The sequence below is a fragment of the Hemitrygon akajei genome, chromosome 6, assembly GCF_048418815.1.
Source record: "Hemitrygon akajei chromosome 6, sHemAka1.3, whole genome shotgun sequence".
NCBI classification, from domain to species: domain Eukaryota; kingdom Metazoa; phylum Chordata; class Chondrichthyes; order Myliobatiformes; family Dasyatidae; genus Hemitrygon; species Hemitrygon akajei.
In genome coordinates this window covers 38,633,591-38,895,776 of record NC_133129.1, presented here as the reverse complement: position 1 = coordinate 38,895,776, position 262,186 = coordinate 38,633,591, and the positions used below count along the sequence as shown (strand labels likewise).

General features: G+C 40.9%; 1 protein-coding gene across 5 annotated transcripts; it reads right to left on the bottom strand.

The window, feature by feature from the left end:
- Window positions 1-26,499: 26,499 nt before the first annotated feature.
- Window positions 26,500-260,980, bottom strand: erbin (erbb2 interacting protein). Of its 5 annotated transcripts, XM_073048160.1 has the most exons (27): window positions 260,865-260,980; window positions 260,212-260,259; window positions 172,043-172,240; window positions 167,302-167,419; window positions 142,033-142,111; window positions 139,517-139,606; window positions 128,973-129,029; window positions 102,378-102,441; window positions 100,848-100,922; window positions 91,676-91,820; window positions 85,844-85,916; window positions 85,491-85,620; window positions 83,130-83,245; window positions 74,832-74,901; window positions 68,310-68,409; window positions 66,481-66,602; window positions 65,100-65,270; window positions 63,131-63,310; window positions 60,948-61,062; window positions 50,875-51,049; window positions 45,294-46,893; window positions 42,320-42,463; window positions 39,499-39,621; window positions 35,329-35,547; window positions 32,976-33,068; window positions 32,057-32,131; window positions 26,500-29,349 (listed from the first exon to the last, which is right to left on the bottom strand). In XM_073048160.1, exons 3-27 carry the CDS (start codon window positions 172,229-172,231, stop codon window positions 29,242-29,244), a joined length of 4,431 nt encoding a protein of 1,476 aa, XP_072904261.1. In that variant the 5' UTR covers window positions 172,232-172,240; window positions 260,212-260,259; window positions 260,865-260,980; the 3' UTR covers window positions 26,500-29,241. The 5 variants fall into 5 exon arrangements, with proteins under 5 accessions (XP_072904261.1, XP_072904262.1, XP_072904264.1 ...); XM_073048161.1 differs by lacking the exons at window positions 260,212-260,259; window positions 260,865-260,980 and adding an exon at window positions 259,598-259,712; XM_073048163.1 differs by lacking the exons at window positions 260,212-260,259; window positions 260,865-260,980 and adding an exon at window positions 259,635-259,655.
- Between the last annotated feature and the right edge of the window lie 1,206 nt (window positions 260,981-262,186).

Below are 262,186 nucleotides of genomic sequence, written 5' to 3'. Positions count from 1 at the left end.
AGTTTTGTTTTGCTGAAGAAAAGGAATAAAAATAGGTGGTTATTAAATTGGAGTCTGATGCTACAGGAATTTATTAAGATATTAAGAAATTAAAGGAAGTGACAATGTCATCGCTAACTGTTTAGATGCTAAGTTGAATGTATATCTGTATTACTCTGTAGTGAAAAACTCTTTTGTATTGTGTTAGATTCTGAAATTCTGTAAGACTCTGTATTAGTTAATTTTCCCCTGTGGTGAAAATTCTTAGAAGGATGGGGGTGTTACGAATGAGGAGCAACTCTGATGGGCAGAAGGGTGCAAAGTCGCCCCCCCCCTTTTGAGAATCGCAAAATTGCTATTATTTCGGGTCTGATACCAAGGAAATGAGAGAGATAAACAGCTCATGTCAGTAATGAGAGAGAGACAACGCAGGGATACACAAAGGTGGAATGTCTCCTCCTAACAAAAGCGGAACGGAACCACTGATTACTGCTATTGTCTCTTGGAGAAGGAATTGTGTATTGAGTACTGTTCTATTCATTGAAACCCCTCAGGGGGCAACCAGAGTGGTCTGGTTGATGTGTTGCATCATCCCAACCTGATTGACACCTGAGACCCCGTGAGTGGGGATAAAAGTAGGGTCTGGGGAAACACCCCTCAGACGCTATGAGACCGGTTGGGGCTTGTGTGTGTGTCCACCCTTGCCTGGGTGATGAGTCCTCCACGGAACGGTCTAGCTAAAGGACGGAGGGGTCATACGTGAATGGCCACAACAACAATGCATCGACGGATCAAGATCGTAAAAGGAAAGTCGGCAAGTCAATAGCTGTTACTCTCTCTCTCTCTTTCTCCAACAATTGCAACACAATGATCAACAACTACCGTAGCCTGCATGAACTGAACTGAACTTTATATTTCCATCGGACAATTCATTATCCCCTAGACAACGATAGAGCTTATTTCTTATTGATTATTATTATACCCGCACTTTTAGGTTTAGTATTGATTACGTATATTATCTGTATATTTGCATTGATATTATTTTTGTGTATTTTTATTAATAAATACTGTTAAAAATAGTATCATCAGACTTCAACGGATACTCCTATCTTTGCTGGTAAGATACCCAGTTACGGGGTTCGTAACAAAATCAATGCAGATTTATTTTAGGGAAGCACAAAAATTGGTAGAGCAAAGAGACAGAAGCTTGCTCTCTCTTCTTTTGAGGGTTAGAGAGATATGAGTATGCTATGTTGGCACTGGAAAAATGTCTACAATTGTGTGCTACTCAGCACAATCCCTGCTGAATTGATTTGACACAGACAATACATTTTTCTGTAGGTTTTGCTGTACCTGTGATAAATAAAATTAACCTTTAAATTGCTGATTGCTGCAAAGCCATCTACCTACCATTCACTCGTATGCCTTGATGTTGTTATCAAGCAACAGTCTATCAAATAAAATGGGCTAAATATTTAAATATGCATTTCGTATGTCGTATGTACATACCTGGAGGAGCATAGTACCTATTGCTCCACAGACTTCAAATGCCATGGTTGCCATGGTTTTGCAGTGTACCCCAAAATCATAAGCAGACAGTAGTTCCAGAAGCAGAAGTGTTCCAAAATCTGTAAAATTAAACTCTGGAAATATTGGTATGGTTAATGTGTCCTTGCTCCAAAATTCATAATTATATTTTTTGTGGTTTTTGGTGGCTATGTTTCATCTGTGATATTGGATTCCCTGTGCTTGGAGCCCAATCTTGCTAAGAAGCTTATGTGGGAAACAATAGACAATAGACAGTAGGTGCAGGAGTAGGCCATTTGGCCCTTCTAGCCAGCACCACCATTCACTGTGATCATGGCTGATCATACACAATCAGTACCCCGTTCCTGCCCTCTCCCCATATCCCTTGACCCCGCTATCTATAAAAGCTCTATCTAACTCTCTCTTGAATGCATCCAGAATCTTGGCCTCCATTGCCTTCTGGGGCAGAGCATTCCACATATCCACCACTCTCTGGGTGAAAAAGTTATTCTGCATCTCTGTTCTATATGGCCTACCCCTTATTCTTAAACTGTGGCCTCTAGTTCTGGACTCACCCATCACCGGGAACATGCTTCCTGCCTCCAGCGTGTCCAATCCCTTAATAATCTGATATGTTTCAATCAGATCCCCTCTCATCCTTCTAAATTCCATTGTATACAAGCCCAGTCGCTCCAATCTTTCAACATATGACAGGCCCGCCATTCCAGGCATTAACCTTGTGAACCTACGCTGCATTCCCTCAATAGCAAGAATGTCCTTCCTCAAATTTGGAGATCAAAACTGCACACAATACTCCAGGTGGGGTCTCACCAGGGCCCTGTACAGCTGCAGAAGGACCTCTTTACTCCTATACTCAATTCCTGTTGTTATAAAGGCCAGCATGCCATTAGCTTTCTTCACTGCCTGCTGTACCTACATGCTTGCTTTCATTGACTGATGAACAAGGACACCTAGATCTCTTTGTACTTCCCCTTTTCCTAACTTGACTCCATTTAGATAGTAATCAGCCTTCCTGTTCTTGCCACCAAAGTGGATAACCTCACATTTATCCACATTAAACTGCATCTGCCATGCATTTGCCCACTCACCCAACCTGTCCAAGTCACCCTGCATTCTCATAACATCCTCCTGACATTTCACACTGCCACCCAGCTTTGTGTCATCAGCAAATTTGCTAATGTTACTTTTAATCCCTTCATCTAAATCATTAATGCATATTGTAAACAGCTGCGGTCCCAGCACCGAACCTTGCGGTACCCCACTGGTCACAGCCTGCCATTCTGAAAGGGACCCGTTAATCGCTACTCTTTGTTTCCTGTCAGCCAGCCAATTTTGAGGAACATGAGGATACATTCAGCTTTATATTGCTCCATTGATGTCAAGGTGATTCTATAGCCTTCTTATTTAACTGCTCATATCATCTTCTCTGGCAGAGAGCAGTAGAGAGGCTGGCATGCCTTCTTCATGTTTGCTTGTACGTGCTGGACCCAGGATGGACCTTCTGTTATGTTGACACCCAGAAACTTGAAGCTGCTTACTATTTCCACCACAGGCCTGCAGCGAGGACTGGTGACTGCAATGATAACTCACCTGGTTTCCCCTTACGAAAGTCCACAATCAGTTCCTTCAACAGAATCAACACCTATCCATGTATGTTTGGGCAAACCAACTGATAGTTAGCCCAGGGTGCTGATTAGTCCAATATGTCAAGCATTGAGTATAATGCCAGCATGGGGCCTTGTCAATAACTCCAGACTTTGCACATCAGCTGACAAAAAATGGAAAATCATTGGTAATTATCACCAGTTTTCTTCACAATCTGATGTCTGACTGAAGAAGTAAACCCCTGCTGCTCTCTTATCCAACTTTGAAAGGTCTAGTGGCATCTTTATGAACCAAGAGCTTCATAGAGGACAAGCTTTGGTGAGTATGCCAATGCTTAATTATAAGAAATGTTAAAGATCTTTAAAGTGAAAGAACACTCTGAAGAAAAGAAGAATTTGAGTCATGGTGGCTAAGGCAAGTACGTGCAGGGTATGGAAGAGGGCATCTGGAGTGAAGTGCATGTTACTTGCGATAGAGAAGGGCACAGGAGAATACTGCAGGTGAGCATTGACTTAAGAGGAAAGTGGGCTCCTTCTGTGTTGAATGAAATATGAAACTGAAATATTAATTTAATTTTGGGAAGCCATTAATGTCTTGGAGGTGTTTCAGAAGAATGTTTGATTTCTGATGGAGGAAGGTTGAACAGGCTGAACTTGAATCTGCTAGAGATTTGAAGAATGAGAGGTGACTTTACTGAAGTGTTTGAGATCTAGAGGAGTTTGGATAGAATGGATGTGAGAGAATGGTTCCACATGGAAAAATCTAGAACTAGGGCCACTGTTTAAAAGTAAAGGATCACCCATTTAAGTTGCCTTTTCTCCCTCTCAGTGAGTTGAGTGTTTGGAACTCTCTCAAACACACTTTATCAGATTGTCTCAGGGGAATTGTGGCAATAAAGTGAACAAAGGGAATATGAAACCAAAGGATAGGCCCTGTCTTACATAGCTCTATCAATGCTATTAAACTGTAATAATCTCTTTGTAACAATAACACTATTTTCGGGAGCATACACACAATGTGCTGGTGGAGCTCGGCAGGTTAGGCAGTATCTATGAATGGGAATAAGCAGTTGGCGTTTCAGGCCAAGAACCTTCATCAGGACTGGAAAGGAAGCGGAAGCAGTCAGAGTAAGAAGGTGGGGGAGGGGAGGAGGAAGCACAAGGTGGCAGGTGATAGTTGAAACCAGGAGAGAGGGAGGGTGTGAAGAACAGAGCTAGAACGTTGATTGGTGGGAGAGACAAAGGGCTGAAGTAGGGGGAATCTGATAGGAGAGGTAGAAGACCATGGAAGAAATGGAAGGGGGAGAAGCACCAGAAGGAAGTAATGGGCAGATAAGAAGAGAAAGCCTGAGTGAAACTAGAATGGAGAATGGTGAAGGAGATGAGGTAGGACAGTTACCAGAAGCAATTCGTGCCATCAGGTTGGAGGCTACTCAGATGGAATTTAAGGTGTTGCCCCTCCAACATGAGTGTGGCTTCTTCTTGGCAGTAGAGGGGGCCAGGTTAGAACGGGAAGGGGAAGTAGAATTAAAATGGATGGCCGCTGAGAGATCCCACTTTTTATGGCAGACAGAGCAAAGGTGCTTGACGAATCACTCTCTCAATCTATGTTTGGTCTCACCAATGCAGAGGAGGCCATGCTTTATTACAGATTTATGATTTCCTTCTCATTTTTTTTGAGAGACCCATAATTTACATATCCATATATATAGTATGTCATTCCAGGGATTTTCTTGACTCACCCATCATCGCTCTGTAGTCCCAGCTTTTGTGATCAATATCTGATACAGATATATTTTTGAAGCATTCCTTTCTAGATGTAGCTGTCCAGATTTCCAAGAATACTTTATGTTCAAAGTTGCTTCTGCTCTCTCTGAAACAATCAAAGCAAAATAGTTTTTGAACAGCAAGTGCAACCTTGTACCTTTGGTTATGCTGTACATTTTACTCAAACAGGGTTTCCTAGTGGTTCAGGCAAGGTCCTCAATTCTGTGACAAAAAACTATTGACTTTGGTAATTAAGATCAATTTTAAATTAATGGACTGTGTAATAATAAAAAATCAGAACTGGTGCTATTAAATAAAATACACTCCACCAGTACCTTGAACATATGTTTAGAAACAGAAAAGTAATTATATTCTTTCAGGAAAGTGAAATAAGTTTATTTTTGCCTTAAAATTAATATTTTAAAATTGCAGTTACAGGAGATACATTATTTTCATTTCAAGAAAATTTCTTATAACTGATGACTACATTTCTCATTGCCTTGGAAACTCATCCATTGTAATCAAAGATTCCTCCCACCCTGGATGTTCTCTCTTCTCCCCCTTACTTTGAGCAGACGACACAAAAGCCTGAAAACATACGTTCTCAGGCTCAAGGACAGCTTCTATCCCACTGTTCCAAGACCCTTGTGCTAAGTGCTTGTATAATCAGAGCTCCCAGACTACCTCACTGTGGCCTTGCAATTTACTGTCTAGCTGCACTGTATTTTCTTTATAACTGTAACATCATATTCTGCCTCTGTTTTTCCCTTCTACTGCCTCAATGTACATACTTTTTTGTTAAATGACCCGTATGGTTGGCATGCAAACCAAAACATTTGATGACAATAAAATAATTACCAAGGAGAGAAAATAAAAGCTAGGTCTGCCTACTTAAAAAAGTGCATGCTCATAATAGTCGTGAAGATTGGAGGGATGGTGGTTTTATTAATTGAGGGGACAGTAAGTAAATCTGACTCATAAACTTTTGAGTTCAGATGTCTGAGAGGTGATCTCACTGAGTCATGGAAAATTCTGAAGACGTCTGACAGAGATAGCGCAGAGTTGGAGAGTTCTGTGTCTGGGGTGTCTGAAACCAGAGGTCACAGTTTCAAAGTGGGTTATCATTCAAGGCTGAAAAGAGAGGAAATATCTTCACCCAAACGGTAATGAATCTATGGAATTCTTTTCTACCTGAGAGTTGTGGCAGATCCATTGTTAAATATATTTCAAGAAAGCGATTGATTGATTTTTCAATGTTAAGTGTATAAAAGAATGCGGGATTAGTGCAGTGGCTCTGATGGTTCTGGTGAAGGGACTTGGCTTGAAATGTCAACTGCTTATTTTTCTCCAGAGATGCCTCCTGACCTGCTGAGTTCCTCCAGCATTTTGTGTGCAATGTTCCAAGTTAAGTAATTACCCATTCTCCAGTGAATGACAAAGCCAGTATAAGTGGTTGAATGACCTACTCTGGCTCTGTTTCTGACCTCAGTTGAGACCAGTAGTAAAGAGCACTGTAAAAAGGTAAGGACGTCCAGATAAAGATGAAAAAAGACTTGAAAGAAACAGAAGGGTTTAATGGACTTAATTAAAATGAAGGAGGTGGAGAGGGGGAGTAACTTTAAATTTCTTGGCATTACTTGAGGACCTATCCTGGGACCAGCACACAAGTGTCATCACAAATAAGGCTCAACAATGCTTTGACTTCCTTTGAGGTTTGTCTGGATTCAGCATGTCAGCAAAAACATTGAAAACGTTCTATAGATGCACAATGAGAGCGTGTCCCAACTGGTTGCATCACAGCCTGCTATGGAAGCGCCAATGCTCAGGAATGGAAAGAGTTGGATATAGCCTCCTGTCGGCCCGAAACGTCAAATGTAGTTTTATTCATAGATGCTGCCAGGCCTGCTGAGTTCCTCCAGCATTTTGTGTGTGTTTCTTGGATTTCCAGCATCTGCAGATTTTCTCTTGTTTGTGATTGGATATAGCCAATAGGTCATTCGGCCCATCTAGTCTTCTCCATCAAACTCCCTTTCATTCCTATTCTCCTGCCTTTTTCCCATATTCTTTGATGCCCTGACTAATCAAGAACCTATCAACCTTCGCTTTCAATATACTCAGTTACTTGGTCTCCACAGCCGTCCACGGCAATGAATTCCACAGATTCACCACCTTCTGGCTAAAGAAATTCTTCCTCATCTCTGTTCTACTTCTAAATGGGCATCTCTCTATCCCAAGACTATGCTCTCCAGTTCTAGATTCACCCACTATAGGAAACATCTCTCCACATCCACTCCATCAGGCTGTTCATTATTTGATAGGTTTCAATTAGATCCCTCCTCATTCTTATAAACTCCAGCAAATACAGCCCAGACCATCAAATGCTCCTCATACATTAAACTTTTAATTCCTGGAGACATTCTCGTGAACCTCCTCTGGACCCTCTCCAATGACACCACACCTTTTCTTAAGGGGTCAAAAACTGCACACAATGCTCCACATGCAGTCTGACCAATGCCTTATAAAGCCTCAGCATTACATTGTTGCTCTTACATTCTAGTCCTCTTGAAATGAATGCTATATTTCATTTGCCTTGACCTACTTAAGGTAACCTCAGGGGATTCTGCACAAGAGCTTCCAAGTCCCTTGCATGTCTGATTTTTGAATTTCCTTCCTGTTTAGAGAATTGTTTATGCATTCTTTCTTCTACCGAAGTGCATGACCGAACACTTCCCTGCACTGTATTCCATCTGCCACTTCTTTGCCCGTTCTCCTCATCTGTCTAAGTCCTTCCGCAGTCTTCCTGCTCCTGCCCCTCCACCTATCTTTGTACCATCTGCAAACCTGGACACAAAGCCAACTATGCTGTCATCCAAATCACTGACATATAACATGAAAAGAAGTGGTCCCAACACCGACCTCTGCGGAAAGCCACTAGCCACCAGCATTCAATCAGGAAAAGCTCCCTTTATTCCCACTCTTTGCCTCCTGCTAGTCAGTTTATCTTCTATCCATGCTATTATCTTTCCTTCTTTCTTTTAAGAAGCACCTTATTAAAGGCCTTCTGAAAATCCAAGTAAATAATATACACTGACTCTCATTTGTCTATTCTGCCTGTTATTTCCTCAAAGAATTCCAACAGATTTCCCATGAAGGAAACCCTGCCGATGTCGGCCTATTTTATCAAGTGCCTCTAAGTATCCTGACCTCTCAACCTGGACTCCAACATTTTCCCAGCCATTGACTTGTAATTTCCTTTCTTCTGCCTCCCTCCATTCATAAAGAGTGGCAGTCCTACCACTATTGAATACTTTTACATGGAACACTGCCACAGGAAAGCAGCATCCATCATCAGGGAACACGTCATCCAGTTCATGCCTTCTTCTTACTACTACCATCGGGTAGGAGGTACAGAAGCCTTGGGTATTGTACCCACGAGTTCAGGACACTTACTACCCTCCAACCAGCATGGATAACTTCATTCACCACTACTTTAAGCTGATTCTGAAACCAACAGACTTACTTTCAAGGACACTTTCAACTCATGTTCTCAGTATTAATTTTATCTGCTCAGTTACTCTTCTTTTGCACACTGGTTGTTTGTCAGTCTTTGCCTATGTATAGCTTTTTGTAAAATACATTTGTATTTCTTTTTTCCTGAAAGTGCCTACAAGAAAATCTCAAGGTAGTACGTGATAACATACAGTATGTGCTTGGATAATAAATTTACTTTGAATTCTGAACACAATTTACTTTGAACTTTGAACAACTGGTCTATAACATAGTTATGTTTCTGCATGGGCTCATTAAATCACAGAGCACAGGAAGTCTTGTGCTATCGAATCCGCACCGACTGTCAAACACGCAATTATGCTAACCTCCACTCATTCCACTGCATTCCTTTTGCACGTTCATCAACTCCAACCAGATTCTACCACTCACCTACATATTAGGGCAACTTATAGTGGCCAATTAATTTACACACGTCTTTGCGATACAGGAGCTATCTAAAGCACTAGGAGGCAATCTGAGGAATCATAGAATAAATTTGCAGGCTCCACACAGATTGCATAAAACATGGCTGATTGAGGTGTGAGGCAGTAACTCTATTAGCTGCACCGCTGTGCCACCTCTAACTTACTTTCAGCCAAAGTCAGCCATGCATGCCCTGCTCAAAGTAACCTTCTGAATGTAAATAGAATTACAGTGGAAAACATTTATTAAAATAAACCTCAGTGTCACAAGTGTACGTCGAATTTTCAAGTAATGTTAAACCAAGCTTACATCTTCATTCATCTGGACAAACAGGAGTCCCAATCAAAGTTTCCTGAAATACTGAAAATGTTCCAGGAGTTTTTAGCCAAGGGCTTTCTAAGTAATGCTTTACTCATTCACTAGAAAGAGAAACTTCTCATTCATGCAGTGTCTCACGCACTCCACAGTGATTTTCTAAGAACAGTGTTCAGAGTTTATTTAACATTTGCATTGACATCTGTACCTAAAACACATCATGGCTTTTCAGGGAAAATAGTCATAACCTGCAACTTTTATTTATAACTGCTCTGATGGTCTTTGATCTGTATGATTTCTTAAATTGATAAAATTGTATCCTATAAACATTTATAACAATTTGTACTTTAAATGTATGTTCTTTACAGGAAATAATCAACATGAATCAGTTTCTTGAAAGTATTACCTGACTTAGCAGGTATCAATGTTATGGACTTTGACTTTTGACACATATTCATTGTTTCCACCCATATTGTTGCATTATGAGAAATTAAATTGTGTGGAAAAACTCCAGTGATACCAGAAATATTTGTGGGAGTGTTGCTCCCCCTGAAAAAAAAACCAGAGTAATTGCAAATTTCATTCAATGTAGGCAAAAATACTGATCTTGTTGAACACAAGCAATGTATTTTAAAACATCAATTACAGTCTTAATAATTGTCATAAGAAGATACAAGACCTGGAACAGATATTCAACAGGAAAGTGTTGAATTGTCAGGCCGCTAAAGCAGGGACCCAATTGCAGACCGAGTACTGTGCGCAATGTGAAATTTACTGAGTAGCAAATCCATGGGGGGCAACAAAGTCAGCGTCAAAGTTCAGGCAGAGATCAAACATCCAGAGAAATCCAAAAACCAGAATCAGGAAACAGGTAGAGTCGATATTCAGCCAGACAGAGAACAGATACAAATGTTGAAAAGGCTCAGGAAAATTCACTGGCACAATTTGGCAATAAACGGGTGAAAACACAGGACTTAAATACACTGAGCAATAAACAGAGGCAGATGATAGGTGGAGCACAATGAGACACAGGTGGCAGCAATACAGGTAATAATGAGAAATAGATGAGAGACGGAGTACTCAGTGATACAGCGGCCGGAGTAGAGCAAGAGCAGAGACAGGAGCACATGGCAATACAAAACCACAGATTGACAGGTAGGGAGAAACACACAAAAAGACAGAGTTCAACTGGATGTACTGACATGAATACTTGAATTACTTGATGGCCCTTCATTGTTTTAATCAAGATTAGTTCATTTATTGTTTATAAATGGACGAGAGATAAAATAGAAGACAGAGAAACACGATTCAACAAACTTAAGTGATTACCCACTAAGCTATTTCAAAGATCTAGCCTGCAGATTATAAACCAGCCTTCATCATGGCTCAGAATATTCCCAAATGCAGAACTGAACGTGGTGGAGCTCGGATGCAGAGGGAAGAACATGGATGACAGGAGAAGTTATAGCAAATGTGAACTATGTTTTAATTACAATTGGATGAAATAAAAGTAGGCATCAGTCTTCCAGTTTCCCAGACCTATTAGTCTTGCAAGGTGTTACATTCAAGATTCCAAACCTGCCTGCAAATTTCAGGGCTAAACAATTGAAATATTGTTTAACAGTCCAGAAGTACACACCTTAGTAACAGCTTGCTATTTATTGCTTGAAAGTTGCTTGCAAGGGCTCAGAAGATTGGATTACATGAAACTATGCAACAAAGGAACTGTTGTGTATTATGCCATGTATCAAATTCAAATCTCTTGGATTGTCAATAACATCGATTCCTTGTAAGGCAGTGAAAGATTACATATTTTTCTCAAGCTGGGAGAGCAGGGGGAAAAAAAGGAGGAAAGTCAAACTGTGGGATACAGTTAGCAAACAGTGCAACAGGTGGATTCTGAGGAATCCCTTGCACCCCACAAATAGCTTCCATTGAACTAAAATGATCATAGCATAGAGGACTACAGCACAGAAACAGGCCCTATGGCTTCTCTAGGACATGCCAACTTGTCTTTCTGTCTAGTCCCATCTGTCTGCACATACCCCTCTCATCCATGTACCGATCCAAGCTTCTCTTAAGTATTGCAACTGATTTGCACCCACCACTTCTGCTGGCAGCTCGTCTCTCTGAGTGAAGAACCTCCCCCAGAGGCTCCCCTTAAATACTTCACCTTTCACTAGTGAACTCTGGTTCTAGTCTTACTTAACCTTAAGGGAAAAGCCTGCATGATCCTCTTTATACCCCAATACCCCTTGAAATATTAGGTGCACAGCTACAGGAATCACTATGCCACCAGTCTTAATATCATCAACATATTTTGTTATTGTATAGTTGTTGAAAATCATAGAGCTGTACAGCACAGAACTAGACCCTTTTGGTCCCGGTTGCCATGATGACCAAGATGACTATCTATGCTAGAGCTATTTTCCTGCATTTGTCCCATTTTGTTCTATTCCTTCCCTATCCATGTCTCTGTCAAATATTTATCAATGCTATGACTGTACATGCTCTACTCCATCCAGTGAAGCTTGTTCCAGGTGTCCACCAACTTCACTATGAAAAACTTGATGCTCCAATCTCATGTCCTGCTCATGGAAAAATGACTGAGACTATCTAACTATAAGCCTCTCATAAATTGATAAATCTCTCTAAGGACACCCATCAGCCTCCTGCATTCCAGTGAGAACAATCCTGGCCTCTCTAATCTCTCCTTGTAACTAAAACCCCTTCATTCAAGACAATGTCCCAGTGCATCTTTTTCCATCCTTTCTAGTACCACCACTTCCTTTCTATAGTGTGGTGACCAGAACAGTGCACAATGTTTCAAGTGTGGCCTTACGGACGTCCTGTGCAGCTGCAACACAAAATGTCCAGGGTCTTGTACTCAATCCCAAGGCCTGGGAAACCAAGCAAGCTCAATGCCTATCCATTAGTCTGTCCACCTGTGATGCCATTTTCACAAACCTATGATGTTGCATCCCAAGGTCCCATTGTAGATCAACATTTCTGTATTAGACAAACCAAATGTAGTACCACACGCTTGTCTGGATTGCATTCCATCTACCATCACCCTATCCAACTTTCCAGCTGATCTCTGCCCTTCTTTATCCTTCAGCCACCATCCTTGCTGCAGTGCCTATAAAAATATTCACCCCCCCCCCCCCCCCCCGGAAGTTTTCATGTTTTATTGTTTTACAACATTGAATCACAATAGATTTAACTTGGGCTTTTTTTGACACTGATCAACAGAAAAGACTTCTTTTTCTGTCAAAGCAAAAACTTTCCTCTACAAAATGATCTAAATTAATTACAAATATAAAACACAAAATGACTGACTGCATAAATATTCACCACTCCCCCCTTAATATGACACAGAAAACCATCACTGGTGCATCCAATTGATATGAGGAGTCAGATAATTAGTTAAATGAAAACCTGTGTGCAGTCAAGGCATTTCAATTGATTGTGGTAAAAATACACCTGCAAGGTCCAACTGCTGGTAAGTCAGTATCCTTGTAAACACTACAAAATAACACTCTAAGAAGGATACCTGCTTTGTTCTGGAATGAAAAGCCTCATCCTGAGAACAGATGCAGTGAAGACAGAGGAACTGAGAGAAGGGGCTGGCATTTTTACAAGTAACAGGGTGGGAGGAGGTAGCTGTGAGAGTGTGTAGATTTATAATAGACATCAGTAGATAAACTGTCTCCAGAGATCCAGAAAGGGAAGGGAGATGGCGGAAATGGAGCAGGTAAATTTGAGGGCAGGGTAGAAGCTGGAAGCAAAGTGGATGAAGTCAGGAAGCAGCACCAACACAGTTGTCGATGTAGCCTAGGAAAAGTTGGGGACGCAGCCACCAGTGTAGGCTTGGAACACAGACTGTTCCACATAGCTGACAAAAAGGCAGACATAGCTGGGACCCTTGTGAGTGCCAATGGCTACACCTTTTGTTTGAAGGAAGTGGGAGGAGTCAAATGAGAAATTATTAAGAGCAATGCCAAGTTCTGCTAGGTGGATGGGAACTGGTTGGGTCTGATGTCCAGAAAAAAATAGAGAGCTTTGAGGTCTTCCTGGTGGAGGACGGAAGTGTAGAGGGACTGGACATCCATGGTAAAAATATAATGATGGGGGCCAGGGAACTTGAAATCATTGCATAGATCCAGAGCGGGTGAAGTGTACGTAAGAAGGAACTGATCTGGGGGGGGGGGGGGGAGGGAATAAAACAGGGTCAATGTATGCTGATATGAGTTCAGTGGGGCAGGAACAAGCTGAAACAATAGATCTACCTGGACAAGCAGGTTTGTATATCTTGTGTAGGGGGGTAGAAATGGGAAGTGTGAGGTGTGTGAACTTTAAGATTGGTGCCAGTGAATGGGAGAACCCCAGAGTTAATAAGGTTGGTGATGGTGTGGGAGACAGTTTGGTATGGGGCCCCAAAGAATAAGAACATTCTACAGGGGCATCTTGACTGGTATGGGAACTGTACCTCCCTTAATCACAGGACTCTGCAGAGAGTGGTGCGGACAGTCCAGTGCATCTGTAGTTGTGCACTTCCCATGATTCAGGACATTTACAAGGACAGGTATGAAAAAAGGGCCTGTAGGATCATTGGGGACCCAAGTCATCCCCAACCACAATCTATTCTAGCAGCTACCATCTGGGAAACAGTACTGCAGCATAAGATCCAGGGCCAACAGGCTCCAAGACAGCTTGTTCCACCAGGCCATCAGATTGATTAACTCACGATGATTTGAGTGTACTCTATGTTACGTTGACTGTTCTATTTAATATAAATTATGATATAATTACAATGCACATCGCTCATTTAGACATAGGCATAACATAAAGATTTTTACTCAACTATGTGAAGGATGTAATAAGTAAAGTCAATTCAATTCAATTCAATGGCCTGGTGCTCTTTAGTGGGGTCCTGCTCGAGGGGTTAGTAAGAGGAGGTGTCCGAGGGTTGTCGTTGGGCCTCAGCAAGGTAGAGGTCAATACGGCAGACTACTACAGCACCTTCCTTATCTGCGGGTTTGATGGTGAGGTTCAGATTAGTGCTGAGTGGAGAGCCGAGTGTTTGGAAGGAGTGAGGTTGGAATAGGAGAGAGGGGTGTTGAAGTCAAGGCGGTTGTTTCCCATCAGCAGTTGGCAATGAAAAGGTCCAGAGCAGGCAGAAGACCAGAGTGAGGTGTCCAGGAAGAGCAGGAGGGTTGAAGACAGGAGAAGGGGTCATCAGTGCGGAGTGGAGAGTCCTTGCTAAAGAAGTAGGCACAGAAACGGAGGTGGTGGAAGAAGGGCTCAGGGACCAGCTATGCTTGCCTTTGTTGGCTACATGGAACACTCCATGTTCCAAGCCTACACTGGTGGCTGCATCCCTCACATTTCTTCCATGGAGAACTTGCCAACTTCATCCACTTTGCCTCCAATTCTTCTGCCCTCAAAATTACCTGGTCCATTTCCGACACCTCCCTCCCCTTTCTCCATCTCTCTGTCTCTATCTCTGGAGATAGCTTACTTACTGATGTCTACTATGAATCCATGGACCTCACTGCTATCTGGACTATACCTCCTCTCACCCTGTTACTTGAAAAAACACCATCCCCTTCTCTTAATTCCTCTGCCATGTCTGCTCTCAGGATGAGGCTTTTCATTCCAGAACGAAGGAGATGTCCTCCTTTTTCAAAGAAAGGGGCTTCCCTTCCTCCACTATCAATGCTGCCCTCAACCGCATCTCCTCCATTTCATGCACATCTGCTCTCACTTCATCCTCCTGCCACCCTACCAGGGTTCCTCTTGTCCTCACCTACTACCCCATTAGTCTCGGTGTCTAGCACATAACTCTCCACAGCTTCCGCTATCTCCAACAGGATCCCACCACCAAGCATATCTTTCCCTCTCCCCCGCTGACTGCTTTCCGCAGGGATGACTCCCCGTGCGACTCCCCTGTCCATTTGTCCCTCCCCCACTGATCTCCCTCCTGTCACTTTTCCTTGCAAGCAAAACAAGTGCTACACCTGCCCCTACACCTCCTCACTCATTACCATTCAAGGCCCCAAACAGTCCTTCCAGGTGAGACGACACTTGACCTATGAGTCTGTTGGGGTCATATACTTTGCTCCTGGTGTGGCCTCCTGTATATATGGTGAGACCCGATGTAGATTGGGAGCCCACTTCACTGACCACCTATGCTCCCTCTGCCAGATAAAGCAGGATCTCCCAGTGGCCACCCATTGTAATTCCACTTCCCATTACGATATGTCCATCCATGGCCTCCTCCACTATTGTGATAAGGCCACACTAAGGTCGGAGGAACAACAGCTTATATTCTGTCCGGGTAGCCTCCAACCTGATGGCATGAACATTGATTTCTTGAACTTATGGTAACGGCCCCATCTCCCTCCCCATTCTTATCCCCTTTTCCCTCTCTCACCTTATCTCCATGCCTGCCCATTGTCTCCCTCTGGTGCTCCACCTCCTTTTCTTTCCTCCATGGCCTTCTGTCCTCTCCTATTAGATTCCCTCTTCTCCAATCCTGTATCTCTTTCACCAATCAGTTTCCCAGCCCTTTATCATAACCATCACCTCCCTCCCCCGGTTTCATCTATCACCTTGTGTTTCTCCCTCTCCCTCCACCAATCTTTTAACTCTACTCATCTTCGTTTCTCCAGTCCTAATGAAGGATCTCAGCCCGAAACACTGACTGTACCCTTTCCACGGATGCTGCCTGGTCTGCTGAGTTCCTCCAGCAGTTTGTGTGTCTTGCTTGGAATTCCAGCATCTGCAGATGCCAGAATGCATGTGAGAAAATCAGAAGTCAGCTAGGAGGAGGTTCCATGGTCTGATGAAACCAAAATCGAGCTTTTTGCCATCAGGCTAAACACCATGTTTGGTATAAACCAAACACTGCACATCATCAAAAACACCCCATCCCCACTGTGAGGCATGGTGGAGGCTGTATCAAGGCATACTATGTGGACTTTAGCAAGGGTTCTGACAAGGCAGGTCCAGAGAGTTTGGGGCATATGGGGTCCAAGATATTTTGGCAAAGTGGATCCAAAATTATCCCCTCAAAATTAATCAATAAGCTTCAAAGTCATTGGCCTCAATATCTCCTTGTGCTATTCCCTCACTGGCAGACCCCAGTCAGTTCAAATCGGCAATATCTTCTCCACGATCTCCGGCAGTACAGGTACACAACAAGGCTGTGTGCTCAGCCCCCTGCTCTACTCGTTTTACACTAACGACTGTGTGGTTCAGCATATTCCAATTTGCTGACAATTACATTGTCGTAGGCTGAATCAATGATGGTGATGAATCAGCATTTGGGAGAGGGATTGAAAATCTGGCTGAGTGGTGCCACAACAACCACCTCTCACTCAGTGTCAGCAAGACCAAGGAAGAGGAAACTGGAAATCCATGAGCAAGTCCTCATCAGAGGGTAAGAAGCAGAGGGTCAGCAACCTTTAAAATCCCAGGTGTTATCATTTCAGAGAACCTCAGACACACACCACCACATTCAGGAACAGTTGTTACTCAATCATCCGGCTTTTGATCCCCAGGGGATAACTTCTCCCAACTACACTGGCCCCATCATTGAATTGCTCCCACAACATATGGACTCACTTTCAAGGACTCTTCATTTCATGTTCTCAATATTTATTGCTTATTTATTTATTATTACTGTATTATTATTTCCTTTTTGTATTTGCATAGTTCATTGTCTTTTGCACACTGGTTGAATGCCCAAGTTGCTGCAGTCTTTCATTGGTTCTATTATGGTTATTATTCTAAGACCATAAGATACAGGAGCAGAATTAGGCCATTTCGCCCATCGAACCTGCTCCCCCATTTCATCATGGCTGATCCTGTTTTCCTCTCAGCCCCAATCCCCTGCCTTCTCCCCATATGCCTTCATGCCCTGACCAACCATGAATATATCAACCTCTTACTTAAGTATACACAAAGGTTTGGCCTCCACAGCTGTCTGTTACAAAAAAATCCACAGACTCACCACTCCCTGGTCAGACCCCACTTGGAGTACCGTGCTCAGTTCTGGTTGCCTCACTACAGGAAGGATGTGGAAGCCATAGAAAGGGTGCGGAGGAGATTTGCAAGGATGTTGCATGGATTGGGGAGCATGCCTTATGAGAATAGGTTGAGTGAACTCGGCCTTTTTTCCTTGGAGTGACGGAGGATGAGTGATGACTTGATAGGGATGTATAAAATGATGAGAGGCATTGATCATGTGGATAGTCAGAGGCTTTTTCCCAGGGCTAAAATGGCTAGCATGAGAGAGCACAGTTTTAAGGTGCTTGGAAGTAGGTACAGAGGAGATGTCAGGGAGTTTTTTTTTACGCAGGGAGTGGTGAGTGCATGGAACGGGCTGCCGGCGATGTTGGTGGAGGCGGATACGAGAGGGTCTTTTAAGAGACTTCTGGACAGGTACATGGAGCTCAGAAAAATAGATTGCTATGGGTAACCCTAGGTAATTTCTCAGGTAAGGACACTATTGGCACAGCTGTATTGTGCTGCAGGTTTTCTATGTTTCTGTGGCTAAAGAAATTCCTCCTCATCTACATTCTAAAAGGACATGCTTCTATTCCCACCTTCGGGAACATCCCCTCCACATCCACTCTATCAAGGCCTTTCACCATTCGATAGATTTGAATGAGATCACCCCTCATTCTTCTGAATTCCAGTGAACACAGCCCCAGAACCATCAAACGCTCTTCAAATGACAAGCCATTCAATCCTGGAATTATTTTCGGGAACAGCACATCCTTTCTAAGGTAAGGGGCCCAAACCTGCTGACAATACTCCAGTGAGGCTTCACCAGTGCTTTATAACGACTTAGCATTACACCCTTGCTTTTATATTCCAGTCCTCTTGAAATGAATGCTAATGTTGCATTGGCTTTCCTAACCATAGACTCAACCCACAAATTAACCTTTAGAAAATCCTGCACAAGGACTAACAAATCCTTTTGCACCTCAGTATTTTGTATTTTCTCTCCATTTAGAAAACAGACAATCCTTTCATTTCTTCTACCAAAGTGCATGACCATACATTTACCAACACTGTATTCCATCTGCCATTTCATTGCACATTTTTCTAATCTGTGGAAGCCCTTCCATAGCCTCTCTATACCTGCCCTTCCAGCTATCCTCATATCATTTGCAAACTTTTCAACAAAGAAATTAATTCAATCATTCAAATCATTGACAAATAATATAAAAATAATTGATTCCAACACGGACCCGGGTGGCACCAGTAGCCAGCAAGAAAAGGCTCCCTTTATTCTCACCCTTTGCCTTCTGCTGATCAGCCATTGCTTTATCCATGCTGGAATCTTTCCTGTAATACCATGGGCTCGTAGCTTGTTAAGCAGTCTTGTGTGGCACCTTGTCAATGGCCTTCTGAAAATCCAAGTACACAGCATCAGCCAGTTCTCCTTTGTCTATCCTGTGGTTATTTCTTCAAAGAATTCCAACGGTTTTGTCAGGCAAGGTTTTCCCTTGAGGAAACAATACTGACTCTTGTGTTCTCGTGCAGTGTGTAGAAACTCTGAACTAAACACCAAGTTAAACCGTAGCCAATGAGGACAGGATCGCAGTAAGATTAACCATTTACTGTTCACTCTTCCACATTAAAGTATGGTGAAAACTGTTGATAAAATAATACAAAATATATACAGTATTTGTTTCCTACTTGACATCACATTTACATCATAAATACTTGTAAAAGTAGATAGATAGATAGATAGATACTTTATTCATCCCCATGGGGAAATTCAACATTTTTTCCAATGTCCCATATACTTGTTGTAGCAAAACTAATTACATACAATACTTAACTCAATAAAAATATGATATGCATCTAAATCACTCTCTCAAAAAGCATTAATAATAGCTTTTAAAAAGTTCTTAAGTAGTTTACTTAAATACATTAAATACAATCAACAGTCTCATTAAAGTACAACATACAGTAAGAATCTACCTATGCCATCAACAACTTTAAATACACTTTAACACAAACTTTCCAGCAACGCTTTCAATAGCACAAGAAAATAAACCTTATCAACCATTGTTTCTTTTAACAGAATCAGGCTAACATTTTTACTTCAACATATCAACTGTTCATATGAACTTACGGCATTGCTTCTATGTTTCTTAGTGGGTAGAAATGGAACTTTTCTCGCGCTGATTCTGCACACACAAGCCCTTCCCATTTCTCCAAACCATTATTTACCCACAAGACGTGGCGAAACCGGGTGTGATGTCATCGCATACCGCGATACATCACAGATAAAGAATTTACCTTCAACAACTGCAACACAGTTATCAACCTTAACTTTAACTAGAAAATAATTACAAATGAATTACTAAAGCAAAAATGTAATAAAACTAAATAAATGCCTTAAGGGCAACACACTGACTATGACCTATTTTATCACGTGTCTCTAAGTACTCCGAGACCTCATCCTTAATAATCGACTCCAGCATCTGAGTACTTCGAGACCTCATCCTTAATAATCGACTCCAGCATCTTCTCAACCACTGAGGTGAGACTAATTGGCCTATCGTTTCCTTTCTTCTACCTCTCTCCTTTTTTGAAGAGTGGGGTGACATTTGCAATTTTCCTGTCTTCTGGAACCAGTCCAGAATCTAGTGACTCTTGAAAGATCATTACTAATGCCTCCACAATTCCTTCAGCCAATTTCAGAACTGAGGTGTACACCATCTGTCCAGGTGACTTACCTATCTTCAGACCTTTCAGTTTTCCAAGAACTTTCTCTCCAGTTATGGTAACTTCACACACTGTGTCCCCTGACACCTGGAACTTCCACCATACTTCTTCCACAGTGAGGACTGATGCAAAATGCTTATTCAGTTCATCCACCATTTCACTGTCCCCCATTACTACATCTCCAGCATCATTTTCCAGTGGTCTGACATCCACTCTTGTATCCTCTTTAGAATTGCTGGCTAGCTTACTTTCATATTCCATCTTTTCCTTCTAACTTTTTTTAGTTGCTTTCTGTTGGTTTTTAAAAGCTTCCCAATCACCTAACTTCCAACTAATTTTTGGTCTATTATATGCCCTCTCTTTGGCTTTTATGTTGGCTTTAACTTCTCTTGTTATCTACATTTGTGTCAGCGCTCCTTTAGAATACTTCTTCTTCAGGATGTATATATCCTGTGCCTTCCGAATTGCTTCCAGAAATTCCAGCCATTGCTGCTCTACCATTATCCCTGTCAGTGTTCTTTTCCAATCAATTCCGGTCAACTGCTCTCTCATTCCTCTGTAATTCCCTTTACTCCACTGTAATACAGATACGTCTGACTTTAGCTTCTCCTTCTCAAATTTCAGGGTGAATTTGATCATATTATGATCACTTGCCCCTAAGGGTTCTTTTACCTTAACCTCCCTAGTCAGTTCTGGTTTATGCACAACACCCAGTAGAGAATAGCTGATCCTCTAGTGGGCTCAACCACGAGTGCTCTAAAAAGCCATCTCATCGGCACTCTAGAAATTTCCCCTTCTGGAATCCAGCACCAACCCAATTTTCCAAATCTATCTGCACATTTAAGCCCCATGACTATTGTAACATTGCCCCTTTGGCATGCATTTTCTATCTCCTGTTGTAATTTGTAGGCCTTACTACTGTTTGGGGGTCTGTATACAACTCCCATCAGGGTCTTTTTAACTTTGCAGTTCCTTAGCTCTATCCACAAGGATGCAACACCTTCTGACCCTATGTCACCTCTTTCTTATGATTTGATTTCATTTTTTTTTACCAATAGAGCAACACCACATCTTCTGCCTTCCTGCCTAACCTTTCAATACAATGTGTATCCTTGGACATTAAGCTACCAGCTATAATCTTTCAGCTATGCTTTAGTAATGCCTACATCATACCTGCCAATCTGCGGCTGTGTTGCAAGTTCATCTACCTTATTCAATATTCTGCACACACTCAGATACAACACCTTCAGTCATCCATTCACCCTTTTCAATTTTGTCCATCTTTTACGTTGCAACTCATCCTGTTGACTGCAATTTTGCCCCATCGACAGCCTCTCCTCACCACACAATGCCTGTTTGTAAACCAGCTACCTCATCTTCAACACTATTATCCGCCTTTCCTACGATGCTTCTTGCATTTAAATATAAGCAGCTCAGGACACTAGTCATACCACACTCAACCTTTTGATTCCTAACTTTGAAGTCTCACTGACATCTGCCTCCACAACCTCTCCACTAACTGTTCTGGCACTCTGGTTCCCATCCTGCTGCATCTCTAGTTTAAACCCCACTGTGCAGCATTAACATAACTTCCTGCTAGGATATTAGTCCCCTTTCAGTTCAGGTGGAAACCATCCCTTCTGTACAGGCCCCACTTTCCCTGGAAGAGAACCCAATGATCCAAAAATCTTATGCCCTTTTTTCTACACCAACTCCTTAGCCACGTATTAAACTGTTTAATCTTCCTAGTTCTGGCCTCACTAGCATGTGACACGGGTAGCAATCCTGAGACAATAACACTGGAGGTCCCACCTTTAACTTAACACCTAACTCCCTATCCATAACCCTGTCACACCCATGTCATATGGAGCACGACCTCTAGCCACTCACTCTCCCACTTAAGAATACTGAGGTCTCAATCTGAGATGTTCCGGAGGCAATGTACCGTCCAGGAATCTCATTCTCGTCCGCAGAACCTTCTGTCCATTCCTCTAACTAATGTACCCCCTATCACCACAGCGTGCCTCTTCTCCCCTCTTCCCTTCTGAGTCTCAGAGGAAGACTCTGTTGCAGAGACCTGGCCACTGACACCCCTCTGTTAGGTCACCCTCCCCCCGACAGAATCCTGGTGCTGAGGAAGGTGGCCACAGGGGTACTCTGCACTGGCTCTTTAACCGCTTTCCCCTTCCCGTCACCCAGTTTCCTGTGTCCTGCACATTAGGTGTAACTACCTCTCTATACGTCCTGTCTCCCCTTCAGCCTCCTGAACGATCCATTGTTCACCCAGTTCGTATACACACGCTTAAACACATATGTACATATATTATTTTCATCATAAATTTACTTTTAAACTTTGATTCTAGAAAACTGCTTTTTCATTCCATCACCAAACCAGATTTTGAATCATTTCAAATTGCCATGACTGTTAACTGAACCTGTGTCCAATAACGTGCCTTCCAGAAGCCCATATAAACTGTATCCAAGCATAACGCAAGTCACTAACTTGCAAGTTGAATCAGTGGTAAGGAAGGCAAATGCAATGTTACTATTCATTTTGAAGGGAATGGAATATAAAAGCAAGGATGCGATGCTGAGGCTTTATAAGGCATCGGTTGGAGTGCACTTGGGAATACCGAGAGCAGATTTGGGTCCCTTTTCGAAGAAAAGAAGTGCTGGCACTGAAAGGTCAAGCAGAGGTTCACGATAATAACTCTGGGTTAACATATGCGGAGTGTTTTTAATGGCTCTGGGCTGGTACTCAACTGCAGTTTAGAGGAATCTCACTGAAACCCATCAAATCATCCCTCTTAGTGATTCCTGGATGAGGAAGTGGAGGGATGGGTTAGTAAATTTGCTGATGACACAAAGCTTGGGGTGTTGTGGATAGTGTGGCGGGCTTTCAGAGGTTACAGCGGGACATTGATTGGATGTAAAACTGGGCTGAGAAGTGGCAGATGGGTCTCAACCCAGGTAAGTTCATTTTGGTAGGTCAATTATGATGGCATAATATAGTATTAACAGTAAGACTCTTAGCAGCGTGGAGAATCAGAGATATCTTCAGGTCCAAGACCATTGGACACTCAAAGCTGCTGCGCAGATTGACTCTGTGGTTAAGAAAGCACATGGTGCATTGGCCTTCATCAATCATGGGACTGAGTTTAGGAGCTGAGAGGTAATAGTGCAGCTATATAGGACCCTGGTCAGACCCCACGTGCTCAGTTCTGGTCGCCTCGCTACAGGAAGGATGTGGAAACCATAGAAAGGGTGCAGAGGAGATTTACAAGGATGTTGCCTAGACTGAGGAGCATGCCTTACGAGAATAGGTTGAGTGAACTCAGCCTTTTCTCCTTGGAGCGACGGAGGATGAGAGGTGACCTGAGGCATTGATCATGTGGATTTTTCCCAGGGCTGAAATGACTAGCATGAGAGGGCACAGTTTTAAGGCAATTGGAAGCAGGTACAGAGATGTCAGGGGTATTTTTTTTATGCAGAGAGTGGTGACTGCGTGGAATGGGCTGCCGGCGACGGTGGTGGAGGCAGATACGATAGGGTCTTTTAAGAGACTCCTGCTTAGGTACACGGAGCTTAGAAAAATAGAGGGCTATGGGTAACCCTAGGTAATTTCTAAGGGAAGGATGTGTCCTGTATTGTGCTGTAGGTTTTCTATTTTTCTAAATATTCAAAACCTAGATAGAGTGGACGTGGAGAGGATGTTTCCATGGTGGGGGGAGGGGAGGTGTCAGGGATCAGAGGGCACAGCCTTGGAATAGAAGGGCATCCATTTAGAACAGAGCTGGAGGAGGAATTTCTTTAGCCAGAGGGCAGTGAATCTGTGGAATTCATTGCCATAGATGACTGTGGGGGCCAAGTCATTGGGTATATTTAAAGTGGAGCTTGACAGGTTGTTGATTAGTCATGGCATCAAAGGATACAGGGAGAAGGCAGAAGTATGGGGTTGAGGGGGAAATTGAATCAGCCATGATGGAATGGCAGAGACCTGATGGGTCAAATGGCATCATTCTGCTCCCATGTATTCTGCTATTATTGGGTTGGTCTCAATGTACTGGAAAACCTTAGCTGGTGGTAGAAAGTAACTACTACCACAGAGAGTAGTTCCATAGTTTCATTGTATCCAAATTGGCCAAATAGCACCAGCCTCCATTTCTTAACTCCCTCTTTCCTCTTCCTGACCTGTCTCCACCTATCTATCATTTCCCCACATCACATGGTTACACCCATAAACTCCAGCTCCTGTTTCATTCTTCTCTCTCATCTATTTAGAATCATCATCCCTTTACACAATCATTCTTGATGCAGGGTCTTGACCCAAAATGTTGACTTCTCCTTTGCCTCCACAGATGTTGCTTGACCCTCCAAGTTCCCCCAGCAGTTTCTTTCTTGCTCTAGATTCCAGCATCTGCAGTCTTGTATCTGCAATTGATCACAAATATTTTGAAGCAATGTTTTCATTTAAGATGTTTAAAGATTTTGTTTCACACGTAATGGATACTGCTTAAATAATCAAGTATTTGGTACAAAATTGTAATTACTGGGGTGCATGGGGTACTCAGGGAGGGGTAGCACCTCTGGTGAAGGAACTGGTCATGTCCATTCCTGGGATAGCTTACTCACCTTTGGTCCCCACCAGACTCGCAACTCTCACCTGTGGCTCAAGTAGCTGTCTGTAAGGGAAAGCGACCACTCCCCAGTACACCGTTTCAATGGGTGGGCTAAACCTTAGTGAAGTAGAGGTATGCCTGTCCTAGCATGCGAAGTCAGCTCCGGTGGACTGGGCGGAAGAGATCTACAGTGAGATCCAAGGTGGTACTGCAACACTCCGTGGAGGGCAAAGGGCACGACAAGGCACAGAAGATACCATGGTCATCTACTGCAAGCAGGATCCCAGTTTCTAACACTTGTTTGTTAGACTATGAGGAGAGATCAAGTCACCTGTGACTGTACTCACTAGAATTCGGAAGAATGAGAGATAATCTAATGGAAACGTGAAATTATGAAATGGATAGATAAGATAGAGGCAGGGAAGTTGTTTCCACTGGTAGGTGAGACCAGAACTAGGGGACATGCCTTCAAGATTCAGGGGAGTAGATTTTGGATGGAGATGAGGAGGACCTGCTTTTCCCAGAGAGTGGTGAATCTGTGGAATTCTCTGCCCAATGAAGCAGTGGAGGCTACCTCAGTAAATATCTTTAAGACAAAGTTGGATAGAGTTTTGCATAGTATGGGAATTAAGGGCCATGGGGAAAAGGTGGAGATGAGTCCATGGCCAGATTAGCCATGATCTTACTGAATGGTAGAGCAGGCTCAATGGGCCAGATGGCCTACTCCTGCTCCTTTTTCTTATGTTCGTACCGCTGAACCCAGACTTCTGAGGTTGAGATTGAAACTGCCCTAGAACAATTGCTTTTCCACTTCAACTCCTTTACTCTCTGTGTACCCATGACTGTGTTGCCAGCAACAGCTCCAATCTGTTAACTAAACTTGCTGACAATACTACATTGATCGGCCCAATCTCAAATAAGAACAAGGCAGCATACAGAAGTCATCACCCTGGCATGGTGGTGTCAAGAAAACCTCTCCCTCAATGTCACAAAAACAAAGGTGTTGGTTGTGGACTACAGGAGGATGGAGACAGGCTAACCCCTATTGACATCAATGGATCTGGGGTTGAGAGGGTAAACAGCTTTAAGTTCCTTGGCATACACATCACCGAGGATCTCACGTGGTCTGTACATACCGTGTGGTGAAAAAGGCACAACAGCTCCTCTTTCACCTCAGATGGTTGAAGTTTGGTATGGGCCCTCAAATCCTTTCTATTGGGGCACAATTGAGTGCATCCTGACTGGCTGTATCACTGCCTGGTATGGGAACTGTACTTCATTCAATCGCAGGACTCTGCAGAGGGTGATGCAGACAGCCCAGCACATCTGTAGATGTGAACTGCCCCACTATTCAGGACATTTACAGAGACAGGTGTGTAAAAAGGGTCCAAAAGATCACTGGGGAACCAAGTCACCCCAACCACAAACTGTTCCAACTGCTCCCATCCGGGTAACGGTACTGCAGCATAAAAGTTCTGGGGCAGCTTCATCCACCAGGCCATCAGACTGATTAATTCATGCTAATACAATTGTATTTCTATATTATATTGACTGTCCTGTTGTACATACTATTTATTACAAATTACTATAAATTGCACATTGCATATTTAGATGGAGACATAATGTAAAGATTTTTACTCATGTATGTGAAGGATGTAAGTAATAAAGTCAATTCAATTCCAAACTCTCCAGAACAAGCATCCCATCATCACTGACACGATGGATAGCCGCCATTGTAATTACTCTGCTCCTATATCTTATGGTCCTGGCTAGTCAGGGTGTCAAAGGTCACAGGCAGAAGGCAGAAGAACTGGGTTGAGAGGGATAATAAATCAGCCATGATGGAATGGGGAACAGACTCGATGGACTGAACAGCTTAATTCTGCTCCTATCTTACAGTCTTCCAAGGTACTAAAAATAAAGCACAAAATGTGGTCAACTGATTTGATTCCATTTTTTTTTAATAAACCACAATAGGAACATATAGAAGCCATTTGCACTTTTGTAAAATGAGTGGATTTACAAATCATTTTCATGTCAGTGGGACACACAACAGTTTTGACCAATTTAAGATTTCATTTACAACAAACTGCCTTGTTTACAAACTAAAATTGTACAAAGTAAATCAGATTGTGAAGAGCATTAATTGACCCTAATTATTGTAGATTGTGTTAGAAACTGTCTAGTTATATACAAAATGTGGAATGTTGGACAAATGTAGCTCTTTTCAAACATCACAGACTTGCTCAAAATAAAGGCAATGGTTTAAAATGTATCAGGAATACAGCATTGCTGTGGGAACCAAGAATATTGGCTACTTTTTATTCATTTTATACTTGTTCTAATCAAGGACATGTTCAACTATATACAAACTTTAGAAAAATCTAGCCCACAAGAAACCATCAGAATAAATAAATTACATAATAAATACACGGGAATGTTTAGGATTTTTCAATTTACTTGCGGTTTACTTATACAGCTGAATTATACCTTTCAAGAGTTGGCCATCAAATATTTAAACTCACCATTACCCCACAATCAAAGATGACAAACTGGTCATAGTCAAAAAGAATTATTTCAACCATTACACAAAACAGAATTAAAGGGGAAAGGAAACAGTTTGCTTTGACATGTATCATTTTCTCCCCCAAAGTCAATGATTTATCAAAATCTGCAATACAGCATTTGTTGCCTGACAAGTAGATTGTGTTACATCCTGTCATCCTAATCCAATCGATTAACCAGCTCAAACTTGGTTTGAAAAATTATTCTCCAGGTTACACAAATATTAGCTAATTCAAGGTACCCTCAGACTATGTCTGACAATTCACCCAAAACTTAATTTGAAAGTGCATGCTTAATTGAAAGCTTTTAAACAATGATCACCAAGTTCATGAAAGGCAATTCCAGCTTGAAAAGGTATTAAAAACTTCAATGCTTACCAACAGGTTACTACATTGAAATACAATGTACACACTTGTATATATTTTGTTATAATTCTACCAAGCAGCTGAATGGTATTATTCCTCCTCAGGGCAATAATTAAAACCTGTTTCTACACTTTTAAAAACCATGCCTGGGTAAAAGAAAAAAACTTTTAAAATAGAACTTTTAGTCATCAATGCAGCGTGTGACCTTGCAACAAACAGATTTCTTTAAAAAAAATCTTTGATATTCTCAACACCCACAACAAACATATATAATTCATCTTAATGGGAATGCTGTTACAGGATACCTGTATTCAAGAACACGAAGCCATTAAGATTTGCTGCAACATACTGGAACTACCCAAGCAGGGGTCTGTTTTCATTTGTGTATCCAAGTGTTTCTGCTACACCCTTACAGCTACTGTATTGATTTTTATTCCACTCGTGTGGGAAATATCCTTCTGCACCATAAATGGGAGTAGTGAAATATTATCCTTCCTATGATAATATTTAGAATGGACATCTTATGAAATAAAACTTATTTAATGCCCACAAATGCTGCTTGACCAGACTTCCTCCAGCAGTTTGTTTTTCTTTTGTTCATTTAATGCTCATCTTGGAATATATATATTTTTTGTTTTTAAACAGGTACAAGAGCTTTTAAAATTCATAATATCAGTTCTACACCCTCTTCACTATATAGACTTACAGTATTGCTTTTTAGCAGAGTTTTTAACCTGCATTTTAAAAGATAATTCTTGGTCTCGTATGGCACTTTTATTGTGATACACAAAGCTGATCAATATGCATCATTATTGTTAATTATATCCTCTTTTTTTAGTAAAGATAGAAAGTTTTTATTTAAAATGTTGGCCAAATGCACTAGAAATTATAAGTGTAATAAAATAACATTCTTAGAGTAGTAGGCAGCATAACCACATTCCCTTCTCTTTGCAAAAGGACTAAGAACCCTTAAGTAAGACTGTTCTTGAAGAATCCAATTCACTATTCAGAACTTAGAGAAACAGATCATCACAGACAGGTTTAATTTGCTGTTTCCTTCCCCAGTCCAACTTTCAATGATACCTTCTCCATCATCAAACCATCAAATACTTACTTTGGTAGCCTAGCCCCAGACTCAGTTCTTTCAGATACTCCCAAGCAAGGTCACTTAATTGTATATGCTCAAACCATACATCTACCCATTCGTCTAAACACTGTACACACATCCATTTTCCAGCTCCTGTACATCTTACCCAGTGGTTTCAGCGTTTAACAATTATACAAAGGTGATTAAAAATAAAAGGCTTAAATTCTACAGAACAGATAGCCCTGCCACCTGTCCCTGAGCAGAAATCAGGCTCACTACTTAAGCCTTGTACAGTTTCTTTAGTAATATATAAGATTATCCAAAAATAAAACCTAAAATCTGTACAGAAAAGCACACAGGTTTGTTCATATTAAGAGTGATCTTGATGTTTGCTATGTTAATTCTTCACCCTGCAGTATTTGCTTCTATAACCAATTTCAGTCCCTGCATCTGCACCCCTATCATACAGAGTGGTTGTGCCCCTTATACCCAAGCTCTACACTGCCAATACATTATACAGACTAAACTCAACCAACAAATTGAACCGTCCATTGATCCTCCCGCGTCTCCAAGTAAAAAAAGTGATATCAGCTGCATTTTTTGCTACAGAATTACTTATAAAAACTGATCACATTGGTTGATTTCTTCTTATTGTCCATAATTCATCATTAGGATGCAACTTCCCTCAGGATAATTAAGTCCACTGCATTCTGGAAGGTTTTTAATAGTGACACTGCTTGTCCATGTTCAATATTCACAAAATTGTACCCATTAGCCTGTAAAAAGAAATACATTCATAAGTGTATAAACAAAACTATAACAAATAGCATTTGATGTACCAACATACCATTCTAATGAAAAGACATCCACTAACTTGCAGTTTTAATAAGTTGAAGGAGCAAGTTTATGAACTTCTGTAAACTATTTGCCCTTACTGTTTCCTGTGTTACATGGAATTAAGCAAGCATGTTGACAGAAAGAACTTTTGAAGTAGCAGGTACTGAGCTAGGTGGAAGATTTCTATTTATTTATTTAGAAATAGTGTGGAGCAGGACCTTCTGGCTCAATGAGTTTCACCGCCAGCAATCCACCTATTTAACATTAGCCTAATCACAGGATAATTTACAGTGATCAATTAACCTACTCACCGGTATGTCTTTGGACTGTGGGAGGAAACCCATGTGGTCACACATGGAGAACGTACAAACTCCTTACAGAAAGTGTTATCATTGAACTCTGAACTCCATTGCCCCGAACTGTAATAGCTACACTACACTGGCACTTTGAGGAGAACTCAGTGGAATAAATGTGAGATGTCACTTGTGAGCATGTGGTTCAGTTCCTTCCCCAACACAAATCATGTAGAAGGACAAAGAATGAAGGAAGAATGATGACAGCTTGTCAGAAAGGTAGGGCAGTAATCATCAACTAGTTTTAACATGTAGATCACATTTTCAGTTCCAATGTCAGAATTTTCATGATAGCTGTGATGGAGAATGTAATTGAGTTCAGCCCAGAAATCCTCTGGTCATTTCTGCATTCACACTGAGGTATCTCAGCATCCCTGAAGCCCCCATAATAGATCACTGAGTGACCTGCAACTTGAAGCTTATGTTGGCCATTATAGATAGAGCACAGGTGCGCTGCAAAAATTCCAGCTGCTGGTCATTTTAACTCCCCTGCCCATACCAATCTGTCTGTCCTTCGTCTTCTCCATTGCCCTCGTCAGACCAAATGCAAACTAGAAAAACAATATCTTATACTCCACTTGGGCATCCTACAACCCAATGGTTTGCGTATTGACTTTACTCATTTCAGGTAACTACTCCCACCTATCCAGCTTCTTCTTCCCTCTGTTCACCTTTTCCATCCCCAAATCTCCTCATTACCAAAGCTTATTAATCTCCCCCATCCAAACCCATCTGTCTATCACCTACGTGTCAATGTCCAACTCTGAAGTATGAAATGCTGAAGACGTTTTTCTAAACTAGCACATATTCACTCAGCTAGTCTTCCCACAATAAGGGCAGCATGTTTTCGGTTTTCTATAATAATACAGGCAGCCACATACTGTTCATTGTGTTGTACCATGGACTCCATTTGCCGTAATGCAAAACATTAAGTACGTTTTCAATGATTCTGTTCTTCCCATGGTGCATGGACAAGTGGTTCAAAGTGGTTCCCTGGTTCTCAGACAGAACATTACTTGAAATCATGCTTCTACCACTCTATGTAAAATATCAGTTCCTTATTATTTGAGGAATCATCAAACTTCAAAGTCTGCTGGTATGCATGGAAGTATTTGATAACCAAGTTTAAAATCACACTATAACCAAGGCAAAAGGGTGCATGGTAGCGCAATGGTTAGTGTGATGCTATTATAGTTCGTGGTGGAGTTCGGAGTTTAACTCTGGCAGTGCCTGGAAGGAGTTTGTACGCCTTCCCTGTGACTGCATCGGTTTCCTCCCACAATCCAAAGAGGTACTGGTTAGAAGGTTAATTGGTCAATGTAAATTGCCCTGTAATTAGGCTAGTGTTATAGAGGTGGGTTCCTGAGTGGCACAGCTTCCCAGGCAGGAAGAGCCTGCTCTGCACTGCATCTCTGAACAAGTAACTTAGATTATGTGTGAAAAGTCCACTTTAGTGCCACAAGCTCAGTTGAAACTGCCCTAGTGGAAGTAACAATCCCGAAGAGAACTCAATAATTTGAGATTTTCTCACCAACGCACAAAAAACCCATTCTTTTACAATTCTGCAAGGCACCACTCCTAAATATGTTTAGACAGAAATTGCCGATGCAAAGTGGTTGTCAATGTTGTACTGTTGTAAAGTGTTTCAGCAACTTGTTATGTACAAAAGTAAATGAATCTGATCTTGTGTATTCAAGACCACAATCACACATTCAGAAAAAAAACTGAAAGGAGTATGTGAGAGGCACAGCATCATGATTCACAAAATTGATTCCATCCCAAAATTATGCAAAAGAGAAACATATTGATAGATCACAATTAAGTCAAGTAGAAACAGGAAAATATAACCAGAATATCAAATGGAATAACACGCACCATTAACTAAAGACAAAATATTCATCACTAGTTAAAACATAATTATGAATTTAATATTCACACTACTGTATACACTTTGCAACAGTATTGTTAAACTAATTCATTTTGAAAATAATACAAATGCATGTTCTTAAAGTAAGTAATCTGCTCTACAAAGAATTAATATCCAGAAATAATTCTATTTTAAGAGATATTAAAAAGGGAAGAAATCAGTTTATGGAGCACATCTATGAGAACCAAGAGCAAATAAAGAGGAGAGAAAAAGACTGTTTGCTAGAGACATAGAAATCTGGAGTAACACATGCAAAATGCTGTAACTTCCTCCTAACCTGCTGAGTTCATACAATGTTCTGTGTTTGCTAGAAATTTTTTAAAATTATTTTGAAAATAAAAAGACTTTTGTCTATTTAATAATTACCTGAACTATTTTATCTCCAGGCTGAAGCAGTTTTGAAGCTGGACCTTCAGGTTGAACTCTAGTTACAAATATACCCTGAGTAAAGAATAAATATTTCATACATAACTTTCTTAGGACCATTTATACATATCATATAGCAGTTTAGCTATGAATGATTAACACACATCTCAAGATTTTTCTTCTGGAAAGTTTAAAATCTGGATGATCGAAAAGGTCCACGATGCATAATACTATCAGTGAGATGGGCTCATCCAACCCACCCCAAGCTGGGTATCAAAAAAGTCAGATCTTTTATCAGGTTAGCTTGGGCAGACCATTTTTCTCTAAGCAAACAAAAGACATTCATCTCTTACTCCGCAAACCAGGGAGTTTTGAGAAACAAGAGGACTTTAGTGTACAAATCCAAAGATCCCTGATGGAAGTAGCAACAGGTAATGGGGTAAAAAGGGATACATGATGCTTACTGGCATAGGAAGATCTGGTTAGGCCAGAGGTGCAACACCGTGTACAATTCTGAATATGGAAGTGGTGCAGAGCAACTCACTAGGCTACCATCAGTCACTGAATGCTTCTGTCACATTGGTAGGGAAAATGGCTCCATGCAAGAGGTAGCTAATGCCACAAGGCTTAGGTTCAAGGCAGGGAGCAAGGCATTTAGAAAGAATCAGAGGAAGAATTCCACCCTTCCCTCCCCATCTCCACTCAAAGGGTATCTAGTACACAATGTCTGAAGTGGTGGAGGTGTCAGATACTCTCACAACACGGAGGCAGACCAAATGCCAGTGAATGGAGTTAGTATGGATAGGTACTAAATGACTAGTATGGATGTGTTGGGCCCAAGGGCCCATTTTAGTAGCACATAATTCTAAAATTCAGACTCAAACTATACATCATTGTAAAAGGCTATATAAATACTCACTGTATCATCAGGTCTGAAGGGGTTCCCTCGACCTCCAATACCTCCAGATATGCTGAAACCCAACTCAGGATTTTTATCTATTTTAATATGCATCTGGAAAGAATTAAAAATTATTTCATTTACTCAAAAATGTTTTAAACCAGATAACTTGTCACGTGGATGAGGGTGAATGGGGTGAGGATGGGGACAGTGGAGGGGAAAGGTTCAGGGAAAAGGAAAGGCAAACTAACATGACTTTGTTAGTTACAGGTTTGACTTTTATGTTGAGAACAGAAAGTGAACTTGAATAATTTCACTGAACAAAACGTTCTCACCCTCAAACTGGCAAGGTATGGCCTCAAGATCATAGAAAGTTGTCAGTAATTAACCTAGGCTAACAGAGTACTACAAGTTGAAAAAAAATTCTCTTTTTTTATGAGAGACATCCTGTCTGCGATCATTCAGGTGTACAATCTAGATAGATAGATAGATAGATAGATACTTTATTCATCCCCATGGGGAAATTCAACTTTTTTCCAATGTCCCATACACTTGTTGTAGCAAAACTAATTACATACAATACTTAACTCAGTAAAAATATGATATGCATCTAAATCACTATCTCAAAAAGCATTAATAATAGCTTTTAAAAAGTTCTTAAGTCCTGGCGGTAGAATTGTAAAGCCTAATGGCATTGGGGAGTATTGACCTCTTCATCCTGTCTGAGGAGCATTGCATCGATAGTAACCTGTCGCTGAAACTGCTTCTCTGTCTCTGGATGGTGCTATGTAGAGGATGTTCAGAGTTATCCATAATTGACCATAGCCTACTCAGCGCCCTTCGCTCAGCTACCGATGTTAAACTCTCCAGTACTTTGCCCACGACAGAGCCCGCCTTCCTTACCAGCTTATTAAGACGTGAGGCGTCCCTCTTCTTAATGCTTCCTCCCCAACACGCCACCACAAAGAAGAGGGCGCTCTCCACAACTGACCTATAGAACATCTTCAGCATCTCACTACAGACATTGAATGACGCCAACCTTCTTAGGAAGTACAGTCGACTCTGTGCCTTCCTGCACAAGGCATCTGTGTTGGCAGTCCAGTCTAGCTTCTCGTCTAACTGTACTCCCAGATACTTGTAGGTCTTAACCTGCTCCACACATTCTCCATTAATGATCACTGGCTCCATAGGAGGCCTAGATCTCCTAAAGTCCACCACCATCTCCTTGGTCTTGGTGATACTGAGACGCAGGTAGTTTGAGTTGCACCATATCACAAAGCATATAAAAAGTTTCCTGATTTCTATTTCTGTTGCAAATCATAGACTTCTGGGCATTGATGGACTAGTTCTGATATCTCACTACTTTGGTACATTTATCCTGTTCATGGAATAATTGCACTTTATAGAAATTCATTTCTTTATTGAGATTCCACGTGGAATAGGCAATCTGAGCCACGCCATCCAGCAATCCCCCGATTTAACCCGAGCCTAATCACAGGATAATTTACAAGACCAATTAACCTATTAATTGATACGTCTTTGGACTGTGGGAGGAAACCAGTGTACCTGAAGAAACCAACGCAGTCACGGGAAGAACGTACAAACCCCTTACAGTTAGTGGTGGGATTTGTGTCAGAGTTGCTAGCACTGTAAAGTGCTGTGCTAACCAGTATGTTAAAGCGCCATCCAAATGATTATTTTCAGACGGGGAAATTATTTTTCCATCTGAAATGCTACTGAGAGAAAGTGAAATTGTTTATGTTGTAAAAAGCCCTGAATTTTGCTGATATCATTCACCTGGAAGTGCAATGTAAATTTGGCTCGCGTTGTATAAGCAGAGCAAATGTAGTGTGTGTGTGTGTGTGTGTGTGTGCGCGCAGATCAGAGGAAATTCTGGATCAAAGTCTTTCACACAGAGGAACTGCAGATGCTCTGAAAACAGTTCCTCGTAACTTTTCATGGCAATTGCATAGAGCTGATTTTTGCAACTATAACACTAAAGTGATAAAGGAGGTCACTAAAAGTTCTACTCATATTTGAATTTTATACGTGTTTATAATATAAATTAATTTTTGTTTGATGATAAAATATCACAGTCCATGAAGATCTATAGTTCAACTACCTTGTTAACAGATTTCTGCATTGTTGAGGTCAATGTCTGTTACAGTGCTCCTGGATACAGGACCAAGGGCAAACCTCTTTCACAATTTTGCTGAACATTTACTCATTGATAGTTCAGCTTAATTGTGGTGGATCCCAAAACTCAACGTGCACTGTATTAGTAACTGTGCAAAGTAAATATTTTCACAGCCCATGTAAAAGCTAATGCTTCAACTTTGCTTTTAGTTTAAGTTTAACAATGGTTGATTCTTACCTCTTGCTGTATAATATCACGACACTGTCTCATCAGATGGTTTGTGGAAGCTCCTTGAGCATACGGTGGTTGGTGAGATACTTTTAGCATTAGGTAATCAATCAGTTGCTCCCTGGAAGGATGCCTCCCAACAGTTGCTTGGGACATTGTGTGGTTGGGTTGGTTGCAGTTCACTGGGACTCTAGAAGGTTGGTACATTTGGCCATTTGTCAAAGGCACCTAAGCATGAGAAAAAGAATGAATAATGAACTTCCAATACACCGTTTTCTAAATTTCATGAACTTCTGACACCATTAAACTTCTCAAAGTGTAAGAGCCTACTTGAAAAGTGCAAAAGCAAACCCAAGTAATTTTAATTTTTCCCCTTCAATTCTTGGTCCCTTGAAACCATTTATATCTTCAATTTATTTTGCACAGTATTAGAAGGAAATTTTCAAGTTGACTACCCAATGCATGACTCGGTAAATATATGAATTGATCTGCAAATTTTTATCGAAATGGAAACAAGTTACTAAGAGCATACTAGGAAAGCTCGGACAATTTTCCATATGCATTAGAACACAAACTCAGGGGACGTGCAAGTAATTTGACTGGAGGGGGTTGTTGCCCCAGCTGAAGAGACCACTTTGGTCATATTCACCTCACTGTGAACCAACATACTTCCAAATAGCATAGTCCATAAGGCAGACATTGTATTGGCTGCTGTAATCTCAAAGATAAAACTTAAGGACTTGTTATAAATCAGGATTACCTTTCCCATTTCAACTCGGGTACGGACACATATTTTAGGCAGAATGAAGTGTTCATTATCTGCTGAAGGCATGCTTCAGCGCTCTTGAAACTTGTGCAACTGCAAAGTACACAGTATATTTGCAAAACATCCTGCTTCAGTGATGTCAATTCTGCATGGCACATCATGGCTTTTGTGGTTTACAGAGTCCATTTGATTGAAATTGAAGGAGTTGCTATTAACTACACTTGATCAGAGCAAGAGACAGTGTAAGAAATTCATGGGTTATTCTGAATGTAAAAGTCTAATTGGGCAGCACGGTAGTGTAGTCGTTAGCACAACAGGTTACAGTACCAGTGACCCAGGTTCAATTTCTGCCGCTGTCCGTACGGAGTTTTAAATGTTCTTTCCGTGACCGCGTGGGCCTCCGGGTACTCCTGTTTCCTACTGGTGGGTAGGTGAATCGAGCATTGTAAATTGTCCTATGATTAGGCTAGGGTAAAATCATGGGGTTTTGGGCTCTGTGGTTCGAAAGGCCGGAAGGGCCTACACCATGCTGTATCTCAGTAAATAGATTTAAAGTGTTTCAGATACTGCTTTGCATTTTAGTATCATTATCCTTACTCTGGAAGTGTTGCAGCTACATGAGACCCTGGTCAGATCCCACTCGGAGTATTGTGTCCGTTCTGGTCACCTCACTCCAGGAAGGATGTGGAAACCATAGAAAGGGTGCAGAGGAGATTTACAAGGATGTTGCCTGGATTGGAGAGCATGTCTTATGAGAATAGGTTGAGTGAACTCGGCCTTTTCTCCTTGGAGTAACGGAGGATGAGAGGTGACCTGATAGAGGTGTACAAGATGATGAGAGGCATTGATTGTGTGGATAGTCAGAGGCTTTTTCCCAGGGCTGAAATGGCTAGCACGAGAGGGCACAGTTTTAAGGTGTTTGGAAGTAGGTACAGAGAAGATGTCAGGTGTAAGTTTTTTTTAAATGCAGAGAGTGGTGAGTGCGTGGAATGGGCTGCCAGCGACGATTGTGGAGGAGGATACGATAGGGTCTTTTAAGAGACTCCTAGATAGGTACATTGAGCTTAGAAAAATAGAGAGCTATGGGTAATCTTAGGTAATTTCTAAAGTAAGTGCATGTTTGGGCTGAAGGACCTGTGTGGTGCTGTAGGTTTTCTATGTTTCTTAAAAACATTGTTTTAAAGATCGGTAAACCAACAACTTTATATTAACCTGATGCTAAGTCACAAATTAATGAATGACTAATGTTTGTTCAAAAAACTGCAGAAATATTCTGAAACGAGAAATTTACTGGATCAATCCAGTGTGCACACCCACAACTAATTAAAACTACACTTCAAACAGACAGATAACCAACGATACAACAAATGTGAACTTGCTAATGTGATACAGAGCTCAAAGCAAATTAGAGGGAGAAAACCAATTAAAGATAAAGAACAGAAGAGATGAAACACAGACTATTTCCCTGAAGCAAAAACAACTGGTTAGAGAATGTAAAACAGTCAGCACAACAGTCTCAGTGAAGGAGTAATCCAATTTCTGTGAGCACCAATAAACATGGTCAGGAATAGCTCGATCTACAATCAGAAGAAACAGGATAAAATAAATTTGTTACTGAAATGACAAGGATAAAACAGCCTAATTACCATGTTAATTACCAAGATCGAAGAAAAGCATGTAAAAATATGGAAATGGAGCTGAAGAGAACTTGTATTCGATATGACACCGAAAGACAACGCCACTGTCACTAGGAAAGCAATTGCTGAGGGGTTGAAGAGCTATTTGTGCCTTAGTTTAGCATCATTTTCTTGAATCTAACTAATACACTTGCACTCAAATGTAGGATCCAAATAATTCAAATAAAACCAATATGGAAGAGATAAAAAGTAAAGCATTTAGTGTTAAACTGAATAGAAGTTTAAGAGGTGATAGACTAATGCCTGATTACTTAGCAGAGAGAGAAAAAAAATCCCAGATCCTATCTATTTATATTGCTTGACAAAATATGAAGGGGAAAGGTTCAGGATTTTGGCAGAAGGACAAATTCTAGGATAGGGCAAATTTGCATAAACCTCTATCTGCCACTTAAAAGTTGACCGATACACTTAGACATGCTTTTCTTAAAACCTAAATTTCTTCCCAAAGCGATAGAAGTGATAGAAACTGCAAGTTAAAACAATTAAATCACAAGTAGTGTTACCATCTACAGTAACTCATATGAACAGCATATTTAACCAGGAACCAGGAATACAAGGATAAATGAGTTTAATTTGAATACTCTCATGATACTTCACAGATGAAAATCCCAATAATTTATCATAGAAGATGTGCCCCAGAATTTTCTATTAAGTTTCTTTTAACTTCAGAAATGAAGTTGAAATATGCTGATTGCCTCCTTAGGAGGCGCTACAATCTTCTATCAGAATGCCACTTCTCTGCTTCATCTCTTCCCCTTTCTTTAGTATCCTGAGGTAAATGTAAAGTTCCTCCCCATGTCTCATTTGGTGCATCAGGTGACAACCTTGCAGATTATTTAGCTTTTTGTCCTGTTTTACGAGACTGAGATGTTATCTTGATGCTCAACCAAGCACAGGTAACGCGTGCAAACAGCTGGCTGGATTCGAACCCAGGACCTCTTGCTCCGAAGACCAGAGCAGATGCCGCTACACCGCCAGCACTGACTTAGTATCTTAAACTTACAAGCTCAACAACCGACCATCTTAACATCCACACTGCAAATTCTGGATTTACAACTCAGTAGAAATTTCTCACAATTCTTAACTGCTGATCTGTTACTTTTAACTCCATTGCTTTGTTCTAGACTTTTAAGGCAGAGGAAAGAACCTCTTAGCATTTACAACGTATCTCACTCAAAATCTATTGATCTTCACTGAGATCACACATAACTGCTAAACTGCAGTGAGTACAACCAATCTTAATTCACTCCTCGTTGGGGGTAAATCTCATCCCAATGCTGTAACTTAATTTTAAGACCATCCATGCTTTTCTATTACCTAGAAGCTACACGATATCTATCAGCTGTGATCTCAAAATCTTGTACAATTACAACTAGACAACTTTTGCTCTCTCAATCCATTGCAGTAAAAGCTATCCACCTTGCTTGCCAAAAGGAAAGCTTGAAACTCATTGACTCTATAATATTGTACTCTGTGCCATTATTCATTGCAAAATCAAACTGTACATAAGAATACCAGTGTTTATATATTAATTGCACCCAATTTACTTGACATTACAGCATTCTCAATATAGCACACAAAAAAATACTGCAAGAACCATACCTTTCAAAATAAAAGCAAAAATATCCATCTAATGTGCAACATTTTAAAATACAAGTCATTATTGAAATGTTCTATAACACCCACTTTTGATTAGTTAGTCTGTAATGTACTTACTTTTCTTATATTGTCTGGAGGTATATCTTTCATACTGACTGTGCCAGGCGAGTAGTTCTGTAGGCCAATGCTGAAGACTTCGTCTAGACTTGGGTCCCCGATACTGTTACCTTGTGATGGATACTATAAACAAAATGTGAAATTAATACCATACAGGAAGTTAAAGAACTGATACAAATAACGATAGGGCAGAATATTGATTGAAAATTAAAACTGAAGGAATTCCGAAGCATTCACTCCAGTTCCCCCAAAGATGTGGTCTGACCTGAGTATTTAATCAGCATTGGTTTTTTTTGAGCTTTTCCTGTTTTCAAAGCTCAAGTGCAAGACATGATCATGCACACCAAATAACGATCACCTCCGATCACGGACTCAGGACATTGCTTGTTCCCTCTCAACTACTGACACTTTTCAGTACTCTCTTCTTATTTGTGTCCTTGAGTAAGGCACTTAACCACACATTGCTCCAGTCCACCCAGCTGAAAACGGCAAACTGCTGGGGGTTAACCTCGCGATAGACCAGCGTCCTATCCGGGGAGGGGGAGTCTAGTACTCTCAGTCACTTCACGCCACGGAAACCGGCATAAGCACTGGCCTGATGAGCCTAAAGGCTTGGGAGAGACTTTAAAACTTCTTATTATGTACGTCAAACACTGCAATATTTTGCTTTCAGGATCACTTTTTGTTTCAATTCCAGGACATGTTATGCCAATATTTATCAAGTTTTAATTTACACTACTGCATTAACACAGGGTCAGCACACGCCACACTCAGTGATTCAGGAACAGCTTCTTCCCCTCTGCCATACAATTCCCAAATGAACACTGAACCCATGAACACTACCTCACTTTAAAAAAAATATATATTTCTGTTTTACACTTTTTTAATGTAGCTATTTAATATACATATATACCTACTGTAATTGATTTACTTGTTTATTTTTTCTATACTATCATGTATTGTATAATTTCATGACACATGCCAGTGATAATAAATCTGATTCAGATTAATTTGTTTTCATTAAAAGTTGAACATACAACAAAAGCTAAAGCTTAACGAGAATGCATAATTTAATGATTTTTTAAAAACCTAGAGTATTTAAAAATATATTTTGAATGAACCATAAAGTATTTACAAGCATCTGATAAAAGGAACAGATAGCTTTCTGTAAACAGAAGTTTGATTTGATCACAGTTATTGCTAATAACAATGTAATCAGAACAATACTCTTGAAAGTAGCAATTCATGCAATTGTAGAGTTAAAAAAATTCAAAAAGGACACTACATTTTAATTGTTTTGTTCCAACCTCAAACTTTTGTTAATCATTAGCCCTTTGAAAAATAGTATCCTTCAGAAGAGGGGTCTATACAAGCGATATAGCAATGTTCTGTACAAAAATGTTCAAAACAAAATGCTTTTATGGTCAACACTGAAGACCAGAGAATAATGATTTACTTGTGTAAAGAGTAAGTTTTAATACAAATTTCATTTTATATTACCCTGCGTATTTATACTATTTTAGAAGATATTTGTAAAATAGTATAAGCATTCATTGCCACATAGCATGAAATTTGTATTAAAGTTATTGTTCTTTACACAAGCAAATTATTAATTCTGCAATTAACAGTTATTTTGCTTTTACACAGAACAAGTTTTTCTAACTGAGGTATGGGACAAACATCCAATTACTGCTGCAATGACAAATCAGCTGTAATTGCAAGTGTACTCCAAACTATATACATAGAAATACAGTAAGACATTGGGATTCTAAGCTCTGATTTATATAGTATTCAAATCTAAACTACCAGACAAGATTTTTCTGTCATATGTTTATAAAATAACAATTGTAGAATAGATCAGTTTCCTGGTAAATGTGGTCCAAAATCAAATTTTTATAAGGCGGGACAGTCTCAAGGTTACGACAGGGTTTGATACTGGAGAACTGTTCGTATGTCAGAAACGAATAAAAACTGCGCGGAGAGGATCACAGAAATAGCTGTGACAGGAAAGGAGTTGTGTGAAGAATGACAACTAGCCAGCTTCACTGAATGAGTGACAGAGAAACTGCTCAGCACTCAGCTCTTCTCAGGTCAACCTAGTTTCTGATTGCTGCAGTTCAGGAAATTGGAGGGCTGGGGTCAGAGGTGAAGAGACGGGGTGTGGGAGCAGCCCAGCGAATCCATCCCCTTCCACCCTTCCCGTCTCCCAATAGGTTCCAAGAGTCCAGGGAGGACCTATTTTGAGAACATCAGCATTTTCAACATCTATATTCCATAGTGGAATCCTGCAGACCGTAATTGTGCCTGCAAGGATCCTGCTACTGGTTGGATCTAGTGGGGGAGACCACCACCTCCGTTCCCTCTCCTCAGCTTACAACCGCTGTTCTGTGATCTTTACTGTGGAAACGAAAACTGTTTCGTACCTGCATCGTAAGTGAGCCTGACTACAATGTCTTCATAACAAAAGAATGGCCTGGGCACAGCTTATATATTAAAAGCAGTACCGCATTTTGAGAGCTTGATTCTTAAAAAGGGAGAAAAAAGTCGCATCGGAAAGAGGTGAAAAATGGATTAAAAACACTACCATTTTTTGCCAGGCATTAACTGAAACATTACTGGTCTCAGGTGCAAAGATTTTGTTTCATTTCCAAGTATTGGAGCTCGATTAAATAACCTATTACATACATAACAAAGGGGGAAGAAAACTTTTGTTTTTTCTTTAAACCAGGTGGTTAATATTTATTAAAAGTTAGTTTGCGGCTAGTTGTCAGTTAGCTGCTACAATACTCATGCACGCTAACGGCCCAATGTTGGTACTCACACGGAATATGTGCACTCCGGAATTCCTTCCATCTGCAACACTCAAGGCAAGGTTGCCCTGGCTGTCGTGCAGTTCCCTACAGCTTCCAGAGTGCATGCTGCTGAAAGCAGCACAATTGAAATTAAACGACCTAGACAGCATGCTCTGAATAAAGAGGGAGAAAGTTCCACAGCTTTAACACAGAGATTAGTGCTGCATGCATTAACGCAGGACAAACTGCAAGAGATTACTTTCTCCAAGGACTCAAGGCATCATGCAAACAGAACAGCATGCAAATCAAAACAAATACTCTGACTCAGCCATTGACTAGCCCGGATATGCCCTCATGACTTCAGCAAAGCCTTCTTAAAAAAAAAGCCCAGCAAATATGCAAAGTGAAGGTCACCTAACTTCATACACACATTAGGAATTCTGAAATTGTTCTGACTGGCACAATTTTAAACTAGGAGTTAGCCAAAGAAAATAGTTCACAGACTGCCAAGAGTCATGGCGACTTTCACAACAGAACTGCTGTGAAGTTTGTGAGTAATCGGATGGACCACCATTTCAGGTGATACTCAATATCGGAACAAATATGGATTGGCAATCAAGAATAGGGAAAAAAAGAACAATTTCAGCTGATAGTTCCTTTTCCAAATGATGAAAGTGTTGGAGAGACGTTATATGTAATCTGATGTAAATTAGGTGTCATTCAATTTTGTTCTTATTTGCTGAGAAAATTGCTTCATAGCAGACAACTGGAGTTTTAAAGCTCTGATAAGGTCATTTTGAAAATGCCACTTAAATGCATTTAGTTCAAATTAGCATTTTTCCCTCCAGTCTTCAAAATTATCTACATGAATGCTAGATAATTTTATAAAGGTTGTATCAACAGGTTCCTTTCAGTTAAAACTTTAGCATTTAAGAAAGCAAAGCAACGTTTTACCTGCGTTTATCTCCCAACCACTTGAGCACAAAAATTCAGCAATTGGAAGCAAAAAGTCCCAGATATGTGCACATGCTGCAACAACAGGGTGAGTTTCTCATGCAGTATAATGAAACATGCTAAGCAAAAGGATGTGATTAATGATGAGATAATGAAATTGCAGTATACCTTCCCTTAGCCTGTTAAGTGGCACACATATCACTACTGCCTGAACAATGGCTAGCTATTTTTAAATAAATGTTGAACATTTGACAGGTTTATGTCCATTCGTTTTTAAAAAAAATGCATTTCTGTCACATTGTCAAGCCAGAAGGTTGAGAACGCCATTACTCTCCCTAATGTAGTTACGGGCTACAGATAAAGATTGGATGCATAAATAATTCCATATTCTAAGAAGCACCAAAATGCAAATGATGCATGAAGCTTCTTCCAATGGAGATCAGCTTTATCAGATGTTCGTGGAACATTCAGTCTCAGTCAGTACTGAAAGCACCATTTTTCACCTGTCAGATTACGAATTATGTGCAATAGGACAATATACTAAATTCAGAGATAATTAGAGAACATAACCTCGAGAGCAGACAACAAATTGAAAACAAATATACTCCATTTTACTGAGGCTGCAAGGGATAGAATGGTGTTTACTACATCCAATTTTGCTTTAGAAAAGGCAAATTATATCTCTTCCGATACATTACACCGGCAGAAACTGAGCTTCCATGATCCAAGACATTAATGCTTTGTTATCTGCAATTACAGAACTAAGATGAGTCATCATTGGAGATAGTAAGCAATTGAAGGTGTTATTTTATTCAAGCCCTCAGAATAGGTTTCAAACAATGAAAACTCAAAAATAAACTGTTTTTGTAGTTCATGGATAAGTTGCGAGACTCTTGAATGTTTTTCCATTCTAAAACACTTTAAATGGAACTGTATTGTTTTATTAGCAAGGGTGGCTGACACCGTCACTTATGTACAGCTGCAGATGTAATATGTAATGAACAATTATTATGGATAATTTGGAAATGTGGCTATGCTTCCATCTTTATAATTTCAAAAATGCTCATTTCCACATCTGTACATTGAGCAGTTTTTCCTTCAAGCACCCCAGCGATGAAAACCATTTTGAACATTAACACATTTCTTTTTCTGCCCTCAGGCAAACTGAAAATTATTCCTAAACTATCCATAATCACAAAGACTTATTTGCTGTCCACTGTGACAAAATTGAGAGCTAACATGCATCTTCCAAAATTAATTTGGAATCAGTATTGCTAAAGCTGTCAAGATCACCAAATGCTCAAAGTAGGCTCAAAGAACATTCAATGTGAAAATATTCCTTCTACTAAAAAATCAAAATTGATCATATTTTTTATATTTGAGATTTACATTTTGCATTTTTATTTCAGTAAAATTTATTTTAGTCAATTAATATTCTAACCATTTTTGAAACAAGGCAAATAATGTCCAAATTTATGAACCCACTGATGTAATTATCTTGAAATCTTGTTAAGTTTGCACATAGCTCACCACAATTCAAATGTGAATGATGGTTCCCCAGTGAAAATGCTGTAAGTGCAGTCTACAAAATATTGAGATGATAAATCACGCAAGTCATTTTGGGGTCATAAATACACACATTACGTGCTGTATTATCAGATTATGAATATCTGAAAATAAGAAAAATACTCACTTGCCCATTTAAGGAATATTGCAATTTCAAGAACTTTTTTAAAAAACTTGACTGAATTTTTCAGCTTAGTGGATAAGCTAGTGAGGATATTAAGCCTACATGAATTCATTTTGACTAACCAGTTAGCAAAAGTTTAATACTAATATGATTACAAAAAAAAAAGACAGAGAAGTAAATGAAGCTTTGGATGATTATTACAAGTGTCTAATGAGGATGAAAACATGGCTAAGTTTCTGAACTGTTCCAGAAACATAACATGCATGGTGCAATGATATTTATAACATACTCACCAGTTCTCCTTTTTCAAGCTGGTACATCTTCAGCAAAGTAATTTATTTTATATAAAAGGTACATACCTTCTCTAGTTTTTTGGCTTCAATGTGACGCAACACCTGCTCCCTCCAATCAGGTGGAACCTTATTGATCCCCTGTACATCCAAAAGAGAATGCTCAGATTTCACTCTCATATTCGGTCTTTTGGTGGGACTAGTCCGTGAGTAATTGAAATCGCTGATGGACATTGTTCTCTCTGGGGCTTCGGGTACTGGTGGCCGAGCACTCTGTGGCCTGGCTGCAGATGGCCCATCAACACTGTAAGTCCTTGCAGACAAAGGTCTCTGTGAACCCTGAGCCATCGGGGGCCCTCGTCCAAGCGTGTGCAAATCCCTGTAAGTCATATAATCCGCCTCGGGGACTGGAAACCGCCTGCAGTGAAGGGCTTCCGGAAGCGTGACGGAAGAATTGGATGAGACGCTGCTCTGCCTTTGCAAGGTGGTCCTCTGATTGGTCTGAATCAACCTCTCATTTGGCGGGCAGCCCCACATCTCCATCTGCCGAGGCCCCATTCTCTGCTGCATGTTGTAATTGGGAATGCTGGACTGGGAATTGTTGCGATTGGAGAAGTTCATATTTGCCGAATGCTTTACATAATTGGCATTGTCAAGTGTCTCTGACCTCAGGTGGTGCTGGGAAACTGCACTACTTTGCTCTGTATGAAAGGCTGGTCTCTGTGGCCACATGTTCTCTTTGGGTAACGCACTACTGCTGTACTGGACATTGTACTGAGGTACAGGAGGCATCTGCGAAATAGCCATAGGACCCCTCTTCAAACTGATGCCTTGAGGGTTGAAATTTTGATCAAAGGTGTACACCGCTTTTTTGCTCGACATAATATCGGATGACGACGCAGAATTTCCCGTGAATGGCTGTAGGGACTGTTCACTTAGAAGACTGGCTGACTTACTGCGAGTTATGTTTTGCCCCTGACCAGCTCCAGGCGGCACCTTTGCCATTAAACATTGCTCATGCGGTCCATTGTCATTGATAATATCATAAATCTTCAAGCCACCCGTCTCAATGTTTGTTATACTGTGCGATTTGACAACGGGCCCTCGCGGACATTCTCTTTGAGGGGACAACTCTTCCGTGCTCCGAGACATCGCAGCATCAGCACCTGAATATAGGCCAGGTGAATATTGTTTTCCATGTTCTACGTGGGGTTGAGGGCTTTTAGCTTCTTCCGTGCAGCCATTTATTTGATATTGAGGGAAGGGTATAGGGATCTCATTTCCATTCTTTAAATGTTCTGTTACTTTTGCACTACTTTCCAAAGTATTTTCCGATGGCTCTGCAATAAGCATTCCATCAACACTACTGTTAGTTTTAGTCACCCCACCTGAACCCAGTATCAGACCCTCGGCAGCAAGCTCATTCTCATTCATGCCAATCTTGAGCAATTTCTGGTATTGCTGTGCGCTGTTATTTAGATCAATACCCTTCTCCAGAAGAGCTAGTTTCTCCTCGGCATTTAACTCAAATTCAGATGACTTAATGGCTTCTTTGTTCTCTACAGGAGTATCAATCCTCTCGAGGCTTCTCATGCTGCTTTCAAGTGGTGTGCTTGTCTTTGCTCCATTCTGTAGCAGTGATATTTCAGGGGCATCACATCGATTGTTTCTGCAGACAAAATTAAACACAAAAGTAATAAAAAAAAAAGGAAAATTGCCAATTTCAGCTGTGCCAGTATTGCATTATACATCTGCCGCTGTCTTTCACAATAGCAATCAGCAACAGGAGATGAACTACCCACGATCTTGTAATTAAGGATGTCTAGTTTGAACAATGAAACCATGAATTTTACTTTAAGAATGAAAGTTTGGTACCAAATTCTGATTTCTGGAATATAAACCAACATCTATGATATATTTACGATTATGTATTCAGGATGAAAAATGGCAATTCATTTCGCTTCAACATAACTTCCACAAGCAGAACAAATAACTGGATGGCTGCCAATAAATCCACTATTTCTGCTTATCCTGTTGACGATTTTCTGTGGTTTCCCACTTTATGTACTCATTTCACCTCTTTAAAAAAATTATTCCTCTTGAAATTGTATTTGGCAAATCATTCACCTTTATACTCTCTCGTTTAATATACTTCTGATAGGTGATAGGGGAAAAAAGATTTCTCCTGGCTACTTGATCTCTACCCCTCATAACTTCATACATATTCCCCAAATTCCTCTACTTGAGGGAAAACAGACCTAGCCTCTCCAGTCTCTCCTCATGACTAAAACACTGTCAGGCAACATCCTGGTAAATCTCCTCTGCACCTTCTCCAGTGCCATCACTTCTCACCCCCTCCCCACCACCCACGGTTTGATTAACAGAAATGCATGCTTGCTCAATATTTTATCAAGTTAGAGCACAAACCTCCCTGGTCTTGTATTCAGAACCTGAACTAATGAAAGTCAGAATCCCCTTGCCCTCTTAAGCATATTATCTACCTACAATGCCACCCACAAGAATCTATGGACTTGTATACTAAAATCCCTCGATACACCCAAGACCCTTGTCATTATGTCCGATAAGTCACCTGGATCAGATAGTCTACCGCCAGGGTTCTGAAGGAGGTGGCTGAAAAGACTGTGGAGGCATTATTACTGATCTTTCAAGAATCAATAGATATTTATAATTATTATCAATAATTGTTATCATACAATTATCATTCTGGAATGATGACAGGAATGAAGGTGGGGCTGCTAAAGGATAAAGAAGGCAACATGTGCCTGGAGGCGGAGGAGGTTGGGGAGGTCCTAAATGAATACTTTGCTTCAGTATTCACAACTGAAAAGAACCTTGATCAGGGTGAGGTCGAAATAGAACAGGCCTGTGTGCTGGACAATGTGGAGATTAAGGAAGAAATAGTGCTGGATCTTCTTAAAAACATCAAGATTGATAAATCCCCAGGGCCGGATGTGATATACCCCAGTTTGCTGTGGGAAGCGAGAGAAGAGATCGCTGGAGCAGTAGCTATGATCTCTGAATCCTCTTTGGCTGCAGGGGAGGTGCCTTTCTCTGGTTGGCTGCCAGTGATGAGCAGTGTTCCGCAGGGGTCTTTGTCGGGAATGGTTCTTTTCACATTATATGTCAATGATTTGGAAGACAAATGATGGTTTTGTGGCCAAGTTTGCGGAAGATACGAAAATAGGTAGATGGGCAGGTAGTACTGAGGAAGTAGAGAGGCTACAGAAGGATTCAGACAAATTTGGCAAATGGGCAAAGTAGTGGCAGATGGAACACGGTATCAAGAAGTGTATGGTCATACACTTCGGTAGAAGAAATAAAAGGGTAGATTATTTTATAAATGGATAGAAAATACAAAACTCAGTAGTGTGCAGGGGTTTGAGATTCCTCATGCAAGATTTCCTAGAGGTTAACTTGTAGGTTGAGTTGTTGGTGAGGAAGGCAAATGCAATGTTAGCTTTCATTTCAAGAGTAATAGAATATAAAAGCTAAGGATATAATGTTGAAACTTTATAAAGCACTGATGAGGCCTCACGTGGAGTATTAGCAGTTTTTTGGGCTCTTTATCTAAGAAAAGATGTCTTGGCATTGGAGAGGGTCAAGAGGAGCGTTTGATGTCTCTGGGTCTGTACTCACTGGAGTTTATAAGAATGAGGAGGAACCTCAATGAAAACCATTGAATATTGGAAGGCCCAGTGTGGATGAGAAGAGGTTTCTTCTAGCGGGGAGTTTAGGACCAGAGGACACAGACTCAGAAGGATGTCCAATTAGAAAGGAGATGAGGAAGAAATTCTTTACCCAGAAGGTACTGAAACTGTGGAATTCGTAGCCACAAACTGCTGTGGAGGCAAGTTGTTGGGTATATTTAAAGCAGAAGTTAATAGGTTCTTGATTGGTCAGGGTGCCAAAGTTTACAGGGAGTAGGAGAATGGGGTCAAAAGGGGTAATAAATCAGCCATGATGGAATGGTGGAGCAGAGTTGATGGACTGAATGGTCTAATTCTGCTGTGTCTATGGTCTGTTACATCCTAACCTTATTAGTACTCCTAAAACACATCACTGTCATATTTAAGGGTAACCTTCATCTGCCATTGCTCAGCCAATTTCACCACCAATGATATCATGCTGTAGCCCAAGACCAACTCCACACACTACCAATCTTAGTATCATCTGCAAACTATCTGATCATGCCACCTCCGTCCACATCCAAATTATCTGTGTATTACTAGCAGCCCGAGTCCCAGCACTAACCTCCTTCCAGCATCACCAGTTGCTGACATTCAATCACAAACACCGTCCTCCACCATCACAATGTCTCACACTGCCAAGCCAATTTGCTAACTTAACCTGGATCCCATGGGACCTAACCTTTGGACCAGCCCAGTTGAGGCCTTACTGAAGTCTATGCAAACTGTATAATGGTACAGTATTAACACGCAATGGATGAACATTTACAGCCCGAAGTTCATCACAAAACTAACCTCATTCTAAAGGTATTTATACGCCATGCAATTCTCATACCTTCTAGCCTACATAAGTTGCATATTCAATTATATTTCCAAATCTAAGTTTCAGGGTCAAACATTGTTTAAGTAGAAAGAGTCAAGGACCTCTTTTTAACATGAAGCAAGGGAATAATTTGACATACCAGAATTTAGTTAAATTATTTATATCCCTCAAAAACAGAGGGGGGGGGGGGGAGACCACAAATGTGTACAGTGTTCCCTTAGAACTTCAGTTGTTACATTCATGCAGGAAACCAATTTAACTATAGAAATTTGACATGAGTTCTATAGATATGTGATGGACAGTATATCGACTGATCGCATCATGGGCTGGTATGGAAACACCAATGCCCTTGAACGGTAAATCCTACAAAAAGTAGTAGATATTGCCCAGTTCATCATGGGTAAAGCACAATCACATGAGCAATGTGGCAGGAAAGCAGCACTCATCATCAAGGACCCCCACTACTCCAGTCTATGATCTCTTCTTGTTATTACCATCAGGAAGGTGGTATGGGGTCCTTAGGAGCCATGCCGTCAGGTTCAGGAACTGTTAATACCCCTCAACCATCAGGCTCTTGAACCAAAGAGGATAACTTCACTCAATCCATTGCTGAACAGTTCCTACAACCTATTGGACTCCATTCGAGGACTCTTCTTCTCATGTTCTTAATATTTATTGCTTGTTTGTTATTCTTCTTCTTCTTCTTTGTATTTTGTCGTCTTTTGCACATTGATTGTTTGCTCGTCCTGTTGGGCGTGGACTTTCATTGTATTTCTTCGACTTGTGTGTATGCTCGCAGAAAACGAATCATAGGGTTGTATATAGTAACATATACATACTTCGAACTTAACTGACTTGAATACCGCAGCAGACAAAATTGCCCTCACTTACTTTTTGATCAGAGTATTGATTCAAATTTTACTAACTTCAATTTATTAATTTTTCAGTTGCTTGCATATTTCACAAAATTAGGCTTGATACATTTGTTATTTGTAAGATTTATACCAACATGAAAGTAGAGTTATCTGGCAGGTGTCTGTAATTCCTGTAAACTTTGGTTATTCTTTAGCAATCTCAGCGTGAGACATTTACTTTCCAAGTCTGTTCGATGCCAACTTACCGCTTTAGGACTGGGACGGTAGTTTTCGGATCTCTGTCTGGTGTAGACTGCAAAGTCTCCTGGCTGCTTCCTGTGTTGAAGGAAACGGTATCTGATATCCTAGATGGTGTTGAACAATTACTGTTGTTTTGATTACTATTTGGAATTATCTCCTCAAGTAAAGAGTCAGCATCATCTGTTTGAGTAAAGAAAACATGAATACATGTAAGAAAAATCTCTTTTACTCACACCTACGCAAACCTACATTTGTATCAGCAGCTATCACCACTACAAAAACACTAAATATAGCTTCAAAACTAATATTTGCAAATATCTAGCAAACAACATTTAAAAAACCAGCCCATATTTAAATTGAAAATTGAAGAAATCATTGTACCCTATTATTAGGTCCTTATTAATTAGCACTTGGCTCCTGAGTAAATTTAATGGAAATAGAGCTTTACAGCTTGAATCAGTCTTTTTTCCCTCAATGTAATGAAAGGAAGTTTCAAGCCATTCTGCATTCCCAGGCCTAGCTGGCCCACATTCCAAAAGCAGACAAAGTCAGTGGAAAATTCAGAAGGTTCCTTTTAACTTGAAAAATTTACACCCTATAGCTGTCAAAAGGAAAATTATCAAACAAAATATTGACACAAAGCTCATTAGACGAGAGGATCAAAACATTTAGAGAAACCTTAAAATAAAACGATCAAGTTGTGAGGCTTTCCCCCATTACCTTCAATGCATGCCCTCTAGTATTTGGTTTCTCTACCCTGAGAAAAAGATCCTCACACAAACACTACCCATGCCTCTCATAATCCTATAAATTTCCATCAGGTCTTCACCCCACATCTGAAATCCAAGAATAAACAACCCAAGTTTGTCCAAACTCTCCTGATACCCGTTTGGTAATCCTCTTCTACACTCTTCCCAAAGCCTCTAGGTGACAGCGACACCTCCCTTCCTGACACACTGAATGCCCCCTGTGCACAATTTGATGCAACAAATAGTGCGACATGGAGCACACCACCTCCCCCCCCCACCCCTGTCCCTCTTGAGGAATAGGCACCCTCCTTTGGCCCTTGTTGAGGTGAGGAGGATCCTAGCCAGGGTAAACCCACACAAAGCTGCAGGGCTGGGAAATGTACCTGGTCAGGTGCTGTGGGATTGTGTGGCAAAGCTAACAGAGACCTTAATGGATATCTTTAATATCTCTTTGAAACTGTCCACTCTCCCTATAGGCTTCAAGGCAGCCATTGTTCTGGTGCTGATGAATGAATACCACACAGAAGCAGTGACTTTTTAAAAAAATCATGAACTGCTTTGAGAAACTGGAAATGGTTTGTAGGAAATCCTACTTTCTAGCTACACTGGACCCTTTCCAGTTCGCCTACCAATCAAACCAATCCACTGATGACGTCATAGCCTCAGCTCCTCATTCCGTCTTATCCCACCTAGAAAATGACGTCTTGTACACCAGGATGTTGTTAATCAACTTCAGCTTTGTGTTTAAACACAACCATCCCTGAGGCAGGTGGGTAAACTGTCCTTCTAGGGACTGAAAACCCCTCTGTAACTGGATCATAGACTTCCAGATGTTCAGAGCTCAGTCCGTCTGAGTAGGCAGCAACGCCTCAAGCTCTGTCACGCTGACCACTGGCGCCCCCAGGACCGTGTGCTCAGTCCACTGCTGTTGACGCTGACTCACAACTGCACTGCCAGATTCAGTTCAAACCACATTGTCAAGTTCGCTGACGATATGACAGTGGCTGGCCTCATCAGCAACAATGATGAGTCGGCAGAGGAGGCGAGAGGCTTGTCCGATAGGTGTGAGTACAACCCAAGTCTCAACATGGACAAAGCAAAAGGAGGTGATTGTGGACTTCAGGACTGCACAGGTTGACCACTCTTCATTGTACATCAATGGCCCTGCCATGAAGAGGGCCCAGTTCCTCGGTGTGTATACAGAACATGATCTAACCTGGACCTACAACACCTCCTCACTATTCAAGAAGGCACAGCGGCGTCTACAGTTTGAGGAGACTGCAAGACTCCCTTCCCACATTTCTACAGGAGCCCAACTGAGTGTGTCCTGTCTGGCTGCATCATTGTGTGTTATGGAAACTGCAAGGCAGCAGACCACAAGACCCAAAGGATAGTAAAAGCTGCCGAGAGGATCATCAGTGTCTCCCTCCCCCTCCTCCCCCCCCCCCCCCCCATTTGTGACATTTACTGAGAGTGCTGTAGACAAAAGGGTCCCTGCCACCCCTCCCACAATCTGTTCGGCCCCCTATCATTCCGGAGGAGGTAAGCGAGCATCAGGACAAGTACGGCCAGACTGGGTAACAGTTTCTTCCCTCAAGCTGTGAGATGAAAATGCTTTGCCGCCATCAAAGCCTCGTCACTCGGACAGTGAGCTGTTCACTGTATTGTACCACGCACTATCTGCATTTTGAATTATATTTTGTGGGTGCAACCTGGTCCAGAAGAACGTTCTTTCATTTGGTTGGATATATGTACAGTCAGATGACAAACTTAAACACCCTTGCTGTAATGGAGTGACAAAAATTGCACATAACATACCAAGTGCATCCTGATTGAAACATATTTGTCAACTATGACAGTGATTCACAATTTAAAATGTGCTTTTCTAGATTTTCCTTCCAGAAAGTGACAGACCTCTGATTAATGCAGATTACCTTCAATTTGCTGCATCATCAACTGATTCCCTTCGTCTATCTACATCCCAAGAGCCACTCTGTTGCCACCTCAAAACCCACAAAGGCACCCAAGCTTATATCATCGGTGTGCCTGGCTCAATTACGTCCAGTGATGAAGTACTTTGAGAGGCTGGTGATGTAACTCATCAACCCCTGCCTAAGAAGCCACTCACATTCACTCCAATTGGCTGATGCCATTTCTCTAGCTCCTCCCCTGACCCTGGAACAGCTGGGCAGTGACGATGCTCTTCATTGACAGCAGCTCCACACTCAATATTATCATCTCCCCAAAACTAAACAGTAAGCTTCAAAAACTTAGACCTCAATAACTCCTTGTGCAACTGAATTCTTAATTTCCTCACTTGTAGACCCCAGTTGGTCTGCGCTCAGACCGATGGTCTGAGATGTGTCTATTTTAATGCAAGGAGTGTTGTGAACAAAGCGGATGAGCTTAGAGCGTGGATCAGTACTTGGAGCTATAATGTGGTGGCCATTACAGAGACCTGGATGGCTCAGGGACAGGAATGGTTACTTCAAGTGCTGGGTTTTAGATGTTTCAGAAAGGACAGGGAGGGAGGCAAAAGAGGTGGGGGCCTGGCACTGTTGATCAGAGATAGTGTCATGGCTGCAGAAAAGGTGGACGTCATGGAGGAATTGTCTACGGAGTCTCTGTGGGTGGTGGTTAGGAACAGGAAGAGGTCAATAACTTTACTGGGTGTTTTTATGGGCCACCTAATAGGGATAACGAGGAGTAGATAGGGAGACAGATTCTGTAACAGTGTAATAATAACAGAGTTGTCGTGATGGGAGATTTTAATTTCCCAAATATCGATTGGCATCTCCCTAGAGTGAAGGGTTTAGATGGGGTGGAGTTTGTCAGGTGTGTTCAGGAAGGTTTCCTGACACAATATGTAGATAAGCCTACAAGAGGAGAGGCTGTACATGATTTGGTATTGGGAAATGAACCTGGTCAGGTGGCAGATCTCTCAGTGGGAGAGCATTTTGGAGATAGTGATCATAATTCTATCTCCTTTACAATAGCATTGGAGAGAGATAGGAACAGATAAGTTAGAAAAGTGTTTAATTGGAGTAAGGGGAATGATGAGGCTATCAGGCAGGAAAATGGAAGCTTAAATTGGAAACGGATGTTCTCAGGGAAAAGTACAGAAGAAATGTGGCAAATGTTCAGGGGATATTTGTTCTGCATAGCTATGCTCCAATGAGACAGGGAAGTTATGGTAGAGTCCAGGAACTGTGGTGTACAAAGGCTGTAATAAATCTAGTCAAGAAGAAAAGCTTACAAAAGGTTCAAAGAGCTAGGTAATGTAAGAGCTCTAGAAGATTTTAAGGCTAACAAGAAGGAGCTTAAAAAGGAAATTAGGAGAGCCAGAAGGGGCCATGAGAAGGCCTTGGTGGGCAGGATTGAGGAAAACCCCAAGGCATTCTACAAGTATGTGAAGAGCAAGAGGATAAGACGTGAAAGAATAGGACCTATCAATTATGACAGTGGGAAAGTGTGTATGGAACCAGAGGAAATAGCAGAGGTACTTAATGAATACTTTACTTCAGTATTCACTATGGAAAAAGATCTTGGTGATTGCAGTGATGACTTGCAGCAGACTGAAAAGCTTGAGCATGTAGATATTAAGAAAGAGGATGTGCTGGAGCTTTTGGAAAGCATCAAGTTGGGTAAGTGTCCGGGACCGGATGAGATGTGCCCCAGGCTACTGTGCAAGGCAAGGGAGGAGTCTGCTGAGCCTCTGGTGATGATCTTTGCATCATCAATAGGGACAAGATAGGCTCGGGAGGATTGGAGGGTTGCAGATGTTGTTCCTTTATTCAAGAAAGGGAGTAGAGATAGACCAGGAAATTATAGACCAGTGAGTCTTATCTCAGTGGTTGGTAAGTTGATGGAGAAGATCCTGAGAGGCAGGATTTATGAACATTTGGAGAGGCATAATATGATCAGGAATAGTCAGCATGGCTTTGTCAAGGGCAGGTCGTGCTTTACGAGCCTGATTGAATTTTTTGAGGATGTGACTAAACACATTGATGAAGGAAAAGCAATAGATGTAGTGTATATGGATTTCAGCAAGGCATTTGATAAGGTACCCCATGTAAGGCTTATTGAGAAAGTAAGGAGGCATGGGATCCAAGGGGGCATTACTTTGTGGATCCAGAACTAGCTTGCCCATAGAAGGCAAAGAGTGGTTGTAGACAAATTATATTCTGCATGGAGGTCAGCGACCAGTGGTGTGCCTCAGGGATCTGTTCTGGGACCCTTACACTTAGTGATTTTTATAAATAACCTGGATGAGGAAGTGGAGGGGGTTAGTAAGTTTGCTGATGGCACAAACGTTGGAGGTGTTGTGGATAGTGTGGAGGGCTGTCAGAGGTTATAGCAGGACATTGATAGGATGTAAAACTGGGCTGAGAAGTGGCAGATGGAGTTCAACCCAGGTAAGTGTGAAGTAGTTCATTTTGGTAGGTCAAATATGATGGCAGAATATAGTATTAATGGTAAGACTCCTGGTAGTGTGGAGGATCAGAGGGATCTTTGGGTCTGAGTCCATAGGATGCTCAAAGCAGCTGCACAGGTTGGCTCTGTGGTTAAGAAAGCGTACAGTGTACTGGCCTTCATCAATCGTGGAATTGAATTTAGGAGCCATGAGATAATGTTGCAGCTATATAGGACCCTGGTCAGACCCCACTTGGAGTACTGTGCTCAGTTCTGGTCGCCTCACTACAGGAAGGATGTGGAAGCCATAGAAAGGGTGCAGAGGAGATTTACAAGGATGTTGCCTGGATTGGGGAGCATAACTTATGAGAATAGGTTGAGTGAACTTGGCCTTTTCTCCTTGGAGCGACAGAGAATGAGAGGTGACCTGATGGAGGTGTACAAGATGAAGAGAGGCACTGATCGTGTGGAAAGTCAGAGGCTTTTTCCCAGGGTTGAAATGGTTGCCACAAGAGGGCACAGGTTTAAGATGCTGGGGAGTAGGTACAGAGGAGATGTCAGGGTTAAGTTTTTTACTCAGAGTGGTGAATGCATGGAATGGGCTGCCAGCAATGGTGGTGGAGGCGGGTACGATAAGGTCTACTTTTGGATAGGTACATGGTGCTTAGGAAAATAGAGGGCTATGGGTAAGTCTAGTAATTTCTAAGGTAGGGACATGTTCGGCACAACTTTGTGGGCCAAGGGGCCTGTATTGTGCCGTGGGTTTTCTATGTTTCAATGTAACATCTTCTCTACAATTTCCATCAGCACAGATGCACCACAAGGCTGTGTTCAGCCCCCTGCTCTACTCACTTCATTCACATTTGAGAGGCTAAGCACAGCTCCATTGCCACTGTTATTGGTGAATTGAAGGTGATGATAAAGCCACGTATAGGAGGGAGATGGAAAACCTGGCTGAGTGCTGTGAGTGCTCCGTGGTCTTACCAACTCACGAAGACCACAGAGCTGATTATTGACTTCAGGAGGTGGAAACCAGAGGTCCATGAGTCAGTCCTCATCAGGGGATCAGATGTAGAGAGGGTTGGCAATTTTAAATTCCTCAGTCTTATCATTTCAGAGGAGCTGTCCTGGTCCCAGCGCACAAGTGCCATTTACAAAGGAAGCACGGTAGCACCTCAATTTCTTTAGATGTTTGCTACGATTCGACATGTCATCTAAAACTTTGACAATCTTCTATAGATGTGCAGTGGAGAGCATATTCACTGGTTGCATCACAGCCTGATAAGAAAACACAAATGCCCTTGGAGGGAAAACCCTACAGAAAAAGTAGCGGATCGAGCCCAGTCCGTCATGTGTAAAGCCCTGTCCTCCACTGAGCACACCTACGTGGAGCGCTGCCCAAGGAAAGCAGCATCCATCATCACGTAACCACAACTACCAGGGCATGCTCAGGCCATTAGGATGGAGCCATACGTGTCTCGACTCACACCACCAGGTTGTGGAACAGTCTTTACTCCTTGACCATCAGGCACTTGAACTAGAGAGAATAATGTCACCAACCCCGTCATTGAACTATTGCCTCAACTTATGGACTCACTTTCAAGTACTCTTTACCTCATGTTATCAATATTTATTGCTTGCTTGCTTGCTTGCTTGTTTATTTATTTATTTATTTATTTATTGTACTTGCAGTTTGTTGGCTTTTTGGTTGCCCACCCTGAAGGGTGCAGTCTTTCATTGATTCTATTGTCTTTCTTGGATTTACTAAATATTTCCAAAAGACAAGGAGTCTCATGGTTGTATATGGAGACATAGATGTACCATAATAATAAATTTACTTTCAACTTTGTCAAAGACTTGCATGACCGGACCAAAGATTGCAAATAGCATCCCCACTATTCACAGCCTTTCAACTTAAAAATTATCTATTTATTCCTACGGCTTTCAGTCTGTAAAGCATTTCACAATCCATGCCAGAGTATTAACGATCTTCCATTCTAGTTTTATTTAACACCCTCAGGCATAACGTCTTTCCAAGTACATCACATCAGGTGGCTTGCATCTGCTAGCTCCAATCTGAGTTTTAACTGAATTGTCTAAAAGGATTTCCCTTCCATTAATTCTCGTTTGCTCAGCCCAGTCCTATTATTTTCTGCATGCAGTTACTACTTCCTTAATAAAGATACCGGCATTTTCTTGACTGATGCAAGACTAACTGGCTTGAAGTTCCCCGTTTTTTCTTTCCAATGTGCCTTAAGCAGTTGGGTTAACACTATTGGAACTATTCCAGAACCTATCACATTTCAGCCGAAGATGATTAGTGCTTCCATTAACTCCACAGCCAATTTCTTCAAAACTTCAGAATGCAAATCTGAAGATTTAATCCGTTTCAAAAAAAAGATTCAAGTGTGAGATATAGAATGCAACAGCTGCTGGTAATCAGAAGTAAAAGGGAAAGTTGGCAGTGCCCAGTCACATCTGAAAAATCAGAATATGCCAAACGTTTAAAAGCAAAAAAAAAAACCCTGCAGATATTGAAGAATCTTGCAGCATTTTCAGCTTTTGTTTTAGATCTCCAGTTTGCTCTGTTGTCCTGGGCAAGTTCTCCACAGATACTGCCTGATAAGCTAGATGTGCTTTCATCTCTCGTCTCTACATCAGATTTACAGCAGTTGCTATGTTCTGCATCTCTGTTCAGATATGGTTGTCTTTCTCTCTTCCCTTCACCTATACATTACCTACCTACAGATTAGCTGCAATAAACTCCTTCACCCATACTCAAGCAACGTAATCAATTCCCTTTGTTCTCTACCCTGCGCTCTTCTCTGAAACTCACCTTTTCCTCTAAATGTTCTCATTTCTGCACAGGATGTTCAACCTGAAACTTTCACTCTGGTTTTCTTGCTCCTTCACTGCTGTCTGACCTGATGAGTCTTTTCAGTACTTCCTATTTTAATTTCAGACCAAGAGAAGCTGCAATTATTTAGTTGCTTCACTATTGTGCAGCCACGTGCTCGAGGGAAGTTACAGCGTTTCAGCCACTTGTACTTCACTGCTTCAGTACAGAACATGGGTACCAAGTAAAGCAGAGTAAAACAATATATCCTGTAAAGGAGCTATGTCCTGCTATTAGAGGGAGAAATTCTTTCACTATGTCAACAGTAAGCTAATTATGATCCTTTCAAAAGGGATGGATCAGGCAAAGCAGCCAACAAGTAATATATAGTTTAGTGGTTGCCAACCAGTCGATTGCGATCGACTGTTCGATCTTTGAGACTCTCTCAGTAGATCCCGAAAAAAGTGAAAAATACTGTTGAGAGATTGTTTCCGGGTTGCGGGGTTTTAGTTCCGTTCTTTCTGCCCAGTGCGCATGCGTGCAGCTCCCCCGCGGCGCACTACACAGTGTAATTCAGTGGTCCCCAACCACTGGAATCGATATGATTTGTCGATATGAAACGATGTGAGTCGGCTGCACCTTTCCTCATTCCCTGTCACGCCCACTGATGAACGCACGCGAGGTCATCAGTTGCCTAAAGGCAGTGATACCCTCGCGCCAGGGATCACTGGCTGGCCTCGGGTAACCGGTGGCCTCATGTGGCCGGCGGGAAGTGCCGTTGCTACTGGCCTGGAGCGCAGACGACCTAATTCGGGCTCAGGGTTTCCTAAGTAACAGAGCAGCTACCTCGCTGCGATCTACTGAAAGTCATCCCTCGAGACAAACTTTCGACAGCCGATAGATCCTACAAGGGGGGGCGATCGCTCTCTCTGGTCTGCGACCGCCGCGGCCATGGCATGGGGACCTCCGGCCCTGACCTTGTCCTCTCACCCCACCCACGACCAGCCGCACCTAACCAAGGCATCTGGTGGTGGGAGGCTGGAGTTCAGGCCCGGAGGCTGTCTAATGAGGCAATGAAGCCCTCAAAACTGCTTCGGTACCCTGAGTCCAAGCATCCTGCGCTGAAAGACAAACCCGTTGAGTTTTTTGAGTGGAAAAAACGTGAGCAAGCGGGACAGAAGCTAAGTGCTGAGAGCCATGTAAACTAAATTGCGGAATTGACTGGACAATAGGAACCTGCTTCAAGTATCGCTGTATTCTGGTCGTGTTTAACACCCGCCCCCGCCCCCCCCCCCCCCATCAGCCAGTCCGCAAGAATATTGTCAATATTAAACCGGTCCACGGTACAAAAAAGGGTGGTGACCCCTGGTGTACATACATTATTTCTATTTCCGGGTTGCGGAGTTTTTACTTCCGGTCTTTTCTGCCTGGTGTGCAGGCATGTGACTAACCGATTTAGTAGGGTCGATCTTGCCTTTCACTAAGGCCGAGGTAGGGGATCTTGGGCTGAAAAAGGTTGGTGACCACTAATATAGTTGATAGCTGTGGAAGGAAGATCAGCGCAGAAGGCCAAAACTGGGTACGCTTCACAGGTTAAATTATACACTGCTAATTCTGATATGTTACTCAGCTCAATAACTCTCAATACATTTCTGATTATTAGATTACAAACCCTGATTGAGCCAGGTTAATAAAATAACAACAGCCTGTTTGAAAATGCAATGCTTAACCAGCTTCTGATTTCCAGCAGCTGTTGCATTCTCTATCTCACAGTGCAATCAAGTTTTTTTTCTGCTTTTTGAAGTCTGATTTCCTTCTTTCTGAAACAATCTGATTCAGTGATGAATTTGTAGGGTATAAAGGATGAGGAAAAGAAGTGAAAGGCTGAGTGGTACATGCCAAAGTTCATCAGTCACTGGCATCTGCATAGTGCATGATGCGTGGTAATATATACAGGAAATGCCAACAATTTCTGTAAATTACGTGTCTTTGCAAAATACATTATCATTTCTTATCCACAATCAAATTCTGACAGGTTTATTCATCTATCAGGGCATTTGGTGTATTAATCATTACCAACCTCTTTTCTCTTTACTCAGTGCAACTACTTTTGGTTGAGTGATTGGTATTTCAATCAAGGGTGGTCTTAATTCTGCCACCTTCATCTCTTCATCCGAAGTAGTATTTTCAGAATCCTGTCAAGTCATGAGAAGCGAATTAATAAAAATGCTGACTGAATGCCATACAATTCATAGTGTTATTTCTAAGGAACATACAAAAAAAAAGTTGGTATTATAGCATCGAGTTTTAAAAGATTTTGGAACTTTGTCACAATTTTCTAATGGACAAAGTAGGGTCAACTGAATCTCCATGCAATTAGTGCATTTTGATTTAATTTAATAATGCATTTTGATTTAATTATTTGACAAAGATTCTTCTAAATATCAAGGAGTTTATTGAAGCCAAGTTATTCCTGACTATCCATTGTTAGTTTGCCTATTACTGAGTGAAAAAGTTTTCAAAGGTACAGATAGAATTAATGCTTTTCTGGTAGTTACCATCTCCACCACATTCTGTTCCTGAACTTGCATTAAAATTGGTACATTGCTTCTTGTTTATACAGTTCTGCAAGTATAATTTATGCTAAGTTTATGTAATTTGCATCATCATGTTTGCGATGTTGAATCACAAACAAGAGAAGAATCTGTAGATGCTGGAAGTCAAAGTAATACACACAAAATGCTGGAGGAACTCAGCAGGCCAGGCAACATCTACAGAAAAACAAACCGTCAATGTTTCCAGCAGAGACCCTTCATCAGGACTGGAAAAAAAAGAGATGAGAAGTCAGGGTAAGAAGGTGGGGGGGGGGGGGGGGGGGGGGAGAGAGAGAGAAGAGAGAGAGAAGTACAAGGCAGTAAGTAGTTGTTAGGTGAAAAGGTAGTAAAGTATCTGATGCACCATCAATAACTCTCAGAGATGGGAGGCGAACGATAGGCTTTTATTAGCAACAAAAGTGACCACAACATCTTGGAGACTGAGGGAGGAGCAGTGCCTCCAATCGCCTTTATACAGGGGTCTGTGGGAGGAGCCACAGGAGCAGTCAGCAGAGGGGCGTGTCCAGACAGGTATACACATAGTTTACCACAGTGTCCTCCAGAAAGTATTGGATCTTCTGTTGCCAACCTATTTCAGTTCTACTTCCCATTCCACCACGTCAGTCCATGACCTCCTCTACTGCTGAAATGAGGCAACACTCAGGTTGGAAGAGCAACACCTTGTATTCCATCTGGGTAGCCTCCCAACCGACGGCATGAACATCAATTTCTTGAACTTCTGGTAACTGCCCTACTCCCCTTCTCCTTCACCATTCTCCCATTCCCTTCTCTCACCTTATCTCCTAACCTGCCCTTCACCTCCCTCTGATGCTCCTTCCCCTTCTCTTTCTTCAATGGCTTTCTGTCCTCCGTCAGATTCCCCCTTCTCCAGCCTTTTATCTCATTCACCAATCAACTTCCCAACACTTTACTTCACCTACCCCTCTCCTTGTTTCACCCACCAACTACCACCTCGTAACTTCTTCCTCCCTTTCCCCCACCTCCTTACTCTGACTTCTAATCTCTTTTTCCCAGTCCTGATGAAGCGCCTCAGCTCAAAACGATGACTGTTTACTCTTTTCCATTGATGCTGCCTGGCCTGCTGAGTTCCTCCAACATTTTGTGTGTGTTATATTTGCAACATACAGCTTTGCTGCTGCATAAAGTTAATTTTCATGACTTTTATGCTCTGGGTATATGTGCCATGACAATAAACTTGAATAATACTAACATATTGTAAATTTAAAATTTACAGAGGAGAAGAACAACGGAATATGCCTTACTGGTCAAAAGGTCTGACAGTATCTGTGGGAAAACAGTTAACATTGTTAATCAACGATGGATACAGTCTGTCCGGAGTATTTATAGCAGTTTCTGTTTTAATTTTTCCAGTCTCTGTGGGCATTTGATTTAAAACCTATATCAAGGTATTGAATTTATGGTTATATTGAAAGGAACGATTATTTTTGCTTAAAAGAGCACCAATAAATTCATACAGCCAAAGGGAAAGGGTAAAAAATGAAATCATAGCTAAATAAAAACTATTCAGCTACTCGGCAAATGAAATAATGCAAAAGGTCAACAATGAATTCATACCAACTGAGTTTCATATTTTTGACCATAGCTTATTGACTTTAGAAACATGGAATATTAGCAGTAACCAATATACCTCAAGGATATCATTAGTGGGTTTATTTATAACCTCGGAATCATCCACAACTGCGTTGATCTGTGCGTCTTTCACATTGCTGTTCAGATCTTGCTCAGTTGTTTTGCTTATGCAGTTTTCCACCATATTCAGTTCCATGTTTTCTGATGATTTGTTGAATTCGACTGCATTGTCTTTTACCTAACAACAGAATCACCATATTTTACAATTTTGACTTGATGCACTTGTCCATTCTGTCTCTTAAACTTAATGTTGTAGCGATGTGCTACACACAGCGCTGAAATAACGACACGCAGTCGGTAAGTCGTTTCGAGACTAACTTATTCAAACTTCACGGCGCTGGCATTTAATCCCTAGCGCCCGCCCTCTCCGGGCGGAAATTACATCAGAGGTGCATTACCAAAGTCTCCCCCCGCGCGCTGGCTATTTGTGAGCCGGTTCGCCTGCGCAGAAAGTGGGTCGCCACAATGTAAAGTAAAATTTCAATAATCTGTATCCTCAAGGCCTTTAGTGCCAAACTAGGTGATTACTGGAATACTACCCTACGTATTTCACTTGTGTTTCTTTTCAAAAATGTCACTCTCTAATACAATAAATTTTTCAGTGAATCGAATGAATTTAAAGTGGAAGGGGGAAATAAGAGCTCCACAAGTTTTAGCTTGTCAAAATAAGCTGAAACACTGTGCCTGATCACAAGTGCAGCCCACATTATGGATCATTGATATACCCAAAATGTACACCCAGCTCACCCACAAATCTAGTCCACATTTGGGACCCTGGTTCTGGCCACGTACCCAGACCCCTCTCTCAGTAATGCATAATCAACCTCGTATCAGGATCTCTGGACAGAAAACCAGCCAGATGACAAACTGCCTGGATGCAGAACCAATGGTTAGCAGTGTTTTACATCTTACAATGCAGAGCTGTGGTTTGACGAAACAGCCTCATACAATATCGTAAATATCAATATTTAAAGGAAAAGAGTATCAAATTAATATCTGCAGTTTGGTTTTAAAATAGTAGTGACACTGTACAAAGTCAGATATGACCTGTTTCTATTGAAGTGCAATGTCAATTCCCAAGTTAAACAGTAGTCAAAATGAATGCTGAAGAAAAAGCTTCCAGTTAATGAATAGCATCTATGTCAATTTCACTCAATTTCTTTTCATTTTAAAGAAGTTATTAAGTGCACATTGACCCAGGAAAAACACTGAATTTTCAAGAGTCCAGGCCGGGATAAGTTTCATTAGATGCGCCCCCCACCCCCGGCTCAAAAGCTTCCAACTAATCCAGCATTTTAGAAAAATGGTTCTATATTGGTAAAAACTCAAGATAAATTTTTCCACTGGCAGGTAAAGTCACAGGATTAGATTTTGGCATTGCATAGTAGTGTAGAGCTAAGTGTAACAAACACTATTATAGCACCAGCAACATGGGTTCAATTCCATGTTTGTACATTCTTCCTGTGACCGTGGGCTTTCTCCAGGTCTGCGGCTTCCTCCCACACTAGCAGGTTAATTGGTCACGTGGGTGTAATTGAGTGGTGCAGGTGCATTGGGCTGAAAAGGCTTGTTACTGTGCTGCATCTTAAAATTTAAAAAAAGTAGAAATTTTTAAATAGATACACACAATTGACAAACCAGAAACTCATCAAATCTTTTAGACTGACAGGGAAAAAGATAAATTGCTTGCATTTCTGTGCAGATTAGCACACCAGCTGATTAAATTTTGTCAGCTTGGCTTCTGGATTTTTCCTCTCTCAAACAGAAAATACAAGATCACACCATACAAAAAAAGTAGCATGCTACAGTCTCATATGCAAGGAAGCACGAATTTGTGTCTGCTTGGATCAAAATGCATTTGTTCAAAAGAATATTAGTGGATGAAAATAACCCATTAGCTGGTCATAGACTGAACTAGACAAACACAACATTGTAATTACTAGGACTGTGCCTTAGCGTTTTCTCACCTCTGCAGAATTTTTTGTTGTGACTGATCGGTCATCGATTGGCTTCATTTCAGGAGCAGAGTCATCTGAATTCCCATCATCCTTTAATCTATGTACCACACTCTGTGCAGTTTTAACCATGTTTTTGAGCTCATCAGGATATGGCGTTGGATACCTTTTCAAGTTACCTTCCTATTTGAACAGATTCCACAGGCATTGTATTATCCCTAAAGAGCACTGGAAAAACTGAACACGCGCACTGTTCCAATACATTTCAATTAAAGTAAAAACATGGTTGCTTATTTAGATACCATTTATATTCTACATAGTCAGATAATAATCTGATTTGAATTTAAATTTTAAATTATACTATAAAAAGTTGCTACTTGTAGTATTAGCAACATATGAATGCAAGTCATCATATCCCAATATATGGAACTCACAGAATATTTAATCCTCAATACCAATTAAAAATGAAGATGCTCAAAAATAATTATGACTGTTATGCTATAAAAGAATTCAAATTGAAAGATGCAATCAAGTACAAGCTTTTAAAAAAAAGGCCTATTTGTTGCATATTCAATTAAACCATTCTTTCCAAGGATTAGCTTGTAAATTAAGACTTTTTCATTCAATCTTTGTGCAATATAATTATTCAGGTGTATTAACATTTATTATTAAGCAAACTGAAATCACAGTAAGAGTTCTATCTTATGACTACATTCTATCATAATGCATTTTCCATTTAAATTACACCAATGGCAAGCAGCCTTTTAATATACTTGGTAATAATACAGTATTAATATGCTAGATTTTGCAAAAAACACACACATTCACAATTCAACTTTTAAATAGAAACCAAAAGTTTGTTTTCCTCCCCATAACTCAACTGACTTGTCCTGAGGTTACTCATTGACTGATAATTAACTGGAAATGAGTGTTAACACATGACAACTACTACCAGCTAAGCCATCCTCACTAACGGCAAGCAGGACAAGCCGGCCCCTTGAAATACTTTAACATAATGAATAGTATGTCAGCGACATACTTGGGTAGCTGTGGTGGTGATTTGCTAGAACACAAACCCCAAAAGCAGCAGGGGAAAAAACAAGTATGTTTTCCATATAGCATAGGTCAACCAAGGAGAATTTCCTACTGTTTCATCAACTATTTGACACCCTCCATTTAACTCAAAGGATGTGGCAGAACTGAACCTATTTTAACATTTTAACCTTTTGTCCCCCTGTGCTTCAATGGCATTGCGATTACGTATTCATGTCTTGATTTAGCTGTAAAGCTTTCCAATTCTGAAACAAGGGTTTGGCCAATATAGCCAATAAACACCAAGTGAACGGGGTCTTGCAAATAGGGGGGAATTAGATTGACGGCTCCTGTATCTTACCCGCGGCGGTGCTTCTCTTTCGTCCTTATCCTCATCACACTCAAAAGCCACCTGAGCCCGCTGCTTCCTCTGTTCCTCCCACAGTGAAGGATTGAAACTTTCGTTATCCGAGATGAACAACGCTAATACAGCAACAGAAAACAGATTTCTATTTTTTAAAAAATCTCTTATTACAAACGAATTTAGCACTGAGCTTAAATCAAAGGGTTTAACTAAAATAGTAAAGCGCCACAAACGTTTATTAAACAGAATTTAAAATCGCATTGTGTTGCATTTGACAAATTGAATCTACAAATGGAATTCTACATCAAACCCAAGAAAGCACCTGTCTAAAAGAACAGTTTAAGTACTTTGAAACCAGAACTAATTGGCTGCCACCCAAATCCTGCTGTAGCAGCTATTGTGACAATGCCACGTCTTGTTTATAAATGCAGAAGTGAATTTGCTTTTTCCTGAGGTATGTACTACAGATAAATATTTGTTGAATCCTGATACTCAGGAGTCAGAAAAAGGCAGTGCAACTCCAAATATTATTTTAACATCAGCATAGATGTCTTGGATTTGGCATTGACTGGTAGACAAAGATTAAAGACAGTCCATAGTGTTCCCTTATCATGGCCAAGCAATCCTGGTGGTGCTTCAGTGCTTGTCTTGTCAATTCTGACACTGCCAGTTCTTGGGGAAGTAATGGAATCTACTATCGGATGTCATGGAGTCTGAGCGAGACACCACACAGAAACGGATTCTGGAATGCTGGAAATCCAGAGCAGCACACACAAAGTGCTGAAGGAACTCAGCCCGTCAGAGGAGAATGAACTCTTCTCTATCAGTTTCCTCCTTCTTCAGCCCTTTACCTTTCCCACCCATCACTTCATCCTCCCTATCCTACCCAGCTATATTTCCCCTCACCTGGTTTCACCCATCACCTACCAAGCTTGTCCTCCTTCCCCACCTTCTTATTTTGGCTTTCTCCCTTCCTTTCTAGTCCTGATGAAAGGTCTCAACCCAAAATATCAACTTTTTATGCCCCTGCATAGATGCTGCCTGACCTGCTGAGTTTTGGGGTGTGATTTTCTAACCCATATTTACACTATGGAGGTTCAGCTCAGCACTGGCAAAACAAAACTGCTCTGGAAACACCAATGAAGAATCCTTTTACATCTGAGTACAACAGTATTCCTGAGTTTCCAACTGGGACTTGCATGGACACTAGTGAAAACAGAGAGGAAGCTATTGACACGATGAAGGAACCCATCTACACCGCCAGAGGACCTTCATTTCTGCCCTAAATGCTAGCGGTGTAATAGGCAGTAACTCACAGGCATGGACAGACTTCAGCTAAACTCTCTCAGATCCAGTTAGTCCAGCCAAGCAAGATTCCCATCTAAACTTGTTCCATTTGTTAGTATTTGGCCCATATCCCTCTAAGTCAAGGGTTGCCAACCTTTTTTACGCCACGGACCCTTATGATTAACCAAAGGGTTCGTGGATCGCACGTTGGGAATTTCTGCTCTAGGCCTTTCTTGTTCATGTGCTTGTCCAAGTAGTCCTTTTTAAAAAAATGTTGTTAACGTATTGACTAAATGCAATTCTGCTCTCCGAAAGGGACAGATAAAAAGATGGGTTGGAGCCAAACACCCCAGTAACCCAAGCGTCACTTAGAAAGGTGGAGTGGCTGGATCAATCGGGACAAGATATCACATGGTGGAATCGCATCTCGGCAACGCGGGAGAAATAGTGAAAAGCTGGTTCAAAATTTAGCTGAATTATCGTGAGCTAAAATGGTCTCAGATAGTAAAATAACAGCCTAAAATTCAACTGAAACTCACCATCTTCTGTTCTGGGCTGCTGAGGGAACATGTAGTTTGTGAGTACTTGCTTCTGAGTATCTGCATCCACCTCTTTCTGAAGGGGAATAAGTGGTTTGGACTGCAAACAAAAAGTTACGTTACTGTTCCACTGCACATTCTGACACGCATGTATTTGCTTGAAAGCACGAAAATAATTAGGAAACATTTCAGTGGTAGCAGCTCCCAGGTATATTACAACTGACCTCCCTAAGTTAAAGGAATTGACCAAAGTATTTTTGCTCATAAACATATCAAAAGTTCAAAGTACACTTTTTAAGTCAAAGTTTGTGTACATATATATCAAATACAATCTTCAGATTCATCTTTTTGCAGGCAGCCCCCCAAAAAAGTACAATAAAATCCATTTAAAAAAATCCGCAAAGATTGTCAAACACCCAATGAGCAAAACGAACAAATCGTGCAAGCAATAACAAAAGTCAACAAATAACACACAGAATGTGAACTGCAGAGCCCCCATACTTGAATCTGCAGCCACGGAGCCAGACAAACGCTGCAGCCAGTCCAGGAGCCTGATGGCCATGGAGCCAGTTCAGTGCCGAGGTGAGCAAAACCTCATGGAGTAGTGAGCTGAACACCGGTTCGCTCTTCGTCCTCTGCCGCGACACCTCGATCTTTCAATCTGGCTCAGCACTTAAAGCGGCTAAAATATTGGTTCATTTATCAGTCTCGTGCCTGGGCCCCTGCTGCTTCAATCCCGCCCAAAGTCCACACGAGTAATAGCTGCCCTGCAGCCGTATCCACATCCCCGAGTCCAGCTCACTGAATTCTTCAGAGTACCTCAAAATCAGCAGGTCATACAGACTGTTCTAAAGCACAACTTCCGAAGGGAAATGACAGGCTGCAGATTCTAATGATATTCACCTGATAGCCAAACGTTCAACAGAATGAGGCACTTTAGCCATTTTGTCCTCTTCTAGCATATCTACTGCAAATATTATGTATATTACAATAATTTTTCAGGAATCAATAATATAGGAAGGGAAAACAGGAGGAAATGATTGTGGGCATTACCCTTTTGAATCTAGTTTGACATTCAATAAGATGAGCAACCAATTTTCCCAAGGACTGGCTTTCCAACAATTGATCAAATCTCTTCAAGTAGGGAGTGATAAAAAGCTATATTATTTTGTTCAAGAATATAACTGTATATCTTAGAATGGAAAACAAAAAACAAGTAGTTGCTGGAAGCCTGAAATACAAACAAAACACTGGAAATACGCAGATCAGGCAGCATCTGCAGAGAGATGAAGAGTTTATATTTCAGGCTGATGACGTTTCAACTGTCCTGAACACAAAACGTGAGCTCGCAGATCTAATTGGCCTCATAAGGAGTAATTAATGAAAGGCTAGAGAGACTGGGGAGCAGAAAAATGCTCCCAAATTCAAAGGATGTGACTTATTGTCGTCTCTCACAAGGACCCATGCTGGAGCCTCAACTCTTCTCAATATTAATGACCAAGAGGACACAAGAGGGAGCTAGATGTCCAAGTTTGTTGCTGGCGCACATATTAAACTGTGTGGATTGTTGATGAAATTACAAATTACAATAGATGTGGATATATTTCCTCCATTCATTGTGACTGGGAGGGTCAGAATTTATAGCCAAAACCGCTCAGGTAAAAGGAACGGAAATAGTATGCCAAACTGGTTTCATACAGGCAGTGTGCAGACATCCATCCTGAAGCAAAACAAACCACTGGTCCCAACACAATATTAATGCTGAAAATCTATGAAGAACCACGAACTTCAGAGACACAAGGCTTCATGCAGAGGGCTCTGAAATTAATTGATCTGATACAAAACAATGTGCTGAAAAGCTAATGCGATACATCTTTTTAAAAAACCAGAGAATATAAATGGGACCACATTCAGCTTCAATTTTATGAAACAGAGCCGAAGGATCAGAAGAAATGCGTGTATCGTTAGGTCAGCAATTTAGAAATACTGTATTGTTCTTAGAAGGATTATATCACAAGTTCACCAAATTACCATCAGACCAAGAATGAAATACTGAGAAAATTACATGAATATGGGGTGCAAGCTTTGGAAGACAGATACACTACGACTTAATTTATATTTTAAAAATTTAGTAAAGAATTATTGAAATAGCCTTTCTGTCCTTGGAAAAATCTGGAACAAGGCTAATCTAAGTTTTCTCAATCAACGTGTAGAGTGCCCTACTTGAGAAGGGTCAACAACCTATTGGGCAATGATGCAGGGAACTGTCTCGAAGGATCAGTGACACAGCACTGACAATTCTATTAGTTCTAAATAATTATGGAAAAAGAAAGCACTGTCTGCCAGTTCTAAATTGGGGCAAGGTTAATTTTAATAGCATTGGACAGGAATTTGCTAATGGCTGGGAGAGGCTATTAGTAGATAAATGGATGTTTAGCAAGTGGGAGGCGTTAAGTGAGGGTTCAGGGGCAGCATGTTTGTTCGAGTGAAGGGTGTGGCCAGCAGAATGAAGGGAACAGGACCGATGAGGGAGATGAAAGCTCTGGTCAGGGAGAAAAGGCAAACGAGGAAACTGGGATCAAGTCAATCCCTTCAGTACAGAAATACTCTTGAAGGGAATCAGAAGGGTGAAGGGAGGACAAAATAGCTCTTGCATGTAAGAGAACCCTATGTCTACGTATAGCTTTAATGTTACAGCTATACAAGACCTTAGTCAGACCCCACTTGGGAGTACTGTGTTCAGTTCTGGTCACTTCACTACAGGAAGTATGTGGATACTATCGAAAGACTGCACGGGAGACTTACAAGGATGTTGTCTGGATTGGAGAGCATGCCTTATAAGAACAGGTTCAGTGAACTTGGCCTTTTCTCCTTGGAGCAATGGAAAATGAGAGGCGACCTGATAGAGGTGTTGAGCATGCAGCTAGCCCGAGGCTTTTTCCCCAGGGCTGAAATGGCTAACACGAGCAGGCATAGTTTTCAGGTGCTTGGAAGTAGGTACACAGGGGATATCAGCTGTAATTTTTTCCACACAGAGAGTGGTGGGTGCGTGGAATGCACTGCCAGCAACGGTGGTGGAAGCAGATACAATAGGGTCTTTTAAGAGCCTCTTAGATGGGTACATGGAGCCTGGAAAAACAGAGGGCTATGCGCTAGGGAAATGCCAGGCAGTTTCCAGAGTAGGTTACATGGTTGGCACAACATTGTGGGCCGAAGGACCTGTAATGTGCTGTAAATTGCTACGTATATTGAGAACGAAAGGGTAACTAGGGACAGAACTAGTTCTCTTAAGGATTAAGGTGGCCACTTGTGTGTGGAGTCACAGGACATGGGAGAGATCTTAAATATTTCTTATTTTTATTTACCATGGAGCATGTGCCATGGGTTCAAGTGCAACCCATCCCTTTTGTACAGGTCACAAATGCACCAGAAGAGGTCCCAATTACCCAGAAATCTGAATCCCTGCTCCCAACAACAATCCTTCAGCCACACATTTATCCTCCACCTCACTCTATCCCTATCCTTACTGTCGCGTGCACAGACAGCATTCCCAAGATCACGACCTGCTTCTCAACTTCCTTCCCAACCCCGTGTTGTTTTTTTGCAGGGCCTCCTCCCCTTTTCTACCCATGTCATATCCTCTAAAATGACAACACCTTTGGTAAAGACTGACTCATAGACCTCTGGTTTCCTCCTCCTGAAGTCAATAAATCAGCTCCTTGCTCTTACCAACGTTGACTAAGAGGATGTTGTTATGGTACCACTGATCCAGATTGTTAGTTTCTGTCCTATCTGCTGGTTCATCACCACCTTTGATTTGGCCTAAAGGCTGATTTATACTTGTGCGTACGGGCTATGCCGCAGCCTACGCCGTAACCCTGATTTTTACTTCTGTGTCACTCTACGCTGTAGCGAGCATGTGCAGGTGTGAGCCAAAATGCTAGTTGGCGGTGGGGTTTCTATGCCACTGTGTTGAGTTTCTTCGTGAGAGACATGGATGAGGAAATGCATTTCAAACATGCCGGCAGGTAGGTTTGACAATTTGGTTCATGTATTTCATATCGGTGTACGCACAGCCTGCAAACATGGCGGAGAAGCAGCAACCGGAAATGCGTAGGAGGAAATGCGACGCTACCAAGCCGACCAATCACAGTTGTTGTGGTCTGCGTCGCCACGACGTGTGAGTAACTTTTCTGGAGAGGTGCACGTCACCCTACTGCGTAGGGTACAGCGTAGGTACGGCGTAGGGTACGCGACACCTACAGCGTAGATGCCACACACAAGTGAAATCAGCCTTAACAGGGGTGTCGTCGGCAAACGTGAATATGGCATTGGAGCTGTGCTTAACCACATTGTCATAAGTGTAAAATGAGTAGAACAGGGGGCTACACACAGAGCCTTATGATGCGCTCTGTGCTGATGGAGACTGTGGAAGAGATATTGCTAATTTGAACTGACTGAGGCCTGCAAGTGAGGAAATAGAGGATCCAATTGCACAAGGTATTGAGGCCAAGGTCTTGAAACTTATCGATTAGCTTAGAGGGGAAGATAGCATTGAAAGCTGAGCTGCAGTCTATGAAGAGCATGACGATTTATGCATCTTTGCTGTCCAGATGTTCCAGGGTTGAGAGAAGAGCCAGTGAGATGGCATCTGTTAGGGACCCGTTGTGCCGGTAGACAAATTGGAGAGGATCCAAGTTGCTTCTGAGGCAGGAGTTGATGAGTTTCATCACCAGCCTCTCAAAACATTTCATCACTGTGGATCTAAGTGCTGCTGGACGATGGTCATTAAGACAGGTTACAACATTCTTCTTTGGCACCGGTATAACTGAAGCCTGCTTGAAGCTGGTGGGTACCTCAGACTGTTGAGGCAAGAGGTTCAAGATCTCAGTCAATGTTAGATAGAGCTCTTATAGATAGCGGGGTCAAGGGATATGGGGAGAGGGCAGGAACGGGGTACTGATTGTGTATGATCAGCCATGATCACAGTGAATGGTGGTGCTGGCTAGAAGGGCTGAATGGCCTACTCCTGCACCTACTGTCTATTGTCTATTGAACACTCCACCCTGTTGTTCAGCACAAATCTTTAGTACTCGGCCAGCTACACTAGAGCTAGGAATGGGGGACACCACAAACAAATAACATTGGCACACGCAAAGTGTAAAAAAGAAAAATGAGAAATGTAGGGCTATATGGGAAGGAAGGGTCAGATTGATCTCAGAGTAGGTTAAAAGGCTGGCACAGCATCATGGGCTGAAGAGTGTGTACTATAAACAAGGGTTGGAAGGGTTAAGACCAGGGAACGAAGTTTGTATCTGCAGGGGGATAGTGGAGGTGTGGGTTTAAACAACGAGAGACCGTACATCACATAAAAATCATTCGCTCTTATCAAAAGGGATCAGACCTGAATAATCAGACCGTTAAAAATTACTTCCAACTCAAAAGTAAATTGAAAAGATCAACCATCACAGGAAAAAGTGCAGTTTTCAGGTGAACAAAACAATAATTTCCTCGCTGCAAAAGACAGGCCTTTAATCTAAATATGCACTGGGAAACACAACCCAGCAAGTTGGAAAAGTAACAAAGAGATTAATCAAATCGTGCCTCAGGGAAATTTAGGACAAAGCGTCATTATCAAAGCCGCCTTTCACCATGTTCTGTTGTTCCAGTGGCTGAGGGAAAAATAACATCTGCAGACTCATAAGCAACATGAACAGCAGCTCAGGTGTACCAAAATCAACTGGCACCATCTTGTGAAGCAGTCAGACACAGACACAGCATTTTAGGTGAAACACGCCAAGGGATCATGAATAAAGTTTTTTTTTGTTTTTTTTAAAAAAATATTTAAACTCTGAGTAATATGTGGAATTCACAGCCTAAAGGGTTGGCTTTAAAGGGGAATTAAATTAGCATTTGAAAGGAAATCATTTGCAGGGCTTTCATGTAAAAGTGGGGGAGAGTGACTAAAGGGATGACTGTACTCAGAGCCTACATAAGCTCAGTAGGCCAAAGTCTGTTGCCGTAGCCATTCTAAAACTGAAGTGCTGAATTGTGGGAAAACTGCATCCCTGTCCAGTTTTGTCTGCAGAAAATTACATGCACTTAACTGGAGGGCACGATATCATTCCAGATATTCTCTCATCATCGGCAGAAGATACAAAAGCTGACAACACAACATCACAAGGCTCAAGGATAGCTTCTATCCTGCTGTTTTGAGACTACTGAATAGTCTCTTGTATGATAAAATGGAATCTTAACCTTACAATTCACCTTGTTCGTCGTAGAGCACTGCAGCACAGAAATTGTCTTATTGCAAGACTGCAGGGCACTTCCTCTGACAGCAACACTTTATTCTGCATTGTTATCGTTCTCCCTTGTATGTCCTCAATGAACTGATGTGATGAAATGATTTATCTATTTGGTAGGCAGAGTATTTCACTGTACCTCGCTACACGTGGCAGTAATAAATCGATACCCATATCACATTCATAGCTTTACCATTTGGCTCACTCATTCACTTACCTGATTTTCAGACAGCCACATCGCTGTTAGCTCATTCAATTTTGTGAAAGTAAATGGCAGATTCTTTAATCTGAGGAAACATAATCAAAATACAAAGAGTAAACAAAAAAAAATCTTAATTCACAAAATAAATTTTACACAATCACGTTTAGAGAAAATGCTATGCTGGATGTTAAAGGCACTAATGCTCAAGTTGATAAAATCAAGCAGCTATTAATATTTCAAATGCAGCTCTGACAAGACTGTCAGGAATAAATCAGCCTGACAAATTATTATTATTTTTTTTAAGAACAGTGACTGAATATACAAAAGTTACGAACTATTACAGGCAACAAGCTTGCATTCATACAAAAAAAAGTACCACAATTTTCCATAAGGTGTAGCTGCATAATTTGGGCCTACATCACAAAATAAGAGTTGCAGATAAATTGTGTTAATTTACTTTCTTTTCACAAACTCCGTAACAGCAGATTTTCTTCTGCATCTTAAATAAGTCAGTAGAAAAAAAGTACTCAGCAGGTCAGGCAATCTGTGGCGAGAAAGAAGAGTAAAGTTTGAAGATAATGATCTTTCAGCAGAACTTGGATTAGGGTACGGGCCAAAAGAAATGTTAACTCCATTTCTATTTCCAGCATCTGCAGGTTTTTTTTTGATTTTCTTTCTCTAAAGATGACCGCTGTCCTGCTATTTCCAGTCTTCTCAAACTTGAGAACACAAGCAACATTTTAAGGCTTTCCAAGGTTTAGAAACCACATCAATGGAAATAATATGATGGCAATGTTTTAACTTAAATTTTCAAGCATAGCAGCAGAGGTCTCATAAAAGTAGGCTTCTCCTTCCACTTGTGTCGATATTCAATGCAAACCGTAATGCCGAGTAGTCAAGCACATTCCAATAGCTGCTAAGCAAATTAGGCATTCCAAGCAGTGACTGGTAGTTTAATTGACAATTTCACTGAGTATACCCATTTAGTGGTTCAGCCTCACCCAACCCATTAATGGCCAACTCCAGTACAATAGTCAGACTAAGCATCAGGGCAGGAACTGCTTTGACATCATTTATCTTGATTTGCAAGATGTCTTTGACAAATAATAAATATATCAATGAATGATAATTCACATTGATGATATAAAGTTTAAATCCAAATGTACAATTCACAAATAGCATCTAGGGGAAAGGTAATTGATGGTCAGTACTGAGCAAAGTCCTAGAAACAATAAGGACACAATAATGAAAATGTAAAATGGACAAATAGTTGTTTAAAGAGCTTCAATACTAGAATACATGCAATAAAAGTTAATATATGATTCTTGGAAACTGAGCAACTGAACAAGAGTTGAGGCCAGAAGTATAAATACACAAATCACTGTTGACAAGTTGATAAGGTCATACAGAAACACTCAAGGGAAGAATAAAACATGGAGAATTCAAGCGTAATTATTCAAACAAGGAGAAATCTGTGACATAATTATTCAGAGAAGATAAAAGGAACAGAAAAATTAAGGATGGCATCAAAATGTAAAATTATACCCATCAGGAAAGGGGTTCAGTATTGGCTTGGGTCACTTCCTTCTGGCAGATATTAAGGAATGCCCTAAGAGAAGGTCTTTCTAAACTATGCCAGGCTTTGATAGAGCTGACACAGATTATCTATGGAAACAATATCTCATCATACTGTAAAGCACTAGCCTTTCAAAGAAATTCAGGAAGATAATGGCATATTTAAGAAACAAGCATGCAATTAACTTTCATGAGAATTTGAAGAGGTCAAAATTGTTAGAAAATGCCAAGTGTCTTTTCCTTTACATACTCCAGAAAAATTTCTGAAAAAAACTGTTGTAAAACCTCATTAAGAATAAAATTTAACACATTAAGTACTATTTCCTGTAAGTACATTAAGATCAACAGGCTCAATTGGAAAGTATAATGCACTTAAGCTTTAAAATTGCAATAATAAACAGGTTAAAATCTTCTGAACACCAGCCTGCAAACCGAAAGAAAAACAAAGTGGGAGTGTACCATTCAGTCTTTCAAGCCAGTTCGACCTTTTACTTGATCAACTCTCACTACCAGCTTCTGCTTTCTCTCCAGAAGATTCCCTGCTTTGCGTGTCTGGAGAGCCAACTCCACTCAAACATAATCAATCACTTGGCCTCCACATCATTCCATGACAGCAGATTCCTTAAATCAGTAATACTCCAAGTGAGGAAATTTCTCCTTTGCCCCATATCTTTTGCCTCGTTCACAGAGATTGTGACACCTCACTTTAGACCTCATCTGAGACAACACCTTCATACCCCACCTGTATGACCCTCAGAATTCATTTAAATTCAATAAGATCCTCTCTCCTCCGTTTAAGCTTTACCAAACGCAAAACCTTGTTATGCAAAATCTGCTGTAAATCTCTCCCTTTACAGCATTCCTGCCATCTCAGGAATCAGTTTTCTGAACCATTGCTTCATTTACCCTCTTGGCAAGTAAATCCTTTATCAGTAGGGAGATCAGCACAATGCTCCATGTGTGGCCTCAATGTGGCCTTGTTTAACTGTATCAAGACATTCTTCCTCCTGTACTCATATCCTCTTACAGGCTACTTACTTTTTTAACTGCTCGAGTACGAGGACACCCACGAGTTTTTACCGTCAATGTTTCATTCTGTCTTTTCACTGACTAAAGTAATGACCTCAACATCTCCCTGCTTGTCCCAGTTACCTGCATTTGGCCCAGGCCCCTCCAAGATCCTTCCCTCAATATACGAAGACAAACGCTTAAGTGTTGCAATTGTATCCGTCTCGACCACTTCTTCTGGCATCTCATTCCGGGTACTCACTACCCTCTGTGTAAAGAAGCTATTCTCAGGCTCCTTCGAACCTCTCCCCTCTCATCTCGTATCTGAGTACTGTATTGTTGGACTCCTTAACCCTGGGGCAAAGACCATGACTTTCCTACTTTTTCTATACACTTCATGATTCGATAAACTTCTGCGAAGTCACACTTCCTATTCCTACATTCCTGGGAACAGTGACAACATAGAAAATAGGTGCAGGAGTAGGCCATTCGGCCCTTCAAGCCTGCACCACCATTCAGTATGATCATGGCTGATCATCCAACTCAGAACCCTGTACCTGCTTTCTCTCCATACCCCCTGATCCCTTTACCCACAAGGGCCATATCTAACTTCCTCTTAAATATAGCCAATGAACTGGCCTCAACTGTTTCCTGTGGCAGAGAATTCCACAGATTCACCACTCTCTGTGTGAAGAAGTTTTTCCTCATCTCGGTCCTAAAAGGCTTCCCCTTTATCCTTAAACTGTGACCCCTCGTTCTGGACTTCCCCAACATCGGAAACAATCTTCCTGCATCGAGCCTGTCCAATCCCATTAGAATTTTATACGTTTCAATAAGATCCCTCCTCAATCTTCTAAATTCCAGTGAGTATAAGCCTAGTCGATCCAGTCTTTCTTCATATGAAAGTCCTGCCATCCCAGGAATCAATCTGGTGAACCTTCTTTGTACTCCCTCTATGGCAAGAATGTCTTTCCTCAGATTAGGGGACCAAAACTGCACATAATACTCTAGGTGCGGTCTCACCAAGGCCTTGTACAACTGCAGTAGAACCTCCCTGCTCCTGTACTCAAATCCTTTTGCTATGAATGCCAACATACCATTTGCCTTTTACACCGCCTGCTGTACCTGCATGCCCACCTTCAACTGCGTTATATATCATGGTGTCTAGTCTAGGCAGCATGCTTATAAATCTCTTCTGCACCCTCTTTAGCTTGACAATGTCTTTGCTAAAACAGGGAAGCTAGAAATGTACACGATATACCAAGCAAGATTTTACTTGAGCATCGGAGTAATGGATCGTGGAAACAGGACCTTCAGCCCAAGTGATCCATCCTGACCACGGCATCCTCCCTGCTCGTCCCAGTTATCGCGTTCAGCACGTAAAACTCCAAGCTTTAATCCAGCCTTTCAATTTGTTTAAGCTGCACTGAAGTCTCTTTATTCAAGATCTTAATACCACACAGAACTGTGTCATCAGTGAACTTTGAAACTTTACTGTTGGTTCTGTCGTGCAAATCATGTTTCTGCTTTATGAATAACTGAAGCCCAAACACAGATAAGTGCCACTGTGTAAAATGCCCAATTGTTCCCATTTTGTTTCCTGTCAGTCAGTCTATTATTAATCCATGCTGAAATATTACCTGCAACGTCATGCATTTTAATTTAGCACACCCTTTTACATAGGACTTTCTTGAGGACTTCCTGAAACATTTACCAGTTATTCTACCCGTTTCATTTTCATAATCCTCAAAGACCAACTCCCTTCCCTAAATTTACGATATTTTGCCTTATTTTTCAAACGCTCTTCTATCTTAACCCTTAAATTCTCCCTGCTTCATTCAGGCTCCCACCTGCTTTAACACTACTAACACCCTGGTTCCTAAGAAAAACAAGATAATGTGCCTTATTGACTAATGCTCGGTGGCTCTGACATCCACTATCAGGAAGTACTGGTCAGAGCAGAGGTCACCCTCCCTTCTCCCAGACTACCAGAACCCACTGCAACTCGCCTACCTCAGAACAGATCCATGCCAACGTGGGGGAGCCACAGTGACCGGGTCTCTGGAGCAGAGTCTGGTGCTGCAGCTCAGAAGAGCAGAGAGGTGAAGAGGACCGCAGTGTTGATCGGAGACTCCTTAATCACAGCAACAGAAACGAGATTCTGTGGGTGTAATAGGGCCATCCGGATGGTATGTTGCCTCCCTTGTGCCCGGATCTGAGATATCTTGGATCTCGTCCATGGCATTCTCATGGGCAAAGGTGAGCAGCCAACAGTCTTGGTACAGATTGGCACCAATGACACAAGGAGACCAGGTGAGGAGGTCCTGAAGAGATTTTAGGGAGTTAGGTAGAAAGCTGAGAAACAGGATGCCATCATAGTCATTTCCAGATTGCTGCCAGTGCCACGTGCCAGTGAGAGTAGGATTAGGATGATTTGCCAGGTGAATGCGTGGCTGAGGAAGTGATGCAAGAGACAGGTGTTTCAGTTTATGGATCATAGGGATCTCTTCCGGGGAAGGTACTGTATGACATATTCAAAAGGGACAGGATACTCCTGAACCCAAGGGGATCCAGTATCCTTGCAGACAGGTTGGCTGGAGTTTTCCGGGTAGGTTTAAACTGATTTGGCAGGGTATGGGAACTGGAGTGATAATGCTGACGATTGGTTTACAAACAGAAGCAATGTGCAATAAGACGCCTGGCAAGGAGAGACTAATGACAGGGCAAAACTGCAGTCAGCAGGATGAGTTGCAACATAAAAGGCAGACAGAAATCAAAAGGTGTGAATACAGGACTAAGGGTGTTATATTCGAATGTGCGTAGTATGTGGAACAAGGCCAATAAACTTGTAGCACAGTTACAGACTGGCAAGCATGGTGTTGTAGGCATCACTGAATCATAGGTGAAAGAAGATTATAACTGTGAGCTTAATGTCCGAAGATACACATTTAATCAAAATGCCAGGCAGGAAGGCAGAGGGGGTAGTGTGATTCTGTTGGCAAAAAATGAAATTAAATCATTAGAAAGAGGGGACATAGGGTCAGAAGGTATTGAATCATTTTGGACAGAGCTGAGGAAATGCAAAGGATACCAACGGTTTCTTCAGAAACAAAGTGTAAAAGGGAGGTAACAGTGGATGTCGGACTTTTAGAAAACAATGCTGGAAAGGTAGTAATGGGTGACAAGGAAATGGCGGATGAACTGAATAAGTATTTTGCATCAGTCTTCACTTTTGAAGACACTAGCAGTATGGTGGAAGTTCCAGGTATCAGAGGTCATGAAGTTACCATAACTAGAGAGAATGTTCTTGGGAAACAAAGGTCTGAAGGTAGATGGTGTACACCCCTGCGTTCTGAAAGATGTGGCTGAAGAGACTGGGGAGGCTTCAGTAATGATCCTTCAAGAATCACTAAACTCTGAAATGGTTTCAGAAGACTGAAAAATTGCAAGTGTCATGGGAGAGACGCAGGAAGGAAATTATGGACCAATTAGTCTGACCTCAGTGGTTGGGAAGATGTTGGAGTCAATTATTATGGACAAGGTCTCCGGGAACTTGGAGGCATATAAATAAAATAGGCCATAATCAGCATGGTTTCCTTGAGGAAAGTTCTTGCCCGATAAATCTGATAGAATTTTTGAAGTACTAACAGGCAGGATACACAAAGAAAATTGATTCCCTAAAGGTTAATTTGCAAGTTGAGCATATGGTAAGGAAGGTAAATGTGATGTTAAAATTCATTTAAAGAAAACGAGAATATAAAAGCAAGGATGTAATGTAATGTTGAGACTTTATAAAGCACCTGTGAGGCCTCACTTGGAGTATTGTGAACAGTTTTGGTCCCAATATCTTAAGTAGATATTGGATTTTCAGAAGGCCTTTGATAACAGACGAGGCTGCTTAACAAGCTATGAGCCCAGGGGATTACAGGAAACATTCTAGAAAGGATAAACAGTGGCTGATTGGCGGGAGGCAAAGAGCGGGAATAAAGGGAGTCTTTTCTTGTTGGCTCTCTGAGACGAGTGACGTTCCATGGGGGTCTGCGTTGGGACCAATTCTTTTTACCTCACACGTCAATGATTTGGATGATGGAATTGATAGCTTTGCTGCAAAATCTGCAGATGATATGAAGATAAATGGAGGGGCGGGTAGTTGTGAGGAAAGAGAGGTTACAGAAGGATTTGGACAGATCAGGAAAATCAGCCAAGAAATGGCAAATAAAATACAATGTTGGGAAGTGCATGGTCATGCACTTTGGTGGAAGAAATGAAAGGGTTTACTATTTTCTAAATGGAGAGAAAATACAAAAATCTGAGGCAAAGGGATTTGGGAGTCCTTGTGCAGGATTCCCTAAAGGTTAATTTGCAGGTTGAGTCTGTGGTGAAGGCAACATATGCAGTGTTAGCATTCATTTCAAGAAGACTAGAATATAAAAGCAAGGATGTCATGTTGAGACTTTTATAGAGCACTGTCGGCAGTTTTGCTTCCCTCATCTCAGAAAGGATGTGCTGAAACTAAAAGAGGTTCAAAGGAGGTTCATGAAAACGATTCCAGGATTGAACGACTTCTCATATAGTGTTTGATGGCTCTGGGCCTGTATTGACTGGAATTCAGAAGAATGCAGTTGACCTAATTGAAACCTATCGAAAGGTGTAAGCCCTTGAAAGGATGTGGAGGGGATGTTTCCTAGAGTGGGAGTGTCTAAGACTAGAGTACACAGCCTCAGAATACAGGGGTGTCCTTTTAAAATGGAGACGAGGAATTTCTTTAGCCAGAGAGTGGCAAATCTGTGGAATTCTTTGCCGCAGGCAGCTGTGGAGGTCAAGTCTTTATGTATATTTAAGGCAAAGGTTGATAAATTCTTGATTAGTCAGGATGTGAAGGGATATGGGGAAAAGGCAGGAGATTGGGGCTGAGAGGAGAATTGGGTCAGCCATGATGAAATGATGGAGCAGACTCAATGGGCCAAATGGCCTGGTTCTGCTCCTGTATCTCATGCTCTTATAATGGCTCTGTTTGGTAATTGCCTTGCCCATGACCGCAAAAAACTTGAGTTGTGTACACTGGTCAGCAGATCACTGAAAACAGTTCCCGCTCCATGGGAGCTCTTCAATACCTCGGTAATCAGCCAGCAGCATCAAGACTTTCTCTTTTCTCCCCATTTCCATCAGATAGAAGATGTAAAAACCTGAAAGCACATACTGCCAAGCTCAAAAACAGCTTCTATCCCACTGTTCTGAGACAATCAGACAGATCCCTCGCACTACAAGATGCACTCTTGACCTCAATCTACCTCATTATGATTTTGCACCTTGTTGTCTACAGCACCTGCCCCGAGTTTCTCAGGAACTGCAACACTTTATCCTGCACTACTATTGCTTTACCTTCAACTAGTTCAAGGCACTGTTGCAATGAATTAATTTGAATGAACAACATGCAAGACAAGTTTTTTCCACTGTATTTCAATACACAGGACAATAATAAACCAATTTACTAATTCCTAGGATGTCTCCCCATCGCATGACAACTTCTCTGAAAACGCTTATTTTCTCCCTCTTTTTAAAAATAGTTAACTGCCTCCCACCAGTTTACTGTCAACTGTAAACTTAGAATTGTTTGAATCCAAACTCTGGAATTATAGATTCATCTCTGTACTATTTTCAAATTCTACAATGGTTAAAAATCTTTTAATATCTGTATTTATTTTAAAAGTTCATTTCTGAAATACTAACCGGTTGTCACTGAGATTAATAACTTTCAATTTCTGCATTTCTCCCATTTCCTCGGGCAAATACTCCAACTTGTTGGAATGCAGGAACAGTACAGTCACATTCTTGCAGTTACCAATCTGAAATAAATCAAACTGTCTCAATGAGACATTTATTTACAACAGCATAAACTAATGCACTAACATTATATCACTATAAGGAGAGACTGGGATGAATCATCGAACAAGTCACAACAGTCATAAAATTCTCCTGAAACCGGTGTGGCACAGTATTAGAGCATCAAGGTTAAGTGATGAGGAGCATTTCAGGGAGAGAAGTCATCCAACAAACCTATCACCAGTACTACGATGCCAGAACTCGATTCAATAACACATAACACCTCCAGTGACACTTGAGTTGTGGTGGTAGAATCCCACATCACAGGCTGAGTTTACTACAAATTTCTATTTATTTAACCTTCATGCAATTAAAGCTCAGCCAGATTTGGGTAGAGAATATACCATCATTCATTTGCCCAAACTAATCTGCATAGGGGTGATTTTCATTCAGGTGCAAGAACAGACCACCCATATATTCTGTAAGTCATGAAGGTCTGTCCCATCATCATAACAATAGATAGATAGATAGATACTTTATTCATCCCCATGGGGAAATTCAACTTTTTTTCCAATGTCCCATACACTTGTTGTAGCATACACTTCCAAACCAAAGACAAAATGAGTTTTCAACATTTTGGTGTCCAATATAAAGCTAACATTTGCCCTGATGAACTTGATGTTAACTTACTAGCTATCACCTGTGAAATTCTTAATTCCATTTACCTCAATAAACAGCTTCAGGATTAGCTTTGCAGTTTCCACTTGGAAATACAAATGCTGTGGTAGTGACTGCCCTAAATTCTTCCGAAAAGAGCAAGTTTGCAACGGGAGCAGAGATTATATATTTTACTTGGTGTCATGGACAAACTTTGGACAAGGCCTGACAGAATTACGTAAAATAGGTACTGAAGATCCCTTTGCCCCCCCCCCCCCACGTGGAAATTTCAAACACCAGATCATAAGCTTAAAGGTGGGGAGGTTAACATAGCATTTGCCTGTGGCTCAGCACTACCCAAGACAAAGCAGCTTACTCAATAGGCACCTCAACTACCGGTACTCCAGCATTCACTTTTCACCAGTGTGCAGTGACTAAACAGTACTCTCGCAAAATACAGTTCCTTGTTTTACTTATTCCAGCAATACCCCCAAAACTGATGAACTCTACCACCACAAAAATCATCTCAATGAGTCGAATCACCAACACCTTCAGATTCTCAGCCAAGGCACACGCCATTGGTCAGAGATATATTGATCATTGTACCATTGAAACTAGATTCCTCGACTCAACAGCACTATGAAGGGACCTTCACCATTAGAAGGGCAGCAAGCCAATCCAAGGATTCGCGATCATTTTGCCAAGGGACCAGTTCAGGATGGGCAATAAATTTTACTACTTGAAGATCCAAAAATGAACAATTTACAAGCTGATGTAAAAAGATGAATCGATCAGCAAATCCTTAACCTGAACATCACCCTTTGTTCAAAAGTTGATATATGTAGATTCTCCAGAAAGCATTATTGATAGTAGGACAACAAATAACTTGACTGCCAAATTTAACAATCTATTTTTTTTTTTATTTACTTAAAGACATGGTGCAGAACAGGCCCTTGCAGCACTTTTGAGTCTCTTCGCTCAGTCACCCACCTACTTAACCTAATCATAGGGCAAGTTAGTTACAATGACCAATTAACCTACTAACCAGTATATCCTTGGACTGTGGGAGGAAACCCATAAGCAGTCACAGGGAGGACATACAAGCTTCCTTCTATAGGGGCTGGAATTGAACTCTGAACTCCGATGCCCTGAGTTGTAATAGCATCGCGTTAACCAGTACACCACCATGGCATCCAAATCAGAACCCCCCCCCCCCCCCAGAGATACACAGACATGTTGTTAACTTTCCCATGTCTCAATATTAGCTGCACTTTTAGCCACTCATTCACTCGTCTGCTCTGCAGCTTACCACCAATTCACAGCTACAGAACTAATTCTACATGCTACAAATCACAACTGACTACTTTTAAAATGTGGATTATTTCAGTTCAGAATAAGCTCCAGCTAACACCCAATATTAAAGATAATGGCCATTAAGGTTGAAAACTTTCAGCTTAGATTCTGAAGTATATGGTTTAAAAAAGGAACACTGGTAAGGAACAGCATATCTGATTATAAACAAGGTACTTTCAATAACAGTATATTTCATAACAATTACCAAAAGAACTATAACTTAGTGCCAACAAAAATTAAACATGATTAACAATTCACCTCTGATGGAAGATCTGTAATGAAATTATGATCTGCAGCAAGTGTTCTTTGATTCTGTAATTGCCCAATTGTAGGAGGTAGAACTTCAATTTCATTAAAACTGAAATCAAGTTCTTCTAAACAGGAGAGCCTATACAAACACAAATAAACAAATGATTCCATAACCAACACTCTGTTTCGCACACTTATCAAAACATTCCACCATGGACAGGAACCACAGTCAAGATAAAAATTCTTCTGACAAGAAGCATAACCAACAAGTTTAAAGAGTTTACAAAATAATTTTCTCCAAGTATTGGCTACTCACAACAAGTTACAGCTCTTTAACTGGAAGATCTATCCCAAGTACTTACCCTCCAATAGACTCTGGCAAAGTTATTAATTGGTTTTCATCCACTTTAAGTGTAGTGAGCTTTTTAAGGGAACCTGCAATATAGATTAATGAACAATTATAATTATATCGAATTGGTTCTTAAGAATTGTAGGTCAAATGTACAGAATGACTGAAGTTAAGAATACAAGGTAAGATTAATGGTCGGCCCAGCCTCTCAAACTCAATCCGCCGTTCCATCAGCTCATATCCAATCTGATTTTTAACTCCATCTTCTTGCTCGACCTCCACAATCCCCTTGTCAAAAAATCTCTCAAATATTTAACTACTACAATTATCTGGGGTTGCAGAGAACTATAATCCAGAGAAATAAAAGTTCTATTCTGAATCTTTACTCTGAAACTATGGCCTACTTCAAGATTTCCCCCCAACAAGTCAAACACGCCCCTCAGCATTTGCCATGCAAGCTCACTCAGTGGCATATGCTTGGCATAATCACCCCTAATTCTTCTGAACTCTGAGTTCTGGCCCAACCAGTTCAAATGTTCAATTTAAAACAATACTTCTCACACAAATATAAAATTAAAAATTATTGTAAAAATCAAAAATTAAAATATAAACAAATATAAACACAAAAAAAATTTGAAGTTGATGGTTCCACAGAAGCCAGTTTCTTCCAGCATATTGCAATGCAGAAGATAGCAATGAGTCACAGGGCATTCTACTAACAGGTTAAAAAATATAATCTGTTTTTCAAAGTGAGTTATTGCAAGATCAATAGTATAATACAAAGTATCTTTTTTTAACGTTCACTCAGTTTCAGGTTTCTAACCGGCTCAGATTTTATGGTTAAAAATGCGGCTTTTAGCTCTCATTCTTACAACCAGAAATGAAGAGGAACAAATTCAACATGAAGAATTGAAAGCAGAAATCGCTACACTGTTCCTTGATTTGCCCTACTCCTCTGCAAGTTTTGCTACCTCAATTCTTTGCTGAGACCGGTATTAAAAACAAGGGCAGGAAGGAAGTCATGTACTAACACAAGTTCCCACTAATGCAGCAAGTTCCACTTTGCTCATTTCAGTTGTAAAAAGTGATCTACCAAAAGTGCAATTAAATCACTTCAGCACTGAAACTTTGTTCTATATACCTAAAGCCACACCAGTTACAAGTATTAATTAGTCTTGAGAAAATATTAAGTTAAAATTTAAGGCTTGCTCCCCCCTCATTGTTAACTATTTCACCCTAATTTTCATTTCTTTATTATGCTCTCTGCATTCAAGTTCAGAAAGTACTAAATACTTTCTCTTGCCCAGTTCTTGGCCGAGACTGAAAACAGGAATTCATTAATCCAACTAGTTAATTTGTTGCTTCATCAGAATCAGAATCAGGTTCATTATCACCGGCATGTGACGTGAAATTTGTTAACTTAGCAACAGCAGTTCAATGCAATACATAATATAGAAAAAAAAAATCAATTACAGTCTATGTATATTGAATAGATTAAAAATCGTGCAAAAAAGAGAAATAACTTTAAAAAAAAGTGAGGTAGTGTTCAAGGGTTCAATGCCCGCTTAGGAATTGGATAGCAGAGGGGAAGAAGCTGTTCCTGAATCGCTGAGTGTGTGCCTTCAGGCTTCTGTATCTCCAACCTGATGGTAACAATGAGAAAAGTGCTTGCCCTGGGTGCTGGAGGTCCTTAATAATGGACACTGTTCCTTGAAGATGTCCTGGGTACTTTGTAGGTTAGTACCCAAGATGGAGCTGACTAGATTTACAACCTCTGCAGCTTTTTTTGGTCCTGTGCAGTAGCGCCTCCATACCTAACAGTGATGCAGCCTGTCAGAATGCTTTCCACAGTACATCTATAGAAGTTTTTGAGTGTATTTGTTGACATGCCAAATCTCTTCAACTCCTAATGAAGTATAGACGTTGCCTTGTCTTCTTTATAACTGCAATGATATGTTGGGACCAGGTTAGGTCCTCAGAGATCTCGACACCCAGGAACTTAAAACTGCTCACTCTCTCCACTTCTATGAGGATTGGTATGTGTTCCTTCATCTTACCCTTCCTAAAGTCCACAATCAGCTCTTTCCGCTTACTGACATTGAGTGCCAGGTTGTTGCTGCGACACCACTCCACTAGTTGGCATATCTCCTGTACAGCCTCTCGTCACCACCTGGTTGTATCGTCAGCAAACTTGTAGATGGTATTTGAGCTAAGGCTAGCCACACAGTCATGTGTATAGAGAGAGTAGAGCAGTGGGCTAAGCACACACCCCTGAGGTGCACCAGTGTTGATCATCAGCGAGGAGGAGATGTTACCCCCAATCCATGCAGATTGTGGTCTTCTGGTTAGGAAGTCGAGGATCCAATTGCAGAGGGAGGTACAGAGGCCCAGGTTCTGTAACTTCTCAGTCAGGATAGTGGAAATGATGGTATTAAACACTGAAGTTTAGTCGATGAGCAGCATCCTGACATAGGTGTTTGTGTTGTCCAGATGGTCTAAAGCCCTGTGAAGAGCCATTGAGATTATATCTGCCGTTGACCTATTGTGGCAATAGGCAAATTGCAATGGGTCCAAGTCCTTGCTAAGGCGTGGACCTGGACCCATTACCTACTCATGTTGTAGGGGAACATTGGGGAACCAGATAAATGCCTTGTTCCAGGCCAAGGATCACTAAAAGGCTTTGGACTACTACAAGCTCAACTAAACCTAAATGACTTCTGCTCACCACTCGATTAGTTTCTTTACCTCAAACTCTCTAAATTTTCTGTTGGAATTATGTTCATGCACTTCTGCCCCTTAATTGAAATGAACCCCTTCTCCTTCCTCAGCCCCACCAACCAACCTTCCCTGAACATTCATTCTCAACTTACAACAGTTTGTAGTACTTTACACAATAGAGCTCCAATTGGCTAAAAAAAACTGTAAAACTGTCAGCTATTTCTTTTAAGTTTTCAAGGGCTTCTCACCAGCCACATTCAACAGTCACCTGTATATGTTTTACAGGATTGCTTTTATATTCATATTTATTGTGTATTTTATGCCTGTATTGTATACGCTGCACTGGATCCAGAGTAACAATCATTTTGTTCTCTTTTACACTCGTGTACAGGAGAATGACAATAAACAATCTAGAATCTTAAATCTTTTATCAATTACTACGATTCATTTCATACATTTAACTACCAGTCTGGTTTTAAAGCAGTTTTTAAAAAAAATCTTTGACAAGTTGAAGAAGTTGATGCTTTCAAAATTGATGTGCTAATAATAATGAGCTAATTTATCCTTGAACATATGAGCCCTGTGCACAACTTTAAACTGTATCAACGAATGTTCGGAACATATAGAGGATGAATTAACTAATTGAAGAATTTTTTCCCCATTTCTCAATAGGAATAGTGAGCTTAAGTTAGCTCGTTATTATTCCGATATAAATCCTATATGTGACAGATGTCATTCTGAGACAGCCTCTCTAACTTGTATGTTTTGGTCATGTCCGTCTTTGAAAAAATATTGGAAAGATATCTTCAATATTATTTCTATGGTATTGAGTATTGATTTATAACCTCGCCCTATCGCCGCAATTTTTGGTTCATGAGCCAATTCATTTATCTCCTGCATTTCTTACATTAATGGCTAAAAGGTCTATTTTGTTGAATTGGAAAGAGATTAATCCCCCTACCACATTTCATTGGTTTTCTCAAAATATGTTATGTTTAAATTTGGAAAAAATTAGAAGCGTCATATATGATCTTTCTATTAAATTTGAAAAGACTTGGAGGCCATTTATTCAATGTTTTCATATGATGTAATTTGACCTTTTTCCAAACCTATTTCTTTCTGTTTCTGATTATATACATGTAGAGGGGATCGGAGTTGATGACACTTTCGATTCTTTTTCTTTTCTCAGATATTATAAACAGCCCACGTTTCTTTTCTTTCTCTTTTTTTAAAGTTAGTGGTTAGCTTGTTAGAGTAGTTTTCTTTTGTTTTGTTTGGGGTATGTAATTTTTTCTCTTCTTTTTCTGATTTTTTTTTCATATTGTTACACCTAGTTTTCTTGTCTGTACACATTATATTTGTATCATGTATGGTTTTGGGAGACTTAATTCTTTTGTACCTATTGTTTATGTATCCATTTATGTTAACTTTTAGTTTTGTAATCTCAGCAATTATGTATTAATTTTTGTTATCTTAATATGTTGGTATTAATAAAAAGATTGAAAAAGAACAAAATTGATGTGCTAGGTGAAGAGATTCTCCACCCTCCTCAATATACATCACTTCAAGATAAGACCACTAAAAAAAACACACAAATTAGCATGGAGTTTGTGGCAGAGGACAGGAGGCTGTCCAGAGTGAATGAAATAGATTTAAAGCCAAGAAGAGAGAGTAGTTATTAATCTAAAAAGCTTGATTAACTACTCTGAAGATTTTCCTGTTTTTGTGCTCCTAAAATATTTTGTTTCACAAAGCTGCAAGTGATCCACTTCATATTTTTTTTTTTAAATTTTAATTTTTAATTTAATCTTAACTTAATGAGTCACTCAACCAAATTTTTGGGTTTTCCTCATTGCCAAGTTCGCTTTCTGCCTTTTATTTTGCCGTAATTCATGAACGTACCCTCTTCCTCATTCACCCAGGAATGGCTGAATTCTGCCACCTTTAGTCAGAAATGGCTGAATTCTACTTCCTTCAGTCAGGAATGGCTGAATTCTACCTCCTTTAATCAGGAATGGCTGAATTCTACCTCCTTTAATCAGGAATGGCTGAATTCTACCTCCTTTAATCAGGAATGGCTGAATTCTACCTCCTTCAATCAGGAATGGCTGAATTCTACCTCCTTCAATCAGGAATGGCTGAATTCTACCTCCTTCAATCAGGAATGGCTGAATTCTACCTCCTTCAGTCAGGAATGGCTGAATTCTACCTCGTTTAGTCAGGAATGGCTGAATTCTACCTCCTTTAGTCAGGAATGCCAAAAGTGACATTGGTATCACTGTCCTGGCTCAAGCATCCAGAACAACTGCATTGCAAATGGTTGCTGAGGAATGGAAACAGTACTGTGAATTTTGTAGGGAGAATTTCTGGAAATCAACTATTACATTTAAAAAAAACCGAAGAAAACTAGAAACCGGTTGACACATAGCAGAAATAGAGAACAAGGCATTAATCCATACAATACACCACGAAAAAGTCATGTTTTCATGGACTTTTTTATTTAATTTTTGATTTAATTTAATTTTTGTTACTCTGTTAATTTTGTTACTCTGATATTTTTGTTAATTTTTGATGTTTTGGCACAACTTACCGGTTGACACCATCATTTAAATACACAGAATTCTATGTGTTTGTTCCAATTTATTCATTAGGTTTGTTAAAAATAAAGCGGCTTTGCCAAAGGAAACATGTCAAGACATACAACAGTGGAATCTTAGGAGTTGCTTGACAAAAATATAGTAAAATGGAATTACTCATTTTAAAATATTCATCGGCTATGTCATGAAGAGAATTTTTCTGAACTTGAGTCACCTGCTGGCCGTTTATTAAACGAGTATGAAAAGATTCTTCATCAGACCCTTGATATATTTCAAGCTTAATTATTGTTCAACCATACACGAATATACCCAAGCAAAACAGCATCCATCTGGGGTCGAGTGCAAAACACAGTACCAACAGCCACACATTTCAAACTTGTATTTCACGAACACCCACAGGGGTCACTTATGTGAATATAAAATGGTCACACATTGTAAATATTGCAGTTCAATTTACATCACTGTCACTAAATACGTATATTAAAAGTAGAGCATCGAAGCATTCTATACACAATTAAAAACCAACTTACCAATGGAGTCGGGTAGCTGTTGAAGCACATTGCTGGACAGCAAGAGGTCCTGTAGATTCTCACACCCAGAAATGGAATCATCAATCATCTCCAAGTTGTTCTTGGAAATGTCCAGATAAGTCAGCTGCTTTAATTTGCCAATGAACTACAAGAGCAAAAGGAGAAAAAAAGAAATCAGTGTGGCAATGTGATACTCAGCTCATTTCTATATCCAAACAGGTAATACAGGTTAAGGACATCCTTGATGGCTGAGCAACTGAGACAAGCAAACTTAATGGGTTGCATTCAAAAAGCAATTTGTACTGAACAGCTATTCCCAAGTGAGCAGAGTCTGATCAGGGCAATGGTACAGGACAAAACTAAGGTCCAAAGTCCCCTGGGTTTGGGGATAACGGGAGAGAGGAAGCAGTGCAGTGCAGCTTGTAAAGAGAAAGTCTGATTAACATCTCATATTACACATCAGATTATCATTATTCCCAGGTATGGTGGCCACTAAAATGAATCACATCCAAAAGCTCGAGCATGAGTTCTTGCAAACATATTTCAGGGAAACAGAAAAAGTAACAGGAGTGCAGAAACAAATGGGTTAAAAACCAAATAAGCACAACAGCATGTGAACTTCCTCAGAATTTCAGAAGAACTGTGGTCCATGATATCTATCAGATTGCAGAGTTCTAATCTCCCAATGATGTTCTCCGTCATTCCCTCATGCTATCAGTTCCAATCAATGACACTGGTTAAAATTGAAGTCTGAAACCAAATACCTGGTGTCAACTATACCATAACTTGATTGTAAGACCAATTTCTTTATTGGCTGATAACTTGCAACTCCAGTTGACAAGCATGAAGCTACTGAGTAAAGAATTTACAGAAAAACTCCAAAAACTGATGAAAGCAAATGGATCCCAGTCAGGCCTTCTTAGATCCAGATTTTAGCTCTAATATCAAGCACTTCTGGATTAAAATAATTCTAAAACTTTCCAGGTTTTTAAAAAAAATACAATGTTATGTTTTTGAGATGAAGATAAAAACATTGGCTAGCAGTAGATGGAGTAATACGTGTGGAATTCTGGTTGTTGCACTATAGGAAAAATGTGACTGCAGAAACAATTCACAAGGATGTTACTGAGACTGGAGGGCTACAGTAACAGACTGGGATCATTCTCCCTAGAGTGAAGTTGGCTGAGGGGTGACCTGAAAGGAATTTTATAAAATTATGAAGGGCACATTCTAAAACTTGAGGGCATAGGTTTAAAATGAGATCAGATAGATTTCAAAGAGAGCTGATGGGTAAATTTTGCATAGAGCAATTAAAATTGGCTTATTAGCCACATGCACCAATGCACAGTGAAAAGGTTGCCTTGCATACATAGAAAACCTACAGCACAATACAAGCCCTTTGGCCCACATGTCCCTACCTTAGAAATTACTAGGCTTACCTACAGCCCTCTATTTTTCTAAGCTCCATGTACCTATCCAAAAGTCTCTTACAAGACCCTATCATATCCGACTCCACCACTGTTGCCGGCAGCCCATTCCACGCACTCACCACTCTCTGAGTAAAAGAACCTACCCCTGATATCTCCTCTGTACCTATTCCACAGCACCTTAAACCTGTGACTTCTTGTGGCAACCATATCAGCCCTGGGAAAAAGCCTCTGTCTATCCACATGATCAATGCTTCTCATCATCTTATACACCTCTATCAGGTCACCTCTCACCCTCCGTCGCTCCAAGGAGAAAAGGCTGAGTTCACTCAACCTATTCTCATAAAGCATGCTCCCCAATCCAGGCAACATCCTAAGTCTCCTCTGTACCCTTTCTATGGCTTCCACATCCTTCCTGTAGTGAGGCAACCAGAACTGAGCACAGTACTCCAAGTGGGGTCTGACCAGGGTCCTATACAGCTGCGACATTACCTCTTGGCTCCTAAATTCAAGTCCACGATTGATGAAGGCCAATATACTGTACGCCTTCTTAACCACAGAGTCTAACCTGCGCAGCTGCTTAAAGTGTCCTATGGACTCGAACCCCAAGATTCCTCTGATCCTCCATACCACCAAGAGTCTTACCATTAATATTATATTCTGCCATCATATTTGACCCACCAAAATGAACCACTTCACACTTATCTGGGTTGAACTCCATCTGCCACTTCTCAGCCCGGATTTGCAACCTATCAATGTCTCACTGTAGCCTCTGACAGCCCTCCACACTATCCACAACACCTCCAACCTTTGTGTCATCAGCAAACTTAGAGCTGGAATGTTATGGTGAAGTTATATAAGGCATTGGTGAGGCTGAATTTGGAGTATTGTGTGCAGTTTTGGTCACCAAATTACAGGAAGGATATTAATAAGGTTGAAAGAGTGCAGAGAAGGTTTTACAAGGATGTTGCCGGTACTTGAGAAACTGAGTTACAGAGAAAGGCTGAATTGGTTAGGACTTTATTCCCTGGAGCGTAGAAGAATGAGGGGAGATTTGATAGAGGAATATAAAATTATGATGGGTATAGAGTGAATGCAAGCAGGTTGTTTCCACTGAGGCTAGTGGAGAAAAAAAAGAGGACATGGGTTAAGGGTGAAGGGGGAAAAGTTTAAAGGTAACATGGGGGGGGGGGCTTCTTCACACTGAGAGTGGTGGGAGTGTGGAATGAGCTGCCAGATGAAGTGGTAAATGTAGGCTCACTTTTAACATTTAAGAAAAACTTGGACAGGTACATGGATGAGAGGTGTATGGAGGGATATGGGTCAGGTGCAGGTCAATGGGACTAGGCAGAAAAATGGTTCGGCACAGCCAAGAAGGGCCAAAAGGCCTGGTTCTGTGCTGTAATATTCAATGGTTCTAACCTATCCCTCCACTTCCTCATCCAGGTCATTTATAAAAATCACGAACAGTAAGGGTCCCTGAACAGATCCCTGAGGCACACCACTGGTGACCGATCTCCATGCAGATTATAACCCGTCTACAACCACTCTTTGCCTTCTGTGGGCAAGCCAGTTCTGGATCCACAAAGCAATGTCCCCTTAGATCCCATGACTCCTTACTTTCTCAATAAGCCTTGCATGGGTACCTTGTCAAATGCCTTGCTGAAATCCATGTACACTACATCTATAGCTCTTCATTCATCAATGTGTTTAGTCACATCCTCAAAAAATTCAATCAGGCTCGTAAGGCACGACCTGCCCTTGACAAAGCCATGCTGACTATTCCTAATCATATTGTACCTCTCCAAATGTTCATAAATCCTGCCTCTCAGGATCTTCTCCATCAACTTACCAACCACTGAGATAAGACTCACTGGTCTATAATTTCCTGGGCTATCTCTACTCCCTTTCTTGAATAAAGAAACAGCAACCACAACCCTTCAATCCTCTGGAATCTCTCCCGTCCCCACTGATGATGCAAAGATCATCGCCAGAGGCTCAGCAGACTCCTCCCTTGCCTTGCACAGTAGCCTGGGGGCATATCTCATCCGGTCCCAGAGACTTATCCAACTTGATGCTTTCCAAAAGCTCCAGCACATCCTCTTTCTTAATATCTACATGCTCAATCTTTTCAGTCTGCTGAAATTCATCACTACAATCACCAAGATCCTTTTCCATAGTGAATACTGAAGTATTCATTAAGTACCTCTGCTATTTCCTCCGGTTCCATACACACTTTCTCACTGTCACAATTGATAGGTCCTATTCTTTCACGTCTTATCCTCTTGCTCTTCACATATTTGTAGAATGCCTTGAGGTTTTCCTTAATCCTGACCGCCAAGGCCTTCTCATGGCCACTTCTGGCTCTCCTAACTTCCTTCTTAAGCTCCTTCCTATTAGCCTTATAATCTTCTAGATCTTTAACATTACCTAGTTCTCTGAACCTTTTCTTTTCTTTTGACTAGACTTATTACAGCCTTTGTACACCACGGTTCCTGTACCCTACCATAACTTCCCTGTCTCATCGGAAAGTACTTATACAGAACTCCACACAAATATCCCCTGAACATTTGCCACATTTCTTCTGTACTTTTCCCTGAGAACATCTGCTTCCAATTTCTTGCCCGATAGCCTCATAATTCCCCTTATTCCAATCAAACGCTTTCTGACTTGTCTGTTCCTATCTCTCTCCAATGCTGTTGTAAAGGAGACAGAATTGTGATCACTATCTCCAAAATGCTCTCCCACTGAGAGATCTGACACTTGACCAGGTTCATTTCCCAATACCAAATCAAGTACAGCCTCTCCTCTTGTAAGCTTATCTACATATTGTGTCAGGAAACCTTCCTGAACACACCTGACAAACTCAACCCCATCTAAATTCCTTGCTGTAGGGAGATGCCAATCGATATTTGGGAAATTAAAATCTCCCATCACGACAACTCTGTTATTTATTACACCTTTCCAGGATCTGTTTCCCTATCTGCTCCTCGATATCCCTGTTATTGGGCAGCCTATAAAAAAACACCCAGTGGAGTTATTGACCCTTTCCTGTTCCTAACCTCCACCCACAGAGACTCCGTAGACAATCCCTCCATGGCATCTACCTTTTCTGCAGCCGTGACACTATCTCTGATCAACAGTGCTGCGCCCCCACCTCTTTTGCTCCCCTCCCTATCCTTTCTGAAACATCTAAAACCTGGCACTTGAAGTAACCATTCCTGTCCCTGAGCCATCCAAGTCTCTGTAATGGCCGCCACATCATTCATTCAGATACTATTCATACAGATCCATTCATTACACAGTGCATTGGGGTAGAACAAACGAAAACAATACAGAATGCATTCGAGGAGATGTGATGGGTATGTTTTGTCCAGAGAAATTGAAATTGGTTTATTATTGTCACATGTGCCAATGTACAGTGAAAAGCTCGCCTTGCATACTGATGAACTTATTCCAGAGTGCACTGAGGTACAACAGGCAAAACAATACAGAATGCAGAATAACCTGCAACAGCTACAGAGAAAGTGCAGTGGAGGTGGATAATAAAGCGCAAGGTCATAGCAATGTAGATTGTGAAGAGTCCGTCTTATTGCACAAGGTAGAAAGCTGTCCTTGAGCCTTGTGCTGGTGCTTTGAGACTTGTGGATCTTCTGCCCGATGGAAGGAGGAAAAAGAGACAGTGTCCGGGGTAGGTGGTGGGTAATAGGGAAGAAGACACCACAGAAGCTGGTACAACGACAACTTTTCAGAAACATTTGGACAGGCACACGGATTAGTGTGGAGAGTTACAGGCCAACCAGAGGGAAGTGGTATGAGCATATAATCAGCATCTTGGTTGGCAAGGCCTAGTTTTGGTTTTCTTAAGGTTTTTTCTCTTGTCACACAATATAGCGAGAAATTTATGAATAATTCAACCTGGTGATCAAGCATACAGAATATACCGTAGATGTCGGATTATAAGCCGCTACTTTTTTCCCATGCTTTGAACAGCATTGAACACAGCGGCTTATAATACGGTGCGGCTAATAGATGGTTTTTTCCCATGCCGCCAAAACATTTTGCCTCGTAACAGTAGACCAATAAAATTGATGAGTAGTTCACAGAGGTCCAATGAAATTGTACGATAAATCAAGCGCACTTCACAAATTATTGTAAATCAGCCATTTGTACTCACCCTCATCAACATGGAAAACACTCGAAGAAAAGCATATGATGCAGCTTTTAAGTTAAAGGCAATCTGGCGGTTGAAGAAGGAAATCGAGCTGCTGCGCGTAATCTTGGCATAAATGAATCGATGGTGAGAAGGTGGAGTCGCCAGCGCGAAGAACTGAATCAATGCAAAAAGACGACAAAAGCTTTCAGAGGTAATCACAGCAGATGGCCCGAACTTGAAAACTTTCTTGAAGACTGGGTTAACACACAGAGAGCAGGCGGCCGCGGTGTTTCCACCGTGCAGATCAGACTGAAGGCTTAAAGCAATCGCCACCAAAATGAAAATCGAAGATTTTAGAGGTGGGCCATCGTGGTGTTTTAGATTTATGAGACGAAAAGGCCTGTCCATCAGGGTACGCACGACTCTCTGTCAGCAGCTCCCTCCCGACCATGAGGAAAAACTTGCTAACTTCCGCACATTCACTCAAACAAAGATAGCGGAGAATTCCATCGGGCCAGATGATATCATAAATATGGATGAAGTACCTTTGACGTTTGACCTGCCTCTCACTCGGACTGTTAATAAAAAAGGTGACTCGTCCATCATACTGAAAACAAGTGGCCATGAGAGAACGCATTTTACTTGTGTTCTGAGCTGCACAGCATCCGGACTAAAGCTTCCACCGATGGTGATTTTTAAGCGGCTGACAATGCCAAAGGAAAAATTCCCAAAAGAAATCATGGTGAAAGTCAATAAGAAAGGTTGGATGATGGAGAGTCTAATGAAGGATTGGCTCAGAGAGTGCTACGCCAAGTGACCGGGGGGATTTTTTCACATAAAAAAAGCGTTGCTCGTTATGGACAGCATGAGGGCTCATATAACAGATTCAGTGAAAGCTGCCATCAAGAGTACAAACTCAATTCCAGCTGTGATTCCTGGGGGCACCACGAAGTATTTGCAGCCACTGGACATCAGCGTGAACCGGGCATTTAAAGTGGCACTGCGCGTTGAGTGGGAGACTTGGATGACGAGCGGCGAGAAATCCTTTACCAAAACAGGCCACATGCGAAGAGCATCTTTAACTCAAGTCTGCCAGTGGATCCTAAATGCTTGGAGCCATGTCACAACATCCACCATCACCAACGGGTTTCGAAAGGCTGGACTGCTGCGTGATGAAGAGGATTGCGTGCGCTCAAGTGAGAGCGACAACGAAGAGACTGAAGTGAGTGATGAGATCCTGAGGTTGTTCAATTCGGACACTGAAGAAGAGGACTTTGATGGTTTTAGTGCGCAGGAGGAAGATGAAGAAGGCGATCAATAACTTTTCCTGGTAGGCTGCAGAATATATATATTTTTTAACCAGTCGTTAGGAGATGTTGGAATGTTGTTCATGCACTGTTCAGTAAAAAAGTATACCCAACGTAATTTGTGTGTTACCGATAGGTATGTATTTTAAAAGTAGCCGTGTTACAGGCACGGTTCGAAAAAAAGCATTTGCAATATGTATTTGTTTATGTTACCATACGGATTTAATTAAAAGTTTAAAAAATCCTCACGTGTGTTAGGATTAATTTGGGACTGCCGGTTCAGGTCAGGAATGGCTCAGGTGATATTAGACAGCAGTACAAGGGAGGGAGGGAGCGAAACTGAGGATTCCGCTGCACCGAAACTGCTAGCGATTCAGTAAACAAAAAAACAGTAAAACTCGTGTGTGAATGGTATCGGGCCAATAAGGACACAAGTGTCCGATGTTACCAAATACCGGTAGGTATAACAAAGTTTAGCCTTACCAAATATGTGTAGCGAGGGTTTGGTTTGGGGGAAAAAGGAGTATAAATAAGAGCAGAATGTAAGGGGAAGGCAAAACGCGTTCTGCAATAAAGCCACGCTGCACTGTAATCCGGTGTTGGTTGTCTCTCTTCCAAAACGAACACAGGGCAGAATTTGAAGCCCAACACGTGTAATATCTTTCTGTGTAAATATCTCATATTACAACGTGGGACACCTGCGGCCGAAAATCCGGTGCGCCGGAAATCCGGTGCGGCCTGTACAATTAAAAAATTGATTTTATTTCTAAAATTAGAGCCAGCGGCTTTTAATCAGGTGCGCTCTGTAGTCCGGAATCTACGGTAGTTGATCTTGAGTGCAAATTAAACTGGACAGTGTGGCAGTAAATGTTCACATATGAATAAGCAAAGACTGCACAATTAATAAAAATAGATTCAGAATGAAAACTGAAAAGAAAACCTTATTGGATTTACCGCAACTAATGCACTTCTCACTGATGTTATTTTTAGTATATTAATAAAGAGTACCTGATAACCAGAGCACAGTTATCAGCACCTGCAGTGCACCATATTCAGGAAATACAGCTATCAAAAGAGGCTACAACCTTAGTAATCTGAAGGTGTAATTTTTTCAAGGTGTATTAAGATCTAAACCTCAGAGTGAAAGATAAATAGCCCAATGCAATGGTGAGAGATCATCTGAGACTGGTATTGGCAGTGTAGCTTTTCAGACAGTAATTTTCTTCATGTGGCTCTCTTCATAGCAGTCTACCACTAGAGTTTCAGTGCTGGCAGCAGTGAGAAGTCAAAGGGACAAACATTTTCCCTTCTCACCCTCATCCTCCCTAATTGAATGCACATGGCTGCATCAAGAAGTACATTATTGCTGCTGCTGTCTGCCAAGCAACCCAGAATTTTTGAAATGAATCAGACATTCTGACAAATAAATTTCATTTGAAAAATCAGACTGTCCTCCAGTCCACATGGTGCCCACATAAAATATGGTGTGGCCCCATATGGACAGGAGGACATGCCAATTGTCAACTGAAATCGACAATTTTCAATTTGTGTTCTGGCTCACAGGTATCTCCCCACAGCTCCCCCCCACCAAACCACTGCACACAGAGGCATGTCAGGTTTGAATTTAATTGCTTAGGTCAACAGCGTCTGATGCTGACCACAAGCTCTGTCAGATGACCCCATGATATACTCCCTTTGTCATGCTGCTCCGGACAAGGCTCAAAGGAAAAGCAACATTCCAAAACTGATTTTGTCTGGGCCCCCAATTATGAGGAGACCTTCACATAAACACCATTAACTACAGCAAAGAACATCAACAAGATAAAAATCAGTGCACTAAGAAACTACCAAAGTATTATTTCTTCTTGCAAATTTTTAAAAGAATAAAACTCTTCGGTTACTTTTTAAGAGTCAGTCAATACCACATTTTCATGCTGCAATGTGGTAGCTTAGTCATTTTAGGTTTAGAAAATTGAAAGCAGATTTGAGATTTATTCATCAGGTTTGCAATTAATAGAAACGTAATTCCTTAATGCTCCTGAAAGAATGCAGAGCCCGACATACATTTGAAAATCTCATCCTGCATTTGATTATACATTCATTTTTACTCATTGGCAGAAGCATTAAGAAGCATAGTTAAATGAATATTCTTCAAAATGGACCAGATGTTTGCAATCAAAACCTAAATTTTAATGGCCTGCCAATTAAACCTCAAATAGATTGAAACATCTTAATCATTAAGTTGATACATTAGTGTATATCAATTGCTGCCACACACATACCCCAGGGAGCACTGCAAGTCTATTGCCATCCATCCATAACTCCTTCAGTCCACTTAGTTGTTCCAACACTTCAGGCTAAAAGGGAATAGGACATTGAAAGTGACATTTCATAAAAAGAATTCCACACGCATGAGGTGATTTTTAAACACGTCAGACATTTACCTACCTCAATATCTACTCACTGAACTAAACCTTTTTGCTTTTGGAGGACAATTCTGGTGAAAAGTAGTTGAAAAATACCAAGTGGCAAATGAAATTAATATATTTTAGAACTTGCACTTCACCTAAAACCAGTATGTCAAAGATAAATATGATGATTTGGTAATCATGGCCCTTGAATGAATCATTTTAAAGATTATATAACTGTTTAACTTCTAAGAAAACCTTCAGACAATTTCAATGTAAAGGTAGTTACAGAATTCACCCTGGCCGATAATTTTATTAAAGCTGTATACTATTTAGAAAATTAAGTCTACTGTTTACAAATGGCTTTTTTTCCAGCACAGCCAAATTCTTTACTGTCAAAAATTCAACTTACCGTAGATGCCAGATTATAAGCCGCGGCTAATGCATGGTTTTTTTTCATGCCGCCAAAAACATTTTGCCTCGTAACAGTAGACCAATAAAATTGATGAGTAGTTCACAGAGGTCCAATGAAATTGTACGATAAATCAAGCGCACTTTCACAATTAAATTATTGTAAATCAGTCATTTGTACTCACCCTCATCAACATGGAAAACACTCGAAGAAAAGCATTGTGCTGCCTTTACGGCAGTTACTTAGTTTATAATATTTTCGCTTAGTAATTCATTTGTTAGTATTTTCTAGTTAAAGTTAGAAGTGTTTTAAGTATATTTGTTTTCTGTACTACATCCCGGGATGCTATGACGTCACATCCGGTTTCGCCGCGTCTTGTGGGAAAATACCGGTTTGCGATACACGGAAAGGTGGGGGTGAGCGCATTAGACCCGCGCGAGAACACTGCTTTTAAGTTAAAGGCGATCAATAACTTTTCCTGGTAGGCTGCAGTATATATTTTTTTACCAGTCGTTAGGAGATATTGGAATGTTGTTCGTGTACTGTTCAGTAAAAAAGTATACGCAACGTAATTTGTGTGTTACCGATACGTATGTATATTTAAAAGTAGCTGTGTTACAGGCACGGTTCGAAAAAAAGCATTTGCAATATGTATTTGTTTATGTTACCATACGGATTTAATTAAAAGTTAAAAAATCCTCACGTGTAATATCTTTCTGTGTAAATATCTCATATTACAACGTGGGACACCTGCGGCTTAAAATCCGGTGCGGCTTGTACAAGTACAAAATTGATTTTCTTTCTAAAATTAGAGCCTGCGGCTTTTAATCAGGTGCGCTCTGTAGTACGGAATCTTTTTTCTGATCAGTTATTCTACAATTTCAATTAATTCTGCTGTGATACTCTTGAAAATACTCCCCACATTACCAAATGCAAGAACCCACTGATTTTGTTTTTTAAAAAACAGTAACAAGTGCACTTGAACTCCTTACCACATCTGTGAAGTCATTGCTTCCCAAATCTAATCTCTCCAGCTGGGTCAGTCTGCTCATGGTTCTGGAAAGATCAAGAATCAACAGGTAAGAGAATGAGAAATGAGGCAAAACAAACGGTTAAGCACTGACATGGGTTTTGGATATTTTGATTCCAAATATATTAGGTTCAGAGAGACAGATGTGAGAATTGTTCTGCCAAACATTGTGAGTATGCCATGTTGGTGCCAGAATGTGGGGCAACGCTTGTGGGCTGCCTTCAGCACATCCTTGGTTGTTAAAGCAAACAACACATTTCACTGTGTTTCAATGTATATCAAATGAATCTGGACCTGAAATCACTTTAAACTCCATCCTATTGAAGGTACAGTTTTCCCCAAGTATCAATTGATTATGACGATGAGCAATGTAAGTGGATTTAGAAGAATGGGGGAGGATCTCACTGAGACCTGTTGAATATTGATGAGTGGATATGGTGTGTATAGGACCAGAGGGCACAGCCTCAGAATAAAGAAACGTCCCTTCAAAACAGAGATGAGGAGGAATTTCTTTAGCCAGTGAGTGGAGTTTGTAGAATTTATTATTACAGCCGCTGTGGAGGCCAAGTCATTGGGTATATTTAAATCAGAAGTTGATAGGTTCTTGATTTGTAAGGGTGTCAAAGGTTATGAGAAGCAGGCAGGGGTTGAGGGGGATAACAAATCAGCCATAATGGAATAGCAGAGCAGACTTGATGGGCCAAATGGCCTAGTTCTGCTCTTATGACTTAAGGATACCTACTTTACACAAACAACCATTGCAGTTTTTCCTTTCAATTCATTTACCAGGTAGTGATTATTTTATTTTGCTATTACCATTAAGTAGAAATTTTAAACAGATCACAAGGTTCAAATATTGTAGTTATTAAACTGTATTTATGAATTTTAAAAGTTGTGCACACACAGCAAGAATAGAAGTTCCCTGATTCATAAGGCAAGCCATGATGAATGTCGATAACTACCGTGCTTCACTGTTCATACGGACAGAAAAATAAAACGTTATCTGCAACAGTTCATCCTGATGAATAGTTCAAACCATGCTGTAGCATACCAGGGTAAATCTTAACTTAGTAATGACTAACTATAATAGGTGATGTTACGTACCCCATAACTGGGTCACTTACCAGCAAAGATAGAGAGGTCCGTTGAAGTCTGACGGTACTATTTTTTAACAGTATTTATTGATAAAAATACACAAAATAATATCAAGGCAAACATACAGATAATATACGTCGTCAATACCAAATCTAAAAGCGCGGGTCTAATAGTAATGAATAAGAAATAGCTCTATCGTTGTCTAGGGGATAATGTTTTGTCCGATGGAAATATAAAAGTCACTCAGTTCATTCAAGCTGCAGCTTTTGGGTTGGAGAGAAAGACGGGTTAAAACTCGCCCATTCCTTTTATGATGTCAATCCTTCGAGAGTCATTGGGAGTTGATTTCCCCGTTGTTAGCTAAAAACCGTTGTTAGCTAAAAAACCTTTCACAGCTACCATTCCCATCTTGCGACCAAAATCTAATACCTTACTGCTGATCAATGATAGTTCCCCCCGTGTCTCTCCAGATCCGTACTGGAACTGGGGTGCCTCCCTCCCTCACAGACACGGTTCCGTTTTACATACAAGTATCAGACCCTTCTCGTACTCTGTCTACCCGGGGCTCTCTTGTCGATTTACTGATTACCACGGCACATCCGATAGGGACTGCTGCTTTCCCTTTTCCTGTCTCTTTCTTCGGAGCAAAGCACCTAGATGCAATATGCCCCCCCTTTCCACAATTAAAACAGGTCAAGCCCGGAAATCTCTGGCCGTCTTGCCTTTCCCCCTCAATCTTACCACTAGCTCCTGGCGGGACCTCTGCCTCAGCCGGCGGGCTTTCTCAATCGTTCCCACGGTCTCTCTGGGAAGTTTTATTCGAGGAAAACTTTGTCTTGTGGGTTAGGGCATATTCATCTGCGAACCTAGCAAATTCTGAGATGGACTTATTCGGCTTCTCATTCAAATACATCCGGATATCCTCTGAAACACAACCTTTAAATACCTCAATCAGAATTAACTCCCTGAGATGCCAATAATCCTCTTCCACTATCTCTGCTGTGCACCAACGGTCCAAGAGCACACCCTTCTCATAGGCAAACTCGGTATACGTCTGATTCCACCCTTTCTTTAGATTTCTGAACTTTTGTCTATATGCTTCAGGTACTAACTCATAACTCCGGAGAATGGCCGCCTTTACTTTGTCATAACTCTCCTCCTCTTCCTCCTCCATGGACAACGCCGTATATGCCCGCTGTGCCTTCCCTTTTAACACACTTTGTAACAACGCCACCCACTGATCTCTGGGCCACTTCTGATTCACTGCCACCTTTTCAAAAAGCAAGAAATAACTATCAACATCCATCTCCTCGAACGGATTTACTAACCTCAACTCCCGACTAACATTAAACCGCTCTTCTCGGTCTGACCCCTGAACTCGTTGCTCTTGCCTTAACTTCTCCATCTCCAAGTCATGTTTCCTCTGTTTCTCTGCCTCCCTCTCCTTCTCAGCTGCTTCCAGCTGTTTTAACTGAATTTTGTGCTCTCTGTTTCTCAGCTCTTTCCTGCTCCCGTTTCACCTCTAACTCCTTTAGCTGGAGCGCATGCTCCCTTTCTCTCTCGGCCCTTTCCCTCTCTTTCTCTCTCTCTCTCTCTCGGCTACTTCCAGCTGCTTTAACTTAATTGCATGTTCCAACCTTAATTTCTCCAACTCTAACTGAGCCGTCCCACTAGCTGGTACCTTTTCAGGGATATTTTCCAATACCTCAGCTGCAAACACATTCTTCCCAATATAATACTGAGTTATTGCCCTTCGCCAAATTTATCAAGTCTGATTTGGTGGCCGCCTCTAGCGCCTCCAGAGTCGGGTTTTCACCCACGTCCATCTTTGCTGGTTTCCCGTCTGGCTACCCGCGTAACCAGATCCAAGTTTGGACTTACAAGCCCGATTCACTGGCCTCCCAATTTGGTGTCAAATCCTGAGACAAGAACCCCAATTGTTACGTACCCCGTAACTGGGTCACTTACCAGCAAAGATAGAGAGGTCTGTTGAAGTCTGATGGTACTATTTTTTAACAGTATTTATTGATAAAAATACACAAAATAATATCAAGGCAAACATACAGATAATATACGTCGTCAATACTAAATCTAAAAGCGCGGGTCTAATAGTAATGAATAAGAAATAGCTCTATCGTTGTCTAGGGGATAATGTTTTGTCCGATGGAAATATAAAAGTCACTCAGTTCATTCAAGCTGCAGCTTTTGGGTTGGAGAGAAAGACGGGTTTAAAACTTGCCCATTCCTTTTATGATGTCAATCCTTCGAGAGTCGTTGGGAGTTGATTTCCCCGTTGTTAGCTAAAAACCGTTCTGCCGTGGTACAGGGCCCACCGATTCTGGGGCAAACAGAAAAGGACGCACGTGGCCTTCCACTGGTTTTTGCTATTACGGGATCGTTAGCGTTTCTTCTGGTGCGTCTGAGGGGCTGTTCCCACAGACCCTCTTTTTATCCTGACTCACAGGGTCTCAGGTGTCAGTCAGGTTGGGATGATGCAATCCCTCCACCAACCTCCCCCTCAGTTCATTGCCTGGGGTTTCGATGCATAGTACAGGATGCAATACACAAGTCCGTCTCCAAGAGACAATAGCCATTATCAATGGGTCCGCCTTTCGGAGGCCAGGACACATTCCAACTCTTTGTGGATTCTGCATGTCTTTCTCTCATTTCCTGTGTCTCCTGAACTGACTTAATAGTGATCTTGTGATTCTCACAAAGGAGGGGGCTACCCCGCACCCTTCGGCCCCTCAGAGCTGTGGCACATTCGTAACAGTGAAAATTCACTGGCAAGACAATAGCGAGGCCATTACCCACCACTGACAGCAAACCATACACTAATGTCAGGCAAAGGCAGAGCATGGTTATGCATGAACTGTTATCAGAGGTGCACTGCCTTATCTTTAGCTTACTGTGAATGACAAGCCGCCTACTGCTTCATCGTTCAGAATGTCAAGTGATGTGAAGCTCTGATACTTGATTAGTGGTTGTAGACTCTGGTATTCATACAACTAGAGCTTATCCATTTCAGTCTAAGTATTTGTTTAAAAGAGATGCTGCATGCCTGAGTCACAGTCAGCCATCCTTCCTGCCTTACAGAGTTGACCTACAAGGTGTGAAGTTTTATTCTTAGAGTTGCTGCAGATAGTTTTGTTATTGGGGAACTGCAGCATTGTTCTCACCTACCGCCCTCTGAGCTTCCACATCCAACACATCATTCTGTGCAACTTCTGTCATCTTCAACAGGGCCCTGCCAAACACATCTTTACCTCCCCCCTCACCCACTCTCCACTATCTGCAGCGATCTCTCCCTCCGTGACTCCCTCGCCTGTTCAACCCTCCCCACTCATCTTCCTCCTATCACTTATCTCCGCAAGCGGAACCAAGTGCTACACATGCCCATTCACCTCCTTCCTCACCACCATTCAGGGCCCCAAACAGTCCTTCCAGGTGAGGCAACACTTCCCCTGCAAGTCTGCTGGGGTTATCTGTAGTAGCCAGTGCTTCTAAAGAGGCCTCCTCTACACTGGTTAGACTCAACGTAATTTAGGGGGCCACTTTGTTGAGCACCTGCGCTCCACATGGAAAAAGTGGAATGTCCCAAGTGGCAAACCACTTCAACTCCCATCATCATTCCTGTTTCAACATGTTGGTCCATGGCCTCCTCTTCTGCCATGGTGAGGTCACTCTCTGGCTGGACTACCTACCCCTCATATCTCACCTAAGTAGCCTCCAACCTAAGGCCAAGAAGTCAGATTTCTCCAACTTCTGATCATTCCCTCCCCCCCTCTTCATTTCTCCACCCTGGCCTCCTCTCACCTGCTTTTCAGCTTCCCCTGGTGCTCCTCCTCCTTCCCGTTCTCCCATGACCCCACTCTCCTCTCCTATCCTATCAGATTCCTCCTTCTCCAGCCCTTTGCCTTTTCCACTCATCACCATACAGCTCTTACTTCATCCCCTCCCCACCCCACACCTGGCTTCACCTATCACCTAGCTTGTCCTCCTTCCCCTCCCCCCGCCCACCTCTTTATTCTGGCATCTTCCCCTTCCTTTCCAGTACGGATGGACCGTCTTGGACCGAAACATCGTCAAGTCACTTTTATTGTCATTTCGACCATAACTGCAGGTACAGTACATAGTAAAAATGAGACGATGTTTTTCAGGACCATGGTGTTACATGACACAGTACAAAAAACTAGACTGAACTACGTAATAATTAAAAAAACAGAGAAAGCTACACTAGACTACAGACCTACCCAGGACTGCATAAAGTGCACAAAAAAAGTGCAGGCATTTACAATAAATAATGAACAGGACAGTAGGGCAAGGTGTCAGTTCAGGCTTTGGGTATTGAGGAGTCTGATAGCTTGGGGGAAGAAACTGTTCCATAGTCTGGTCGTAAGAGCCCGAATGCTTTGGAGCTTTTTCCCAGATGGCAGGAGGGAGAAGAGATTGTATGAGGGGTGCATGGGGTCCTTCATAATGCTGTTTGCTTTGTGGATGCAGCGTGTAGTGTAAATGTCTGTGATGGCTGGAAGAGAGACCCTGATGATTTTGTCAGCTGACCTCACTATCCGCTGCAGGGTCTTGTGATCTGAGGTGGTGCAATTTCTGAACCAGGCAGTGATGCAGCTGCTCAGGATGCTCTCAATACAACCCCTGTAGAATGTGATGAGGATGGGGGTGGGAGATGGACTTTCCTCAGCCTTTGCAGAAAGTAGAGACGCTGCTGGGCTTTCTTTGCTATGGAGCTGGTGTCAACTGTTTATTCATTTCCATAGATGCTGCCTGACCCGATGGGTTCCCTCCAGTATTTTGTGTGTCGAAGTAATTTTACTGCAGCTGATAGTACATTCAAGTGAACAATTAGCACCTGCCTTACATTAAAATTGCTCATTTGATTTCCACATGCTTGTGTACAAGATGCTGTAAGATGTGAACCTGGGATCTGGGTAAATAGGACAAGCAGCTGTGTGGCAGACCAAAATAGATTGCTTCATATCATTAAACTTATTCTTTCTTCCCCTGCCTTCTTTTAAACCGATTATTAATTCACTCTTCATTTAACTTTCAACACTATTTAACTGCACATTTAAGCCTCCATCTGTTTGGTTCAGCCTTTCCCAGTTCAACCCTCAATTCTTCACCGATGGATCAACAGAACATTTGATAGACTAGGTCACAAGTCCCAGATGTCCATTTACAACTTGCAAAACAAACATGCGAACATTAACAGCAATAGATCCTACAGCCCCTCAAACCTACTCTACTATTCCTGAAGGTACTGGCTGCCCTGCTCACTGACCCTGCTCCATTTTCACGTCTGAAACCCACAACCTTGAATTCCCTAATCATCTAGGAAGTTTTCTCAACCTTGAATATACTTCAGTATCAGCATATATTGCACTCTGCGATAGAGAAAGAGCCTCGCAACGATTTTGAAGGGCAGGAAAAGCTCAATTGCTGGCTCAACACTAATTTTTCTGTGCAAAGTCACTTGCCCACACTTCATTTCCACAAGCTTGAAAAATAATTTAATTTTAAGCATACACTTTCTTCAGTCTTTAAACTGATTGCATCTTAGAGCCCATACAACATCTGATCTTGGAAGTTAAACAAAGACCAACCCAAAAATGATGCCCAGCTGTTTACTGGCAGAAGAAAAAGCCACTGTCAGAGCAAGTGTATCAAAACTTCACATCTGTACAGTGTAAAGGATTAAACCTCTACAGTGCTCATGTTAAATCCAAGCATACAGCACAGTGGGCCAAGAACAAGAGGACATAGATTGAAGCTAGCCAGTAAAAAGGACTGGCAGGGATTTTGTTTCACCCAAGTGAGTGCTTGAAACTCTGCTCCAAAGGCAGCAAAAAGCTGAAGCATTGTTAAATACTTGGGTTATGACCAAAGAGGGGAAAAAAAAATGGCTGGAGTTGCTAGCACTGTGTGTATATTAGGTGTGTCAAAATCAAACTTACAAAAAAAAATTACAGAAACTGTCAATATTTACAAAAAGGCATCTACCAGAAAACACAATAGTGGTTCCATACTTGTACTGGGCCAGCGAGAGCTCCTGGCAGCCCCAATCTCTCTCTCCTGCTGAAAGTGATCAGCCTTCCCTGATCCACCCTCCCTCTAAAACACTGCCTACAAAGTTAGAATATGATGCACTCCACAACATAGATACAATCTTATTACAAAATAAACAAAAGCATTAACCTTAAATACAGCATACAAACAACATCAACACATCCCCATTACGGAAGAAATGGCATATTCTGCCGTGCATGGTGGGAAAGGCATCATAAAGCCAACCAGAGTAAATCAGCTCGATTACGGCCCATTATGAGAACATACCAGGAAGCCATTGAGACGCACACACTCAGCGCAATGACAGCAGAATGACCAGGCAATGTGTGTGTAAGTGCGTGTGTGTAAGGAGTGTACTTACTGAGAGCTGTCCGTCATAGACACCCAGATATCTGATTCAGCACTTTTGCCCCAAAATCCACAGACCAAGTACAAGGAAACAAGATAAACCAAATAGATTTGATATGTTCAGAAAAGGCACCACAGTCAAAGTGGATTGCTTTCTTTGCTATAAATTTGTAGTACGGTCCTCGCTCCAATCCTTGAAGTCTTGAACAGTTGTATGTCAGCAGAACATGTGCTCTCCCATTCAGAGCTACTACACATTTACTATATAAAATCTGGGTTTTACAAAAAACGGTGATGCTAAGCATTTGTTTAGTTTTAGACCTTTGAAAGATGAAGGGACAGCTGGGACGCGGGTGTACAGAGGAAATCACAGCAATGGTTTTTATTTATATTGTCGTACCACATTTGTCCCAAGCTCTTACTTGAATGAAACCTGCCAACTAACCATCCAGATAGTAGACACTGTCCCTACAATGCAGTACGGTCGGCCTTCCATATCCACGGATTCTGCATGCGTGGATTCAACCAACCGCGGATCAGGAAAACCCGGAAGTTCTCTCTCCAGCACTTGTTGCTTGAGCATGTACAGACTATTTTTTTCTTGTCATTATTCCCTAAACAATACAGTATAACAACTATTTACATAGCATTTACATTGTATTAGGTATTATAAGTAATCTAGAAATGACTTAAAAGTACAGGCAGTCCCCGGGTTATGAATGAGTTCCATTCCTGAGTCCATCTTTAAGTCGGAACAGGTACATCCGGTATTATTTAGCGTCAGTTAGTCAAACGTTTTTCTTAGTATATAGTACATATTTTACCTTTCTATGCATATAAAACACTTAAGAAACATACGTATTTCAATAATTTAACCACTGCGTTGCTTAGTAATAATTGTAGCTTTCATCGGGGCAGAGCCTTTCACATTCTCCATTAAAATTGTTCTGATTGTTGACCGACTGTAGCCTAACGCTTTTCCAATGGCCGATGGCGTTTCACCTGTTTCCAATCGTGTTATTACTTCCACCTTATTTTTAATTGCGATCGTGATTACTTTCGTGAACAGAAAGACTGTGGATTCAGAGCTGAACCGCCAGGTCCTAATGTCCACTGCACGGAGACGTTAAATAAAGTCTGGGGTTCCGCTGGGTCCTACAGAACACCGCACTGATACATGTTAAATAAGGGACTTGAGCATTCGCGAATTTTGTTATTCATGGGGGGTCCCGGAACCAATCCCCCGCGGATAAGGAGGGCCGACTGTATACATCTTAAGGAAGAAGAAACCAGAAAATGCTGGAGTTGGAATGTCAACAGGAGCCATTTGAATAAAGCTTTCACAAAAGAAAAGCTTGCTTGTTTAATTACAAAAGCCACCATAAAACTATGGTTAGACCACACAGGGAATATTGTGTTCATTTCTGGTCATCTCAATATAGGAAGGATGTGCAGGAGCTTTAGAGAGGGAACTGACGAGATTACCAGGATGCTGTCTGGAATAGTGAGTTTGCCTTACAAGGGTAGATTGAGTGCCAGGGCTTTTCTCTTTGGAGTGAAGGAGGACAAGAGGCACCTTGATCGAGGTGTCCAAGATGATAAGAGGCATAGATCAAGAGGATGGATAGCCAGAGACTTTTCCCACAGGAAGCAGCTAATACAAGGCGGCCTAATTTTAGGGTGTCTGAACGGAAGTATGAGGGGGGTGGGGCCTGGTAGGTCAAAGATAAGTTCCTTTTGCAAAGAGGTAGGTGAGTGCATGGAATGCAGTGCCAGGGTAGTGGTAGAGGCAGATACATTAGGGATATTTAAGAGACTCTTAGACAAGCACAAGGATGATAGAAAAATGGGGAGGGGGCTTTGTAGGAGAGAGGGTTAGATTGATCTAAAGGTAGGTTAAGAGGGCAGCACATCATTATGGGCCAAAGGGCCTGTACTGTGCTATGGTTAATGTTTTAAAACATTCACCCAATGTTCCTTTGAGCTTTTTAGGTCAAAGTTATTACACTACGCACATACAGAAAATTCTCAAGGCAACTGTCACTTGTTCACCATCTTTGAAAAGATGAGCACTTCCTGCAAACCTAATGGTTACAATAGAATTGTTCTGTCAACCACAAGTGCACTATTTTTATTGCTGTCAAACTTTGCCACTGAACCCAAAAAAAAAACATCTTCTGTGGAACAGAATATATCATTTCTGTTCAAAATTTAAGGCATAGCTGTTGGTCAATCATATTGGCCAAGTTCCCTCTGGAAATGTCTAGGATTACCAGGCCTTCCATATGTGTAACGCTCGCAACCAAAGTCATAGCTATGTAATCTGCTAAAAATGCCCCTTTCCTCTCTCTCTTTTTTTTTTAAACACATTAACTGTTGTCTAGAATATTACCAATGTAGAACAACTGTTCACTTCAGGAGCAAATTTCCAAATGGATGGGTTCACAGCTGGTTTCAGTCACTTGTTTCTATTTTTAACTACCGGTATCTCCATTTAATTTGTGAGTAGCAACAGTTTACCAAAAAAAAGCACAAACGTGGGAATTAACCTTCCAGAAACTTATGCCATGAATTTTCAGTTTGTGGCTCTAGGGACAGTCTGCCCCAAAGGAACAGGAGAAAATTAACGGCTGGGAGGTGGGCTATGTTAATCTGAAATGCACACATTTAGTTAGCACTGTATAAATTAACAGTGAGTTGCTGAGAGATTTTGGTTGGGGGGGGGGCTAATAAATGGAAGACAACAAAGGTAAAATAATCATGATCTGAAATACCAATTTAAACTGAACTATACTGCCATTGAATGGATTACAAATATCATGAGTGTGACTTGGATTCCACTGCCGCACCCCCCCGCCAATTCACATGCCATGCCAACTTGAAAATGTACCTCCATCCCCTCATTGTCAAGTGGCTTATAACAGAGCAGATGCCCCCGGAGGATTGCATCAGTTCAAGGCAGTACCACCACCACTTTCTCAGGGTACTAACAAAGACAAAATGGCCAAAAAGGTTCAGTCATACCCGCAAACAGTATACAGGTGCCAATAACTTGCACATCTTGGAAATTCATTAGAAATCAGCTTAATCACTCTTGCCTTCCAGCTGGTAAGTTACATCTCCCCTCACCACCACTAATTACCTATCCCCTCTGCTATTTAAAACCTTCACTAGTTTAGATAACTAACATTCTCCACAAACTCCAGCATTGTTGCTGTGTAGCCACACAGCAACAATGCAGTTCTTTGGTTCAACGAGCCCATACCAACCACAGTGCCCACCTGGTAACTATGGTCAGAAGGAGAAAGTACAAACTCCAAACAATGGATTAATATGGCATTAGAATTAATTGGCATATTGCTACTATTTGGAATACTGCCTTAACTCCCTAAAATCTGCTCAACAACCCCCTACCAGAAATGTAGGCCAAACTTATGGTTCTTTACCCTGTTTCAGAATGCTCTTCAACATGTCTTTGCCCAGAGAAGCACCTGTCTATCTCCCTAACAAATGCATAATATTGTCACTATTTTACTCCCTTTTTTCCTTCCCTCTTGTGTAGCTGAGCCTTGAGGAACCTTCACACTCACCATTCTCCAAAAGGAAAGAAACTGTTTGCAATGGACTCTGATTTTCGGGCTATTTGGCAGTAACCCACTCTAGATCTCTCTGTGCACTCTCTGCCACACTATAACAGCTTTCCTAAATGTGAGGCAGAGGCTTTATGAAGTCATTGGTCAGACCACACTTGGAGTATTCTGAGCAGTTTTCGGCCCCTTATTGAAGAAAGGGTGCACTGGCATTGGAGAAAGTCCACAGGAGGTTCAGGAATGAAAAGTTAACGTATGAGGAGCCTTTGATTCTGAGCCTGTGCCTGCTGGAGTTTAGAAGCATTAAGGAGGATCTCAATGAAACCTGTTAAATATTCAAAGGCCTAGATAGAGAGTGGACATGGAGAAGATGTTTCCAATAGCGAGAGAGTCTCGGGCCAGAGGACAGAGCATCAGAACACATGAACATCTCAAAACAAGAGAGGGGGAGTAATTTCTTCAGCCAGAAGATGGTGAATCTGTGGAATGTATTGCCACAGATGGCTGTGGAGGCCAAGTCATTGGATATATTCAAACAGTAGGTTGCTAGGTTCTTTATTGGTAAGTGTGTCAAAGGTTACAGGGTGAAGGCAGCCATGATGGAATGGTGGAGTAGACTCAATGGGCTGAATAGACTCACTCTGCCCCTATATGTCAAATGGTCTTATGTGCTATCAATGAATTCTTCATCTTCACAGGCTCAATAGCTCCAGCTGCCACTCCAGCACCAAAACCGAAGGCTTAAGGTGCCACAGTAGGCACGATTTCCCATGGATGAGGTTGTCCAAGTCTCTGGAATTATGCACAACTTCCCTGATGACACTGGATGCACATGTCACTCACTTGGAACTACTTCGCCATGCCTCATCTTTGCAGACAACACAAAACTGAAACTCATCGGAAAATAGGCATCAGTCTCCCTCACACTGATGTCATATTTTCAAACAGATGCTGGCATTGAGTGCTCCCACTGCCATGCCTTACCTACTTCACTCAAGAGACTGATACAGAAATTCAAGATGACTTTGTTTCACAATGTACACTTTGATGATCCTGGAGACCACAGCCTCAAGCACCCAAGTATTTGCACTGGGACACTTAATTTCAACTAACTGGTATCTTAATTGTGAAAGGCTTTCAAAATAGCTGTTGGAAACAGCATGGCTGGGGTGAGAGAGACACTACGAGAAAACAAATTCTCATTTTAAAATTCATCACATGATCAGAAAGCATCAGGAATGGTTAAAGTTGAAATCTAATTCTTTCCAAGAAGTAAAAGCAGAATTGTTGCTAAAAATAACAACTAATTTTGTTCATGCCTCTGGTTAGTATTACTCATAAAACATGATTTTGCATTTTGGACTATAATATACACCAGAAGTCTTGGTTAACCCTTAATTTTTTAAAATTGATGTACAAATATAAAACATCTTTATCTTTGTGGACCCGCAATGCTCATTAGTGAAGGTGGCACACCACTGTCTACACTTCCCGAAGAGACTGGGGCATGCAAGGTTCCTGGTCCCCATTCCAACAACTTCCAAAAGGAGCACCAGAACAGGCCCCGTCTGGCCGCATCATTGAATGGCATGGAAGCTTCAAGGTATTGGATTGCAAAACCCTACATAGATCAGTAACACTGGGGTCTCCCTCTCCCCCCCTACTGGAGCATTGTTGAGGATCTCTACCACCCACCTCACAGTCTCTTTCACACACTACCATCAGGAAGGAGGTACAGGAGCATCATGACTGGGACTGACAGAGTGGGTGACAGCTTCTTTCCCCAGGCTCTGAGCCTAATGAACACTCTACCATCACTGAGGTCTCCTCAACAGGAAGCAAACTGTTTACTTGTGCTGCGCACTTAGAATTGTATTTTATTAACATATTAGCGGGAATATTGTCTTTATGTGCTGTGTGATATTGGTATTGTGGTTACACTGTGGTGTAGAGGAGCATTGTTTTACTTGCCGTAGTTGCATACATGTACGGTACACCTGACAATACACTTGATCTTTAACTCAATGAACTTGAACCCTGCTCTACTTGCTTTACACCTACGACTGTGTGGCTAAGCGCATCTCTGATGCCATATTCAAGTTCGCTGTGACACCACTGTAGTAGGTCAAATCAGAGGTGGTGATAAGAGGAGGGAGACAGAAAATTTGGCTGAGTGGTGTCATAACTACAACCTCTCACTCAATGTCAGCAAGACCAAGGAACTGATTATACACTTCAGGAGAGAGAAACCCCGTCCTCAGAAGATCAGAGGTGGAGAGGGTTAGGAATTTTAAATTCCTGGGTGTTACTATTTCAGAAAATCTGTCCTGGACCCAACATGCAAGTGCACAACAACAAGGAAACAACAACAACAGTGCCTCTATTTCCTTCGGAGTCTGCAGAGATTCAGCATGACGCCTAAAACTTTTACAAACTTCTGTAGATGTGTAGTGGAGAGTATATTGACTGGCTGCACCATGGCCTGGTATGGAAACACCAATGCCTTTGAATGGAAAGTCCGAAAAAAGTTAGTGGATTTGGACCAGTACTTTACAGTCAAAGGCCTCTTAACCAGAGGACATCTATATGAAACTGCTTTTGCAGAAAACCAGCATCCATCATCAGACTTCCACATCACCCAGGCCATGCTCTCTTCTCGATGCTAACATGAAGTAGAAGGTACAGGAACCTCAGAACTCACACCAGGTTCAAGAACAGTTACTGCCACTCAACCATCTGGCTCTTGAACAAAAGGAGATAACTACACTCATCTGTTGAGACGTTCCTGCAACCAATGATTTCACTTTAAGGACTGTTCATCTTGTTATCTCATGTTCTCGTTTTTTTATTGCTATTTATTTCCATTTGCACAGTTTGTCATCTTCTGCACTCTGGTTGATCTTTCACTTTTATAATTACTATTCTATAGATTTGCTAAGTATGCCTGTCGGAAAATGAATCTCAGGGTTGTGTTTTGTGACATATATAAGAACATTTAAGAAATAGGAGCAGGAGTAGGCCTACCTGTCACGTCGAGACTGCTCCGCCATTCAATAAGATCAGGGCTGATCTGGCCATGGACTCATCTCCACCTTCCTGCCTTTTCCCAATAACCCTTACTTCCCCTGATATGTACTTTGATAATAAAATGATAATAAAATTTACTTTGAACTTTGGATACAAGATAACTCTCAATCAAAGACACAAAGGCTAGGGATGTTGTGGATAGTGTGGAGGGCTGTCAGAGGTTACAGTGGGACATCGATAGGATACAAAACTGGGCTGAGAAGTGGCAGATGGAGTTCAACCCAGATAAGTGTGAGGTGGTTCATTCTGGTAGGTCAAATATGATGGCAGAACATAACATTAATGGTAAGATTCTTGGCAGTTTGGAGGATCAGAGGGATCTTGGGGTTTGAGTCCATAGGACACTCAAAGCTGCTGTGCAGGCTGACTGTGGTTAAGAAAGCATACGGTGCATTGGCCCTCATCAATCATGGGACTGAGCTTAGCAGCTATATAGGACCCTGGTCAGACCCCACTTTAAGTACTGTGCTCAGTTCTGGTCACCTCACTACAGGAAAGATATGGAAATTATAGAAAGGGTGCAGAGGAGATTTACAAGGATGTTGCCTGGATTGGGGAGCACGCCTTATGAGAATGGGCTGAGTGACGGAGGATGAGAGGCAACCCGATAGAGGTGTATAAAATGATCAGAGACATTGATCCTGTGGATAGTCGGAGGCTTTTTCCCCCAGGGCTGAAATGGCTAACTTGTGAGGAGGACACAGTTTTAAGGTGCTTGGAAGTAGGTACAGAAGATGTCAGGGGGAAGTGTTTTCTTTCTTACGCAGAGAGTGGTGAATGCATGAAATGGGCTGCCAGTGACAGTGGTGGAGGCAGATACAATAGGGTCTTTTAACTGGTACATGGAGCTTAGAAAAAGAGAGGGCTATGGGTAACCCTAGGTAATTCCTAAGATAAGTACATGTTCAGCACAGCATCATGGGCCGAAGGGCCTGTACTGTGCTGTTGTTTTCTATGTTACTAAATCATATGCAAACACAAAACAATATTGTGCATAATAATTGTCCAGACACAAAAGCTATTGAGAACACCTAATCGCAGCTACACAGGCAAATCAATTTTACACCTTAAATGCAAATCTGTCACGAGGTCCAAGTAAAAATAAAACATGAGAGGAGATCTTCACAAAGTTTAAAAACAGATCACAGCGACAAGCAGGATTGAGAGGGCCGAGCCTTCCAATCACACAGAAAAAAAAGTGTTTACTTAATGAAAGTGTCAGTAGGAGCTAATTCATGGATCTTTAATGACATTAATGGCCAATGCTATGTGCACCAATTTCCAGAGGGTTGACCTGCTCATTTTTAAATGCATCATACAAATAAAGCAAAATGAACAGATACCAATGGGCTTTTCACGGAATCAAAATTAGATGAAAACAGGTCATTGGAGATTAAGAACATAGAATCAGAATCAGGTTTATTATCACCAGCATGTGTCATGAAATTTGTTAACTTAGCAGCAGCAGTTTAATGCAATACATTAGTGGTCATCACCCCGTTGATCACGATCGACTGGTCGGTCTTCGAGACTTTCCCAGTAGATCCCGAAAAAAAAAGAAAAATAAATACACAAATACTGTTGAGAGATTGTTTCTGGGTTGCAGGGTTTTAGTTCCCTTCTTTCTGCCCAGTGCGCATGCGCGTAGCTCCCCCGCCACACACTTCACTACACAGTGTACTTCAGTGGTCCCCAACCACCAGGCCGCAAGGAAACGATACGAGTCGGCTGCACCTTTCCTCATTCCCTGTCACGCCCACTGTTGAACTTGAACCCACGCGAGGTCATCAGTTGCCTAACCACAGCCACAGCCTCGCGCAGCCGGTAGGAAGTGCTGTTGGTACCAGCCTGGAGCGCGGACAGATGGGTGGGGCCTCTAAACCTGTTAACTACACCGAATATTCGTGGGGAACCCGGTGCTAAAATATTCGCAGACAACCTAATTCGCGCTCAGAGTTTCGTAAGTAACAGAGCAGCTACCTTGTTGCGGTCTACTGAAAGTCATCCCGAGGCAAACTTTTGTTGGCCGATAGATTCTACAAGAGGGGGTGTCCTGTCGCACACCTCGCTCGGTCAGTCACTCTCTCCGGACTACGACCGCTGCAGCCCCGGCACAGAGACCTCTGGCCCTGACCTTGTCCTCTCACCCCACCCACGACCAGCCGCACTTAGCCAAGGCATCTGGTGGTGGGAGGCTGTCTAATGAGGCAATGAAGCCCTCAAAACAGCTTCAGCACCTTGAGTCCAAGCACCCTGCACTTAAAGACAAACCTGTTGAGCTTTTTCAGCGGAAAAAAACGTGAGCAAGCGGGACAGCAGCTGAGAGCCACGTAAACTAAATTGCGGAATAGACTGGACATAAGGAACCTGCTTCGAGTATTGCTGTATTCGGCCGTGTTTAACACCACCCCCCCCCCCCCCCAACCCCCGTCAGCCAGACTGCAAGAATATTGTCACTATTAAATCGGTCCGTGGTGCAAAAAAAACGGCGGGGACCCCTGGCGTTCATACATTATTTCTACTTCCGGGTTGTGGGGTTTTACTTCCGGTCTTTTCTGCCCCGGTGCGCATGCGTGCAACTAATCAATCTGGGGTCAATCTTGCCTTTCACTAAGGCCGAGGTAGGGGATCTTGGGCTTAAAAAGGTTGGTGACCACTACAATACATAATATAAATAAATCTATTACAGTATATGGATATTGAATGGATTAAAAATTGTGCAAAAACAGAAACAAGTGAAAAAGTGAGGTAGTGTTCTCGGCTTCAATGCCTATTTAGGGATCGGATAGCAGAGGGGAAGAAGCTGTTCCATAGAACAGTGCAGCACAGGAACTGGCTCTCTGGCCCACAGTATTGTCCCGAACCAATTAAATTAGTAATCAAACAGCCAACTCATCTCTTTGCCTTCAAAATGTTCATAATCTTCCTTTTTGCCCACATTCATGTGGTGTCTACACAACTCTTAGAAGTCCCTAGTGTAACTGCCTCTACCACCAGCCCAGGCAGTGTATTCCAGGCACCCAATACTCTGTGGTAAAAACATGCCCCACACATCTGCTTTGAAATTGCCCCCCTCTCTCAAATGCATGCCTTCTGGTAGTAGACATTTCAACCCTGGGGAAAAGATGCTTGTTTGTCTACTCCATGCATGCCTGTTATAACCTTTTAAGGCTATCAGATTTCCTCTTAGCCTCCTCCATTCCGGAGACAACAAGCCAAGTTTGTCCAAGCTCCCGTTACAGCATGTGCCCTCTAGTCCAGGCAGCATCCTGGCGAATGTTTTCTGCACCCTCTCCTAAGCTTGGTTTTAATGAGGCCAACAGAGAAAATGCAGGATGGCTTGATGGAGATTCTTCACAATGACCAAAATACAGCTACCGTCTTCAAAGTGAAAGATGAAGAAATCAATGGTTAAACAACTGCTCCGGGCTTCGTTGCTTCTAGATGCCATTTGCTTGCTTTTATTGTTCGCACGATCTGTTTTCTCCCCCCCTCTCTCTGCACTTTGAGTGCCGTTTATTTTAAAAATGGGTTCTTGCTTTTGTGGCGGACTAAAGAAACAGATCAAGGTTGTATAATGTATATAAACATACTTGATAAAAACGTACTTTGAACTTTGAAATGAAAAAAATCTCTGTGCTCATTACAAGGAACACCCTGATCCAACTGCACACCAAGTATCATATTTGCCACATCTGTGCCTTACCTATTGGGATACCATATTCCATCTGAAGGGGGACCTCAGTGATTAAGGCTTTCCTATATTTATACGTTACTATTGTCCTACGCCACAGTGTGTGCACACAAGGGGATCATTTTACTCCTACAGTAGCAATTAGTCTCAAAGGAATAGTGCATCTCCTCAGATGCATGGGTTGGTCAAAGGGCACTTTGACTTTTTGGGAAAAAAAGGATTCAAGAGCTTCATGAAATCAGTCAATGAAACAAAAAAAAAATGAATAATGTATAATTCCAGGAATAAAATTAAACTGTGAATGTAAAGGACAACTAAAGAGGGGACTTCCAGTGCTTTAAGAGTGTTCCAATTGATCACAGTTTGCTACTGAGTTTGCACACAGAAGATTATGTACTTGCAACAATGTGTATTCATTAAAAGAAACCACAGTGTAGGCTGAATCCCAGGGCAATTATCAACCAAATATAAAGGTCAATAGCAATAAGTCTTCCATTTAGGCCAGGTAAAGAAAACACTCCCACTGGTTCCTCTTCTGGATGGATGGGCCCATTAGTAGGCCCCCATGTTCTGATTCAAACCCATCACTTTCTAGCAGGGAAAGTGAGGTTAACAGAAGAAACTCTTTTTTCTTCCAATCCAAGGGATTAGGATCTTTGTTTTGCCTTTTGTTGAAATTAGTTTCCTCAGCAGACAGGAGGCCCTTTGGGTATAAATCATTGAATTGTACATGATCGGGAGCCACTCTTTTGACAGACTGTTAGCAGTTTACGTTCATAATGACTGACACTTGCATGCACTTCCAGCAGCACCAGTCATTAAAAAGGAAACAAAGCTTAGAAAATGACCCATAAGATATAGGAGCAGTATTAGGCCACTGTTCCGCCATTTCATCATGGGTGATCCATCTTTCCTCTCAGCCCCAACCTCTTGCCTTCCAAAGCCAGTACTTTAAAATATTTCTCCTGTCGTTGGGGTTTGGGCCATACACAGGCACTTACTCACATTGACATTTTGGTTGACATGGACAGGTTGGATCCATCCTCCGCAACTCCGCGGGAAGGGAAAGCCTAGAATCCTCTGCTGCACAAGGCTGGATAATTAGATGCATTTCAGATGTAGATAAATTCATTCAACATTATGGGGAATTGATATAGGGATTGAGGACAGCCCAGAGGAGCCAGGAATATATTAAATAGAAGTTAAAACTTCAGGGGCTGATTGGCTCACATGTCAGTTCCTCCTCAAAGGGAAGGTGCTGAATCACGTTTGGAAAAACAGTCTTACACAATACAATTGCTGGCGAAACTCGGCAATGTGTTGCGGGCAGCTTAGAAAACTTCTAAATATATTTCTTTTGAACTACTTTCAGGGCAATCTACAGCCTGTAATTTCCCTTTAAGTAATGTAGTTTTGAACCAGCGATTTCATAATCTTCTGAAGCATTTGACGGATTTAACTCTGAAAAGTGCAGACACGGCAACTTTAAGCAAACGAAGGAAAATCACCATTTGCCAAAAGCAGGGAAGGAGAAGAAGCCAGAATTAAATGACTGTTTGAAATTTCCTCTACCCAGTATCTTGCAAATGTATGGTTGCTGGAGAACAAGACTGAAGACCTCAAGGACAGTATTGTTATATTGGTGGGAAATGAGGGACTGCTGTTTTCAGCTCACTCAAGACATGTTGGGTTCAGCAATCAGACCAGAGGGCTTTTGGATACACCAGATAGACCACTCTGCTGTTTTGGAGAAGGCTAAAGGTAGCGGTCTTTCTTAAATTCTTGTAGTGCTCAGAAGCAGCAGTCTTATCGCACTCCTGTTCTTCTCCTCCCCACCCCAACATGGAATATCTACTGTACTTACTAATGGAGTTTTCTTCCATGATCCTGACCACAGTTTTCATCCAGCCAAACGGCAATGAAAACACTTGATATACTGCCATCAGCAAACAAGAAACTGCCACCCCAATACCTTTCAAATTATTGCTGGGGACTTCAATTAGGCTTGTTTGAAGAAATCTCCGTCCAATTATCATCAACTTTTCACTTGCGGCACCAGGAATCCCAGCACACTTGTCCGCTGCTGTACTACCATAAGGAATGCATACTGTGCGATTCCCAGTCCACACTTCGGGAAATCTGATCACTCAGTCACCCTCCTTCTACCCGAATACAGGCAGAGGCTAAAGGAGGTACACCATACCCAACCAGTGCTCCTCCACCACCACTCTCCTCCATCCAGCAGAACTTGTCCTCACTCTTCATAATGTCTCCTTTGGCTCCTTCCACTTCATTCAGACAAGAGGTGTAGCCACGGACACACACATGGGTCCCAACTATGCCAGGCTTTTTAAAAATCGGCTATGTGGAACAGTCTACGTTGAAGCCTACACTGGTATCACTCCCCCACTTTTCCTACGCTACATCAATGACTACACTGATGCTGCTTCCTGCACCCATGTGGAGCTTGTTGACTTCATCAATTTTACCTTCAACTTCCACCCTACCCTCAAATTTACCTGGTCCACTTCCTGGTCTTTCCCCTTTCTCACTCTCTGGGGACAGCTTATCTACTGATTTCTATTATAAACCCATGGACTCTCACAGACACCTGGATTATATATCTCTTCCCACCCATCCCCTTCTCTCAATTCTTCCGTCCCCACTGCGTCTGCTGTCAGGATGAAGCTTTCTGTTCTAGAACGAAGGAGATGCCCTGCTTTTTCAAAGAAAGAGGCTTCTCTTCCACCACCATCAATGCTGCCCTCAACTACGTCTCTTCTAATTCACGTACTTTTCTCTTATTCCATCCTCCCGCCACCCTTCCATTCACCCACAGGGATAGGGTTCCTCTGGTCCTCACCTACCACCCCATCAGCCTCCGTGTCCAGCACATAATTTTCCAGAACTTCTGTCTCCAATGGGATCCCAACCGCCAAGCACACCTTCCCTCACCCCCACTTTCTGCTTTCCATTTATATCGCTCCCTACGTGACTCCCTTGTCCATTCGTCCCTCCCCACTGATCTCCCTCCTGGCACTATCCTTGCAAGTGCATCTGTCCCCTACAACTCCCCCCTCACTACCATTCATGGCCGCAGACAGTCCTTCCAGGTGAGGTGATCCGAGTCTGTGGGAGTTAAACACTGTGCCCAGTGCGGCCTCCTGTATATCGGCAAGACCCGACGTAGATTGAGGGAGACCACTTCGCCAAGCACCTATGTTCCACCCGCCAGAAGTGGGATCTCCTGGGGGTCACCCATTTTAATTCCATTTCCCATTCCAATACGTCAATCCATGGCTTCCTCTACTATCACGATGAGGCCACTCTCAGGTTGGAGGACAACACCTTACATTCCATCTGAGTAACCTCCAACCTGATGGTGTGCAAATCGATTTCTTGGATTTTTGGCCATGCTCCCACCCCCTTCCATTCTCCATCCCCTTTTCCCCCTCTTACCTTCTCTCCTTGCCTGCCCTTCACCTCCCTCTGGTGGTGCTCTCCCCTTTTCTTTCTTCCATGACCCTCCATCCTCTCCTATCAGACTCCCCCTTCTCCAGCCCGGTATCACTCTCACCAAGTAACTTCCCAGCTCTTTACTTCATCACTCCACCTCCTGGTTTCACCTACCACCAAGTGTTCATTTCTCCTTTTCCCCACCTTTTAAAACTACTCATCCTTTTTTCTTCAGTCCTGCCAAAGGGTCTCAGCCCAAAACATCAACTGTACTTTTTTCCATAAATGCTGCCTGGCCTGCTGAGTTCCTCCAGCGTTTTTGTGTGTATTGCAAGCACTTCAGATCGATGAATTTGCATCAGTACTCAGGATGTTAAAATAATTTTGGCAAATACTTGGCCAGAAAAAAAAGCAAATAGAAACAATAATGGTGAAACAAGGAAGAAAAGAAGTGTTAGGTCACATTTGGAAGCGAAACTGAACCAACATTTTAAATTAGTTTCTCCCCACATAAATGCTTTTGGACTGAGTGTCCTGAGCATTCAGTCTACATTTCAGATTTTCACGTTATGCTGTAAAGCACACCTCTGACAATGTACAATTAAGCCTGGTCTATAAGATTCAGAAGGCCACAGAAATAGACTGCTACTATTGATTTACAATCCTTCAATTCCTCTCAGCAATGCTCTGCAACAGCAGACTTCTGTGTCTTAACCAAGAGCCAGAGAGATGCACAACTGGCCTCAAGCTGGGTGCAAGATGGAGTCCCACAATACCACGTAGAGCAGAGTCATTTGGTATTTATTGGCATCAGGGGAGCCAGGTTTCATGGATTTAATAAGAGCATAAAACTAGTGGCAGAGAGAAATTTGATTCCGAATACCTTTCCATTAATGCAATAATACACAATTTTGATGTTCTTAGAAACCCACAAGGCAGTAAGATATAGGAGCAGATTTAGGCCGTCTGACCCATTGAGTCTAGTCCGCCATTTCATCATGGCTGATCCAATCTTCCTCTCAGCCCCAGTCTCCTGCCTTCTCTCATATCCCTTCATGCCCTGACCGATCAAGAACCTATCAAATTCTGCCTTAAATATACAGAAAGACTTGGTCTACACAGCTGCCTGTGGCAACAAATTCCACAGATCCACCATTCCCTGACTAAAGAAATTCCTCATCTCCACTCTGAAAGTAAACCCCTCTATTCTGAGGCTGTGTCCTTTGGTCCAACTCTCACACGATAGGAACATCCATCCTCTCCACATCCACTCTATCAAAGCCTTTCATGATTTGACAGGTTTCAATGAGGTCACCCCTCATTTCCCTGAATTCTAGTGAATACAGGCCCAGAGACATCAAATGCTCTTCATATTCAATCCTGGAATCATTTTCATGAACCTCCTTTGAACCTCTCCACTTTTAGCTCATCTTTTCAAAGACGGGGGCCCACTCCTGCTCACCAGTATTTTATAGAGTTTCAACATTACATCTTTGCTTTTATATTTTAGTCCTCTTGAAATGAATGCTAACATTGCATTTGCCTTCCTCACCACAGATTCAACCTGCAAATTAACCTTTAGGGAATCTTGCACAAGGACTCCCAAGTCCCATTGCACCTCAGTTTTTTTGTATTTTCCTACCCATTTAGAAAATAGTCTACCTTTTCAGTTCTACATTTCATTTCTAATCAGGCACATGCCCATTTACATAAGGTTATAATGATCCCAGACAGCACTGATTTATATAGTGCTCCACCTCGAAGGGGCACATCTTCAGCGTTATCTGGGTCTGAGAGTGCACAACATCAACCAAATCTGCTTTGTCTATCCTACTTGTTACTTCTTCAAAGAATTCCAAAAGATATGCCAGAGAAGACAGCGGCCTATTTTATCCTGTGCCTCAAAGTACCCGAGACCTCATCCTGAATAATCAACTCCAACATCTTCCCAATCGGAGAGGTCAGACTAATTAGTATATAGTTTCCTCTCCTTTGCCTCTCACTCTTCTTGGAATGACACTTGCAATTTTCCAGTCTTCCAGAACCATGGAGTGAACCCTGGGTTGTACATCATCTGCTCTAAGTGACTTATCTACCTTCAGAACTTTCAGTTTCCCAAGAACCTTCTTCCTGGTTTTGGTAACTTCACAGACTTCATGACCCTGACACCGGAACTTCCAACATACTGTGAGTTTCTTCCACATTAATAACCATGAATATGAAGTAACATTAACAAAATTTTAACTACTCCTAGACCGATATCATGCGTCACTGTGTTGAAGTCCCAAACTCTTGGTCCTTGCACATTAGATATATTTTAAGTGCTGGAATGCTGGCCTTAGACAGCGGGGTTTCAGTGCTGAGACACTCGATCTCCAGCTGATTCAGTTTTTATGTTTTCTATCATTCATTGTCCTGGATGTCCTTTTAAATACACTAATCTGAAGATGCCATTCATATTTTCATGATATTCCTCATCTTATTCAAATGGCGACAGTTGGTTATCAAATGTTGAAGGAATCTCTTCAGCACACAACACTGGCTGATTGATCACCAGTGTATGCTTAAGATTACCAAGCATTGGCTTTTATTCAACAAGCTCCATTGAGAGCTCAGAGAGGATGTACGGTGTCCATATGATAGCAAGAAGCAATTGTAATGGGTGCGTGGAAAAAGTTAATGGCAATCTTGTCAATGGAAGATCTGGCCCAGTAATGTTTAAACTGATGATGTCACGTTAGATCTTCCCAGGAATCCATGCACAAACATAAAAGCTGAATCATCTAAGCTGTCATTCAGAAAAGCATCAACAATTGCAACAGGATTATGGTTTAGTAAATGGGAAAGGAATTTGCAAAAAAGAATGTTTCCGCTACTCTAAACTGAAACAGTTAATTTAAGACTCACATAATGAATGTTAATAATTGAATGAAATAAATTAAATGAACAAGCAGAATGGTCTATGAAATTATCACAAACATTCACAGCCTGTGAACGTAAGCAGCTTTTATGTTATTAATTTTGGCCAATAACTTTTGCCAGTAATTATTAGTCTCCCAATTACTTTTCACTCTTCAAAGTACAGCATTTAGACAGACAAAGACGGGGAAGAAAACCACCTGGAGTACTGGCTCAGATTTTCAGGTTGTGATGATGTCAGCATTCTCTGTCATTAAAGCATGAAATTGACAGCAACCCCTAATTTGATATGGCAATCTATGTGATCCAGCCCTCCTTCACTGGCTGTGCAGCTTAGTGTTCTTCTCCAACATAGTCAAAGCAAACCTATTAAGTTGAAGTGAACTTCAGATACATGCACAGCAGCCTTACTTCTAAATACTGACAATATTACACACTGTTACATCATATTTGAATGAGAGCATAGTGTAATAAGCCATCATTTAATAGATGCCAGTGATACAACTAAACTTTATGGATTATCATCACATGAAATGTTACAAAACTTAAGATTAAAAAAAAATTAAAGCCTGTTTCTCAAAGTCTACTTTCTACCCTAATCGCAGTTAAAATTATGTATCCCCTTCCTGGCTTCTGAAGAATTATTTAAGGTGGTTGGCGCTGGTGTCATGGCTACTGGGTGCCAGGAAATCCTTCCACAGTAATAGCTGAGAGCAATCAACAGCAAGATGGCTTGTTCGAGATCAGGGAAACTTTCATCCAAGATGGCAGCCAAATTTACTTTACCACTGACTGTAAAATCTGGGCCACTGAACTAACAGACAATGGGTTTCTCATCTAAATGGAATACTCAGATGATATATTATTAACTTTATAGGAAGACTGTTAATGAACAGAGTAAGATAAATGTTATTTTAGTTTAAACTAGAGCATAGAAATCTTACCATGAGCATCTAATCACATCACTTGGATCTAATAGAGTGATAAAGTATGGAAACAAAGCCTTTCAGCCTAGTGAGTCTACACCAACCGTCAAGTACCCATCCAGATCAACTCCCTCCCCCCTTGCCCAGACTATTTAACCACACCTTAAACAATTTACCAATGTCCAATTAACCTAGCAACCCACATATCACTTGCATGTGGGAAGTTACTGGGGCACCCAAAGGAAACCCACACGTTCACAGGGAGAAATGCAAACTCCACAAACAGCCGATCGAAACCAGGACACAGCGCAATGAAGCAGCAGCTCTCTGAGCTTTGATATAATATGTCTTCAATTATGCAAACCCAAACCATAGCCACGTTTGCTGGATGAGAAGCCAGTGAATTTTTCATTTTTGTTGATTTAAGTAACAAAATTAACCAGGAAAGCAGAATAAATCCCACTCTCTTTAAAAAAGGAATGCAACATTGTTAACAAAAATGTGGATATTGCTCCTGTCTGACATCACATCTGAATGGCAAAGGACCAACCTGTCTTGATCATGGTATTAAACTGGACAGTCAACTTTAATTACGAGCTTATTGTGTTATGAGAATTTGTTATGAGGAATAAACCGTTTAGCCCCTTAGGCAAGAGAACATCCATCCAACCCCTACACAGCAAAGCCCATAAGTTGTCTTAGGCCAGTCACAAAGAATCTAAACAAACATTTGAAGTCACATGCTGTGCTACATGAAAAATACCGTAATGGGTGCCTTCAGCCCGTGGAGTAGACTATGACAAAGCAGTACCCTGCATGCAACCAAGCTGCACTTGACACAAAAGGGAGTGGTGTTTGCATTTTACAGAAAGAATGGAACAGCAAGCAACTTTCATACTAACCTTAAATACTCAACTGAAAATGCAAATCACATCTGTTGAATAGAGCCTTGTGCTGCTGATAACATTACACAAGCACATTCTTAGTGCTAAAGTAGCCTGCTTTGCAAACAACTTAATAAATAAGTGCAAAGGAAAGTGGATTGTAATTAAATTTGGCTGTGAACTAGCAAAACACCGTATGAGTAACTTTACTGAACTATCAAGGACAAACCACAGTTCCAAGCATTCGGAAATACAACCAGACTGGGGTTCAGCAACTCCATATTGTTCCATTTCATTCAAAACCAATTTTAACATAGATACTTATTGTTATTTTGCTTGGATAGCTCAGGCCTGACATCAAAAGTTTTGACCACTCAGAGCAATTGGAACAACAAGTTACAGATGATAACGAAATTAATATTACTCCACATTGACCCATGATTTCTATATTAAGTATGGAATTGTTCTTACTTTGGAAGCATCTTGAGTTGATTTTCTCGCAGCTCCAATATCTCCAGTTTAGTTAATCTGAAAAATAAAGTGGAAAACAGTTAAACACCACTCGTTTATAATGGTGCAAGGCACTGAGAAAATACTAATATTTTCTAATGCAGAACCGTGAACATAAAATAAACACATGGAACAACATTAACGACACACACTGCCAAAGCCCTCCCACCATTAAGCAATCTACAAGGGACACTCCCACAAGAAAGCAGAACCACCATCAAGGATTCCCACTATCCAGGCCATGCTCTCTTCCTGCTGCTGCCATCAGGGAGGAGGGTACAGGATCCCCCAGTCCCACACCACCAGGTTCAGGAATACAGTTGGCCCTCCTTATCCGTGGGAGATTGGTTCCGGGGACACCCCCCCCCCCCCCCCCCCGCGGATAGCAAAAAACCCGGATGCTCATCCCTTATTTAACCTGTCTCACTGCGCTGGTCTTTAGGACCCAGCGGAACCCCAGACTTTATTTAACATGTCTCAATGCAGTGGGCATCAGGACCCGGCGGTGCAGCTCTGAATCCGCAGTGTTTCTGTTCACGAAAATAATCACGGTCACGATTGAAAATAAGTGGAAGTAATAAAGCGATCGGAAAGAGGTGAAACACCATCGGTCATTGGAAAAGCATTAGGCTACAGTCAGTCAACGATCGGAACAATTTTAATGGAGCATGTGAAAGGCCCTGCCCCAATGAAAGCTACAATTATTACTAAGCAACACAGTGGTTTAATTATTGAAATACGTATGTTTCTTAGGTGTTTTAACTATATACTAAGAAAAATGTTTGACTGACGCTAAATAATACCGGATGTACCTGTTCCAACTTCAAATCCGACTTAAAGACGGATTCAGGAATGGAACTCATTCATAACCCAAGGACTGCCTGTACTGTTAAGTCATTTCTAGATTACTTATAATACCTAATACAATGTAAATGCTATGTAAATAGTTGTTATACTGTATTGTTTGGGAATAATGACCAGAAAAAATAGTCTGTACATGCTCAAACAACGAGCGCTGGAGAGAGAAATTCCGGGTTTTCCCGATCCGCGGTTGGTTGAATCCGCGCATGCAGAATCCACGGATAAGAAGGGCCGACCGCACTTATTACCCTTCAGTCATCAGGTTCCTGAACCAGCATTGATAACTTCACTCACCTCCACACTCAACTCATTCCACAACCTATGGACTCAACTTCAAGGACTCTACAACTCATGTTCTCAATGCTATTTATTTATTTACTTATTTTTTAAATTCACACAGTTTACCAACTTTTGCACATTGGTTGTTTGTCCATCTTTGTATGTAGGCTTTCCATTGATTCAGTTGTATTTTTCTGTTCCACTGTGAATTTAAGAAAATCTCTAAGTAGTATATGGAGACATATACTTTGATAATAAATTTACCTTTGACCTTTGAAAGATACACAAGTTAAGTAGAAGTCAGGGAAGGAAGGAAGGTCAACAACCTCTTATTGATGAAATGGGTACACAACTGACATTTCACAAAATGAAAACTGATTAGGTGGCAGGTAGAATAGGAAAAAATGTTTGAGGAATGGAAAAACTGAAATAGCGAAGGATTGGGTGGGCTGGGATCATTGGGATTTCAGAATTTCAAATGGTCTTTACAGAAAACTGAATAGAGAGAGGCAGCAAGTTTGAATTAATTGGAGCAAAAGCCAGATGCAAGATGAACAATTGACAGGTGGGATTGGTCTGAGGGGTAAAGTTTCTTTCTCCATTATACTACTTAGAGATTTCCTTAAATTCACAGTGGAGCAGAAAAACACAATAGAATCAATGGAAAAACTACATACAAAGATGGACAAACAACCAACGTGCAAAAGGTGGTAAACTGTATGAATAAAAAATAAATAAATCCAATGATTTGCACAATGAGAAAAGCATTTCTTTGTTTAGAGATGCAGCACGGTAACAGGCCCTTACGGCCAAATGAGCCCGCATCATCAAATTACACCCACCAGTGCACCCAGAGGAATTCCGTGGGTCACAGGAGCCTAAGGCAGAGAGGCCAAGGTAAGAGAAAAACAAAAAGCAAGCGGAATTAGAAAAGTGAAAATAAGATGTTTTTGGCCATGGCTGCAAGATCCCAGGTAACCAGGTTCAGCAAAAGGTCAAAAGGGGAAAGAAACAGAAGTAGAAGGTTGCGAATATTTCCAGTATTAAGTTAGAGAAGCAATGGTAGAAGCTGCATTGTAAAACGATGCACATTAATAGTCACTGAAAGACTAAGACAGAAAAAGAGATGGGAATCATAAAGATTGAGAAGTTAAGTAAAGGCAAAATGCATGGCATTAGATCAGACAACGAATAAATGGACAAATGAATAAACAGATGGCTTAGGGTTTCAAAGAATGTGATTGTGGTATGATCAAGAAAAGTCCAGTTCATTAACTTTGTATTTCCTACTTTTCAAGTGTATGGATCCCGCAAGTTATTCCTTACTGGCCCTCCCACATTGCCAAATGCTACTTGACTCTTGGGAGACAATCAACCAGATCAAATAAGACATTATAATTACAGTGGGAAATTGAACACCAAGTTGCCAATTTCGCAAATGTTAAAATAAATGCAGACTTATTTTACCAGGACAAAAATAAAACAACCCAAATAGAAATGCTAAAGTTCAGAAACTACTTTAAACACAAGATATTCTGCAGATGCTGGAAATGCAGAGTAACAGGCACAAAGTGCCGGAGGAAATCAGCAAGTCAGGCAACATCTGCAAAAGGAATAAAGAGTTGAGGTTTCAGGTCAAGATGCTTTCCATAGATGCTGCCTGACCTCCTGAGATCCTCCAACAGTTTGTGTGTGTGTTGTTCAGAATCCATTTTCTTTGGTCTGCCTCAAGATTGAGATTTATTTCCAGTTTTAAAGAACATAAATACATCACAGCCCAATAGTATCAGCACAAAATGGAATTTCAGTAGAAGATACAAAGTAACACAGCTGGTGTGCTGACAGAAGTTTCTACTTTACAGCATCTTTAGTTAAACCCAGATACAATTTACCTGTTTCAGGTAACTAGCACCTAACAACAGCCTTTCATAAATTCACCATGAAAGTCCAAGTGGAAGCACTGATACACTAGACATTTTAAACTTCAAAAAAGTTTCATAATAGACCCTTGAAGCTTAGTAACAAATGCAGAGGTATTTTTTTACAAACAAATCAGCACCCATGTGCAGCTTATTAAGGGAGGGTGTCACAATAGTGCAGAATAAAAATCTACAGCTATTCCAAATAAATGGTACATGTATGCTCTGGGAGAACCAAAAATAATTATTAGCCAAGCCTACATAATTTATAACTTGACCTAAAGCAAATAAAGGTTGCTGTCCTTAGTAAATCCAATCAAAATTTGTGGAATTAAGTAACATACCAACAGTTCATTTAATGAACTTCAACATCTCAAAAAGCAAATATAGACCAAATGAACAACTTCTGAAATTCATCTATTTTTAGCAAATTTATCGTAGGATGTAGTATCCCTATATAGATATACCAGTTGTATACCTATAAATAATTCAGTTTTGACCCCTTCCCTTTCTTATAGAGAACACACAGCATTTTGAATGCAATGTTCAATTCTACTGCATTACCATCAAGTACATTCAGTGGGCTTCCACAGGGTCCCATTTCCCCAGCTATGTGCGTTGAATGTCAATGATATATACTTGTATTTATGTATCATAGTTCGTAAGCTTATGAATAAGCTCAAACTTTAAAATGTGATTTATAAAGATTCAAGCTGGAGTCAGAGGCAGTTGCTCCTAAATCACTGAGTGCTGTTTTTGAGATTGCTCTACGAGAAGAAAACATGTCCTGGCTGCTGAGGGCTCTTAATGATGGGTGTCACCTTCTTGAGTTACCAACGCTTGACGATGTCCTAAATGGTGGGGCGAGTTGTGCTTGTAATTGAGCTGGCTGCGTCCACGACACTCTGCAATCTCTTGTGATCCTGTGCACTTAAGACTCCACACCCTGTTGACTTGCAGCCAATCAGAATGCTCTAAAATTAGTAAGATTCCTTGATAGGGACATTTTGGCAAATGGAATTCAATCCAGAAGCTAAGAGGCAATACATTGGAAATAGCAAAAAAAGGGAATGCCTAATAAAATGTTGGCTTGGACAGTGTTGATGACCCAGGGGATCTTAGACTGCATGTCCCCAAATGGTTTACTATTGCTGCATGTACTAAGATACAGAAAAAAGCTTTTTTTTGCATGCTCCCAAGATAGAAGTACAATATGGTTGAACAAAAGGAAAAGCAATTAACACAACATGCTTTCTATGGTGCATCTATAAACATTAATGAAGGTCATCAGAAACATGCTGATTTTTCTTAGCCTTCTGAGGAAGTAGAGGTGCTGTTGTGCTTCCTACATAGTTGGACTAAGACAAGATATCAGCGATACCTTGAGGGCTATGTGGTAAGGAAATTCTAGGCAGTTTCTAAAGTAGGTTACATGGTCGGCATAACATTGCGGGCCGAGGGGCCTGTAATGCGCCGTAGATGTCTATGTTCTATATATGAATCTCCACTTCAATACCATTGATGAAGGCAAGGGCATGCACTCCACTGCACTTCCTGGTGAACGGCCAGCTCTTTTATTTCACTGATATTGAGAGAAAGGGTGCTATCTTGACACCATGCCACTAGGCAAAATATCTCCTTCCTGCGCTCCTCGTCATTGTCTAAGATCTGGCCCAGTACAGTGGCATCATCTGCAAAGTTGCAGATGGAGCTGGAGCAGAATCTAGCTGCAGAGCTCTGAGTGTATAGGGAGTAAAGAAAGAGGCTGAAAACAGTGTTGAGGTTAATCACAGTGGATGTGTCACTGCTTCTCTTGACTGACTGTAGATTGTTGGTCCAGAAGGTAAGAATCCAGTTGCAGAGAGAGTCCAAGGTTGAAGAGTCGAAGACGTGCTTGTCTGTTGCAGGCAGAGTGCCGTCAATAAACTGGAGTCTCACGTAGGTGTCTTGGTTATCCAGACACCTCAGGGCATGAGGACAGGTACAAGAGGCATGAGGAAGCCACATATGTGATGCTTATTAACTGAGCCATCAATTACAAGAGCAGAAAGCCTGCTGGAAATTTATAGAAGCTTGTACAAGTTCCAATGTGATGGTGCGGTAACTCGAGCACAAGGGAGATTTACAAGTTAACACCAGTTGTGGAGAATGACTTGTCACAGAGTTAAAGAGAGAGCATGGAAATAGGTCTTTTAGCCCAACCATCAACCATTCATTTACCCTAATCCTAAGTTATTTTCATTCTTTCCACCTCCTCTTCAGCACCCCTAAATTGTAGTACTCATTGATACACCAAGGGCAATTTACAGTGGCTAATTAACCTATAGCTTACATGCCTTTGCAAAGGGGAGGAAATTGGAACCCCCAAAGGAAACACACGTGGTCACAAGAAGAACTGGCAAACACCACACAGCAGCACACAAGGTCAAGTCTGAACCTGGGTGTTGGAACAAAAACTTCCAGGGAAGATTTAAACTGGTGTGTACGGGGACTTCCGGTAAGATGGCGATTGTTTAGCTGCTCCGAACTTTTGTTCCGTTACTGTCGCTATCTTTGCACTAAATGTCTCCATTTTTTAAACCTTAGTTAGGAATTATTTTGGTATCTCTTACTTGCCTGTGAATATATCTAACTTACAATGTCTAGCAAGAGTTCTAAATCCGGGAGAAAAGAAGCTATGACCCCGTCGGACGAGACGATGGTTGCGCTTGGAAAGCTCCGAGACGAAATCTTAAAGGAATTTAAAACCGCTTTCAAACAGTTAGAAGACAAACTGGATCGGATCAACGATAAAGTGGACAAACATGCTGAACACTTATCTCGCATCGATTCGACTTCTGAAGATTTAGAAAGTCGTGTTCGATACTTGGAGACTCTCTGTTCCAGCTTAGAGGAAAAATCTAACAAACTTCTTTCCAAAATGGTGGATCTCGAAAATCGTAGCAGACGCTGCAATATCAGAATTCTGGGATTGCCAGAGGCGACCAAAAAGGGATCAACCGTGAAGTTTTTCGCCGAGTTTCTCTGTGAGTTATTCGGGAAAGATTTGCTTCCGAAGCCGCCCGAGCTCGAACGGGCACACAGAGTTTACGTTCCCCCCGGAATTCTGGGCTCCCGCCCGCGACCAGTAATCTTGTGTTTCCATCAATACCAGGTAAAACACAGTCTGATCGTAGAGGCGCGTCGCAGGGGGTCGCTTCCTTTCAAGGATACAACCATTCGCTTTGTGGAAGATTTTGCACCCCAGACCTTAAAGATGCGCGCTGAGTTTAAAGGCGCAATGAAAGTGCTTTTTGATCGTGGTTTCAAACCTTCCCTTCGTAACCCTGCCGATCTACGAATCAAGCTTAATACCGGGAAATACAAGTGGTTCAAATCAGCGAAGGAAGCTGAAGCGTTTGTGGCAAGTCTTCCGGCTATCCAGTCGTCTTCGGAATCTGATCGGACCTCCTAAAATGGTGGATAAGTACTCCTCGTAGTAAACTGATGTGTACAAAATTATGAACAGACTTGGTCAAGTGAAAAGAGGATCTATCGTGCCACTTAGAGTGGTCAACAATAGCTGGGAGCAGTGAGTGGTAGCGTTTTTAAGACAATTGGTTGGAGGACCAGAGGTGTCTGAGGAAAACATTTTTCATACAAGTATAGAATCCGGAATGCCCCATGCTAAATCAACTCCTGGGTAAACGGAGGTTCCCTAACAAGTGGGGCTTGAAACGAGGTGGGAAATAAATTAGCCCAAATTGCTGTTTTACCAATCTAACAACCCTCTGTCATGAATGCTTGTGATCCGTAAAGGGAAAGAGGCTGATAATATGGGCTGAGTGTGTGGCCTAAATGGGAATTAAGGCCAAACACTAAAACTGGTACACCAATGTCAGATAGGGTCTGGAATCAACCCTTGATGAAAGAACCAACACAGGCTTCATCCTCAGCAATCAAACTATTAATAATGTGTTCATTCATGACAATGATAAGATAGAATAATACACTATTAGATCTTGAGATTAGGGGCAGAAATTGAATTATGTGTCTGAGTAATATATCAAATGATTTCAGACTGCAAGCTTTGCCATCGTGCTTTTGGACACGTGGATGAGCTCACTAAAACATTTGGAAGTTAGACTCGTGAAGCATGATAATTTATCATTTGACTAATTTTTAAAATTTTGCCAATGAAACTTGAGCCAATTCTTCTACATTCATCGTCAAAGTTCAAGTTCATTGTCATCAAACGTAGACATGCATACCACCAAACAAAACAACATTCCTCCAGACCAAGATGCAGAACAGGACATAACTCATTTGCAACATTTAAAGTAATATTACCACAAATAATAAAGTATAATCCAGAAAATTGACAGTGCAAGTTAAGAATTGTTTATTTAACAGTAGAATGCTACTAGCACTTCATATGTAGTGAGACCTAAGTGGTGGTAGGGAATTCAGTAGTCTCATGGCTTGGGGAAGAAGCAATTTCACATCCTAGCAGTCCTTGTCCTAATACTATGGTGCCTCCTACCTGATGGTAGAGGGTCAAAGATTGTGGGATGGATCCTTGACAATGTCAAGGACCCTCCATTTGCAACATTCCCAGTAACTATCTCAAATGAGTGGAAGAGAGACTATTCATTATAAATAGCAATATATCATAATATCTTTAATAAAGTCATTGATATGAATTATTAACAGCCAGTCTCTGGAGTATCCTTCCACAGCCTCAAATAGGTTTGTACAGCTGATACCAATACCAGCATTTCCACCCACTATAAATTACTAATCTAATCCTAAACAAATATTCATTTAGCATTCAGTACATATAGAAGGCTTTAATTTTCATTACTTTAGTGATAGCATGCTGAACACAACAAACTGCATTATCGTCTACACAGAGAGCAAACCATCTTCACTGCTGCTGCTTGGCAGTATGAAAGGGGGATCTGATACTTCCCTGCAAATGCAGGGAAAGACACAAAATCACACACATTTCCATGAATGTTTTCCAACACACACGCACGAGATCTGAAAATTATGACGGAAGAAAGAGGAAAACGCATAGTTTAATAAAACTATTTTTGTCAATGTTCATGCTTAAGGAAACAATCCCTCACAGTAGGATCATCTAAGGAGCACTTTTGAGACAACGAACTGTCAAAAACAGACCCCTGGTTGCTACATTTAGTTGGCACTTGAACGTAGCTAACCCTATCCCTACACATCTACAGGCAGGAAATAAAAAGAACCACTGTGTGCACGATGTCATGCACAGTGTGGATAACACTCTCCTCCTTTGGTCCTCAAACAGTAGAAAATGTGCGCACAATGCTGTTGCTGTGATGCAATATTCCCCCCCCCCCCCCCCAAGAGAATTTAAGGTCACTGTTCTTGTCAGTAACAACATATTCTTATTCTGTTCGTTAGTAGGTGAACTTATAGAAATCACTAGAAATTAGCCAAGTAACTTACACTCCATTTATTAAAAACACTACACCTTTCACTCCCTGCCAACCAGTTCCATGGTAAAAAAAAACTTGCTTCTTTTTAAGTTGCTGTTTTACTGTACACCATATGATTTCATTTGTATGAGCGTCCAAATATATATATGTTATCAGCTTTGCAGAAGATTCCAGTTATAAAGCCACTATAAACTTGCTTATCACTTGAATTTTCTGCTCCGTAGATAATCTAAACAGAGCATCAAGCCTCCAAATCTTTTCCAATGACGCTCAAGATAAGCCTGCAGAATATTACATCTTCGAGTTCAACACAGGGTTGAACTGTTTCAAACAAATAAATCATTATATTTCCATTTGTACAACCTCCAGATCCACCCTCTTATCGAGTTACCATACTATTTGCAAAACATCTTTATCTGCTCTGTTACTGAATTTCTCCTGCTAAGCGTGGACCTCCTTTCCCTTGCAGTTCTGTTGAGAACTTGTTAATCTGAACCATCAAATCTGCTCCTCTTTCCAGCAGGACAATCCTGCTGAATGTGCTTTATTGTGACTTCTTGTAGCATTGGATGCAGTTCTGTTCATGAAAACAGTGCATAATCAGATTTTTAAAGTGGTACAGATCTGTTTTCTATAACTGCCCATATTATATTGCTCTACATGCTTGCTACAATTCTTTAATTTCACTTAATATTTATCTGAACACTCCTCATAACTAATAGAATATATAATGCATCCAGTCAGTAACGATTACCACAAAGCAGGTTGTAACTATCATCTTGTAAAATGTTTTCAAAATACATGGGAGAAGTTGTGCAAAGTTGAATTTCCATAAATCAAAAATCTTAACCTGGGAAGCCCCAATATTTGCTTCGCGCTGACTACTATGTTACCAAAGACTGAAAAATTAATTTTCTTAAACAAGCAATTCAAATGTTTGAAACATTTTTGATATATGATTTTCTTAAAAACAGATTTGCCAGCCAGTTACAACAAAACCTGTGACTTAATATCAGCTATAATCAAGATTGTGACGAGAATGTGGTTGCCATGTTTAGTAAATTTAGAGATGACACTAAAACTTGTGACATAGCAGACAATAATGGTTTATCTGGGATTACAACAGGACTAGGACTTAGGTCAACTGGGAAGTGGGCCAAGGAATGGCAGATGGAATTTAACTGAAGTGTGAACTGCTGCATTTTGGCAAGTTAAACCAGGGCAGGGCTTGCACATTAAATTACAGGCTCTGGAGAGCGTAGTAGAACAGAATCACTGAAGAATCTGAGAATCCTGTCATTGATTTTATAAAGTTTGACCTTCCAAAGTGCATCTTCTCACACTTTTCCAGGCTGAACTCCATCTGCCACTTCTCCACCCAACAACAAACTGCAATTTTAGGAAGAAAGGAATGTTAGAGAGAAGCTATAGATGCCGAAATCTGGAGAAAAAAGCAAAAGCCAGTGGAGGAACTCGGTAAGTTAGGAAGCATCCGTGGAGGCAAAGGGATAGTTGATATTTTGGTTTAAGAACTTGCACCAAGACCTTAAAGTTAATTTTTCCCTCTTTTCACAGATGTGGTTCGTTTCCAGTATTTTCTGGTTTTGTTTTATATTTCCTGCATTAAGCAGACTTGATTTTCATTATTGCTGATTTCACTGCCACGCTCAGGACTGTGTCAATGTCAAAGTTCTCCCTCTGCTCTCTGGCACCATATCCATCTCACTTTGCACACACTCTGTGGTTTCCATTTGCTTTCTTGTATCTCTTACTTATGCCCAACTCTGGCCTCAACCTATCATGGATATTCAACTCTTTAATCCAAACCTTTCCCCACCTAAAAAGGGACCAGAAAAGGGGTGTTTAACCTGAAGCATCAACTTCTTTCCCATTCCTTAGATACTGACCTGCAGCGTGTTTCCAGTACTTTCTGTTTTTATTTTGTTTTTAAAACAAACAAATCACTTAGGGAATAAATGAACTTGCTTACCTTCCAAAATTTGCTGGCAAAAACTCCAAAAAGGCATCATTTAGATAAAGTTGTGTCAGACTCAATAACTGTGTGAAGCCATCAGGAAGCCTAGAAGAGATAAAGACAACTGAAAACTTTAATTTCTTAGATGATGCTCAGGGATACAAGGTATGAATTTTTTTTTTAAAACTTTCAACAAAAGGGATCAATTTTAAAACCATGGTTTAATATAACGCTTGTGTACATGCCTGACGTTAATGTTTGAAATCCCAACCAAAATTATGCACAACTTTAGTTCAAGTACTTGGAACATGTAATGATTTGAAGCAGGAAATATTTGCTTCAATTGTGTGAATAATGAAAACAAGTGGATGAATGTTGCTCAAGAGACAAGGGAAAGGATGTCAGGTAGAAAAGGCAAGAATGATTTTAAGATTTGGCTCAATCAACTGCGAAGTTGGGTTGTTAAGCTGAATTTGAATTAAGCCTTCCAGTACTTCGTTTATGAAGCAAGATGCATCAAGACAAATCCTTGCTTCCTATGCAAGATCTCTAGAATTGGCATTCTCCTTTCCCTGAGATACAAAGGGACTTGGGAAGACCTTGTGCAGATCCTCCTAAAGGTCAACTTACAGGTTGAGTCGATAGTGAGGAAGGCAAATGCCACGTTAGCATTCCTTTTAAGAGGTCTAGAATACAAGGCCAGGGATGTGATGCTGAGGCTTTATAAGGCACGTGATGCCTCACCTTGAGTATTGTGAACAGTTTTGGGCTCCTCATCTTAGAAAAGATGTGCTGGCATTGGAGAGGGTTGAGAGGAAGTTCACAAGGATGATTCCAGAAATGAAAGGGTTATCATATGAAGAACGTTTGATGACTCGGGGTCCGTACTTGCTGAGTTTAGAAGAATGGGAGGTGATCTCATTGAAACCTTTCAAATGTTGAGTAGATGTGGAAAAGATGTTTCCCATGGTGGGGGATTCTAGGACAAGAGGCTACAGCTTCAGGATAGAGAAGCATCCACTTAAAACAGAGCTGTGGAGAAATTTCTTTAGCCTAAGGGTGGTGATTTTGTGGAATGTATTACCACAGGCAGCCATGGAGGCCAGGTCGTTAGGTGTATTTAAGACAGAGTTTGATAGGTTCTTGACCGGACATGACATCAAAGGTTACAGGGAGAAGGCCGGGAGTGGGACTGAGGAGGGGAAAAAAGCACACAATGGGCCAAATGGCCCAATTCTGCTCCCATGTTTTACGGAATTGAACTCTTATTATTTAGCGATACAATGTGGAGTCAGCCTTTTTTGGCTCTTCGAGCAACCAACAAACCTGATTAACAGTACAATTTACAATGACAAATTAACTTACCCAGAACCTCTTTGGACCGTGGGAGGGAAGGGGGAGAACCGGAGGACCCAGAGAAAACCCAAGCGCTCCACAGATACTCCTTACAGAAGAGCACTGGAACTGAACTCTGACCTTCAGAATATCCTGAGCTGAAAGAGTTGTGCTAACCATTCGGGTACTGTTGCACCCAACAATGTTGCCTCTGTAAGTACTTCAGCAGACATGTGTCTCTTTATGAAGGTGCTAAATCTCTCCCAGATCTCTACATTTTTCGTAAATACTGGCACCTGCACCCAATTATTGATTTACAATTATCTAGCACAACTTCCAAATGAACTGCTACTCTCTTCTAAAATATTGGATCTTACACCTTTAACTTTCATAATCAAACTGCTTTTTAAATATGCACATATAATACCCCTTTATTCACCTAGTAGTATATTTCTTTTTTTTTGCAAATTGTATACACTTTACTTTTGATATTCATGAATTCTTTATTAACTCCGGCCTTAACACAGAATTTTAAATCATCTTAGCCTTGGATCTGGTTATCTATGAAAGCAGACTTTGAACTAGATTTTTTCTATCCATCTTTCATCCGAAGATACCCCAATTCACCTTTTGTTAACTTTTCTGTCCAGTGAATCCCTCACCTAACTAATCTAATCTTATGCAATCAAACAGCTCAGGCTCGATCTCATTGTTCCTTTCCAAGATTTTCCTTTTGAAAAAAGGAAACATCAAATTCAAACATATAGATCTATTATTCAGAACTGGATGTAAAAACCTTACCATATTCCATAAATGTTATGCTTGCATTGCCTTTAACTCTAAAATTCAAACTCAGCATTACATAATCATCAATGGAGATCAATAAAGTGTGAACAGCAATTCCACAAACAAAATCAATTTTCCATGTATGTGCAGAATAGCATTTATAAAGGAATATAAATAGTACCCTTCTTCATTTTCATATCACATCCTGCAGTGTGACTTTTAACTTTATCCTGAGAATAGCAAGCAGCACATTAAATAGGTGCCAAGTAAACGGATCAGGGTGTAAGAAACCAACATGACTACAAAGCAAATCACCAGCTTTGCCAAGCTCCATGCCAGCATGAAATAAAATGCCAATGCACACGCTATTCAAATGTATCGACAGGAGGAAAGCACAAAAGGAAACTTACTTTGAAATAGGGTTTACACTGGCTTCAACAACAGAGAGGACCTTGCAGTTTTTGATATTTTCTGGAAATTCTTGAATTCCTGAAAAAGAGATTTATTTATTAGCAGCCGTCACTGTTTTACCTGCCAAATAAATGTAAATTAAAAGGAAATGTGACAGTAGACTGCCCATGGAAATTCACTCCATAGTTAAATGACAGAAGACCTTTTATGCTTCGTCTATATATTGTTTCAGTTTTATAAATCAGAACCATGTCTGTACATTAAAAAACTACAAAATTTACTGAGTTGCAAGTCTAATAAGCTGTTGTCACACTGTTCTTACTATCATGTACACTGAGTTTGTTCTTTCGGCAAACAGTATAAAATAAACGGATATTATTACGTAAAGAAACAAGCTTGCTGCTGGTTTCAGTGAAATAATGAAGCTCCATTTAGAATGTAATGGTCTTTTAAGATTGGTTCTTCAATAAATCCGATGACTCACTCCATTGTGTTGCATGAAAATCCTCATCATACAGTAGAGACATTATTAACTCTGTACAGTTTTGTGTGTCCCAATCAAATGTCATCGCATAAAATTTATTACCATGGTTCAACATACTTTGCCCATTCTTCAGCTTGTTTGGAAATGAGCAAAAAAAAAACAAACACACAAAACTAAAAAACACAAAATGCTGGCAGAACTCTGCAGGCCAGTCAGCATCTATGGGAGGAAGTACTGACGACATTTCGGGCCGAAACGTCGTCACTACCTCCTCCCATAGATGCTGTCTGGCCTGCTGAGTTCTGCCAGCATTTTGTGTTTTTTATTTATTTCCAGCATCTGCAGATTTACTCGTGTTGCCTTTAAACACACAAAACTATATTAATACACATACAATGCTGGAGGAACTCAGCAGGCCAGGCAGCATCTATGGAAAAAAGTAAACAGTTGACTCTTCACCCGAAACGTCAACTGTTTACTCTTTTCCATAGATCCATCCTGGCCGGCTGTGCTCCTCCAGCATTGTATGTGTGTGATGCTTTGATTTTCAACAGCTGCAGATGTTCTCTTGTTTGTGATTAGACAAACTACGTTTCCTGACTCAGGAGCATTAAAGTATTACCCATTAAAATATATTCCAGCTATACATCATTGAAATATGATCACCAATGCTGTTTAACTTATGGTGTCTAAACCCTTTTTTTGAAATGACATGGAATTTTAAGATTACTAGGGTAAAGAGAAAATAAATTTCTCTTTTAAGCATTGACATTCTTAATGATTAGTTCTGGATTTCAGACTGCTCCCCCGCCCCGACAAATTCTTAGCATTGTAAGAATTGTAAAAACCCCAATTTCCCCTCAGCTGTTGGTTCTACATTCTGATGGATATGAACAAATACTTTAAGCCAGTCACAGGGGTTCCCAACCTTTTATATGCCCTGGAGCCTTATCAGTAACTGAGGGGTCTGTGGACCCCAAGTTAGGAAGGCCTGAAATAAAAGAAATATTTCTTTCAAAGTCTGCCACAACAATCATTATCTTGTATTAGTGCTAAACTGCAGCATTCCACCAGCACACGGTATGACAAATTGTACAGGGACAGCTTCCAGGTAATCATAGCAGCTCGCTCAAATTAGGTTACTTGAAACACATTCACACCATACTACCTTTGATTTAACAAATGGAGGTCAGAATTAAAGTACATCAATGTAGGGTGGTGAATGCTATTAAGCGTAATGGATTTCATTTTAAACATTGAAAGACAGGAACTGAAAGACCGTAAGACCATGAGATATAGCAGTAGAATTAGGCCATTTGGCCCACTGAGTCTGCTCTGCCATTTCATCATGGCTGATCCAATTCCCTCTCAGCCCCAATCTTCTGCCTTCTCCCCAAACCCCCTCATGCCCTGAAGTCAAGAATCTATCAACTTCTGCTTTAAGTTTACTAAAAGACTCAGCCTTTTCATTGGCATATAACGTAAAAAGGATCTGTCCCAACACAGACTGGCAACCAACCAGAAAAGGCTCCCTTTATTCCCACTCTTTGCCTCCTGCCAATCAACCACTGCTTTATCCATGCTAGAATCTTTCCTGTAATACCACTGGCCTGCAGCTTGTTAAGCGGCCTCATGTGTGGCACCTTTTCAAAAGCCTTCTGAAAATCCAAGTACACAACATCAACCGATTCTCCTTTGTCTAACCTGCTTGTTATTTCTTCAAAGAATTCAACAGATTTCCCAGGTAAGATTTTCCCTTAAGGAAACCTTGCTATGGCCTATTTTATCATGTGCCTCCAAGTACCCTGAGAACTCATCCTGAATAATTGACTCCAACATCTTCCTAACCACTGAGGTCAGACTAACTAGCCTACAGTTTCCTTTCTTCTGCCTCTCTCCCTTCTTGAAGAGGAGAGCGACATTTACAATTTTCCAGACTTCTGGAACCATTCCAGAATCTAGTGATTCTTGCAAGATCATTACTAATGACTCCAAAATCTCTTCAGCCACCTCTTTCAGAACTCTGGGGCATATGTCATCTGGTCCAGATGACTTATCTACCTTCAGGCATTTACTTTACCAAGAACCTTCTCTCTAGTTATGGTAACTTCACACACTTCAAGACCTGACACCTGTAACTTCCACCATACTGCTCGTGTCTTCCACAGTGAAGATTGATGCAAAATTCTTAATTCAGTTTGTCTGCCATTTCCTTGTTTCCTCCATTACTACCTCTCCAGCATAGTTTTACAGTCATCTCTCTTTTACACAGTGTATCTGAAGAAACTTTTGGTATCCTCTTTAATATTATTGGCTAACTTCCCTTTGTATTTTATCTTTACTTTCTTAATGTGTTTTTTTAGTTTGTCTTCTGTTGTTTTTTTTTTAAAAAAACATCCCAATCCTCTAACTTTCCATTAATTTTTGCCCTCTTTGGCTTTTATGTTGGCTTTGACTTCTCTTGGTTGCCATGGTTGGGTTGCCTTTCCTTTGAACTATTTCTTCCTCTCTGGGATGTGTACATCTTGTGCTTTCCAAATTGCTTCTAGAAATTACAACTGTTGCTGCTTTGCCGTCATCCCTGCCTGTGTTCTTTTCCAATCAATTCTGGCCAACTCCTCTTTCATGCCTCTGTAATTCCCTTTACTTCACTGTAATACTGAAACATCTGATTTTAGCTTCTCCTCAAATTTTAGGGTGAAATTGATCATGTTATGATCACTTGCTCTCTAATCAATTCTGGTTCACAGCACAACAGTCAATCCAGAATAGCTGATCCCCTAGTGAGCTCAACCACGAGCTGTTCTACAAAGCCACCTTATAGGCACTATAGAAATTCCCCTTCCGGGAATCCAGCACCAACCCAATTTTCCCAATCTACCTGCATACTGAAGTTACCCATGAGCATTGCCCTTTTGGTGTGCAATTTCTATCTCATGTTGTAACTTGTAGGCCACGTTCATACTGCTGTTTGGGAGTCCATATACAACTTCCACTAGAGTCTTTTTACCCTTACAATTTCTTAGCTCTATCCACAATGATTCATCACCTTCCAACCCTATGTCACCATTTTCTAATGATTTTTTTTTAAAACCAAAAGAGCAACACACCCCTTTGCCTTCCTACCTGTCCTTTTGATACAATGTGCATCCTTGGACATTAAGCTCCCAGTTTTAATCTCCTTTCAGCCATGACTCAGTGATCTGTGCTGCAATTTCATCTACCTTATTTTGTATACAGGTGTCCCCAGCTTTAAGAATGTTCACTTTATGCCACTTCACTTTTACAAAAGACCTACATTAGTAACCCGCTTTCGCATTACAAAGAGGATTTTAGTTTTTACGAAAATGTTTCCCATATAAATTAATGGTTCTTTGCTTTTCGCCATTTTGGTTTAAGAAAGGTTTCATAGGAATGCTCTACCTTTGTGGGGGGGGGGGGGGGGGGGGAGAGAACACCTGTACTGCATGCATCCAAATATAGCACCTTCAGTCTTCTATTCATGCTTGATGATTTTGTCCGCCCTTTAGGCAACTCATCCCACTGACTGCAATTTTGCCCTATCAACAGCCTCTGATACACAGGCCCTCTACCCAAAGCAGCCTCACTTTACAGACTGTGCCCAATTCATTTCAATTCTATTATTAAATCTGACAGAAATCTTACTCAAAATTACAGCATACAAGTTGGTTCAGCAGAGAACACAATTACCACAACTAACCTTAAATCCTTGCCCAGATCAACACTGTAGCAGTTCAGCTTTAAGAACGATCAAGAAAACTGAAGAAACCATCAGAAATGGTATGACACCATGTTCTCAGACCTCCACACATCAACCAGCCATGGAATGAATCTAAGAGCCTGCAAGCTTGTTTTTTAAAAAATCTGAACCACTAACCATAAAAGTGACAACACAACCAGATTTGAACAAAGAGATCCTGCAGATACTAGAAATCCAGAGTAACATACACAAAATGCTGGAGGAACTCAGCAGGTCATCTATGGAAAAGGATAAACAGTCGACGTTTCAAACCGACAGTTGTGCCCTGAAGGGTCTCAGCCCGAAATGTCAACAGATTTTAATACGTCTTCTGCACACGCCCACAGCACCCCACTGGGTTAAAGTTAATTGGCATTAATTGATCAGTTGTTAAAGTGGACAGATTAATAACAGATGGCCTTTAATCCTGCTAGAACGAGATAATGCACTTCAAGAGGATTGATAAAGCAGGGCATATCTTGTGAATGGAATAGCCCTAAGTAGTACTGAGGAGCAGAGGGATCTCTGACAAGCATGTCAAAGGATCCTTGATAGTGAGTGACAGCACAGGTAGAAAGGAGAGTTTATTAAAATAGATACCCAAACACATTTTATTAGCATGGAGAGTTTGGTACAGCTTTATTAACCATTTGTTAAGGCCAGAGTGATTTCACTGGAGGGTACAGAGAGAATTCAGCAGAATATTGCTTCTTCAATTATGAATGGTGACTCAATAATCAATTAATAATAAACCCTCAGTAGTCTGGGGGTTTATTTTCTGAACAGCATAGGAATAACCTGATAGAAGCACACAAAGTTAGAGAGAAATGGATCTGTTAAACAGTAGGAAACATTTTCCCACAGTAGAGGTGTCCGGGTCTAGAAGGTACAGGCTTAGGGCAAGGAACCAAGGGTATATTACCCCCATCCAGGAGGTAATTGGCATTTACAACCCATATGCGGATGGTTTGATGGAGGTAGAAACTCAACATTTATGAGCCAGCTATATGAATACTCAAAATGTAGAAGGCCAAATGACAGTAAATGGAGTTAGCATCTTTGGTTACTTGATCACCATTGATGTGGTTGGACAAAAGACCCTTTTTCTCTATGGTACTGTAAACCAAAGAGCTTAAAATCCTCTGACCAAGTGCTGAAGAATGAAACTTGTGTATATCCTGCAATGAAACTAGAATGTAACTCATCCCATTTTAGTAAATATAATCATTCCAGTTACAAATTCTAGTCCAGATTCAGGATGCTAGTTCCTTGAATAAAATGACGTACTTTATTGATAAGTACAGAAAGACCATTTGGCCCTTCAAGCCTGTACCACAAACATGTTACTATAAAGAATAATTTTCTATAAAGTTATTAATTCCTTCAGCTGAACTATAATGAATTACACAGTGCAGTTCAATATAAAGATGAACACATTTCTAATTTACAAATCTGATACCCTGAAGTGTTTCAGTTTCTGTAAATTTCCTTGGAAGGGATGTTCTGCTCTTCAAATAGCTGAGGTTTAAAGTATAATCCAATTAAGATCTAGACAAAAGATGCTAAACTGTTGTTCAGGTCAGTCTATGGTGCAACAAAGAACCTGGACATCTCATCACAAACAAGAGAAAATCTGCAGATGTTGGAAATCCGAGCACACGCACAAAATGCTGGAGAAACTCAGCAGGCCAGGCAGCATCTATGGAAAAGAGTACAGTTGATGGTTTGGGCCAAAACCCTTCAGCATTTCAGACTTCCTCCAGCATTTTGTGTGTATAACCTAAGCACCTTTCTTTGTTTTTTAAAAAAAGGACTTCTCTATCCATCTTGGAAGCTTCAATTCTTAAAATGATTGCCAATTAGCTGTATTGCATCATTCAGAAATTCCCTGACAATACTGTAATGTTTCTTATTTTCAGGATATTAGAGAAAAAAATACAGAACATACATAACTAATATTCCAGAATAAATAATTTCTCCTTTCCAAATTAGATTTTGAACTAATAAGGACAGAAGTTTGAAGGGATATACATAAAGAGTCAAGTTAAAAGCATATTTATAGGTAACATTTAAATCACAATCACTGCTGTAATTCAAATAAAAGCATTAACATTTGCACATTTTATCTAAATTAATCCAGTAATTTATTCAAGATCAGTTCGCAAATAAACAAGATTTTTCTTCACAATGTTTTTTATATAACGAGATTCAAATTATCACCATTACCAATTTTTTTTCTTCATAACTCCCAGAAAGATTCAAAACCAAATATTTTTACTTCACGGTTGGCCAGGTCCTTCAAAATGCTACTGATGTCGTAACACTCAGCAAGTGAACTCCGATCAAACAGAATATTTTTCCTGTTTAATCCCTCTAGTATTTATAGCTCAAGCCTAAACAATCTGCATTCCCGATTTCTTAGGCCATGCAACTTTACATTAATGCACTTGCTGCCCTGAATTTGATCCTCCTTATCCCACTTTTTATTTTCATTTTCATTTTCCATCAGCACTGTTCCTCCTACTTCTGTCCCCTCACCTTGCCTTATCCATTGCTCCCACCTTTTTCCATCCTCCTTGGTCCATGCATCATAATCCCCAGTGCAACAGAGACAAGAGATTCTGCAGATGCTGAAAATCTTCCACTACACTGAGAAAGCATTTGGAATGGTGAATCAGGGCAGAAGCCAGAGACAAGTATGGAACAGATTGTGTTAGGCAACAACAGACACAAAAGGAACTCAGCAGGTCAGGCAGCAACTTTAGAACGGAATAAACAGTCCATTTGTCGGGCCTAGCCCTTTCATTGGGATTGGAGAGGAAAGAGGCAGAAGCCAGAATGAGATGCAGCAAGGTAGCAGGTGATAGATAAGAATGGATGGGGGGGGGGGGGGGGGTGAAGGTGGGAGTAGTATGATGTGAGAATCTAGGTCCTGGTAGGTGCCAATAAAGTGCTGAATGATGAATCTGATGGGAGAATACAGTGGACCACGTCTTCTCATTTACCCTTGTCGCCTTTCCAAGAAACAAAAATGAAAAGTGGGGGGAGGGGTGAAGGAAATGAGGGAATAGATTATGGGCTAGAAAAGAAGCATGCTGAATGAAAGCCAATTACTGGCCAGCGATGGACACCATGGCTTCAGATACGTTGTCAAAAAAACCTTGGTGGTCTAAGGCATAAAAGCATTCATCCTTGACGACCATGTGGTGACCACTAAATCGTGGTCAAGACAAATTACCGTAAGTAAGAAAAACTTAAGACAAGTAAAAAAGTGTAACAAGAGGTTATAGGAAGTGCATATGGTGAAAAACACAACGCATTTGTAAGACTTTTAAGCCACTTAATAGTTTAATCTAGTATGAACTTTGCTTAAATATTTTGAGCTAAAACTGCTGCTAAGAAATCATCTGTGCTTGCAATGCACGGTTACAGGAATCAGCAATGCACTCCCAGCAGTGCTACAGAGTTCAGCTGTACTACTTCACTAGAAACAAACAGAGGTGTGTCAGCATGGTAAGTATGCAATACGTGCTTTGCATGCAGATATACCAAAAATAAAATCCATTAGGCCTGCATGAGAAAGTTGAGAGGAAATGACTTGCACAGGTCTGTAAGGGTCAAAATTAATATTTTCAAAATGCTGTCCGGTAGACAAAATATAGTTGGATTCAAGTGTGGTCAAGTAAGCCACAGCTGAAGAATAAACACAGGAAAAAGGATTATTTTTAAGGAAGGGTTCCAAAACACATCAATAAGAAAATCATATGTTTGAACTGGGCTGTAAAAACCAAGCTGGGGTTCCCAGGTTGGAACCAATGAAAATACGCAGTTCAGGCAACAATACGTTCAGGGTGAGGAGCAACTTTGAAACACCTACAGTGAAGTGAAATAGGAAATCACACCATTCAGTTTCACATTATACCCTACTATCAGTGGTCATTAAGGGGAGGGAGTAGAAAAAGGGAGAAATTAAGAGCATTTCACTTCATTTAGAGATACACCAGGATAACAGGCCTGACAAGCCCACAAATCCGTTACTCATGTACCCAACCTACTAACTCGTACATCTTCGGGAAGAGATTGGGACACCTGCAGGAAACACACGTGGCCACGAGGAGAATGTGCAAACTCCTTACAAACAGCAGTGGAGCGGACGGACTCTGGTCTTTATATTGAAGTGGTATGGAAGGAGGAAGAAATTACATGGATCTGCAGTGGGTGAAAATCAGTGACAGGCATCTTTTTTTTCCCCCTTTGGTGGGCTGGGGAATGAGAAAAGTAGAAGAAATTGGGGTTTGTAAGAACTGTAGGGAATTCTGCCAAGCTGCAGACTAAACAATAGTAAATTATAGTTGTGCAGGGTGCCAAAGAGATGACATTTTCTGCTCTGTGTCAACTTAAGGTCAGTATCAGTAATGTAGGCAAAACTAAAGCCTTAAAGACAATATGGCATCAAGATCAGCCAAATCTAATTGGCTGTGCTTGAAACATAACTTTTTAAATCAGCATGTTCTCTTTGGCAAACTTGAGCCCTTCCACTTGACTAAATGCAATGGCTGTTTATGTAGAGCTGAGAAACAGAGATCATGGATAAAAATTCAACTAAATTCAGTGGGAAGAGAGGAGGATGCAAAGAGCTGTGAAGGAAATGTAAACACACCAAATCGGCAGAATTTCCAAATGTGCGAGACCATCCACTTCAGTGAACAAAACAGAAAAGCTTTCCATTTGTTTAAAAGGGGAGAAATTGAGTAATGTTCAAAGGGACCCAAGTGGGTCACCAAAGGCCAGCGTACAAGTGGAGAAAGCATTTAGGTGGACAAATGGTATCAGGAAATAGGAATAAAGATGCTTTACTGCAATTGTACAGGGCATTAGTTAGACTATACCAAGCACCCTCTATATAGTTTTAGTCTCCATCACTAAAAATATACTGATCGTGATCTCAAGAAAGTGCAGAAAAGATTCATTATACTTTCATGTGTGCTGAGTTTGCCATGATACAGGGAGATCAAGTGAAATTGAACTGTATTCTCTAGAATCAGAATGCAACGTCACTAGAATATGCCATGAAATTTGTTGTTTTGCAACAGTAGATTGCAATACTGTGCAAAAGCCTTAGGGACCTGCAAAAAATATGTAAAGCAAAGGTGCTTTCAGAAAATAAACACATCATAAAATTTACTGTAACAGTGAAAACAATCCAAATTTGGTGTGACCATCCCTTGCCTTTAAAACAGCATAAATTCTGATAGGTACACTGCCGTGCATTTTAATAAGAGATCAGCTGGTTGGTTGTCCCAAACATCTTGCAGATCTTGCCACAGTTCTTTGGCTGTCTTGCTCACTTCTATCTCTCCAGGTAATCCCAGACTGCCTGAATGATGTTGAGATCAGGACTCTGTGGAGCCCATACCTTCTGTTGCAGAACTCCTTGTTCTTCTTTACACTGAAGATAGTTCTTTTTGACCTTGGCCATGTGCCTGTGCCAGTCATCCTGCTGCAGAATGAAGTTGGAACAGATCAGACAAATTTCTGACGGTATTATGTAATGGATGAGAATCTGCTTATAGTTTTTCAGCATCGAGGATTCCATTAATACTGACCAGATTACCAACTCCATTTGCAGAAATACAGCCCAAAACCTGTAGGGAACCTCCATCATCTTTCACGATTGGCTGCAGACACTCATCCACATAGCGCTTTCCAACAGACAAACCGTCTCCTGTTTGAGCCAAAAATTTAAAGTTTTGTCTTGTCAGTCTAGAGCACATTCTGGCACTGTTCAGCACCCAGTCCTTGCATTTTTGCGTGTAGGTGGCTTTGCTTCCACTGCAGAGAAATGGCACTTTGGCAGCAACTCTTCCATGAAGACCATCTCTGTCAAGACTTCTCCGGACTGTAGAGGGGTGTACATGGGTTCCATTGGTTTCTGAGAGTTCAGAGCTGAGAGCAGTGCTGATTTTGGGGGGGGTTGTGAAATGTCAGTTTGATGCATCTCTTAGCCGCTGCACTCAGTTTCCACAGCCGACCACTGGTCTTCAACCTTGCCCCTTTCTTCATGCTCTTCTGATGAGCTTGGTCAGCACATCTTGAAACTACCGTCTGCCGTGAAATTTCTGCCTGGGAGAGACCTTGCTGATGTAGGGTGACCACCTTGTGTCTTTTGCCAATGTGTAAGAATTGATGATTTGAAAGTTAAACGATCACATCTGCCACACTTTCATCTTTTAGTCTGGTTGTCCTTTGCCCAGTTTGATTCCTTCTCAACCTTTTTCTGTTAATCAGTTTAGTTCATTCAACTCATTATGTCATTGATCATTAGCACCTGTTTGTTACCTTTGTTTAATCATGCACTGGGCTATACCTACAAAGTCATCATCTTTATTTGAAAAGTGGTCCATTTTTTAATATGCGACTTTAATGAAATGCAAAAAATTCTCTGACATTCAATTTTTTGGAAAGTGTTAAGGGAATTTAACTTTGGTCTTTTCAACTGACACATGAATACAGAAGACAAAACAAAAAACTCAAACACAATTTATATAAAAAATCTAGGGTGCCTAAGATTTTTGCACACTACTGTACATATATATTAGCAAATTAAATAAGTAGTGTTAAAAGAGCAAAAAAATAGTGAGGTAGTGTGTTCATGGGTTGGTTCACTGACCATTGAGAAATCTGATGGCAGAGGGTCAGAAGTTGTTCCTTGGAAGTTGAATGTGTGTCTTCAAACTCCTGTATCACCTTCCAGATGGTAGCCATAAGAGAGCATGTCCTGGATGGTGGGGGTGTTTAATGATGGATGCCACTCTTTTTTTTTAAATTTTGAAGATGTCCTCAAATTTAGATAGGTTGGAAGAAACAATCAAAATATCCAAAACAGGCTAGACGTAGGAAAATATTTCTTTGGGCTGAATACCAGCCTAGCATAAAATTTAAAAGTAAGGTATAGGGCAAATAGGTGTGATACAAGGGGAATTTCCTTCCCTCAGAGGATCGATGAGATTGTCTATTGCAGATAGCTGTGTTAATTGCCATTCATTTGAAGCAATGACTGATAGATCTCTGGGCATTGAGAGATTCAAGGATAGAGCTGGAAAGAGATACTGTGGTAAAAGATCAATTGTGAAATTGATAAATGGAAGTGGGTTAGAAGGGCCAAATGCCGAATACTATTTGTTGCCTTCTCAAGTTCTTAAGATCAAAGACTCATTCTATGGATATGGCACAACACTCGTAAAAGAGTCTGACTAAAAAATCCACAGAACATCTTCACCCCTAAATTTATCATTTAGGTGTGTGTTTAGCTTATGGGTACACAGAAGAAAAGTCTGCTTAAATTTTAAATAATTTATGGAGGTATCTGCATGCAAGGTTTTCAGCACAGTATTGTGGGCCGAATGGCCTATATTGTGCTGCAGGTTTTCTATGATTCTGTGCTTTCTCAAAATATACAAAACACTTTTTGAACCTACCAAATTAAAAAAAAAATGTTAAATGGTATGCAAGATGTCATTTGATTTGTTCACCTTCAGCTCCAACTTCTTTTAAAGCCAGATGAGCGCCACAGTAGAGTAGTGGTTGAATAGAGGCCATTACAGCTCGTGGCGTTCCAGAGTTCGGAATTCATTTCTGGCACTGTCTGTGAAGAGCCTGGATGCCTTCCCTGTGGAATGAATGTCTTTTGCCTGGGTGATCTGGTTTCTTGCTATAGTCTAGTTGGGTTAATTGGTTATTGCAAATTGTCCCATGATAAGGTGATGGTTAATTGGAGTTGTCAGGGGTTGCAGGGGCCCGAAGTGTCAGGGACACTGAATCACTGAATAAATAACAAAAATAAATTGCACTTTGCTTTTACTGCCATCAGTTAAAAAGGTTGCAATTTAAAATGGTTCCTAGGGCTCACATGTCTAAAGATAAGCAATCTCATTTTTATTCGGATTATCTCCTTTCTGTGATAGATGTAATAATGGAGAAGCTTCATTAATTCACATGCTTTGGACATGTCCGAGCCTCGAAAGATACTGGAAGTATTCCAAACTTCCTCGGGACTTTTCAAGGTAAATTTCAAGCCTAACCCTTTGACTGCATTATTTGGTATTGTTGAAGGAAAAGACTTTATTTTAGAGACACCTGATTTGCATATTTTGGCTTTTATTTCTCTTGTAGCTAGGAGGGCACTCTTGCTAAAAGGGAAGGATGCTGTTCCGCCTACTCATGCTTAATGGTTACGGGATGTTATGTCATGCTTAAATTTAGAGAAGATCTGTTGTTCAGTTTTTGAATCTAGCCTAGACTTGTATACATTGTGGGGACCATTTTTGAGATTCAAAACCTTTCAACTTTCAAAACCTTTGATATGCTGTAAAAGGACAGATGGTGGCTAATATTAGATTTTATTAGATGATAAAGGTGTTTTCCCCCCTTTTTTCTTGCTTTTCCTAACAGCTCTGACTTTAGTAGTGGGTTTAGATTTTTTTTTCCTGTATAACAAAATTATTATATTTCAATATCATGATTTAATATAATTTTTATGAATACAGGGTTTTGTGATTGTAACTGTATTTTTAATACAATGTATTTGGTACTTGTTTTTCTTTTGACTTATAATATATCTTCTTGTACTCTGTATTCCCCTATGCAGAAACTAATAAAAATATTGAAAGAGAAAAAGGAGAAACCACCAAGTGTGTTCAGTACAATGTCTGCATTAATCCACGCCCAGGATTACGGCTGAACAGGTGGAAGGTCAACTGAGGAAGATCTGTACCAGCAAGGCGGCTGGACCGGATGGAGTTTCCCCACGATTACTGAGGGCCTGTGCGACTGAGCTGGGAGAACCACTACAGCGCATCTTCAACATGAGCCTGGAGCAGAGAAGAGTACCCAGACAGTGGAAAACATCCTGTATTGTCCCGGTACCGAAGAAACCACAACCAAAGGAGTTGAATGACTTCAGACCTGTTGCCTTGACGTCGCACGTGATGAAGACTATGGAGCGGCTGATAATACAGAATCTGAGGCCACAAACCAGGCACGCCCAGGATCCTCTTCAGTTTGCGTATAAGGAGAAGGTGGGAGTGGAGGATGCTATCACGTATTTGCTGCACAAATCACTCTCTCACCTAGATGGGGTCAGTTGTGCTGTGAGGATTACATTCCTTGACTTCTCTAGTGCCTTTAACACCATCCAGCCCAAGATCTTAAGGCACAAACTAACGGAGATGGGAGTAGACTCTCACATGGTGGATTGGATAGTGGACTACTTGACAGATAGACCTCAGTATGTGCGGTTGGGAGACTGTAGGTCTGGCACGGTGGTCAGCAGCACAGGAGCGCCGCAGGGAACCGTACTCTCTCCGGTCCCGTTCACCCTGTACACATCAGACTTCCAATATAACTCGGAGTCCTGCCATGTGCAGAAGTTTGCTGATGACACGGCCATAGTGGGGTGTGTCAGGAATGGACAGGAGGAGGAGTATAGGAAACTGATACAGGACTTTGTGATATGGTGCAACTCAAACTACCTGCGTCTCAATATCACCAAGACCAAGGAGATGGTGGTGGACTTTAGGAGATCTAGGCCTCATATGGAGCCAGTGATCATTAATGGAGAATGTGTGGAGCAGGTTAAGACCTACAAGTATCTGGGAGTACAGTTAGATGAGAAGCTAGACTGGACTGCCAACACAGATGCCTTGTGCAGGAAGGCACAGAGTCGACTGTACTTCCTTAGAAGGTTGGCGTCATTCAATGTCTGTAGTGAGATGCTGAAGATGTTCTATAGGTCAGTTGTGGAGAGCGCCCTCTTCTTTGTGGTGGCGTGTTGGGGAGGAAGCATTAAGAAGAGGGACGCCTCACGTCTTAATAAGCTGTTAAGGAAGGCGGGCTCTGTCGTGGGCAAAGTACTGGAGAGTTTAACATCGGTAGCTGAGCGAAGGGCACTGAGTAGGCTACGGTCAATTATGGAAAACTCTGAACATCCTCTACATAGCACCATCCAGAGACAGAGAAGCAGTTTCAGCGACAGGTTACTATCGATGCAATGCTCCTCAGACAGGATGAAGAGGTCAATACTCCCCAATGCCATTAGGCTTTACAATTCAACCGCCAGGACTTAAGAACTTTTAAAAAGCTATTATTAATGCTTTTTGAGATAGTGATTTCGATGCATATCATATTTTTTACTGAGTTAAGTATTGTATGTAATTAGTTTTGCTACAACAAGTGTATGGGACATTGGAAAAAAAGTTGAATTTCCCCATGGGGATGAATAAAGTATCTATCTATCTATCTAATAGGAGGAAGATGCACTTTGTTTGAGAATAAGTCTGAAAAAGTCTATTAAGCAAAAGCTCAAGCATGCAGCGACATACAATATGATGAAACTAGATAGATTGTCACAACTAAACTTTACTATTTCAGACACACAACACTAAGGACATTAAACTACAAGATAGAATCTTTTTTTTAGTGCCAAGTAATTCAGATTTGTTTCTTTTGTTTAATCTCAGCTGAAATTTGTTTTCCCACCTTAGCCCTTCAACCTCTCCTCTCATTTACTTTGGAACTGAAAACAACTGTTTTAGTTTTCTTTGTACCAAATTCCACTAGTTAATGCAATGATTGAGTCCCAGTTCTAAAATAAGCCTTTCACACTGTTGCAGGACAGAGCTCAGCTTTTTAATAATGTAAGTCAACAGCAACCTGATTTTAGGAAATTTACCCACATTATACTGTCCAATGAGACACATTACCCAGTGTGATTGCGGGACTGTCGCAGCAGGAGGAGGTGCGAGGGGCTCGGGAGAGCGCTGAGTGCTGGGAAGCAGATGAGGAGCTGAGGTGAGTGTGCTTTAAAAGGAGCGTGGAGGGCAACTGAAGGGTTAAACAGAGTGTTGATTAGTTGATTAGAGGGAGTGAGTACTTGTGATAATTGGCAGGGACAAATAAAAGGAGGGGTAACTGAAGAGGAGTAGCCAGATCAATGATGTCTTCACAAAGGTACCAGTGGATATAGGTAGGTCACTGTTTGCAGATGATGGGGCCTTGTGGAAAAGAGGCAGGAACACGGAGCATATAATTAGGAAACTACAAGGAGCAATTGATGAAGTGGTAGAGTGGGGTTATGATTGGGGATGCAGATTTTCAGTGGAAAAAAAACTCAAACTATTCTTCACTAGGAAAAGAATTGAAGTAGGGAAGAAGTTAAGGATGTATGGGATTGAATTAGAAAGGGTTGGATCATTTAAATTTCTGGGAGTTATATTTGATTCATGATTAACATGGGCAGACCATATCAGGAAAGTTGAGGAGAAATGTAAAAAAGTAATAAATGTGATGAGATGTTTGACTGGTAGGGAATGGGGAGCAAGTTGTTCAGCATTAAAGAGAATGTATGTGGCTTTAGTAAGCTCTGTGTTGGATTGTGGAAGTGTAGCATATGGATCAGCAGCTAGGTCTCTTATAAGGAAACTGGATGTGATTCAGGCTCAGGTTTTGAGAGTGTGTAGTGGGGCTTTTAAAACATCACCAGTATCAGCCCTGCAGGTAGAAATGGGAATAATGCCTTTGGAATTAAGAAGGATGCAATGGATGGCAAACTACTGGGTTAATTTGCAGGGACACAATGATTCTCACCCTGCTAAAGGAGTGTTGCAGGAGTCCTGGGAAAATGGGAGGTTTCAGAGGGAAAACTTCAGTCGGGTAGGGAATGATATTGCTAGATCATGTGGAGTGTTTGATCTGAGGATAAGTCTTTCAGTAGTTTATCCGGTTGTAACTCCATGGAAGCTGGTATGGCCTGATGTAGACTGGCATTTGTTAGAGGCAAAAAGGAAAGGAAAGTATAAAACTGATTTGGTAAGTGCATTTAACTGTTATGTGATGGAAAAGTATAGTGATTATACTCGGGTCTATACAGATGGTGCTAAGGAACCTGAGACAGGAGTGACAGGGTTTGGGGTGGCTATACCAGCAAAAGCAATTGCAATCAGCAGAAGAACATCTGATAAGTTAGTGGTGTATACAGTGGAGATGATGGCAGTGTTGGTTGCGTTGTGTTGGGTGGAGAAAACTAAACTAGTCAAAGCGTTGATATGCTCAGATTCATCTTCAGTACTAGCAAGTTTAAGGTCTTCTCACTCAAACAGCCGGCAAGATGTACTTCATGAAGTCCTTCAGTCAGTCACAAGAGCTGCAAATCAGGGAGGTCAGGTTAAATTTCTATGGGTTCCAGCTCATGTAGGGGTGAAGGGCAATGAAAGGGTGGATGAGTTGGCAAAGAGGGCAATAAAGAAAGAAAATATAGAAATGCACATTAGTATCAGTAAAGCAGAGGTTAAGTGTGTAATCTGGGGAAAAAATTAACCAAATGTGGCAAGAAATATGGGACAGGGAGGGGAAAGGGAGGCATTTATATCAAATACAAAAAAAAGTGTTGCAGGTACTAGGGTAGGAAGTAGATACAGAAGAGAGGAAATTGTGTGGACTAGGTTAAGGCTGGGGCACTGTGCACTAAACAAAACATTGAAATTGATAGGGAAACACCAGACAGGATTGTGTGAGGAATGTCAGGAAGAGGAGTCAGTAGAACATGTCGTTCTGAGTTGCAGGAAGTATGGGATACAGAGAGTGATGATGAGAATTAATCTAAGGGAATTGGGGGTGCAGGAATTCACATTAAAAGGGTTGCTGGGCATGGGTGAGAGAACACAGGTCAGGGTATTTTTAGCTTTCTTAAGGGGTACAGGGGTTTTTTATAGGATATGATGGGTAAACAGAAATAGGGTACTAGGATGGGGAGGATAAAGTGTAGGTTAGGGTATGTGTGTGATTGGGTAAAGGGGTTTAGAATGTGAGTCCAACAGAAGGAGGTGGTAATGCCCCATTAAGCTGGGTGCCAACCGCCATACAACAAGATGGAAAGAGAGGAGTAGCCAGTATGTGAGTGGCTCAGGGTGGGAGTGGAGCTTTGAGGCTTTAGCGAGCAGAGGCTGAGGATGAGCTTGCTCCCAGTGAGGTAAGGCAGGGTAAGCTCCTTTAATTAATTTAATTAGCTTAGGAGTAGGTAATGGAGGCAGCAGTTTGGGCAGTTGAGTGCTCCATTTGCAGTATGTGGGAAGTCGGGGTGAGTACAATTGTCCCTGATGACTACACCTGTAAAAGGTACATCCAGCTACAGCTCCTGATAAACCGAGTTAGGGAGCTGGAGCTGGATTAACTTTGGATCATTCGTGAGGCAGAAATAGACAGGAGTTTCAGAGAGACAGTCACCCCTAAAAGTCAGGAGCAGGTAGCAGGGTGACTGTCAGGAGAAGGAAGGGGAATAGACAGAAAGAGCAGAATACCCCTGTGGCCATTCCCATCAACAATTAGTATACTGTTTGGGACGACCTACCAGGGACAAGTTGTAGTGGTTGCGTCTCTGGCATCGAGACTGGACCCTCAGCTCAGAAAGGAAGGAGGGAAAAGAGGAGAGCAGTAGTGACAGGGGATTCAATAGTTGGGGGACAGATAAGAGGTTCTGTGGGAGATCGAGAATCCTGGATGGTCTGTTGCCTTCCTGGTGCCAGGGTCCACGATATCACAGATAGAGTTCTCGGTATTCTCAAGAGGGAGGGTGAGCAGCCAGATGTTGTGGTCCATGTAGTGGTCAATGATGTGGATAGGAAGCAGGAGGAGGTCTTGCAAAGAGTTTAGGGAGTTGGGTGCAAAGTTGAAGGACAGGACCTCCAGGGTTGCAATCTCAGGATTACTACCCGTGCCACGTGCTAGTGAGGCTAGAAATAGGAAGATAATGCAGCTAAATATGTGGCTAAGGAGATGATGCAGGAGGGAAGGCTTCCTGTTTCTGGACAATTGGGTTTTGTTCCAGGGAAGGTGGGACCTGTTGCACCTGGACTGGAGGGGGACTAACATCCTTGCGGGTAGATTTGCTCGTGCTGCTCCGGTGGGTTTAAACTAGATTTGCAGGGAGAGGGGAACCAGAATGTTAGAGCAGATAGTGAGGTGGAGGAGGATAAAGGTCATGTGAGGACTGCATGTATAGACAGAAATCAAAGGTGTGTACATGATAGAGATGTTCTCAGGTGCATCTATTTCAATGCAAGGAGTGTTGTAGGTAAGGCAGTTGAGTTTCGGACGTGGATTGGCATGTGGGATTACGACATTATTGCTGTTAGTGAGACTTGGTTACAGGAAGGGCAGGACTGGCAGCTTAATGTTCCGGGGTTCTGTTGTTTCGGAAGGTGATGGGGGGAGGGATGAAAGGGGGAGGAGTGGCATTACTAGTCAGGGAAAATATCACAGCTGTGTGTAGACAGGGCAGCCCAGTGGGCTTGGCTACAGAGGCCATATGGGTGAAGCTGAGGAATGGGAAAGGTATGACCACACTAATAGGGTTGTATTATAGACCGCCCAATAGTCAGAGAGAATTGGAGGAGCACATCTGTAGAGAGAAAGCAGATTGCATGAAACAAAGTTGTAATAGTTGGGGATTTTAACTTCCACATGTTGACTGGGACCCCCACACTGTGAAAGGGCTAGATGGCTTGGAGTTTGTCAAATGTGTTCAGGAAAGCTTTCTAAATCAATATATAGAGGTACCTACAAGAGAGGATGCAGTACTTGAACTCCTATTAGGGAACCAGACAGGTCTGGTGACAGAAATATGTAGGCGAACATTTTGGGTCCAGTGACCATAATATCATTAGTTTCAAGTTAATTATGGATAAGGATAGGTCTGGTCCTCAATTTGAGGTTCTAAATTGGAGAAGGCCAATTTCGTGGAAATGACAAAGGATCTAGGAAGAGTGGATTGGGATAAGTTGTTTTCTGGCAAGGATGTGTTCAGTAGGTGGAAGGCTCTCAAAGCTGAAATTTTGAGAGTGCAGAGTTTGCATGTTCCTGCCAGGATTAAAGGCAAAGTTAGCAGGCATATGGAACCTTGGGATATTGGCGATCTGGTTAAGAAAAAGTGAGGTGTATAGCAGGTATAGGCAACAAGGAACAAATGTGGTACTTGTAGAGCATAGAAGATGTAAGAAAATAATAAAGCAAGAAATCAGGAAGGCAAAAAGACATGAGGTTGTGTTGGCAGATAATGTGAAAGTAAACGAAGGGTTTCTACAAGTATATTAAAAGGATAGTAAGGGACAATTGGTCCCCTAGAAGATCAGAGTGGCTGTCTACGTGTGGAGCCTCACGAGATGGGGGGAGATCTTATACAGTCTTTTTGCATCAGTACTTACTCAGGAAACTGGCATAACGTATATGGAAGGACGGGAAATGAGCTGTAGTGTCATGGAACATACAGAGATTAAACAGGAAGAGGTGCTTGCTGCCTTACAGCGAATAAAGGTAGATAAATTCCCTGGGCTTGACATGATATTTCCTCTGGCCTTGAGAGATTAGTGTAGAAATTGCAGGGGCCCTGGCAGCAATATTTCAAATGTCCTTAGCCACAGGCGTGGTGCCGGAGGATTGGAGGGTAGCTCATGTTGTTCCGTTTTTTAAAAAAAGGACTCTAAAAGTAAACCAGGTAATCACAAGCTGGTGAGCCTGACATCAGTAATAGGTAAAGTACTGGAGGTGTTCTGAGAGATCAGATACAAGTACTTGGACAGCCAAGGGCTGATTAAGGATAATCAGCATAGCTTTGTGTGTGGTAGATCGTGTTTAACGAATCTTGTAGAGTTTTTCGAGGAGGTTACCAAGAAAGTAGATGAAGGAAAGGCTGTGGATGTTGTCTACATGGACTATAGTAAGGCCTTTGACAAGGTCCCACATGGGAGGTTGGTTCAGACACTAGGTATCCATGGAGAGGTTGTAAACTGGATTCAAAATTGGCTGTGTGGGAGAAGACAGTGGTGGTGGATGATTGCTTCTCAGACTGGAGGCCTGTGACTAGTGGTGTGCCTCAGGGAGCTGTGCTAGGACCATTGTTGTTTGTTGTCTGTATCAATGATCGCGATGATGTGGTAAATTAGATCAGTAAGTTTGCTGATGACACCAAGATTGGAGGTGTTGTGGACAGCGAGGAAGGCTTTCAAAGCTTGCAGAGGGATCTGGACCAACTGGAAAAATGGGCCAGAAAATGGCAGATGGAATTTAATGCAGACAAGTGTGAGGTGTTGCATTTTGGAAGGACAAATCAAGGTAGGACATGCACAGTAAATGGTAGGGCACTGAAGAGTGCAGAGAATATTTACTAGGATGTTGCCAGGTCTTCAGGAGTTGAGTTACAGGGAAAGATTGAACAGGTTAGGACTTTATTCCTTGGAGCATAGAAGAATGAGGGGGGATTTGATAGAGATTTACAAAATTGAGGTGTATTGACAGTAAATGCGAATAGGCTCTCTCCACTTAGATTAGGAGAGATAAATATGAGAGGACATGGCTTTAGGATGAAAGGGGAAAGTTTAGGGGGAACTTCTTCACTCAGTGGTGGGAGTGTGGAATGAGCTGCCATCTGACGTGGTAAATACGGGCTCACTCTTAAGTTTTAAGAATAAATTGGATAGATACATGGATGGGAGAGGTCTGGAGGGTTATGGACTGGGTACAGGTCAATGGGACTAGTGGAATAAAGTTTCGGCATAGACTAGAAGGGCCAAATGGCTTGTTTTCTGTGCTGTAGTGTTCTATGGTTCTAATTAACACTGGCTAAATCACAGGACAATTTACAATGACTAATTAACCTTCTAATCATTGTCTTTGGACTGCAGGAGGAAACCCACGCAATTCATGGGGAGAATGTAACAACTCCTTACAGATGGCGCCAGAAATGAACTCAATTCTCGAATGCCCCCAGCTGTGATAGCTGTGCACTAACTGCTGAATTACTGTGCCACCTTGAAAATATTGATCATTCTGGACGGATAGTAAACAATGTGCAAACGAAATCAAAGTGCAAATACAAAACAAGAAAAAAAACTGATTTTTAAAAAAGGTGAATAAATAGGTTGTGGGAGAAGTTCAGTGACAGGATAAGGGAAGTTGACTGAAGTTATCCCCTCTGATTCCAGAGCCTGATGGTTGAGGGCTAAACCTGGTGGTGAGTCCTGGGTCTCCTGTACCTTGCTCCTGATGGTCGCAGTGAGCAGCACATCTTGGATGGAGGGGGTCCATGATGATGGACACTGCTTTCCTATGACAGTGCTCCGTGTAGATGTGCTCAATGGTGGGGAGCGCTTTACCTGCAATGGCCTGAGCCAAATCCACTGCTTTCTGTAGGCTTTTCCATTCAAATGCACTGTTGTTTCCATACTGGGTTGTGATGCAGCCAGTCAATATACTCTCCACATATCAATACAAATTTGTCAAAGTTTTATATGACATGCTGAATCTTAACAAACTTTGAGGGAAATAGAGGTGCTGCTGACATTTCTTCACAATGGCCCTATGTGCTGGACCCATGATATATCCTCTGACATGATAACACTGAGGACTTTTAAAATGTTGACCCTCTCCACCTCTGATCCCTAATGAAGAATGGCTCACAGATCTCCAGTTTCCTCCTCCTGAAATGAATAGCTCCTTGAAGCTCCCTAGTCTTGCTGACATTGAGTGTGAGGCTGTTATATCAAAACAAAGGATGAATCCCAGGAAATGAAGAGACCACATTTCATAATTAAGCAAAGTAAACCAAACAAAATTCATGCAATTGTGATGCAAGTTTGAGGTCAACAGGACAAAGGTTATGATTTGCCCAGCCCAGATTAGAGAGAGCTGTGAGGCATTGGTAATTATGTTGCCAGAGCTGAGAGACAATGGGGAAGGAACAACTTATCGGTAGCAGACTGAAGGAGATGCTAGACTTATAAATGAAACTATTGATAAGCACAGGTTTGGATTGTATAAAAATCTCCAGTTAAACCACACCAGGATAATGCCCTTGGCTCATACCTTTCTTCCAAGATAACAAGTTTCAGTCTCAATATGAAAGCTGGGGAGAACTTAAAACGAGGTGAAATAATTTTCAAAGGCCTGGGTGTTGAACAAGGGCGGCTTTTCAATGAGATTTAAATAACTGACTGATACACCTCCTGGTTGGTGAGGAGTAGCTGAAATTGTGTTGCGTGGGAGTTGAGATAGACATTCCTTAAGGGGGTGAAGAAAAATATTTCTTTCACCTAGAGCAGGGGTTCCCAACCTGGGGGTCCATGGCATTAAAAAGGTAGGAACTCCTGACCTAGAGGATACCGATGATCTGGAACTCTGCTCTAAAAGTTAAATGAAATGAGGTTTTTTTCAAAAAAAAACTCACTGGCTTGAGTAGCTTTTGGTGCCATCACTTGTAGACTCTGGACCAAGAGCAATCAGGATAATGCAAATAACTCATTCTTAGCTGACCTGGATTCAAAGAGCTCATTCCAATTGTCAATGAATTGGAAGTAGACACTCAGCTCTCCAAGCCTGCTGTGCTGTTCATTATCAACTGAACTTACTGCATCAACTCCATAATTTTGCCTCCCCTGTTGACCTTTACAAAGGATCACTATTCCCTAACAATAAAGACTCTGCCTTCCACACCCTTTGAGGAAGAGAGTTCCAAAGACTTGCAGCCTTGGGGGAAAAATGTGCATCTTTTAACTGCTGATGCTAAGACTATTTAGTCATACTTCCATTTGCTGTAAAACAACTAGGAGAATTCTCTCCATTGAGCTACAATCACCTGGATTCAAAAGGCTTGACACTGGCTGAGCAAAATCAAACCTTAATTCAATGAGTAAACTAGGAAATACAGTGGGCAAGTGCACAGCGGACTCTCACAAGATACAGTACATTATTGATAGTATGGCCCTGTCATTAAATTGGCTCACGCATAGTTGGGAGAAAATCAGTACGGAGCTGATGACTGTGAGAGTGAACAGGATGCAGGAAATAAATGAGGCGGAGAGATTGATTGTAGTGCTGGTACAAACTCAATAGATCATAAGATGTTCTCCTCCTAATGGTAAACAAGATAGAAGATATGATTCTAACATGCCTGGCAGCTGATGAAGAATGGATAATACTGTGTGTGTTGACTTGGAGCCAAGGCACTGGGATCACAACTGTTTCTAATTTGCTCCAGCACCAAATTCAGATACTCAAAGCAAAGTAATTGAAAGACTAATCTGAAAGAATCCATTACATCCTGGATTTCAGACTGACCCAGATCTGAAACAGATATTTTGTTGTGGCTAACAAGATTTGGTTTCTAAAGTGGATGGTATTCAACTGCAATAATAAAATGCAGACAAGTCAGAAATTATAGAAAGTGCTGGATAAAAACAGAACACAATATAGTTATAGATTACATTTGTCTGTATTAAGGTAAAAGGAGTACTAGAAAGAAAAAGCAATCTGCAGTGTCAATAATGTAAACACGTATTCCAGACACTTCACAGTAGTGCTCCAGATAATTAAGCCAGAAGCAGTAATAGATGGGAGTTTTAGAGGGTAGATTTGGAAACTCGAACGCAGCAAGGAAATTGCAATGTTTGAGAGAATTTCTTTGCTTAGTATAGTTCAAATACAGTAGATCAAAAGAATATAGCAGGCCAGAGTTGGGGAAGCAGTCCTTTGGAAGTGTACATTTAAAGAAATATCAGATGGTGGGTCAAGGCCATGGAGGGAAGCTAAGATACAAGAACTTCAAACTTCAGGAGCCAAGTTGATGGGAGCATTGAACCAGGAGGAATATAAAGATCAAAATTTTAACTAAGATATAATCCTATTGATGTGGTATCCCTGCTACAAGAGAATAAGAGTTTGGTTAAGCATTAACCAGAATACAAGCAAAGGCTGTACCAATGATAGATTGAGGTGGAAGGCAAATTATAGAGCTGAACTTGGTCACTTATCACAAGAGAAATGGCTCTGGCTAGGGGAGTGTTGTATGAAGATAACAAAATAAACAGGATGAATCAATAGTTAGAGAAGCGAAAATAATCAAGGGGGAAGAATAAGAATTTATGGCCAGTAGAGAGGACAAGTTTTTGCTCGCCCAGTGTTTAACTTGCAGTTTAAGACTTGATGTCAAATAAATCTGATGACAGAAGAAAGGATCGGGATAGATGGTGCTAGAGAGACAGCTGGATATTGTCAGTGCAAATTCAGAATCTGAGCTGGTCTATAGATCACGCTGCCAAGACTCGGCAGACAGAGGAGGAAACCTAAACAAATCCTTGTAGAATATAGTCATCAGAACAAATCTGCTGGCTGCTCTTTTGGAAACCTTGGACATCTTTCATGTTTCGGAGGATTTTACGCACAACAGAATTAGAACAGTCACGGCATGAAACAAAGTCATTTGGCTCCAAGTTTCTACCGGCTCCAAGATAAATCTCATTGAACCACCTCCTTCCCATAGCTCTGCAAATTCTTTCATTCAGCCAAAATAATGACTTTTGTCAAAATGCTTTATAAAAACAGGTATTCCCTGAATGCATGTTTATAAAGGATGTGTCCCACCAAGCAGTACACATCTCAGTCTGGTGTTCTTGTGATGGATGTCCAGCCACAGGCCCCTCTACATCAGTGATCATTCAAGTTGCACTGATGACCCGTTTGTTAAATTACACTAATTCCAAGTTTAGAGATAAAATATGTGATTATCACACATCCAAAGCACTGACAGACTTATCGATAAGAATTCACTGCACCCTGGATCTCAGAGTGTGGCCATGACCTGGACCATATTTCCTTGTGGCAAACAAGAATTGATTTATAAACTGGCAGCATTCAGTTACAAGCTACTTTCAGTTCATTCACATCAATGAGGATTTGCAAAGCTTTGTCAGACCTCAGTTCTATGCAGAAGAGCAACACCAATGTAATACAAAGAACTGACAAATTGGGGAACAGATTTGGACATGGAAACAGGCTTGTGTGATTAGTGCACACCCCCAGCTGCCCTCACTCATCCACCAATTCACAAAAAAAAAAATCCAAAAGAAAGAAATTCCATACCCCAGCATGGATTAAACATCTACATTCTGATATTTTTTTTAAAAAAATGACATAAGTCCTTACCATTCTTGCTGACATCTAGTTCCCTGAGATTGATGAGATTTGAAATGGAAGCTGGCAACACACTGAGATCATTATCGGGCATGCTCAGCTTGTGTAGTGACTGGCAATTGAACAGTTGCTGTTTAATAGAGAGCAAAAAAAAAGGTGAACTGAAACAAGATTTCAGAAGAAAAAGAATCACAGAACATTTACTAAAGACTATGTTAGCATCCACTGGGATGTATTTCAAATATGAAACATCAGAGGATGCCACATGCCCACCAGTAAGGTCCCTCCGTTAATTAATTAAATAGTATTCAGAAATATTGAGAACACCAGCTACATTTTTCCAAACTAAAACGAGTGGAGATTAACATACAACACTTGTGAGGTTAAACTTTGACCCAATCAATCCAATTAATTTTTTTTAAAGAATGCTGCTGCCATTGCCTTATATGTAAAATTCACCTGCCCTCTATTCCCCCACTCTGATCTTTTACTTCTCACCTGCCTATTACTTCCCAGTGGGTTTCTTCCTTCTTCCCTTTCCCCTATGGCTCACTCACCTCTCTTATCAGATATCTGATATCCAGCCCAACCTTTCCCACCCAACTAGCTTCACCTATCACCTTCCAACTAGCCTCTTTTCCTTCCCCTCATCTTTTTATTCTGGCACACCCCCCCCCCCCCCCCTTCAGCCCTGAGGAAGGGTCTTGGCTTGTAACGTCAACGACTAATGTCCATAAATGCTGCCTGACTTGCTGAGTTCCTCCAGTATTTTGTGTGTGTTGATCTGGATTTCCAGCATTTACAGACTTTCTCATGTTTATGTATTACACTTTCTGGTCCTTAACTGAACTAATTACATCACAACAGCTTCAACTCTGTTTTCCCTCGTTCTGAATTCCAAACCAACTCATTCCTACAGTGCCCTGGTGGAGGTACATTCATTGCCCGTATGTCCTGTACACAGTTTGCCCTGTATCTACATTTCAGACAGTTTCACAGGGATTCATCTAGACATTGCAAAAATGGAAGAAATCAAACACTTAAATGGTAAAAGTACCGGAATACAATTAAAACCTCATTAAGAAAAAAAGAGTTCACATATGACTTATTGATTGTGTACTCTTCAAAACACCGAGCCTTTGTACTGTTAGAGTTGCACACATTCGTGCAAGTGGAGAGCATTCCATCACATGCTAGCCCCAGTTGAGTAGATGGAAAACGTCAGTGCTTCAGGAAGTGAGTCATTCAATGAAAATCATAACCTGCCATTTCTTCTTGTATTTCTTGTACTTAATCCAGGAAAATTTGAGAAATGGAAAGGCAAATGATTTAGTGTTGGGGTAACACTGCACTTACAACCTCACTCCCTCTGAACACACAGTCTTCTACTCTCTCTGCACCAATTCCAACCTCAAACACACAGACAAGAGTGGTGCCGTTGCAGTCTGGTGTAGAGTGGTGCTGAAGTCTAGCCTTTGTCTTGCAGAGGCCAGAAAGCAGCTCTCAGACAAATCCTATTACATAACTCTGAACCAGGACACCACCAAGAAACATCAGGCCACTGTCTCCAAAACCATGACGGACCTCATCACCTCTGGAGATTTCCCCTCTACAAACTTCAACCTCACTCTTCCCCAAACTCATTCTGCCTTCTACTCAAGATCCACAAATGCAAGTGTCCATAGTTTCTGCCCACTCCTGCCCTACTGAACATATACCCTCATATGCTGACTACCTTGTCCCCCTTGTCCAGTTTAAGATAGTGAAGCATAGCGACAACTTGCTATTGCAAACAAAACTATAAATTACTGTATTAATCACACTGTTTCCTTAGGTACAATCTGAGGACCCCTTTCAGAGTCCAACTTTTGAACTGCCTCCACAACCTGGAATTTTCGTGATGTGAAGTCTCAAAAGGTTCAGGATGATTGTGCCGTGGCATTTATGGGCTGAATCGAGTCAGTGTGTCCCGGAGCTGAGATTGGGAAAGGAGCCAATGTTTGGCCATTGCTGGATTGGACTTGGAGGTGATTCAATGCAGCAGAAACAAGGAGAGCAGAAGGGAGGCAGAGTCGAGGTGGTGGAGCCTGGACCCCCGAGTGAGGAAAGGCCCATGGTTTGACCAACTTAAGCACCAGGCCAAATTGGAAAGGTTGGGCATGGGCCAAATCGAGGTGGTGGGGCCTGGGTCCAAGAGCTTATTCAAGCAGCAGGGCCTGGGTCTGAGAGTGAGGAATGACCTGAAGTTTGGCTGATTTAAGCACCGGGCCAGATTGAAAAGGTCAGGGTATCAGGGCTGGAGATGAAGAATGGGCCAGTGTTCAGCTCGCGGCTCCGTGAGGTTTACTCATCTCTGCACTGAACCGAGGCTGTGGCCTGCAACTAATGGGCTCCTAAATCAGCGGCAGTAACAATGGCATCATGGCTTTGGACTCACTTATGTGAACCTCAGTTCTGAATGTTATTTGTTTATTTTTATTGTCTGCACAATTTGTTTTTTTCTGCACTTTGGGTGTTTGGCAGTTCTTTTTTTTAAAATGGGTTCTATTGGGTTTTTGATTTGTAGCTGCCTTTAAGCAGATGAATCTCAAGGTTGTACTTTGTCTGTACACTTTGGTTCAGTCCCTTCTCCCATGCCACTTTGGATGCTCTCTCCCGCTTTCAGTTCCCTAGCCCCGACTTCTCATTTCACCATGGACACATCAGGAAGGCCTCAATGCTCTCGACCCAAACAGTTCCTCTTTGCCATCACTCTCCTCAATCTGGCAGATCTTGGCAACCCCCACTCTCTATCAATGGTGTCGCCACGAGCGGGGTCCAGTTCTGCCTGCCCTTTCATTGGAAGGTGGATGGCTCCATGTAGCCAAACCTATACTGGCAATGCTGCCCAACTCTTTCCTCACCACATTGAAAACTGAATTGGTGCTGGTCCCTGCACCATATGGAGCAGCACAGATTTCGCCAACTTCACCACTGACTTCCACCCTACCTTCAAATTCAGTAAGTCCATTTCCGGTTACCCCTCTCCTTTTTCCTAATCTCCCTGCCTCCATCTCAGGGGGTAGATTATTCACTGACATCTTCTATAATGCCAATTTAACTATGCCTCTTTCTACCCTGTCACTTGCAAGAATGTTATTCCTTTCTCTCAGTTCCTCTGCCACATCTATTTTTGAGATGAGGCTTTCTATTTCAGGATACCCGATGCAGTGTTTTCCTCCAGGAAAACAGGGTTCTCCCCCACGGTGATCAATACAGCCCTCACCTGCTTCTCTTCTGTTTTCCTACTCTCATCCCAAAACCTCATCCTCCCTAGAGAAAACAGGGATAGAGTTCCCTTGTCCTCACATCCAACTCATTCTTTGCAACTTCCACCTTCTCCAACATGATCCCACCAGCAGGCAGAGTATCCACCCCCCTCTGCAGAGGAACCATTCTCACCGACTCCCTTGCTTGTTCATCCCTCCCACAGGCTCTTACCCTTGCATTTGTACGAGGTGTTACAGCTGCCCCTCCCTTTCCTCCCTCACCACCATTCAGGGCCCTAAACAGCCCTTTACCTGTGAATGCTTCTGTCATATCCTGCCTCTGGTTTGCCTCCTCTACACTGGTGAGACCCAAAGCCGGCTGGGGTTTCACTTTTCTTACCCGCTTCCCTGCCCTCTTGATTTGCCTACCACCCACACATTCCTCCCCGTAGCCGCTTTGCTCAGTATTCCACGGTCTGCTGTCCTCTATCGGATTCCATCTTCTTCAGTCTTTTGTCATTTCCCCTATCACCTCCCAGACTCTTGCATCATTCCCACCAGCCTGCCATTTAATCCCTCACCTGGATTCTCCTGTCAGCCGCCAGCTCCTGCTGCACCCCTCCACCCCCACTTTTATACCAGCTACCTCTCATCTTGCCCGTCTTGAAAACGTTTCAACCCAAAACACTGATTGTCTATTTCCTTCCACAAGTGCTGCCTCCAGTTCCACTAGCATTTTTTTTTAGCACAGTCGGCAGATTCTCAATGTCCCCAAATCATTTATAGTGGCACACTCAGTGCTGATGAATTTCAACAGAAGATCCTGAGGCTCTTTGTTCTTGGCACTCATTTTGCAATTGATACTTGCACCAGATGTCAACCAACACTTGGAAAAGATTAAATTATCAGAGATGTCCAGATTCTGCACCACACAGCGACAGAGCGCAGGGAGTTATAATAACAGCTCCCCCACACTCTTCCTGTAGCCCAAATTAAAAGATCAGTGATGAAGAGCTGACAAGTGCTTGGCCTTGGAGACTGGCCTGAGAACATTTGCACTTACGTTCCCCCCCCCACCCCCCCGTCTGAGATGACTCACCTCCAGTCACTGCCAGATTCCCCCGGTTCCAGCCAATGTGATTTTGCCATTATTTAAATCTGATACTATATTCAAGTTAAATGCAAGTTAGCTTGAGTGCTGTGACTATTTTTATCCCACATTTCTGGCATATGCTGTGTCGTCTTTCTGCTATAAAATTCAGCTTTATTTTTTGTAGCCTTAACTCACACAACCCATCAGGTAATACGATTTTTTTGATACACTGATTTGTCAAATGCAAGAAGAAATATCACAAAAAACAATGCCTGGGTCAGGGTAAAGTACAGAGTCAAAACAAATCAGCACTCTGATTCATGCTTTGTTTGAGGGAAATTAATTAGATTTTTAAAAAAGTGATTACATTGGACCCAAAAAGCAAATGAGGCTTTCCTGAAGAGTTTCCCACCTTTGGAAGTTCTTCAATCTGGTTGGCATCTAAATAAAGTTCCTCCAAAGTCTTATCGAAAGGGAAGATTTCTTTGGGTACTTGTTCTAAACTGCAGTGAGAATAATCCAACACAGTGACTGCTTCCTCTTCACCCCGGAGACAGCGACATGGCACCAGTCGTCCAAACAAATTACGCTTCGTCGTCATGATTAAACTCTGCAAGACAAAGTGGACTTTGTAAGGCTTCATACCTGGAAATTATTAATTTCACACCAAAGGACATGGCAGGAGAATTAGTTTTCTCATGTTACACATGACATGTTAATTTAGGAAAAGCTAGAAGGGAAAGCAGTATTTGAAAATGCATTCTGAACACCCGATTTTAATTGTTTGGTTTAATATAACAATAATAACAAGCATTATTTGAAACAAGTGAATGTCAAGACGATCAAAAGAACAGCATTTGAATCAGCATGTTTTTGATTCAGTGTTCTACGAAGCTTTGTTTTCACTTAAAAAAAAAATTATGCTCATGGGACAATGTTAGGTAATTGGAAAAATATTTCACATACCACTGACACTATTCACTTCAAATCCGCACGTCTGCTGCATCTACATCAACTGCCTCCCTAACTGTTCAGAACGAACGCCGATTTTTATGCTGTTATATTGAATTTATATTGCTTCACATAACTGGTACTGCAACACAAAGCTGAAAAGGGTGGGCAGGGCTTGTAGAAAGAGGAAGATACATCCTCTTTATGGAAGCTCCAAGAATACTTTTCCTCAAGATTTTTCTTAAAAGGAACACTTCAGTCTTTCAATTGCTTGTTGGCTTCAAATACTCACTCACACATATCAAGCGCGCTGGACAACTTAAGTGGTGTTTATATTGGCAAACTGGTTTATTGTGGTCATATGTACTGAGGTAGAGTAAAAAACACATCTTGCTTATCATTCATGTGTGTCAATTCATCACAACAGTGCATTTTAGTAGTACAAGGAACAGAGCACAGAGAAAAGTGCAGGACAGGTAGACAACAAGGTGCAAGTTCACCACAAAGTATATTGTGAGGTCAAACACCCACTCTTATCGTAATGTTCAACAGTCTCAAAACACTGAGGTGGAAGCCATCCTCGAGCCTGGTGTGACATGCTATCAGGCTTCTGATCCTTCTGCCCAATGGGGGACGGTGGGAGAGAGTTGAGAGAGTGTCCAGAGAGGGTGGGCTCTCTGACTCTACTGGCTGCTTGAGCAAGGCAGTGAAAAATGAAGACAGAATCCATGGAAGACAAGATCCTTTTTCATCTTGCGCTAAGCTGTGTCCACTTCTCTGCAGTCAGAGCAGAGCAGCTGCCATACCATGCCGCTGACAGAAAGCAAGACAAGTGCCAGTCACCTTAATTTAAAACTAAACACTCGTCAACAGATTGACAGCTGTCTCTACTAACAGACTACACCTTCCTTAAATGAGAAACATTGTGGATAATGAAGCCTTCACTGGAACAATTAATACCTTCAAGATAATTGACCTGACAATGCAGAAATTTTCTTAAAACCGACCTACCAGGAAAAAGCCCGAGATATAATACCTTCTCTGGTGCATCAATGAAACATTGGTATGGTTCACAGGGGACATGTCAAAATTCCTTAGCTTCGTGAGCAAATAGAGGGGCTGGTGTGCATCAAGGTGGTTGGACCAGGGCGAGCTGTCGGTAATGTTCACTCCGAAGAACCCGGAAGATCTCAAACATCAGGACCTTAGCAAACAGGCACATGTAACACCACCATTCTCCCACCCCACCCCCTTCTTGTACAGGATGTTCCCTATAGTGGGGGTATCCGGAACTAGAGGGCACAGCCTCAAAATTGAAGGGTGACCCTTTAGAGCTGAGGTAAGGAGGAATTTTTTTTAATATATAGACAGAGAGTAGTAAGTCTGTGGAATGCTCCGCCGCAGAGTGCGGTGGAGGCCAATTCCATGCATATATTTAAGGCAGAAGTTGATCGTTTCCTGATCGGTCAGGGCATCAAAGGATATGGGGAGAAAGCAGATGTATGCGGTCAAGTGGGATCCAGGATTAGCCATGATAGAATGGTAGAGCAGACTCGATGAGCTGAATGGCTTAATTCTGCTCTTATGTCTTATGGTCTTGAAGTCAATCCCCAGCCTTTTTGTTTTGCCGACACCGAGGGAAAGATTGTTGTCATGACAACACTTTACTAGGCTCCCCATCTCTATCCTGTCCTCTGACTCATTTTTTTTTGAAGATACGACCCACAACTGTGGCATCACCTGTTCAGTTGTAGGTGACGTTAGCGGAATCTGCTACACAGTCTTGAGTGTATAGGGAATAGAGTGAGGGTGAAAGACAGACTCTTGTGGGGCACCTGTGTTAAGGATAATCATCATGGCATTGCTGGTTAACTTACTGATAAGCATCTATTGGCCAGAAGTCAAGGAATCAGCTGCAAAGAGAGACAATGAGCCCAAGGTCCTACTTGGAGAGGAATTTGCTTGGAATTATAATACTGAAGGCAGAGTAGAAGTCAATAAGCAATAGTCTCACATAGGTGTTTTTAACCGCCCAGACTGCCGCTGGTGAATTCATAAGTCCTTCTGTTCATGCCCTGGCCATACAGCTGTTTGGAACCACATCAAAGAGACATTTCACACTCGTACTGTACTCTGTATTTGCAATTGTAGACCAGTCCTGCATTTCCTGTGGAAGCCATTTCTCAACCGCTGGCTTTGTTCTATTCAACAGTCTACCTTGAACATCAAGGTATGAATATTGGGGAGATCAGTTAGCTTCTGCACCATCATAACAGTCAATGCAAGTCCAGTGTTGCACAATTCCAGCAATAACTGGACAACGCAAGACTTCATACAAGCCAAAGAGATTCTGAACAAGTCATCTTCCTGTCCTTCACTATCCTGAACATAGTGGACATATCTTGTCTACACGCAGTAAAAAAAATGATATTTACTAATTTTTACACCAATGAACTCTTCCTTGTTTTTTGCAATAGGTCCAGGTGAAAGAGATTTATATTAAATAGCTCCACTTTTTAAAAAAATCCAATCTCCACCCCACTTTATACCCATCCCAAAGGAAATATTGTTACACTCTGGAACCTTACTGTTACACATTAAGCAGTTACTTTTAAACATTAAAAAGGTTTTGTATCAGTAGCAACTGAATTTGTGCATGACATTTTGAGTTCAAGTTGTTCATGCAGTACAGTTATCCATTACTGATGACAAGATGGATAGGAACATATTTCCACTGCAGTTCATTGCCAAATGAGTTATCAATTGAAGACACTGCAAATGCTGGAATCTGGAACAAAAAACCCCCACTAAGCTGGAAGAACTCAAGCAGATTCTGCAGAGAAAAAAATGGCTTAAATCAACATTTTGGACTGAGTTCTTGCATCAGATGCTACTTGACCACCTCCCACCCCCCAAGTTTTTCTAGCATTAGTTTTTGATCAATAATTACATGCTTGTGGAGTGACAATTGTTTTATACCCTCTCCATTATGATTTATATATAGTTTCAGAAGAAAACATCAATCTTTTCAATTACACACCAAGATTATTAAATTATGGTTCTAGTACATAAAAAAGATTTTAAACTCTACTTCACTTTATTATCGATGCCCAAAATTCCATTCTGCTACCCTAGAATGTAGACCATGGTCATCGCACACGATCCATTACATATGATTGAGACCTTGCAACTTCACCTGATAGGAAGGCAAGCACAAAATACATACACTGCTACTCACTTCTGAATGATCAACTACAGAGTGTGGTTTCCCCAAGATTAGTTTGTGCAGGGTCAAACCAGGTCAGAAGACAGCAAGGCTAGTCCTTCGTGGGGAAAAAAAAAGGGAAATGACTAAGGATGTTAAATACTAATGCAGTATTTTGCAAAAGGGATTTCAGCTCATTTATACACCCAAAAACAAAAGGTCATTTCAGTGAATTCACCGAATGCTGAATGTATTCAGCAGGTCAGGCAACATCTATGCAGAAGAATAAAACAGTCTATGTTTCATGCAGAGACCCTTCAGTCCTGTGGAGTTCCTCCAACATGTCTGCGTTCTGCTCTAGATTTCCAGCACCTGCATAACATCTGGTGTTTTAGTAAATTAATTCATTTTTAGCTAATTCGTTAACAACAATATCAGAAGACAACATTGCTAAACTGGGCAGAAAATTTTAAAAGACTAAAGATTAAAAGGATGCGTAATCTTAAAGTGACACACCTATAGGTCACATCACAACATGACAACTCACCAGAAGATCAGGTTTTTCCAGCTAATCTAAGTCATCTCAGACTGCAATTGAATGTAGTTTGTTCAAAATTAATTCCATTCAAAACAGTTTGGCTGCTTGTATTTCAGTGAAAAGACTTAATTGTTCCGCACATCTACTTTATTACAAGTGAAGAACCATTTGGGATCATTTAAAAAAAAGCCAATGTCAAATCCCTAAGACTACTGTTAAATATATTGCAATTAAACATTACATACGTGTTGAAAAAGAAACCGCATGTAATCTGTAATTTAGCAAATCTAAGTTGCATGGAAGAGGGCTATTGCCCATTAACCATCAGGCTTCTGAACCAGTGGGGATATCTTAACTCAATTTCACACCCCATTACTGAACTTTTCCCATAACCTATAGACTCACTTTAAGATTCTCCATATTTACTGCTTATTTATTTACTATCTCTTTTTTTGTCCTTTGTATTTGCACATTGGTGACTTGTTCATCCTACTGGATGTGGTCTTTCATTGATTCTATTTAGGATTATGATTCTTGGATTTGCTGTGTATGCCCACAGCAAAATGAATCTCAGGGTTGTACAAGATGACATACATGTACTTTGATAACAAATTTACTTTGTTAACATGAGGAACACTGAAGATACTGGAAATCCAAAGCAACACACACAGACAAAATTCTGGAGGAACACAGTAGGCAGACAGCATCTATGGAAATGAATAAACAGTCGACTTTTTGGAAAAAGATAAATTTACTTTGAACTTTCGGTCAGAATGGAACTATTGAAGAGTACCTGAACCAATCATGGAAATAATGCTTTTGAAATCAAATCCTAACTTGTTAATTCTGAACAACTAAAGCATAAATGCAGCGCTCTTTTCCTAGATGCAGGGACAAAACAGCAGCCACCTCGATGCTGCACAAAAGGATTAGTTATGGAAAGTTTGCCTGTCAAGTAGATTGGTTTTCAAGCCAGAACAGGTGACTAGATAACAGTAACTTTAGCAGTCTGCACACTAGCATTACTTACTTCATTTTATGCTACTCAGAAATTTATCATACTGAGTAGCATTTTCCATTCCATTTCTTTATTGCCTGCCTGAACAAGTTAAAAAAAAAATGCTTGCTCACAAATGAATCCAGCCAAAGTGTCTCCACAAGACAACGGAAGTTCTAAAACTATGAGACACAAAACTTGAAACCATTTTATTCACTTCAACGTACTTAAGTACAATTTAAAAAAAAGAAACTAAATTATTGCAGGATATTTCCTGATCATTTCCAACCCAAAGTGTCTAGGTACTGATTCTTTATTCTGGTACTTATTCTCTCGCAGCCTCTGACATCTCAGTGAATTGGTGATCATATCTGCCTCTGCAGTAATGATAGAATATTTAACAATATTCACAACCAAAGCTGGTCGTCTCCAACACAGTACACAAACCCAGATTTTTGATCGCAAAAGCAAATTCTTATTTCCTTCTGTTATGCCAAAAGCAGTTTCAGAGCACACACCACCACCACCATACTCAGGACTGTCTGAGTCAACAAACCTCCAGTCTAGAAACTGTCTGCAGGAACTGCTCACAGGACAAAGCAGATACAGAAATCTGAGAAATTTTAAATGGTCTCTTAAAGTCAAACAAAACCAAAGTAAAAAAGTATTTCACTTTGTAAGTACTCAATTTGTCAATGACCATGACTAAATACACTTCCATAAAGTGAACAGTGATCGAATAATTTCAATTCACTACATCACCCAATGGCAATCTTGCTCACCTACAAGCCCTCCAACTAGTTCTGATTTTGTCTGCTGCTTCCTAGCTCCAGGTACACCTCTCTGCAGTAACATTCTGTCTCTTTGATCTATGCTCATCATCTACGCTGTGGTCTCATTGAGCTGCCAAGTTGTTAAAGAGTCTTAAACCGCCAAAGGGGCAATCTGTATCAACACTACACATATGTAATGCTTCTGCCCATATCATACATAGTAAACTATGATGCATTTTCCAAAATAATTTTTTAAGAAGCTTAGCTCTGATGATTTGTGTGCCAGCTGCCAGCATCTCTATTTAGTAAATGCTGATAGTAAAAGCAAGCACTGACCAAGGTGAATCAAGTACTTTCCCATCCTCTAGGGCCAATAATCTGCTTCTCTGACATCCTGGTTATGTCTCAGACTCTTGTGTGGTTGACAGTCCATCTTATCAGATCCTTTTACTCTTCAAACCTTCAGGCCCCCAAGAAAAGAAGTTTCTTATTGGAATTTTAGAATATGATGCATGATGGAAACCCAAGGATGGCCACAGAAGTTGGAATGCACTGAATACGTATGGCTTTTTGTATGAGCGAAGTGTGGTGATGTGCCAGTTCCTGGTTGGAGAGCACTGAGCACGCGCGGGGTTTGCCAGAGTGTATCAGCATGTGGCGGGGGTTAAGATGTGTTTGTTTATTTCTGTTAATAAAAGTTCTTAATTCTTACAGAATATGATTCTTAATTGGTAACCCACGATATGTTTAAATAGAAATAACATAACACAAAACTATGCAGATAAATGCAGCAGGTAATGAGTTACCAAGTTCAGATGACAACAATTTGCTTCTGATCATGGAGGAAAAATGTCAACTTTGTACAATGTTGGCAGAGCAAGGAATAAAAGTGAATTGACTCCACTGCAGCTGCTGACTGGTAATACCAATTACCTCTGTACAAAGAATGACCTTCTGAGGGGAAACTCAAAAAACTCTCCTGAATTATATACAATTACAGCTCTCCTGAATTTGGTACAATTACAAATGGCGGTCTGGGTAAGGGAATCCCTGGTAACTTTGGACTTTGGTTCCAATAAGTGTCATGACTTTCAAAGACAAGCACCTGGAGAAAAAATAGCGTGAAAGACTGTATGGGGCAAGCATAATCTTATCAGTACTGGTAGCCTTCAAAAAAACCACAACTACTGTAGTTGATAAACTATAGATCACTGAATGTTACCAGAGAAAACTGTGGACAAATCTGATATCAAAAGATTACATTTCACTTTTAAAAAGAGCAATGCAAATTCAGTTAACATAAAATAGTTACAGCAAATTGGAAAACTCATGAGAAGACTGTCCTGCCTTTCTGTCAGTTTTGTCTGAAACATATAATGGGACAAAGATCTTTAACTGCTAATTATGAAATTAGAACTTGACAAATTTAAGTGAATGGAACATCTTTAGTTCAGAAAATATTTTTGATCATGCCAAGGGAACTGCGTATGCTGGAAATTAAAACCTAGACTGGAAAGTGCAGTAAAAGCTTGGCTCAGTCATGTTCTTTTTCAGAACACAAATGAGTTAACCTATCAGGTATTGGCAGATCGGCAAAACAATTCCAAACATATGTGGCTGCTCAAGGTCTCCTTCAGCTGGTTTAAATATCAAATATGTGCCAAGTTTGGGTAGTGATGTTTCAAACTCAGAGCTCCACTGGCTCTAGGGAATAAGCATCACTATCCAACTCCCAGACAGCAGGGAAGGGAACAGAGCTGCATTCAAAGCAGCAACCACATACTCTACTTCCTATTGCATTGCACAAAACTGCTGATGAAATGTTCAGGTTCCTATTCATTTACATAAAATTACTCTGAAATATCAGGTTCTTGGAGCCTCAGCCTAATCACAGCAAAGTAGCCCTGAGCAACAGACACACAAAATGCTGGAGGAACTCAGCAGGTCAGGCAGCATCCATGGAAATGAATGTTCTGGGCTGAGTAGCCATTCCTTTAGTTTTCACTGCTTAATAATGAATTGAAATGTAGTATTACATTTAAAATAGAATACTTCTACATTCAAAGATAATTTTATTTTCTCCGCCTTCATTCTTTTCAGGTCTTATAACTCGTGGGAAAAATATCACAAATTATCATCAAAACAACTCCAGCATTAACAAATATTGACATCTACACCACAAATTATTCACCTGCAAAACAAAATGTCCAACCCTATTGAAGTCAATTAGGCAGAAATTTGAACCAAACCCATCTGACTAACAGCATCTCTCAGCTTAAAGCCCTGCGCTTCCATTAACCCTTGAAGAACCACAGTATGCTGCAATAATTTTGGACTCAAATGGTCGAACTCAGTAGATGTTGATTTCATTCTTAGCTCAAGTCCAGCCTTCTCAAAATTATCAATTCTTTGCTGTTTTGATCTTTTTAAAAAAACAGGGAGGAAGAGGAAGAAATTGAGAGGGAGAGTTCATCCGCATGTGATTAAAGCAAAGACTGAGAAATGTACCCATATGTGTTAAGCCTGTGCTTCATCTATAACTGTCTTACTCCTGTTTGTCAATGCATTAAGGCCTCACTCTGCCAAGATAATGTAGCTGGTGTGCAGCAGCCTTGTGTGATAAAATATACCTGTTCCACTTTATAACAAAGGAAGTTGTCCTAGGCCCCAAATGGACTGATTCAATTTACACAACCGTTGCAACTTCAAGTAACATTCCTGAATGTTTTATTTCTAAACACTTCACAGGCAGATTCAAGTTACTTAGGCATCTCAGAATGGAGTCCATGAAGGAAAAGAATGATGGGAAGGGCAAAGTACTTCAGGAAGCATTTGCCAATATCAGAGTTAATGATAAATAACTAGGAAACAATTTCATTCTGCAATAGTAAACAGCAGAAACCCAGATAGAGCTCAGCCCACAAGTGACAACTGTAGCTGTACATCAAAGCTAACCAAAGAATTTAATCTTGGAACAAAAAATAAAGCAACCCATAAACTTGTCTGATAAAAGACCACAGAAACAAATTTATGCTGGTTGGGAAATGGAAGGCTTATTATTCAGATAATAATTCATATAATATAGATATGAATGTTTGATAGGTATATGGACGGGAAAGGAATGGAGTGTTATGGGCTGAGTGCAGGTAGGTGGGACTAGGTGAGAGTAAGCGTCCGGCATGGACTAGAAGGGCCGAGATGGCCTGTTTCTGTGCTGTAATTGTTATATGGTTATAAATGAAGTATCCAAAATGAAGAGTTCAGGCAGCACTACAAGAAACAAAGTGATTAGAAGATGCCGAAGGCAACTTAGGTGAAAGCCTGTAGCCAACCATTATATACACTGTTCTGATACCCAGGAAAGGTAGATGGTTATACCAAACTCAATAGCTGAAGGAGAATAAAGGTTATTAGTGAAATAGCTCTGACACGATTCAATACTGATCTTGGATGCTCTCTGTGTAGAATCTGCAAATTCTCCATGAATGCATGCACATCCCCAAGTGCTCCAGTATCCTCCCAAATTCCAATAGGCATGTTGGGTGATAAGTTAATGGATTTCTGTCAACTTCCTCTGGAATCAGGCAACAGAGAAACAGGCCCTTTGGCCCAACTGGTCTATGCCAACCACAGTATCCACCATGCTAGTCTCAGTTCCCCACATTAGTCCCACAATCATTCATCCTTCCCCCTTCATATTCCTATCCAAATGACCCTTAAATGTTGCATTTGTATCCACAATTACCACTTCCTTGGGTGGCTCATTCCGTACTCACTACACTCTGTAAAGTTACCTCTCAGGTCTCTTCAACTTCTTCCCTCCTACTGTGCAGCTGTACCCTCTAATTTTGGACTCCCCACCCTCGGGGGGGGGGGGGGGGAGGAGACTGAATTACCCACCTTATCCATGCCCCTCATGATTTGAAAAACTTTTGAAGTCAGTTCTCATACTCCTATGCTCCAAGGAATAAAGACCCAGTGTAGTCTACCTTTCCGTGTAACTCAGGCCTGCAGGTCCAGGCAGCATCCTTGAAAATCTCTTCCGCACCTTCTCCAGCTTAATGTAGGTGCTGGCAGGCTGGTGTACTGAATTATGAGGTAGTTTCTCCCCCAGCACTGGGGAATCAAGGACTAGAAGGCATTGTGTTAAGATGAGGGGAGTACCTTAAGGCAACTTATTCCACCAGGTGGTCCATACATAGAATGAGCTGCCAGAAAAAGTGGCTGAAGTACGTCCATTAATAACACGTGAACGTAAGTTGGATAAGTACATGGATAGGAAAGAGGGCCAAACATGGTAAAATGAGACTGGCTTAGATGGGAATCTTGATCAACAGGGACCAGATGGACCAAAGGGCTCACTGCCATTCTGTATGACTCTAAACAGGCTGCAGTTAACAGACAAAAATGAGATAGAGTGAGTTACAGGGAAATAAACATGGGAGTGACATTGGCTGAGAGCCAACAACCTTGTTGGGCCAGATACCTTCCGACACCATAAAAAATGAAAATGAAATAAATAAAAAGTAAACACACTATGTGGCTGGCAAAGTGGGAGAAGATTCAATCAACTTGACTATGCCAATATTTTGTGAGTTGGGGGTACCAATATTTTTCAGATGCTGAAATACTTGGGCATGCACTGTTTTTTAATATCAACATTTTCCTTATGACTCATCCACAAGCAAGTGGCTCCTTAGAAAAGCCCTCTGATATCTGGGAGAAGCGCAAGGGGCTGTCAGAGAGTAAAAGCTGTTGCTATGCAGCAGTGGGAGTGATCATACGGTTCAAGAGTTAACAGGATTTTGTTTTGAAATCAAACCTTGGCAAAAGACGAGGAGGTTCCACTCAATGAAAATAATGATAAAAGGCAACGTGGGGAAGGTACAAGTGCCAGTTTCTACATGCCTTCAATCAATGGCAGCTTAAGAACAAGAAAAACGGGACTTTTTACAACACAAAATATATTCAACTGATTTAGAATGACTCCACAAAAGTATTTGACTTAACACAAAAGAAAGTGAATATAGATTTGGAAGCATGACAAATGATCTTGTCCTTGTCAGATTAAAAAAAAGAAATCACTAATACTGTCGAGAGGCTATTAGTGGATTTGGCCAATCCTTAACCACAACTGTCCACAAAAACTGGCAAAGTTCCACATCAACAGCTTCCGAAGACAAAGTGGCAGGCGTAATTGGTGCCAACCTCGCCAGCTAGGCTGGAGTTTGGCCAAACTTCAGAAGAAAAACCATCAATGGCAAAATTCTGTTTGAGTAGCAACAAGCAAAATCACACACACATACACACACACACACAATAACTCCACAACAGAGCTTTAGTTGAAACAGTACTGTTTCTAAACACACACAAGGGCAGAGCTCAGTGGAAGTGCAGAGGTGGAGGTGTAGCTTTGGGGTTGGGATCAGCTTGCAACAACACAAAATTAAACTTAAGCTGAAGATCCAAGTTGAAACAAAATGCCAAGTCCTGAATACACGCAGAGTTTGCACATCAGCAACTCAGCACTACCCACTTAATGGGCTCACCACAGGTGCTCATCTTCTCCTACATGCCCGAGACATGCCAGTTGATCTGCTGTGTCACAATCCAGAGACACAGGTTCAACCCTGTCCTCCAGTTCTGTTGGAATGGAGTTTTCTTGTTCTGCCAGTGGTTACGTTTCAGACACATCTGTCTTGGTAAGCTAACTTGTTACTGAATTGCCTCTAATGCATAAATGAATGGAAGAATCTGGAAGGTGGGGGGGGGGTGGGAAATTGACAACAATAAAATGGGGCTGGTATAGGAATAGTGCAAACAGGTGTAACTTGTGGCTGGTGAAGATCCGAAGGGCCATTCGTATAACCAAGTAGATGAACGGAAGAGGAATCTTAGGGAGGAGCTGTTCATGTGGACACAAGCATCAAACTGGGGTCTATGTACATGGATGCTTGTCAGTTGGCATAGACAGTGGATCAAAGACCCCATTTCCAACTGAGTCATAGAGTCAGATTAGTACAGCACAAAACAGGTCCTCCCGCCCATTTAGTCCATGCTGGAACTATTTATCCTGCCTACTTCCACTGACCTGCACTGGAACCATCACCCTCCATACCCCTACCATCCACGTATCTATCTACTAAACGTTGAAATCGACCTCACATGCACCACTTCAGCTGGCAGCTTTTTCCACTCTCATGTATCTCTGAGTGAAGTAGTTTCCCCTCACATTTCCCTTAAACTTTTCACCTTTCATCCTTGACCCATGACCTCTTGTTGTAGTCCCACCCAACCTCAGTGGAAAAAGCCTGCTTGCATTCCTGTTTGACAATGATGTGGTACCTTCTGTAGGTGCACCCAGTAGCTGCTGTTCTGTTATTTTTACCTTGCTCAATGCAAGTAAAATGCTGTAACATTGATCAATCAATTAAAAAGTTGGATGCTTTCATTTCAGTCAAATGAAAACTTCTGCCTTTTGTGCAGCTGATCTAACTTTATGTTCTTTAAGATTTCTTTACATATGGCCATTTAAAAAGTTATACATCAAGTTTCAACTCTTGCAGAAGATTTAAAATTTCAAAAACTCAATGATCCCATGTTCTATCAAAACCATAATTTGCATTAAGAAAAAACTCGGGCATGCTCAGAAATATTTGAGATTAGGTTTGCAGATACGTGCAAATTGAATGGAACTATGAAAGGTTATTTTTAAAAACTTCACCCTAGCCCTCCTCGGTCTACATGTATCTTGCAGTGCACTTTATAAACTTTGTGGTATTCAACACCCCAGTTAATAGCTTCAAGATTAGCTGTTCTTTCGTATTCATGTCACAAGGGACTAGCACTTGACTGCTCATACTTAACAGATTGAAAATCAATTAACACTTCTGCATCTCTCATTGCATTCTGATCAATTTTGGCTTACATTGCTTTTCTTGACTTTGTGGAAATCCAGTGCTTCCCATTTCAACTATGGGCACACAAGAGAAAAAAAAGTACTGGAATGCAAAAATACATGCAAGTAAAGCACAACAGGATGCATGGTTTGTGGTAAAGAGCTCATGAGGCAGACAAACCTGTGCTGCAACACAAATTACACAGTTCAAGCCATTTATTTTTTGGAAACAATATCCTCTACCAGCATTCATGGCCAGAATAAATGCCTCCAGCAAACACACATCACGAAATGCCAACAAGAAATTCAGAATAACCTGGACCATTGATTGCTGATCGAACAGATGGTGTAAAGTTGACAAAAAGGGTTTCAGCACTGATAGAGGCAACCCAGTTTAAGTGGCTTGCAAGCAAGATAAACTACATAAACTAGGGCACGAGGTGTGTTACATTTTTGTGTAGTTAATAGTAATCAAGTATTTACTTGATTTCATTTATAGACCTCAAAAAGAAACAAACCAGAACACAAAGAAAAATACAGTTTAATAAATAGTCTACTAAACCACATTAAAGTTATGTGCTTCTCTTTAGTTGGGGGGGAGGTGGTAGGAATGGTGTAATGGTTCAATTAGAACCCATTCAGTCTTGCTTGAGATGGATATCCAATTAAGTCTCAACTCTTTACTTTGAGAAGATGTCCCATTAATGAAGTCCCAAACTAATGGTGGAGGGCAAGGAACCCTGGATGTGGAGACATGTAGGGTTGGTTGAAGAAAACAAAAAGATTGAGAGACTTGGAGAACCAAAGAGAGAAGATGCCCTCTTGTAGTAAGGAAAGTGTACTGTTTGGTGTTGGGGAGGGTGTGCAGTGGAGTACTTCAAAGTGTAACACAGAGGATGAAGAAGAACATAAAATGGCACTGGTAATACCCGCAACCCAGGACCCAAATTCTCAGTCTTTCTCTCTCAGGTCTCCTTTAAGCCATTCAGTAAAAACACACTGTATTACCTTCTTAACGGCTTGTGTCAAATTTTGTTCAATTGTACCTCTCAAATTTTACAATAAATGCATGATGTGAACTCAAGTTGTTCACTGAGATTCTGACATTACAATTGTGATCAAGTGTTCTCCAACTAAACTTCAGTTCATTAGCCTTGCGCTTGAAAACCCTTATGCTGTTATAAGCTACTTGGTTCTAATAAACTCTTGTTACGCTAATCTCCTGAAATGATTTCATCATAAAAAATACTAAAATTATTTTAAATGATTTAAATAAGAGTAATTACACCAAAATGTTACTGTTCTAGCCAATAACAAAATTCTTCCTGGTTCTCTGCATATTGTGATTGACTGCTCATAACATCAGTTTCATGCCAAGCAGAGCTGCTGGTGCCCAGGGAGTCCTTTAAACCAACAGCCATCAGCAGTGAGGGTTCGTAGATGCAATGACCTCACCAGAAGTTGCAAAATCTTCATGGAAATTTTGTTCCAAGTCAGGAGGAAGTGCCGTACGTACATCAGCCACCCTTTTAGATTTTTTTTTTCAATCACTTCGTTTCACTTTAATTATTTGAATTCTGTAAAATGCAGGACACTAGCTTGGCCCTGGACACTGTCTGCACAAATAAACCACCTCAGGGTTTTCCAGGAACTTAACTCTGCAGGAAATGTTACTCAAAAGCCCAAAATCAGTAGGCAATTAGGCAAAATGTGTCAAGTAAATTTTTTGGTGCATAAATTTGTTGAATAATTCCTTCAACAGACTGAAACCTAGAAGACGTCAAATGTTTTTAATGATCAGCTGCAGTGGCGCCTGGCTGTAGGCTCACTTTCGTGAACTTCAGCTCTGAATGCTATTTGCTTACTTTTATTATTTGCCTGATTGTTTTTTTCCTCTCTGCACATTGGATGGACTTTTGTTTCAATGGGTTCTATTGGGTTTCTTTGTTTTGTGGCTGGCTGCAAGAAAGTAAACCTCAAGTATACATACCGGTACTTGAAACTTTATTTCTGTTCTTCATTACCTGAAACACTTGTTCTATTTGCTCCACATCTGCTCTCTGGGCTGCTGAGTATTTCAAGCATTTTCTATTTGGGGAAAACGCTCAACTGCCCAAGCAAAAACACATTTACAATGGCCTTTGTCAACTAGGCAAAAGTGAAATGCTGCTGGCCAGCAATGATAGCAAGTTAATAACTACCTGCTAGAAGGCAAGTTTATACTCCAACTCAGGTCTTCATTGGTTTTGAAGGCCTAGCAGTGTATACTGCCTCATGATTAAATGATAATTGTGCGCTCTTTGTTATCAGCGTTCATTAACAGCTTTTGTGCTGGTCCATCAGACAGGGAGAAGGCAACCACAACTTCATACTGTGGTCTTCTGCTACAGCCTGATAACTGTTGCCCAGTTGTCTGAGTTTAGGGACCTCTTGATTTAAAATTACAGAAACTTTTTAAAAAATTACTGTCAACTTCTTTTAAATGCTTTGACGGCAAGGAAAATTCGATGTTGAGAATTACTTCATGCAAATCAAAGAGTCAACATTCTATCGTCTCTACATTGCTGTTTTTTTTATATAAACCTGTGAAGGGGCATCCTTGAAATAAATATCTGAGGTTCCTTAAGCCTCTTGCTGTCAAACAAGTGTGCCAAATAATATTGGTGCTGTCTTTCATTGATCCTATTATGATTATTTTGCCATTGTGGACTTATTGAGTATGCCTGCAAGAAAAAGAATCTCAGTTGTATGTGGTGACAGGGTAGCAATGCGGTCAGCACAACACTTTACAGTGCAGGTGATCTGGGTTCAATCCAGGTGCACCAGCTTCCTCCCACAGTCCAAAGACGTATCAGCTGGCAAGTTAATTAGTCATTGTAAAATTGTCACGCAATTAAGCTAGGATTAAAATTGGGGGATTGCTGGGCAACGTAGCTCAAAGATTCTACTCCACACTGTCTCAATAAATAAAGATAAATATATTATCTATTATTAATAAATTTATTTTGAACTTTGACCAAATTCTCCAAGTTCAAGAACATATTTGCAAATTAAAACTATTTTCTAGTCACTGAGCCCCAATTAGCTTAGAATCGCATGGTTATGCAGACCTTTGAAACCTCCCTGGACCTCACGCTTGAAGTCTCTATTGCACATAGTTCAAGTTCCTGTGCCTGACTCATAACACTGTTGAAGCACAACCTGTCGTACACCTTAGGGATAGGCCCACTGATTCATTTACAAAGAGTGTATTTGAGAATTGTGTCATTTCAATACCAAGATATACAACAATTTATCTTCACTCAACTACTTTAAAGAATCATGGAGCAGAACACAGATATTCAGACCATCATTTCCGCGCTTCCTTTTGGTAAAATGGTCTCTAATCAGACCTTGCTCTCTATAATCTTGCAATTAATTTATTTCTCGTCCCACCTCAAAATCTGGATAAACCTGATTATAGCTGACATTACAGTGTTCAGAGGCCTTTTGCTTAATTAGGCTGAAGTGAAGCACAAAAATGACTTCCTCTATTTTACCTTTGACATTCCAGGCAAGTGTGGCAGTAAGCCAGCTCCATTCCACCTTTGCTCTAATTCCAGGTATACTCAACCACTCAAACTGCACACCCAGACAACAAGAGAGCAGAAAAGCTGCTTCCATTACATCCAACAGAGGCTCACCGCAACCCTGAGCCAGAAGACACCAACCTTCACAGCAAGCTACAGCCAACTGACAGCTCGACCAATACCCACCCTCGAACACCGACAGCAGTGCACAGCCTGAGCAGGTGTCTCTCTTTTTTAAACAAGATGCAGAGGGATGGTCAGTGAGGTCATGCAGACTTGCAAGTGTTCACATTTTATTGATACATGATATTCAGTCCCTTGCAAGGGGGGGGGACATAGAATCTGGGGATGTGGAGTCAGTATGGACAGAACTGAGAAATTCTAACGGCAGAAAGACCCTAATGGGAGTTATCTATAGGTCCCCAAACAGCAGTCTAGATGTAGGGTGTAAGTTGAATGAAGAGTTAAAATTGGCATGTCGCAAAGGTAATGATACAGTTGTCATGGGGGATTTCAACATGCAGGTAGACTGGGAGAATCAGAATGGTACTGGACCCCAAGAAAGGGAGTTTGTGGAGTGCCTCCGAGATGGATTATTAGAACAGCTTGTACTGGAGCCTACCAGGGAGAAGGCAATTCTAGATTTAGTGTTGTGCAATGAGCCGGATTTGATCAGGGACCTGGAGGTAAAGGAACCATTAGGAGGTAGTGACCATAATATGATATGTTTTAACCTGCAATTTGAGAAGGAGAAGGGAAAATCGGATCTGTCAGTACTACAGTTGAACAACAGGAACTATGGAGCTATGAGGGAGGAGCTGGCCAAAGTTCGATGGAACAATACCCGAGCAGGGAAGACAGTGGAACAAAAATGGCAGGTATTTCTGGGAATAATGCAGAAGGTGCAGGATCGATTCATTCCAAAGAGGAAGAAAGATCCTAAGGGGAGTAAGGGGCGGCCGTGGCTGACGAGGGAAGTAAAGGGCAGTATAAAAATAAAAGAGAAGAAGTATAACATAGCAAAGATGAGCGGGAAACCGGAGGACTGGGAAGCTTTTAAAGAGCAACAGAAGATAACAAAAAAAGCAAAACGCCAAGAAAAAATGAGGTACGAAGGTAAACTAGCCAAGAATATAAAGGAGGATAGTAAAAGCTTCTTTAGGTATGTGAATAGCAAAAAAATAGTTAAGACCAAAATTGGGCCATTGAAGACAGAAACGGGTGAATTTATTATGGGGAACAAGGAAATGACAGGTGAGTTGAACAGGTACTTTGGATCTGTCTTCACTAAGGAAGACACAATCTCCCAGATGTAATAGTGGCCAAAAGAACTAGGGTAAAGGATGAACTGAAGGAAATTTATATTAGGCAAGAAACGGTGTTGGATAGACTGTTGAGTCTGAAGGCTGGTAAGTCCCCGGGACCTGATGGTCTGCATCCCAGGGTACTTAAAGAGGTGGCTCTAGAAATCGTGGACGCATTGGTAATCATTTTCCAATGTTCTATAGATTCAGGAACAGTTCCTGCTGACTGGAGGGTGGCTAATGTTGTCCCACTTTTCAAGAAAGGAGGGAGAGAGAAAACAGGGAATTATAGACCGGTTTGCCTGACGTCAGTGGTGGGAAAGATGCTGGAGTCAATTATAAAAGAGGAAATTACGACACATTTGGATAGCAGTAGAAGGATCAGTCCGAGTCAGCATGGATTTAAGAAGGGAAAATCATGCTTGACAAATCTTCTGGAGTTTTTTGAGGATGTAACTATGAAAATGGACAAGGGAGAGCCAGTGGATGTAGTGTACCTGGACTTCCAGAAAGCTTTTGATAAAGTTCCACATAGGAGATTAGTGGGCAAAATTAGAGCACATGGTATTGGGGGCAGAGAACTGACATGGATTGAAAATTGGCTGGCTGACAGGAAACAAAGGTAGTGATTAACGGGTCCCTTTCGGAATGGCAGGCTGTGACCAGTGGGGTACCGCAAGGTTCGGTGCTGGGACCGCAGCTGTTTACAATATACATTAATGATTTAGATGAAGGGATTAAAAGTAACATTAGCAAATTTGCTGATGGCACAAAGCTGGGTGGCAGTGTGAAATGTCAGGAGGAAGTTATGAGAATGCAGGGTGACTTGGACAGGTTGGATGAGTGGACAAATGCATGGCAGATGCAGTTTAATGTGGATAAATGTGAGGTTATCCACTTTGGTGGCAAGAACAGGAAGGCAGATTACTATCTAAATGGAGTCAAGTTAGGAAAAGGGGAAGTACAACGAGATCTAGGTGTTCTTGTACATCAGTCAATGAAAGCAAGCATGCAGGTACAGCAGGCAGTGAAGAAAGCTAATGGCATGCTGGCCTTTATAACAAGAGGAATTGAGTATAGGAGTAAAGAGGTCTTTCTGCAGCTGTACAGGGCCCTGGTGAGACCACACCTGGAGTATTGTGTGCAGTTTTGGTCTCCAAATTTGAGGAAGGACATTCTTGCTATTGAGGGAGTGCAGCATAGGTTCACAAGGTTAATTCCCAGAATGACGGGACTGTCATATGTTGAAAGATTGGAGCGACTGGGCTTGTATACACTGGAATTTAGAAGGATGAGAGAGGATCTGATTGAAACATAAGGTTATTAAGGGATTAGACACGCTGGAGGCAGGAAGCATGTTCCCGCTGATGGGTGAGTCCGGAACTAGAGGCCACAGTTTAAGAATAAGGGGTAGGCCATTTAGAACAGAGATGCGGAAAAACTTTCTCACCCAGAGAGTGGTGGATATGTGGAATGCTCTGCCCCAGAAGGCAGTGGAGGCCAAGTCTCTGGATGCATTCAAGAGAGAGTTAGATAGAGCTCTTATAGATAGCAGGGTCAAGGGATATGGGGAGAGGGCAGGAACGGGGTACCAACTGTGTATGATCAGCTATGATTACAGTGAATGGCAGTGCTGGCTAGAAGGGCTGAATGGCCTACTCCTGCACCTATTGTCTATTGTCTCAGAATCTAGGTCCGAAAAGTACTTACTATACACGACTCTGTGGTGTGCAGGATACAATTGTGGTCAATGGGTGTGGGGAAAGAAGAGAGAAAGAGACTCACTTCTTATCTTCTTATCAAATATTGGTTTAGATCTTTGGAATTGATCAATTTTCAGGCTTGCCAAATTCTCTGAAGAACTTTTAGTTACTAATTCTAATTTCTTTCCCTTTCTCATTTGCACCAAACCCCTTTCTCCATGAATTCCCCTGAAGATTGTGTTTTCTTCCATGTAGTTAAACAAGGCATTTATTCAATTCCTCTGCCATTTCCTTGTGGCCCAATGCAAATATGCACATTTGTCTATAAAATATCCACACATGCCTTGAAGCTGTTTTTTTTTGGTCAAGCTTGGCTAAATTTTAAAAAACTATTCTTCAGCATACTGCCTTTTTCCAGTCATGTTATAAACTTTTTCTTCAAATTTAATATTACACCTTCACTTTTTTCCTTTAATTCATCGTTGGCCTGATTTTCCTAGTGCACCTTTCTGCTCTAAAATCAAGCATACTTTGCAGGTGATCAGTTTAAATGCTAGTCATTGTGAGTCCAATATTACACCCTTGAACTTACTTTCCCCCCGGGCTACCACAGTCCACAATCCCACCCCTGAACTTCAGTTTCCATTGTTTAATTTGAAAACCCAAGTTTCAGACTGTACATCACTTTCTAACAATGCAAAACTCTCATTATAGTCACAGTTTCCCAAGCGCCTTCATAACTTTAAACCTTTCTCATTGTACATTCTAGCTCCAAAACAGACCAGCTCCTAGCCAGTACCTCAATACTGTGCTAGTAATCTATATTGTACTTTATTTTAAATAGTCGAGGGATGTGGATTTTTCAGGTTGAGCTAGCATTTAATTACCCATCTCTCAATCCCCTTGAGAAGGTGATCATCTTGAACCACTGCAGTCCAAGGTGTGGGTATATCCACAACCCTGCCACTAGGATTTTGACCTAGTCACAGGGAGGAATGACTAGGAACAGCTACGGATTTGCAAGTCAGGATGGTGTGCGACTTAGAGGGCAGCTTTGAGCTGGTGTGATCCCATGTTTTTGCCACTTTTTTTTAAGCTGGCAGAGGTCATGGATCAGTAAAGTCCTGCCCAAGGAACCTTGGTAAGTTGTGGCAGTACATCTGGCAGAGGGTGCAGACTGCCGCTACTGTGCGTCAGCAGTGAATGGTTCTGGATAGGGTGCCTACCAAGCGAGCTGTTACGTCCTGTATGAAGCAGAGCTTCAAGTGCTGTTGGAGCTGCACTCATCCAGGCAAGTAGAGAGTATTCCATCACACAAATGACTGAGTCTTGTAGATGGTGAACAGTCCTTGGGTAGAAATCGCCACTGGATTCCCAGCTTGGCATCTATTCAGCGAGACACCACAGCGAAAAGCACCAGGCTGTCAAGAGTTTCAATAAAAAGGCTACGTATTCATCAGGAATTGTCAATGATCCCTCCCCATCCATCCAACAATCTCTCTGATCCCCTACCATCAGGCAGGAGGTACTGTAGTGTTAGGATAAGAACTGTTAAAATTGGAAAAAGCTTCTCCCCCCCCCCCCCCCCAAGCCGTGAAACTACTGGACTCCCTGCCAGCACCCAGATCTCATCATGCACGAAGTATACAGTTTACTTTTGGCAAATGCACTTTATTATTTTCAGTTTACTTGTGGTAATATTACCTTTATGTTGTGTGTATGTATAGTGCTGTGCACCATGCTCTGGAGAAATATTGTTTCATTTGGTGGCATTTATGTTGTTTGACTGTGATCTGCTCAGGGATTCATCCTCTTCATTGTCAGCAGTTTTCCTGATTTTGGTGGATTGAAATCTTCCACAATTACACAGTATTGCCTCTTACGTGCACCTCGTGCTTCTTCATTCAGGGGCTAAAGTCACAGCAGTAGCAGAGTGCTTTATAGCATGGAGCACTGTTTTGGCACACCGTATTCATATTGTCACTTTACTCATGCAAACCAACGCAAATCACTGCCACATTCTCTCATGGCAACCATAACTGACGCTATGGGCACAGCACTCCTGCCCAGATTTAAGGTCACAGATTCATCCCACTCAACTAGCAAGTTTATATTCTCACTGCACTGCTTGTGTCAGAGTTGGCACCTGTCAATGAGATGCTAAAATGGGATCTATCTGGACAGTTCATCAAAAAATAAACCGGTAAAACATTATTACCTCACCAAGGTGAGAAAAGCACAGAGAGAAAAGTGCGGGTCTGCAAGAGTTTCAATAGAAAGACTATTCATTGGGGATTTATTTGCCAGAAAGCAACATTAAACAGCTTTACATTCAGGCATGGTGCTAGGTATCAATCTAGATATTCACTCCCACCGCCACTGGTAGAGTGGCTATGGAATGCATCTCCACTAAAGCCATGGTTTAAACAGCACAAACCGTAAGGTATTACTGTATCTGTTAGAATTCTGCCCCTCACTTTGACTCCCAAAATTTAGTCCTTCAGATTTTACCCATGCTAACTTCATCTTGTTCTGTGTCTGTTGGTCCCCTCAGTCTGTCAATAACTTCCTGGTCTACAGCCACACCCCCCAATTCATTCTGCTTCCAAGTCTAATGTTATTTGCAAATTTATGAGAATGAGGAAATAGTTTCCAAGTGTATTTCTTTTACATTGCTAGGTAAAACAAAGATCAAACCCAAGAACTGAGGGGAATATTTGTTTAAAAAAACCAATCCATATGGATTATTCTCATCCTAACAGTTTAAACTTGCAATTAAAAGTGTTGCCCTGAAATAAAACACATCATTAGGAACACAAGCCATGTTGGGTTAATTTCCTCAATCAATTTGTTAGGCATTTTAATGTTCCATAAAAAGATTGCGCTTAAAAAATACTTCCTGTCATTACTGTACCATGTTGGCACAGTAACCAGCTCCTTCCAGTCTGAAGGATACAGATTTAATCTCCAGTTCTCCATCCTCTGATTAACAACAGAGTTCACAATTATTATCTTTTGATAGCCTTCCCTAGTGCATACACATTTCCACAGACATGTCTTTTAAGAAACCAGCATAATAAACACAACTGAGTATTCTGTGACCCATCAGAAGGTTCAGCTCTTCAGCATCAAAAGAACTCAAGTAAAACGCATAAACACTGATGACAACATCTGTGTATTCAGTTCAACATTTAGACTGGATGCTTGAACCCGAAAATATTAAGCAGAATTTATTACAAGCAAAATGTACATACTGGATACAATCAAAACCTAAAATTGTTTATTTTAAAGTTTGCTGGTAGCAGCACTTCCATTAATCAAGTTCTCTTTTTTAAACAACTTACAACTTCACAAAAAAAAACTGAAGACTGCAGAGCACAAAGCATTTCATGATAAAGGTCTGTTACATTCTTCCCCCTTGTGTCTCACATTTAACACTCAGTACTTTGAAGATAATTTTCTTTTTTTTTTAAAAACTAATGCTTAAGCCAACTCCTGAACAGGTATTTCATCAGAATAAAGTTCCTCACTTCAAGTGTAGCTATGATGCATGAAAATACAGATCACAGCCTAACAAGTTAAAACGAGCAGAAGGATTTATTTTAAAAATGAGGTTAGAAACATAAAGCAGTCAATCAGCATCTATATTAAAATAATCACCACTCCAGATTATTACAGATTTCTTCCGAGGTACAAGGCTGAAAACTTTGATGTTTTACTGGCCATGAGCACTTCCAGGGTCACTGTGAACCCTGACTTAAATTGAAGAAACACACACACACACCAATCCATTTCAAGCAAAGAACAACACGAGACCAAGCTAAGTCACTAGTACAAATTGGACATTTGGCAGATAATTAACAGAGGAAAAGTTAACATATTTTGTTAGAGGAATAAAGTTGTTTAATTCAGGTGCAGGATCTGAAGTATTTTGTGCTCATGGTACACAGGTGTTAAAGTGAAAGAACAAGCCAAGATATGGAATAAAAAGGCTTACATACTGCTGTTTTTCCTCCCAAGAGAGGCACAGAATACAAAAGTAAAGCCAAACCTATATGAAGTACAATGTCAGGTCACATCGGTGCCCAAATCTGGGCATCAAAGGTCTTAGAAAGTAGAAAGAAAAAAAGTGACTTCAGGATGAAAGACTAAATTACGCAGACTGGAAAAGTTGGGGCTGTTGTTCTTAGAGAAATAATTGAAAGGGAGATTTGATAAAGTATCTAAATTGTGGACTTTATCATCCATTGGTACAAGTGCTGAAAAGCACAGGGTGCAGACCTGGCAAATAAACAAAATACAAGCTGTAATGTTAAAGAAAACCTTCACACAATGGTATTTGATCGGAGATTCCTGGTGAAAATACAACTGATTCAATTGTATTTTCAGAAATGAGAAGAGTGTGTCTAAGAAATGACACTAATGTGGCTCATCTTATACAGAGCCTCCATCCACGTTGCAAATGGCCACCTTTCAGAAAATAAAGACTGCAATGACAGTTCCTGTCATAACGTGCTGTATCTTCAGATGACGCATATCTGGGGTGCAGAGAGCCCAGAAAAGGAGAGTGGAGCCAGGAATACAATTATTGCTGAGATAAAGAACAGGCTGGATTAGAAACAAAAGCATTCCTTTGACCACTTCAGCATGCTACCTGCAATTTTGCAGGAACTCAAGAGCTCGGTAGCAAACACTTTTTTTAAAAAAGACAGTAACACTCTAGTAATAGGTTTTGTTATCAAGTAGGATTGATTAGCTTTAGCCCTCCTCCTGTAAGCATCTAGATTTTGACTCGAGTTTCAGTCTGGCAGTGTAAAGGTTAAAAAATTATTTAAGTACAATCCGAAGAAACAATTTCAAAATTAATTAACAAAAATCGTAAAGAGTACAGAAAGTATACGGTCATGTACTTTGGTAGAAGAAATAAACGGGCAGACTATTATTTAAATGGGGAGAGAATGCAAAGTTCTGAGATGCAACAGGACTTGGGAGTCCTCATGCAGGATACCCTTAAGGTTAACCTCCAGGTTGAGTCAGTGGTGAAGAAGGCGAATGCAATGTCGGCATTCATTTCTAGAAGAATAGAGTATAGGAGCAGGGATGTGATGTTTGAGGCTCTATAAGTCACTGGTAAGACCTCACTTGGAATTCTGTGTGCAGTTTTGGGCTCCTTATTTAAGAAAGGATGTGCTGACGTTGGAGAGGATTCGGAGAAGATTCACTAGAATGATTTCGGGAATGAGAGGGTTAACATATGAGGAACATTTGACCGCTCTTGGACTGTACTCCTTGGAGTTTAGAAGAATGAGGGGGGACCTCATAGAAACATTTTGAATGTTGAAAGGAATGGACAGAGTGGATGTGGCAAAGTTGTTTCCCATGGTGGGGGAGTCTAGTACGAGAGGACATGACTTGAGGATTGCAGGGCGCCCATTCAGAACAGAGATGCGAAGAAAAATTTTCAGCCAGAGGGTGGTGAATCTGTGGAATTTGTTGCCACGGGTGGCAATGGAGGCCAAGTCATTGGGTGTATTTAAGGCGAAGATTGATAGGTATCTGAGTAGTCAGGGCATCGAAGGTTATGGTGAGGAGGCGGGGGAGTGGGACTAAAGGGGAGATTGGATCAGCTCATGATGAAATGGCGGAGCAGACTCGATGGGCCAAATGGCCGACTTCTGCTCCTTTGTCTTATGGTCTAAAAATCCAATCGTAAACCTGAAAGACATTTAAGTAATTTCACATCATGACAGAACTATGGCAACTGTCCATACTCAAGATAGTTTAATGTCATGTCCAACACACAAGTGTAAAGGAGAATGAAATAACTGTGCAAAATAAACACAAAAGGATCAAAATAATAATAATTACAATAAATACAAAAGCATAAGATAGCTTGTATACAGATTGATCGTATGTCCATAGAGTCTTGCTGGGCTGTGCATAAGGTGACAGACAAAATAATAAAGTAGTAGGGGATTTGGTGGGTGGAGGTGTTGATTAGTCTTACAGCTCAGGAAAAGTAACCTTTTTTGAGTCTGGTGGCCCTTGTACGGATGCTACATAGCCTTGTCTCTGATGGGAGTGGGACAAATGGTCCATGAGCAGGATGGGTGGGATCCTTCACGACGTCACCAGCTGTTCTCTGGCATCTTTCTGAATACATGTCCTTGCTGGCAGGTAGACTGGAGCTGGTGATGCACTGGGTAGGTTTAACCACCCATGGTAGATCCTTCCCCGTGCTGAGCACCGAGGGAGCTCGTCAGGGTGCGCATCTCTAGAATCACAGCGGAACGGGCGTGCGTAGTCCAGCACTCTTTAGCCTCCTCAGAAAGTAGAGGCACTGGTGAGCATTCTTGATTGAAGGATGTGTTCTCAGACCATGTGCGTTTGAGAGATATGCAGGAGGTGCTTGCAGTTTCCACTGTTGTGCTGCCAATGTAAATGGCAATGTGAGTTGGGTGACTTCTCCTGAAATTGATGACCTTCTCCTTTGTCTTGTTGATATTAAGGAAGAGGTTACTGGCCTGGCACCAGACCTACAGCTCTTCCACCGCATTTCTATAAGGTTTTCTCATCGTTGTTGGTGATGAGCCCCACCACTGAAAAGTCATCAGCAAACTTGATGTGATTATTCGGATGTCTGGCCCTGCAGTCATCTCTAAGCATACTGTACAACAATGGGCTCAGCATACAGCACTGGGGGAGGACACCCATGTTGAGGTTGATCTGGAGGGAGGAGTGATAGGTCTGTTCCCATAGGAATAAGGAATAAGCTGGAAAAGATATAGGAAGAAACCTTGTGGGTGTTTACAAATGAATAGCATCTATACAGCAAGTTCCATAATCTTGCACCATGAAATTCATTTTGTGGATTTATCCATGATTTTATTTCAGTAACTGAAATTGCAAGAATCATACATCATTAATTGTAAATCGGAATCTGTCAACTCCCAAGCTGGCTGAAATATCAGATGTTACATCCTATCCATCATCTACTGGTTCATTTTCCTTCACCTAAACTAGTCAGGAGTTTTACAGAGTTGATCTGTCATTTCTTCAGCCACTGAAAATACCCTGTTCCTGAACAAGAACACTTTTTCCACATTAAAGCTGCTACATAAACTGAAATATTTCACTTCATTCAGGAAGAGTAACAATAATTTCCTGTCTCATTGTGTATTCATCCTGTGGACTACCACATTAATCTAATTTCACATTAGTTCAAGAGAAAGAGGTTGCAAGCATGACGCAAGAGTACAGGAGTCAGCAATGACTCTCCATTTTGTAATAAACTCTGCAGATGCTGGAAATGCAAAGCAACACACACGAGAATAAGAGGAATGCCCTCAATTCCTGGTGGAATCATCAGGGCGCCATCATGACAAGCTTTTTGCACCGATCTTTTTGGTGATTGCTCATCATGTGACATTTCTGTAGCATTCTTCAGTTTTTTTTCACAAGGTCGAGTTGCTAGCTCAACCCAGCACGGATGGAAAGCGTGCAAGGGAGCCGGCTGGATTCGAACTCCGGACCATTCATCCCGGAGTCCAGCGCTGATTCTTCTATGCCACCAGCCGGCCAACACACACAAAATGCAAGAGGAACTTGTCAGGTCGGGCGGGATCTACAGAAATGAATAAACAGTTGACGTTCCAGGACAAGATCCTTCTTCAGTACTGAAAAGGGAGGATGGACGCCAGAATAAAAACCAGCCCTTTTTACATTCCCTACTCACTTGGCTTCACCTTCTAGATAGCCTCCTTCCCCTCTCCCCAACATTTTTATTCTGGCATCTTCCCCTTCCATTTCAGTCCTGAAGAAGGGTTTCAGCCTGAAACATTGACTGTTTCCGCAGATACTGCCTGACCTGCTGGGTTCCTCCAATATTTTGTGTGTTTGTTTTTGTAACACTGGTTCTTCTAAACCCACAATTAAATATGCACAAAGCACAGACATTGACAGAAAAAATTACACACTATTAAAAGCCAAGCAAAATACTACTGGTGGCATTGAACAGTTTTCAAATCAAATATTACAAACTTTGTAATCAAAGTTAGCAGACAAAATGAAATTGAAAATGCATTGTATACTGGTACACAAATATACCGCAATCTCTACAGCAAGTGGATCAGTCAAAAGCTATTTCACTAGTAAATTAAACTTCAAATTTCACACAAATGACAGAATTTACAAATACAAGTTTACCAAATTCTAAAATCTCAATGCTATGTAAAGTGCAATCAGCTGTGGGCTTTACACTAAATATCATTTGTGTTTATTTTTCCCCAATTAACACCATTTCAAACATTAAAGACAAACTCGTACAAAAACATTTTGTCATTAACGTTAAACATTCAAAACAAACCAGTGACTAAAATAAACCCTCTCAGAGCACACACATACAAAATGGACAGTAGTGCCTTTTAGTATCTCTCAGGGGCTTCAGTGAAATTAGTTTGAGTAGTTTGCAAGGAGCATTCGTAACAAGGTGGATGAATTGAATGTGCAGATAGTTATTCATGAATACGATATAGTTGGGATCACAGAGACATGGCTCCAGGGTGACCAAGGATGGGAGCTCAACATCCAGGGATATTCAATATTCAGGAGGGATAGACAGGAAAGAAAAGGAGGTTGGGTAGCATTGCTGGTTCGAGAAGAGATTAACGCAATAGAAAGGAAGGACATTAGCCTGGAGGATGTGGAATCGATATGGGTAGAGCTGCATAACACTAAGGGGCAGAAAACGCTGGTGGGAGTTGTGTACAGGCCACCTAACAGTAGTTGTGAGGTTGGGGATGGCATTAAACAGGAAATTAGAAATGCGTGCAATAAAGGAACAGTAGTTATAATGGGTGACTTCAATCTACATACAGATTGGGTGAACCAAATTGGTAAGGGTGCTGAGGAAGAGGATTTCTTGGAATCTATGCGGGATGGTTTTCTGAACCAACATGTCGAGGAACCAACTAGAGAGCAGGCCATTCTAGAATGGGTATTCAGCAATGAGGAAGGGTTAGTTAGCAATCTTGTCGTGCGAGACTCCTTGGGTAAGAGTGACCATAATATGGTGGAATTCTTCATTAAGATGGAGAGTGACATAGTTAATTCAGAAACAAAGGTTCTGAACTTAAAGAAGGGTAACTTTGAAGGTATGAGATGTGAATTAGCTAAGATAGACTGGCAAATGATTCTTAAAGGGTTGATGGTGGATATGCAATGGCAAGCATTTAATGATCACATGGATGAACTACAACAATTGTTCATCCCAGTTTGGCAAAAGAATAAACCAGGGAAGGTAGTGCACCCGTGGCTGACAAGGGAAATTAGGGATAGTATCAAGTCCAAAGAAGAAACATAAATTAGCAAAAAAAAAGCGGCACACCTGAGGACTGGGAGAAATTCAGAGACCAGCAGAGGAAGACAAAGGGCTTAATTTGGAAAGAGAAAAAAAGATTATGAGAGAAAGCTGGCAGGGAACATAAAAACTGACTGTAAAAGCTTTTATAGATATGTGAAAAGAAAAAGATTGGTCAAGACAAATGTAGGTCCCTTACAGTCAGAAACAGGTGAATTGATCATAGGGAACAAGGACATGGCAGACCAATTGAATAACTACTTTAGTTTTGTCTTCACTAAGGAGGACATAATCTTCTGGAAATAGTAGGGGACCAAGGGTCTAGTGAGATGGAGGAACTGAGGGAAATACATGTTAGTAGGGAAGTGGTGTTAGGTAAATTGAAGGGATTAATGGCAAATAAATCCCCAGGGCCAGGTGGTCTGCATCCCAGAGTGCTTAAGGAAGTAGCCCAAGAAATAGTGGATGCATTAGTGATAATTTTTCACAACTCCTTAGGTTCTGGATTAGTTCCTGAGGATTGGAGGGCAGCTAATGTAACTCCACTTTTTAAAAAAAGGAGGGAGAGAAAAACCGAGAATTATAGACCCGTTAGTCTGACATCGGTGGTGGGGAAAATGCTAGAGTCGGTTATCAAAGATGTGATAACAGCACATTTGGAAAGAGGTGAAATCATCGGACAAAGTCAGCATGGATTTGTGAAAGGAAAATCAAGTCTGACGAATCTTATAGAATTTTTTGAAGATGTAACTAGTAGAGTTAAGGGAGAGCCAGTGGATGTGGTATATTTAGATTTTCAAAAGGCTTTTAACAAGGTCTCACACAGGAGATTAGTGTGCAAACTTAAAGCACGTGGTATTGGGGGTATGGTATTGATGTGGATAGAGACAGGAAGCAAAGAGTGGGAGTAAACGGGACCTTTTCAGAATGGCAGGCAGTGATTAGTGGGGTACCGCAAGGCTCAGTGCTGGGACTCCAGTTGTTTACAATATATATTAATGATTTAGACAAGGGAATTAAATGCAGCATCTCCAAGTTTGCGGATGACATGAAGCTGGGCAGCGGTATTAGCTGTGAGGAGGATGCTAAGAGGATACAGGGTGACTTGGATAGGTTAGGTGGTGGTGGACTTTAGGAGATCTAGGCCTCATATGGAGCCAGTGATCATTAATGGAGAATGTGTGGAGCAGGTTAAGACCTACAAGTATCTGGGAGTACAGTTAGACGAGAAGCTAGACTGGACTGCCAACACAGATGCCTTGTGCAGGAAGGCACAGAGTCGACTGTACTTCCTAAGAAGGTTGGCGTCATTCAATGTCTGTAGTGAGATGCTGAAGATGTTCTATAGGTCAGTTGTGGAGAGCGCCCTCTTCTTTGTGGTGGCGTGTTGGGGAGGAAGCATTAAGAAGAGGGATGCCTCACGTCTTAATAAGCTGGTAAGGAAGGCGGGCTCTGTCGTGGGCAAAGTACTCGAGAGTTTAACATCGGTAGCTGAGCGAAGGGCGCTGAGTAGGCTACGGTCAATTATGGATAACTCTGAACATCCTCTACATAGCACCATCCAGAGACAGAGAAGCAGTTTCAGCGACAGGTTACTATCGATGCAATGCTCCTCAGACAGGATGAAGAGGTCAATACTCCCCAATGCCATTAGGCTTTACAATTCTACCGCCAGGACTTAAGAACTTTTTAAAAGCTATTAGTAATGCTTTTTGAGATAGTGATTTAGATGCATATCATATTTTTTACTGAGTTAAGTATTGTATGTAATTAGTTTTGCTACAACAAGTGTATGGGACATTGGAAAAAAAGTTGAATTTCCCCATGGGGATGAATAAAGTATCTATCTATCTATGTGAGTGGGCAAATTCATGGCAGATGCAATTTAATGTTGATAAATGTGAGGTTATCCACTTTGGTTGCAGGAACAGGAAAACAGATTATTATCTGAACAGTGGCCGATTAGGAAAAGGGGAGGTGCAACGAGACCTGGGTGTCATTATACACCAGTCATTGAAGGTGGGCATGCAAGTACAGCAGGCGGTGAAAAAGGCAAATGGTATGTTGGTATTCATAGCAAAAGGATTTGAGTACAGGAGCAGGGAGGTTCTACTGCAGTTGTACAAGGCCTTGGTAAGACCGCACCTAGAGTATTGTGTGCAGTTTTGGTCCCCTAATCTGAGGAAAGACATTCTTGCCATAGAGGGAGTACAAAGAAGGTTCACCAGATTGATTTCTGGGATGGCAGGACTTTCATATGAAGAAAGACTGGATCGACTAGGCTTATACTCGCTGGAATTTAGAAGATTGAGGGGGGATCTTATTGAAACGTATAAAATTCCAAAGGGATTGGACAGGCTAGATGCAGGAAGATTGTTTCCAATGCTGGGGAAGTCCAGAATGAGGGGTCACAGTTTAAGGATAAAAGGGAAGCCTTTTAGGACCGAGATGAGGAAAAACTTCACACAGAGAGTGGTGAATCTGTGGAATTCTCTGCCACAGGAAACAGTTGAGGCTGGTTCATTGGCTATATTTAAGAGGAGGTTAGATATGGCCCTTGTGGCTAAAGGGATCGGGGGTATGGAGAGAAAGCAGGTACAGGGTTCTGAGTTGGATGATCAGCCAACGTAGGCTCGAAGGGCCGAATGGCCTACTCCTGCACCTATTTTCTATGTTTCTAGTTAATGGGTGACTGGCAAAAACCTCATTAAAATAACTGCATTTTTAGCAGAGGTGAAAAGATGACATTGCAGAAAATATGATGCACGTTTATCACATGTACGTTAAAACACACAGTGAAATGCACCTTTTGCATAAACCAACAACACACCCAAGGTTGCGCTGAGGGTAACCCACAAGTGTCAGCACGCGTTCCAACACTAACGAAGCATGCCCACCATGCTGCGCAGAATACAAGATCATTCTAAACAATGGCAAAATAAACTTTGTTTCTTCCTCCCACTCACCTGCATAAAGGATCTCTCTATCCCTAGCACAGGCCGCCTTCAGCCTCCAGTGGACATGTCAACTTCTTAAAAGTAAATAAGAGGAACAAGCTTTGTTCTTGTCTGTACCAATGGAAGCATTTAATGATGTGACAGTTCCATTCCAAACACCCTAATGTTATGCTTATTATTATTGATATCAAGTGAATTCATTGAAATGTTAATTTAACAATTAATGGAGTAAAACTATTGCACTATTTTCAAATATTTTAATGTTGCCATTTTGTTCAATATTATAGATCTTCAATCATTAACTTTTCCAAGATTGACAAATCCCAGCATCTTAAGGCAGGCAAACAACAAATTATCAGTGAGCTTCCTAATCTCTGCTGTCAGTACAGTCGGTCCTCCTTATCCGCGGATTCCACATGCACGGATTCAACCAAACGTGGATCGGGAAAACCCAGAAGTTCTCTCTCCATCAGTCCACACAGTTTGAGCATGTACAGACTATTTTTTCTTGTCATTATTCCCTAAACTATACAGTATAACAACTATTTACATAACATTTACATTGTATTAGGTATTACAAGTAATCTAGAGATGATTTAAAAGTACAGGCAGTCCCCGGGTTATGAATGAGTTCTGCTCCTGAGTCCGTCTATAAGTCGGATTTGAAGTCGGAACAGGTACATCTGGTATTATTTAGTGTCAGTTAGTAAAACGTTTTTCTTAGTATATAGTACCTTTCTATGCATGTAAAACACTTAAGAAACATACGTATTTCAATAATTAAACCACTGCGTTGCTTAGTAATAATTGTTGCTTTCATTGGGACAGGGCCTTTCACATTCTCCATTAAAGTTGTTCCGATCATTGACGGACTGTAGCCTAACGCTTTTCCAATGACAGATGGCGCTTCACCTCTTTCCGATTGCTTTATTACTTCCACCTTATTTTCAATTGTGACCGTGATTATTTTCGTGAACAGAAACACTGCGGATTCAGAGCTGCGCCTGCTCCTAATGCCCACTGCACTGAGACATGTTAAATAAAGTCCGGAGTTCTGCTGGGTCCTAAAGACCACCTCACTGTGACAGGTTAAATAAGGGACTTCAGCATCCACGTTTTTTGGTATCCGTGGGGGGTTCCGGAACCAATCCCCCATGGATAAATAGGGCCAACTGTACACGATAATTCAAAATTCAAACTCTGTGCTTGTTTTATGGATAAATTGATAAAAATCACAAAAATAGCAGAACTAGAACTTATTCTGTCAGAAAACTTAGATTAATAAGTCATTGAAATGGCAAACCAATCTATCAGCAGAATTTGTCATCAAGACATCCAGGAATAGATTCCCACAAGGTTCAGTTTATTAGTCCAATCAAAACTAAAAATTAATGGAAGATTTTAAGAAGGTCAAAGACATTGGAAAGGCTGGTGGAAAGATTTCCAGTGCTGAGGGGTCTTGACAACTGAATGGAAGCAAAAGGAAAAAGTAACAATTAATTTCAGGGGTACAGTGAGTGTAATTTCAGAAGTATCAAATGCTAAGCCCTTTACTTTTCGATCTGGCCATAGAGCCACTGGCGATTGCGTTCTGTAGTTATGCAGACCTAACAGGGATTTGGAGGGGGTGGGGGGAGTTGAGCACAAAGTTTCCCTTTATGCTGATGATCTTTTACTTTTTATATCAAACCCGATCACCTCCTTACCCCCCCCCATGTTCTCACTCCTTGACAAATTTAGCCAGTTTTCTCGATACAAACTTAACTTTCGCAAGAGCGAACTTTTTTTAAAAAATAGAGAAGCACAAATGTTAGAGTTACATAACCTGCCTTTTAAGGTAGTAAATAACCAATTTACTTACCTTGGTGTTACAGTAACAAGGAAATGTAAGTGTCTTTTTAGAGAAAACTTTATTAATTTGTTAAATCAAACAAAACAGAGCCTAGCACAGTGGTCACCCCTGTCCATGTCCCTGATGGGCCGAATCAACATTCTCAAAATGAACATCCTTCCTAAATTTTTTATACCCTTTTTCAATCCATACCAATTTTCATTCCTAAAGCCGTTGACTCACCAGACTCAGTCGTATCGTCCTACCCATGGAAAGGCGAGCGTCCCCGACTGAATAAAGTTCATCTTCAAAAATCTAAGTGTTGGGGCAAGGCTCTGCCCAATTTCCACTTATACCACTGGGCAGCTAACATTCGTTGTCTCATCTTTTGGTCTCATTTTTATAATCAGTCCAACTGCCCATTATGGGTGACGATGGAGCTGAACTCTACTAAGACTGTTTCCATCTCCGCACTCCCTTTTCATACGTCTAAATCAATTGCTAATCCTGTCATCAGGCACACCCAGAGAGTGTGGGCTCAGTTCAGAAAGCATAGTGGTCTCCATGCCTTCTCTCTTTCTAGTCCTATTCTACATAATCATCTCTTCCAGCTTTCTATACACAATTCAACATTTCAAGACTGGTACAGAAAGGGCATCAGACAATTTAAAGATCTTTTTTCAGACAACTGTTTTGCATTATCTGAACAATTATCTGCAAAGTTTAATCTACCCAACACTCATTTCTTTACATATTTACAAATTAGACGTTTTATCTGCCCTGATACCAAACTTCCCTGAGATACCCGACACCTGATTTGTTTCTCTGTATGAATCCATTGCGTAAAGGTCTAATATCTTTTATCTGTGACAAGCTGACTGCTCAGAGGTGAGCCTCTCTTGACAAAATTAAAACTGCCTGGGAGCAAGATTTAAATTTTTCAATGTCAAAGGAGGTATGGGATGAAGTCCTCAAATTAGTTAACTTAACCTCTTTATGTGCCTGCCACTGCCTGTCACAGTTCAAGGTCGTACACAGGGCCCATATGTCTAAAACTAAATTGTCTCGCATTTACCTAGATGTTAATTCCCTGCTGCGACAAATGCAAAAGGGGCAAGGCTTCCCTTATCCATATGTACTGGACATGCCCTAGTTTGGAAAAATACTGGAAAGTGTCTTCCAAATTCTATCCCAAATACTTAATTACAATCTGGAACCTAACCCTTTGATTGCCCTTTTCGGCACCTCCGGAGAGGGGGACATGCACCTAAGTCCGACTAAACATCGCACACTGTTTTTTGCCTCTCTGCTGGCCAGGCGCGCAGTTTTGCTCCAGTGGAGGGATGCTGCCTTGCCCACCCATGCTCAGTGGCTCAGGGACATCATGTTCAGTCCACACCTTGAGAAGATCCACTACTCAATCCTCATTTCAGAAATAAAGTTCCAAAAGGTGTGGGGACCCTTTGTTGAATATTTTCAAAATTCCCAGCCAGACTAAAGGTCCATTCTCTCTCCCTTTCCTCAGTACATAAATCCCTGACCTCCAGCATTTTTCGGTACAACTCTTTGGACTCAAGATTTGTTATCATACAACAGTCTATGTATTAGAAAAATACACCAATGTAGCTTTTGTGAGGACAAAGGGTTCTGATGGCTTGGAGTTGGGGGACTGGAAGGGGTGGGGTGATAATGTTTGTACTATAGGTGCATCTCTTTCATGAATGTGAATTGTACATTTGATATGCACTGCACAATTCTCCTTTACACTAGGTTCTCCTTATTTTTAAAAAAAAATCAATAAAAATATTGTCAGATAAAAGTATCCAATGCTCAAATTGGAGGGGCACATAGGTAGGGCAGGTAATACAGTTGTCTCCAAGCCCCAACAATACGTTCTAACCTCTTGTGCTGTGTAGTTTCCTTGTGATTGTATGGGGTTTTCACTGGATGCAGCAGTTCCCTACATCAAAAAGATTTACTTGCTATGTTGAGTAGTCACAAGTATAGCTGGCGTTACAGAATCAGGAGTGTGTTATGCAAGAAAAATAGCTTACAGGGAAATAAAGAATAAGGTTGCTCTGACAGCCAGAATCAACTCAATTAACTAAGTGGCTTCTTCTGTCTTAGATGAAATAAGATTGATTAGAAGACTAGATTTGGAGAAGTTATTAGAGGACTAAAACAAAAAAGTTTCGAACAAAATGCAAGATTCAGAAAACAAGGGTGATATCAAAATTGAGAGCATAAACAGAAGGCGACCTTGGTTAGGAAGCTTTTCAGATAGGTAAAAAGGACTGCAAGCCAGACAAGGCAAAAGATTTTGATGAGCAAATTTGCCAAGTAGATGGCCAGCATAATTTTAAAATGTTATTACGCCTACAATTCCGAGACCGTGTCACTAAGTGACTAAATCAGCACTTGAGGCAAATCAAAAAGATGCATGTACCAAGGGCCACAGCTGACAAGGTAGGCTGAGCAAATAGGGTATATATTAAGAACAGTCAACTCAAGATTTATTGATGTTGGAACTCCTGAAATTGGTGGGCAATTTGAAATAAGCCCATTAAACATCAGTCATAGTGATGAAAGGTTGACACCTTCACACTGCAGCAGAATTACATGCAGTCTCTCATGGGTAGGCCATTTTGTTCACAACTTTTGCCAAGAACACATCACTATTTAAATAACTAATGAAGGAAAGAAAAATAAGGCCATGGTATGATAAATTCCATTAGATAAATATTAGGCATCCAGAAAGGGAATCAACATTTCAACAGTTATGACATCACTTGTTTAGATTGCATTTTCAACATCATACACGCAACCATCTCCCTGTAGCATAAGCTTAACCAAACACGCACTGATAACATCCTGAATAACAGCTTACAGCTCTTTATCGAGCTTTCAGTCAAGTCTCGATTTCCGGGAAGTTACACTAAAGTAGCAGATTTTCTATCGTTCATATTTGCCCTTCCACATTAATCTTCTAAGAATGACTCAAGAAAATCTGTGTACTGTACTCAGCATCGTAGTTGGCTACAAATTCTTTAAAAAGTTTGTAGTTTAAAACCAAGCAATTGTTAACCTTTAAAAAAAGTTACCCAATAAAGGCTACAACAGCCCTCAAAGAGTGACCTACATTCTACCCAATGATCTGGTAGTATTCATCAGGATCAACAATGGGAAAAATAGTAAAGCACAACCATTTCCAAAAACCAGGTTAAAAGATTACCAGCTTAAAGGATGTCAGAGATACATTCTTTACAGAGAGTGTGGTGGGCATGTAGAATACCCCGTCAAGAGCAGTAGTAGAGGCAGGTACATTAAAGGTGTTTAAGCCACTTGGATGACAGAAAAATGGAGGGCTACATAGGATGGAAGGGTTAGATTGAAACATTGATTCTATTCCTTTCCATAGATGATGTCGAACCCGCTGAGCTCCTCTACCATTCTATGTGTTACTGTAGTTCAATGATTTCCAACTGTTTTTTTAATACCATGGACCAATACCATTAAGCAAGGGGTCCATGGACTCCAGGATGGGAATCCTACTCTAGATTGATATTTGAGGTTTAACAGTTGGGACATTGTGCGCCGGAGAGCCTATACTATGCTGTAATCAGAATCAGGTTTATTATCACTGGTATGTGACGTGAACTTCGTTAACTTAGCAGCAGCAGTTCAATGCAATACATAATCTAGCAGAGAGAGAGAGAAAATAATAATAGAACATAATAAACAAACAATAAATTACATATATTGAATAAATTTTTTAAAAAGTGCAAAAACAGAAATACTGTATATTTTTTAAAAAGTGAGGTAGTGTCCAAAGCTTCAAAGTCCATTCAGGAATCGGATGGCAGAAGGGAAGAAGCTGTTTCTGAATAATTGAGTGTGTGCCTTCAGGGCTTCTGTACCTCCTTCCTGATGGTAACAGTGAGAAAAGGACATGCCCTGGGTGCTAGAGGTCCTTAATAATGGACGCTGCCTTTCTGAGACACCGCTCCCTAAAGATGTCCTGGATACTTTGTAGGCTAGTGCCCAAGATGGAGCTGACCAGATTTACAACCTTCTGCAGCTTCTTTCGGTCCTGTGCAGTAGTTAAAAATCAAATAATTCTCAACATAATGCCACTCTTCTTTTGCCACACACTCTAACTTTTCAGTAATTAATTTCACTTTTAATTGTTTTAGATTAAACATTTAGAGATGAGTCAATAAGGTCAAATGTTACATTATCATTTTCATTTTAATTAAGTTGAGATTCACACTGGACTATTTCAAAAAAGCATTATCAATGACTACGCACTCTGGATTGCAGTCAAAGTCATTAACAAGATACAAAGTCCTTCAGGTAGAAGTACGTTTCCCTTGCAGGGGATTGCACAATTGCATCCGCGGCAATCTATTGGGTATTTTTCTGCCATGTGTCTTTTACACTGTAGATCTTGATTCAAAATTAATTTCCCTCTCCAAGGACTTTGTCAAGGAGCAGGTAGTCAGAAGAGCCCACTGATGACAGCTGTATTCTGGGGGCATTCGGCCTTTGCCAGGGACTGAGCATGTTATTCAAAGCCATACAGAATAATCACTCTTCTAAAGCAATCTAACTGTTGCAGTGGATTGATAACTACTCAACGTCTGCATATTAACTCATAAAATTACAATACTTATTTAATAAACAGACTAACTGACCAGTCTTTAAACATCAACCACTGCAACAGAACGTCAACGCCACCACTTTGCAGCCCAGTTCCATGAGCCTGCTCTCATGGGACGGCCACATTGTGTACAACTGATAAGACTGCCGAGAAAGGCAAGAGCTAACCAGGGGAAATGACTGAAGGATCTTTTCAAAGGCTCTCTTGGGGGTGGGGGGGGGAGGAGAGAATGCAACTTTTCCCACTATGTGAATCCCAAACTGGTTAAAGTAGTGGGCAATTCACGGTGAGATTGAGAACTGATGGCCCACAACACAAAGAGATTCATGGTGATGCTAATAGTCAATAGAGCAAACCACTTCACAAACCCCTATCCACCTCTTCTGTGGAAGAGACTGTAGTTCCCACATTAGTGTCGTCAACCACCTCAGAGACCTAGAAGTGATGGATGCAAGATGCCAAGGCACTGCCTATGACAATAACAAAACAACTTTTTATTCAATGAATAATTAAGACTTGACTGGCAAATGCATTTCATCTAAATTTGCTCCAGGGGTCTAAGCTCTGACTTGTGACCCATTTTAAACATCAGAAAATCATGGCATGAGTAGCACTCTCATACCTTAAAAAAAGTAATAGACAAGAGCAAGCTGGTGATAATAGAGAACAGAATTGGAACTTGTTGATGGCGCACAAAAGCAACAAGACGCATTTATGCTTCCTCGCCTATCCAAAAAAACAACTTCAAATCCTTGCAAAACAAAATTTGGCACAGAGTAATGGTGATCAACATGCTTGGTCTCTGAAGAGAAAGCAGGCACTCTAAGTCAATGATACACCACTAAAATTCTGATTCTTTCCTCAAATTCTGACAGACCCATGTACTTCCAGCATTTTCTTTGCATTAACCTCTGCCCCTTCACTGAACTAAAATTGATGTCACCAGTCCACCAGGCACTCCAGTTAAGTCTCCTTTCCAATACATGTATATACAAATTTTTTTCAAAGTAAAAATGAAAGAAATCGTTCATATGAACCTCTTTCCCCCACCCAAAAAAAAGCAGAATATAACATGCTCTCAAGCATAGATACTGTAAGTCCAAAGCAACACAGACAAAATGCTGGAGAAACTCAGCAGCATCTATGGAAATGAACAATCAGTTGATGTTTCGGGCCGAGACCTCTTCTTCAGGACTGAAATGGAAGGGGGAAGACGAGCAAGAATGAAAAAGTGGGTGGGGGAGGGGGGAGAGGAGGGAATGGAGGGCCTGTTAAATGCCAGAAGGTGATAGGTGAAGCCAGGTGGGTGTGAAAGGCTCTTAAAACACTTGAGTCTCATGCAAAGCAACTTTGCCAAGCAGGCTATACAAGCATTATGCTAAAGGTGGGACACAATGATACAACAATCAACTTTGGAGAGTTTGCATGTTCTCCCCATGACCACATGGATTTCCACCAAATACTCCCATTTCTTTTTACAAAAGGCACGCTATTTTGATTGTAAAGTACTCCTTAGTGTAGATACGTTGCCAAACAATCAACAGGAACATGGTGGGCACATGAAAAAATAGGGGTACGAGAGAGAAGGAATGGGACTGGTGGAATACCTCAGATACAGTCAGTGTGTACAAATCAAAGTTCAAAGTTCCAAGTAAATTTATTATCAACATATATACATCACCATATAGGAGACGTTCCCAACCTAGGATCCACGGACCCCTGAGTTAACGGTAGGGGTCCATGGCATAAAAAAGGCTGCAAGCCCTGCCATATACAAACCTGAGATTCATTATCTTGTGGGCATATTCAATAAACATTATAGAATCAATGAAAGATTGCACCAACAGTGTGCTAAAGACAAACTGTGCAAATACAAAAAGAGAAAGGAAATAATAATAAATAAGCAATAAGCATTGAAAACATGAGATGAAGAGTCCTTCAAAGTGAGTCTATACTTCAGTGATGTGGCATGTGAAGATGAGCAAAATTTTCCCCTCTGGTTCAATGGCCTGATGGTTCAGGGATAGTAATTGTTCCTGATCCTGGTGGAGTGAGTCCTGAGGCTCCTGTACCTTCTTCCTGAGGGCAGCAGAGAGAAGAGAGCACGATCTGAATGGTGGTTGGGTCCCTGATGATGGATGCTACTTTCCTGCAACAATGCTTTGCGCAGATATGCTCAATGGCTTTTCCTGTGATGGACTGGGCGGTGTCCACTACTTTTTGTAGTATTTTCCATTCGAGGACATTGGCATTCACATGCCAGGCTGTGAATATACTCACCACTACACATCTATACAAGTTGGTCAAAGTTTTAGATGTCGTGACAAATCTCTGCAAACTTCTAAAGTAGAGGCACTGTTGTGCTTTCTTCACTTGCACGCTGGACCCAGGATGGATCCTCTGAAATGATAACACTGAGGAACTTAAAGTTCTTGACCCTCTCCATCTCTGATCCCCCGATGAGGACTGGCTCATGGACCTCCAGTTTCACCCTCCTGAAGTCAATATTCAGCTACTTGGTCCTGCTGACATTTATTGAGAGATCGTTGTTGCAGCACCACTCAGCCAGATTTTCCACATCAAAATACATTAAGTTTACTAAGGACTTTCAAAGAGCAAGAAGATTGAAAGTTGTATTGAGGGAAAGCAAGGCTTAAGTTAAAGGCTTTGTAAGTGAGGCATGGTTTGTAAAAATTGACGCAACAATGTTCCATTCAGAGAGAGTATTCTCACAAGACTGACATTTGCCACTTTTCTGATCAACTGATCAGTCCATTGATACCCTCTGGCACTTTAACATGCCACATACATTTTAGTCTAAATCACTAATACGAACAGGCAACCAAATAAACAGTCTGTTGAAACCACACTAAAAATTGATCTCCAAATGCAAAAGTCAACATCCACCCAGCTTGCCAGTTTAGCACTCCCTTGTATCCCAAGTCAAACCTCGTTAACAACCTTAATAAATTTAAACCTAATGCCCTTACTATCAAGGGCATATTCAAACAAGTCAAATAACATCTTTCTCCAAACAAATCTTTGATTAATATACACTTTTTAAAACCATGACACAGGAGGAGAATTAGGCCATTCAGCCCATCGTGTCTTCTCCACCATTCGATCACAGCAGACTTATTATTCTTCTCAACCCTACGTAACCTCTGATGCCCTTACAAATCAAGGAACTATTCAGTTTGGCTTTGGATATTCACAATGACTGGGCCTCCGCAGTCATCCAGCCAAAGAAATTCTTCCCCAACTCTAAAGAGACGCCCTTCTATTCTGAGACTGCTTTCTGGTCCTCGACTCCCCCCACTATTGGGAACACCTCTCCTCATCTACTCTATCCAGGCCTTTCGACATGTTTCGATGAGGATCTACCCTCCCCTCCCCCCGACGTTCTTCTGAACTCCAGCAAGTACAAACCCAGACCCATCAAACACTCAAACCCCTTCTCTAACTTCTTCTGGACCTTCTCCAATGCCAGCGCATCCTTTCTTCGATATAGGACCCAGAAACTGAAGTTCCTACTGCTCAGAATGTCTTTGTTTAATCTTTAAGTAACATTAGATTCCTTCAGATTCTCTAGTACCAGCCTTATAATTGGTTCAGCTTGGATACTAGTCAGAGCCCCACAACTACCTCCCTTGCCTTTTGACAGCCTGGGACAAAAAAAAACTGATTAGTAATTCCTATACTTTCAAAAATAGTAGACCCCTTCATACTTCCTCTCACAATGCCATCTAATATTTCACTTTCCATTGTGCAATTTAAAAAGCTTACAACAGGACCGTTTTTTTCCCGAATTGCATACATTTTATTGGAAATATTCTGTCACATGGCAGGTCATCTCTAGAAACTAATTTTTAAAGAAGTTGAGTATCAAATCATGTAGAAACAACAGGATTGCCAATCCATAAAAGAAGCCAGCAGTTATTTGATTGACTGCGAATGGAATTTCCTTTATTGAAATTCTTTCTTTGTTCTGTGGTTGACATTATAGCTTTATTTGCATATTGCAGCACACAAAAACCTGGAAATGCAGCTTTTTGTATATTACGACCACTGTAAAGTAAAATTGAAGGACAGTAAGCTGACAATTACAACTTCAAATATCCTCCACTCTGTAATACAAGTTATTTGAAAACTTAGCTTAAAAAGCAGAGGTCATCAATCCCACTTGTGGACTCCCAAGAGGAAGCCAACTGACAGGCAAATGATGTTATGCCGATCAAATCAGGATGTTAGAAACCTAGCTTAGCAACAAGAAGAAAACAGATGGCACCCACCCTAATACCGTGCAATTTTGTTTCCACGTACAAAGGAGGAAACGCATGCCTTGGAGGCAGGGTAGTGTAGACTTACAATACTGATCCAGAAGAGCAGTGTTCCAAGAGGTTAAACAAGGCTGACTTTTCATTCTTCTCGACTGCAGTGAGTACTAGCAAGATTGTTGAAAGGCACGTCTCGGATCAGAGCGGATGCTGTTTTCTCAACCTGGAAAAACTAGGTAAGGGGTCAGCCACACAGATGTCTATCAGACAGCTGTGAATATTCGGAATTTTCAGATCTCCAACATAGGGAATGAAGTTTACACCAAGGTGAAAAGAATTTTAGACAGGATTTAAGGGAAACAGGATTGTTGAGAAAGTGGGTTCAAGGTGCAGACATCATCGTGACTACTGTTAGGACTGGCAAACGTTCATAGAAAATAACCCTGCCTCTGTTAGGTACTTCAGCTGTTTCAGTTGTTAGTCAGTGCCTGTTCCCCAAAACAGGTTATGCAAAAACCTCCAAAATCCTATACATTTTGGAGCACTAACACGACACCACAAATTGAAAATTCCACAAGGTGTCGGGAAAGTTCCCAGGTCTGGGTGGGGACCAGAAAAGTAGAAAAAACTCACAAAACATTTTTTTTGCACAAAACCTGAATTTCATCTCCACCTCAAATCCCATATGTGAGTGTAACATGACCAGCATCATTACTGCACTGAAAGTAAAACATTGACTTCCTCCTCCACAGCTTTTATTACATTTTTCTGCAATGAAGTTCAATCATTATTTTACACCTTACATTAAACCTACAAAGAAAGTCAAATACAAGTACAGTAACAATGAAAACATGGCATAGTAGGTGGAAACTGAAAGCCCACCATTGTTTGTTGTTGTACAACCGCTGATTCAGGTAATCTCCTGATGCTGCTGGGCTGCTTTTGTCACCCTGCACACAATTATACTTTCATTCTATTAATGATATGTAATCATTTTTACTGTTCAGTACATATGTGTGATGAACAAGTGTAAGGCAAAGACCCCTTACCAGCAGCACATCAATTAAGAGTCGGGAATCCATGGCGATGTCAAACACAGCCACTGGTTGTCCACCTGGATGGCTGAGGTAGTGATAGTTTACCTTTTCTGATAGTTCAATGTACACAATATTGTTTCATGCACAATTAATTAAAATATTGCATAAAACTACCTTCAGAATCTCAGCTGTATATGTAAAGTATATGGATTTCAAGGACTTGAGTCCCATCCCCAGCTCTCTCATTATATAGACGTAAATATTCCAAAATCTGAAACGCTTCCTGTTTCAGGAGGAGGAGGAAATCAGAGCCTGGTATGGAAGCACCAATGCCCCTGCATGGATCAACCTATAATAAGTAGTGGATATGGTCCAGTCCATCACGGGTAAAACCCTCCCCACTACTGAGCTGTCACAAGGAAGCAGCATCCATTTTCAATGACACCCACCATCCAGGCCATGCTCACTTCTCACTGCTACCATCAGGAAGGGGGCACAGAAGCCTTAAGACCCACACCATCAGGTTTGCAACCAGTTATTACCCCTCAACCATCAGGCTCATGAACTAGAGGGGATAACTTCATTCAAATGAACTGTTCCCACAACCCAAGGACTCAATTCAATGACTCTTCATTTCATGTTCTCAATCATTATTTCTTTTCCCCTCCCCCTTTCTTTTTGTATTTACACAGTTTGTTTGCAGATTGCTTGTTGTCTGTCTTTTAGGGTGCAGTCTTTCATCGATTCTGTTGTTTTTCTTATATTTATTGTGATTGCCTGCAAAGCAACAAATCTCAGGGTGATATAAGGTGACATATGTAACTGGATGATAAATTTATTTTGAACTTTGAAATACAGGAAGCTGAACCTAGTGGGTGGACACCACAGTTCAGCGTAAACTCACTGTATCCACGCTACATTTCTCTGTGACTATTGTTCTACATTAAATGCAAATATGCATCTCATTACATATATTAATAGTTAAATCTAGATGTATTGGAAGAAACTATGTATTAATGACAAAGCATCCCACATAAATATATTAAATAGAAAAAGCATGCATCTTTCCATGAAGAATGTTTGGCAACCAACCCATCACTGCTTTGTCAAATCAGGAACCAGATCATTCCAACATGGCTTGATTTTAGTTATGTATAATGAACCAAAAACAATTTCCAAAAAAGAAAGCGCAGTTATAAACTGGTGGCACAAGAATGGCCAACACAATCTCCTTGGGGAAAAAAAAATCACATTGAACCAACAGCAAATCAAAACCTTGTATTTGTTGCCATGTTTAAAATGTGCATTAATCTTTAACTACCTCGCTGATACAAGTTAATTAAGTTGCTGCAGATACTCAGCAAGTCAGTCAGTATCATTGAAGAAAGGAAGAGTTGACGTTTCAGGTTAAATTATTTCACCAGGATTTAAAGCTTTAACTTAAAAATGATCTAATTGAGAATGTGAAGCTGAGTGGAAAAGACAGCAAAGAGGAAGCAATTAACTGGCTTTTAAAAAAATCTTTAAAACTTTTTTTAAAAAATGATCTAATTTAAAAGATTCAGAAAAGTTAAACTATTTTGTGATCCATTTTCCAAAATTCTGCCTATTTTGTAAACAGTTTTTGAAGTCGTGATATATCACTGATGGGAAAATAAATCAATGTTATGATTATGAATATTCATGAAGTAATAAACATACTTCATTCTTTAATTCTGACTATCATTAACTGATGGATTCTACCATTGCATGCTGAATGAGAATTTGTCCATTCAGCAAAAAGCTTCCTAAATTGTTCAGTAAAAATTTTCTGTGTGGACCATTGGGGTGAAGATAACATCAACAGAATACCTACAAATCAGGATTCTGTTTCCAAAATTCATGTTAAAGGGTGAATTTGCTGAAATTTTAAGAAAGGCCTGCTAGGTTTACAAGTTATTTTCACTAGTGGCAAGTTTTGGTCTAAAGAGCAATGTCTACTCAAACATTTTAAAGGAGAATTAAGAAAAACTTCTACATGTAGAAAACTGAAATTCTTCACTGAATGGCAAGTGATGTTCCTTCAAACAGTGCTCATTTGAAATCTGAGATTACGCGATAATATATTTGAGGAAAAAGGAATTATGCAGCAGTAGCTCACTTATTAGCCATAATCCTATTGAATATTGAAAGCCATCTAACGTATCACTTACTCCTGCTCCAAAGTTCCTGCATTCAGTTACAAGTTTCAGGCTGACTGGATACAAGAATATACTTCAGCCCAGGGTTACAGAGGGTTTGCGTTTCTAGAAAACCAGGATTTTCATAACATGCACAATGCATAAAAATTGACAAAATCTGTTCTTAGTTATTTTTCCTCACAAATTCCTTATGAACAAATATTCATACCTCAAAAGTTTTTTTTAATTGATTTGTGAATTATTTAAGAGAATATCCATTACCCAAACTGCTGCAACATGGGTGCCAATATCTTTTAGCTCCTTGAAGGTTGTTTTAAATTATGATAAATCTATAAATGGCTTTAATCTGCTCCCTGATAAGTTAAAACTAAACCTTAATAAAATTTGAGTTTATGTTTTAAATTTTGTGTCATTTATTGGAAAAAGCAGGGTAGACAACTCAGCATCATCTGTAAATAGACCTATTAAATAAAGTGAAACTCTCTTGAGGCTTGATATAAAGCTCCTGAAATATTGTTAGGAGGTGTCCCTTTAGTACAGATATCTGGTGAAAAATTATATCAAACTTAAGATGGGATGCAGCAGAAAATTTCTGGAAACCACATGGCAGTGCTACCTTTTTCCCCAGACCCACCTTGCACATTATAATTGGCAAGTAGCATAAAGAAACCCAAATCTATCTTTGGTTTATAAGGAAAACGTAACTTGCGGATTTTCGCTCAATACTCTTTAGTCTCTTCCCAAGAGCTAACACAGTAAAGTTCTCCATCAATTGTAAGGGACTGTGGAGCATCCTTCTTAAGTTTGATTGTCATGGAAAATAATTTCCATCTTTAATTGGCTTCCAGATGGAATTCAAGCTTGGATCTCAACCAATGAGTTCACACTGACCCAATCCCAATGCAGAATGGAACGAAGAAAAGCTGCATCATCATTCCAACACTTGTGAGTGATGCCAGTCTCCAGGACAAGTGAACTATTCAATGTGCACTTCGAACCATCAGTCATTGTCTACAGTACATAATTTATTTCAGAGGCCCAGCTGCAAGTCATGGTCAACTTGTCACTCAACTGCATGAGAGAATCATTTTAAATTTAATATCAGTTAATACAAAGCTCCTCTCCAACATGTCAACACTGTACAAAACCACCCACAGGCAATAAAGCTGCACCGAGACACAGGAAAGCATTGACCACTTCCTATACCCGAGAGCTACCTCTCAGTGAAGCAGACTGCAGCAATGAATTTCTCCAGCACTCTCAGAGCACAAGCAGAGACTCTGGTTACATGAGGAAGAGATATTGTAAGGCTCAGTCTTAAATTCTTCAGCTGGGGAGAATACAAATGACCCCAGCCCTGCATCCTGCCCGCCAGAATTTTGTATCTTTCGGTGAGTTATCTCTCTAAACTTTGAATGCAGTCCAGGGAGACCCAATCTCTCTCCACACTAGTCCTATCATACCAAGAATCATTTTCATGAACCTTCACTGCACTCCGTGGTCAATACATCCTTTTAGATAACAAGACCAAAACTACACCTATTACTCCACGTGACCTCAGCAAGAAGCTGTATAAATTTACAAGGAGACACCCTTGAATCTTAAATCAAAATTTCTTACAATGAAATTCAGAGTACCATCTGCCTTCCTATTTGCTTGCTACACCCACATTTTGTTTTCAGTCACTGAAGTACTCCTTGGTCTATACTTAGATATAGAGTACTTTTCGTTTAACACCAAAATAAGAATCTACATTATGCATAGTAAAAGCTCATTACCTCATGTAAACAGTAGTTGTTCACTTGGTTAATTCAGGTTAGGTGCCATCTCAAATGTCAAAGCAATGAGCAATAAAAGCTACTCATACTGAATACACTGGCTCTTAATGCAAGGACAGTTTTTATACAAGGAGTATGGACTTCACAATACTTAACCAACACAAAACAGATAATCTGGGTCACCACTGTATCTTGCTTATGGGAACTCATACAAATTGCCTACCTCTCCTTCAAATTAACAATTATGCTTCAATAGTACCTAGGGACATCAAGGTCATGCAAAAGCCCAACAAAAGATGCACCATTCAACACCCTAGCTTCACAGTATCTAATTAATAAAAGGAACATTGGTACAATTGTGCCTCAGAGCATTAAAAGATTTATAGGGCTTCATCACTGGAACTTTCTGAGACTTTTATGTTTCTCTTCAGTAACAATAAGACTGAAAACTAACCAAACTTATGTATACGTTTCTAAAAGACTATGGGAAATATACCTTTGTGAATGACTTTTGCTCCTTTTAAATATTGAGATGTTTGCACACCTCCCCACATTTTAATCTGTGTAGTCATACCATGGGACCGGCTGGTGGCACAGTGACATCAGCACCGGACGACGGAGCAAAGGTTCCCGAGTTCGAATCCAGGTGGGCCACTCCTGGACACGCTTTCCATCTGTGCCGGGTTGAGTGTCAAGCTCACAACTCGGCCTCACAAAAAAAACCCACTGCGCTGTGAGAAGTACGTGGGGGACCACTCACGGAATCATTCCTCCAAGACCACCACTTTGAAAAAAGTGGTTGCTGAGGTTCCGGCACACACACAAAAAAAAGTCATAAGAATGTCAACTCTCAATAGCATCAGCCTTTTGCAATCTGCTGGATCAGCCCAAGTTGTCAGCCAATTTATTAATTAGGCAAAGTTCACCAACACTTTGTACAAGATATGGCTGGAAAGCAACATACATAACATGCCAGAGGAACTCAAAAGGTCATTCATCATTTATGGAAAAGAGTAAACAATTGATGTTTTGGGTCCAGACCCTTCATGAGGGTCTGGTACAGTCCTAATGAATGGTCTTGGCATGAAACATCGACTGTTTACTCTTTTCCATTGATGCTGCCTGGCCCGCTGAGTTCCTCCAGCATTTTCTGTGTGCAGCTTGGATTTCCAGCATCTGCAGGCTTTCTCTTATTGGAAAATCTGTTTTTAGGATGTATATTACAGCACATACACTAGACAAACTAACTTCAACTCCAAAGAGATCTATAATCACAAACTGGCCAAACAGTTTGACTGGATGCAGGGAACACAAACTAGTTTCTCACCACCTTTCTTCCTTAAAAATATTCAAAACTAACATATACAGACATTCACTTTTAAGGATCTGGGCATGCATTCATTGCCCATCTGCAATTGCCAGGAGAAAAAGCAATATGCCACTTTCTTGAACCTCTGCATTCATTCCAGTGAAGGTTATTCCACATTGCTTGTGTATGAAGTGCCAATATACAGACCCAATGACAAAGTAGAGTGAGATTTCCCCATCAGCATTGGAAGGGAACCTGTAGGTGGTGGTATTTCCACCCAGCAGGTGTTCTCTATTCTTTTAGTGTGGCATGGACGTGGGTCAGTGCTGACAAAATACTCTGCTAAAATAAGGTCCTGGAGCGACTCCTTAATTTCATTAGGCAAAATTCACCCAGACTGTTAAGGGTTAAGTTCCCTGTATGTTACATGTTACGTTGTACATTACATTTTGGGGACGGGGCTATATATACACACACACACGCCGATTTTTGTCGACACTCCTACAGTACCCATGAACTGGGAAGATTTCAACTCTGCCGTTCCCAGCTAGTGAGAGCGGGGGACAGCAATAAGCTGCTCAATTTCACTTTTGCTCTTTGTGACAGGGCAGGTACCAGCTGGTTCTCTGGCCAAGAATTCCTGGTATCCATTAATTTTGCAATTTTGATTAACGCAGTACCATTTCATCTTGAACTTATAATTTGATTCAGCTTCCTATTGTGGTCACAATGGAACCAACATACTGAACAGTTCAAAACAATTGATTAACAGGAGTGGAAACTGATGTGATAATATGACAAATGCCTGTTTAGCATACATAAGGCTTGTGAGATTAAATTTCAATGCATGTGTGATCACAGCCTTCCATACCTTTAGAAAGGAACAATCTGCACTAGAGGTTTGCATGCACAGAATACATTTTCTACAGAAGGAATTCCACTGTTTCCACACTTCTTGGATAAGCACAGCCCATTCTTCCTGGAGACCAGAAGCATGTAGTCACTGGACTAAACACCCACAGTCTGTTTCCAGTTGAGAGTTTCAGGAGGTTCATACATCAAATAACATTCATCTGGATGCAATTGCTAGCCAAAATACACCCAAGGGTTCTTGTAGTTTATACATACAGTACTGTGCAAAAGTCTTAGGCCCTTTAGCTACGTATATACATGAGGCCAAGACTTTTGCAGTTTTGTAAAACAACAGGTAGCTGGATGGGAGCTACATGCTGTAATCTAATTGAAGGGTTTGTGAAGATAATGAGTAGAATAGTCACAATCATGTGAGAAAATAGTCTGCCCACCAGAGTACAACAAAGATGCTGTTGGTCTGGAAGAGGACAAACTCACTGGTTTGTTTAACTGCCAGTAAATTTGCAAAACTTTGCCAAAACAAGGTTAGCAGCATTTTTCAAAAGCCTTTAAGTGCTGTCGTAGCTAGCCTTGGTGCCAGAAATATGTCAGGGCAGAGATTACTGATTCTGGGGGACCATTAGTTCTGAGCTAACTTTGGGGGGGGGGGGGGGAGCTCGATCTATTGTCCCAAGCATTCAAAGAGCCTGCGTTCTCACTGAAGGCTAAATCTTAAGGTAGGCAACCCTGAAAAAAAAAATCACCAGAGGAAAAAGCATCCAAAGATATGCTCAAAGCTTTTCCAAAAGAATCAATGTACCATGACTACTCCAAGTGCAGGACAAGCATTTGAGATTGAATTGAGAACCTAGCATCCATTCTCAAGAGGCACAAATAAGGCCAAATCAAGTGACAGGAGTACACTACCTGACAAAAGTACCATCTACCCCACCAAACACCTCCTGCCCCATCTATGGGAGAGTCCACAATAGCTACCCCAGAACACAAAACTAGAATAGAAGATAGTACACCTCGAGCTCAAGGGACTGCCTAAGAATCATCCAGAAGTTCTGGAATAATGATCCAGAGACACACACCAATTTCTAAGCAGAACAGGTATGAAATTTAAAGTTGATTAAGTAAATCTTTAAATCAGTCTTGTTCAATTACTAGATTAGCAAATCAGATGCTTGCAGTAATGAGCCTGACAAACTAAAATCCCAAAACAGTGAGAAAAAGTAGTTTAAAACTGTTAGCTTCCTTTAAAAACTCCAGATTCAATTAAGTAACATCAGTAAAAATCATCCATAAAGCCAGCCAGCTATCATGCAAGCATATCTAGTTCTGTAATGCCCATCAGGGAAGGAAGTCTGTCACACTTGCTCCATCAGGTTTATATGAAACTCCCAACACAATCTGGTTGATAATATCTTTCATCTGCTTTCTATGAATAGCTAGCAAATCACTTATATCTAAGCAACTCAGTTGGATTGGGCAAAGGACATTGGGTCTTGCAGGTAATGGCTGTGATCAATGACTAAAATAATTTGACTGAAGTAAATAAATCAAATTACTTCTCAATCCCATCTACAGTCCAATTTTATAATGATGATTAGATTTAGTCAATGTAAATTCATGTAAAAACAAAGCTTTCCTGATTAAATTAGATCTCATTAGATAAAATTACTTTAAAAGTTCCAGACATGAAGAATGAGAACTTGAACAATACATTGACAAAGGAGAAATTCCTGCTGAAAAATTGAACTGAGTTATGATTGAACTGAACCTGCCATCAAATTAATGTTAGGGCATCAAAAATCTCCAGATAATATAGACGACATATTGAAAGGGTAAAATACTTGACTGCACATTAAATACCACTGAAACAATGCAGGAGAGATAACAAGTCATCCATTACATACCATTCAAAAACACACCTTGCTTACTTTGCTAGGGCTATCCACATACAAAATCATTTCTTCATAATATGCAGACATTTCTGATAAAAACAAAATATCCACACAGATTATGCATAATCCAAAATAAACTGATTATGACATCTCTGCAAAAAAAACAATGCTGGCCCTCTAAGAATCATGAAGATCAAACTAAGACAATCCAGCTGGACAATTTATACAGAAAAGCTAAATGGTAACACAGCCCCAGAGGGCCAGTTCAATCCTGCCTGCACGTGCCACCAAGCGCGGACTTCATACACTCTCCATTTGACTATGTGAGCTTCCTTCAGGTGCCTCAACTTCCTCCCACATCTCAAAAATGTGAGGGTCAGCCAACGACCATAAATGGTCCCAAGTGCTTCGATATGCTAGCATGGAGACAGAGTTGATGACATGGAAAATAAAAACTGTAAATGGGTGGTCGGTGTGGACTCAGTGGGCTAGTATGCTATTTGTTTGTTGATGGTCTTTCTCTAGTAAACGAAAACAAAATTCAGCTTATTGCACCTTTCCACACACAACTCAATCAGCCAGGGGTAAGCAGCAACATCCAAGTGTTAAACGGTCTCACAAACAGACTAAAACGACCAAACATGGGTCTTGACTTTGGATACAGCTTTCAGCCAATCTTTAGAATACACAACAAATATAGTCACACTACCTCAAAGATTTCACAAGCTGTAGCATCCTGAATCAGTCCTGCAAAGTGCAAATTAGTTGAAGCATTAAAATAAATAATTTGCCATTAAAAGTGATGTACATAACCCCTTAGGGTGCAGTGCAGGAGCCACCACTGCTTCTCACTTATATGACCCATACACAAACTTGTTAACCAAACTGATACACTGGGACAAAGAGGCACAACGGAGTCAGCTGACAAATATAACTTTGAGGAAAATGCATTGATGAAATTTAATAACATTAAAGGGTTAGACAAAGGAAAGTGAAATCAGCAGGTGTACTCCGTGAGCCAAACAAAATGCAGGAGGAGCTCACCAAGTTAGGCAGCATCTATGGAGGGGAATAAACAGTCAACTCTTCAGCCTCAGCCTGAAACATTAACTGATTATTGCCCTGACTCAAGATTTCCAGCATTTGCTGAATCCCGTGTTTATATATGCTCCATGAATGGGTTTTGGGGAAGGCAGGTGAAAAGAAAAATTCACCAAACCAAAATGTAAACATCAGCAGGATTAAGAGAAAATGCAACAGCCTAAACATCTATCAGAAGTCATGATTAAGCAGGTTAGTATTCTGATCCAAACCCAGCATCTTGTGTGCCAAGGCCAATTGGGATGACCAGCACAAGAGAAAACCTAGATCAGAGGAGAAAGCACTGACAGAACATACAAGTATGAATGGCAACTTATGACTGAAGAACCCTGGATCTTAACCAAATGGGCATCTGAGGCATTATCTTACAAGGTAATACCACATAGCTGAAAAGACAGAAGTAAAGCAAGAATCATAAAACCGACCACACAGAAGGCTATTTTCCTTTCCCTTGCTATTATTCTAGCGATATTACTATTAGTAATATTGGTAAACAGCACAAGATCTTTTGGAAACCAACATATGGATGTTCATGTTATGACTTACCATTTCGATATTTTGATCCAAATGAAGAATTTCCTGGTATTTGTTCTAAGTATGTTACTTTAAATCTTCTTTCAACATTGGAAGACTGATGGATTTCCCTCCTCGACTGCTAAATCTGATTATACCTCCGACTGAGATATAGATTTAACATTATGAGGAATCAGTTATGTGACATGGTTAAACAATATTTCCCTCCATAAATCAACTGCTTAAATCAAACTAGTTTACTTTGAACACTGAAGTCACCTTATTCCACACCATATACAGAGATGTGATAGTTTTAATGATAAAGAGGAAATATTATCTATGATGAGCCCATTGAACTACTACTGCCTTGTCACCTTTTGCCATTTTGAAAGAAATATTGAAAAGACAGGATGTCTGGATCAGAGGCAAGAGGTGATTTTGCTTGCTCTCCGCGATAGTCACTCCTCTCCCCTTGGCGCTGAAGCTATGAAGACTGCCCCAGCCGCTGTACTCTATGCCTGTTAATATGACGAATTAGATTTAATATCACTGGGATACATCATATAATTTGTTACTGATGAACTGATAAGCAAGGCTTTGGGCCTACTCTAGGGCTCAGATCTGAGAACTCAAGTTTGGTTCAGAATGTTCTGACGAAGGGTCTTGGCCCGAAACGTTGACTGATCAATTCAACGGATGCTGCCCGACCTGCTGAATTGATCCAGCTTGTTTGTACGTCTAGTTCAGAATGTTGCTGTTCGATTCAATTGTTTGCATGATAGAACATAGAAATTTACAGCTCATCACAGGCACTACAGCCCACAATGTGGTACTGACCATGTAACCTACTCTACAGACTGCCTAGAATTCCCTAGCGCATAGCCCTCTATTTTTCAAAGCCCCATGTACCCATCTAAGAGGCTTTTAAAAGACCCTATTGTATCCGCTTCCACCACCACCACCGGCAGCCCATTCCACGCACTCACCACTCTGTGTGAAAAACTCACCCCTGACATCCCCTCAGTACCCATTTCCAAGAACCTTAAAACTATGCCCTCTCATGTTAGCCATTTCAGCCCTGGGAAAAAGCCTCTGACTATCCACATGACCAATGCCCGTCATCATCTTATATACCTCTATCAGGTCACCTTTCATCCTTCATCACTCCAAGGAGAAAAGGCCAAGTACACTCAACCCATTCTCATAAGGGACGCCCTCCAATCTGGGCAAAATCCATGTAATTCTCCTCTGCACTCTCTCTATAGTATCCACATCCTTCCTGTAGTGAGGAGACCAGAACTGAACACAGTACTCCAAGTGGGGTCTGACCAAGGCCTTATATAGACGTAACATTACCTCATGGCTTCTGAACTCAGTCCCACGGTTGATGAATGCCAGCACACCATACACCTTCTTAACAGCACTGTCAACCTGCGCAGCTTTGAGTGTCCTATTGACATAGACCCCAAGATCTCTCAGATCCTCCACACTGCCAAGATTTGTGTTTTCCCCCCTTTCTCTCACACATTGGGAGTTGGCTTTTATTTTTTTTATTTATTCTTTAATTAAGTTCTTTCAGATTTCTTGCTTTGTGGCTACCTGTATGCAAGCAGGAAATCTCAAGGTTTGTATAATTTATATATTTGATAATAAATGTACTTTACATCTTTGAAATACCAAGACGTTAAGTCAATGTAGTAGATCAGACCTCCACTTAGACAAGATCAGAGCTTTTAATAGTGTTATTCAGTTTCTCAGCTTCGAATTAGGGCCTTCGCTTCTACTAGCTGAAGTATTGACGCAAACCCTCCTCCCCCCCTCCCCTCACCCCCACTGACCATGCTAGTACAAGTCTGCGACCCATTTTGAGAAATTTCTACCTCATTACCGCAAGTAACTGGTGCTCCGGCTGCCTCTGCATGAGCATCCAGTGTAGCGTGTACAGATATTAACTTCCACAAGATGCAGAAATATGTTGGTTTGGCCAACAGCAATGCTCATGATTAATGTCACTACCTTGAACATTTCAGTAGTCATCATTTTCTACCGTCACTGGTACAGCACAATTTTAAGCATCATTAATAAAACACTATTCCAGGGAACGAGTCCTCATCCAACACAAGAAATGGCAAAGCAGGCAGTAGGCTGGAAGAAATAGTAATACAGAAGCAATTTTCTTTAGTTACATTTGAATTTTTACCCAATTCTCCTGCCACTCGAATGTAGCCTTTGAGGAAATTTTATCTGCGATGTTGCAGTGAAGAGAACAATTGGTTCATCCAAGCATTTTCATACAGGGCTGGGAATGCAAGCAGCCAAAAAAGTGGCCAACTCACAGCTGTCTGGAAAACAAAATTATGTAATTTGAGGCCTCAGAGGTAGAGCCTCAGAAGTAGAAAAACCTTCCTCCCCACACCAATTTTAATTAATAACTTTCCCAGCTCTGACAAAGGTATGGAGTCTAAAATGTCAACCACTGCTCTTTCCACCAATACTGCCTAGCATGAGCATGGTATACATCCTATTTTCATAACAGAAGGGGTACATATCCTTCCAAAATTTGTTAAAATCAAATGGCAGAGCACATTCCTGAAGCCACTGTGTTCACTAACACTACTTGAATCCCCTCCAGTTAAATGCCACCATGGCTGCTTCCATGCTTATACATAAATCTCAAGGCAGACTTTTTTTCGACTATTAACATACTTGGACTTCTAATTTACTCTTCCAATGTGCATTCACTTCGAGAGAAAAAAAATCCTTGCATGAATTGCTTTAGGAGAAATACCAGATCGTTTTAGGTGTAGTTTGTTTTTTTAAAGTTTGGGGATGGTGTTGGAGCCAAATATTTTAAAGAGCTGTTTAAGTATTAATACTCAATTAACAGTGAAAATTCACTAACAAGGATGCACTGTAAAGCAATTTAAAGAGAGAAGACTGCTGAACAAACAAATATGATTCACTAATAGACATCCTATTTAATACAAGCATGAAGTACATTTTCCAGAAGTTGAAGTATTTATTTGATTGTTATATACTACGCACAGATTCACTTTAAAATCCAGCCTCACTCATGCCGCATTACATTGTTAATTACTTATCATGTATTTGCAGCCAGTGTCATAGTTAGCTTCACTGATACATCTCCGATGGCACTGCTGAAGGAAGATATGGTTTTATGCAAACAGGGGCTCTGCATATAAAGCAGCCGTATAATCTAAATACAAAAGATACAACTTTTCTGCCCAGCAAAAATTACTGATCACACACGGCAATACAGCAAGTCCCAGTTGACATGGATTCCTTCAAGTCTTCCCATGAGCTGCATTGCAACCCCAGTGAATCTAACTATATCCTGAAAATGCTTTTTATTCAATGGATCTCGCAGGAGAAATAAACTGCTGAATCTGAAACTGGCAACGAAATTTTGTTCACAAAATTGGATTTTCTGACACGTCTCTTCCTCAATGCAAGTATCCTTGCAGTTACTATGAGCTACAAAATAGAGTAATTACTTTGTGTGAAAAGTAGTAAAGGTTCACAAGGTTTACATCAAGTCACAAACAGAGGGACAGAAACAGAGTGGGAGAGGTTTTAATGTACATGGAATAGTGACATTGCCCAAGGGGCCAAATATTTTCGATTAGGTGCAGCATTCCATGTTTCAAATATGATTGATTACCTGTATAATACTGAAGGTGTGAAAAATAATTTAAAGCTAATCAACTTAATTTTATTTGCAGAAGAGATGTCCTTTGCCCTACACATGACACTCCACTTAATTACTCCAATGGCTTCGAAGTTAGTCTCCTGCAATGTTCAAGGCTCAAAGGTCCAAATTTAATGTCAGAGAAGAGTACACAAAAAACATCCTGAAATGCTTTTTCTTCACAATGTAAGTGTTTTAAACATAATTTACAACTTCAAAACACACAAGTACATTTCAGTGTTCTATTAAATATTTATGGAACACTGAACATCAATATGGAATTCCTAAATAAAAATCTTTGTTTAAAGATGTTTTTGCAATTCTAGTCTTTTGACACAAGAAAACATAGATAGGGCACAACCTTTATTACAAAAAAGCAGTTAGTTGGAAAAAGGTTTTCGCTCTGCTGTCCTGCCTTGCGAATCAACACCATTTACCAAAAAAAAATATCCCTATAGGCATAAAATTTGAGGGCAGAGGCATTTGAAAACACTGCACGTTATCAATTTTGTAATGCTATAAAGGAATGTGATAAACACACCATGTCATTGTCACCTATCCTCAGTCACTACCAATAACCAGCCTGCTGGAGCAGCATCTAACTTCTGTTAAAATCATCCAGCCACAGGCTTCAGAACAGCCTCATTCCTGATGTGGATGCACAAGTATAACTCAAAGCAACAGCAGGGGCAGCTCCAACCTGAGGAGGATAATCAACAGCAACAAAATAGCGAACTGGAGCAAAGAGGAAAATTCCTGCAATGGCTTGAATGAACCGTGATTAATATTAAACAATCACATTTGGACATTCATCATTCCTGTTGCACAGCGGAACTGCAGAAGATAAGGGTTCTGCAGCTTCTTCAACGTGCCTCCTTTAGCACACTGCAGCTTTCATTCACTGTACCTTCCATAGTGGTCAGATCCCATAAGTTCACCAATAATAAAGTCCACCTGCAGCAGGACATTAATGCATAGACGCCAGATACCAATAAGCTCCAACACAGAATCAAATCATCACTGCCCAGAAGTTTAAATAATTATCTCTCTATCTCTATATATCAAAAAGCAGTGATTTTTGTCACTGATAGTTAGTGAGAAATAAGCAGGAAGATAATTCGGAACTGTTTTGCTTATTGCAGTTTCAAGTATTCAGGCTTGGAGATGCCAGAAATGGCCAGGAGTGAAAACAAAATGATTTCACTACTTCAACAAGTTAGGAATTCTGAAGGTATTGACAATCATCTTGAATGTTACAATGAAAAAGAAGATTTGGAGGATGAAATAATCTAAAACACTGTATGAGGGCAATCCATTATCTGCACTGGGTGTCTGTGCTGATTTTGTTCATTTACAGTCAAAAGAACATGGCAGATTAATTCCTCTGTCAATAACTATTAGGAGCTAATACAATTTTATAGTACTGTAGAGGTATTTGGTAGTGTTCCATTTTGTTCTGCATTTCATTTAAATACCACATACACTTTTTCCCATTCTGTACTCGGGATCCACTTAAACTTCTGGTCAATATATGACTGCCATTCACACAAGCAACTCTAACAATCCCTTAAACCACAACTCAGATGGCTCAATCACATCCCTAACAATCAACACCACTGCACATTTAAACAGAAGGGCTCCCCCACAACATAAGAGGATTGATAACCTGATTCACAACAGGGCATTTACAAGTGGTTTCAATCGCCCAGATACCACACATGGTCAATCAACATTCATTATCCATTTTGACTAAAATCGGTGAAAATCTCCTCATAGTGCACTACTCATTTATGAGAGATCAATGAGAGAATTCAGAGTATCAATATCATGGGAAAATAATTACAAATAAAACAACGTTGAGATCTGCTGCTTTTATCCACAGCTGCTCAGTGTCCTTTTCATGAGCAGATGCCAATCCTGGAATCACCACCATTGACACCACTGTGGCAGTACCATCCTCCATAAGACTGAAGGCTCAAAGTTCACAAAAGACACAGATATATACTAAATCCTCTATACGTAACTCAGCATCATCTTCGCCAATCTGGCTATTTCCCCAAACCCCAATAAACCATGGTCATGATGCAAAAACCCCATGGATCTCTGAGCAATTGCACACAAGCCCAATGCAACCACTCATCAAATGATGGATCGACATTAGAGCAATAAAATAAAACCAGAATACCTGACAGTTGAATCAGGTTAGTATTCCAAATAGAGAACTACAGGGAGAGGCAGCGAGAATTTTCACTGTCCCTGACTAGTCTGTCCCTCCAAATGAGAAATGCAGTCATTGGAACTACAAAACCACATTCTGTCTGACTAATTTAAACAACTCAAAAATAAAAAGCCAGGTTCACCTATTTTCTTTATCATCACTGAATACAAACATGCCTGTTGGGAGAGCCAAAAAGCATTCCCTAGTTTTTACTGAACACAATAAATTACCCAAGAACTGTTCAGATTTAAGACTCATTTTTGTATGGGTCAAATATAACAAGAAAAACAATATAATCCGCCAATTAAGGAAATTCAACAAAAAATTGCAGATGCTGGAAATCTTAAAAACAAAAATGATGAACAGGTTATAGTTGAAACATAACAGTTTGAAACCCTTCATCTGGATATTAATTATCTTTTCTTTCCAGAGATGCTAACTGAACTGCTGCTTTAATTCCAGCATCTTCTGTTTTTAAACTTTTAAATTATCAACTGGACTCAAGTTTTTTTTAAATAAAATCTGGGCCAAATTTTGACTTCCTCTTTCCTGCCAGTACACACTTCTATCAGCTCAAGTGGTAAAGTGAGCGCCAAATTTACAGATATTCAACAGAGCTCCAATTGTGCAATAGACAGGATTCCAAACAAATGATAAAACCCCAATCAAATTATTGTAAAAAAAAATGCAGATGTTGGAAATCTGAAACAGACAGAAAATGGCAGCAGCACTGAGCCAGTTTCTTTGTAAGAGAGAGGGGGGAAAAAAGTTGTTTCTGGTCAGTGACCCCAATGTCAGAAATTGTAAAATAAGTTTTAAACTCTGAAGAGTGGTCACCATCTGAAACATTGATAATATCCCTCTTCATGGGTGCAGCTTACCCTGCTGAAAGCTTCAGGCAACTTGTGCTATGATTATCAAGCCAACTTCACTCTTTCAACCAATACAACTTGCACATTATTATAAGTGTGGGTTTGGTGCGTCAAACCCTGTAATTATGACTGCACATTCCAAAATAACTTACTGAATGCAAACCACTTTGGAATGTCCTTTGACAATAACTTTAAGGATTTTGCCTAAAACCTTTCTTTAGATTCAAATTTTAAAGATGGTGAAAATTATGAGAATCTTTTTCGTAATGAAATTTTTGCAGCCATTCTACAGCTGGTTCACACAAGAAGCATGAAAAAAACATATACCAGTACTAAAGAGTAATAAGCAACCAACTCTAGTCATTGTTCTGACAGTAATCAACAGACACCCAGTTCTACTTGTAAACCAACAGGTTTAAATTGTAATTAGCCACAAAACTAGGCTTGGCACAACCATGTATGTCAATTCCCAAACTGAAAAAGGTTAATTTTATGAAATACATTTCAGCCTATTAAACAATATCTTCTTTTCCAGCCAATCTAGGGAATTTCCATCTCTATTAAACAGTGGTGCCTGTAAATTTACTTCCTGAAAAGGCCACACACACACACCTTCATCAGGACTGGAAAGGAAGGGGAAATGCCAGAGTAGGGTTCGGGGGGGGGGGGGGGGGGGGGAAGTAGCACAAGGTGGTAGGTGATAGGTGAAACCGGGGGGGAGGGGGGGGGTGGAGGAGTAAAGAGCTGGAAAATTGATTGGTGAAAGAGACGCAGGGCTGGAGGAAGGGGAACCTGACAGAAGAGGGTAAAGGACCACGGAAGAACGGGAAGGGGGAGGAGCACCAGAGGAAAAGGCAGCTTGAAGCACAAGTATGCACTTGTAAATTAATCAAAGGCATGATATGCAATATGATATACATCCACATACAATAATGTGGATTATCAAGAACAGCAAACATGAAAAAAATCTAGCAGCTGCAGAAAGCCCACAATGTCTGATAATTTTATGCTAAATATGCTCAAATGTATTAATATTACAGATTTGTTAAATGCTAATGGACTGTTTTCTCGCAATATGTTAATTTTGAAATATTATATTGATCCACATCAAAATACTCAGAGATAAAGCAGCAGGAAGTGAGACCTAGTATCCATTGGATACAGTGTTGACAAAATTCAGAAAGCTTGTATTTTGTTGACAGGATGGCTTGGCGGAGGAGCCAGAGTGATAGTGGAGAGTTGGTCAGCATTAATGATTGGATGAAAACACAGTTAGCATGGTTTAAGCAAAATTTGCATACAACACCAAGCTTTGTGGTATAATGGACAGTAAGGATGATTCCAGCAACAGGGAAATAGGGCACAATAAACGTCAGGGACTTGGGGAGTGTTGTAGGACAGAGAGACAAAAGGGTACAAGTACATGGTTCCCTGGAAGTTGCTACACAGGTAGATGTGGTGATGATGAATGCATTTGTAGTGTTTATCTTCACTGGATAAGGCACTGAGTACAAGAGTAGAACAGCACTAAGTACAATGGGATGAGTTACTGGTGAAACCACACTTGTAGTATGTGTAGTTCTTGTTGTTTAGCTGAAGAAAGTGTGTCATGAGGCTGGAAAGGGTGTAGAAGTCCCCCATCTCACTGGGCCTGGGGGGACTATAGACTGGGGACTCCCCACCCCCAGAGAATAAGAGACCCAGTGGTGACATTATAGAAGTGTACAAGATCATGCGGGACAAAGATAAGGACATTGGTTAGTCTTTTTCTGGGGCAGGGAGGTATAAAACCACTATTCGATACACCTGCTCTTTAATGCAAATATCCAATCAGGCAATCATGTGCCAACAACTCAATGCATAAAAGTGTGCAGACATAATCAAGAAGTACAGTTGTTGTTCAGACCAAACTTCAGAAGGGGCAAGAAATGTGATCCAAGTGACTTTGACCATGGAACAATTATCAGTGCCAGATGGGTGGTTTGAATATCTCAGAAACTGACCTCTTGGGATTTTCTCCAGAGATAACAGAGAATGGAGAAAAGCAAAGAAAACCAGTGAGCAGCAGTTTTGTCCACGTCAATGAATGGCCAGACTGGCTCAAGCTGACAGGAAGGCAACAATAGCTTAAAAAAAACACACACATTACAACAGTGTTGTGCAGAACAGCATCTCTGAACACACCACACATCAAACCCTTAAGTGGATGGGCTACAGCCCAAGATTACAAACATATATTCAACGGCCACTTTTATTAGGTACAGGAGGTACCTAATGAACTAGCCACTGAGTATAGATTTATGCTGGGTGGGGAGGGGGGGGTGGAATTTAAAGGGTGCCCAAGGGGCAACTGTTTATTGGTTAGGTGGACCAATCTGCTAGAGGAAGTGTTATATCAATGTTCATTGCTATTTCCCAACACAGGAGAGGGAGCAACATGTCACCTTGAAGCACTGCATTTGTTGTGATAAAGGCCTCCCAAAGTGCTTTAAGACAGCAAGTTCCAGAATCTTCACCCAACAATGATAGATCACGTAAAAGATTTGTGATGAGACAGGAACTGCGCTTCTCGGTGGGGCAAAGGCAAGTCTGGCGAAAGGCAGTTTACCAAGCTTATCAGTCATCACAGGAAACCCAGCCTCTAAAATACACTTGAAGTAACTGGGGAAGAAAGTGCTGATATTATGCAATAGGTCAGGTATGTGTGCAGTAAATAGTTTGAGTTAATAACCTCTCAGATAATGAAAGATCATGGACCTGAAAAGGTGAGGTTATTTTGCTTGGCACCCACACTCCCTGATCCAAAGTCCAATTTCCACCACTTTGGTTTTGTTTTGCAACACATCCAGTATTTTTGTTGGCTTCACGTACCTGATCCAATTAAACTTCTGTTGACGGATCATGATTCAGCATACGGAATGCCCAGATTATGCCACTGTTTAACATTAAAAGACTGCAAATTAAGACAAACCTTTTTTATGAATTGAATTAATTTTTAAAACGCTGCTCTTGGGCTCATCACCAAAATAGTTCCAAAACCCAAGGCAAATTCAGCAACTAAAGACTAAACTCAATATTCCTATTAGCACACTTTATCAGTAAAACTCAAACGCATTTGTGAGGCGTTAAGCACCGGAAAACTACGGTAGTTCGTTTAATACAGCATGCAACAGTGCATAGCCATGCAACCTTTTAATTCCATATGCTTTTCATTAGCTATGCCATGTCTCCAATGGGAATTTCTCTTCACAGAGTGTCACTGAATGTTTCACAACAGCCAATTCAGCTCAGCTAACATCTAAATTCATTAACGGATCATGTGTGCCCTTCTCTACAAAGCACTGCAAATAGAGCACTTACACAAAACAGTAATGAAGCTTTCAATTTAAAATTGGAGGGGAGGGCAGTTAAAAAACAAACATTAATAGGATAATTTTCCTTAAGTGGTTTAAAGTAATGTAAATTTATAATTGGAAAGGCAACAAGTATCACGATGAGAACTGCTACATTTGATATGTTCAAGATGTCATTAGTTAAAAGAAATGTTTGCAGAACAAAGTGGACACATTTGGATTGTACTCCCAGCTGGAGGCATGGGCTCATAGCTCATATATTGTTACTTTGTTTTACATACAGTCCAGAAACAAAATACAAATAGACAATAAGGAGTTAAAGCCTTTCATCGGCTGAAAATAGAACCTTTAATTATTTTCAGAACTGCATCAGAGTATGAAATCAGTTTGATCTCCAATCCACCAAAAAAGAAAAATAAATTGGGTAATGCTATTTTTATAATACCTATTCAGTATCCATTAAATTTCAATTGAACTATTCCTGTCACAAAGGCAAAGAGTGAACGTTTCTATAAGCGCAAATCTTTCAATGGATAAAATTTACAATAGGAACACACTGGTGTCATGCTAGTTTAAAGTTTCACTGCATTGTTTATTATTCACCTTCGGTATGGTGCTGTTTAGTACAACACTGACAAGGTTGAAACGAACCTGCTTTGAAGTTTGAGACACCAGTACCAATGGGAAAAATTGGGAAAGTTAAACGATAATGGTCATCATGCTACAGGAAGATGCAGATGCACCAGAGATGGTGCAGAGGCAGTTAACTAGGATGCTACCAGAACTGAAGGATTGTAGGTACACAGGCCCAAATCATTGTAGCTACACTTTCAGTGTGGTGGGGAGGGGAGGAAGTGGAAGATGAGAGAAATGAAGGGAGAATGTGTAAATCCACATGCAAAAATTACAGTATAATAAAATCAAATCAGCAAGAAATCTAAAGCAATTTGTCACATTATGGCACAACATCAATAACAATCGATTTGATGAATTCCTACTGTTAATAAGGGCTTACTTTAAAACCAGGATTCCAACTTTCACTCTTCTTGGGCAGATCAACCTTTATATGCCAGCCTCAAGACCACTGCCTTCAGGTAAACTAGGGAACATCTGACTTTTTCTTTTATCTGTGTACATTCAAGTTTCAAAAAAAAAATCAATTATTCATGATGATTACTTCCATAGTAATTAAAAATTCTATTGATGCTCTTCAGACTAGGGCATTATATATTCATAAACTCTTCCTACTCACATAATATGTGAAGCAATGCATTATCTCCGCAATCAGTCATGTAGTTATCAAACTACAGCTTTGCCATGTGAATCCGTTTTGGCCAGATTTATGCAAAGTTTACTATTCTACTGTAACAACTGAATTTTTCTATCAAAAAGAGTGGAAGATCCAAAGTCAAAGATCTAAAGCACCACATCCCAATAATATGTTCTATTATAAGAAATCATCACACTGGGAATGGGACCATTTAAGATGGGCACTTGATTTTCAAGTAACAATCATAGCCCACTCAACCTTGTAAACTCAATGTTAATCTAAAAAGGCTCATTTCAGCAGTACCTTGTGTTACATAGACTAATTCCCTTCCAGGAATACATCTCCTAGAAATCAATTTTGAAACTTTATAGCTTCAGTTGTCATGCAGAAAGCAGTTTCATACAGATAGCAGCACTGTAATAATCGACAACAGTTTACATCAATAAGATGGGTCTAATGCATCAAACTTTCTATATATACACAAAAACTCTGGCCACTGGAAAACTCCATTAATCTGACATGCTCAGTACTTCAATGATGTCACATTTTCTGCAATATTACTGCAAATAATATTCTCACATACTCCAAATTTGCTTTTTAAAAGCAAGTACACTGCAGCATTAATTTCCCAGCCAACCCAATAAGCTCAAAAAGAATGTGGAAACTAGAGTCCATCCCAATGTACTTGGGGAAGAGTTGTAATCAGGAACAAGAGCCTGAATTCCCCTTAAGTAATTTTGCGGGTACGCTCAACGGCACGTGGGTAAAAAAAAAGAGAACAATAAAACCCATTTTGCTACTTTCTCAGCTCTGAATTAAAAGACACAAAATGGAATGATGCCTTGTAAAGCTTTCCTCGCTTAAAGGCAGCAGGACGGATATCCAGATTTCCATTGAAGATTAGGCCGTATCCCTGGTTTTCAGACTGTTCAGCAGGTCAGAAGGATACAACTAAAAGACAGTGGTCGAGTCCTCAAAGCTTGCTGAATCCCATCAAGCTTCATCATTAAAGCAAACCCGGTCAAGGACTGGTCTTGAGTGCCAGCTGCTACTTCATCTGACCAGTGATCTGCTCAGCACTCTTTGCAGAAAGCACTCAACATCATGAACCTAGCCAATTTGCAGATTAACTGAATATTTTTGTTTTATGATAGTTGAAAAAAATTCCCAAATAAAGCATGAGGGGGTAGTCAAAGCAAATTACAATTTTTGGAAAGGTTTCTGGAATCCAGGTACATCCATCCAATCACAGGCGTCACACCACAACAGATACAAGCAGACACTTGGCCCATTATTCCAACCATCAAACTAAAGAGGCCAAAAGTAGAGGCATTTTTATCACGTTAAAGATTAGCTTTATTTGTCACATACACATCGAAACATACAGTGAAATGTGTCATTTCCATCAAAACAAAGCAGCCAGGATTGTGCTGGGAAGCCCACAAGGGTCACCGGGCTGCTGCTATCGCCACTGTACATCTACAACTCTAACCTTAACCCATACATCCTGGAAACGTGGGAGGAAACCAGAGCACCTGGAGGAAAGTCGCACAGTCCCAGGGAGAACATAAAAAGTCCTCACAGACAGCATCTTACAGCTGGCATGCTATGTCACACTGTGCTAACTGCTATGATACTATGCCTATATCTATATGGAACGCTGGTGAGAGTGTAACTTGAATACAACGAATACATCTAGCTTCCATACCTGGAGGGTGTGCAATAAAATCTTACCATATTAAGATTGCTGGAACAGTGATTTTGTTTAACAATAGATTAAGCAGATTCAACAAAGTCTTAAATTTAGAAGAATGAGAGATGAAGATCCCCCTGGTCAGGTTGCCCTGAACCATACATCTCCAAAACAAGGAGACCGCAGTTCTGGAGAGACAAGAACTTTCTTCACAAGTGAGTAGGGAACCATTGCTAGAGCTGTAGATGTGCAGTAAAAACAGATTGCAACATTTTAGATATTAATGAATTAAGGGATATGGGGTCAGCAGAAGAAAATGGTGCTGAGGTATAAGATCAGTCATGAACAGCTTGTATCTGATAACAAGGATCCAGAACCCACAACTATTGAAACCAAAATAATTTTGATTTACATGTGTGCCATTTTAACGAAGTATTTCTACGAGCCCTCTTTACGTGCTTAGCCAAGCAATATTCACATTAATTAAAATTATCACTTGATCCAAACAGCAATTGATAGCAAAGCAGGCATGAGGTGGAGGAGTGAGGAGATCATGAAACATGTTGGTTTAAGTTGAGTTCATTAAATAAGAACATTTACTGCTCAAATATGAAAAGACTTGATCCAGAAGGCCTAATATAACCATTTTCAATTTAATCAGGATGATTCATAATCTTAATGTAACCAGTTATCTTCAAAAACATAATAATACCAAATGAAATTTCACAAATGATTCAAAAGTAGATACTCCAAGTGTAGTATCAAATGTTGCAACTAACAAGAGCTTATCACTTACTAACCTACAGATAAGAATAGCACTGACACAAAGTTATAGCTATACTGTAGCCATGTCAACAGCTATGATCGGCAGCCAGCAGCACTTGATTTGATCTGCCCATTAAAATGGCACAAAATCATATGTTGCTCATTTAATGTAATAAATGCCTAGAGTAGTGATTCCCAAACTTTTTTGGGTTACCATCTTCTTGGCTCCCACACCACATCCCCAGTGCACTTTTGTGGCCTTTCTGGCCAAAATCTACAAAGTTTTTATTTACAAAAAAAGTAAAATAAAATACACTGCAAACTCAAAGCAGTGACAAAAAATGCAAAAACTATTCAAGTTACAAAATCTTTTTTCTTTAATTACCGTAAAAACAATTTTCCTCAATAATTTTAGAACATATATCAGTAGTCCAACTATTCACTACTTTGTTGCTTTTTCACCCTTCAATGAAATGGATGGGGTTGGGTCAGTTATACCATCTTCTCAACATCAGGCCAGGTGTCACTCAAGAGGAGTCTCAGATCCCCACGTTCAGTAATATGCAGTCTGTTTCACTGCTTTGAAAGACTTTTTTTGAACCTCTGCTTCAGCCAATCATTTTGTACCAAGATCAGTTCCCCATTACAAGAGTTCAGAAATAGATTTATTGTCCAATCTGGAATTCGGATCAAGAGAATATCCTGAAATCTCTCTAACATGTCTGCATGTAGCTTACTGAGGTGGGCACAGTATACTTGAAGATCATCATCTGATATTCTTTCTTTATCTTCCAACTCAGAGACTCATAAATTGGAAAAAGGCACAGTGTAAGAACATCAGAAATATGAGCAGGAATAGGCCATCGGGCCCATTGAGCCTGCTCCACCATTCAATAAGATCATGGCTGATCTGGCCATTTCCACCTATCTACCTTTTCCCCACAACCCTTAATTCCCCTACTATGCAAAAATCTATCCAACCTTGTCTTAAATATATTTACTGAGGTAGCCTCCATTTCTTCATTGGGCAGAGAATTTCACAGATACATTCTGTCTGGGAAAAGCAATTCCTCTTCATCTGTCCTAACTCTACTCCCCCGAATCTTGAAGTAGCCAATTTTGCACATAAATAAGGTTAATTTTGACAAATGGGGAGATGACTGATTGAACTTTGATAAGAATCACATCATTTTCTTGCAATTGAGAACTAATTTCATTAAACTTTGCAAATAATTCTGACAAATAAGCGATGTCATGTCTAATATTCTTGATTTGATTATTGAATGAAGCATTTGAGCTTTGAAGAATTTTATTAGTTTCGAGAAGTGCATAAAAGCATCTGAGGCAGTTTCCTTTTTGAGAGTCATCTATCTTCGGTGTAAAACAGCAAGTGTTCAAACTGTTCATCCTTCTCAATACAAAGCTCTCAAAGTAGTCAAGAATGGAGAGCGTTTTATTTACCGCTATGATAACAGTATTTCATGATTTATGTAGCTGATCACTTAGGCTTTTTTCCCCCAACAAGATGTTGTCTGTGAATTACACAGTAAATGATAAATAATGTTAAACATAGATTGTTTCAAGAAGATAATAATCTTATGGTGATGTTCTGTCATTGATGGTGCCCCATCTGTTGCACAAGCAAAAATACTGGTGAGCAGAATGTCCTTCTCTTTGAAAAATTGTTCAACTCTAAATATTGATTCCCTTTGGTATCTGTTTTCAGTCCCCTTGCAAATAACAACAACTCTTGAACCACGATTTCATCTTTTATGAAGTGAACATAATCAAGAAGCAAAGACTTTTTGTCTGGCAAAGTTGACTCATCCAACTGCAGAGCAAATTCTGTTTTCTTAATTATGTTACACAATAGGTCTTATCCATTCTCAGACATTTCATCTATTTGTCTCTAAACAGAGTTGTCGCTGAGCAGAATTATTTTCATCATTTGGTCTTGGGAATTACGCAAAACCACTCAGAATCTCCCTTACTGCTGGAAGAATCAGTTGTCCACTTCTATGGGGTTTTAAAGATTTAGCAATGGGCAATGAAATGTCATATGAGGCATGCAAACCATCACTGTTTTGTTGTGAAGTGCTGGCAAGCATATTTTGAGGAGTTTTCCATTTCTAAAGTTTTTCCACAAGTGACTGAAAATAATCCAAGTTCTTGTTTGCTTTATCAGAGAGTATTCTCTTCAAATGGTCAAGGAGCCTGGACAGTTTCATTGCTTCATTTGAAGAAAAAACTTCAAACTGACACATTGTCTGCTGTGGTTTTTTGGTGCTGGTATAAAACTATATTTCAGATATTACATACCACAGTGTCTACACTTTTTCCATTTGATCTATTTCTGACATTTTCATGATGGATTAATGACCATGGTGAATCACCGATTGCTTAAATCCAACCTCAAGAGTTGTGATATAAAGGGGAAAATTATGACAGCATCATAGCTTAGGCAAACCGTGACTCTGCCAAAGGGTATGTAAAGTAGCCCAAAGCTCAAAGACAGAGAAATACAGTCAAGACAATTCAAAGGGGCAGATTCTGAACTTAATCCCATTGAATACCATACCCTAATTCACAGGAAATGCACCACTGCGTGATTAGAGTATGGGAATCGTACATGCTCACACTGTCCTACAGTAGTGAACTATAATAATGCGTGGGACAGCCCTGGAAATAACATGATTTCCTCAGTCCCGATTTCTCATGATGTGCCAAATACAGAAGTGTCACATTGTTTTTCAATTAAAATGCATTTCCAGTAAGGTCTAAGATAATGGTGGGTTAGCTAGAGATAAGGTGATTACATGATCATTGTAATAAATTAGGAGGCACTGAGGATCAATTGGTTTATAACAAGTAACTCATTTCTTGAATTAAGCCTGTAATCCTCCAGCTGCCCCCCTTGCTACCCAATACCTCCTTTATCTTTATCGCCCCCTCAGAAACTCTCACCACCCTGGGGAGAGAAGGGATGAAATCACCCATGCTGGGAACCATTGTTCTGGAGAGTTATGGGAGCACCAGACACCAGTACGTGAAATGTTCAAAAACTCTCCTGGTTGTGTGAGAAGGCCTGTGAACATTGTTGAAGGTGGAAGTGCAGCCAGCACAGTGGAAGAATAGGTCTCTTCATAAAAGAGGAGAAAGGAAAATTTCTCTGGGAATTACATTGGACCAAAGGGGCATGATATACAAAACACACTGAGAGTCGAGTACAGCACAAGGGGAATCCCTGTATTTTTTGCTTGAGGATAGGGTCAAACAAATGGATGTCACAAATGGAACCAATGCTGTCATGACCCTTGTCAACTTGGGTGGAGAAGAAAGCAAAGGAAAAGAGAAGACATTGTGTATAGAGTGAAGTGAGGTAACAGATTGAAGCCAAAACCTAGCAAACTGCCTTTTAAAGTGCAAATGAGCAAGGTCATGGAAAAATGAAAGCACACTCATTTAACGAGATCTGTGTCCTGTGGTCCACTCTACCATTCACAGTCCTATTTGCATTCCTTTATCATGTTGTAAACACAGCAATCACAGCATACAGTGCGTATTTTAACAAATCAGGTTAAGTTGTTCAAATCAACAAAATGCCCAGTATTGAATAAATAAAGAGCCAAACTCTACAGTTAAATAATATATTGGCACTTGTCAGCAAGTTTTATAATCAGAGTATAACCATTCACTCCAACACCAACAACCAATAACAACTTGTAACATTCTCAGGCACTCAAAAGATGGGACACAATCTGCTGAGTCGCATCCACATTACAATGTGTGGAGACAGGGGTAGCTAGGTAGCACAAGCCAGATTCTTGCCACTATCTGCTATTCAACCCTGAAAGTCTTAAATTGCTTCCGACAGGATGAAGATCGTGTATGCTGTTGGAGCTGGCAAAGACTGCTGGAGAAGAAAAAAAGATAAACTACACTGTACATCTCAATTTAAACCAGCTGACAAAAGACAGGATTGAAGACTTTTTTCCAAAACTATGGCACACCTCTGGCCCAGAATAATCAAGGCACACAATGAAGTCAAAATAGGTCAGCAGGAAACTGGGAATACAATATTGTACAACTTCCTAATTGGGATGGTTAAGAAGCCACAAAGCATTCTTGCCATTATTGGTTATGGTATTTATGTTACAAGACCATGGAAATTATGCTGTAATTACACTACATAACAATTAGGCCAGTGCTAGAGAATTACAATGGATCTTCTCAAAAGTCAAGAACTATCTATGCTGGAAATCTGATACAGAAGCAGAAAATGCTAGAAATATTCAACAGATAAGGCAGCATCTGTGGAGAATGAAATAGTTTTGACAATGCTGATGAGAAGACATTGGCATGAAACATTTTACACTCTGCAGATGCTCCTCACCCTCTGAGTGTTTCCAGACTTCTTTTCGTTATTTTGCTCAAAACAAGATAAAAAGAATCTGATTTCATTGGAGAATATCCAGTCGAAGTTTCAGAGGACATTACCAAGAATGGAAGATTTTAGCTATGAGAAAGGAGTGGACTTGTTTCCCTTATACAAGATAAAGAGAAGGTTTAATTAAGATATGCAAAATTGAAGGGTCTGAATGGAGCGGACAGGAAGAAACAATTTTCTTCCAGTTAAATAGGGCATATATTTAAACTAATTACTTGCAACATTAAAGGGGAGCCAAGAATTTTTTTCTCCTAGGGAGTCAGAATTCTCCACTGAAAATCGTGGAGGCAGAAATCCTCATCTACATAGCACTCACAAAATGCATTTGAAGTGATGGTGGTCTACAAAGTGGGAGGTAGCAATGCCTCAGCAGTCAGGCACAAAGATCAAAAGCGACTTTGTGTGCCACAAATTGGTCATTATAATATTTTGTATAAATTATATCTCAAGATAGGTTTCAGCCACAAAAAGTAGTCTATAAACAAATTTAAATATTGTGTCCACACAGTGACGAAATGACACTACTCGAATTCTGCACCACCCTACACACACCACAAAATGTTCAAAAATTCCAAATATGCAATCAAACTAACCCAACAGAATAAGGTAGCATTGATTTGATTTCAAAAAGACAATCGGCTTATTCAGTTTACACAAGCCAAAGAAACAGCATGGTGCACATGGAACTCATTAATGGACACAGAATGAGTATAGAATATCTACTGATAGTTCATTGCAAAAAAGCTACCCCGAATAAAATAGATTCATTTAATCAAGCTTAATATTTAACTCAAATTAATTTGACACAAGAAGTAAAACAGAGATAGCAAGGGGACATGAAAAGGCAAATTATTCCAACAGAAAATACTGGGTACATGGAATAGGCTGGTAGATGCAGTACATCATTTAGAAGACATTTTTACATTGATAAGTCGTTTAGAGAGAATGGGTCAAAAGCAGATAAATAGTGACAAGTACAGGTAGGCAACCTGCTCAGCAGGAAAAGTTGGACTGATGGGCCTGTTTCTGTGCTCTGTACAATATAGTGTTGGGCACATATATATTGCTAGGGTGCCCATGTCTTTTGCATAGTATTATGTTTGTCATTGTGGAGCAGAAAACCAGTTTGTAAATCTGGCTGGAGCAGAGAATGGTGGGAATGCCAAGGTGGAGTGCTGCAGGAGTGTGGGACAGGTGGCAGAGGAGGAGTGCCAGGGGCAGGGGGCGGCATGGGTGCAGGCACACCCAGCACGGAGACACCAGGCAAGGTCAGTTGATTCCAAACAATTGTTTTATTGATCATTACAGAATCTCTCTCTGGTGCTTCCCACTCACTCCCCTCTCAATTCCCCTTTTCCCAACCATGATTTCCCTCTCCCTGCACCCTTCCAGCACTCAGTCCACAATAAAGACTCATATCAGAATCAGGTTTATCATCACTCACGCCATAATTTGTTTTGCGGCAGCAGCATGGTACAATACTAAATTACTACAGCACATGCAAAAGTCTAAGCTATATACATGTGCCCAAGACTGGAACTCTGACTCTAAATTCATTAAACCTTGAAAATAAGGCAAGCAGTAACATTAAAATGTTCCTGTAATAATATTTAAAACAGCTGTACATACCCAGAAGATTCACTTTTTGAAATACAAATAGATAGTACAAATCTACAAATAGATAGTGCAACTTCTGTTAATCTTTAAAAACATGAAATTCAAATGTACCAGACTAAGATGAAAGGACTGGTCTATTATTTATAAACATTCTCAAAAATTCCATTCACAATAGAAAATGTATAATGTTTTTCAGAAAACAAAAAAAATTAGTCAAGCTATGGCTATAAACTGTACACAACAATTAATTTTAGCCTTCCTGCTCTCATCTCTTCAACCACTTTTCCAATCTAACCTTGTATGTGCTTCAACAAAACCCAGGACAACCTCAAACTTCCAGACGCCGCACAGAGAAAGTTTTTTCCCTTCTCTCTCCATTTGAACTTTCTGACACTTTATTATACTACTGCCTGCTCCTCTCAAAAACCGTAAACAGGCTGCTTCTCAATTATAAAACATCTTCAACATGGATACACACATCATTCAGACACAAGACATCTTTCCTTCAAGGTTTCATTAGATTTTTTTTATTTCCAGTAAAACTGTACTGTAACCTCTCAAACTTCAATAACTTCCTATTTTGAGGTCCAACATGGCAACTAATTTTAATACGTTTCACATGAGCACTTCAGTGCTTTTTGGATTTGATATTCTACACTCTTTAGAGTTGAGAATTCAATTTAATTTTAGACTTGCCATTGAGGTATACTGACCTTTATGTATCTCTATAAACTTCTAACTCTCAATCCTCATCTCAAGCAGAAGACTAGCTAATCTTCTATTCAGTACATGCACTTTAAAAAAAAATCTCATCTGCACATTTAAAACAAATTCCTCTAGGTCTGTATTGAAATTATACATAGCCAACAGATGCTGTTCCAGAACAAACCCTTCATTTAATTGAGGAAAAGTTACTCACAACTCTAACCAACCCCCCAACTCCAAACTGCCACTATCTTCACATCCTCCTCAAACATTTGAAGAAATGCACTAAGAGAGTAGAGTCATTTAGCACTACAGCACAGAAACAGGCCCTTTGGCCCATCTAGTAAATTCCAAACTATTACTCTCCCTACTCCCATCAACCTGCATCTGGACCATTGCTGTAGATACTTTCCCATTTATCCACCTATCCAAATTTCTCTTAAATGTTGAAATAGAACCCGTATCCACCACTTCCACTTGCAGGTCATTCCACATTCTCATCATCCTCTGAATGAAGATCCACCCCCCCCCCCTCCCATGTTCTCCTTAAACACCTTGACCTCTAATCTCACCCAACTTTAGTGGGGGAGAGAAACAAACATTTACCCGAACGATACCCTTCATAATTTTGTATACCTCAATCAAATCTTTCTCATTCTACTACACTCTGGGGGATAAAGTCCCAGTCTAATTCAATCTTTCCCTATAACTCAGCTTAAGTCCCAGCAACATCCTTGTAAATTTTCTTGGCACTCTGTCAGTAACAGCATCCTGCTTTACTTCATAATTAAATCTTGCATGCAAAGTTTTCAAGAACTCCTGATAAAAAGTGGGAGTTGCCAACTGGCTCTCTGAGCCTGCTCCAGCATTTCGATGAGATCAATGATCTAATCATGGTCTCAACACCACTCTCCTTTATTAAACACTTTGCTTCAATTGTGGTTCAAATGCCTGTCAACTTTGCATTTGCATCTATTTGATTACTCTAGTGAATTCCAAAGGGTCACAGCCCTCAGGAAAGAAGTTCCCGTTCATGCTCCTTGCAGAAACCTCCACTAGAGAAAACATGGGTAATTGTTTCATTGTTGTCACATGCACTGAGATACCATGCAAAGCTTTGTTTGCATGCCATCCAGGCAATTTCATAACACGTACATCGAGATAGTACAAAAGGAAAAATAACAATGCAGAATATAGAGTTACAGTTACAGAGAAAGTGCACTGCAGGTAGTCAAGTAAGGTGCAAGGGATATCGAGAGATCACGAGTTCTTTATTGTACCGGAGAGCAGTTCAAGAGTTTTATAACAACCAAACAGAAACTGTCCATGAGCCTGGTAGTATGTGTTCACACTTTTGTATCTTCTCAATGCTCTCAATCCCCCACAGAATCCCACATTTCAGTAAGATTATCACTCATTCTCCTATAATCCCACGAGAGGCCCAACCTGTCTTCACATGTCAACTCCTTCATCCAAGGAGAGAACTTAGTGAACCTTTCCTGAACTATCCTGAATGCAAATGCATTTGTTCTTAAATGCAGCCACCAGAATTGTACAAACCTAGAAACAAGCATGGGTAACATACCTCAAGATTTGGAGACATGACAAAAAAGGACAACTTATTGAACATTTTAATTGTTGAACATTTAATGGATTCCTATTTGAAGTGTGCTGAGGCAAAGAGACAATCCGGTTCCACCAGCCACACACTCCAATCTGGATGCATACTGTATATTACTGTATGGTTTCACGCTCTCAATCTGCAAATAAAGTTCTTTATAAGCATCCAATTCATTAGCAAATGAATGGTACACATACCAACAGTGCCATGACTGATAATCTTACTTTCAGGAATAAATATGAGCCAGGACACCAGAGAACTCAATGCTCATCTTTGAACAGTGCCATGGGACCTTTTAGAATGAACGAATGGTTAATGGAAAGGAGCTGAATATCTCATCCAGTGGATCACATCAACAATGCAGTACTCACTCAGTGGATACTTAAGTGTCAGCATGGATTATGTGCTTATTAATGACTGAACTACCAGGGAGCCTTTTAAAGGTATGATGTACTGCTGAAATGCACAAGATCATTTCACTCTCCAAGGGGACAAACAGCTCACACAGACAAAAGTAAAACTAGAAATTCAACCTCGCCACAATAGTCTCAGAGTTCAAAATTTCAAAGTTCGAAGTACATGTACTATCAAGTACATAGATGTCACTGAATACAACCCCAAAATTCATTTTCTTACAGGCATACTCAATAAATCCAATAACCATAATAGAAGCAATGAAATACTGCTCCAATTTGGGCATTCAACCAGTGTGCAAAAGACAAACTGAGCAAATACAATAAATAAATAATAATAATTAAGCAAATATCAAGAACATGAGATGAAGAATCCTTGAAAGTGAGTCCATAGGTTATGGGAACATTTCAATGCTAAGGCAAGCCAAGTTGAGTAAAGTTATCCCCTTTGGCTCAAGAGCCTGATGGTTGAGGGGTACTAACTGTTCCTGAACCTAGCAGTGTGGATCCTGAGGCTCCTGTACCTACTTCCTGATGGCAGCAGCGAGAAGAGACCTGGATGGTGGAGGTCCCTGATGATGGATGCAACTTTCCCCCAACAATGCTCCATGTAGATGTGCTCAATGGTGGGGACAGCTTTATCTGTGATGGATTGGGTCATATCAACTACTTTTTGTTAGAATCAGGTAGCCACTAACCCATCCTCTTCAATCATGTCCTTTGCCAGAAGAAACAACTTGCCTTCTGAAAGCATTAGAAATACTCAGGGTTACCAGTTTCTTTAACACTCTACAAAATAATCAGAATCATTTAAGAAAAAATTTAAAGTAACTGTAACTCTGTCATATCGTTTCCATTTTCCAAAGACCAAAGCAGAATTCTGCAGCATCAGCAAACATTACTACAGAGTTAGTCATGCTATTTTTCATCAGACTATTGTCTGAAACCACCAGTATTGTTCTACCTCCTACAAAATTTCTGAGGTGGTAGAGAAGTTCATATAAATTACAATTCCTACAAAAATGTGAATACAATTTTTAAGTTTGGAAGTCTTAAATCAATAATTTACCATCTGCTCAAATTTATAAAAAGGTGTTTTTATTAGCTAATGGCTTCTGGATGCAACATACCACCAGAATCTCGAGATTACATTTGCACTTTATAATCAATTTTGAAATGGAAGTTCAAAACATCCCATAATGAACACAAGATAAATCATTGGCAAAATCGGCACCATTTAATGCAATCATTCCTGTGGTACATCACGGATGTCTAGACTGTAGGGAAGGGGGTACCAACCACCTCCTCCCATGCTCACTTTCAAACCACATATATACAAGCATGCTATCTGCATGTTTAAACTACTGAATAAGTTTGGAAATTGGAAAGGAGTATTCTCAGATGGTGATACAAACTAGAACTAAAAATTTGTTAATGAAAAGAATTCGAAATATATGCAAATAAAGTGGTATAGATTTAAAACGTGGCCCCAAGGAATCTTATGCTATGCAAAGATTCAATCCATAAAGATGAAAGACTTTAAGAACTCTGACTAAATTTCAGTTTGTGGAGGTGCAAAAAGTGAATATTTTTGTGAGAACAGCAACAGGTCAGTGGAGGGGGAAGTTATTTGCCAAGAAACCAATCTGTTCTTAAAACTGATGGCTAAATTGCTCAAATATTTGCTTTGTAAAGGTTGTGAGCAACTTAAGTGTTCTTCAGTTACTATGCCAGTACTATAGCCCATCTTCTTAGATAAAATACAACAACCTCAATAGTCTCCAATGAAAAATACTCAAAGTATGGCTACAAAACTTACCTTTACCTGCAAATCAAAAACAGGCAATCTCTGCAAATCCACCCAACTCCATCCCTCAAATTTATAGGAAACTTCAAAGCCAAATGAGAGGTCAAGGAACTTGTAATGAAAAATCAGGGAAGGAAGAACATTTTATACAGATTCCAGAAATGTGCCCTTCACCCACCAAGTCTGTAACTGAGCATCAATTACCCAATTTAATATAAATAATTTTATTTGGCATGTGTATCGAAACATACAGAGAAATGTGCTGCTCTGTGTCAACAACCAGCAGTTTGACAATGTGGTTAGCGAATGTTACCATGCTTCTGGCACCAACATAGCATGCCCACAACTTATTAACCGTCAAGTTTTGGAAATGTGGGAAGAAACTGGAGCATCTAGAGGAAACCCACCCTCTCTTCTTAATTCCACTCCCCCAGATCACATTCTCATCAGCTTCCCCCACATTCTATCACTCACCAGCACACTAGGGGCAATTTAGAGTGGTCAATTAACTTACCACTTAAGACACAGTAAACCCATGTGGTCACAAAGGTAACAAATGAACTCCGGTCAACAGAGCTGCACGTCAGCAGCTCACTAGCCCTGCCATCTCAACTAATTTTAAGTTCCTGCTAATGCTTACCAAAGTAATTATATAATTGCACCTCCAGCCATGACCTTTCATTCAGGGCACTGTAAACCATAATCAACCAGTTAAATATTTGCAATGCAAGCCAACTGCAGCAGTTAAACAAAGCAACCACAGAAAGAGTCCTATAAATTAAAATCCCTTTTCTGTCCCCCACCTGCCAAAATGGATTTTCATCTGTGTACACTTTGGTCAAAAGAACTTCCTGCACATTCCCTGTTCTAGTAAGAGAATGAAGCCCTGTTCAGAACAAATAAACTGCAGACACTACATCCTAAAAGGTGGATGGAAAAAGCCAAACAAAACTCAAACTCCATAAGATATTCCATCAAACCCATTGAATAACTAATGTAAGCATCCGTAGTATTTATGGTACATTTATTTCTTCCTTTTTCTAAATACTTCCTTACACGTAAACTGCTGCCACACCAAACAGTCAAGAACAATTTAAACAGATATTGGCACGCAGACCAACTGCTTGGCTGAAGTTCTCAAAACACCAGGAATCAACCACTGGAAATCCTGCAAAGCTTATCGTTGTGCCTACTCACTTCATCTAGAGTGAGCTCCAAACTGCATTTAATTTTCTCATCAACAAAAAAAATTACAATTTTGTCTATAACTGCAAAATATGCAAGGAATTAAGCAATGTATACAAACTTAAGGATGATACAGCCATAAAACAGAAAGAAATATCCATTAAGTCTGTCTTCTACAAATAATTTAATAAAGAAATAAAAGCAAGAATTCCTGGATTAAAAAACCCAAATACCTTATTATAACAAATTGAAAGCAAATAAAGCTATTTTAGATTTTAAGAGACTCGCAAAAGAAAACACTCACTCAAATGTAGAGTAGTAACAACTCTACTAGATTTACTGTTTAAAATTATTCACAAATTAATGAATAACCTAATTAAAGATGTAACTGTGAATTTACTGACACAAACGTAAAGCCGAAACCCAGGACTTCCATTTCATTCAGATTAGCCACAATTTGCTGACTAACATGCTTCAAGATATTCCAGAATTCTATTTCTGCTCCATAAATGGATGTTACTTCTTCTTGTCAAAGTAGCCCATGCTTCCAAATGCTCAACACAACACGTGGACGATGACACAGATGGAAAGGAAAGTCCTGTACAGGCAAAATGCAAAGGTCTACATAATTACTTCAAACAAAAAGCCAGCCAAACTAATAATAGACTGCCTGCTGCGTTGCAAAATCCTGACTCATAGATCCACTGCTAAAGAGGGATTTCACTATGTTAACAGCTTGGATTTACCACTATTTGCACCCCTCCAGTAATAAGGCATTCATTTTGAAGTAGAGAAATGTTACTTGTTTGGAAGGATCATATTTTGATCTGCAAAACCAGCTTCAAAAGCTAATTTTAATCCCTTTCCGTTTGTTCACCAAGACCTACCACGTCAATCTTCCTCATATCTCAGCAACCAAAATTCCACAGCAATACATTTTTTAAATTCTAACTTAGCATTCATAGAAAAAGGAATGAGTACCAGCAGTGAATCAAGTCCTTTGAGTTCAAGCTAGGAGATGCCAGAAGGCAGTGTAGTGCAGCATCTATGCTGGGTTGGAGGCTGGCCCCCCCCCCAGTCCATGCTACTCTCCAGCGTTTGCTCAGACGAAGATAAGGAGGATTGCGCGTGCACGCACGCACGCACACGCATACATTCGTCTGCAGACTTCTGAGAACTGGTTGTTCTTGCCGATAACACCCATGCACCATCAATCATGCCACTCGGATTTGGGCTATATATTTTTTTTGTGTGATTGTTTATTTGCTACCTTATATGTATGTGCCTTGCTCTGTGTAGGACTGTTGGACTATATTTTGCAACTTGGCCCCAGAGGAACACTGTTTTGTTTGGCTGTATTCATATATGGTTGAATGATAATTAAACTTGAACTTTAACTATGCCCTCTAGCATTTGACATTTCCACCTTGAGATAAAGATCATCTGCGCTATGTGTGCCTCCCATAATTGTATATAGTTCAATTTCATTGCTGCTTAGTTTCTGATACTGGAGAGAAATCAATCCAACTTGGGCTGGCCTATCATTATTGATAATACAGGCAACATCCTGGTGAACCTCTTCTGCTCCCTCTACACGGCCTCCATATCCTTCCTGTAATAAAACAGCCAGAAATGCACACAAAACTCCAAGTAGAGCATAACCAAAGTTTTATGCCACTGCAACACGACTTCCTGATTTCGACATCAACACCTCACCGATCAAGGCGCGCAAGCTATATGCCTTTCTTACTCCCTTCTCTATGTGCTGCCACATTCGAGAAGCAATGAGCTTGCATCCATGCTTCACTCTGCATTCCAATGCTCAAAAGGTCTTGCCATTTACTTCCCTTTTGCATTTGTCCTTCCTAACCGCCGACCTCTTTCTTGCCTGGACACCATCTCCCATTTCTCTGCCCAGATTTCCATGGATCTGTATCCTTTCACAACTTTCATTATCCACAATTTTGCCAATTTTTGCATTGTTTGTTAAGTTACATATCAGCTGACCTACATTTTTGACCAAGTCATTTATACACCTCACAAACAGGTTCCAGCGACGCGCCTTGCGGAATATCACGGTCACAGTCCTCTCAGAATAACAACCCTTCACCACCATCTTCTGTCTTCTACTGACCCAGTCTAACAACTCACCATGAATCCTTTTGCATTAATCTCCTGGATCGCTACCATGATTGTGACCAGTGATCTGACGTATCAGAATGAATGGATAATTCATCTGTTTTGAAATCTCCCCTTACCAACCAAAAATGCACTTCCTCCATTTTGATATTTCCAGTATGCCACAGATTTACATTCACACAATTTTACCTCAATAATATATATTCAAGTAACTGCTCACCAGGTTTAATATCACAAATAACCTATTTATATTCTGTTTAATTTCACTTGTTAACAATGGGTGGTTCGTTTGGCTACAAAATGGAATAATGACAAACAGGTGGACCCAGTACTGAATCATTTTCCATTTCTCTTTCCTTACTTGCTGAGTGTTTCCAGCATTTTCTGCTTTCATCGATCTTCAACTTAATTGGCAAAGTATGCCCTCGTCATCTACAATTTGATGGCGTCACTGATTTTATCAAATGAGTTCTTGAGACACATTCCCTTACCAAAGCCACAGAAAACCAAAAGTAATCACAAACATGTACAAACCTCAAAGATTTATTCCTTATAATGAAACAATTGCTGACTTGCTTAAGATAGATGACTCACTCCTTCCCAATGGCATTTAGTCCAAGGTCATTCTCAGTTGTATTCATAAGACGGAGTCAAGATAGGACTATGCAGAACAGTCAACGATTTCAAATTCAGAAACCCAATACTCTTTCCAGATTTAGTAAACAAAGAAATTGAGTTATTTGCTTCACAAGAAATTGAAACAAAATAACAGCTAGTTATCTTTGGGATGTTTCCTTTCCATATTTTAAAATTAAGTCTGTATACCTAATATTATTTTCTTGTTGTTTTATAGTATGCAATTTAATTATTACTGAAGCAAGTTAACTGACAAAATTACTAACTAAAAATGCTTGCTTGATCAAGTGACAAATGCTTACTAATTCAATCAAAATATAAAGCTGTTCCAAATCACTCCTGCACATGTAGGTCTTTGAATCTTGATACAAATAGCATTAGAGGTCTTAATAGGAAGCATCCACATCCCCTTTTGCAGACTGCACAATACTTAGCTTATAAATAATGTTGTCAAATGCATTAATAAATTGTTAAAAACATTACACTAAATGAAGACATTTAACTTTATTGAAAGCAGAATGACAACAGCAACCACCACACACAGAACTCATCAATACCTATACCAGAGGATAAAGAAGAGTAATGTTTCCTCCTACTTATCCAGCAAATTAACAAAATGACTAGAAGAATGATTTCCACTGCAGAAATAGACTCCAACGTCATGAAGTATTGCTGTTTGAAATGAAACTTGGATGTGAAACATGGCTTCTCACTCCATGCTCCACAATTGAGTCGAAGCATCTTTCACTTCAGCAGCACTTACTTCCTTTGCCAGTTTCCATTTCTCTCCTCTACCTCCCTCTCCCATCAGGTAGAAGATACGAAGACCTGAAAACACACACAGTACCACCAAGGCTCATCCCACTGTTATCACACTCCTGAATGGACCTCTTCGTACAATAAGGACTTTTCACCTCACAATACAACTCACGATTTGCACTTTTACTGTTTACCTGAACTCTCTCGGAAGCTTTAACATTTTATTCTGTATTCTTATCGTTTTACCTCAATGCACTGTGCAATGATTTTGATCTGTATGCACAGTATGTAAAACAAGCTATTCACTGTTTCTTGGTATATGTGACAATAATAAACTAATTTCAATACCACATTGCTCTTCACTATGAACAATGGTATACAAGATAAGAGGCATAGATCGAGTGGATAGCCAGAGACTATCTTCAGGGAGGAAATGGATAATATGAGGGGTCATAACTTTAAGATGATTGGAGGAAAGTACAGGGATTGTCAGAGGTAATGAATTTTTTTTTAAATCACTCAGAGTGGAAGGTGTGTGGAATGCCCTAATGGGTGGTAGTAGAGGCAGATATATTAGACATAAAACCATCTGAATTAGGCTATTCAGTCCATCGAGTCTGCTCTGCCATTACATGATGGCTGATTTATTAACCCTCAATTCTATCCTCCTGCCTTCTTCCCATAACCTTTGACACCCTAACTAACCAATAACCTATCAACCTCTGCTTCAAATTTACTCAATAACATGGCCTGCACAGCCATCTGTGGCAATGAATTATACAAGTTCACCACCGTCTGGCTAAAGAACTCCCTCCCCATATCTGCTCTAAAGGGATGCCCCTCTATTCTGAAGCTTTGCCTTCTGATCCTAGACTCCCCCACCACTGAGCAATCTGTAAGGAGCTATCACAGGAAAGTAACATCCATCAAAGGAACCCCACCATTCTGGCCATGCTCTCTCAGTGCTGCCAGTGAGAAGGAGATACGGAAGCCTCAGGTCCCACACAACTTGGGTCAGGAACAGTTATGACCCATCAACTGTCAGGCTCCTGAACCAGAGGGGTAACTATATTCAACTTCACTCACCACAACACTGAATTGATTGCAAGGACTCTACAATCACATGCTCTCAATATTTATGTCTTTTATTTTTCTATTTTGTGTGTGCACCACACCGTCATGAATGGCTGGACTTTTCGTTTAAAACTGTGCCCCCTGTTTAGACGCCAGTCTGAGGAAATAGCATTCCCCCACCAACCCTATAAAAGCCCCACAAGAATTTTCAATGTTTCAGTTAAGTCACTGCACATTGTTCCAGACCCTTACATGTTCAGCTCCAGTCTGGTTTGCCCCTCGTTATAGGACAAGCCACCATTCATCATCCTAACAATCAAACTGATGAACATTTACTCCCTCTATCCTTTCATCACTGGGAGATCAGACCATAAAACCATGAGGCACAGAAGCCAGTTGGCCCAAATCTGATCTGGAGACTTGTACACAACTTCAGCTGTGGTTCTCATCGGCTTCCTATCTAATTGTGACAAGACTCCAGAGTTTTACTCAAATCTGTTTGCCATAATAGGCCTTCATACCATCGGTCTTCCTCATGGCTTGCTGCATATTCAAGTTAAATTCCTCAAATTCCCCTAGAGATGGCCCAGTAAGTCAATGCAGCCCTCAGCTCAGTGCCATCTCCCAATTTCCCTGCAACCTCTTACACACATTGATCCAGTCACCCACCCAATTAACCATCAATGGAATATGGGACAAAACTTGTGCAGTCACAGAGAGAATGTGCAAACTCCACACAAACAGCAGCTGAGAGCCTGATCAATCCCGGGTCACTCCGTGAAGCTGCGGCAGTAACCCCGACAACACCATGGTAGCAGCACTAACTGTTTTACTGTGCTGACTCCAGCGACCGATGGTCAAGGCACCCATGTCCATCTGAATATCATCTTTCAATCTTACCACCATTTAGTTATAATTTTATGATCCAGATAACTTTTTCAACATTCCATTCCATCCACCAATTCAATTTTTGATCTGTGTGCCCTGAAAACTCTTGCATCTTCCTCAGAACTCAAGATGCCAGCCAGCATTTTTCCCCGTTAAATCAGTCTACTTGGATACACAACACTCATTTTCCCATCCAGATCAATGACACCGATTGTGAGCTGGGTCACACCACCATATGGCAAAACTAACAACTCTACAGTCTCTTCTATTATCCCCAGACCCACGTGCTCTGGTTATGTTGAGTCATCTCTGATGTGGCATCTTATTGAAATCCATCTGAAAGTCACTGAATACACTAGTTCCTTTTATGTATTCTGCTATTTGCAACCTCAAAAATTCCAAAGGATCTATCAAATATGATTTCCTCCACCCAACTATTTCAAACGACTTGTCACCACTTCAGTACCTAACAGTCTCAACCCAACTATGAGGCAGGCTAGTCTGTAGTCCCCTTTTCACACTCACACCTTAATTCAAATGACAGACCGCAGCAGAAAGCTTAACAACTCAAGTTATACACTCAGTTCCTTCTGTACCTAACAAAGTGTGTGCTCATGGTCTTCTGCTGCTGTAGCCCTTGAAACTTCAAGGGTTAATGTGTTACAAGCTCAGAGGTGCTCTTCTGCACACCACTGCTACAACACATGGCTACTTGAGTTACTGTTTCCTTCCTGTCAGCTTGAACCAGTCTGACTGTTCTCTTCTGACCTCTCTCAATAACAAGGCATTTTCACCCACAGGAATTATTTTTGTTCTTCATACCATTCTCTGCAAACTGTTGTGCATGAAAGTAACAGGAGATCAGTGATATTCTGAGATACTCTGTTTGGTCTGAAGGACAACTGAACTTCTTGACCATGTCTGCATGCTTTTATGCACTGAGTAGCTGCCATGTGATTGGCTGATTAGATATTTGCATATTCAAGCAGGTGCACAGGTGTACCTAATAAAGTGGCCACTGAGTGTAGAAGGATGAAACCAACTGCAGTCAAACTCAGCATGCAGATACAGTCTCCTCTTCACGCTCTTTTTCTACACTTCTCACTTCCTCAGTAAAGCAGCCGAGCACTCTACCTGAACATTCTTCTCCCACTCTGATTGGGCAGAGGGTACACAACAGCCTGAGAGCATGTACCACCTTGCTCAAGGACAGTTTTGACACTGTTATAAGACAATTCAATGGACCTCTTGTAGAGCAAGATGGACTCAACTTCAATCTACACGTCCTTGGGCATTACCGGCAACCTGCACTGCTCTTTCTCTGCAACTGTAACATGATACTCTTCCCTTTGCTCATTTGTTGGAATGGCTTACAAAACAGTATTTCCACTGTGCGCTAGTACATGTGTCAGTAATAAACCCATTTATCAAATTATGTTCACCATGAAAAATTGCACATGGCTCCAAACTTTGCTTGGTGTGAGATTGAGTTTACTAGCTGGCTCAACCCAACAGGTCAATTAAACAGCTCACAAGTTGACATACCACTGTAAAAACACTGTGCCTACAGTACTGTGCAAAAGCATACATATACACATACAAACACACACACACACACACACACAGTATTGTATTTGTCAACATGAAGCAGGGAGCAAGTTTGTAAATCTGGTGGGAGAAGAGGATGTTGGGAATGGCAAGGATCACAGGAGGGATGTGGGACAGGTGGTCTGCGTACAGATACCCCCACCCTGAGTCACCAAGTCAATTGATTCCAAACAATTGGCCTATTTATCATTACAGAATGTCTCTTTGAAGATTCCTATTCCCTTCTCCCTGTCCCCTTCTGACTCAGTCCACAAATGAGACCCATATCGGAATCAGATTTTTCATCACTCACATAGGTCATCAAAATTGTTTTTGCATAGCTGAACATAATGTATGCATATCATTAATTTACTACAGTGCTGTGCAAAAGTCAGGCACCCTAGCTATATGTACCCACGACTACTGCACAATACTGTATATACAGTAAATCAAGGTGCAACTTCAGCACCAACTTGATGCATCACTGCAAGGCATTCAAAGTTCATCTCAAGCTTCAGTGTTTCAACAACCATCTCAAAAAAATTAACACATTAAGTGAATTTACCCACCAACTTAGCCTAACTGTCCCAAGTGTAATGCAATTATACCAGTACCATTGAGTCAGAGAACAGTGCACACAAAAATTATTCATCTTAGTTTTGGAAAAATATATTCCATCAGGTCCCCTTCTCTGTTCGTACTCCTTTTAAAATATACATCCAATTACTTTACTATTCTATCCTATCGTCTTCTATTACCCTCCCATGGATTCCACATCATGACTTCACTTTTTAAAAAAGTTTTCTCCCCCACACTTGCGCTCTTAAATCTAAGTCCTCTGGAGCCAAAATTACATCTGTTGGTCAAACTACTTAAGATGGCACTAGAAGCAGACAGGAGCTACAAGTTGCCCAGACATAATCATAGCTGGAAAGATGAGTTACACCTCCCAAGACAGTTTGGAAGATTTACACATTTCCATTATTTCACAAAATCTTTGAATCATCGATAACAATACGTCAGTTTAGTGCTGTAAATCCAAGAGAAAGTTCTCACAAAATACAGAACTATAATAAGTGCACTTCTCAATTGTGTAAGCTTGTGTAAAGTTTTGCAGGAATATTTTGTTATCTAACTTGAAAGTACAGTGAAATGTCAACTGCAGCACAACCCAGTCCCCTGCTCCTTCACCAATTAATACAACAATTCTGAAGGGCAAACTATAGGTTATTGTTTATGCTGCGTTGTCCTAGACATAATTATAGCACGTATGGAAAACAATCTCTGGAATTTTACCCAGTAACACAGAAGAACCAAACATAATAAAAACAACGGAAACATCAGATAACGTCCACAAAACAGAACAAATTCATCAATCATTTCGACTCCAAAGTACTGCAAATAAAAAAGAAAAACTATAACCGTGCGTAGTTCGACGAACGACAAAGTTAATTTGAGCGTTAAACTGCACGCATAACCTTGAAATCAACACTAGTATACACACATACCTGTGTCACAGATCTCTAACAATTAAATAAAACATACTTTTTTCTGCTGAGGCAGATGTAAATCGCTGACCTCAAATGAATGTTTCAATCATTAGATATCTGGTGTGGGCAGGCGGGGAAACAAGGCGTAGAAAACGAGGTCAAGGTTTCGTAAGAGAAATACGTGTGAACCTCTCTCTATGGGGAGGGGCGAAACCAGGTTAACATTTGTTTGTAGTGTTTTTGATGCCAAGCCAAATATCCGAATAAGTAAATAAAGCACTTATCTTTCAACACCGTAACTGTGAACATACCAGCGTCGATGCTATAAGGGCCTGAGCCGAAACGGCTTAAGTTAAACAAAGGGATCTCTGTATGATACGTTTAGACCTTGAACAGCTTCGGCTGGTCCGGTTTAATCACCTAGATGTTTAAACTTAAAAAAAGACCAAACTTCCTCCTTTGCTTTCGAGATAAACAATTGGCGTTTCCTCCCGCGGAGGGGGGAATGCTTGCCTTTTAAAAGCCGGCTATCGGCGGGCGCTCACCAAGTTTCCACTCACAGCAGGCGGATAGGGCCGGGCCCTCTCACACAAGACAAAATCCCAAAAACCCCAAGCCATTTTTGTTTTTACCTTTTTTCACCACTGTTCCGGACAGCCCGCTCCTTCATCGGCTTTCAACTTTAACCGGCAGCCAACACAATCCACAAACATCAGCCCGGGGCGGGGTTACGAGGGGTTAAACCATAAGGGGAAGGGGAAATAATTTAAATTGTTAAGGGGAGGGGGAAGGAAGAGAGAAATAGAAAACCTCGCACTGACACTGAAGCAGCCCAATTGAATCTTTGCTATAGCTTTCTGGGCAGAAGTTTCTAAGTTTTTTTTAAAAAACCTTCCCCTCCCTTCACCCTATGATGTAACTAAGTCCCTTTATTTTCCTGTCATCTTAAAAAGTAACTTTCTGTTTCCTTCATTCAATTAAAGGCTCCGTTCGCGCAAAACGATTGAATATAGGGTAAAAGATGCCGGGGAAAGGAGGGGGTGGGCAGAAAAAAGACGATCAAGTTACTGCTTCCCTTCAAAGAAGGAAACCGCGGCGAATGCACAGTATTCCCAACGCGTAAGTAGTAAAACACTGCAACGGAGGGGGAGGGAGGGTGGAGAGTGAAGAATGTCTCCTTCCCCTATTGTAGTTTCACCTACGAGAAAGAGCTGCTGCCGTTCTTCTCTCAAACCTATCCTCCCCAGACCACTGAATATTTCAATAATCCTGTCTTCTCTCTTACAGAGTAAAGGTCGCCGCACCCAGATCCATCCAAAATGAATTTCGTTCTCTCTCTGTTAATGGTGCAGAGAAATATCAGCAGCACATCGTTCCAAACAGATCTGCGTGCACCAAAACTCTCTCGAGTCCCGAACAAAAATAATTCCGTTTTTTTTTGGGGGGGGGGAAGGAGCAAAAAAAATGCGGTCACTACCAGTCGCTGCGTCCTCTCCAGACAGCCAGCAGACAGAGCACACTGACCGAGGAGATATTTAAGAAAGGGGGGGAGGGGGCTGGCGGGAGACGCAGAGAGAAGTGAAGCAAAGAGAGGGGGAGAGCCAGAGACACATGAACAGAAAGCAGCAGCGCCAGCTTGCTACAGCGGCCAGAAACCAGCGGCAGCGCCTTGATTGACAGCTGCGGCAGCCAGACGCCACGGCGCGCATGTGGCTGTCAATCAAACTCCAGCTCCAATCCGCCAGTGCCCCGGGTTCGATAGGGACTTCCTTCCACCTTCGGCTCAAAGTTTCCTTTTCGTGTGTTTTTATGTGTGTGTTGGACAGTTGAGTGCGGGGTTGAATAAAATGGTGCTTTATTAAGTCTCATCTACTCGTGTGAATTTTCAAAGAAGCTGTTGTGGAATTTTAGGTGTGCCCCACTCTTTTCATTTATGTTTCGTCCTTTCTCCGCCCACAATGTCACGGTTAGTAATTCAAGTTCGGTATCACAAGGGTTTCGTAGAATGATTATGGGGGGAAAATCGGGTTCATTTTCTTACAGTACCAAAGACAAATTAAATATACCAGTAAAAACCTGAATGAGTGAGCAACCGACCCAGGCGACAAGGACTGAATTTAAACTACTTTTGACATACGTGGACTTGAATTTAAGACTTCCCAGTGCTTTGGTCAGATTCATATGCTATTGTTCCAATTGTTATGACACTTTGGCTTACTTTGCTGAAACTAATTGGAATAATGCGCCGTTTATGATCGCTCGCATCAGAACTTGACGAAAGTGCCAAATGTCATAAATTAAAACATAAAATGTTGTAAATGCTCAGTGGCTGTTGTTATGCCAGTAGTTTTTGTTTTTATTGCAGATTTTCAGCAACTGCAGTGTTTCGGTTTTGAATGCCATTTAATGCAAAATTTTACAACTGAAAATGGTTGGAAATAGCTTAAACACGAGATTCTGCAGATGCTGGAAATCCAGAGCAACACACAGGTTTCCTGGAAGAACACAGCAGGTCAGGCAGCGTCTATGGAGAGAAATGAAGAGTCGATGTTTAGGGCCGAGATCCTTTATCGGTATTTCATCATAAAGTGGCTTAAGATGTTATAT

Coding starts and splice junctions, on each gene's coding strand:
- erbin (XM_073048160.1), bottom strand. CDS start 172,231: ATGACGACGAAGCGTAATTTGTTTGGACGACTGGTGCCATGTCGCTGT. Junction 65,271..66,480: donor AAAGAGAAGCACCGCCGCGG/GTAAGATACAGG, acceptor CTGTTCAAATAG/GAAGGTAACTTGAAAAGGTA. Junction 63,311..65,099: donor CAACAAAAAATTCTGCAGAG/GTGAGAAAACGC, acceptor TTCTGTTGTTAG/GTAAAAGACAATGCAGTCGA.